At 43.5% G+C, this 286,352-nt stretch overlaps 10 protein-coding genes and 3 pseudogenes across 31 annotated transcripts; 6 read left to right on the top strand and 7 right to left on the bottom strand.

The window, feature by feature from the left end:
- Nucleotides 1-50,643: 50,643 nt before the first annotated feature.
- Nucleotides 50,644-51,531, bottom strand: Mif (macrophage migration inhibitory factor). The gene is made up of 3 exons (XM_076867334.1): nucleotides 51,336-51,531; nucleotides 51,006-51,178; nucleotides 50,644-50,840 (listed from the first exon to the last, which is right to left on the bottom strand). The coding sequence occupies exons 1-3, from the start codon at nucleotides 51,441-51,443 to the stop codon at nucleotides 50,774-50,776; spliced, it is 348 nt and encodes a 115-aa protein (XP_076723449.1). The 5' UTR covers nucleotides 51,444-51,531; the 3' UTR covers nucleotides 50,644-50,773.
- Nucleotides 51,532-59,275: 7,744 nt separating this feature from the next.
- On the bottom strand, nucleotides 59,276-88,493 carry Slc2a11 (solute carrier family 2 member 11). Of its 6 annotated transcripts, XM_076865399.1 has the most exons (13): nucleotides 88,360-88,493; nucleotides 87,983-88,098; nucleotides 84,867-84,959; nucleotides 79,321-79,481; nucleotides 76,289-76,413; nucleotides 73,488-73,617; nucleotides 72,813-72,961; nucleotides 66,893-67,080; nucleotides 66,652-66,762; nucleotides 66,179-66,280; nucleotides 66,031-66,106; nucleotides 65,673-65,800; nucleotides 64,451-65,457 (listed from the first exon to the last, which is right to left on the bottom strand). In XM_076865399.1, the coding sequence occupies exons 2-13, from the start codon at nucleotides 88,022-88,024 to the stop codon at nucleotides 65,257-65,259; spliced, it is 1,506 nt and encodes a 501-aa protein (XP_076721514.1). In that variant the 5' UTR covers nucleotides 88,025-88,098; nucleotides 88,360-88,493; the 3' UTR covers nucleotides 64,451-65,256. The 6 variants fall into 6 exon arrangements, with proteins under 6 accessions (XP_076721802.1, XP_076721514.1, XP_076721529.1 ...); XM_076865687.1 differs by lacking the exons at nucleotides 64,451-65,457; nucleotides 65,673-65,800 and adding an exon at nucleotides 59,276-59,406; XM_076865414.1 differs by having other exon boundaries at nucleotides 87,983-88,493.
- LOC143412019 (cysteine and histidine-rich domain-containing protein 1 pseudogene) lies at nucleotides 60,182-61,723 on the top strand (annotated as a pseudogene).
- Nucleotides 88,494-110,369: 21,876 nt separating the features above from the next.
- Nucleotides 110,370-114,828, top strand: Derl3 (derlin 3). 2 transcript variants are annotated; one of them, XM_076865315.1, is made up of 7 exons: nucleotides 110,370-110,471; nucleotides 110,600-110,662; nucleotides 110,751-110,824; nucleotides 110,935-111,028; nucleotides 111,403-111,598; nucleotides 112,016-112,106; nucleotides 112,226-114,828. In XM_076865315.1, exons 1-7 carry the CDS (start codon nucleotides 110,379-110,381, stop codon nucleotides 112,317-112,319), a joined length of 705 nt encoding a protein of 234 aa, XP_076721430.1. In that variant the 5' UTR covers nucleotides 110,370-110,378; the 3' UTR covers nucleotides 112,320-114,828. The 2 variants fall into 2 exon arrangements, with proteins under 2 accessions (XP_076721430.1, XP_076721354.1); XM_076865239.1 differs by having other exon boundaries at nucleotides 110,597-110,662.
- On the bottom strand, nucleotides 114,482-148,957 carry Smarcb1 (SWI/SNF related BAF chromatin remodeling complex subunit B1). Of its 2 annotated transcripts, none has more exons than XM_076865089.1 (9): nucleotides 148,680-148,957; nucleotides 142,696-142,834; nucleotides 140,873-141,002; nucleotides 137,640-137,777; nucleotides 135,134-135,261; nucleotides 127,638-127,804; nucleotides 122,245-122,435; nucleotides 115,151-115,282; nucleotides 114,482-114,832 (listed from the first exon to the last, which is right to left on the bottom strand). In XM_076865089.1, the coding sequence occupies exons 1-9, from the start codon at nucleotides 148,770-148,772 to the stop codon at nucleotides 114,793-114,795; spliced, it is 1,158 nt and encodes a 385-aa protein (XP_076721204.1). In that variant the 5' UTR covers nucleotides 148,773-148,957; the 3' UTR covers nucleotides 114,482-114,792. The 2 variants fall into 2 exon arrangements, with proteins under 2 accessions (XP_076721204.1, XP_076721246.1); XM_076865131.1 differs by having other exon boundaries at nucleotides 142,723-142,834.
- On the top strand, nucleotides 144,750-145,588 carry LOC143408049 (tropomyosin alpha-3 chain-like). Of its 2 annotated transcripts, XM_076867323.2 has the most exons (2): nucleotides 144,762-144,913; nucleotides 145,048-145,588. In XM_076867323.2, exons 1-2 carry the CDS (start codon nucleotides 144,846-144,848, stop codon nucleotides 145,526-145,528), a joined length of 549 nt encoding a protein of 182 aa, XP_076723438.1. In that variant the 5' UTR covers nucleotides 144,762-144,845; the 3' UTR covers nucleotides 145,529-145,588. The 2 variants fall into 2 exon arrangements, with proteins under 2 accessions (XP_076723427.1, XP_076723438.1); XM_076867312.2 differs by having other exon boundaries at nucleotides 144,750-145,588.
- A 1,804-nt stretch (nucleotides 148,958-150,761) lies between the features above and the next one.
- Nucleotides 150,762-160,148, bottom strand: Mmp11 (matrix metallopeptidase 11). 2 transcript variants are annotated; one of them, XM_076867299.1, is made up of 8 exons: nucleotides 160,008-160,148; nucleotides 155,034-155,290; nucleotides 154,008-154,151; nucleotides 153,791-153,924; nucleotides 153,406-153,647; nucleotides 153,094-153,310; nucleotides 151,994-152,251; nucleotides 150,762-151,005 (listed from the first exon to the last, which is right to left on the bottom strand). In XM_076867299.1, exons 1-8 carry the CDS (start codon nucleotides 160,116-160,118, stop codon nucleotides 150,872-150,874), a joined length of 1,497 nt encoding a protein of 498 aa, XP_076723414.1. In that variant the 5' UTR covers nucleotides 160,119-160,148; the 3' UTR covers nucleotides 150,762-150,871. The 2 variants fall into 2 exon arrangements, with proteins under 2 accessions (XP_076723414.1, XP_076723405.1); XM_076867290.1 differs by lacking the exon at nucleotides 160,008-160,148 and having other exon boundaries at nucleotides 154,008-154,254; nucleotides 155,034-155,192.
- A 3,517-nt stretch (nucleotides 160,149-163,665) lies between these two features.
- Chchd10 (coiled-coil-helix-coiled-coil-helix domain containing 10) lies at nucleotides 163,666-165,569 on the top strand. Its single transcript, XM_076864988.1, has 4 exons — nucleotides 163,666-163,802; nucleotides 164,063-164,282; nucleotides 165,115-165,256; nucleotides 165,357-165,569. Exons 1-4 carry the CDS (start codon nucleotides 163,762-163,764, stop codon nucleotides 165,374-165,376), a joined length of 423 nt encoding a protein of 140 aa, XP_076721103.1. The 5' UTR covers nucleotides 163,666-163,761; the 3' UTR covers nucleotides 165,377-165,569.
- On the bottom strand, nucleotides 165,552-168,233 carry C1H22orf15 (chromosome 1 C22orf15 homolog). 6 transcript variants are annotated; one of them, XM_076864791.1, is made up of 6 exons: nucleotides 168,043-168,233; nucleotides 167,243-167,329; nucleotides 167,013-167,171; nucleotides 166,698-166,772; nucleotides 166,461-166,616; nucleotides 165,552-166,132 (listed from the first exon to the last, which is right to left on the bottom strand). In XM_076864791.1, exons 1-5 carry the CDS (start codon nucleotides 168,065-168,067, stop codon nucleotides 166,477-166,479), a joined length of 486 nt encoding a protein of 161 aa, XP_076720906.1. In that variant the 5' UTR covers nucleotides 168,068-168,233; the 3' UTR covers nucleotides 165,552-166,132; nucleotides 166,461-166,476. The 6 variants fall into 6 exon arrangements, with proteins under 6 accessions (XP_076720906.1, XP_076720992.1, XP_076720673.1 ...); XM_076864877.1 differs by having other exon boundaries at nucleotides 167,013-167,150; XM_076864558.1 differs by lacking the exon at nucleotides 168,043-168,233 and adding an exon at nucleotides 167,457-167,589 and having other exon boundaries at nucleotides 166,450-166,616.
- Nucleotides 168,234-168,443: 210 nt separating this feature from the next.
- Vpreb3 (V-set pre-B cell surrogate light chain 3) lies at nucleotides 168,444-174,568 on the top strand. Of its 3 annotated transcripts, none has more exons than XM_076867276.1 (3): nucleotides 168,444-168,530; nucleotides 173,171-173,291; nucleotides 174,148-174,568. In XM_076867276.1, the coding sequence occupies exons 2-3, from the start codon at nucleotides 173,240-173,242 to the stop codon at nucleotides 174,420-174,422; spliced, it is 327 nt and encodes a 108-aa protein (XP_076723391.1). In that variant the 5' UTR covers nucleotides 168,444-168,530; nucleotides 173,171-173,239; the 3' UTR covers nucleotides 174,423-174,568. The 3 variants fall into 3 exon arrangements, with proteins under 3 accessions (XP_076723391.1, XP_076723381.1, XP_076723370.1); XM_076867266.1 differs by having other exon boundaries at nucleotides 174,127-174,568; XM_076867255.1 differs by having other exon boundaries at nucleotides 174,100-174,568.
- A 1,578-nt stretch (nucleotides 174,569-176,146) lies between these two features.
- Nucleotides 176,147-252,854, top strand: Znf70 (zinc finger protein 70). 6 transcript variants are annotated; one of them, XR_013092130.1, is made up of 7 exons: nucleotides 176,147-176,277; nucleotides 245,195-245,219; nucleotides 245,307-245,407; nucleotides 247,115-247,185; nucleotides 247,608-247,759; nucleotides 250,774-250,999; nucleotides 252,576-252,854. XR_013092130.1 is itself a non-coding variant. In XM_076864182.1 (2 exons), the coding sequence occupies exon 2, from the start codon at nucleotides 179,633-179,635 to the stop codon at nucleotides 180,962-180,964; it is 1,332 nt and encodes a 443-aa protein (XP_076720297.1). In that variant the 5' UTR covers nucleotides 176,147-176,248; nucleotides 179,554-179,632; the 3' UTR covers nucleotides 180,965-183,459. The 6 variants fall into 6 exon arrangements, 2 of the variants coding, with proteins under 2 accessions (XP_076720297.1, XP_076720205.1); XR_013092135.1 differs by having other exon boundaries at nucleotides 245,195-245,407; nucleotides 250,947-250,999; XR_013092128.1 differs by having other exon boundaries at nucleotides 245,195-245,407.
- Nucleotides 208,772-211,553, bottom strand: LOC143399013 (membrane-bound glycerophospholipid O-acyltransferase 1-like; annotated as a pseudogene).
- On the bottom strand, nucleotides 241,290-242,156 carry LOC143408023 (KATNB1-like protein 1 pseudogene; annotated as a pseudogene).
- Nucleotides 252,855-286,352: the final 33,498 nt, after the last annotated feature.

The following is a 286,352-nucleotide window of genomic DNA, read 5'->3' as shown; positions in this document are numbered from 1 at the left end:
GGGGTCAGAAAGAAACCCTTCCAGAACATGCCCCCAATAGGCTATTTCTTTCTACTAGGTCCTACCTCTCAATAGTCCATTTAGCCATCAATGGATTGATTATTCCGCTGAAGAGATTAGAGTCCTCATGACTCAATCATTCTGAACAAATTAGACTTTAGGGGACATTCCAGATTCAAACCATTAACATTCCTCTACCTTCAACCTCTTCCCCTCTATTGCCTTCTTTCCCCACTACAAATCTTGAGTCTTGACCTAAAAATCCTCTTGCCTTTTCCTTGTCTTCCTTCTTATACACATCTTTTCTCCTGTTTATCAGGTTTTCAGATGGCTTCATTGCAAGATTATCAACATCTAAGCATCACTCACCTGCCCCTTGCCCCCTGCAACTTGGTTCTGAGGCCCCAAACGCCAGAAATCTCTGAAGCCAGCAGTCTGAGGTGGTCTCTTGTGGCCAACTGCTGGCTGTCCCCTCACCTCTGGAGAGACTGGGGAGAAGGAAAAGCCTTAGCTAAGCCAGAAAGAGAAGAGAAGGGAGAAGGGGAGGGAATGCTAAAATCTAGACCTTAAATTCAAAGGCAGTGGTGTGTAGCAGGGGAAGGTGATGTGACAATTACACGTCTTTGCTATGAACAATTGTTGAAGAGTGAAGCAGGGAAAGACATGGATTCTAGAAGAAGCTGGCACAGCACCCTACTAATGTAAGCAAGATGTCTTAGTCTGTCTTGTGCAGCTATAGCAAAACGCTACCAACTGTGTAACTTATAATAATTTATTGGTTCACAGTTTCAGTGACTGAGAAGATCTAGGGATAGGCATCTGTCAGGGGCCTTCTTGCTGTATCATCCTATGACAAAAGTGGAAGGTCAAAGAAAGAGAGAGAGAGAGAGAGAGAGAGAGAGAGCACAAAAGAGTGTGTGCAAGCGCAAGAAGTTGAAGTCATAGCTTCAAGTTCTTCTAGTATTAGTATTAATTCAATTCTTAAGGATTGTGTCTTCACAAACCTCTCATCAGGCCCAACATATCAGTGTTCTTCCATCAGAGATTAAGTTTTTAAACACATTCTTTGTGGGGTACAAATTCAAAACACATCAGAGGGAGGGACATCTCCTTCCTGTAATAGATTAAATAGTGACTCACAAAGATATCCAGGTCCTAATCCCTTGTGTTAGTCAGCTTTGTGTTGATATTATCAAAATACCTGACAATAACAATTTTAGAGGAGGAAAACTTTATTTGGGCTCATGGTTTCAGATGTTTAGTCCATCTGGGCCAGTTCCATTGCTTCAGGCCAGGGGCAAGGCAGACCATGGCTGAAGGGCCTGGTGAACAGGGAGAAGCTGCTTAGCTCAGTGACCCACCTCCTCCAGTCACTCCCCACCTGCCTACAATTACTGCTCATACCATTCACACCCAGGTGGGCTGATTAGGTTGCAGTTCTCACAATCCAATCATTTCATCTCCAAACATTCCTACATTAACATAGGAGCTTTGGGGGGATACCTCATATCCAAAGCATAACACCCTGGGACCTGTGAACATTGCTTTTACACCTAAAGAAACTTTTCAGAAGTGATTTAGTTAAGGATATTGAGATAAAGATGAAATCCTAGATTATCTAATTGAGCCCTAAATTCAATCACAAGTGTTTTTTTTTTTTTTTTTCTTTCCAGTATTGAGGATTGAATCCTGGGGTGCTCTACCACTGAGCTACATCATCAGACTTTTTAATTTATTTATTTTTAATTTTGAGGGTCTCATTAAATTTGCTTAGCTGCTGAGGCTGGCCTCAAACTTGCTATTCTCCTGCCTCAGCCTCTGGAATCACTGGGATTATGTATGCTCCACCGTGCCAGGCTGTAAGTGTCCTTATAAAAAGGAATCAGAGGGAAATTTGACACATAAGACAGGAGAAGATGGAAGCAGAGAGAGTTTTGAAGATGCTACATTGCTGGTTTTGAAAATGGAGGAAGGTGCTATAACCAAGGAATGCAACTCAAAAAACTGGAAAAAGTCAGAAAACCAATGCTTCCCTATAGCCTCTGGAAAGCAAGTGACCCTGCTGGCACCAGTGGAGTAAATTAGACTTCTAGTCCCGAAAATTGTTAAGATTATAAACTTATGTTATTTTAGGCCACCAAGTGTGTGGTAATTTATATTGCCAGCTACAGAGAAGTAACACATATTTTATCAACAGAAAATGGGCTACTGCTGTAAAAACAAATCAACAAACCCTTATATATAAGTATGGAATTGGGTGATGGGGAAAGGCTGGAAAAGACTTGAAGCCCTTAATAGAAAAAGCCTAAATTACATTGTACAGACTATTAGTAGAAATATGAATGTTACAGACTCTGCCTGGGAGGGTTCAAGAGGAGTGAGAAGTAGTAGAGAAAGCCTGTATTGCCTAGGGCATAAATAAGTCACCATAAGCAGACTATTGGTAGAAACATCAACACTAAAAACACAGCTGAGGGCTGGGGGTTTATCTCAGAGGAAAAGTGTTTGCCTAGCATGCATGAGGTCCTGAGTCGATCCCTGGCCTTGTTTTCTTTTTCTTTTTTTTTTTTTAATATTTATTTTTTAATTGTAGTTGGACACAATACCTTTATTTAATTTATTTTTTTTTATGTGGACTGAGGACTGAACCCAGGGCTTTGCACATGCTAGGAAAGTGCTCTACCACTGAGCCACAACCCCAGCCCTCTGGCCTTGTTTTCAAAAACAAACAAACAAAAAATATAAGGGCTCAGAATGAGGAACATGTTTTTGGAAACTGGAGTAAAGGGAATCATTCCTTAGAAGGGGAACCTACACACAAGTAAAAATCTTAGCTGAATTGTGTCCTCTAGTTATATGGGAGGCAGAACTTGAAATGATGAGCTTGGATTTTTGGCTGAGGAGAGTTCCAAGTGAAATGTTGAAGATGCAGCCTCATTTCTTCTTGTTTATAGTGAAAATCAAGATTAAAAAAAAAAAGATTAAGTGAAGGAAAATCTATTAAGCAGAAGAAGAAGAAAAAGGAGAAGGAGGAGGATGAGGGGAGGAAGAATCAGAATCAGTATTTGATGGTTTGGGAAATTTTTTTAGTATTTATTTTTTAGTTATAGTTGGACACAATATCTTTCTTTATTTATTCTTATGTGGTGTTGGGGATCGAATCCAGGGCTTTGCCCATGCTAGGCAAATGCTCTACTGCTGAGCCACAACCCCAGCCCAGTTTGGGAAATTATCAGCCTGTCCAGATTGCAAAAATTAGGAAATTCACTATTTGGAAAGTAAACTCTATCCTGGGGTTCACTGAGGACTTTGATCCACAGGAACTCAGCCCCTCTGGGCTGTGTTTAAAATCTTGACTCTGTTGTTCATTATCTGTGTTACCTTCAATATATCATTAACTTCTCTAAATTCTGGTATCTCTTGCTGTCAAATGAAATGATAATTCCTACTCTCACAGATGTGTCATGAGGCATAATTTTCAAAATATCTGTAAAAATAACCAAACACATTGCCTGATTTGATGTCAGCTTCTTCATACCTTATTCTGATCAATATTTTGTGTGCCCATTTTCCATATTGCTGTATAGTCTATTTATTTGTAATTTAAGTAGCTGCCCAGTGTTTACCAAGGTGATGTATGACCTTGGTTTATTAATATTTAATTTATCATTATATTTGATTTCCTGAATAGGCACAGATTTATCCTCTGTCCTTTGTATGTGACACACATTATTTGCCTAACATGAGACCCCAGTGTCACTTTTCCTCATTGCTCTGGTAAGATTCACTCTATGTTCCTGGTATAACAGGGCAACGTGGTAATGAGCAAAGGACGCTTCTAAGCTGTAGATGGGATGTGTCTGGAAATAGGTCATTTTCTGCCTGAGGGTCTCCAAGACCACCTCTGGGTTCAATGATTTCACACTGCTGAGTTGTTCTCACAATGGTTTTACTCACATAGTCATACTTATGAGTATGTTTACTATAGTAAACAACTACAAGCAAAATCAGCAAAAAGCAAAATAGCACATGGAGCAAAGTACAGAGAGCACCAAGCACAAACTTTCAGAGTCCTCTCCCATTGGAGTTACACAGGACATGCATAATTTCCTCAGCCACAAGTAGTGATAACACATTCGAAATGATGCCAACTTGGGAATTTCTTTAGAGCCTTCTTGCCCAGAGTTTTGGCTAGAGGGGCCAGTCATGTAGACCCCTCTGCCTGACACATACTGAAACTCTAGGATCCCTAAAGGGTGAGGAAAGAAAGGGGGAGAAGAAGCTCTCCCCTTCTCAGGTGTTGTCCTTGAAGGGTTAACTTGCCCAAAACAGTGAGAGAAAAAGCTGCTTTTATGTAAACTTCTGCAGACTGTGAACTTCTTAGCCCCTCCCCTGACATGATGGGTATAAAATTTTGAAACTACCTGAACTCAAGTTTCATGGGATTGATTGATTACAGCCAAAGCTGTGCCCTCTAATGGCTGCAGCCAAATAAAAGAGTTTCCTGCTATATTTGGTGCCTTGCCTAGTCTGTCTCTACAACAAGACCAACCTATAATACTGATCTCACTTATGACCTTTAGCAGTCCTGTGAAAATAAATCCCATTAACCATAAGATTCATTTTACAAGGCTCAGTGGCTTCCTCCTTACTTTTCCACATAAGCCTTTTTACCTGGCCAAAGGCATTGATTTGGGCACAAAACTATGGTGAAGCTGACTTAATGCCTTCCAGAGCTGTTGTGATAGTCAGGACCCACCCACCATGGTACAATCCCCAAGGGTACATGAGGCCCCCTGGAAACACAGAGTGTACAAAGTTAATGCACTGGGCAAGCAGTGGGGCTCTTAGCCTTCCATGTTGGGGACTACTGACTGAGAGTTCTCTGTTCCCTCCAAATGATTCAGTTTAGTTCCTGATTTCTTAGGGACTAGTTGATATGATCAGTTCCAAATAGTTTTGATTGTTCATGGCATCAGTTCACCTTCTCATGTGTGTGGGTGACATCTGAAGCTGTTCTTCACAGGAAAATGCAAGAGTTGGGGTATATGTATCCATTTTTCATTGCACTAAAATTAAATACCCAAGGCTGGGTAACCTTATTAAGGAAAGAAGTTTATTTGGCTCATGGTGTTGTAGGGACAAATGATGTAAGGCACCAAAGATAGCAGGAAACAGTTTTATTTGGCTGCAGCCGGGTTCAGAAGGCACAGCTTTTGCTGTAATCAATCAATCCCCTGAACCCTGAGTTCAGGCAGTTTCAGAGTTTTATACCTAGCATGTAAGGGGAGGGGCTCAGAAGTTCACAGTCTGCTGAAGTTCACATAAAATCAGCTTTTTTTTCCCACTGTTTTGGGCAAGTTAACCCTTCAAGAACAACACTTGAGAAGGGGAGAGCATCTTCTCCCCTTTCTTTCCTCCCCCTGCCAGCTGTTACCATAGAGCCCATTTGTAACTTATCTTAAAATATAGACATCTCTAAGAAAAAGATGACCCATTTTGTAGAAGGTGGAGATGTTGGCAACAGGGAAGACCAGATCAACAGGCTTATTAGAAGGATGAACTAAGGTATCTACCATGGTATTTTTGTAATCTGGTCAGTTAATAAAACAGTACCTGCTCTCAATGAAAAAAAATATATATAGACATCTCTGTGAAGCCCTAGCTCAAGGCCAGAGGCCTTGTTTGCACATTTCTTCAAAGTACTATACTGAATATGTTTGTGAAAAACTAGTAAGGGGTGTCCAACACCTGGAGTGCTGGTATCTTCTTGGCCAGTGGCCAAGTAAATAGGGCGACAGGAAAAGAGGAAGTTTATCTATATTGAACTCTTTTTCAGGGACTCTTTTGCTGACAGTCCTAAAATCAATCTGGGTGAAGATTTCTGGAGAGGCCCAGTTAAGACTTTTCAGTGCAGAAAGGGGGTGCCACTTCAATGGTTCTGGTCCAAGGTCTAGGGTTTGCATCTAGTGATGGCCTTCTTACTATCAGAGTCCCAAGACAGCATGGGATATCACATTAGATAAGGAGTGCATATGAGTTCATGTATTGTTTGGTTTCTCTTATAAAGCCAACATTCAATTATGGCAACTTTACCTTCATGATCTTACATAAAAATCCTAATCCCCTCACAAAGATTTCACCTCTTAACACCATAGTTGAATTAACTTTTCACCCTCTTAATACTTCATACTGGGGATTTAACTCCAAAACATGACACCTTTCAGGACACACTTAAACTGTAACCTGGTGTCGTAATCAGCAGGTCAGGTATTAGCAGAGGCTCAGCAGTTTGAAATTAAAGCACTCACAGCAGCTTGGAAAGTCTTTCTTCAAGAAAAGAGGAAAGGATGGGTGTGTTGGTGCATACTTGTAATCCCAGCCATTTGAGAGGCTGTAGCGAGGAAGTTCAAGGCAGCCTCAGCAATTTAGCAAGGCCCTAAGCAACTTGGTTAAACAGTATCTCAAAATCAACTAACTAAATAAATTGGGCTGGGGATGTAGCTCAGTGGTAAAGTATCCCTGGGCATAGTTGTGAAAAGCAAAAACCATTAATGCTCTCCTTCCCTCCATTCTTTTAGTACCACCTCGATGCCCCCCCCCCCCCGACTCCAGGGTTATTTTGTAACCTCTCATGAAACTGGTATGCCCCATTTAGGCTTTACAGCCCATATTTTCTCAATCATATCTTTTTCTAGAAGGTTTATATACCTGGAGGGATAAAAGTATTTTCAGAGAAAAATATTTTTATACAACTTAACCAGAAAGACATGTCATGTTCAGGAACTGGTCAGGATGAAATTCTGACCTTTCTGACAGCTTTCAGATGGATTTGCTTTTGTCCTGATCATTTATCCAGTGAGCAGACTAGGAAAGGCCAATCTTTGTCTGAGAACAGCTGCATTTCATAATCGTACTACCATTCTCAGGTGTGTGCCCTAGGGGAAAGATGGGGTTTAAAACCCTTGCTACAAACTCAAGGAATCATGAAAGTCCTAAATCAATAGCATAATAGAGAGGGGACAGGAGTTAATCTGAGCAGAAGGAATATAGTTCCTGGAATATTCCCTCTCTGGTCACACAACACCATGGCCTGTTCATTGTATGGAGCAATTTCACACTAGCTTGTAATTTGGCATCCATTGATTAGCTTTTAATCAGCAGACAGTACTAAGTTTCATTTTAAAGTTCAGGTCAAAGTAAACAGGGCATACTGGCCTATAATCCCTGCAACCCTGGAGGCAGAGGTGGGAGGATAGCAAATTTAAAACAAGCCTAGGCAATTTAGTGGGACCCTGTCTCAAAATAGAAAAATTAGGTCTGGGGATGTGGTTCGGTGGTGGAGTGCTTGCCCAACATGATTGAGGCCTTGGGTTCATGCCCTCAGGAACATACAAAATAATAAATAAAAAAATAAATAGGATGGGGATGCAGCTCAGTGATAGAATGCTGGGGATGCAGCTCAGTGATAGAATGCCCCTGGGGTTCATCCCCAGTACCACACACAGAAAGTTCAGGTCAAGGGCTGGGAGTGTAGCTCAGTGGCAGAGCACTTATTTAACATTGCACCTGGGGTTCAATTCCCTGCACTTCAGAATAAAATAAAGTTCAGGTCCAGGTGATCAGCATTGGACTGTGAATTCAGAATTTTAAAAAAGTCAGTAGTTTTTCTTGAAGATATTACAGGGAACTGAGGGTATGTGGCTCAGCGCCTGAATGCTTGCTTAGCATGCACAAGGCCCTGGGTTCAATGTTCGAACTGCAACAAACAAACAAACCAAAAATAAACCCAGATAAGGTCACAGCCAGGATGCAGTGGCAAACACCCTGTAATCCTGGAGACTTGGGAGCTTGAGGTAAGAGGATCACAAGTTTGAGGCTAGTCTCAGCAACTTAACAAGACCCTGTCCCAAATAAAATGAAATCAGGTGGGGGATGTAACTCAGTGGTTAAAGTGTTCCTGGGTTCAATCCTCATGTATAGAAAGAAAAAAAGAAATGATGGGCAAGGCAACCAGCTTCCAAGTGGCATACAAGGTTTTTTATCTTGTCCACCTTGGAGGCTAAATTGACTCCCTCAAAAATATCCACATTGGGCTGGGGAATCTCCAGTTTCAAAGGACCTAACATCTGGTTGCACAAGAGCTCTTTAGCAAACCAAAGACTTTTCTCATACTCCCAAAGGGTGTCTCTTTAGAGATTGCCTTTGTTTTTCACATCATCTTTCTTTTTCCAGGCCTGTTTTGTTTTCAATACTCAAAGAATTTAAATTTTAACATGTCTTTCCACAAAAAGATAGCAAGCTTTGGTTCACCAACACTTTTTTTTTTTTTTTTTTTTTTTTTTTGCAGTTGTCATTGATTGAGGCAATTCGTCTATTAGCTGTGAAATTAAAGCATATAACATTTCACATCAGTTCTATCATGGATCCAGATAAAACAGCCACAAAATGCAAAGACTTAATTTAAAAATTCCTTCTTTTTATCCCCCTCATTGCAAATTTGCTCAAACCCCTAGCAGTAAATCCAGTATTTACTGGGTTAATTTCACAAGTCCTAGGGAAGGTCCAGGTTGGAATTTGAGAGAGTAAGAGGAACCTGGAAGTGGTATTGGAGAAGCTACTCAGAAATGGCTGCAGCTAGGTTGAAAAACAACTGTAGCATTCTCTGTGTCTCCCACCTTTGGCCCATTCAAAGCTGACTTTTGAAAATTTTAGGGGCCCCTTCTTCTCCCACCCTCAAGGACAAAACAAAAACCAAAGGCATCATCTGAGCTGTACATTTTTCCCATTTCTTTGGCCAGTGTGGCCAAAATCAGCCAGTGCATCCAACAAACCCACTCTCCCATACATGGATCAATCATTTCAAATTCCACAGGTAACCCACAACAGATCTCTCAGGTAATCTCAGGTAATCTCTCACAACTCAGCTGCTGCTTCACCCCATGAATGATTCTATAGCTATTTAGACAACAGAAGTTTATCATCCCCGACGCTTCCTTCCCCAAGAAATGCCATATTTCTCAGCATAATAATTGCAGATTTTATGCCAATTTTTTTTGCAAATAAGTGGGGTGCAACCATTATGTGAAGATTTTTAAAATTGTGCCAATATTACTGAAAAATCATTTATTACTAAACTGTCTTTTGGGCAAGATTAATATGCCCAGAATATTTGTGAATATGTGGTGGTGGTGATTATGCAGTGAAATATGGTGGTTTCACTACATTTATATGAGATAGGATTATGTTTAAGCAAATCTCATTTCTGACACCAAATGTGTTGTGTAAGTTCCTTGAGCAACCTCCAGGTTTAGTGATTCATGCGGATGATGCAGAGGACCCAGCAAGTAGTCACATTTGCAGCTATGTTATGAAATATGTTGGGGTTTTTAGTCTTCGTTCCCTCCCAATCTGCAGGAGAGATAGGGAAAACACGCCCCAGCCAGGATGAGCCAAGAAAGGAGAGGGTCAAGTGACAGCCCACACCCAGCCCTCCCTCGCTGGAGGACAATCAGACACGTCAGGGAGACCAGTCAAGGCTGGAGCTCCTTAATTGAGGAAGCACACACAGCTAATATAAGGCGCAGGAGCCAATCAGGATAAAGGTCAGCAGGGTGAGGAGAGTTCACGTGTACACCCATTCTACAGGCAGTAAGGGGAGACACGAGCTGTCCACGAGGGCTGAAGGGTTCTGAGCCTATCCTAGAGGTGGTCCGATTTTTCATCACATCCCATGGTATTGCCTTCTAGCTGATCACTAGGCACCATCTTAGCCATGTGTGGCCCCAAGACCAGGAAGTGAGCATCAGTCTGAAAGTTGGTTTCCCTTTCTCCATCATAGGTTTCTATTTCTCTGATGTGACGTGCCCTACATCTCCCCCTTTTTATTTTATTGACGGGTGTCTGCCTTACTGGAGAGTGTGCCTGTCTTAGGTTGTCTCCCTCTGGGGATCTTACCCATCATTGACTACCACTCTGGCTCTTCAGGCAGTTCACCGCAGGGTCAGCAGACCCAATGGGAAACCTCAAGGAAGGGAGGTAACTCAGGCCTATGAAGAAAAACCCTCTTGCCTCTGACTTAGACTTGCACATCCTGGTAGGGGCCACGTCCAACCTCATAGGGTTCCCAATCAGTATCTCATAAGACAGCCTATCGCTGCCAGAGCACCATCAATTGAATACCTTTGGCTCGATCCTTGAGAAACTGGAGGAGCCTGTTGATTACACAAGGTCCAAATGTAAATACAAGCATTATAGTAACCAAGGGACCTACAAAGGGGAGAAGGTGAGGGAGCCACCCATTTAGCCCAGTCCATAGAAACTTGATTGCAGCTCATTCTGAAGTTTTCAAGGTCCTCCTGTTACCTTTTAATCTTATCTTGAACAATACCAGAGTGATTGGCATAGAAGCAACACTCCTCCTGTTGGAACAGGCATAATCCTCCCTCTCTGACGGTAAGCAGGTCCAGGCCACGATGGTTTTGGAGGACTACCACAGCCAATGAATCGAGTTGAGATTGCAGGTCCAAGATAGTGCTGGCAACATGGTGCATATCATCTATCATCAGCTGAGAAAGCTTATTGTACATCTGTAAAGAAGTACCAAGGCCAGCAAGTCCAGTTCCCATCCCTGTGGCCACCCACAGACCCAACAGCAAAGGAACAGCATGAATGGCTCTTTGGGGCCTGGAAAGGGAATAATCAACAGCAGATATGGGCAGGGACTGGTTATTAGGAAGGATTCCAATGTCAGGAAGGAGGAGGACCACAATGCAGATCCCACTTCAATTACCCAGTAAGAAACTGTACACCATATCCCCACAGAAGAAGGCAGTACCATTTGGAGGACAGAGCATACCACCTACTGATCCTTCAAAAAACCTATTGCCTCCACACCAGAAGGGATTCAATGTCCCCACATCTTGAGTGCCATTTCTAGTGAGGCATGGTCACCAAAAGCAAAAAGACTTCTGAGTGTGGTGGGAGTATAGGACATCTACTAGGAAAAGGTGAAGTTATTTTCCACCAAATGGGAATGGCAGTAGCCTTTAATGATCCATTCTTTAAGCACAGCCAGCAGTCTTGAGCAAGCTTAGGGCTGGTGACATTTAAAAGATCAAATGCACTGTATAGAATATTTTGAGTCTCAGGGTCTAAATGGAGGGGCCCCATTGCTTGGGTAGGGGGGCCCAAATTAAGCTCAGTAAGTTTTTGTACAACCTTGTTAATAGCAGCCTGCCTGTCCAGATCTTGAGCTCCCCCGCCCATCAGAGACCCCAGGGGGGGCATACAAGGACCAACAAATTGGCTTATCACCACTTCCAGGACACTGATACCCAGAATGGGACCCCTCAGAGTGGCCCATCCAGTAAGTTACACCCTTGTGAGTACATTTAGATGCTGATTTATTACAAGCAGTGTGGACCATGCCTGACTCATGCACGGGCTGTGGGGTGGGGGGAGGCTTGGGCTTAGAAGGAAGAACCACTGGTTTAGCGAGGTGACCTGAGCCAGCTTCAAAGACTTCAAGATCGCGGATTACATATGCCCCCATAAGCCATTACCACAATCATATTTGGTCCCATAGCATCGACTATTGAGAAGGGCCTTAGTGACACACTGCCTGCAGGGGAAGCCAAGGATATGAAGTATGGCATCAAAGCATGCCTCCCCAAAGCGCATCTCCCCCAACAAATATGAATGCCACAAGGGAAAAAATCAGGAGTCCAGTCACAACCAGGCAAAGCCTCCAGAATTACAAATGAGAAAATAAAGAATCCTACCTCAAGAGGGGGTGCTCTTGGGTAATCATTTTTGTTCTGGTGAACAGTATTTTAGATCTCTAGCGGGTACCCAAATTGGACTTGGCTCCCCAATCGGGAATACACACACAAATCCCCTCCCTACACTAATGAGGGGATCAGGACCGCGTCATGATCCAGTAAGGGGGTCCCTCCATCAGACCTCTACCTTCAAATAAGGTGTCTGATTACACCAATGTCTCTGGAAAGCAGTTAGAGGTTGGTCTTTGGGAAAATTTAAAATATTTAATGTAAGCATGGCTGTCCTTAATTGGTCAGGGGGTTGCTTCCCCCTTTTTGTTTTATTAGTTGGTCCTTTAAGGTCTTATTATGCCTCTCAATTATAGCTTGACCTTTTGGATTCTATGGTATTCCAGTGGTGTGCTTAATATTCTAAGTTTGGAAGAATTCTTGTAATGATTTGTTCACAAAGCAGGGCCCAGTGTCTGTCTTAACCTGTAGGGGTAATCCCAAAATGGCAAAACATTGTAGGAAATGGCTTTCAGCATGTCGAGCTTTTTTTGCCCGAATGAGCAGTTGCCCAATAGGCATGTGAATAGGTATCTATAGATATAAATATATATTTTAATTTTCCAAAAGGTGAATAGTGGGTCACATAAGTTTGCCAGATGACATTAGATCTGAGGCCCCTAGGGTTGACCCCGGGGGATTGAAGAGGCGGGACCTGTAAAAAACGGCATACATGATTTACATGTCCTTATGATCTTTTTAAAATATTTTATGGGAATCAGGGGGAATCTCTGATGTGACCCTCTCCAGTTTAAGTAAGTTCATGAAGTCCTTGAGCCATCTGAAGTTTCTGTTGAGACTGAGCAGTAGCTATGATAGTCCCATTGGTAGCCAATCGACCAGCCATTTGGTTCCCTCATATCAAGATTCTGAGTAACTCCTAGTATCCCCTGAGATGCTGCAGAAAAATGGGCTCAGGCTGCTCTTTCAACAAGGATCAGACTTGAATCATTAGAGGAGTAATTGTGTTTTTGTCCAACTTAATATATGCTGACACTAGAGTTGGTAACAAGTTGACTATATATAAGCTGTCAGAAAACAAGTTCATTGGTCCATGGACATGCGTTAAGTCCAGGGCAACTGCATATAGTTCCTTAAATTGTGCAGATCCCATAACTGGCTCACAATAGTGGGAACTTTCCCCTTCATTGGCAGGGGAAGAGGTGGAGTACACCACTGTGTCAGATCCCGCTTTCCCCCCATCAGTAAAGACATTTACCGCTTTAGTGAGGGTGAAGTGGCACCCCCTTTCTCCACAGAAAAGCCCTCTTCACCATGGCTAATTTTAGGACTGTCAGCAAAAGAGTCCAATGTAGATAAACTTCCTATTTTTGTGTCACCCTGTTTACTTGGCCACTGACCAAGAAGATACCAGCACTCCAGGTGCTGGACACCCATTACTAGTTTTTCACAAATGTATCCAGTATAGTACTTTGAAGAAATGTGCAAACAAGGCCTCTGGCCTTGAGCTGGGGCTTCACAGAGATGTCTACATTTTTAAGATAAGTTACAAATGGGCTCCATGGTAACCGCTGGCAGGGGGAGGAAAGAAAGGGGAGAAGATGCTCTCCCCTTCTCAGGTGTTGTCCTTGAAGAATTAACTTGTCCAAAACAGTGAAAGAAAAAGCTGCTTTTATGTGAACTTCAGCAGACTGTGAACTTCTGAGCCCCTCCCCTTACATGCTGGGTATAAAACTCTGAAACTCCCTGAACTCAGGGTTCAGGGGATTGATTGATTACAGCAAAGGCTGTACCCTCTGAACCTGGCTGCAGCCAAATAAAACTGTTTCCTGCTGTCTTCGGTGCCTTGCCTCGTTTGTCCCTACAACAAGGGGTCTAGTGGAAAAAAGTATGGGGGGGGGTCCATTGTAACCTCAAAAATGATGTCACCCATCTGGAAGTACCATAATGACAATCCACCTTTCCCATGAAACCCTCCAAGGCATTGGATAACCGATTATGGTTTCTTCTGACCCACTCAAAGTCAGACAACCAGTAGGGGATTACTAGCACATCAGGATCCCGCCCATAATGTCTCAGGGAACTATCCCTACCCGTAACTATCAGGTCAGCCAACTGGTCAAGTTGGGAATAGACCCTGGGGCCCCTCCCACAGATGCATGTATCCATTGAAGAGTCTCACCTAACTGGGTAATGGCGGCTGAAGAAAGCTCCGAGCTGGGGAGGATCCAAAGACAGAGGGGGCATTGGGGTCTATAGCGAGCCAATTGTGCCGCATTTAAGGCTGACCGAATCTTTTGGAATAGCAATTGATGCGATGGAGTCATTGAGATGACATCTGTGGAGACTTTATCTCTTAAAGAGTCAAAAAGCGGAAGCAGTTCTTCTGTAGGCAGGTGAAGCCAAAGCCTTAACCAATTGAGTTCGCCCAACACTTTGTAATTCCACCAAGGTATAGGACGACTGGAAAAGTAATTGAGGCTTAAGGGGACAGATAGAGTCCAACCTAAATTCGGCCTCTAGAATTTTAAAAAGGGGTAAGGTCTTGACCTTGTCATTAGATATATGTAATCCTCCCTGCTGTAAGAGACTCTGGAGTTCCTTAGAGGCGGAGCCCAATGCTTTGGCGTCCGAAGCCCCAATAATGATGTCATCCATGTAAACATATAGAATTATGTCTGATCGCCTCCAAAGGGGTTGCAGGACTTCTGAAACATAATATTGACAAAAAGCTGGACTGTTAGCCATGCCCTGGGGTAACACCACCCACTCATATCTTTGGTCTGGCCCCTGGAAGTTAACTGAGGGAACAGAGAAGGCAAACTTCTCGCAGTCCTGGGGATCAAGGGGAATAAAAAAGAATCAATCCTTGATATCAATCACAATGAGAGTCAAATCCTGAAGGATGGAGGGGATCCAGGGTAGCCCTCACAAGGGGGTACTAACGGGAATCATCTGCTCATTAATCTTTCTTAGGTCCTGTAACATTCTCCATTTCCCTGTGGCCTTTTGTATGACAAATATAGGACTATTCCAAGGGCTCAGGGAGGGCCTAATATGCCCTGGGGTCAGTTGTTCTATATTATCTCTTTTAACTTTTGTAGTTTATATAGGGGAAGCAGCCATACTGTCTCACCCATACTGGAGGGCCTGGGAGCCATGGAATGGTGGGGACGGTAGGAACAGTGGCCTCTAGGATTGGGGGTGAGGTCTCACACGGGGTGCAGGAGTGTTCCGCCTCGATGTCTCAAAAAGTGGGTCCCCCCAGTAATTGCTAAGGGAACCTGATAGGCCAAACTGTTGCTGGTACTCCTCTTCCTCTAGGATATCATCATATATCCCTTTGTGATCTATGGTGATGAACACCTCAGCTTCCCCCAAAATATCCTGTCCCAGCAGATTAGCTGTCAGGCCAGATGCCACCAGAGGATGTACCTCTCCCTGACTACCATCTACATCCTTCCAAGTAAGCCAATCCTTGGTTTCTTCAGACCTTGTATCACCTCCCACCCCCAATATCTGAGATCTGGGAATCAACTTCCATTGTGGGGGAACCTCCTCTTTCCTTTTTTTTTTTCACATTTGTCAAGGTGTTTATTATTAATGTTTCATTGTCATATAAGGCATACATTTTTTCAGTGTTCACTACTAGTATAAGTTTTCAGATGTTCAATGAATTTAAAATTTGAATAATTTTTGGAAATATTATTTAACAATTTAGTGTTTCTGAGCACAATCATTTCCCCAAAAATCAGTAGTGTTTAAGAAACATGTGGCTATGAAACGTTTTTTTCCCATTTGTATTCTCTCTAACCAGTATGTATCCACAGGTGCTGTGTATTGGTGAATAAATTTTGGAGACATTGTCACATTATCAATTTTCACATTTCAAAACTTTCTCTCTGCTGTGGTTATTGTGGTGAGGATAAAATGTTGACCCCTTCTTAAAAGAATGGTACAATGGTCTCATTTGTAGAGCTTTTCTCCAGTCTGTTTTCTCTGATGTCTAGTAATGTATGATATATAATTTAAAATGTTTCTACATTCTCTACATTTATGTCTTCATTCCAGAATAAATAGCCTAGTGGTGAAAAAGAATTGATTTCTTATTAAAAGCTTTGCTGAATTGTTTTCATTTGTATGGGTTCTTTTCTGTATAAATTCTGTTGTTAATAAGGTTTAGTTTTTCTTTTAAAGTATTATCACTTTATTCACATTTCATGTTCATCAGGGTGTCTTCTGTTGTGGTGAATAAAGTTTTATTTTTTATTAAAAGTTTTGCCACATTATTTATATATGTAGGGCTATTCTCCAGTGTGAGTTCTGCTGTGGTGAATAAGGGCTGTTTTATTGCTAAAAGCTTTGCCACGTTCCTTACATTTGTAGAGCTTCTCTTGAGTGTGAATTCTTCTGTGGCAAATAAGAGTTGATGTTTGAGTAAAAACTTTGTCACATACTTTGCATTTTTGAGGCTTCTCTCAAGTGTGAGTTTTGCTGTGGCAAATAAGTTGTGATTTTCGAATGAAAGCTTTGCCACATTCTTTACATTTGTAGGGCTTCTCTCCAGTGTGAGTTTTTCTGTGGCAAAAAAGGTTTGATTTTTGACTGAAAGCTTTGTCACAATCTTTACATATGTAAAGCTTCTCTCCAGTGTGAGTTCTGCTGTGCCTAATAAGATCTGGTTTTTTACTGAAAGTTTTGTCACAATCTTTACATTTGTAGGACTTCTCTCCAGTGTGAGTTCTTCTGTGGCAAATAAGGCCTGTTTTTTTGACTAAAAGCTTTGCCACATTCTTTAAATTTGTAGGGCTTTTCTTCAGTGTGAATTCTTCTTTGGTAAATAAGGTTTAAGTTTTGACTAAAAACTTTACCATATTCTTCACATTTGTAGGGCTTCTCTTCAGTGTGGGTTCTGCTTTGCTTAATAAAGATTGATTTTTCTTTAAAAACTTTATCACATTCTGCCCACTGGAAGGGCATCTCTCCAGTGTGGGTTCTTTGGTGGTAAATAACACCTTTTTTTTAAATTAAAAGCTTTGCAACATTGTTTATTTTTGTAGGGCTTCTCTCCAGTTGAAATTCTTTTGTTGTTAACAAGACCTGAATTTTTATATGATTTCTGGTGTTCACTCTCACTTGTAGTTTTCCATATTTTCTTTTGTTGTAAATAGTTAAGATCACAACTTCTATATTTTCCACTTATCACTTTGTGAAATATATGTTTTATGCCCTTTTCGCATGAATATTCTTGGGTATCATGATTAGTCATGGCCAGGAAGGCAAAGTTTCTATAGTTCTCTAACATCACATCTTTATATAAGTTTTTCTGAGCAGGCTGAAGTCATTCCCACTCCTCTTCAGTAATATCAATGGCTATATCCCTGAATGTCAACAGTACCATCTCCTGGCTTTCAGGGTTCTCAGCGTTCTCCCTGTGGTTTGTTTTCAGCTTCTGTGTAGCACAGAAACCTGGGCTCCGGGTCCAGGACAGAAAGCCTATAAAAAGCCTCTTTCCTTAATACTGTCCAATCCGCTCCAGTGTCAATCAAGCAGCGGAACTTTTTCCCTGCTATGAAGATATCCATTTTTGGCCTAATTCCCGGGATTATTGAGACTGTCCAGTGGGCCCTAGGCAGGCCACTAGATGGAGTGCCTCCTTTGGGTGATGGGGCTGGAGGGCGCCCCGTTATTAGTTTAAAGGCTTCCCCTCAATATCAAATTTGGATTTATAATCCCTCCGCCAATGGAATCCCTTTCTACACCTGGGGCAAGGCATCTTAGGCAGAGTTTGCCCCTTAGCTGGGCCTGAGGGATGTCCCTGCAGGGCACTGGGTCTTATTCGGCCTGTAGGGCACTCTCTCTTAAAGTGGTCCTGTTGACCACACCCATAACAAACCCCTTTCCCGGTGCCACTGGAAGAGGCGAGGGCAGTAGTAAGGGCCTCAACAAGGGAAGCTGAAGCCTTTTGGGCCTGCAAGGCCGCGACCAACAACTGTGATTGATGGGCCTTAGTACTGACATCCTTAGTGGCCACTATCCACCTCTCCATAGATCTATCCTTCATCCCCACATAGACTAGTTTATGGTCTGTGGTCATCCCCTCCCAGACCAGCATCTTGACAAACTGGTCCTGAAGGGGCCCTGGGGGGAATTTCCCTTGGAGGCTCTTTTCCACCCTCTTGATGAAGGTGGCAAGATCCTTGGTAGCCCTCTCAGTAATTCCTGTTACCGGGGGCTCTGAGGAACTTTTCTCCAACTTTTTCCATGCCGCCAGCCCTAAAGCTAGTACCTGCTCCTGGTAGGGGGCAGGGATAGCAGCCTGCTGAAGGCCTGTGGAAAATTGATCACTGGACCCTGACAGCATCCCATAAATTACAGGAACCAGGGGATTAACAGCCTGATTCCTCTCAGCCTGAGCATGGCACTCCTCATTAAAAAAGGAACACCATTTCAGGTACAGGGGGCCAGGAAGCACAGCCTTGGTTAAGTTTTTCCATTCTTGGGTGGTACACTGTTTGTGGACCGGACACTGGAGGACAGTTTCGGCCCAGGGCGAATTAGGTCCATCCTCAGAGACAGACTTTTTGAATTCTTTCAAATCTTGGGCCTCCCAGGGATACCGTAAGGCTAGTCTATTGCCCCCAGGGTTAGTATTTACCGGGAAAGCCATACAGGATGGGGATAAGTCATCGCTGGTCTTACAAGATGGTGGCTTAACCAGCTTTTCCAGGTTTGCACAAGATGGTGGAGAATTTCTACGAGGGGGGTGGGGAATATGGCAGAGGCCGCTCCTCATCCCAGCTGTCTACCATGTGTTCCAGGACAGGAACACTTGGTGCAGAACTCAGAGGACCAGGCCAAGGATCACAAAAGGTCTTAGGAGGCCATTGTCAGAGTGAGGCTTTAAGCCTTTCTCCTCCTGAGCAGCCAGAGGACTGACTCGCTGGAATACAAGTCGCTCCTCATCAAGGGTTTCCCAAGCCGGGTCGCCCTTTGAAGGAGGAATAGGTGTCTTAAAAGGGTCTTTACCGCCCCTAGATGTTCCTTCTGAGGGGCCAGGGGAGAAACAGGCTTTGAGGGCAGATAGGGTTGGGTAGACCCCCAGAGGGGGGTCCTCTCCCAGGTTAATCTCCCTCTTCCTCACCAATTGTTCTGTGTGGTCCCAGGTGGCCCAATCAAAAGGATTGGCAGCCACCAACCAGGGCACAGGGCATGTCAAGGTTTCCCAGACCTTTTTGGCCTGGGCATCCAAGGTCTCTAAACCTCGGCTTTTGAGCATGAATCTCATAGCTTTAAGAGCCGGAGCATCATGCTTAGTGTGAGATTGCCCCATTTCCAGGGGGGAAAAAAGTATCGCTGATATTTTCACTTTTGATGAACCGAGACTTCTTCGTGTCCCTGTTGGGGCACCAGATGTTGGGGTTTTTAGTCCTCGTTCCTTCCCAACCTGCAGGAGAGAAGACGCCCCGGCCAGAACGAGCCAAGAAAGGAGAGAGCCAACTGACTGCCCACACCCAGCCCTCCCTTGCCAGAGGACAATCAGACACGTCAGGGAGACCAGTCAAGGCTGGAGCTCCTTTATTGAGGAAGCACACACAGCTAATATAAGGCGCAGGAGCCAATCAGGATAAAAGTCAACAGGGTGAGGAGAGTTCACGTGTACACACTTCTACAGGCAGTAAGGGGAGACACGAGCTGTCCACGAGGGCTGAAGGGTTCTGAGCCTATCCTAGAGGTGGTCCGATTTTTCGTCACAACCCATGGTAACGCCTTCTGACTGATCACCAGGCGCCATCTGAGCCACGTGTGGCCCCAAGACCAGGAAGTGAGCATCAGTCTGCAAGTTAGGTTTCTATTTCTCTGATGTGATGTGCCCTACAAAATATAACAGTGAAAGGACAGAAAGCAAAATCATCAAAGAGAAAAGGCACAGGAGCACACAAGGTGCAATGAGAATCAGGCACAATCTCCTAGAGACTTCTCTCAGTGGAGTCCTGCAGGATATGTTTAATACTACAAAAAGCAAGTAGTGAGAAAAATGAATGAATGTTGCCACTGGGGAAGTTCAATAGACCCTCAGTGCCCACAGTTTATAACGGGGCTGGGGGCGCAGACCATGTAGGTGCCCTCTGCCTGGCATGTGCCCAAATTCCACATTCCCAGAAGGAAAGCATGTGTTCATCATAAACTACTTTGTTTGTACAAACAGTTCAGGCATGCTGAGTCACTCCTATCAATTAATGAGAACCCTCCCCAAGTCTAAGTTCCCAATGTATTATCCTAAAATAAAAAAAAAAAAAGAGGACAGAAAGACACCATGTCATCTCTGGAATGCTCTTTTAGTATCCAGTAACCTGGCTAAGGGAACGAAGAGAGCAGGCCTGGCCAGAAATGCCTAGATAAACCAAGAGGATAATGTCTTTCCTTAATGTATGCTAGAAACTAGGGAAAGTTAGTATTATCTATAAAAAGCTGCTTTTTTGCACTTATATGAGGGCAGCTGCTTCTTGGGATACAGGTCATACAAGAAACAAAGCAAGCTAGTGTTGATAATGTCACTGCTTCTGTAGTCTAACTTATAATACCTCTCTCCTTGCAGAACTGAGGTTACTGTGGAAAGAATACCTGTCCCTCATCCAGATGTCTGCCACTGATCAAAACACTGTGAGGGAGAGGAGGTATTATATTCTGGGGTAGCATTGTGAAGGAGAAATATGAAAGAACAGAGGTGCTCATGGTTCAGCCATGACCACTGGACTCTCTGGCCAAGTCTCTTTTGCCGGGTTTCTGTTCTCGCGACTAAAAGGCTCAGGGGTCACTCTAGTTAAACTGAGCTAACTGGGCTGGATGAAATAACCACACAAGAGACACAAATACTTTTTCTTTGGGGTTGCTGTGATGGCTCCTCTGACCTTAAGGGTCTGCAGAAAGAGAGAGAGCAAGAGCATGCGCTGACCCCTTTTATTGAGGAGAAGCTATTCAAATGAGGCAAGGGGTCAGGTTTCAGGGGCTGAGTCTATCTTCATGATGTCCACTGTCAGCAGGCTGACTGACACCTGGGTAGGCCACACCCGGGGGCACAGTAAGAGGAGGGGACACACACAAGGCACTTCCATAGAAGATTCTATCCTAAACAAGGCAAGGGGTTATATTCTAAAAGAACAGGTGAGCATAGCTTCACCCATGGGGTTGTAGCAAGACACACCCATTTCTGTGACTGAGCGCCTCAGCACCCAGCCCGTAAGGTTGGCCTCCCACACTCTTTTCCAACCCATTGCCATTAGACCCACTCCAAAAGCATTTCCCAATAAATTTTATGTTTCACACCCCAATTCCAAGTGTCTTCCTTGGTCTCTTGGCAACTTATCACCATTGTCTTAAGCACAATTGGGCTGAAGATGTTATATCAATCCCCTATTAAGGGCCCACTTTATGTAAAGAGGACTTTCAAGGGGCAGTGGTCAGGTCTGCTATGTTAACTGTTTTCTGCACAGTCTCTTTTTACTCTTTAAGTTCATTTAAAAATTGCTGTAATAGTAGATGATCATTATACCACAACTAGGGAATATAGAGAAGCAGGAAAAAAAAGGGAGGTTGAATCCCCTGAAATTGTAGCTTCTGGAACACTAGGAGCAGAGGGTACAACAGCAGTAATGATACATCATTTTGCTTTACACTACCCTATTCAACATTCAATTTATTTTGCAAAATTGCTGGTCATAAAGTTATTCTTGCCTTTCCCTTTGCCTAGTACTGTACCTTCTAAAGAAAACCCCCTTTAACTGGCTAAAATATTAACTTCTAGAGTTAGCTGTCTCAGGAAAAAGATGACAGAAAAACAATCATCCTCAGATCTCCTAATCAGTAATATTCCTTTAGTTTTTCAGAACCTGGAACTGCTGGTAGTATTCAAATAATATCAAACCGTGGGCCAATGGTTTATTAATACTGTTTTCTAATTTTAAAAAGAATAATTTTAACTTGCCTGAAGAGAATGTGCTTATATAAAGGATATTGGGATGAGTTCAGGAGAGGAAAATAATTTGTAACTGCAGGAATGTTCCCACTGAAGCCAGGTGGTACACCCCTGTAATCCCAGCTACTCGGGAGGTTGAGAATTACAAATTTGATACCAGCCTTGGCAACTAGCAAAACCCTGTTTCAAAATTCAAAGGGATGTGGCTCCTTAGTAAAATGACCCTCATTTCCATCACCAGTGTGTGTCAGGGATGGGGGGCATTCCCAACAAAGAGAAAAGAAAACATTCTCTGAATGATAAGGATGGCTATCAAGCATCTGGATGTGTAGATCAGAATGCAGCCTTCCTGTTCATTAACCCACTACCCTCCTTTCTTAATCATAAAAACCCATCTGCATACTTGGAATCCTTTCAAAATGATCATGAAGATTAAATCTAGTCATTTTTCTTATCAGCTAGCTTATCATAATAAAACCTAATCTCCTTCCCACTAACTCCTATCTCCAAATATTAGCTGTTAGGTACCAAGCAGAGCAAACCCTGATTGATAATAAGATGAGGTGTGAATCAGGAGCCTGGGGTGTTCTGGAATAGAGAAAGTTTAGGCAGCACCCAGGCTGAAGAGAGTTCCTGACTTCTGAGGAAGAGATGCCATCCCTCAGTTCAGAGCAGATGCCTACCTGCAAACAATGTCAGGAAGTAAGGCTCAAGGTTGGAGGGTATGTGTATATGAGTGTATGTATGTGTGTATATGTATATGGAAATGTAGATAGATATGTATATTCATGTGTGCATGTGTGCATCTGAATATATGTGTGTATGAATTGTGACAGCATATATGTGTGTGCTCATAAAAGCATAGATGGGCTCACAAATAATAAAGGGACTCTCCAGGGATGAAGATTAATAGGAGGCTGGAAAGCAGTGTGATCTGAATGGGGGGTGGCAGAGTCTGCGGCTGCAGTTTCCTTGAGGGTACTTCTCCAAACTAGAATCTTAGGTGTGAGCTATGTGGGGCTGCGGGACTGGGATGCTACCTAGAATCCAGGACTCAGGAAACTTCCCGCTGGCAGAGGCAGATGACAAGGCAACTAACTGTTCATCTTGGTCATCAAAAGTTGAAAGCAAACAAATAAATCATCCCAAGCACTTGAAACCAAAGCCCACACTCATTGGGTCTGGGATTCAGTTATATACCCCTTGAACAATCCAAGATAACAAGTTAATTTTCTATGGTCCCAGGTTTGCAGACCTGTCAGGCACTTTTCAGAAGCTGGCATAAATCCTTTTTAGAGGGACTCCCACACCCCACCCCTTAACCAGGCCTCAATACATATATGCTCCAGATGCTTGCATAAACCTTTCAACCAAGTCACAAACTATAGGCCAACATGACTGAGAATTAAGGATAAGACAAAAGGCAGAAACAGAACCCCCAAAATGTCAGGTATTAAAATTATAAAATATGAAACATATAATAAATATGCTGAAGTGTTTAAAGAAATAAGAGTCAAAAACATGAGTTAGGAACAAGAGACTATTAAAAAGACAGGGAAGCTGGGTGTGCTGGCACATGCCTACATCCCAGTGGCTCAGGAGGCTGAGGCAGGAGGATCGAAAGTTCAAAGCCAGTCTTTTGGTCATGGAGAAAAACTTCAGTGGTTGTGGTGGTTTGAGTGGCAGCTGTGATGGTGGTTAAGACATGGAGGTAAATGTGGTGTCAATGGGGATAGTGATAATGGATTTGGTATTGATGAAAGCAGATTTGGAGTTGATGGAAGCTACCATGATTTTGGCAACTACAAAATCAGTTTTCAAATTTTGGACCCATGAAAGGATGAAACTTTGGAGGCAGAAGCTCTGGCCTATATGTTGGTGGAAGCCAATACTTTGCCAAACCACAGTGACTCTGATAGTTCCCATGGTAGCAGTAACCAGAAATTTTTAATTATTGCCAGGAAACATTAGCATTAGAGGAGAGCCAGAGAAGTAACAAGGGAGTTGCAGGTTACAACACATATGGGAACTCAGCCAAGCACAGTGGTGGCAGGATCTGATTACAACAGAGAAGACACATTTTAGACAATACTCGTGTATATGGGCAAAAAAGAACACTTGAGGACTGTATTTGTGACTAATTGTACAATAGGCTATTTTAGTTTCTGTTCTGTGGAAAATTGTAGAGGGTTTTATGTTAGTCAGCTTTTCATTAATGTGACCAAAATACCCAACACAAACAATTTAAAAGAGGAAAGATTTATTTGGGTCACATTTTCAGAGGTTTTAGTCAATGGTCAGCTGGCTCCATTGCTCTGGGCCTGAACATCATGGAGGAAGGACATGGTGGAGGAAAGCTGATCAGATCATGAAACCAGGATGGAGGGTAGGTGGCTTGTTGTAGGGGTTCTGTGTTTGGGATTTGGGTCCCTGATGACTTCATGGCTGTGGCATGCTTGGTGCCTGGGAAAGTTTCTGGGCAAAGGTATAGGATGCCGGGTTGCTATGGTAATGCCCTCCTTGCTAGATTTTTTTTTTTTTTTGAGAGAGAGAGAGATAGAATATTTTAATATTTAGTTTTTAGTTTTTGGTGGACACATCTTTATTTTTATTTTTATGTGATGCTAAGGATCGAACCCAGTGCCCCGCACACGCCAGGCAAGCCCACTACCACTTGAGCTATATCCCCAGCCCCTTTGCTAGAGTCTTATCAGCTTCTATCTTAATCTTAGGCACATAACTCCTGGGAATAAAACAACTTTCTTGCTTAATAACTACAATGTTTCACCAAGTTCAGGTGCTCCTGGAGCTGCCTGCCTAATAGTAACTTCAGACAATGGACCTTCTTGAGAACTGCACAAAGCTCCTAAGATTGCATATTGTTAACTATGAAATGTAACTGCAGAATAAGCAACCTTACTGATACTCTAAACAATAATGTGGTTTATGGTACTAATGGCCTAATGTAACCTATTGGTATAAAAAAACGTGGCCCCTTGGACAAAGAGCCACTCTGCTACTTTCCCTGCCTCTGCACCTTGTCTCTGTCTTCTCTTTATTATTATTCCTTACAGCTTGTTTCATATCTTTTGTATTTGAATCTAATGCATGTTTTAACACAATAGATGCAGGGCATTGTTAGCTACAGTTTTCTAGACAAACAGAACTTTTAGCACTTGTTTTTCAGATCTTCAAAAATTTTTAATTTAAATTTTGTAAGAAAGAGAAGAGAGAAAAGGAAGAGAGGGAGGAAGGGAATTAGATTTTTAGGATTGCTGTAACAATGTTCTACAAACTGGTGGCTTAACAGAAATCTATTCTCTTAAAGTTCTGGAACCTAGAAGTTCTAAATCAAAGCATCAATAGGTCCATATTCTCTCTCTCTCTCTCTCTCTCTCTCTCTCTCTCTCTCTCTCTCTCTCTCTCTCAAGACTCTAGAGAAGCCTCCATTCCATTCCTTTCTCCTAGTATCTGGTGTTGCTGGAAATCTGGCATTCCTTGGCTAGTACCTGTTTTTAAATGTACCTAGGATTTGGGTTTCATTCAGATATGGTAAGACCAACAGATCAGAGGTGTAGTCATTGGAAAAATAGTTTGTTACTCATAGTTCCCAAAAGGAGAGCTGGGTACATTATATTATGCAGGGCCACATTGGGAAGTACCAGAGCCAATTAGGAGGCAGAGGAGTGAGAGAAAACATAGGCAAAGGCTTTATGTATATTTTGAAGGAAGGCAGGGCAAAGCAGGTAAACATTTAGGATTGGTTGGTTTGAATAATTTTTGTGGGCTCTGAACTATATGGATGATCCTACTTACTGGTACTTGGTCCAGGGTGATTTAGGGTAAAGAGATGATGTGCCAAATGGCAGGAGCCTGATAAAAAGGTGATAATTTTGGATATATGAATTGATAGGTTTGCATGTCAAAAGCACATTCACAAGTAAACCAGTTATTACAGTTGCGATGGTTTGGGTAAATATTCTCCAAAGGCCCATATGTTAACAGCTTGGTCCTCAGCTGTAGGTACTATTGGGAGGTGGTAGAACCTTTGAGAGATGGGACCTAGTGGGAGGTCCTTAGGTCATTGGGGTGTGCCCCCCGAAAGAGGACTCTGGTCTGTCTCTCCTTTTCTCCCCCTCCTCCTTCCCTGCTAATGATGAGAACAGTGTACTTCAGCACATACTCCACCTCATTGCCATCCAGCATCCTCACCAGAGGACCATAGCATTGGGACTGCCCAGTTTTGGATTAGAACTTGAAGAACCATGAGCTAAATAACCCTTTCCTCTTTATAATTGTCTGAGGCATTTCATTTCAGTAACATGAAGCTAATACAGGGACCTTCAAAAGAAAATGAAGAACAGAAGAAGTAACCTGAGCAGAAAGGTTTTATACTTTTTTAGATAAAGAAATAATATATTTTTGAAGAAATTACAAGACAAAGGGTTTGGGCTGTGGGCAGTAAATTGTGGGGAAGTGACTAGGGGACACATAGGGTGGGAACTAAAATTAATGGAAGATAATGGTTATTTTATTAAGTTTGTTTGTACTGATCCATTTTAGCATCGATTCCCATTCTCTGGTGACAAAGATGTTATTCTCTTCTTGGTAGAGACAGGACACTTTTCTTATGAGATGTTTTATGGACTGTTATGTTTTAAAAAATATTTATTTTTTAGTTGTACTTGGACACAATGCCTTTATTTATTTATTTATTTTTAATTTTTTATGTGGTGCTGAGAATCAAACCCTGAGTGCTGAGCACTCAACCACTGAGCCACAACCCCAGCCCTGGACTGTTATTTTGTAGAAAAAGATAGGACAGAGAGCTTTTCTTCTGTCTGTTGTTCCTCATATGCCCTTAGGTCAAAATAATCAATATGCCAAAGCAGCATTTTGGGGGGTAGTATATCCTTGACTCCTTCATTATTCCTTCTGGAGACTTCCCTAGAAGTTTCCATATTAGGGCTGGGGATGTGGCTCAAGCGGTAGCAAGCTCGCCTGGCATGCGTGCGGCCCAGGTTCGATCCTCAACACCACATACAAACAAAGATGTTGTGTCTGCTGAAAACTAAAAAATAAATATTAAAAAATCTCTCTCTCTCTCTCTTAAAAAAAAAAGTTTCCATATTAAAAACTGAGCTGGTTGCTATGGAGAGAAAAATCGGGTTGGCAAAGGATCTGCAGAGGGAGAGAAGAACATAAATTAGAATGAACAATAATAATGAATAAACAGAAAAGAATAGAGCACATTTCCCCATATTCTATTAAGCTGTACTCCAGTCCCTGGGACTAGGTCAGTCTAATAGAAGAGTTAAGATTCATTTGTCTGATGGAGGGTGCTCTGGTTTTTACACAGTTTGAGCGTTTTCCCCCAGGGTTCATGTGTTGGGAAGTTGGTTCCTAGTGTAATGATGTTAAGAGGTGATGGGACCTTTAAGCTATGTGGCCTGGTGGAAGGGTTTAGGTCATGTGGAAGTAGAGTGGCACCTCCTCCTCCACAGAAAATCTCAATTAAACTCCTCCAGAGACCATCACCATAATTGTTTTTAGATTTTCAGCAAAATTTCTGCAAAAGAATTTTCAGGCAAAAAAATTATATAAATATATTTGCCTGCAGAAGCAAAGTGTAATAAGAAAGACTAACTTCAGGCCTTCACAGAGGCATTTTGCATTTCAGGGCTGCCCATAGCCAGCTGGTGGAAGAAGGGGAAATAAGTCTCCCTTTCCCAGGCACTGATTTTCAGAGAGTGTCCTTGGCCTGATTGGTTGCCCAGAACAATAGGAAAAACAAAACAAAAACAAATAAACAAACAACAACAACAACAACAACAAAAAACTACTGTTCTGTGAACTTCTACAGATTGTAAACCTCTGAGTCCTCTCCCCTGCACACTTGTTATAAGTTCCAAAACTTCCTGAACTCAGAATTCAGGGGGATTGATTGATTACAGTGAAAGTTTTTCCCTCTGAACCTGGCTGCAGCCAATAAACAAATCTGCTTCCAGCTAATTTCCTGGTGTCTGGCCTTGTATATCCCACAACAGAGGAAGAAATTAAGGTAGTTCTCATGGGACCCTGAGTTAGTTCTAGAAAGAGAGTTGTTATAAAAAGAGAGAGATTGGAGCCAGGTGTGGTGGTGCATGCTGTAATCCCAGCAACTTGGGAGGCTAAGGCAGGAGGATGGAGAGTTCAAACCCAGCCTCAGCAACTTAGCAAGGCCCTAAGCAATTCAGAGACCCTGTCTCTAATAAAAAGGGCTGGAGATGTGGCTTAGTGGTTTAGCGCCCCTGGGTTCAATCCCTGGTGAGAGAGAGAGAGAGAGAGAGAGAGAGAGAGACTGGACCCTCTCTTCTGAAGACATGGGTTCCTGTCTTGCCATGTGATATTCGCTCTTGCACATGTTCCCACCATTGTGATGCCATCCATCATGAGGCGTACATACATACACATTACACATTAGTCAGGAGGGATTTACATGGAAGCAGCATTATTCACCAATGATTTTGTAAATTCCTCCTTACTGGGCTGTCAAGAACATGGAGATTATGAAGTACAACAGAGACTAAACTATTAACTTGGGTTTGAAGTTAATAGTTCAACTTCTACAATACTTGCAGAGTAATATCAAAATTCTGTTCTATTACTAGGGAAAAATTTAGAACTGCATTTCTATCTTATAAGTTCCAAACTCTGGGAAAAAGGATCACAATACTGAAAATAATTTAGAAATGTGATATACAGTAGATTCTCTAAAATGTCTTGTCTCATATGTTTATGTAGTACTACTTTTTAAACAAATGAATCCAAGTTTGTAATGTGTCTGGCATTAAATGTGAAATACCTGATGGAGAAAGTTGTCAGGAAATACATTTGTATCAATCTGACTATATATCTATATTATGGGAAAAAAATCAGCAGAAAACACAACATTAAACTCGGACAGGGCTGAGTTCTTAATCAAAACACATAATGCCCAAATCATAAAGAAAAAATGATAATTGCCTATATAACAATTTAAAATCTATGCTTCAAGGATACCCTAGAAATTGAGGATGTAGTGCAAAGCAAGCTACGGTCTGGAAGAAAATATTTGCAAGTAATGTGCTGAACTGGTATAAAAAAAAAAAAAAGCTATCCATAAGTATTTGATATGGAAAATGAAAAAACCCCAAATAGTGAAGCCTGGGAAAAGGGAATGAAAAAGAAATCCATACATTGATAGCTTTCATCTCTTTCAAGTTAAATCTTTTTTAGTTGCTGGCCCCCAGTGGGGAGAAAATGTTTCATCAAAGCTAGAACAACAGTCTCTGGAAAACATTAACCTTTTCCAAGATAAATCCTCTCTAGGTGCTGACCACAGACCACAAACCCAAATTCCTGAGTGTCCAAACGGACACGCTCACTAGATCACCCACAACCTATATAGGTCCAGTTCCCTCCTTTGTTCAGTGGCTCATTTTCCATCAGGAGAGTGGGTCCATCAGAACCATGACTCCATCCCTGAATAAAGGCTTTTGGTTAATTTGTGAATTTTGCATCCGTCCCGGTTTCTTTGTGCTAACAATAAAATTATAAAAATTGCCAACTGAAAAAACACAATGCAGTTTTATTTTTAAATGGGCAAAAGATATAAACAGGCAATTCACAAAATACTGGTTGATTAAACAACCAATAATTACATAAAAGCAGCTCAAAGTCCAGGCTGATGATGGAGCTCATGATAATGGAGCTTGATAAAGTGTTTACCAAGTATGCACAAGGCCCTGGATTCTATCCCCAGAATGGGGGCTGGGAGGGTGGGGATGGACACTCAAACTCATTTAAAATAGAAAAATGAAGCCAGGCATGGTGGGGCACACCTGTAATCCCAGCTACTCTGGAGGCTGAGGCAGGAAGATCAAAAGTTTGAGGCCAAACTGGGCAATTTAGGGAGGCCCTGTTTCAAAATAAAAAATAAAATAGGCTGGGGATGTGACTCGGTGGTAGAGCACTTGCCTAATATTCTTCAGACGGTGAGTTCAATCCCCAGTACTGCAAAACAATACAACAACAAAAAGGAAATAAAAATTAAAATGCCAATAATCAATATATTCCACACTTATATGAGTTTGAAGACACTGTAAACGCCTACTGCAAGAGAATGGAACCCAGAGCAGAGTGAAAATAAGTGAATTAAGTCCATATATCTGCATGGAAGCACTCAGAGAATGGTAAAAGGTTAAAAAAAAAAAAAAAAAAAAAACATGAAGCCAGTTACAAAGATCATAAATACACACACACATACACCAGATTCCTAATTGTCAAGTTGGAGGATACACGAGTATTTGTATATTTTTCTTTGTAATTCCACACTGAGATCTCCATGCTAACAAAAAATCATTGCAAAAATTAAACAGATATCCCTTCTCTGAGATGGTCTCTTGGCATAGCACCTTATCAGCCCTCACTTTACCCACCAGACCCTGGCGGCCAGGAGACCAGCGGGCGGGCTTCCAGGTTGGCTCCGCTTCCCGGCCTTGCCCTCTCCGGCCCCCTGGCCCCGCCCCATCCCTCAGAGCACCGCCCCCTGCGCGGAGCAAGCTGAGGAGCTCCAGATTTCCCGCCCTCGCCTCCTTGGAGTCCTGCCCCCAGCGCGGAGCATGCTGGGGAAAGGAGGTAGTGAGCGGTTGCCTTGGCAACGGGCTGTGCTGGTGACCGGCGCAAGCTGGTCGGTTGGGAGGGCGCTGTGCCCGGGGCCTCCAAGGGCGCCGGGTGGCTCTGTTGTTTCCTGGCTGCCTCTGGGACAGGAGTGACTGGGTGGGAAAACTACCTGGGTCTGGGGAACGTAGGGCGGGAAGGGAAGGGGCTGGATGCCGCAGATTGTTTGGCTGTAGGGCGGAAGGCTACGCCTCTAGGGCTTCAGCCAGGAGTCTGTAGAGTCTCAGGCTGTGTCAGTTGGAAGGAATTGTGCAGGGTCCCAGAGAGGGATGGACTCAAGGAAATAGCAAAGCTGTCTATGGCTTCGCTCACCAGCCTTTTTCAACCATAATAAACCCCTGCTAGTTTTTGGATATATATATATATATTTTTTTTATGTACAAGATGGAGTGGAGAAAATAAGGGCAGGAAAGGGGAGGGGGGCAGAGAGTAGGAAAAGAAACAAAAGCTCTTTTGACCTGGTTTTAAGAGTCCAGCTCTGAAGCAGGAAAGGACCGAGGGAGATTGCTTTCTCACAGTCTGACCACAGCTCTTTTTCAACTCCTCTGAAAGTTCCCTTTATCTTTGGGAGAGATTTACCTTCGGGTTATTGAGTAGGAGAAAGAGGGATAAATACTAGTGGGAGGTGAGAGGATTCCCTGAGGACCCAGCCTACAACTAGACAGTAGTTTTAAGAGAGGATTCTGTCTTTAGCTATATCAGGAGCACCCCAACCCCATTTCAGGGTTTCTGGGTATGGTCGACCCAGGTGCAAGACTAGGGGGCCTGAGGAGGAGCCCACCCTTAGTAATCTTTGCCAGTGGGAGATTTCACATGGGACCTGCTTCTTGGATTTGACACTCCCCTTCTTCCAGCTTGATGTTCATCTGTTACCAGGGCACTTGGGGGTCTAAGACCACATCCTTCAAAGAATACCTTAGTGTTCTTCTCCCTACAAAACCTGCCGTGACATTGGGTAAATGGCTCTCATTCCCAATGGGAAAGTCACTAAGTTCCTAAAGTTTCTGAGGCTGCTTTCTTATCTAAAACAATCTTTGCTCTGGTGCTTCCTGTAGTTAACAGAGACCAGTGAGATACTGAAAGTGTTTTGGTTTCCAAAAGCAAGGAAATGTTACCGAAAGTCCAGTCCATGTGGCTTTGGGAGCCACTGGGGAGCAAAGGGGCTGGAGAAAAATCTGCTCCACATTCATCTGCCACATTCTCTTTGCTACCATATGTGCCAGAAGCACTGCATTGGCTTGGTTGGCTGCTAGTCTGCTTGCCCTCTTTCTGCCTGGCTCTGCCCTAAATCCAGAGACATGGACTTGAAACCTGGGTCTGTCACTTACTAGCTGAGTGATCTTGGGCAAGTCATTTCAGTTCTTTCCTGCTTAAGTAGAGCTATGAGGACCTGGGAATAAAACCATTTAAACCAAGGCTTGCTTGCCCCAGAAGGAAATAGCTGAAGTTGGGGAGGAACAACAGTTATCTTGTCACCAATTAGAATGATCTTGAGTCATATCAGCCACCTCTTGTGTCATATTGTGTCACCTTCAATACTGTCACCTCCTTCAGCCTAACATTGGCCTTGGTCTCAGTTTCCTCATGTGTGACTTGAGGATGATGATTCCCATAGGAATCAATAAGCTCGGGAAAAATAAAGCTAATATTAAGTCATTTTAGGGTTTAAATGAATTAAGTGGGATGTTCAGTTCTAGAAAGCAGCAGATGGCATGGTGTGAGAACAAAGCCATGAAGAGGTTGGAGAGCCCACTAATAGCTAATAAGTGGCTGACCAATAAGCCCTTGAGGGGAACTGAGTCTTGAGTGAAGAATTGGTTGGGAAACAAGGCTGCATAGCTAACCAGGGCATTGTCAACATTAATAAGCAATCCTTTTCTTTTTAAAATAAAGTGATTATACTTAGAAATTAAATCACAATTTAAAAAAACTAACAAACACTACAAACTCCTAAAAAAGTCTTGACATTTATGTTAACTTCCAGACACACCTTCACCTTTAAAATACTCCATATTTTTGGGGTATAGACTCTTTGACCTCTGTTTTTTGTGTTCATCATTTCATAATAATTACCTGCAGAGAGAATAGATGATTCTGTCTTTTCTTTGGCAGTAAGTATGTCCCTAAAACCATATATGTGCCAAGATAGCTTTATTAATTTAATTAGACACAGAAGTGACTTCAAGACACATCAATGTCCCACTAAACCCACGGAAAATCATCCCCCAATTTTACCTTCCCCCTTAGCTGCACCCAAAACACACATAAGCAGTCCAAGGAGACAGCAGATGAGTGATACAGGGAATTCACAATGGAGACAGTGGGCCTCAATCAACTTGTATTTTACTTTTGCAAATTTTCCAAAAACACATGGCAAAAGCATTGTTAGGACCCCTCCTAAGGCAGACAGGGGCCTTGAAGCTTCAGGGGCCATTTGCCTTCATTGTAAATTCACCTCTGCTGTGGATAATTTCAGCTTTGCAGGGCTCAGGAATAGCCACTACAGAGTTCAAGGGAAGATAAGGGATTGGCTAACTCTTAATTTTAGCCAATCTACTGGCAACACACAAATTCCTTCTCCTCCTGCCCCACCCCATCTTAACCTTACCACACATAGGGTGGGAAGATTCCAAAGATTTGTGCCCACCTCCCCCCCAAAAACAAACAAACAAACAAACAAACAAACAAAAAAAAACCCGAAAGAACCCTCTGCCAGACAGGACAGCATGCCTCTCTACAAGCCTACCCTGCCCCCACCCCCAATACTTGCAGAACTAATCAAACTGAATTTGGAACCCCAGATGTAATGTTTGGAAGGGTGAAGGATGGGAGACAGAAAATCCAGTTTGGATCCTAGATCTGCATTCGGAAACCCCTTGTAAACTCTTGGGGCCCATGTCTGTTACCCTTATGCTGTCTGCCCTATAGGACTTGTTTCAAGGAACTGCTGAAAATTCATGCATAAACATAAGACAGGGAAAGGGAAATGGGAGAGAAAAGATGTAGAAGAAGAAGAAGAATTGGAAGAAAAGAAAAATGTGAGGAAGATGCTCAGCTTGGTCCATCCTTGTCCTCTGCCAGCTACTGCACTGAAAGCTGGCCCTGACCTTCGTTTGCTATGTGACTTTGTGAGAGAGGTCTCTTACTTTACCTCTCTGGGCCTCAGTTTCCCCTTTAAAGCAGGACTGCTAATTCCTACCTCACAGGGTTGTTGTGAGGATAACACAAGGTAATGTCTGGGGACATTGCTTGGGAAATTGGGAAAGGCCACTCAGAAATCCCTCATAACTCTTTTTGGCCAAAGTGCATCCAGGATGTACCCTTTGAGAAAGTGCATCTAGGCTTGGGTTTTGCCTGTTTGGGAAAATGGCCCTGACCTTTACTCAATGCTGACCCTGCCTTAGGCAGAGGATCTCTCCTCATGATAGCCTCCAATGTCATCAGAGAACATTTGGCTCTGAGCTCAATTGCTGGGCACCCAGGGCCTGAGCCTCAACTGCCCAGGCCCATTGGAGAAGCATAGAAAACTGAGGATTTGTTTTTCTTCCCCAGCCTTCCCTTTCTCGAGGGCCACAGGGTAGAGGATGAGTAGCAGCAGGCACCAGAAGTGTTCCTTGAGGGAAGACAGTCAGCAGAGGTAATGACAGGGTGGCCCTGGGGACCAGGTAGGGATGATGAGCAAGAGTTCTGACTCTGCAGAGGACTGCAAAGCCGAAGGTTCACTTTAGTCTCTATGCCCACCAACCACGGAGGACCTCCCTCCTGAGACCGTGACTGCAGGGGCTACAGGCTCACAGACAGGAGGGAGCTCCATGGTGATGCTTGGTGCTAGCTCTTCTCACCCCCCTACTGCTCTCCATTGCTTCTACTATCAGAACATATTCTGCCTCTTCCAGTTTGGACAGAGTGGGCCCTTTAAAATGGTTTCTTGATGGTAGTTTAGGGTTCATTTCCAGAAGAGAAAATGGGTGTCAGGGATTCCAGGGACAGGCCTGCCGAAGTCAAGGGAGTAAAGCCCCAGCTAACTGCAGCACTGAGGATGACAAGAAAGATGGGGACACATAAGGCAGCACTGTCCCAAATGGGGGCTGGGCAAGTGACCTCAGCAGCAACCTTGTAGGAATTCACTAGGGGCCTGGGGCAGTGAAAAGAGAACTTCACAAGCTGGGCCCCTTGTTCTGCTTCACCGTGAATTGGAGAGAGGGCATTGCGAGGTAGCCACAGAGTCAGCCGAGATCTTGGATCCCCAAACAGGTCCCAAAGGAGTCAAGCCGAACCTTCTCACTTTCTTCTCCCAAATTCAGGGGTCAGACATATTGGTGTTTCTTGCTGAGCATAGTTGGGGGTCACTGGAGGGAAACAGGAGTGAAAAGGTCCCCAGGGCAGCCTCACCAGTTCTCCGGGGCTTTTGCAGAGGAGGCTTCCCCCATATCATTCTTTCCCATTTTGAGGGCCCAGGGGCAGTCTAGATCCTCCCCCTCACATCTAGGCCCTGGACTAGATCAGAATCCCACGTTATTTATGGGGATATGGCACATTTAACCCCAAACTAATAATTCTCTTCTTACTCAGCTTCCCATCCTAAATCAAATTCAGTCTCAAAATCCAAATTTGTATCAGAGATTTTTGCCAAAACATAAAATGAGGAGATACCCCAATGAAGATATAGAATGCCCACTCTCATTATTGATTTCTTAGGATGAAATTCAATTAAAGAATAACCATTCCATTGCCCTTTTAAGTTAAAATCCAAAGAAATGAGAGCTGAAAGTTTTAAGGGTAAATACTTAAATCCCAAAGCATTCAAAAAGAGCCCAGAGGTCTGTTAAAGGCCAGGGAGGTTACCTTCCTTTTTAAGGCTTTGTGCTTACCCTCTGGGTGAGTATGGGGAAGACTGGAGGCCTGGGTTGCCCTTGGAATGTGGTGTCCTTCTCTCCACATTTCAGCATTTTAATGAGTCTGTCATGTGTTCCACTTTTAAAATATCTAGAATTACTAGGACAAACCAAATGCTGACAACCTCAGCAAACCCCTCCCCTCAACTGCCACAGGGGAATCCCGCAAACAGCCCACAGGCTGCTGGATGTCCCCAGGATTCAGTTCTCAACCCAGTGTAGACCCCTTTCCTGCTTCCTCAAGACCTCAGTAGGAATATTCTGGCAGCTCCTAGACCCTACCACACCATAGCTGGCCTAATAAAATGTTGGCATTACCCTTTGATTTGGGTGAGGTGGGAAGAAACTTCTGCTGTATTTCTTGTCCTCTCTGAACGTTTCTATACCACTCCTCCCCTCTCACAAATGGCCATCTTCTGCCCTAGGGATAGCCAGGAATTTCTGACTTATTTATGAAAACTCTTCTCTCTAATATATTTAGAATCTCATACTTTCCATCTCCTTCTGCACGCCCAGTGCACTGAATGTCTTCAGTCCTGAGAAATTCTCCTCCAGCCCATGAGGTTCATTGCCTTCTGGAGTCCCAGTCCAGCAGTTTCCTGAGGGCCCAGGTAGAAGTAGTAGTGATTCTCAGGACCCTGGCTTTCCCTGACTTGGGATGTTCCCAAACTCAAGACTCAAGTAGCAGTTTCTGCATCGTCATTCTCAGTAGTTGAGGAAATGTCTCTACCTTTGTGCTTTCTTACACTGCTATTGACTCGAGCTGTCTCCAGGATGGCTCAGCTGACCCCTAGTGGTTGTGCTAGTTCCTGACATGGTCTGGTTTCTTTTCACACAGAGGACTAGCCATTTTTATTGATCCCAGTGTTCTCCCTCTTTTCACTTTCTCCTTGCTTGCTGGCCCAAACATTGGCATTTTCTGACAAATTAACCTAGATTTTGTCTCTTGGGGTCTACTATGGTGACAGAAAGCAAAACCAATCTATTATGGTTGGTCACAAGCCTCCCCTGTTGGGCTCACCCCAAAAGATGGCTGCCATTGGCCACTCCTGCTACCAGCTCCTCTCTCCTGATTGACTCTGCTGTCCTCAAGGAGGGTTTCATTGAGCCTTCCTTGATACCCAATCCACACACATTTTTTTTTTTTAATGTGTTCATAGGACCTAAGCAATCCAAGATCCCTGATCACAATAATTGTGTTGTCCCAAAAGACATCCCAAGTCTTCCCAGTGTTTGATGCTGTTTTTCCATTCTTGGGTTTGCCCAAATTCTCCACAGCCTCAAGACCCACCCAAATCATGGAATGGCTTCTGGTTCTTATTGAGTCCCCATATGCAGCATTAAATGGCCTTCAACTCAGAGTGTTCTAGGTCACCTGGCTCCCTGAGGGGTGGCCTTACCTCTCCCCAACCTTCTGCCTCCCCTCATCTCAGGAAGCTTTATGATCTGGCCTGGTCCATTCCAGTGTCCCATTAACTCCTTTATCTCAGCCCCTTCTGCTTCTTGACAGCTTATCTTTTCTTAAGGACAATTCCTCTTCATAGCTGGTCTCTTTTTCTCATTTCCCACCGCTCGCAAGAGTAAGGCTGGCATGTTTTTTCAAACCATTCCAGTTCTTTCTGGATCTTTAGAGCAAACTGATTCCCTGGACCAGACAGCTCCTGACACAAGTATTTATATGGCCTCTACTAGTTTTGGAGTGTGCATTGACTTCATTGGGTTGTTTATCTCAACTCAAGAAAATAGCATATTCTCTGAAGGGCCCCGATTCCTTTTAATGCCATTGTTCATTAACAAACTATTGCTCTTCTGAGGGCAAAGCCACAGCTTTATCTGTCTTCCAATTCAGGGTCAGAATTTATGAAAAAAAAATCTACAGCACAGCTGTGTCACACACAGGGTACCAAATCTGAAAGCCTGGGGATGTGCTTTGTGGGTTCAGGAGGGACTCCCTCCATAGCCCCTGTTCTAGCAGGAGGCAACAGCTCATTCTTCACTATCTCCCTATGGGTGACATAAAAGATTCAGACCCCAGTGTGCTCCAGTTTCTTGCTGCCTTTGCCATTGAAAGTACTAACATCAGCCTTGACTGATAACACAGGAAAGGCCACAGGTTTTCTCAATTTTCCGGGCCTTCTATAGTCTCTGCTACCTATTTGGGTCAAGGTGCACCCAGTTGCTCACACGGATCACCAGACCTCAGCATATGGGCTGAACTTCCAAAGTCACACTCCCACGTGGACCCTGCTTATACTAGCAGGGTGGAACCTCCTTCCAGGGCCATTAGTTAAAAGCCAGCCGTATGGCATCAAAGCACTGTAGGGAATCAAGGTCAGAAGCCAGTATGGTCCCCATGAAGGCCCTGTGCATATGCATACAGGGGGCAATCCCCAAAGCTTCAGACTTGTGTGGACTCAAAGCTCAAAGCCAGTGTTCAAGATATTGAGTTTGAAGAGACTTAAATAAAAATACTCCTCTCTTCCCATTTCAACTCTCACAAGAGTGCAGAAGTGGGGAGTAGGTTTTTCCAGGGATGGAAGCACTTCATGGGAAAAAGGAAGAGATGAGAAAGAAAAAAAAATTCCCCCCAAATCCAGCAGGAACACTATGGTGGGAAACTCAAGGAGGCTAGGGGTAGGTGTGGGAGAAGGTAGGGAAGAGAGGATAACCTTCTACATGGGCCAGAGTTGGGCAGGGTCCTAGAGGGATGGGGTGGTAGACAGTACCTTGTGTGGGGGATGGTACTCAAAGGACAGCCTGTGATGTTTTTCCCTTGGCTTTGTTGATGTATGTCTTTTATATCATGAAGTATAACATGCACACAGGAAAATACATAACAGTTTAACAAATACAAAACAGACATTTGTAAGAACAGCAAACCCCACCACCCAAACTTCCATGTGACAACCTCCATCACAGCCAGGGGTACTGTCCTGTCCAGACTGTGAGGGGAAATTGTTTCCTGACTTTGGACAGCTTTTACTACCTCTAAACAATGTAGTTTGGGGTTCTGTGTTTTCAAATGTGAAATAAATGGGATCATATAATCTGTATCTTGTGGCTTTTGCTTTATATTATGTCTGTGAGATTCATCCACCCTGTAGCTTGTTACTTTGACCGATATATAGTACCCATGAATGCCAGGATTTATTTATCCATCCCATTCTTGAATATCTGGGTTGTTTCTGGAAATAAGTTTCTCTAGAATTTATATACCTATAAGTGGAATTGTGGGCATTAATCATAGCCAACATGATAGGTGGTTGTGGTATTTTGTAGTGGGTTTCCATTGCATGTCCCTGATCTCTACTGAAGTTGAAAACATTTCCATTTGGATATTCTGTTTTGTGAAGTGCCTTCTAAAGTCCTTTGCTCATTTTTTATGGAGTTGCTATGTTGATAAGTTTCCAGTCTCTGTGAAAAAATACCTGAGATAATCAATTTATAAGGAGGAAAGATTTATTTTGGTTCATGGTTTCAGAGGTTTCAGTCCATGATCAATTGGCCCTATTGCTTTGGACCTGTGTCAAGGCATACTATTATGGCAGGGAGTGTGTAGTAGAATGAAGCTGCTCATCTCATGGTGGCCAGGAAGCAGAAAAAAAAAACCCAAAACATAAGAATGGGTGGGGGGGGTCCCAATTTTCTTTTCAAGGGCATGATCTCCAGTGACCTTCCTCTAGGTCCCACCTCCTAAATGTTCTATCACCTCCCAAAAATGCCATAGGCTGGTGACCAAGTCTTCAACACATGATCTTTGAGGAACATTTAAGATCCAAACCATAACATTCTGCCCTTGGCTCCCAAAGGCTCATTTCTATCACATAATGCAAAATGCATTTAGGACATCTCCAAGAGTCTCCAAGGTGTCAATTCCAGCATTGCTTATAAGTCCTAGCTTACTCTGAGATTCAAGAAAAACTCAGCTGTGAGACCATGTGAAAAAATAAGTACTATAGGGGCTGGGGCTGTAGCTTAGTGGCAGAACCCTGCCTAGCATGTGTGAGGCACTGGGTTCAATCCTTAGCACCACATAAAATTAAAAAAAAAAAAAATAGAGACTGAGGTTGTGACTCAGTGGTAAAGCACTTGCCTGGCATGTGTAAGGCACTGGGTTTGACCCTCAGCACTGCATATAAATATAAAAATAAATATCCATCAACAACTAATGAAATATTCCTAAAAAATAAATAAAATAACGGTATTCTGTTCATCAACAACTACAATTTTTTAAAAAAAATACTGTAAGCATATGGTGCACAAATGACAGATGTGGGAGATGGGAAACAAACCTCAGATCAGCAAGCTTTCCTTTATTTCTCAGCCAAGTCAATTGGACACTGGAGGGCTCATTTTCTGGATATGGAAATGGTCCCCGGGTTACAGAAGGAGTCTGAGTTTTATAGTTTACAATGAGCGTGAATTTATCAGACTGAGGGCATGCTGTTCAGACAGCCAGGTTCCTAGTTGTGCAGGTTAAAATTTTAACTCAGGAAGGAAGTTGTAAAAAGTTTGAAACTCATTGTCACTGGAAAAAGCCCACATCTCCGTGTTCACTGCTTATCCTCCTTCTTCTGGAACCTGTTGTTACCTAGAGATTTATGATTTGCTCTTTTCCTTCCAGGACTCATCTGCAATGGGAAAGGGTAAAAGTCTAGGGTCCAGCCTTTCAGTACCTGCCTCCTCCCTTCAGGACCCATCATGGTTGGGAAGGGGTGACTGTTTTCTTTTGGTGGAGATGCTGGGGATGAACCTGGGAAGGGATGAAAGTTTGCTTTTTCCCTTGGGTCCCATTGTTATTGGGAAAGGATATACTGGGAGAGGTTTAATGTTTGGCTAATTTCCCTCACTCCTGCCAAGCCACAGAGTCCCTCCATTTTTCCGGGGGGCTGTCTTGTAGGAATGTTGTTTTCCATAACCCTTCAAATTTTCCATGTACAGTGGTGGGACAGGTACACAGTAAGTGTTCCCATTCCAAAGGGGAGTAATGGAGGCATAGAAAGGGAGGATGAGATAAAAGCAAGACCAAAATTCAGCAAGGTTTAACAATAAATCCTTTAGCTCTGTGTCTAGCATATAGGGCACATCGTGTCGGGATGTGGGCTTCCAAGGACTTGGGCAACAGTGTCTTTATGACCTTCCAGGCTGGAGTCCAAATGGCCTCTTTTTGGGGCTGGCTCTGCTTGCTACCTGTGGCTTTTCTTGGCAGATATTCCATGTTCCTGACATCTCTAACTTCCTGGAGTCTCCAATGCAGATTTGTATCACTCTAGCACCTTCACCCATTACCTTCTCAGGGCCTGCTTGCAGGAACTCTGAACCCGCCATACACTGCCTGGCCTCTCAGGTTTTCCTCTGAAGTCTTGGTGGAAGCTTCTATGCCACAACTCTTGCATTCTGTGTGCCTGCAAAACCAGTATCATGTGGATGACACCAAGACCTGCTTACTGTGAAAAGTAGTCAGGCCCACTTGGATCATGGCTACAACAATTTCTGAGTATCTGAATGGGTAAACATAGGGAAATGAATCTCTCTGGAAATAATTCCATTTGTCCTGTGTACAGGGAAGGCATCTGTGGCTCTCAAAATTGTGTAAGCCTGGCCAAACTGCAAGTTTTCAAACCTTTCTGTTCTGTTTTTTGCTTCTGATTCTCACTGTAAATCTAGTTAAAAGCAGCCAGCAATATACATGCCACTTTCTGAATGCTGTGCCACCTTGAAATTTCCTCCACTAGATAATGTAGTCCATTGCTTTTAAATTAAACTTCACACAGTTTCAGAAGTGCACAAAATGTAAACAAGTTCTTTCCCAGAAGGTAAAACGAATGACCTTTAGTACAACTTTCAGTGGAGCTGCATTTCCACACACACACACACACACACACACACACAACACACACACACACACACACACACATACGGAAAAAAAAAAAAAAAAAAACATCAGCAGAGACTTCACTGTCTATATTCCTATCAGTATTCTCATTTTTTGAAATCCCACCAGAATTGGTCATTAAACTGTGCTTGTAGGTAGCATGTTAGGTCTTTCTCCAGCCAGAATTTTTCACATTCTTTCCACAAACCAATTCCAGTGACTTCTGAATCACATTATCAGGTATAGTTATAGCAACAGCCCCACTCTTGGTACCAATTTTCTGTGTTATTTAGCTTTCCATCCTTGTGACAAAATACCTGAGATAATTATTATTAACTCATAAGGAGGAAATATTTGCTTTGGCTTATAGTTTCAGAGGTTTCAATCCATGATCAATTGGCTCCATTGTTTCAGGTCTATGGCAAGGCCCAGATATCACGGTGGGGAGTGCTAGGTGAAGCAAAACTGCTCACCTCATGGCAGCCAAGAAGCAGAAGAGAGGAAGGAGCAGGGGTCCTAATATCCCTTTGAAGTGCACATCTCCAATGACCTTCCTCTGTGCTCTACCACCTAAATGTTCTGCCACCCCCCAGTAACATCACAGGCTGGTGACCAAACCCTAAACATATGGTCTTTGAGGGACATTTAAGATCCAAACCACAAAATTTGTCTAGTAACCCATTGGAGTTTTTATGTTTTTTAGGAGTTTTTTGGTCAGTAATATGAGTTGCAAAAACTATAACTCATTTTTTTCATTCTTATATAAGGCCAAATATGTTCTTCTTTTTCTTAATAATATGTGCTAATTATATCTTACCTAAGAAATCATTAAGCTGATATTTTCTTGTTTTATCTTTTAAGATTTTTATGGTCTTTTCTTTATGGCTTTAATCCACATAAAACTAATTTTTGTGAAGGGGAAACAGGAATACAGTTTGATCTCTCTTCCCTTTTAGCCAGCTGCCTTGTCCTGCAGTTGAATAATGCTTCCTTCCATATGGATTTTAATGTCACTCCAAACATTTATTATGTCCATATGTGTGAGGGTAGTTATATATCTGGAATGTTCTTTCCATTGGTCTATTTTCCACCTATGTGCCAATTCCACTTTGCCTCAATTCTGTAGTTTATAAATATATCTTTGACAATGAGAAAGCAAGTCCTCACACCTTGTCTTCCTTAAGAAAATGTTTTGGGGAGCTGGGGTTGTGGCTCAGTGGTAAGCACTTGTCTAGCACATGTGAGGCCCTGGGTTTGATCCTTAGCACTGCACTAAAAATAAGCAAATAAAGGCATGTTATCCATCTACAACTACAAAAAAAATTTTTTTAAGTAAATTTTTTGGTTCTTCCTCATATAAATGTTAGAATTGAGTTGTCAAATTCCACCAAAAATCTTTTGGAATTTCTATTAGGACAGTGTTGAATGTTAAATGAGAGTGAAGAGAGTTGTCACAATTGCAATATTGCCTCTAATCCACTGGCGTGTGATTGGTCTCTTATTTAGTTCTTTAGTCACCTTCAGGATGTCAGTTTTTTCTGCAGTTTTGTACATCTTAGATATATTCCTACAGCCTATTTTCTATTGTTTTGTTTTTTATTGCTTGTTTTCCTTTTCCTTCCTTCCTCATATTTTCTCTTCTTTGTATTAATGAAGTGATATTCTTTTATGGTATCTGTAAAGTCATATTTTATTCTGAGAAATGTTTGTTTCTGAATCAACACTCAATGCATATGTATTTTAAATATACTTTATCTTTCTTGTCTGGTATACAGGTTATTGTAGTTCTTCTACATACACATAAAATGCTAAATTTATGTAAGTTCCACACCCTTCATGTCCTCTAGCTTTTTTTAAAAAATTTTCCCACAATCACCAGAACCTTAATGTCAACACAAAGAGATGGTCCTTCTTAATACTTTGATATGACAATAGAAGGATTCTAAAGGTAGCATTTTCATCTCTCCTCCTTGGCTATTTTTGTTTGTTTTGTATTGACAGGCAGCAATTCACCCCATCAGATCATGAGGGATCCGTTCTTGGAAATAGCTTCTGTCCCAACCCTTTCTTAGCACACAGTTCTCATTCATACTTAACAGTTAGAAGAGAAGTTCTGTGGATGGGTGGTGGTCAAAGGCCGAGTCGCTCACCTCTTTTTATTCGGTATTAGTGCCTTGTTGGTTTCTTCTTATGAAAACAAATCCTGGAGGGCCAGGGTATCTGCATGAAGAGGGTAGAAGGAAAACTTCTACTCCTGTCTCCTCTTGCTTTTCCTCTTCGGTTCAGCTCCCACAGCCAGACACTCAAAATCAACATCACCTGGATACTATCAGTCCCATCCTGTGGGCTGGCAGATTTATTCCTATTCTCCAAAACTGTGTGCCCATTGGAAGGGGTCTGCTTCTGTCACTGGAATTAATGGGTCCACCTTTTGGTGGAAATCAAATCAGAACAGAACACAAATAAGGAGACCATGGAGAATCATTTCCAAAGCCGGTCTCCCTGAACTAGGACAAGCTGCAGATTATTGGGGCAGGAAATGCATTTTCAAAAAAGGAAAATCATCACACACATAGGCAGTGATGATCCTACACAGGCAACATGCTCCTTCTTAATTTTCATGTTATCAACCCTTCTGTAGGTGGAGATTTTGATATTATAATGAAATAAAGTTTGCCTCTCAGTCACTGGCACATGCTCCTTAGGGTAGCTTGTGGAATATTATTCTAAAAAACAACTTCTAGATTTGTTAGAAAAACAATTTTATTTTGAGACTCTGGGTACTAAATGGGACAGTCTACCTCCTGCTTTCTCTGGCTGCTCCTCCCCTTCCTGCCCTTTTCCCTCCAGATCCAACTTTAGAGTTCATCTGCATTTCCACCCGCATTGGAAGAATAGTCAAAAGGAATGAAATTTCAAGTTTCTTTTCACTTCTCTCTGAACAACAAGGTAATGTGCTGAATGTATAATCAAGCATGTGACCCTCTAAGCTATAGTGGGATGGGGAGGCAGGGGTGTGGAGAGGAGCCTCACTACCTTCAGAGAGAAGGATTCTCCTGGAGAAATACTGTGAGGCTCTGTCAGAATTCAACCTGAGTTTCTTCTGGGTGGAAGTCCTGATTTCAGTTTACTCTTTTGGCTGGCCAGGTTTAACATCCAGAAGGTTCAAGACACCTTAAACCAGCTTTGAGGATGGTGGCACAGCTGCTAAACTGAGAGAACAGACTCCTCCTCATAGAATAAGTCTCCATTCACAAGCCAAGCAGAAAATTTAGGAATGTGTCAGTTACTTTTATGTTGCTGATGGCCTTAGTGTGTTAAGGAACTGCTTCATCTTCACCATACAAGAGACATCTTGAGCCCCCCATGCCCTTGTGGGCTGACTGGCCAACACAGTTGGCAAAGTCCCTTTAGGAGAACAGGTTCAGAACATAGCAGGTGGGGAGGCAGCTAGTGGGAGGCACTAAGGGTATTAGGGGGCAGTAAAAGGAGAGGGCTCAGCATGAAATCAGAATGAGCCCTAGGAAGATGTCCAGGGTGGCATCAAGGGACTGGGGCATCCTGCAAGCAAGGATGTTACTAATGACACAATGGATGTTACTAATGTTAACACCTGTTACTAATGACACAAGGATGGTCTAATCAGGGAAGCAGAACGTAGAGCTCAGAAGTAGGCCAAGATACGAAAGGAGATTTAATTTGGGATAAAATTAGGGTTTTATCTCTGGGGTAAAATGACTGATTTAGCAGATGACAGTAGTTCCAACGCTTATTATAGCACCTACAATAAGCGTTGGAACTATATCTCCTACCTGACACAAGGGGCGGGTGTGTAGGGGGGTCATTTCCAACAGAATAAAAATGTAAATATACAAACAAAATCACATTAGGTCCTAGAAGAAACAATGGAAAAGAGTTTGTTCATCAGAGGAGGAAAAAACTAATGGTGACACCAATCTTGAAGAATAGTTTAAGCATTGTGTTCAGAGCCCAACCACAAAGTTCAAAGACAGATGAAAAACTGAGGAAAACGTGTAAATTCAGAGCCAAGGGCCAATTCCTCCAATATATAAAGAGCTTAGAGCCAAAAAAAAAAAAAAATCCAATGGTTACACAGGCTTGAGGATTTATTTGAGAAGTCAAAGGGAATGATAATAGGTCACCATACGAAAAGGTACTCTACCACATAAGAGAATGACATCTTAAAGCCTTTTGGCTTGAGAGAAAAGCATATCCCCATCAGATAGGCAAATGGCAAAACTTGGACTCCCATGCCTCTCTAAATCTAAACCTACCTCTAAGAGGAAAATCTATCCCTATTAAAACAGAAGCACCTTTGAGCAAGCAATGTACCTCTAGGAATTTACCCTACCTGAAATTCAATATGGCAGAACAAAGAGCAGAAGGCTGAAAACTGGCTTAATGTACATGAGCAGGGGTTGGTTAAATAAAATCATAACCCATCCTGCATGGAAATATTGGAAAGTCTTCAGTAATGAGGTAGATCCTTAAGTAAAAAGAGTAAGGTACAGAACACGTATAGAATATGCTACCATTGAGAAAAGCTGGGACTGGGGATGATGTTATACATATATGCTTGTATGTACATAAAATATCTCTGGAAGAATTTGAAGGCAGATCACCCCATGGAGAAAGGTGGGAGGACAGAACCTTCTCTCTGGAGCATGTTTTGAATTTGTGTTATATGAATATGTTGCCTATTAACATGAGAAGAGAAGATAATTAGGTATAAAAGAACCAAGTTAACAAGGGACAGGGAGGAATGAGACCTCATTGGTAGCTTTTTGATTTTGAGCCCTATCTGGCTGTTTTGGGGGTGAGACTATGAGTCCCAGACTCCATGGTCACCAGATAAGGGCAGAGGCTCCCAGGACTGAAGGGACAAAGCCAATTTCTATCTCTTTTACACAGGATTAAACACAGAGATAAAGTGGACCCTCCTCATTCACCAGAAGGAGAAATCTAAGCTACTGATGGGTGGGTTTGTGTGTGTCCCGACTCTGGTCCCGGAATTCACACAGGGAAATTTGGAGGGTTGGGACCTGACTTTGCCACTGTTTCCTGGGAAATGGGACTGAATGGCAAGAGAGGGCTTTTCTGAAACAGTCTTGTGGGGCCTATGCTTAGCTTCCCGGTAGGGTAAGGATAAGGAAACTATCAGGACCCTAGAAACTCTGGAAAATTCCTAAGCTCCTGGGATCAACAGACCTTTCCCAGACAACTGAAATTGCTTTGATCTAAAGGGTCAGCTCTATTTTTACCTACTGTTTAGAGGCGATGGAGTAGCCCCAACCACCAGATCTGCCCTCCAGTTCCTGAGAGTGGTGAATCCTCCAGTGTGGGGCTGGTAGGGGTGAGGATCTGCAGTGAACACATTCTCACAGAGGCCCTTATTCCCCTCTGGGCCTCCACCCTGCCCTGCACTAGCCTCCTTGAATTTTCCTGCTCCATAAGGAGTCAAAAATACCTATCACATCCCTCACTGTGTCTGTTCCCACCTGCCTGCTCACCGCTATCAAGGGTGGCACATCAGGAAAAAACAGGGCCTTCAGAGGAAAGGGTGAATGAGGGATTTCACAATTTATCAAGACCTGAGTACAGGCCCATATCACCTAATTTCTCCTCCTTCCCATGTTCCCAGATTAGTGATGCTTCTGGGGTGTGAGATGTCCCTGTCACGCCTTCATGGTTGAATGAAATGTAGAAAGGACATCTGGTGAATCCCTTCATTTCACAGATGGGGGAAACTGAGGCCTGGAGAGGGAACAGAGCAGAAACTTGATCCTGACCTCACAGAGATCAGACTCCTAGAGGGAGTTGGCTGGGGGTGGATGGAAATGGGGTGGTGGCAGGGCCTGAAAAAGGGGTCTGGGAGAGGGGTGGTGAGTTTTCTGCAATGAAGGCCTACCTGGTGGAGGTGTGCAGGATGGGATGCTTAAGGGAGAGTCTACATTGTTGGATTCTCCATAATGGACAAGCCCCAAGAGTCCCCTGGGGTCAGCAGCCCAGAGATCACAGAGCTGGGTGCTGCCCCTCTGGAAGTTCACGGGTTGCTGGAGATAGAGAGAAACTCCAGCTAACAGGGCCTAGGCTGAAGCAAAGGAATTTGTGAGTGTTCTCCAAAACCAGAAAGACATGCATGGGGTGGGCCTGGGTAACTTCAGGGGCTCACACAGGCAGATGGGTAACAGGCATTCCATGCAGAATGAACAGCACCCACAAAATCAGACTTTAGGCTTGCCAGAGTGGGCCACTGGTAGCAAATAGTAGCCATGAGGATAGTCTGGGGTCATCCTGTAGGTAAGGGGTCTTCATCAGATGACATGGCAGCACTGGAGAAACGATGGGGGAAAAGATGGCCCCATCCACATCTATGCAAACTCAAGGTTTGAAGTGTCATTGGAAATCAACGTTTTTTAAGACTGACCCACAGGCCTTGGGCAGTTATTGGGGTTTGAGGAAGGGATCCAGTCATCTAGTGGGCTGTGGAGTTCATGCTTTGGAGAAAGTGTGGCTGGCAGGGGGTGGGGAACTCAGGGGAGGCTTAAGTATGGCTTGAGGGTGGGATGTAGTAGCTGCCTTCCCCAGCACATAGGACCAGTTATTAGTAAGAGAAATTAGGAATATGGTGGGTAGGAATGAAAATGCAGGTCCCTGGCCCCTTTTCCTTGCATTCCAAGGAACTACCACCTTGTGTATCCCCCAGCCAGCTTTAGAACCTCAAAATTCACCCATTTATGGAGTGAAAAGAGCCCTAGCCCTACCACTCTCACTTAGTAGGTAAGTGTCCAGCTGGCCCTGCCTGCCTCCTGTGCCCTCAGAGACTTCCAACTTTAACTGAGGAAACCCACCCCTACCCTTAATTCACGTGAGGCCCTGAAGCAAAAAGAGGCAGCTAGCCTAGCAGCAGCACATCCAGGGGACCTGGGGTCAGTGTCCTCATCTGTGAAATGAGGGAGTTGGACTAGAGCTAGTGGAGTACTGAGTCCCTGCTCGCTATGGTGCAGACTGAGTATCAAAGGGCAGGAAGGGGAGCCCAAGCAAATGAATTCAGTGCAGGCCATGTGGGGCAGGGCCTGAAGCAGAGAAAAAAGGTTCTGAGTTGGGAACTAAGGGGCTTGAGCAAAGCTCCCAGGCTTGAAAGGCTGAGCTGAGCTGTGAAGAAGGCCAAGGAGAGAAGGAAGCCTGCTACACAGCAGGTGCTCAGATCCAAGAGGGAGGCCCCAGCCTGCCTGCTGAGTGGGACCTTAGGGTATAGCAGGAGTCATGCCAACTCTCCACCTACCCCAGTATGGAGGCAGAAATGGGTTTCACGTCCCTTTCACTGAGGACAGAATGAGACTGAGGGGTGCTGGAGCAAGGCCCTCACAGTTAGGGGTGCCATAGGCGGGGGAGCTTCCTTCCTGCTTTGGGAACCTTTATGGAAAAGGAATCTCTCCCCAAAAGTAACAGTAGCCTCACCCCAAGATGGATCACACACTTTCAGATTCCTCTGAGCTTTGATTCTCCTTCCTGTTCCTAAACATCACCCTTCTCAACCCACTGCTCTTCCAGTCCAGGACTTAGTGGGGATTGAGATTTCTGGGGACTGGGAGTGCATGCCCCAGGGTCAAGACTCATGAGACTAAGAGAAACACAGCAGGTTAGTCAACTGGCAAGGGCAGAAGGCACAGGCAGGCTCTGCCAAGAAGGCTGTGATGGAAGAAGAGGAGGGAGAAAAGTATGTGCATCCATAGGAATAATACCCACAGACTGGGTTGCCTCTGGGGTTGGGGTGGTTCTTAAGTTGCCTATGACTTGTTCTCTGCCCCACCTATTAGTGGGTGTTCACTAATGACACACAGGTCACTGCAAGGTTAGTGGGCACAGCATGGGTTGGGCCCCTGGCAACTATGCCCAGGAAGGAAGGAGCCTGTGCTCATTCAAGACCTCAGGCCTCTTGTACTGCCTCTCTGTACATGCACAGGGCAGTCCCTGTTAGTTTGTTCAAAGGCAGGCTTGCTCCTCACTCCCACAGTCAGAACTAAAGTAAGGGGCTCCTGGGCCAAGGCAGCACCCCTTCTCAATAGAGCCCCTCAGTTTTCAAAAGCAAATTCATTTAGATTTTGTAAAGTTCTAAAAAATCACATTCCATCTAGAATGTCCTTGTTTTGATAGAAGCTAAGGAGGTCTCAACAACCTAAGGCCAGCAGGATTCACACTTAAGCCAACACAAATTTTTCCGAGTGAGCCCCCAAGAATGGGGTTTGTGAGCTCTTCTGTGTAAGTTGCTGTCACAGACTTGACTTCTCCCAAAGGGCAGACAGTGCAGGTAAAGTGGACAGCCCTTCTCTTTAAGGAAGACATAAGCCTGGCCCTAACTAACCAGCTCCAGCTCCAGCCATGTGATGAATTCCCAGTGTTAGTGGCTGGACCTATCCGGCTTGCAGAAGAGAAATTTCTACCCCAAGACAACCAGCTAGGGAGCAGCAGCAGGACAATCCAGCCACCTTGGAAAGGCACTCACTGCCTGCAGTCCTACCACCACCCCCTCCCCAGAGGATTCCTCCAGGGCTAGGAGCTCCTAGTCATACTGGACCTTGACAGTGCTTTTGTTCTTAACCATGCCCTGCTGTCCTAGTAGGGTGAACAGACCACTTGAAGGCTTTCCAGAGCCATCACAACCATAAAACATGAATGGTACCAATGGGCTTCCCATGCCTAGTGTTTACTCTGGGAACTGGTGTGTGTGTGTGTTGAGGGGGTGGGTGGGATGTGCTTGCGCATCTGAGGGGGACAGGCAGAGTTGGGCATGGAAAGGGTAATATAATTAGAATTCTGCATTCTATGCACCCCCCGCCCAATACAAGTGAACCACTGTCTCAAAGTTCCAGAATAAGCAATTTTCCAGAAACTGGATAACAGACCAGGCAGCAAATTACTCTAGGTAGGGGAAACTTTCTCTCAGCAAATTATTGTATATCTCTAAGGTAGAGGAAGACGGGGCTAAGGAAGTCCCAGGCCCCACTGACCTCCTAGGCAATCAGATTTTTATCCCAACCTTTCTCCTTCCTCATCTAGGCCAACCCCAACTCACAGAACCTCATTGGGTCACCCTTGGAGAAGTTTTCTGGTGTGAACCAAAATAGTGAACCTGCCCCAGGGAGGGCAAAGCTGAAAACTGGTTAGTGTTTGATTTCTAGTCTGTGGCCCCAGGCAGAATGCCAACCTCTCCCCATCCCAACACTCCAAAAAAAAACTGAAAAGGGACAAAGAATTTGGAGGGAAAGGCTGGACAAAGGGATACCCGAACAGCATGACTGCCATCCCACCCCACCCAGCCTGGTCTCAGCTCCCTTTCAATGCCTGCACGTCCTTCGCAAGTCAGGGAAGCCGAGTCAGCTCTGTGTTCTCCAAACCATTTATTTCTCCCGGTGGTGGAGCTGGCAGGGGGAGAACAGGCACAGAACACAGCGGGAGTAGGGCCCAGAACGTGGGGAGGGTCGCTGCAAGGGAATCCAGGACGCCGCCACCCTCAGGCGAACGTGGAGCCGTTCCAGCCCACATTGGCCGCATTCATGTCGTAGTAGTTGATGTAGATCCTGCAGGGAGTGGGAACCAGGCTCAGCGCGTTGCAACACCTCCAAGAGCAGGCCGGGGTGGGGGCGGGGTGGGGGGGGCAGATGGGGGTTGGGGGGCCGAAGGGGGTGGGGGGCCGGAGGGACTACCCACGCCGCGCACCCCTCCCGCTCCGCGCCCCCACGCACTTGTCGGGGCTGATGCGCAGACGCTCGGCCAGCAGGCCGCACAGCAACTTGCTGTAGGAGCGGTTCTGCGCGCCACCAATCTTGCCTATGCTGTGCAGGCTGCAGAGCGCGCAGGGTTCGCTGGAGCCGCCAAAGGCCATGAGCTGGTCCGGAACCACGTGCACTGCGATGTACTGAGGGAGGAAGGGCGCGGTCAGTCCGCCAAAACGATCACGCCGGACCCCAGGTGTCCACTTCGGACTCCAGACCATCATTCTCCCCTACCCGCTCCCCATCCCTGGTCCACTCAGTCCAGCGAGTACACCCTTATCTTGTCCCCTCCCGGCAAACCTGAGCCGGCTTGCCGGTGGCCTGCGCCAGCTGCTGAGTGAGCTCTGAGAGGAGCCCGTCGGGCACGGAGGCACGGGGCACGTTGGTGTTCACGACGAACATCGGCATGATGGCGGAGAGACGGTGAGACTGGAGCAGAAGCACAAAACCACACGCACTATGGCCAAAGCCCAGGGACCTGAGCTACGTGACTGCCTCAGCTCCACCCCTGGTGCGACCGAGGCTCCGCCTCTCGTGACGCCACCACCGACTGCAGGCTCCACCCTCGCGAAGCTGAGGCTCTGTCTTTCCGGGCTACGTCACCGACGGTTGAGGCTCCGCCCCGTCCCCGGGAAGCCGAGGCGGGTCAAACCGCTTCTCCAGCAATCAATCGTGCTCTACCAGAAGCTGCGCTCCTTTGCAGTGACTACAGATCCCTGCGCACCCGCTCTCTGCAGTTCTTCATGTGGCGCCAGAAATTTGCTTGTTCCTTCCTCCCCTCGTTTCTTAGTCCTTTCACTTAGACACTTTTACTCAAAGGCACTGTGCCAGGAGTGGGTACGCGGCGGTTGACGGGACAGATGGTCCCTTGCCTTCCAGGGGCTCGGCCAAATAGATGAAGCCTAGCTTATTCCTCCCACCCCCACTGAGCTCTTGTGTGTCCTGAGTCTCCTGGACCACTGTCCCCAAAGGATGCAGTCCCGCACGTCGGTTTTGTGTGTGAGATGGGGAGGGAGCACACACCATTGCTTGTGTGGGAGGGGGTTGCCACCTCCAAATCACCATCCAGGTATCTTCCCTGCACCCCTGGTCTTCAAGGTGGGTGAGGATGCTGGGAGGCCGCCAGGTGAAAGAAAAGGAGCAGAGAATGAAATCCACACGAGCTCAGCTCCAGGCCTCAGGGTGCACCGCTAAACTGGGCAAACCCCAAATCCCAGGGCTCCCAGGCAACTTCACCTCCTCAGAGAAGCCCCACCCTAGTCAGATTCGGCTGGGATACCCTGTCAGAGAGCCCTTGGTGGGTTTTGTATAACTCTTCCACTAATGGTAAGCTCAAAAGAACACCTGACAGGTGCCTAGCCTACAGGAGACCTTGACTAAGTACGGTTGAATGAATGGATAGGTTTATAGCTATGACACTGCAGAAAGAGTACAGAATTAGGGCCACTACATTAGGGCTCTGGCTATAGCAGCTGAAGGTAGAATGAACCTGCAGACCTTGCTATCATTGAGCAGAAGAGTCCATTTCTAAGTGACTACTCCTACTACCACACTTAGGAGGCCTCCCAGTTAGGGTTCCATGTTCCATGACTGACCTCTCTCAGGCCCTTGATAGGGTGCTGTGCACTTCTAAGGACTTAGCTATCTTCCATCTCTTTAACAGGTACAATCCGGTTATGATGGCACTAGCACACACCAGCCTTGGTGATGGCCTTGTTTTACATCAAGGACACAGTGACTGTGAGACCTACTTGCCACCAGCCAGCCTCCAGTTAAGAAGCCCCATGACCCATTTGTGCAAATAGCCCATAAGTTTGATTCCTCCAGCTGGGCCCCAGGCCCTTCCCTTCTGGCTGTCACATCTCCAGTCTAACCTGAGCCCATGGCTCCATGATTACTGATGCATTGATGATGCTCCATGAGATGTTTCCAAATGGGTATGTTCATCTAGCCCCAGCAGCTGAAAGCCACCAAGGCGGCATCTCCTGCTGCCTATGTCCAAACCTAAGTGCGTGACTTTTCCTTCCATACCTGATTCCCTGAAAGTGAAATGTACTTTCTCCACTGTCTGCTTGTCCTCCCTTCTGCCCACCCCCACTGCCACCTAGTGTATGCTACCTGGCATTGCCATTCTCCTGCACTGCTGTGATACCTCTGAGGTAAACTTTTTCTCCTGGAGGGAGGAGTCTCTCCCAGTCCCCAGACAGAAGATTTAGCCTCTTGATTTGCTTTGCCACGTGAAATGTGAGCAGTGACCTGAGTGACTCCAAGCAGAAGATTGGAGAGCCAGCATCTGGTTGACCTATTCTCTGTGATAATGGATGTGAATGACAAGCTAGAGCCTCACCAGCAAGCACTGAGCTGCCCCTGTAGGTGAGCCACTGTGCATTTCAGGTTTTTAACATAGCATAGGGGTTTATTTCCTGACCAGGACAGCCTCTGAGCCATTTGTCATCTATTTTACCCTCCCCAGCTGTTCCTAGAAGGGCATCTGAGCAGGTACTGCAGTTCCCAGATAGACCTCTTACTAGCTTGGACATTTGGCTAACCTCTCTGAGTCTGTTTCCCCCACCTATAATTTAGGGATGACAATAGTGTCCACCTAGTGTTCTGAGGACCAAGTGATTTAAATAGTATCCTTGGATACTAGAGATAGTACTGTCCCTGCCCTGTGTGACCTAGTTCCTGCCAGCTTCCCCTGACCCTCCCTCATGGCACACTGTCCTTTCAAGGCATACTTCTGGCTCAAGCCTTGGTCCTGAGGTGAAATTTGACCCTCATTGGACTTTGGCTTATCCTGCAGACCTTGATGTGGCCTTAGTGCCTTTCGAAAGCCCCCAGAGCCCCTGGTTCAGTCAGAGAACAGCACCTGTCCTATCCCCTGAGACTGACTCCATAGTTCTATTTGAGTTAATGCTTCATGTTTAGGCAGCAAATCCCATGAAGGGGAGAACAGTCTCTTTTTGATCATTGCTATATGCCTACTTCCTGATCAATTTCCTTGACAATAGGCAAATTACCCCCCAAAGAGCCCAGGTCCTCATCCTGGAACCTGTGAATATGTTACGTTACATGGCAAAAGGCACCTCACAGATGTATTTAGGGTTGTGGACCTTTAAAAAGGAAGATTTTCATGGAGTATTTAGGTGGGCCCACTCTAATCACATGAGCCCTTAAAAGCAGAGAATTTTCTCTAGCTAGAGTCAGAGAGATGTGGTGGTAGGAGAAGTCCGAGAGATTTAAAATAGGAGAACTGCATGTGCTGTTAATGGCTTTGAAGATGAAGGGAGCCAGAGACCCCAGTCGTACAACTGTGAGGAACTAACATCTGCCAACAACTGAATGAACTTGGAAGTGAATTCTTTTTCTAGCTGACCTTCAGACACCTTGACTTCAGCCATGCAAGGCCTTAAAGAGAAGGCCCATCCATGTCACACTGGACTCCTGACCCACAGAAACTGTGAGATAATAAATGTGTGTTGTTTTAAGCTGCCAAATCTGTGGTGATTTGTTATAAGAGCAATAGAAAAGTAATATTCATGGCACCTTCAGAGGCTCAATAATTTTCTGCTGGCAGTGCACCAGGGAGTATTGACAGACATGGCTGCTGATTCTCCCTTCCTACTCACTGAAAGCATCATCCCAGTTCTGTTTCATTAGAACATTTATCACCCCAGAGCGCCAGACAGATGTGGCTACACAGCATGGCTGTGACCCATGCAGTATCTGCTGGAGGTGCCATCCTGTCCTTCTGCCTGCCTGGAACTTGGACATGATACCTTGAAGTGCAGCAAGTGTCAGACAGCCATGAGCTGGAAAAGCACAGACCAGGGAGTGAGGAGTAGAAACTCGAGGACCACAGGGGTTGGCTCAGTCCCTTTAGCTGCCTTTGGCAATACAAGAAAAACAAGCCCCTCTCTGCTTAAGTCACTGTTCATCAGGGTTTCTGTCCTGTGCAAAGCCGGTGGATCTTCTGGCTGGCACAGAGGACTTCTTGGGAGCCACAGCTCATGCATGCAAAGGGCTTCTGAACAGAGAAGGGGTGAAAAAATATCAGTTGGATAAAGAGGAAGACAGTTCACATGAATGCCTGGCAGATCCTGTGGATGGGCAGCCAGCCTTCCAGTGGACCACCTTTGTAGATAGGAGAGACCACCATCATGGAAGGTTGGAAAAGAGCAGGAGATACCTGTTCTTTCCCTCACTGCCTCTCTCTGACACAAGCTCCTAAGACTTGGCTGGCTGCTCTGGGGATTTTCACCCTCCCACTGGCACACACCTGCCCCTTCACCAGGCATTCCACAGCAAGAACTAGCTGGTCTCGAGCCCCAACTATCTGGACTCACTAGTTCCTATGCCCATGTTCAGGGCACAGAATGTTAGGAAAGTTGCAGCAAAGACAGCTCCATTTCCCTGCACTTTTTTATGGTGAAAAAAGACCAGGGTGGATGTGCTCATCATCTCTGCTGGTGACTACCCAGCTCAGCCCTACCTGAAGGCACAGGACTGCAAAGAGGGGTGTCTGCCAGGAGACCACCACAGAATACCTTCTCCCAGCAGTCACCCCAGGCTGGGTGAGGATTGTTATAGTTTGGATAAACGTTACTCAAAGGCTCATGTGTTAAAATTATGGTCACCAGACCGTGGGTAAGGGAAAATGGTGGAATATTTAGGAGGTAGAATCTAGTGGAGGGAAGTTAGGCTATTGAGGCTGTGACCTTGAAGGGATATCGGGATTCTGACCCCTCATCTTCTCTCTCTCTGCTTCTTGGTTGCCATGGGCATTTTACTGTGCCAGACTCCCACCATCTTGCTATAGGCCCGAAAGCAGTGGAGATAACTAACTCTGGGATAAAACCTCTGAAACTATAAGCCAAATAAATCTTCTTTCCCTATAAATTGTTTACCTCAGGTATTTTATCACAATGGTGGAGTTGACTAACATAGAGGACCAGCATTCAACACTATCTATCCCCACAGGAAACTGGGACACCAGTAAGAGGAGGGTGTTCTAGGCTGAGCTGCTTAAGCTCTCAGAGCCTCAGTTTATTCATCTCAGAAAGAAGTGGTCTTTTCCGGTAGATGTGTGTGACGATTAAGTGAGAAGACAGCAAGTACCAATGTCCTGGCATATAGTAAATGCTCAGTAAATGCTCCCTGATTACAGTACTGATAACCAAACAACCTGGAATTGGAAATGAATTTACAGGATGGAGACCCTAATGGGCACTGGAGCAGAATGAGAGACATTTTCCTTCCCTGTCCCCACCCACTTTTACCAGATCCTAGCAAACCTAAGACCAGCTATTTGGGAGCCCCAGAGCACAGGAAGCAACAGGCCACACACACTTCACTAATGAGGGCCATAAGAAACTCACAGTGACCTGTCCAAAGGTGGTGTGTCTTGGGTTACTTCTCAGAAATCCTTACCTCCTGGAATGTGAAGAGGTGTTGGCATAAACTTTGGGGTCAGGGAGAGCCCCTCGGAGTTGGGACAGTGGTCATTGGACTGGTGTGGAAGAGATGGGTGGAGGTTTGGCTCCCCATCCTTACAGAATAAATTCTTCAACCTGGCCTTCAGGCTTCTACTGAAATGCTCCTACCCACCACGTCTCCTGCCCCAGATCCCTCTGTGGAGGCCAATGAGTTATGGGCTTTCTTCCAGCACCTTCCCTCTGTGTACACAAGGCCTTTCCATCTCTACTCAACAGCACTTGTGGTATTCATGAGGCCTCCCCAGTACCTCCAACTGGAGACAACCAGCATCTCTCAGCTTCCTCACACCCAGGCCTCTCAAGAGGCCATTTCCATGGTCTCCTCCAAAGACAGCCTGTGTGTCTATGAATGTGCATATGAGACTATGATGCTGAGTAGGTGAGAAGTTGACATCTGTCCCTGCAATGTGGCCCCCTGCTGAGGCCACCAGGATGGGCACTTGGACTTCCCCCTCAGCATCCTTGTTTCTGGTGTCTGGTTATCTCTTACCTTTAATAATTCCATGCTGCCTATAGAACAAAGCCCAAGAATGGAGAAAGCATCATCCTTAGGGCTTGACAACTGCTTTCTGGCATTTGGTCTCCATGTCCTTCAGCTTATGTGGAAACCTACTACCCTAGCCTACCCTGGTCCAACCTTGGAAAGTACTGGCACATACCCCTCAGCTCCACCATTAATCCGAAGTGTTGCCTTGGACTCCTTTGGTGGCTTATGGGCCTCCCTAAAGGAAATGGGGACTAAACAGACTGCAGGCTACAATGTCTGTCAGTACTCTGAATCTCAGAACCATTTTGATGTTGAACTCAGGCATCTGCCTGTCCCTGGAGGCAGTGTGCAGGGTGATCAACATTCAATGGACAAGGTCAAGCTTGTCCAAGGTCACCTAGGTTTAATCCTGGCCCTCCTACTTAGCTGCATGATTTTGGATAAGCCACTGGCCTTAGTCTCTTGTTTGTACAACAGGAATGGTAAAAGTACTAATTTCATAGATTCCCTGTTAGAAGTAAAGAAGTCAACATGTGTAAAGTACTCAGCACAGCCCTGCTACATTGAAAACCATAGATATTCACTCTAAACATTTTGTTGTGAGACTGTTGGACTTTTTTTAAGGTGTAGGTCACCACCGCTCTCAAAATCCAGTGGACCTTTTGAGGGTAGGGACTGGGGAGGCCTCAGGATTCAGACAGTTTGAGAGGGGAGAGAATGAGAACAATTGCATGCCATTTGGAAACTATATAACCCTAGAACCTCATGAGTACCACCCAGAACCTGGCAGCCAGATGACCACAGAACCCTGCTCCCTTGTAGGGGAGAGACTGGGCCCTGGCCCTGGGCTCACATTCTTGAGACTCCCAAGCAGGGAAGGACAAGCAAGCAGGGGAAGGAACGATTTGGGTCAGGAGTCGGGCTGACCAAGTGCCCTGAGAAGTGGGGAGAGGCCACTCTAGATCTGGAATCTGGGCAGATAGACTAAAGCTGGGAGCATGGCCACTCTCCTGGGAGTGCCTTGGAGGCACCTTCCAGATACAAGGACTAGATGTTCCTGCTCATAGCTGGACACACAGGCACAGCAGAGACAGGTTGGCTGCCAGGCCAGACCCCCATTTCTTTTCCCCTACTATGTCTAACCAGCTTCTTTTCCTCCTCTTAGCACTGCCCCTCCTATCTGCAGGGTCCTGTCCTGAATCCCTGTGTCCTCTCCCCCACTGAGAGTTTCTCCAGGAAATAAGGACTTGGAATGTCCAAGAGGGAAGCCAGAGCTGATTCTGGCTGGGTAGATGGTGAGCATGACATGCTCAGAGGTCTGGGTCTAGACTTGGGACACCAAAGTGTGACTAATGTGGGCCTAGTCCTGGGTGCCACTCATCATCTGCTATGCTCACTGCCTGTGCCCCGTGGGATTTTAGGGAGTGCTGGTCAACAGATTCTTTCTCATGAATCCTCACTGGAGGCCTGCAGTCACAGCAGCCAGGGCAGCCTTTTTGATGCCTGAGGCTAAGCTGGGGAGGCAAGTTAACAGGGGCAGAAATAGGCAGACCAAGAGAGAGAAGCAGGGTGACCACACAGGAGCTCCTGGGAAGATTGTCACCTTTCAGAAGACTTCATAGTGACCAGACACATGGGATCTCTATTTCCATCCTTCATCACAGCTGCCTCTAAATGGCTCTAGCCTTAAAACAGCCCCCTGCTGAGCCTGTGAGTTGGCAGCCAGCTCAGGCTCACCTTCTGGAAATTGCTTGATTCATCCCCTTGATCCAGAGATGTCTCTTTCCCCCCCCAAAACCCACAGACCTGTCAATTCTGCTTAATGGCCACTGTTCCCTGCCAAATGCCAATAAAATTCCTCACTATGTAACAGTAGCCAAATGATTTTTTAACTTAGGTACCAAAGTAATTCAATGGAGCACAGATGATCTTTTTCAACAAGCAGTGCTGATACTACTGGTGATTCATTTAAAAAGAACTTCAACACTTACCTTAAACCATACACCAAAATTAACTTGAAATTGATCATCAATAAATGTAAAATTTAAGCCTAGCAGACATTTAAAAGGAAGTTTTTGCAATATTGGGATAGGCAAAGATGTCTTTGGACTCAAAAATCATGAATCATAAAAAATAAAATTGATACACTGAAGAAATCAAAATAAAAACTTCTGTTTTGAGATACTATTAAGAAAATTACAAGGCAAGCAATGACTACAAAAAATATTTGCAACACATATATCTGACAAAACACTGGCAGCCAAAATGTATAGAGCATGCTTGCAGTTTGGGTCAGGAGCTGCAGGATGATCAAACTTGGTCTAGGTATTGATGAGGATGATCCCACTGCCGATGACACCAGGCTGCTGTAACCAAAGAGATGCCACCCCTGGAAGGAGATGACGACACATCACGCATGGAAGAAGTAGACTAAGCTTCTGAGGAACCACTCATACGTGTGTCCCCCACTTTACCTTCATTACTGATATGTTTTCAAAGTTTTTTTTTTTTTGTTCTTTGTTTTTGTTAACATTTATTAAAATCTGTATGGCATAACGATATCTACTTAAAGGGGAGATAAGATTTCTCTGTACTTTTAAGTGATACTGTGATACTTTAGGCACTACAGCAGAGCTGGTGATGGTTTTTCTAGTTTCACATTGGTTTATTTTAACAGGTTGAGATGTTTGTTCTAAGACATGTAACCTATCGTTAACTCCTGGGTCCAAAGTGTTCGCTACCAAGTTGTATCTCTTAGTAGACCAGACCCAATCTTTTTTCCCTGAAGTGTTTCAAGATAGACTTTGATGTTTAAAAGAAAAATATTTGTTAAAATGGCTTGAGTATTTAGAGAAACAGAGCTTAATCCTCCCTTAGGTGTTGATAAACCCAGCCTAATTCCATTTTAAGATTGGGTGCCATCTCGTCACAAAGTCATGAAAAGTTCATTTCTGTTTTACTATAAATTACTGAGATTTCTAAACTTGTTTGGAATTCCTCCCTGTGTTCTGAACTCACCCATGCCTGGGTCTACTTGACCAGATAACAATCCTCTCTGAAACCTCAGCAGCATCTCATAAATTCTGATGTTGGGATCTGAATTTACTCCCTACCTTGAAATATCATGGCATGTGGATCATTAATCTGCTCTCTGCCCTTGTGTTATGATTGCCAAAACCCTGTTAGCTGTAAGTTCCCAAGACATCCCCCTTTGTAACTTTTTGTGCTATATAAACCTTTTCTGAGAGCTGGGCTGATCTCTATCCCGGTTTTGGGAGAGACCATCGATGGTGGCCAGCTTTCCTTGTGTACACGATACAAGCTTGCTTTCATTGATTTAAAAGACCAGTGGTCTTTTCTTTGCATCGTGGTTCAACAGGTGTATTACAAAGCTGTTCAAAAAGTAACTTGAATGGAAATATTAGTACCCAAGTCAACATTCTGCTTTAAAGAGTAATAAATGCAGACGAGTTAAAAAACCAAATAATAATAATAAAATAAAATAAATAAATGCATAAAACAACAACAACAAAAAAGACAACCCGGAAACCGGTGGTTTCAGGAAGCCTGCAGCCGCCCTAAGCATCAGGTCAGTGCTTGCTACAGCAGAGTTAGTCGCACAGTCTTGCGGTTCCTAGTGTTTGGTCCTTGTCTGTAATGGTGGGAGGAGAAGAGGGCCGTGCTTTGTTACAATAGGGACTGTGGCCAGTGCTTTGACCCTGAGAACAATTCGGGTGATGCTTGCACATATCACTCAGGTGTTCCAGTCTTTAATGATGCATTAAAGGGTTGGACTTGCTGTAAAAGAACCGATTTTTCTGATTTTTTTAAGCATGGTGGGCTGTACAAAAGGTAGACATAATATCGAGAAGCCACCTGAGCCAGTCAAGTCTGAAGTCAAGACTATTGAAACGAAAGAACTATCTGAATTGAAACCCAAATTTCAGGAGCCCATAATTCAAGCCCCTAAACCAGTGGAAGCAATAAAAAGGCCAAGCCCAGTGAACCAATGACATATTTGGTTTAAAATATGTCATTAAAAAAATCTGCCTCCCTAAAACAAGAACTTGATAAACTTAAATTATGGTCTGGGAATGAAGGAAAATAAGAAAGAAGATGACAGTGATGAAATTAAGATTGGGAACTCATGTAAAAGTGGAGGGTGTCCAAAGACATATCAGGTCTACAGAGTCTAGAAGAAGTCTGTGTATATCATTCTGGAGGAATGATATTTTCCATGAGGGGATGAAATATTGGAGCAGTTGTAGAAGGAACACCTCCGATTTTAAAACAGTCTTAGCCTAAGAAGGCTTTATGTAAAACAGGGAAACACATGTGGACTAGAAAGGGTGCTGGGAAAACAGTTGTTCCATGTAGACACAACGCATCAGACTGGGGGTGAAGTCACCATTTCAGTATATGCTAAAAATTCACTTCCAGAACTTAGTCGAGTAGAAGCTCATAGTACATCGTTAAATGTACACATTGTATTTGAAGGAGAGAAGGAATTTTATCAAAATGTCAAAGTATAGAGTGTGACTGATGTAAAACAGAGCTATGTAACTATGACTGGAACGAAGTTGAAATCAGAAAAGCTTGAGATTGAGATGAAAAAAGCTGAACCTAAGCATTTGGCAAGCCTTGAACTGTCTACAACCAAAAAGCAGAAAAAAAAAACAGAATAAAAAGAAGATATCACAGATTGAGGTTGAGGGAGGGCTGTTGCCTCTTTCAGAATTCTGTGTAGTGAAGTGGTGGCCTGCAGCTGTAACTTTTTGTTGCTGAATCAGGCATTTCAGGGTCACGTTAGGTTTTTGTTTTTAAAAGCCAAAGTCAATTTATCTTTTTGTGTTCCATAAGACTGATTATTCATATCTCCTCATTGGTAGAATCATAGTTGTGTCCCTTACTTGAAGAAGCCAGAAAATAGCTCGAGTGTAATTACTGTATTTCTTAGTGTATTATTATTATGTTAAACAAAGAAATAATAAGGGACATTTTTTTATATTTCTGTTATCCAATAATTAGTAAAGCAAGATGAAAATGTCAAATTTTTAACCAGTTTTTTTTTCTTTATGGACTTTTTTGTTCCTATAATACCTGAAAATCTTCAAGGAAGAAATAAAGCTCTGTGTTGTTTTTTTTTTTTTTTTTTTTTTTCATGTGGGACAGTCACTTTTTCCAGGAGGAATATACTAGGTAAAGTGGGGGCAAACTATATGCACTGACCAACAAATCAGAATTTATTCACAGTTTATTTTAAAATTACATCATTACCTGTATATTTGCCAAAAAATATGACTTAAGAGTAAAGGAAACAAGACTGGAGAGGTATCAATTTGGTTAAACGTCAACATGTTTATAAGACTTAAGCAATAATGCTAAAAATCTTTTTCCTGATTAAAGGTCTTTATATCATGTTATGACTAAATGGTACCTGATTTTTAGTCTAAACCCTCTTAAAACTTCAGTTAACTATAAAAAAAAATCATCTATATCTGGCCTTACTGATGGAAAAATACCTAAAGTTATATCTTAATGGTTTGTGGAAATACGATAGAATATGAGAAAACTAAATACATAAACTTTGCTTTATGCCAACTATCTATTACATGTTAAATAAAATAGCTTAATTCTTCCAGAGTAATTTTTAAGGCTTTCAAGTAGAGCTTGATAATTTTAGTTATACAATGTTGATTATATATTGTATTTTATTGGTATTAAATATACATAATGCATGATTTGATTATTTATGTTTAACAGACCATTAGTGGATAGCTTGCTTTTTGAGGTAATACAGAGATCAAGAAGGAAATTTTAAGAAATGTTAAGCAGTTCAAACTGTCATAACTTAATAAATTTGGTTATTAATAGGCCTATACAGATTAGAAATGAAAGTCAAAAGGGTTTTCCAAACCCTTTGAGTGTACTCTGGGTTAATAAAACTCTTGCAAAGAAAAGTGTGCAGAAGTACTATTTTAGTTCATAAGGGGTTTGTGTATATCATTCTATTACTCTTAGCAAATAACTATTAGATATATTAGTTATAATAATTACTTAAAGGTCTAGCCGTGTCATAGTTCACAAAGTCCGGCACCTAGGCTTTGTTGACAATAAAACAAATGGCAAGAAATATTGGGCGGTAAAAAGTTTGATCCAGATAGAGAATGTAATTGTTAGAGAAGTATTTAAAGTTTTGACAACTATCTTTCTGGAATTAGAAACCTATGTTCTTTAGAGACATGGAATCTTGTTTGGAGAAAGAAGTTGATTCATAAATTTGATTCAAAGTAATTATTATTATATCTTTTGTAATGTTTCCTTCTTGAGGCTGTTTTCTCCTGCAAAATGTCTTTCATCTTTTAGGATTTAAATATTATTTAAAGCAGGTGATATATTCTAAACTCAGTTACAAAACACTGATTTTTTTTTCTCTTTTTTGATACAACTATGTAGTCTAGTTACATTAATGACTATTTTGATTCTTATTCCTAAGAACCTCTAAATGTGTTGGCCAGGTAAAAATATAATATTAAACTCATAATCAATTTTTCAAAAAAGTTAATAAAAATGCCTGTTAATTAAAAAAATAAGGCAACTCAATAAAAATAGTAGACAAAAGATATGAAAGGATTCTTCACAAAAGCAGATAAATGGTCAATCTAAACACATGAAAAGGTGGTCAACATTATTAGTCATCAAGGAAATACCATAATTAAAGCACAAAGAGACACTACTTTTTACACACTCACCAGAATGGCCAAATTGAAAAGACTGACAATACCAACCAAGTATTGATGATTTGGAGTATCCAGAACTCTCAAATCACTGCTAGTGAGAGTATAAAATACTACTATAATCACCTTGCAAAACAGACCAATGAATACTTTTTATCCACGCAGCTCACCAAAAAATTTTCCTTTTTTCCCTATAAAAACTACTTGTCTGACCTTCTTGAATGCACCCATAGTTTAGTATTGGCCTACATATTCCCATTGCAATGCTCTGTCATTCCCAAATAAATATTACTCTCTAGAGATTTCTTGCTACCTAATATGATGGTATTCGGAAGTTGTGCCTTTAAGACGTGATTAGGTCGTGAGGGTAGAGCTTTCATGAATGGGATTCACTAGTGTCTTATAAAAGAGATGAAGCTCTTCACTTCTGCCATGGCAGGTTACAGTGAGAAAACAAATGTTTATAAACTGGGAAGAGGGCCCTTAACCCTGGACTTTCCAGCCTCCAGAATTATATTTCTATTGTTTATAAGCCACCCAGTCTATGATACTGTGTTATAGCAGCCCAAACAGATGCACAGAAAATGAAAATACACATCTATCCAACAATTTGCATAGGAACATTCACAGCAGCTTTATTCATGATGGCCAAGAATTAGAAGTAATTCAAATGTCTACCAAAGGGACTTTTTTTTTTTTTTTTTTTTTTTTTTTTTTGGCAGTGCTGGGAATTGAACCCAGGGCCTTATGCATGCAAGGAAAGCACTGTACCAACTGAGCTATATCCCCAGCCCCCAACAGGCAAAGGGATAAACAAATCATGGTATATCCATACAGGGGATAATTACTCAGCAACACAAAGGAATGTATACTAACACATGCAACTAAACTTTTTCCAAAGAAAGCCGGACACAAATGTGTACAAATAATATAGAATTATATAAAAGTATAAAAAAGGCAAATCTGACTGATAGTGGCAGAAAACAGATCAGTGGTTGCCTGGGGTAGGGGGTGGAGTGGGTTATTGATAGCCAACGGGTATAAGGGTGCTTTGGAGGTGATGAGAATGGTCTACCTTGATTATAGTGGTATTTCATGGGTATATACATCTGTCGCAACTCATCAGGTGTTTACTTAAAATGGATACATATGATTGTATGTAAATTATATTCTAATAAAGTTGATTTCAAAAATCGGTTTCTCAGAAAATCCTTTTCTGACCACCTCCTCCCAGACCAGGTCAGGGTCCCAGCACCACCTGTATTTCTCTTCCATTGCATTCCGACTAGTAATGTTTTAATTGGTTTCCTGTTGGTTATCTTTAGACATTGAGCATCAAGTGGTTGCATGTCCTGCCTCCCTGGCTCACCAATAATTGCTAAACACCTGGTACCGTGTCTGCACAGAGTAGGTCCTGAATAAACACTCGTTAAAATGCAAGTCATTCTGAAAAGCAAAGGACAGGGCAGCAGCCACCTTTAGCCCCTGCCACAACTGTGCAGCTATAGCTCTGTGGACTGGATGACCTCCCTGCTGCTCCTTGTGGGGCCCTGGGCCCGCATGGGCAAGCTAAGTCTGTGTAATTCCTCAGAGATCTCCAGGAATGTCTTGCCTTTGGTCTCAGGGAGGAACAGTCCAGCGTAGATGGCTCCACAGACGCAGACACCGAGGAAAGGAACAAAGAGGAAGTGGGATAGGCTCTCCTATGGGTTAACAAAGACCCCAAGACCTGTTGTGCCCCTTCTTAATGGAAGGTCCATGACAAGTTATGAGGAAAGACTTGCTCCCTTGGTTCACATAAGGTCCCTCCCACTTGGCCTCAGTTCTCATGTACAGAGGCGCCACTCCCTGGGGTGCTCCAGTAATAGGGACAAAACCTGAAGCAGGGCCTCCCACCCAGGGGGAAGGGCAGGCCTACCATGACAAAGGGGAGCCCAATTCCAACAAGGAAGAGCATGGTCCACATCAGGGCCCCACAGACCATGTAAGCAGCAGGTCGGGCTGTCTGGTCAAACAGCTCTGTGGCCAGGATTCCCGTTACTCCAGCTACAAGAAGAGGATAGAGGGCTATCATCCAGGGATTTTTGTCCTGCCTCTCTGTCATCTTAGTCCCATCTGCATGGGGGCCCCTGGATGTCCTCCTCTAGTCCTCCCAGAAGCCTCAGCACAAGTGGGTCTGGGATTTGAAAATGACATTACAGTCACATCCACCATCACTCACTCAGACACCCATTGTTCCTTCAGCCCAAAGACCAGAGGCCTTCAGGCCCACTCACCAGGGCCGATGCCAAAGCTGAGGATGAAAGCAAAGACGCAGGACATGGCCAGATAGGGCATCCAGGGGAAGGAGCTCTGCAGCAGATAAGGTGGAGTGAGGTGGAAATCAAACCTGGCCCAGCTACCACCCCTCACACCCCCAGCTACCTTCAGACACAGCGCAGCTGTGAAGATGCTGGCCCAGCAGGTCATCAGAGAGTATCCCCCTACCAGCAGCACCTTCCGACCCACCCTCTCAATCACCACGCACTGCAAAAGAAAGGAGCCACTCAGGAAGGTACCACACACTGGGCTCTTGGTTTGGGAACAGGCAATACGAGGGGCCTCATGGGAAAGCTGGTGTGTGTTAAGAGGGAGATGCAGTTTATTGCTTCAGAAGGTCACGGCTTTATTAATATCCCAGAGGACCTTGGTTAATTACTCAACTTCATTTAGGGTTCTCATCTCAAAGCAATGGTGTGAATGCCCAGCCAACAGTAGGAATGCTTGCCGACTTGCTGTACTTTACCACCACGAACAGGAGTGGAAAATAGCTTAATGCAAAGTCCTAAGAGCATCAGTATCCCAAGCATCCCTCCTGGCAGGACTGGGGGTAGGGGTGGGCCCAAATCTAGACTCACGCTAACAAAAGTTGCAAACAGCTCACAGCTCCCAGTTCCAATGATGGCATACTGGATCTTCTCTTCAGGCACTCCTGCCTCCCGGAACACTGAGGAGGCATAGGCATACACCTAGGATTGGGCCAGCAGGAGGGGCAGCTCTGAAGCATTGGTTCCCCTCAACCTTCCATGGCTCCCACCTGCCTACAGCACAAACCCTCAGCAGACCTAGGGTGCAGGACAGGACAGGGCAGAGCCTCACCGAGTCATTCCCACAGAGCTCCATGGCACTGCCCAGCACCACAAGGCTTGTCACTTGCCTCTTCAGGCCCCGGTCTTGGAACAACTCCCATGGGCGCCGTGCCTGGCGGCCCTGGCAGGCAGCACGCTCCTCCTCCATCTCTTCCATCTCCTCTGCCACATCCTGGGTGCCCCGCAGCAGCTGCAGAGCTGAGATGGAGAAGGGTGCTGCACTTCCCCTCCCTCAGGCCTTCTTTGATACTACCCAGCAGTAAACCCTTCACCCCACCCCAAAATATCTCCACACACACATCTCTCTCTCTCTCCCTCTCTCTCTCTCTCTCTCTCTCTCTCTCTCTCTCTCTCTCTCTCTCAGCATGTAAATCAAATATATAGAAAATGCACATCATTTTTTTGAGAAGACTGTATTAGCAAAAGCTCTGCCAGTTAGACAAAAAAGACTGCAACAGCTTGAAATATAAAGACCTCAATGCCCTAACTTCCTACAGGCAGCAGCTGAGAAATTTGCTCAACCACTAAAAGCAGCACACTTCCCAATACTCTCCAGAAAGTATAAAGGAAGGTGACAGAAAAGGAGGACTATCTCAGAGGGCAGAAGCAAAAACCATGGAGAACCCCTCCCAGGGGGCAGATCAAGCCCCAACTCTAAGCCAGGGAAACCTGGCAAGTGTTCCCAGTGGCATTACAGAATTGTTATGGATCAATGACTGCTTTGTGCCTTCTGGCCACCTTGTGTTTGAAATTAAACTCTTAAATTCTGGTTACCTTGTCTCACTTTGACCATTGTACACTGAGTGTGGGATGGGAAGAAGACCTGTTTTTTTTTTTTTTTTCTCCTGGATGAATTTATTATACACACTCTGATTTTAGCCTAGAAAGTAGAAGTGAAACAGAAATTACCTCCCTTCCAAGTTTTTACTTTTTCTGCTGGTGAACAAGATCTTGGACCATTTCCAAAATCTTGAGGTTTCTCTGAATTGGTCTAGTATCCAGTCACTGGCTTTATGGGTGTTGAGAAGCAGTTGTGGTGTGACAGTGGTAGTTTCCTGGTCCTGACTTTCTGATTCCAGGATCACAGCTATGCTTGCAGGTTCATAAACTCAGCAGTTCCAGTGTTAGTTGACCGATTGGTCATCATCCTGTACACTGCAGAGCCAGGAGCTTGCCTGGATGTTCAGTTCTGTGTTTCTCTGGGAATATTCCTGTAGCCACTACCTAGAGCCTAGTCCTCCAATCATTCTAGTTAATTTGTAAACACCCATCCAATTCTCCTTATTAAATTACTCAGTGCTGAATGCAATGGATTCTATATCCTTCCTTGGACTCTTAGTGTGTCTTAGTGAAGGGGACTGGTTTGGGAACAATGAAATTGGGGAAATTATACTCCAAACTATATTTGGAGACCGGGAGTGTAGGGACCCCACAGGTGAGAGCAAATGATGGCTTCTAAGAAAAGATCAGTTGGGACATGAGAAAATCCTCTGGGTTGAGTTGATGAGGGGAAAAAGCCTATGGGGTTCCCAGAAACCCTCCCTCTGACTCTGCTAATCTTGGAGCTGCAAAGAAAGATGGTTTAGGTGAATCTTTGGAATCAATTGACAAAGGTGCTCAGTATTTTATTTATGGTCTTGTATATTCATTGTTTTGCTTCTAAATTTCTGAAAGCTTATTCTCCTAAAGTTTCTTTTATATATATTCTTAGTGTAATTATAGAGTATTGAAAAAATCTCCTTTTCTTTTTTCTTCCACACATGAGAAGTAACTTGAGTGTGGTCTCCTTTCAAATTCATACACCTAACCCTGAATTCAGTAGAATAAAAATAAAATTTGCCTAGGGAAAATATAGTAATAATTTTTAAGACTTTAAAAGTTACATTGATGCTTTAATACTGCCTGATACAGGGCGAGTTAGGGAAGTAATTCCTTGATTCAATTTAGCAAATACTTCTGGTTGCATTAAGCTCCCTGACTTCCCTGGTTTCTGGCGACTCCTCCTCTACTCCACCTTAGTCACCCACGCTCAGGACACACCTTGCAGCTTGTCATTACCTGGAACTGTGCTACCTCTGCATTATTTGTATCTGACACATCATTTTCGGATTACAAACTCTTACTAGCATATGGTTATGCTAGGAAGTCTATCTCAGTGAGAACATAGACATTTTCAGGTGGAAATTCTGTCAACTATTTTTAATTCAACAACTGAACTTGTTTTAACTTACAACCTCTTCCACTTCTTTTACTCAGTTTTAGAAGTTCATTGTTTTTTAAAAAAAACACATCTATTTTGGGATATAATTTAAATACCACACAATTCACCCTTTTAGGTCCTTTTTTCCTGAGAACATGACTCAGTGGTTTTTAATGAGTTCAGAGTTGTGCAACCATCACCACAATGAATTTTAGAACCATGAAGAGAAACCCCTTAGCTGTCACATTTCAGTCAGCCCTTCATGCCCCCAGCCCCAGGAAACACAAATCTCTAGCTCTACAAACTTGCCTGTTCAGGGCGTTTCATGTAATGGAATCATACATGTGGCTTTTTGTGACTGGCTTCTCTTACATAGCATAAGTTTTTTATTGGTGCAGACAGAATAGTGAGTTTCATTGTGGCATACTTATACATGCACTGACACACTTGCTTAGTTTCCTTCCTCAGCCCCTAACCTGCCCTTTCCTCATCCTTTCCCCATCCCCTGTCTCTACTCTATGGGTCTTCCTACCATTTTCATGAGATTCCTTTTTTCCTTCCCTTTCTCCTCGCTCACTTCCACATATCAGAGAAAGCATATAGCCCTTTACTTTCTTTGTCTAGTTTACTTCACTTAAGATGATGTAAATTATATAATTTGATTCTTCTTTATGATTGAATGAAACTCCATTGTGTATCTCTCCCACATTTTCTTTGTCATCATCTGTTGATGAACATCTAGGCTGTTTCCATAACTTGGATATTGTGAATTGTAGCATGTTTTTAAGGTTCATACACATTGCAACATGTATCAATTACTCAATCCTTTTTATGGTTAAATAATATTCCAATGTATGAATATGCACATTTTATTGATCTATTCATTAGTTGATGGATGCTTTATTTGCATCTACCTTTTGGCTATTATGAATAATGCTACTACAAATATTCACATACAAAGTTTTTTTGGGGGGGCGGGGGGCATAGGTTTCATTTCCCTTGGGTTGTATGGCTGGGTTATATGGTAACTCTCTATTTAAATCATTTGAGAAACTCCCAGATTGTTTTCCTAAATTATCACACCATTTTACATTAAGGGTTCCAATTTCTTTATGTTCTTGCCAACACTGGTTTCTATGTGACTTTTTAAATTATTGCCATCATAATGGATGTGAAATTGCATCTCATTATGATTTTGATTTGCATTTCTCTGGTGAATAATGATGTTAAGCTTTTTTTTTTTTTTTTTTTTAGTGCTGGGGATTGAACCCAGGGCTTTGTGTATGCAAGGTACTCTACCAACTGTGCTAACTCCCCAGCCCCAATGTTGAGCATTTTTTCATGCACGTATCAGCCACTTGTATATCTTCTGAGTAAAAATGTCTTTTCAGATCCTTTGCCATTTGAAAATTGGTTGTCTTTTTGTTGCTGAGCTATGAGTTCTTTACATATTCTAGATACAACTCATTTTCCAGTTAAATGATTTGCAAAAATTTTTTCCCATTCCACAAGTTGCCTTTTACTTTCTTTTTCTTTTGGGAGGGATACCAGGGATTGAACTCAGGGACACTCAACCACTGAGCCACATCCCCAGCCCTATTTTGTATTTTATTTAGAGACAGGGTCTCACTGAGTTGCTTAGCGCCTCACTATTGCTGAGGCTGACTTTGAACTCATGATCCTCCTGTCTCAGCCTCCCTAGCCCCTGAGATTACAAGTGTGTGCCACCGCACCCGAAGCCTTTTTATTTTCTTATCTTCTTGAAGCATGACAATTTTTTTTATTTTAGTTCTTGATATCTACTTATCTATATTTTTAATTTGTCAATCATACTTTCGTTGTCATATTGAAAAAACAATTGCTGAATCCAAAGCCCATACATTTATATCTGTTTCTTCTAAGAAGTTTATAGTTTTAAATTTAGAAGACTTGTTTTTTAAAAACCATGGTATCTGGATGGAAAAAAAGCACATAGCCAGAAACAGTGATCACACCTGTAACTCCAGCTACAGGGAAGCTCAGGCAGGAGGACTGAAAGTTTGAGGCCCACCTAGGCAACTTAGGATGAACCGATCTCAAAAAATAATAAAAGCTGGGCATGGTGGAAACCTCTAATTACAATGACTCAGAAGACTGAAGCAGGAGGATTGCCAGTTTGAGATCGGCCTGGGCAATTTAACCAGGTTCTGTTTCAAATTAAATAAAATGGTTTAGAATGTAGCTTTCAAGGCTGAGAGTGCTTGCCCAGCATGTGCAAGGCCCTCAATTCAATACCCAGTACTAAGGAAAAAAAAAAAGGTACATATAATTCAATGCAATCCTAAGATCTGGTACTTCTTTTCTGGGCTCAGCGGCGCAAGCCTGTAATTCCAGTGGCTCAGGAGGCTAAGATAGGAGGATCACAAGTTCAAAGCCAGACTTAATAACTTAGTGAGGCTCTAAGTAACTTAGCAGGACCCTGTCTCAAACAAAAAAGTAAAATAAAAAAAGAACTGGGAGGCTGGGGTTGTAGCTCAGTGGTAGAGCGCTTGCCTCACATGTGTGAGGCACTGGGTTCAATCCTCAGTGCCACATATAAATAAATAAAAATAAATAAATAAATAAACAAAGATATTGGGTCCATCTACCTAAAAAAAAAAATTATTTAAAAAAAGGCAGCAGTGGGGGGTGGGCTGGGGATGTTACTTATTTGTCACACATCCACACATCTCTGGGTTCAATCCATGGTCCAAAAAAAAAAAGGATCTGTGACTTCAAAACTGATGTCATGACTGAGACTTTGGGGGATCCTGAGATGGGACTGAACATATTTTGCAGAGAGGAGGGATATACATAATAATTGTGGCCATGGACAGGCATGGCACTATGCCTATTACTTGATGAGTTCAGGAGTTTGAGACCAGCTTTGGAACATACAGAGACCCCATCTCAAAATAAAAAAGAAAAATGTGGTCATGACGGCCAATCAATAAGAATACATTCCTGGGCCCTGGTCTTCATCCCTCCTTAAACCCCACTCTTTGCCGTGGGAGAGCACGTCACTGATTTTCCCATTCTGTGGCTTTGGATTCACCAGCATGTGAATGGGACGTTAATGGGTTTGGGGTTGGAGGATGAAGGTTTCGAAAGTACTTGTGCAACTGTTTTGCTTTCTTGTGCCTCTGCCACCACCCCACTAAGAACATCCCTGAGTTCATTAGTACCAAGAGTTTGAGAAGAAGGACAAATATACAGAACTGAAGCAGCCCAGCTCAGACCAGACTTGACCAATTCCTGGCCTAGCTGAGATCAACAGAGTTGTGCTGCCAAAGGAATAAATGAGTAAAAGATGTGGTAAATGATTGTTGTTTTAAGCCAGAGATTTTGCAATTATTCCTTGACCATATTTATTATAGTTAACTGATACAACAATCATCACCCAGTTGGCATTGGGCAGGTGAGGTCTTGTATAAGTGTCTCTCCTGTGGTGTGTGTGTGTGTGTGTGTGTGTGTATTTTTATGTACACCTGGATTTCCTGGATGACAAAGGTGGTCTGACCCATCCTATTACCCTATAATTTAGGACATCCCTTTGACAAAGAATTTTGAAGGCATATGTGAATAGATCATGAAGTTGAGACACAAAGAAGAGCTTTTCCCTACTAAATAAAACCCAAAAGATGAGGACCTGTACTGGTGAGATGCATCCTTGGAACAAGTATAGTCCAGAGGCCCAAGGGCAAGGACTCACCGGCTAGGCAGGCCTCTGCATCTCCACAGTCAATGAGGAGGTAGCGTGGGCTCTCAGGAAGCAGGGGCAATGAGACGAGCTGGAGTACCCCAGGCACCAGGCAACTGGCCAGCAGAAGGGGCCATACCTGTGGGCCACCCATCAGCTCCCTGGGGAGGCAGAGGACAGGACAGAACAGTTGTCTCCTCACCTTCCCCCTTGACCCCCTGCCTGCCTTACTAACCTGCTTGCAGAGGGTCATGTTGGCCTGTGACTCTTTCTATCTAGCTCTGTGTTTGGACATCAAGATCCTTCCAAACCCCTGCCCCACCTTATCCCTAGCAATTTTTCTCCCTGGGGATCCAAGCTCTGCACTTTCCTTTTTTTTTTTTTTCCCTATGATGGCCAGAACAAGTTCCTCTTCAAAAGCCCAAATCTTCACCCTCCCTGCTGTCAAGAACTGTTCTTTGCTCCCTATCCTGGAGAAGATGGGAAAAGGTGATTCACACCAAAGTTTGGCTGATTGAAAAGCTCTTTTTTTTGTATTAGACACACGGCTGTGAACAGGGTTTTGATGCCCTCGTGCATAGAAGCAATGCTTTAATCAAATGGTGGGGAGGGGAGAAATCTGGGTGGAGACAGATTTTTACTGGCGTCCCTGAAAGCACTTAAATGCATAGGGGGAGGGGTACTCACCTCAATCCGACCACCTGTCCCATCACGATCCCCAGGGCTGTGAAGATGGCTGAGGTCATGGCCACTGCTCCTCGGAGTTCACTGGGAGCACTCTCCCCCAGGTACATAGGCTGAACGTTCATGCTCACGCCTGGACACGCGCACAGCAAGGGTGCTCAGCCACAAAGAGAGTCCTTGTGAGGCCTGCATGTCTTTTTTGCCTCTTGTCTGCTGGGTTGTGACTCAGTGGGCCATTCCCTCACCCCCACACTCTGAGAGGTTCCACCTCACCTTCTATAGGGATGATAGGATCCCAGCTCAACCCCTCAGGATTCCTGGGAGAGAAGTCATCTTTCCCAGATAGGCTCTCCCCATCCCTTGGTCCCTCATCACAACCCCACATATTCAAGGGATCTTTCTAGGTATTAAAGTCTCTGCAACAGTGTGAATGTTGAATGTCCCCCAGAGGCCCATGTGTTAAAGGTTTGGTCTCCAGGTGCGTGTTCTTGGGAGACGCTGTGGACCTTTATGAGGTGGGGCCTTATGAGAGGTCTTTAGGTCATTGGGGGCTTGATTCTTTTTTTTTTTTTTTTGTACTGGGGATTGAATTCAGAGACACTCGACCACTGAGCCATATCCCCAGCCCTATTTTGTATTTTATTTAGAGACAGGGTCTCCCTGGAGTTGCTTAGCTCCTCCCCACTGCTGAGGCTGGCTTTGAACTTGTGATCCTCCTGCCTCAGCCTCCCTAGCAGCTAGGATTATAGGCATGCACCACCACGCCTGGCTTGGAGGCATGATCTTAAAGGAGATTGTGGGACCTCAGTCTCCTACTCTTCTTCTTTGCTTCCTGGCTCATGAGATGAATGATTTGTTCCTACACATACTCCCACCATATTATGTTGTCATCACCAGAGGACTAAAGCAAAAGTGCCACTCCAATGTTGGCCTGGAGTCGGGCGTGGTGGTGCACCTCTATAATCCAAAGCAACTGAGAAGGCTGAGACAGAAGGACTGGAGACACTTGTATAAGTGTCAAGGCCAGTCTCAGCAACTTAGTGAGGCTCTCAACTTAGTGAAACCCTGCCTCAAAATAAAATATAAAAAAGGCTGAGGATGTAGTTCACTGGCGAAGCACTTCTGGGTTCAATCCCCAGTACCAAGACAAAACAGAACAAAACAAAACAAACAATGTTAGATTGAAACCTCCAGAACCAGAGCCAAAAATAAATTTTTTCTCTTCATAAGTTAATAGCCTCAGGTATTTCATTATAGTGATGGAAAGTTGGTAATACAGTCTCTCAAGTGCTGGGGGTGGAAGGAAAAGGGAAGGACCATGTCCTGGATGCCTTCCAGCTTTCCGGGTTCTCATTTCAATGCTTTACATTGACCACTACTGATGTAGGTCCTCACCTCATTCAAGCTCCCCCATGGACACACCTGGCACCCATACAGCCACTGGGAAAACAAAACTGGACAGTGCCCTTGCTGCCCACCCCACTATTCATTCATTACAAATGCCAAAAGCTAGGAGGCCACATTAGGATATCATATACCTGGGAACCCTCCACCCCACTCTCTGACCTGGGTTCAGGAAACATCTCCCATCAGTGTCAGCCCCTTTCTCATGGGTGATGAGAATTCAGAGGAAGGCAATGGCTCTGATTGTCAAGGAGTCTCAGGGCTACCTCTGCTCTTCCTTCCAACATTAGAGGAGGGATTCCTTCTTTTTTGGATATATTCGGGGGAAAATGACAAAGTCTGACCTAGTTCCTTTCCCCTGGAGTGTGGGTTGTTCTTAGAGTTTCACTTTCAATGAATAGAACGTGGGAAAACTGGTGGTGCATGACTTCTGAAAGGGGGACACAAAGAGCACTAAGAATTCCTCTTCATCCACCCCCACCCCCACCTCTCTCTCCACTCACTCTGGAAAATACCAGCTGCCATGTTTTATGGGGATATTCAAGGAACACTACAGAGAGACCCACAGGGTGAGCTGGAGCCTCCTGCCAGTGGCCTATGAGGGAACCATCTCGGAAAAGATCATCCAGCCCCTTCAGGTGGTAGCAGTTGTAACTGACAGCTGAGCATAACCTAATGAGAGACCTCAAGCTGGAGCTACCCTGCTAAGGCATTCCCAGGCTCCTGACCCACAGAAACTGGTATTATAAATACGGTTACGGGCTAAGGCTACAGTTCAGTGGTGGAAAACTTACTTAGCATGCTCGAGGCCCTGAGCTCCATCTCGGCAGTGCACACACACACACATAAACCATGTTGGTTGTTTTAAGCCACTAAGTTTAGGGGTAATTTGTTTCACAGGAATGGGTAACTAATAGGGATATCAACATCTGGCTGTATAAAAGCAGAGAGTCAAGTTGTAACTTAATTGTAATCCCTAAAAGCTGAAGTAGATGTACTAAAACTTTTTCTCCCTCACATATCAAGCCCCAGAAACTCAGGAGTTCCTAAGATCTATCCTTTCCCCACAGAAAAGGGGATATATAACACATCTGCCACAGATAAGGGGAAGAGAAGTAATCCTATGTCCCTTTATACCTTGGCTGCCAGGAAACTCAGGTTTAGAGTGTTGGTAGTGCAAGTTTGAGGATGTTTTCCCCATTCCTGCAACTTCTTCATTTTTATACATCTACTGTAAATATCTAGTTATTTGAGTCTTTTAAGATAAACCATATTTAATTATTTTGTAAAACAGATAGGCGTGAATGAAAATATGTCAGTGAATAAAAGGAACAAAAGAAGGAAATAAAGGAACTAATGAATGAATAGGAATAGACAGGCAGGATGAGATGCCCCCATACCTGCACTGACTCCCATGAACAGTCTTCCCAGCATGATCATCTCAAAGGAGCCTGCTTTGTGGCTGAAGCCAAATAGTAACGCTGCAGCCACCACAAAGATGTTATTCACCAGGAGCGACTTCTTCCTTGGGGAAAGTGGGGACACAGGAAAAAGACACTTTGGTTTGGTTCAGAGGGACCCTTCTTTTCCTTTCTGTATCACACCCAGTCCTGATCAGTCACAGACCTGTGTGTGTGTGTGTGTGTGTGTGTGTGTGTGTGTATGCATGTGTGACTGCTGTCAATGAGAATAAATTATATAAATTGAAATGAGAAGTAGCCATTGCATCTTGGCTCACTTGTGGAATGCCTTGAAATGCACATTCTCACACTCCTCCCCCTACACCCCCCCCCCAATTACTCTCCTTTCTGCTTGCACAGCAGCATGAAATGACATAATTTATATTTTATGGCTTTTGCTTTTTATAATAAGCATTGCTTTCCCCAAACTCCTTTGTAAAATGAAGGAACTTATATATCATTTCTTAGGCTTAATGAAAACCCTAGAAGAAACCAGGCATGGGGGCTCATGTCTATAAAGCCAGCAACTTGGTAGGCTGAGGCAAGAGGATAGCAAATTTGAGGTCAGCCTCAGCAACTTAGTGAGATCCTGTTTTAAAATATACAAAGGGCCAGGAATTTCAGCAGCTCTGGAGGCTGAGGTAGGAGGATTGTGAGTTCAAAGCCAGCCTCAGCAATTTAGTGAGGTCCTAAGCAAGTCAGTGAGACCCTGGCTCAAAATAAAATTTTAAAAAGAGTTGGGGATGTGGCTCAGTGGTTAAGCGCTCCTAGGTTCAATCCCTGGTACCAAAAGTGGGAGGGGGGAGCAGGGATGCAGCTTGATGGTAAAGCATCCCTGGGTTTAATCTCCAGTACCAAAACAAAAAACAGACTTTGCCCTGTGAATGCATTTTTTTCCATTTCAATACACAGATAATGCCAGAAACACTTTGCTTTCACTTGGCGTGGACAGCATTACACCTCAACCAAACTGCCTTAATGATACAACAGTTCTATGCTGTGGACCACAATTATTCCATGGAGCATCCTGCTGGCCCACTACTTTGATGAGTTCACACTGAAAGGACCTGGAGAAGAGGAAGCAGCAAGTAGCCTATATGTCTTGGTAAGTAAGGTATGACATAGAGTGAAAGAGTACAAATGAGGGTCAAGTAAGTAATTAATGTTTGTTTTTGGTTTTCTTTTCTTTTCTTTTTTTTTTTTTTTTTTGAGAGAGAGAGAGAGAATTTTTAATATATATATATATTTTTTTTAGTTTTCTGCGGATACAACATCTTTGTTTGTGGTGCTGAGGATCGAACCCGGGCCGCACGCATGCCAGGCGAGCACACTACCGCTTGAGCCACATCCTCAGCCCCCTAAAATAATATATTGTAATAAGAGTTCTTTAAAACATGAATTACTGGGCTGGGGATGTGGCTCAAGCAATAGCGCGCTCGCCTGGCATACGTGCGGCCCAGGTTCGATCCTCAGCACCACATACAAACAAAGATGTTGTGTCCGCCGAAAACTAAAAAATAAATATTAAAAATTCTCTCTCTCTCTCTCTCTTTAAATAAATATTATTTTAATATATTATTCTAATTGTTCAATGTTTTATTAGTTTTTATTGTTAATCTCTTATTATGCCTAACTTGTAAGTTAAAATTTATCATAGGTATGTGTATACAGGAAAAAATATAGTAAGTAGAAGGTTTGGCACTCTTGGTGGTTTCAGCCATCCACTGGGTCTTAGAACATATCCCCCACAGATAAGGGGAAAATATTGTCCTTAAATTTACCATAAAGTACAGAATATAAGGGCCTAACTAACTGCAGGGCTGGCAGAAGAATGGAGATCCCATAAAACTCCCACACTCGGGAAGAATACCTTTATTACATTGCTCCTGGTGGCTGTGACAAAACAACACTCTGAGTGTTCAAAACAATGCATCTGTAATCACACAAGGAAGAGTGGATACAGATGCTGGCGTATATGGCATGTTAGGTGGGGTCACTTTTAGACCACATATATGGGAGAAAGGGTCCATATAGTCTGGTAGCTAGCAAAGGGGTTAACTGTGGTAGCCATTTGTATTTTGTCTGGATTTGCCTCTTTCCCACTCCTTCATAAATGTAGTCATGTCACCCAAGAACAACTTGTCTTCCCAGATTCTGGATCTTGAATGAAGATACTGTAGACAGAATGACAGAGCTGAGCGTGCTGAAGGCATCCTCCCTAAAGGAAATTCCAAAGCTTTGGCTGCTGAGACCCTTGGCACCACCTGGGCTTATGCCCTTCTTGAGGCCTGGCTTTTTCTTTTCTCTTTTCTTTTTCTTTTTTCTTTTCTTTTTCTTTTCTTTTTTTTTTTTTTTTTTTTTAATCAGGGATTGAATGCGGGGCCTTAACCACCGAGCCACATCCTCAGCCCTTTTTAAAATCCTTTATTTAGAGACAGGGCCTCACTGAGTTGCTGAGGCTGGCTTTGAACACACAAAACCCCTGCCTCAGCCTCCCAAGCCTCTGGGATGAGAGGCATGTGCCACCACCTGTGGCTAAGGCCTGGCTTTTAAACACTTCTTTTCCTCCTTGTGAGCTGCCTCAATATCCATCCAGTTCTTACAAATTTTGATCATGTGAGCTAGAGTCAGTTTTTGTTGTTTGCAACCCAGGAACTGTATCAGATACATAGAGGGAGAGCAAAGCCTGGAAAATACTTGCTTAAGATCAAATTGCACATATTGGCAGACATGGAACTAGAAACCAGGAATCTTCCCTCCATCACTACACAGAACTCCTTTCTCTACCAAGTTTCCTTGAAAATGTGACTCTCAATTTAAAAACACAGCTGGAATGAGAGACTAGGTGAGGAGCTGATCTGGGCCTGGAGGGTGCTGGGCATTGTCCTTCTTTCACATTCCTCAACCTACAGATTGGGATAACCCTCATTAAAGGATACTGGGTGAGGGGGTGCTACACAGAAATCACTTACCTTCCCAGCTTAACGGCCATGGGTCCTGCAAGCAGGGCTCCAAAAAGTCCCCCCATGGGGAAAAGAGACACAATGAGGGACCATACAAGCAGAACCATGTGGTCAGGCAGTGGTTTTCCAGTGCGTGCTTGCCACGTTTCATTGGTGAATTTCTGAATATGCTGTGAAAAGAGATGGCAGTCAGCCTCCTGGGGATGACAGGGAAGCTGGTACTGGACAGGACAGGCCTTCTCCTCCACAAGGCTCTGTGATTCTATAATTCAGTCATCAAGTTTCTTGAGCTCTCCATGGTGTAGAAAAAAAAAAAAAAAAGAAAACTCCTAGCACTGGACAGTCTCTATCTGCCCCTTTTTTGGAATCACACTGTTTTTCTATACTCACACAATACTTCTGATAGCAAATATGTGGAACTTTTCTACAGTAAGCAATTCTCCAACTCTCTGGACACCAGCTGGATGTACTATAATTTAGTCCAACTCTGAAACTTTATACCTGAAATTTAGCATCAAATTCTATAAGTCAAAGGGATCAGTCCCACAAGACTGTCTCCATTTCAAACGAAAATTGTAAGCCCAATTACAATTGTATCCTGACTGACCACCTACAAATTGGGCGTTCTTATGACCTTGTCTTTGGGTTTAATAATTTGCTATAATAGCTCACAAAGCTCAGAAAGTCACTTTCCTTATGTGTATGGGTATATTATAAGACAATAACTCAGGAACACCCAGATGGAAGAGAAACAGAGGACAAGGTCCTAAAGGTGGTGGTGTTCAGATCTTTCATGCCCTCTCTGGGCACACCACCTTCCAAACACCTCAGTATATTCATAAACCTGTGTGAACATCAAATCTCATTGTTCAACAGTTTTTATAAGAGCTTAGTCTGAGGCCCTTCTCTCCTTCCCAGAAGTCAGCAGGTGGGTCTAGAAGCTGACTCTAATCATTTGGCCTTTCTGATGATCAGCTCTATTCTGAGGCCATCTAGGGCCTAGTCCTAAATCACCTCATTACTATAAACTTACGTTGGGAGCTCTTTCCAAATAATAGATACTCCTATCATTCAGAAAAATTCCAAAGGTTTTAGGAGCTCTGAGCCAGGAACCAGAGTCAAAGACCAAATATGGTTCTAATTAAACTACATCCGTCAAGCCCGCTATGCCCTACTTCTACCCTGATTTTGCCCCAGGAAGCCACCTGTACAGCCCACATCACTTGGCTGCCTCCCTGACTGGCTTTCTGTTGGACTTGGCCAATGATGAGCACCAGCAGGACCTTAGAAGTGGCCGGAGAGGGATGCAGGAGCTCCCTCTGTTCTATCCTTGTGAGGTCACTGCAGATTGGCTGCAACCCTATGAAGATTGAGGGATGACTGTACTCTATTAAATACACGTTACTTTGCTCATTGAGTCTTGGAATCGGGCCCAGAGAGGTGAAACGTTTTGCCCATGTCCTCAATCACAGGTCAAGATTACACCCAGGATGTTCAGACTCCACGAAGCCCCGCCCTCCAAAGCTGCCACTTCAGGTGAGTGAATGGAAGCCCCATGGTTAGGAAAGCCTGTGTATGGGGAAAACCTGGACACCCTTCGGTAGGCTAGGGATGAAATATTAGTCTTAAATGCCCCTTCCCCCACCATCAGGACATGAAGGAGAACAATCCGTTCAGTTATTGAGCCAGCTCTTTCCCCTACCCTGGCCAGCTAAGGTAACGACTGACAGCCTGGACTTGCCACATTCATCTGCTATCCAGGGGAGCTGGAACCAGAACCAGTCTCCCCAACCTTGGCTCTAACCTTTCAAGAGTGACCACTGACAAAGATTGGACTTCTGTGTTCATTGCTGCATTATCCAATACTAGCAAGAATCTTGTGTCAAAGGACAAACTGCAACAATTTAGTTGATCTAACTGGTCTTATTTTCTACCTTAGAATCAGGCAACACTTCATTCCATAAAATAGAATAAGTGTTTTCATGGTCCAAGCCAAGAAGGTTGGTTTTACAAAGTGCTTGAAGAAAGCAAAAAAAAAAAAAAAAAAAAGCAAACCAGTCATTTCAAAGTTATTTTTCTTGTAAGGTGGAGACTGGAAGACAGAACAATAGGAAACTGATTATTTAGCTTCATTTTTTTTTCAGATTACTTCTTTGTAAGGATAAAAGCAGTGAAATCTTCATTGTCATGTGTATTAAAACTGACTTGTTTGGGAAATTTGTTTTCTCTCTAATTCTCAGAAGGTCAAATAAACAGCTGTTATAGTATTGATAAATGTCCCCCAGCTGAGCATGGTGGCACATGCCTCTAATTCTAGCAGCTTGGGAGGTTGACGTAGGAAGAATGCAAGTTCAAAGCCAGCCTCAGAAATTTAGTGAGACCCAAAGCAACTTAGTGAGACCTTGTCTCAAAGAATAAAAAGAGATGGGGTTGTGGCTCAGTGGTTAAGTGTCTCTGGGTTCAATCTCTGGTATCAAAAAAATAAAAAAGTTCCCCAAGGAGTTCAGGTGTTAGGTAATATAGCAATGTCAGAAGTGAAAAGATTGGATTATGAAAGTTATAACCTTATCAGTGGGTGAATGCATTTGATGGATTAATAATTTGGGTTTTTTTATGGATTAGTAATTTGAAAGGACTACTATAGGGTAACTATAGGGGTAAATAGCTGAAAGAAGTAGGTTACCGGGAGTGATTATATCTTATCCCTGGCTCCTCTTTCTCTCTGCTTTTCAACTGCCATGAGTCAGCTGGGCGTGGTGGAGAATGCCCGTAATCCCAGTGGCTTGGGAGGCTAAGGCAGGAGGATTGCAAGCCCCACTCCATGAGCTGAGAAGCTTTTCTCCACCACACCCTTCTGCCATAATGTTCTGCTTTGCTTCATGCCCAGAGCAATGGAATCCACTGACCATAAACTGCACCTCTGAAACTGTGAACCCAAAATAAACTTTTCCTTTTTGTCACAGTGACAAAAAGCTGACTAACACAACAGTTTAGTTCATTGTGATGATATGGAACTTTTAGTTTGACTCCATTTTGATTTTTAGCTTAGTCTGTTGGAGCCCAATCCCAAACAAAGCATAATCCAAAACAAAGTCCTTCTGTACTTTTTATTTAACATCTTATAAGTTGGTTTAGGTAGAATCTCTTGTAGTCCAGTGGATCACCCTTGATGATTGATGAGATACACATCCTCCAACACACCCCACCTGCCTTCCACAAGAATCCAGTTAGATTGGTTTAGCCAGAATTGGCCCTTATCCCTGATGTTTCCTCTATAGTCATTTGTCATCCACTGACTCCAACCCTACTCCTTGGCTATAAATTCCCACTTGCCTTTGCTGTATTCAGAATTGAACCCAATCTCTCTCCTCCACTGCAGGACCCCATGAGTGGTCCCTATACTTATTGCCATGGCTTCCCATCAATAAATTCTTACTGTGGTTTAACAAGTGTCATTGATTCTTTTTTTTTTTCTTTAACAAAATAGTATATTTTCTTTAACATCATTCAGCAGACTAAGAGGAGCCTCCAAGCCCAAGAAAGTCTCATTTTTGAGGGATGGTGCTGTCCCACAGGAGAAAAGATCTGATCCTGTCCTGCCATGAAGATATTGCTCCCCAATATGTGAATCTGCACTTAAGTGGGCACTAAAATGCTTGTTGAATGAAATTTATAAACCAATGTAGCCAGTTCAGACCTCTTGAAACCTTTCATTTTATCCTTTCTTTAAGGGGCTGGGCTGTTATCATTGTGTCTGCCCAGAATACTTATGTTTTCTGCTAATAAATAGTCCTTCAGAGGAAGTTTTCTTCACTGATCAATTATAGCTCCTTCTGCCTCCATAAATGGGATCACCTGCTGGGCATGGTAGCATAAGCCTGTAATCCCAGCAACTCAGGAGGCTGACAGGCAGAAGGATCATTAGTTCAATGCCAGCCTCAGCAAAATTGAGGTGCTAAGCAACTCAGTGAGACCCTGTCTCTAATTAAAATATAAAATAGGGTTGGGGATGTGGCTCAGTGATCAAGTGCCCCTAAGTTTAATCCCTGGTACTCCCCCCTCCAAAAAAATGATCAAATGATTACCAGACTCAGACCTAGGCAATTTGAAAATGCCACCCTCCTGACCACATGATTAGTCTAGGGGGGTAAGCATGTGACCAAAATGATTCAACTGGACTCTTCCCAGACCTTTCAACTGCTGGGGAGGGGGAATAGTTGTCAGCTGGTAGGAAGTGAATCTGGTGATGGCTGCATTCTTGCCCACTGGGAAGAGAACAAGGCCAGGCAGGAGCAACAGAATCACAGTTTTGTCTTAGGTTCTGGTTCCTGTAGCTTTTCCCTCCTATCTGGGTGAAGCCCCACATGGTTCCCATCTCTGTGACCAGACACTTGTCCTTCACACTCAAGCAATTTAGAGGTGAACTTCTTTCACTGGGGCTGCAAAATTCATCTTTTCTCACTGAACATTAAAATGGGCCCAGATTGTGTAAAATGCTGGGGACTCAAACATGGAGCAATAGAGAAGAGAGTGCTTCCCAGTGGAAGGAAGCTTATAGAAGGGGCTGTGTCGTGGACATTTGGGAAACCACATTTAACATGCTTTGTTATCAAGGTTGAAAGTGGATGATAGAGGGAGAGGTTTTGATCCCATGAGGCCTTGAACTTCAGGTGGATTAATCTGTCCTGTCCTATGAGCACTGGGGAGAATCACTGAATGTTTCTGGGCAGGGGAATGAATTGACAAACTTAGGGGAGCTCAAAAAAGGAAAAAAGCTGAGTGGGTACAGTAGCACATGCCTGTATTTCTAGCTACCCAGGAAGCTGAGGCAGGAGGAGAATACAGAATGGAGTCAAGCCTTGGCAATAAAGCCAGACCTCAGAGAAAAGGAAGGAAGGAAAGAAAGAAGGAAAGAAGGAAGGAAGGAAGGAAGGAAGGAAGGAAGGAAGGAAGGAAAGAAGGAAGGAAGGAAGGAAAGAAGAAAGGGAGGGAGGGAAAGAAAGAACAGGAAAGGGGAGGAGAAGGAAGAAGAATGAGCAAAAGAATGAGAAAGGTGAGGAGGGAAGGAAAGAAGGGGAGGAGAAGAAAGCGGAATAGAAGGAGGAGGAGGAGGAGGAGAAAAATGAGGAGGAGAAGGAAGGGAGAGGGGTGGAAGGAGGGAGAGGGAAACAGAAAGGCTGCTGAACACAGGGAGGCCAATAAGGAGGCTGCACTAGAATTGGGGTTGTGGCAGAAACATGGAAAGAAATATCTGGATTCTAGAGGTAGTTAGGATGGGCTTGGTGTCCAAGAGTGGAAGGGAAGTGTCAAGGATAATCCCCACATCAATAGGTATTAGGTGATTCAGATCAGAGACTCAGGAGGACATTAGTTTTGGGGAGGATGCAAAGAGCTCTGTGTAAAGCTGCAGAAATCTGTGGGACATCCCAGTGGAAAAGAAGAGATGGGAAGAGGCACTACTAAGTGAGTGCTGAGCCAAAGTCCCACAGTGGACAGCTCTCTGCCCTGACCCAGTACCCACTCAGACCTTAACAATGGGCACAGAAGGTACCTACCAAGGTTGGAGCATTGATAATGGAAAGGTTGTAGCCAAACTGAAAAGTTCCACCAATGCCAGCTGCACAGATGACCAGGAACAGGACCCTACCCTGAATCAGAGGAGATAAGGGAAGACATAAAATGACCAAAGACGACCTCATTCTCCCTCCCTGGGCCAGACCTACCAATCACAGCTTGGCCATTGATTTGAGCCAGGCAACAATGTCTCCCTTTTGCAAATGAGAAACCTGAGAGAGGAGTTACCTAGGTCACATGAAGAGCAGGTAGCAGGGGAAATCAAACTTTTTGCTCGGAGTCCCGGAGGTAACTCCACCTCACCCCTCCTTCCCTCAGCCAGCATTTTCCTGAGATGGAAAGCAGTTCGCAGCCTCTTTGTTGGACTTCCCCTAGGCATGTCTGCTGTGGTTATGAGGACAATCCCCTGAGCTGGGGACCCAGTGGAGTGAAGCTCTGTCTCTAACAGGACAGCAGCCCCTGAGTCCCAGTGATTCCCCTCCCCGGAAACATTCTCCAATAGAGTGACTGGGCCCCAGGAACCTGAGCTAAGCTTCCTCTCACCAGCCTCGTTTGCAATGAAGCTAAAAGAAAGTGGCCATGTAGTCCTACATGTGAGGGAATTTGCAGGGTAAATGAAGCAATAGACAAGTAGCCATATATGGTGGAGGCATCTAGGTTCCAGAGCCAGCTCTTCCCTGACTCCCTTGTACTCTTGGAGTCATTTCCTTGCCTGTACCTAAAGATAATACCTAACTCCAGGCTGGATGCATGTGTGCCAGGACAGAAAGGACAGCTTTTCATATTAGCACAACTCCCTTAGAGAAGGTAGGATGATTTCCCAAGACACCCAGTCAAGAGGACTCAGGACCTTGATGTTCCATTCCATGCCATTGGTTTTTTTTTAGAAATTCACAATATCATTTCCATTTTTCCTTTTATGATTTCCTAATTACCAAATGACATGATCAGGGTTGGGGTATAGTTCAGTGGTAGAGAGCTTGCCTAGCATGCAGAAGACCTTGAGTTCTACTCTCACTACTGCAAAAGAGAAAACCAAAAAAGACATGCTCATTAAGATTTTTGAAAATGTAGTTATACCAAAGTTCTTCACTCCCCTAAAAGCACACGATGAACTGCTTCCCTCAAATATTTTCCTAGGCATTCACAAAGTAGTTGATTTTATAAAAATAAAATTATTAACCTTTTCCCCCCAAATATCACACTGCTTTTCTTGTTCTGGCAAATTGTCCTACAGATTTACAGTAATACAAGTCAAATTCATTAAGTCATGTTTTTTGTTGCTTTTGAATACTTAAATACAAATTTTATGACAGAAGAATATATGGCTAAAGGTTTTGTGTAGAATTTCCAGAATCTACAATCTATTTTTTATTATCAAGTGCTTGCTCCAAGACTGTGGAACCAACCTAGATGCCCTTCAATAGACGAATGGATAAAAAAAATGTGGCATTTATACACAATGGAGTATTACTCTGCATTAAAAAATGACAAAATCATAGAATTTGGAGGGAAATGGATGGCATTAGAGCAGATTATGCTAAGTGAAGCCAGCCAATCCCTAAAAAACAAATGCCAAATGTCTTCTTTGATATAAGGAGAGTAACTAAGAACAGAGTAGGGACGAAGAGCATGAGAAGAAGATTAACATTAAACAGGGACGAGAGGTGGGAGGGAAAGGGAGGGAGAAGGGAAATTGCATGGAAATGGAAGGAGACCCTCAGGGTTATACAAAATTACATACAAGAGGTAGCGAGGGGAAAGGGAAAAATAATACAAGGGGGAGATATGAACTGCAGTAGAGGGGGTAGAGAGAGAAGAGGGGAGGGGAGGGGAGGGGAGGGGGATAGTAAAGGATAGGAAAGGCAGCAGAATACAACAGACACTAGTATGGCAATATATAAATCAATGGAAGTGTAACTGATGTGATTCTGCAATTTGTATACGGGGTAAAAATGGGAGTTCATAATCCACTTGAATCAAAGTGTGAAATATGATATATCAAGAACTATGTAATGTTTTGAACAACCAACAATAAAAAATAAATAAATAAATAAATAAATACTACTACTTAAAATGGTGACATGTCCAACGTTTTCTTGGGCATTTTTGCCAACAAAAGAAATATTAAAGTATGGACTTATTAAAGATTTTAATGAACATAAAAAAAAAAGTGCTTGCTCCAATGAGGAAGGATGCTGGGGGACAGATAGAATCAGAGAAAAGACAGAAGTACATTCACCATTCTTTGACATACTGTGCTAAGGGGTGGAGGAATACTAGAAGAGGCTTTGGAGGACAGGATTCTGCAAAAGACCTTGCCACAGTTTGGAAGACAGGTCAATGAAGAGGGACAGTGACGCGGGAAACAGTCACAGGAGTGAGTTGCCAGGGCTGCCTTCTTTAGAAGACTACTGCCTCTTGGGGTCTGTCTGGCCCAACAAGGAGCAAGGACCCTGGGAGCAATACAATGATGAAAGGGTTACTAGACTGGGATGTCCCACAGGCCATCCCTGGGTATGAATACCTGCTTATGCTCCTTTGACCTAGCACCTAACTCCACTGTACATACATCCACAAAAGTTTTGTACAAATGAACACCTTCGTTAAGCCTTCAAGGAGGACTGCTCCTGTATAGTTACTTGCAGGTCCCTAGTCCCTCATCAGAAACGACTGGGCCGGGCAAGTTTTGGAATTCGGAGCTTTCCAAATAGCAGGAGGGCATGAAACTCAGCGGAATGAGGAGCCTGCGAGTTGCTGGGTGCCAGGGAAACCTCAGCCGCCAGCCGCCAGCCGCATACAGCAGGTATACCTGCGAGCCGAGAGAGGGCGATCCAGCAGTTCCAGAGAGTGAAGTGACAGTGCACGCGCAATTGGCTTCTGAGCCCGGCAAAGTAATAAAAGCAGAAGCGGACGCGCAAGCGCAGTGGATGTCGAGGGCGGTCCCTGGAATAAAGGTCTCGCGCAAGGCAAGCTAGGGTATGCCCTGGAGACTCAGATGCAAGCCCACGGGGCGCAGGGACGCTGAGGTGGCGGCCAGGGATTCTGGAGGCCCGGATGTTAAGGGATATTTGGGGCTTCTGGAAGAGTGGCTCACCTGAGTTCGAGGCCGTACAGGCCGCTCTGGTTCTTCCGTCATCGCTGCACTTCCGCACCGCTGAAGCTGGAAAGCCACTCAACTCACTCCTTACTCCGCCGAGTCCAGAGACGTCTCTGTAGACCAGAAGGGAACTCTGGGCTAGGGTCGTCCCAGCCAGCCCCTTACATCCGACCCCTCACAGGTCCCAACAGCGCTCCTGAGTTCTCCGAGTCTCGGCGGCTTCCTCGCTCGCCTTCTGATCCCCCGCTGCCGCCCTTGGTATATCTCTCCGCCAGGCCTCCGGATCCCCAAGCCTGGCGACCCTGCCTGCCACCAACACCTAGGAGGCTTCTGCTTCTTAGCGCTCTCAGACAGCCGGACCCTTGATTCTGCACCTTAGATCGGTTGCCCGCATCCTTTCTCCAGAGGAGGGACAGATCCACCAGTCTCGGGAGCGTTCTCATTTCTGGGTCCTAGGCAGAGCCAGTGACTTGGCAGATCGCGCAGACCGGTCTCTGGTTGCTCCTCCTTCCCCCCACCCCCGTTTGGGGCACTTTTATAAGTACGGAATCACGGAGTCCATTGGGCAGGCTTAAATCTTTTATTCCTCAAGGGTTTTTAAGACCCTGCGTGGAATTCAGGAGGTGAGCAAAGGCCCAACTGAAACCAGATTTGCCAAAGATGCTATTTGTGGTCACAGAAGCGAAGGGCTGAAAGTGGCCTTATGAAGCCATCTTGAGCAAAGACTGCTGTAGGGCAGACACCATAATAAGGCACTGCAATCTCTTTGTTTTGTTTCTAGTTTGATTTTTTTTTTCTGCTCTGAATTTTTTAATAATTTCTAGAAAGAGAGTGTATTTTAAGGAAAAACAAAATATTACCAGTTATATTTTATTACATTCTTTTTCTGCAGTTATTGAGATGATGATATGAATATTTTCCTTTAACCTGTTTATGAGATCAATCACATTATTAGACTTTCCAATGATGAACCATTCTTGATTCCCAGGTAAACAACTTGTTCATAATATTGTTATCATTTCCAAAAACACCTTGTTGGGTAGGGCACAGTGGGGCACGCCTATAATCCCAGCACCTTGGGAGGCTGAGGCAGGAGGTTTGCGAGTTCAAAGCCAGCCTCAGAAATTTAGCAAGGCCCTAAGCAACTCAGCAAGACCCTGTCTCTAAATAAAATATTTAAAAAGTTTGGGGAGGGCTGGGGCTATGGCTCTGTTGTAGAGCACTTGCCTAGCACTGGGTGAGGCACTGGGTTTGATTCTCAGCACCACACAAATAAATGAAGGTGCCATATACAACTAAAAATATTTTTAAAAGGAGGGGGGGCAGCTGGGCTTAGTGGTTAAGTAACACTGGGTTCAATTCCCAGTATGCCCCTCCCCAAAATTTAAAACCTCATTGGTTTCAACTGCTTATATTTTGTTTAGATAGTTATTATTCTCAAGACAACAATTGCTTCTCCCCACCATAAAAATGAATGAGAAATGATGGACTAATAAACTGTATTATGACAATTGATTATATGGAGGGGAAATTAAATTGGATCTTGTTGGGGTATACCCAGTCAGTACCTAGGAAATCTTGTTCTAGGTGGTGAAGTAAGGACTCTAAACAATAAAGAAGGAAATGGAGAGGGGAAACTGGCCACTTCCGTGTCTCCAGTATTTAGGTGAAGATCAAAGCAGAGTGACCTTGGTTGTAAGGTAAAAGAATACACTCATAAAACATCTCAAGAAATCCATCTGCACAGTGGGCATGCAGCCTATCCTGCAGGTGCCTGCTTGTAGGCACAGTTTGGCTCTCCACTGTATCCTGGCCTGCTACCTCAGAGGAGTGTATGAATAATCAAATGACCAAAATCTCTCTTTTGAATCCTCCAAGTTCTATCTTGGTAAACAGTATTGGTAAACAGTATTCTTGGGGAATACTGCAGCTCTGGGGTTGAACAACTGGCACAGTCAGAAGGATCCCCAAGAGGAATGTATTGTGTTGGCTCTGGAGTTGGAGAAGGACATGGGTTCTGGAGAGGAAATCCTGGGTTAGTCACAGCCTTGATGTGGTTTGAGGTGGCTTCCATATTAGAGGGGTGGGGACTACCATGTGCCTATGGGGACATGCCAAAATGTAAGGAGGAGTGCTACAAGTGTTGAAAGCAGCATCCAAAGTAGTTGTGGGAAAGCAAAAGGAAACAATGTTTCTGGAGTAGTGGTAAGGCCCCCTGCCCTGTGCATTAAAGTTAGCCATAGAACAGGAGTTAGCTACTCAGGCTCAACTCCACATAGTATAGAAAAGTTAAGACTAGAAAGAAATGCCTGTTTTACATAGGCTAACAGCAAGGATGTGTTGTCACACCGTTTTGAACTTGCAGACAAATGTCTACAGCTCCTGGCATGCTCTTATGCTAAATTAAGGGGACATTGCAGGCGCAGAGCCCATGTTAAGGTGTCAGTGACTAGTAAAAACTGGCATCCTCATATTTGAGACCCACTCAGGGTGTCCACTAGCTCTAATGATTCAGAAGTTGAGGTAGAGAACAAACCATAATGGAAGCTAGACTTGAAATAGTCCAAAAGTTAAAGATCCAGCAGGAGTAACCTGAAGGGACTGATCCAGATGTTCTCCCCCCACTCTGGAGAGATATACCATATCTCTCCATATCCCCTGGCAAAACTACAGGAACTGGGGTCCAATTACAGGCAGAAATGAAAGAAAAAAAAAAAAAGTATACCGGCGTGGCTGTTCCATTTGTGGGACTCTGGAGCAGATGGAATAATGTCAGATGGTATGGAATTGTCTAAAATGGTTTTGGTAACTCTTCACCCTGCTTTGCATCAGTAACTTTACACCAGTGCCACTGATGAAAATGTGGGGTCATTTTACTAGGTTGGCTGCTTTTTGCCACTCACACCGCATGGCCAAATTCAGATCTTCTTATGCCCAGAGGCATCTGGGTTTCTATGGAAGAACTATTTGTGGGAACTGGGGGAGAAACATGCTATTTATACGCAGCCTTTCCCAGGATCAGACAGTATGATTTTCAAAGTTGCAATGAGGCATGCAGCATTACACATAGCCTCTCTGTCCATTTATGGTATCCTATATCAATATTATCCCCATTAGTAGGAGATAATGAGAAGTGCAACTGATATCAGACCTAGGGGAGACAGAAAGATTGCCACAGAAAATGCAAATCCAAAAAACCCTGCTAAAACTTGGAGGATCTCTCCAAGACTCCTGTGAGCAGATGTGAGTGGGCTTAATAACAGCAGGAGTGGTTGAAAGTAAAATTAAAAACCTAGTGGCACTCTAGTACAATTATGTAAGCAATTGCCAAAGGACAGAAAGTTTCATCTATTACCTCTCAATAAGAAAAAGGGAAGGAGACAGAAAGGTAAATGTGTCTCCTATGCCCAGAGGAGACAAAGACAAGCCTTTCCTATTAAGAGAAATAATGAAAGCAGAGTCATAGCTCCACCTGAGGAGTTTATGAACACCTGGTTATGGGCTGACAAGGGGGAAAATCAAGGCACAGAGTTCTGAGCCATGTCTCTGGACCAGAGGCCATATATACAATTGGCAATACGTTACTCTTCAAAAAATATTCAGAGTAACAGTATTAGTGGATATGCGAACTCAATGTACATTGATATATGGTAATCCTGACAAATTCTCAAGCAAGTTAGCTGCCTCAAAAGACATGAGGGGAAAATATTAAGAGTCTGAACCATAACATTGACACTGCAGCTCTGACTCCTGCCACCCACCCCATCTGGTGTTCATAGCTCCCATTCCTCGATATATTATAGATATTGATAACTTATGGGGTAAATATCTACAAACTACAAAAATATCTTACTCTTTACAGTAAGAAAGTTCTATTTGCATTGCTGGGAGATTAAACATGTGTCAACTGTAAAACCAATATATTTTTTCTAATCTTTGCTGATTACTTATTCATGTTTTCTTTTAATATTTATTTATTTATTTATTGTAAAGCCAATCTTAAGGGCGAATATAGAACAGCTTCCTATTGGCCAGATAATTACCACCAAACAATACTGGCTTCTGGTGGTCATCAAGAGATAATGGAGATCATACATGAATGGGCCAAAATAAACATAATTTGCTCAAACCACAGTCCCTTTAACTACCCTATGTGGCTGCTAAGAAAACAGGATGAATGAAATTATGGGATTTGCTAGTAAATAAATAGAATGGAGACTCTCATACTAAGTGAAATAAGATGGACCCAGAAAGTCAAAGGCCGAATATTTTCTCTGATATGCAGAAGCTAATCCAAAATAAAGAGTGGAAAAAAAAGAAAAGGTGGGGGAGTCCATCAAAATAGAAGACAGATCAGCAGAGTAGTGGAAGGAGAGTGAGAGAGAGGGAGAAGGGACAGGAACAGTGAAACAAATCTGACATAACTTTCCTACATACATACATGAATATACCACAGTGAATTTCACCATTATGTATATCCATAAGGCACTAATTTAAAAATATTAGTAAATAGCAGAAAGATCAGTATAGTATACAACTATAATGTACCGATAAAAAAAGGTGGAGGAAAAAAAAAAGAAAGATCAGTAGAGTAGAGGGAAGGGAACTTGAGGAAGAAGAAAGAGAGGGGAAAGGCAAGTACCAGGAACTGAGTTAAAGCAAATTATATTCCATGGTTTTATAATTATGTCAGAATGAATCCTAAACCAGGTACAGTGGCACATGCTTACAATCCCAGTGGCTTGGGAGGCTGAGACAGAAGGATTGTGAGGTCAAAGCCAGCTTCAGCAACTGCGAGGAACTAAGCAACTCAGTGAGATCCTGTCTCTAAATAAAATACTAAATAGGGCTGGGGATGTTGCTCAGTGGTTGAGTTCAATCCCTGGTACCAAAAAGAAAAGAATCCTAGCTGGGCACGGTGGTGCATGCCTGTAATCCCAGTGGCTCTGGAGACTAAGGCAGAAGGATCACAAGTTCAAAGTCAGCCTCAGCAAATAGTGAGGCCTTAAGCAACTTAGCAAGTTGTCTCAAAATAAAAAAAAAAATAAATAAAAAGGGCTGTGGATGTGGTTCAGTGGTTAAACACCCCTGGGTTCAATCCCTGGTACCAAAAAAAAAAAAAAAAAAGTGATATTGTTGCTGCATGCTAAAACCGTCTTGCCTGCTCTCAGAGTTATACCTACAACAACATCATACAGAGACATTTAATCAGATGACACAAGGGCACATAAAACAAGATGACATCCCTTTTCAGTGATGGCAGATACACTACACTGGCCATCTCCCACTATTGGAAGGGGTCAAATATGCTTTGACTTTTGTGGACACAGTTACAGGCTTGATGCAAACTCACTGTACATTGATATATGGTCATCGAGATAATGGAGATCATACATGAATGGGTCAAAAAAAAAACATAAGAGCTAATCAAAAGGCAACTATTAAGGGACTGACCCCACTGAGTGCCATGTATGGCACACCAGGGGTAATTGAGAGTTACCAAAGAACCCGTTTCACAGGTCATGACATACCACAGTGAGCTCAGGACATATTATGGATTTCCTACTTGTCATACAATCCAACAGGAGCTGGATTAATTGAAGAAAAAAATGAATGGCCTGATGAAATAAGTCTTAAAGACTGAAAATAACTCTAACTCCTAAGATAAATGAGGACATTAAATGAGAAACACAGACAGCAGTTTGTAGCCATTTCTACCATGTTAACTTGCCCATGGGCACCAGCACTAAGGTTATAGATAAAGGACACTTGCACTGAACATTTTCTTAAGCAGGCTTGGGGCACAAGTAACAATTTACTGTTTCTGGAGTCTCAAGACCTCATATCAGAGACAAGGAGCTAGTGCTCCTTGGTCATGGACTGTATAAGTGAGCCTCCAGTGGTTTGCATTACTGACCCCTTGAGGGGAAAGAGAATGTCTGAATTTACACATAAAGCCTACTGTGTTAGGAACCTGATCCTAACAAGTATGGTGATGTTACTCTTGGGAGTCATCACTTAAGGAACACTACATATCAGTTTATGGCAGCTATATATTCCAGAGGTGTCTTATTCTTTTTATACCCCTGAAGTTCAAACAAATAGATTGGTCTGGTACACCTGTCCAGGCCTGTGTAGGCTACTTTACTAATACAAGATCATACAGTAGTCTATATACTGTTCCATGGAGCTAATTTGCCATTATTGATGCCTATTAAATATTTGTCATATTCTCCATAATTTAGCATAACTTATTCCTGGACTGGGCAATGGAAGTTGCACATCATGCCAACCAGACTGATTGTTGGATCTTTCTCGAAACTCTCTGGCTGCAACACAAAGACTTTCCTTGGAAGCCAACCTACAAATGAGACCTCATGTACTTGGATAAAACAGAAATGAAGCCAGGTGTGGCACTACACACCCAATCCCAGTGGCTCAGGAGGCTGAGACAGGAAGATCTCAAGTTCAAAGCCAGCCTCAGCATCTTAGCGAGGCCCTAAGCAACTTAGCAGACCCTGTCTCTAAATAAAATATATAAAAGGGCTGGAAATGTGGCTCAGTGTAGAGCACCCTTGGATTCAATCCCTGGTACCAACAAACAAACAAACATTGGGCTGGGGCTATCGTTCAGTGGTAAAGTGCTTGCTTTGCATGCACAAGGCCCTGGGTTCAATCCCCAGCACCACAAAACAAACAAACAACAACAACAACAAAAATAGAACTGGTCTACACACAGTTTCACTCATGCTTTAACCCAAGTGTCCAAACAAATCAATGTTATCTTAAAAACCTTAGCACACTTGCTGATAAGTTCTTGCTTTTTGTACTGCTATTGTAAGATATGGATGCAATGTGACGCCATAGTCCTGTTCAGAGGGCTTTGCAGAAGACCTGGGGATGTTTAAGATTGTGAGGGGCTTTTCAAGACACCGAAGGGATAGAGTGCTGGGTAAACACTAGTTAGTGCCTAGGAAAACTTGCTGTTCTGGACATTGAGATAAAAAGTATATATATTTTTTTCAGTACCAGAGATTGAATCCAGGGGGCATTCTACCATGGAGTCACATCCCCAGCCATTTTTATTTATTTATTATTTTGACACAGAATCTCACTAATTTGCTGAGGCTGACCTTGAACTTGAGATCCTCCAATCTCAACTTCCAGAGTTACTGGGATTACAGGTATGTACCACCCCACCTAAGACGAACTTTAAAGAACATGATAGGAAGGAAATAGGGGAAACTGGCCACGTTCCTTGCCTCCAAGCTTTAGATGAGGAACAAAGAAGAATGACCTTAGTTGTAAAACATAAAACATCTCAAGAAACCCATTTGCACAATGGGTATGCACTCTGTCCCATATATTCTCTCTGCTTGTACGTATGGTATGGCCATCTACTGCATCCTGGCCTGCCACCTCAGAGGAGTATATAAATAATAACATGACCTCTCTGTTAACTCCTTCAAGTTCTTTCTTTGGAGTTGGTAAACAGTATGCTTGGGGTATTTGCAGCCCTAAGGTTAAACAGAATCGTGTCTCACCCCATACACAAAAATAACTCCAGGTGCACACAAATTTTATTGTGAGAGGCAAACTTTAAACATTTTAGAAAAAAAATTAAAATATTTTTATAATCTAAGGGTAAATAAGCTATACACATTTCTTATGAGGATTTACCTTCATTAAAATAAAAAATCTGGGGGCTAGGGTTGTGGCTCAGTGGTAGAGCACTTGCCTAGCACTGGATTCAATTCTGAGCACCACATATAAATAAATGAATAAAGAAAAGGTCCATCAACACCTAAAATTTTTAAATTAAAAAATATTAAAAAATCTGCCAGTGTGGTGGCACACACCTGTAATCCTAGCATCTTGGGACACTGAGGCAGGAAGATTGCAAGGTCAACCTGGGCAACTTAGTGAGATCCTGTCTCATAAGGGCCAAGGATTGGGCTGGGGATATAACTCAGTTGGTAGAGTGCTTGCCTTGCATGCACAAGGAACTGGGTTTGATTCCCCAGCACCAAAAACAAAAAAACAAACAAACAAAAAAAAAAAACGCCAGGGATGTGGCTTAGTAGTTAAGCACATCTGGGTTCAATCCCTGGTACAAGAAAAAAAAAAGTGAGGAGGTGGGGAAGACAATTAAAAGGTGAAACTAAAAATTTAAAAGCTACCCGGAGCTGGAGTTATAGCTCAGTGATAGAGTGTGTGCTTGGAATGTGGGAGACTCTGTGTTCAAGTTTCAGTACCAAAGAATGTTTTAATTAATAAATTGATTAAAATAAGAGCTACCCAATATGAGAAGATACCTACAAGCTTAAGACCAAATAAGTATTACTATTTGATTTTATGGAATTTTCCTTACTACCTTCACAACATTTTATAAATACAAAAATGTTCTGAAATTACAAGTTTTTTTTTAAAGAATTTTAATATTTATTTTTTAGTTATCGGCGGACACAACATCTTTGTTTGTACGTGGTGCTGAGAATCGAACCCGGGCCGCACGCATACCAGGTGAGCGCGCTACCACTTGAGCCACATCCCCAGCCCCTGAAATTACAAGTTTTAAAGTGAAAAAAAGTAATGGTATTTGAAGTATATGAAGAATTCCTAAATAAGAGTAATTTAAACAAAATGGGCAAAAGGAATTTATAGATAAGAATACATGGGCTGGGGCTGTAGCTCAATGGCAAAGCGCTTGCCTAGCACATGTGAGGCACTGGGTTCGATCCTCAGCACCACATAAAAATTAACAAATAAAATAAAAGCATTCTGACCATCTACAAATACAAAAAAAAATTTTTAAAAACTAATGGAAAAATGCTTGGATATGATTTCCAAGAGATTCGTGTGCTGAAAGCTTGGTCCCCAGGAGTAGCAGTGTTGAGGTGGTGGAACATTGGTGGAAGGTAATTAGGTCATGGGGGCTCCACCTTCATGAAAGGATTAATGCTGGATTCCTGGAGTAAGTTGGTTCTCTAGAGAGCAAGTTATTATAAAGGCTGATCTTTTCTATTGCAGGGGTGTTCTTTTTCATTTCTCTCGCATGTTGTGACCAGGATGCTGATGCCATGCTGTTTGGAACCAAATAAACCTTTTTCCTTTTAAATTAGCCAACCTCAGATATTTTAGTATAGAAACAAAATAATGGACTAAGCACACCTATATTAGTAGTCATTAAATCCACAACAGCATATTATCTCACACTCATCAGACTAACAGCTTAATTCTGGCAATACCAAGTCTTGATGAGGATCAGTTGAAATGTTCATGTATTATTGCTGAAAATGTAAATTGGTGCTTTCATGCTAGAACAGCAGTTTGGGCATATCTAGGAAGTTGAAGTTAAAAATACCATTTGACCCAGTAATTCCAAGAGTTCCTGGGTATGCCTTGGGAGAAATTCTTAATTCAATGCTCAAAAATTCTACATTGGTTGAAACACAGGAAAACTAGAAACCACCCAAATATCAAGAATCAAGAAAATGGAGAGCCTCCAAGGTGGTGCATGTCTTTAATTCCAACTACTCCGGGAGCTGAGGCAGGAGGATCACAAGTTCAAGAGTAGCCTGGGCACATAAAAAGGACTGGGGATATAGCTCAGTGGTAGAGCACCCCTAGGTTCAATATCCAGTATCAAAAAAAGAGGAGGGGGGGGAGCGGGTGGACACCGCACTGGAGATGGAGCTCAGTGTAGAGTGTGTGCCTATGTGTGCCCAGCATGCACAAGGCCCTGGGTTTGGTCCCTTGAACTGCCAGGGGAAAGAAGACAGGAGTTGTGATATTTGATAGAATATCACTCACTGGACAAGAGGAAGAATATCAGTATGGGCCAATTCACAATGCCCCAAGAACAAAGTTGCAGAAATAAACATACATATATTGCCTTAGAGTTTGGAAATAGGCAAAATCATACTTAAGTTGTATAAGGATGCATGGATTGGGGCTGGGGTTGTAGCTCAGTGGTAGAACATTTGCCTAGCACGTGTGAGGCACTGGGTTCAATCCTCAGCACCACATAAAAATAAATAAATAAAATAAAGGTATTTTTGTCTATCTACAACTAAAAATTAAAAAAAAATATGTATAGTTATGTAATAAAAGCTTGAGTGTGGACATGGGGATAAGTACTGAGTTTAGAACTGGATTTAACTTTTTGTGTTCAGAACCCTATTCTTACCACTGTTAGAATAATAGCTCTTTGCCCTACAGTTCACCCCGAAATCCCTCCTGGACGCCCTACCCCCCACCAGCCAGAGTTAGACAGAGCTTCTGGTGTGCATTGTGGGGTACCCAACCAGTAAGTATTGACCTTTAACCAAGAAGGTGAAGTTTCTTCTTGCAAACATTAACTGGGAGTTAATTGAGTATGTCAAAGTCATAGTTCTATTTGTAGCAGCCTGATGCTTGCATCCGCCCTGCGCCCTGCGCGGCCCCAGGTGTTCATTTCTACAATCCACACTTGGGTGACTTCTTCTTTTACAGAGGAAGCCCCTGAAGCTACGGGAAATTAAACACGTGTCCACACTCATGCCCACCCTTACAGCTCCCCTAGAAATAGGAGCTGCTCTAATTCAGATTGCCAAGTCCAGCCTGGTTAATCTTACAGGGTCAGGGTCGTCGCTGGCCTTGCCCCAAGGTGAGACCAAGCCGAACTAGCTGAGTGGGAGGGATGCCAACCAACACCCTCTGCACTAGATCCTCACTTAGTTTGTTTCCTAGGTAAGAAGGTGAAGTGGAGAAGTGAACTGCGACAGTCACCTTCCTACACGCTAGGCTCATTACTTTACTGATGGAGAAACTGAGGCCCCAAAAGGGCAGAGATCTTCCCCTGTCACACAGCAGGAAACGGAGGGGGACAGTTCACTGTAAAAAAACAATCTAGCGAAATCGGCTGTTGAGACTGATCCCCACCCAAACTGCAATCTCCCTGGGAGCCCGCTAGCTCTTCTACAGTACCTCCACGGGACCAGCGGTGTGCCTTTCCAGTTACCGGCTATCTCAGAAAACGCCCCTGCGGCTGGGCATCCCAGCCCGGCTCAAGGATCCCGCCCCCAGCCGACCCCAACCACGCCTGCTTCTTGGGATTTCCCAGTCGCCGCAGAGACCGGCTCTAGCCTCGAGGGGGCGACAAAGCCCGGGCTCTTTGGGAGCGGGCCCAGCCGAGTTCTGCCTGCTCCTGAAGGCTTCTTGCAGCGATAAAACAAAGGAGGACTGTGCTGTGCACCCACGGGAGGAGTGGCATTTCATTCGGGGGAATCTCCCCCTTTTTCCCTCCCCCTGTCCCTCAGCACCCGTGCGCCCTGAGTCCTGGCTGTTGCTCCTAGCCTCCGCCCTACCCCATCTGACCTGGGGCAATTTTAATTTCTGTCCCCGTACCCAGTGCAGAAGTGCAAGGTGGGTGGGTCAAGGCCTGGATGGGAGTTGAAAAGCTTGGTGTCCCCCCCACACCACCCCCGCAGACGTCGCCTAGCTTGACCTGGCCTGGCCTGGCCATGTATCTCAACTCTGGTTCATACGAGGTCAGACAGGGGTCTGAACAGATACTTTCTACTTGGAGTCAGGGCTCAGGCTGGACCCCAAGACCCTTGGCCTTTTCCCCAGAGCTTATGCTGACCCGTCACTGGGTTTGAGTGGTAGTGATACCTAGCACATCATCACCAGCAGGCAGAGCACCTCTGTCTTCTTGGCCTCTCTGAGCCTCTATTTTCTCATCTGTCACTGGACTCTGTGCTCTGGAATGGAGAATGTATTGCATCCTGTATTCCAGGTGTTCAAAGGAGTGCAGATGTCCTCCTTCTTGCAGCCTTCCCTATGTCCCCCACTTGGACTAGCTGTCTGTTCCATGCCAGAAGCCTCCTAAGAGGGCACTGGACCTTCTAGGTTGAAGTTTGGAAGTCCTGCTGTCCTTGGGCACCAGGGGGCCAAGACAGGCAATGAACTACCTTGTAGCATAGTAGTCTGGCTACAGGCCTGGCTATGACCAACACCAGTGGGGCTCCTGCAGCTCTAACAAGCACATCCTCTCTCCCAGCCTCCATTTATTCACCTGTAAATGGGGACATTCTAATAGTTGGCCAGCCAACTGTAGTCTATCCGTAGCTCCTAAAAGTGCCTGGACCAATAATCCTGAGGGTGGATATCTGAAGCCATATCAGACACCTGACCTAGACAGACCCTAACCTAACCTTGGGTGATTTAAGGAGGGGACTGCAGTCTAGTTAAGCATCCCTAACTGAGATAGGGAATGGAATACACAAGGCAAGGCCTGAGGCAACTCCTGCAAACTCTTCCCGAAATAATGCTTCACCATCCTCCTCAGAGTTGGCATTGGTTCACTCAGGCTCTGGGTCTCATTTTCAATATAATGGTTATAAAAGCAAAAGAAAACAAACCCCACCCTATAACCAGCTGAGGCAGTGCCTCCTGGCCACCCTTTGATATTTGAGGACTGAACAATGAGGCTGATTGCCCAGAGATTTGAAAGCCATCTTAATTAGAAGGAAAGAATGTCCTGTGGTGGGTTATTCTAAAAATACAGCTGCATCCACATCTGGAGGGGAAGGGCGGGGGTGTGGGGAACAGGGATGATGGCTAGGCCAGCTTCAGAAGCTCTGACGCCTGCATTCCTGGGGCAGGGGTCATCTTCTATCTACAGAGAAGGGAGAGGAGGTGGACGCCAAGGTAGCCAGTCTCCTCATGGCTGGGCTACTTGTTGCAGGTTTAGGATATAGAAGCAAAACAGCCAATCTGTCTCTTCCTAGCCCTCACCACTTCATGTGAGCCCTCCCTATACCCAGGTCTCAGTTTCTCCATTACATGTAATCAACATGTAAGGGCCCAGTTAGTACATGCTGGTTCTTTTTTCAAGCCCCACCTGACCTGGGCAGAGTGGGCCATCAAGCCATCTTCTTATCAGAGAGGGGATTTTTTCCCCCCTGCATTTTGTTTGCAGGTGGTTTGTCAGTTTTTATGAATTTGTCATGTGTTTTGTTTGCATTCTCATTTTATTTTTTATTATTTTTTAAAGAGAGAGTGAGAGAGGGAGAGAGCGAGAGAGAGAGAGAATTTTTTTAATATTTATTTTTTAGTTCTCTGCGGACACAACATCTTTGTTTATATGTGGTGCTGAGGATCGAACCCGGGCCACAAGCATGCCAGGCGAGTGCGCTACCGCTTGAGCCACATCCCCAGCCCTGCATTCTCATTTTAAATAAATATTCATTTTGGTACCTAATCTTGCATCTATACTCTTCCATTCCTCCTTCTTTTCCTTTCTCTCCTTCTTTCTTTGAACTTTTTGAGGAGATGGGGGTCTTGCTATGTTGCCCAGACAGGCCCTGAACTCTCAAGCTCAATTGATCCTCCTATTTCATCCTTCCCAATGCTGAGACCACAGAACAGTTGTCACATGCCCTGCATTCATTTTTTTTTTTCCTCGAAGAGGCCTCCCAATACCTCCTGAAGAAGAAGAACTGAGAGAATGTTTTGAGAACAATGTGGAGGCAGGAATGCTCATTGATGGTGTCACTGTGAGAAGACAAGGACACCTGGGTTCTTGTCCCAGCACACTGGTAGGAGCTTATTTTCCTAGTGGTTGGACAATCCCTGGTGAGTGTGTGTGTGTGTGTGTGTGTGTGTAACACATGCAGGACCTGGCTGCTCAGTGGGAGTGTCAGTGAGTCTAAGCCAGGTGGGAGGTGGGGAGAACCTTGGGCTTTTCCTTTCCACCTGCCCATGGCTCTGAGTCATGGGCAAGGGCTCCCAGAGTGGCCCTTGTCTCTCCAGATTTCTTTCAAGCCAGCACTGCTTGATGATTTCAAGGACAACTACAGAACAATGTGCCCACAGGCTGCACACACATACACACCTGGGATCATGCAGCCAAACCCCCGCTGTGTAGAACCCAAGAGCACAGCTTCTGGGTGTGCAGACAAGCAGCACAGACGCTCACAGGGCCTGAAGTCTTTTCACTGCCTCTCCAGGTTTTGTTTCTGGGAACTTGTAACCCTTTGGCTGACTCTGCCAAGCAGATAATCTGCTTCTCCCAAAACACAGCCTGAAGCTCTGAGCCCAAAAATAGCAGCAGCGAGGGAGGGGAAGCCACCCCGCACACACATGCTCTGGGAGGTGGTTCCGGAGGTGGCTTTTACATTCCAGCAGCAGTCACTGGAGGATGTGGGAATTACTGGCAATTGCTGAAGGCTGTGAAGGCTGGGGAGTGGGGGACGTGGGGGACAGGCTCAGGTCAGCCCCACAGTGCACAGCTAGGGGTTGGACAGGAGCCATCTCATCCAGCCATAGGGGGTTAGAGACGATGAAACAGGCATGGACACAGGGAAGCAGCTCAGGAGCAGAGAGCCTGAGGAGCCCTGAGGTTACAAAGAGGTTTCACAGCACTGGTCTGAGGCTGCACACTGCTGGCTGGTAATGCACTCCACTGGCATGCGGGGATGATGGCCCTCACTCCTCTGTGCCCCAGTGATGGGGTGGGGGGTACTTAATTTCCTTCTGTGGGCCCCTCTATTGCCCCTCAGGGTGACAAAGACAGGACTGGCACCCTGCTATCTTGGTACTTCTTTATGTGTGTGTCCTCAGACAGGTTACTTAACTACTCTGATTCTGCTTTCTCATCTGTAATAGTAAACTGCTTCATCAGAGAGTGGCGAGATTTAAGTGAATTTGGCAAACATGCTGCAGAGTCTGGCTCAGAATCACTGAGCAACTACAGTCTCCTGAATTTCATGGTGTCTTTGCCTTGCCTTTGAGCAGCACAGGGTCCATTTCTGCCTCTTTGCCCAGGCCATCTTCCCTGCCTAGCTTGCCCTCTTCCTGTTCTACCACTGTCCTTGTCTGTGGCCCTGCCATGGCTGTTTGTCCATGGATAGCTCACTGGTGTGGTCTTCTCTCCCTGCTTGGAGTGGGATTCAATTTCTCTCCCTGGCCAGAAGAGCTCCTGAGGTACAAAAATGGCCACTGTACACATTCTTGATCACAGGCACCTGGCAACTCCAGCTGGGGAAATAGACCCCAAATAAAGGACTGATAGGGGCCCTATACAATCCGTCTTTGAGATATATATATATATATATAGGTGCGGGGTGGGGGGGTTGCCGGGGATTGAATTCAGGGACACTCGACCATTGAGTCATTTCCCCAGCCCTATTTTGCATTTTATTTAGAGACAGGGTCTCACTGAGTTGCTTAGTGCCTTGCTGCTGCTGAGGCTGACTTGGAACTCATGATCCTCCTGTCTCAGCCTCCCGAGCTGCCAGGATTACAAGCGTGCCTTGGTATATTCTTGCTCACGGACATTTACTCCTTCAGGGTTGAGACTGGCCTCAGAGTGGGAGGCCAGCAGCGTCTATCCCAGGAAGGAGCTCCCATATAGAAATATGGACCCTCCAACCTGGCAAGCTGAAAGACACTCTATACATATACGTGGACCCTTCCAATCTGCCTGTTTCATAGTCACTGGGCTTCAGTATCACTGTGACATGGGGGTGGGGGTGGGGCGGAGGCAGTTAGCAGTCATGTCCCACTGTTATCCCTGAAGCTGATGAAGCTGAAGACCTGGCTCTGGACTTCACATATATCCATGGTTACCAAGACCTCGCCTCCTGCACTACAGCAGACATCAGGTCTAGAGTTGCCATTTGTATGTACAACTACTGTGCCTCTGCAGTGGGACCAGGCTTTCTCAAGGTGTGTCATGTCCCCACAGCACCCCAAATAACCTATCCAGATGGTGTCCCTCCCAAACCAGGCCTTCATCTGTGTCTCCCCAGGGGAAGATTCACTGTCCCCAGGGATGTGCAAGCCAGTAGTGAGCCTCATCTTGCCCTCACTCGCACTGCCAAGCTCATGAAGGTCAGAATCGAAGGATGGATTCTGCAGGGCCCCTGCCGGTCCACTCTCTCAGGCCTTTTCTCTTTTGTCTCCTCCAAGCCGGGGGCTCCCATGTGACTATGATCAGGAATGTCCATAGTGGTATCTCTGTCCCTCAGGAGCTCTTCTGGCCATGGAGACACTGAATCCCACTTTGACCCATTGGCTTCCCATCATGGGTCTGACCTCCCTCTGTGGGCTCTTTCATGCCCAGCAGCCATCTGTCCTGGCATCATTCAACCCCAGCCCTGCTGCATGCTGCTGCTGCCAGTGGATCCGCTTCCTCCTTCTCTGCCACCCTCCTCCTCTCATACTCTCAGATGACTGCATATGATTTTTTTTTTTTTTTTGTCCTGGGGATTGAACCCAGGGGTGTTTTATCATTGACCTACATCCCCAGCCCTTTTAATTTTATTTTGAGACAGGTCTTGCTAAGTTGCTGAGGCTGGTCTAGAACTTGGGTTTCTCTTGCCACAGTCTTCAGAGTTGCTGGTATTACAGGTGTGCACCACTGTGTTCGGTGACAGCTTCTACTCTTGTCCCTTAGCTGCCAGCTGCTTATGACTCACCACCACACTCAAAACCCTCCCATGACTCTCCCTCCACTGTCCTTGTGACAGACCACAGCTGACACAACTCTGCTTGGCTCCCTCTCTTGTTTTACATTATATGCACCCCTGTCCCTTTCTCGTTCCTGCCTTTGCTTGTCTCCCTGTCCCCACCAGGTACTTCAGAGGCTTTTCACAGGCCATTCTCCTTCTCCTGGCCTGGCTACTGTGACTCATCCTCTGCCTGACTCTGCCTTCTCCCTTGCCATACAACCTGGAGGCCAGCTTATTCCTGGAAAATCTGGATTCTGCTACTAGGACTAGACCGGCCAGGCCTAGGTAGCACCCTCTGTGGTCTAGGTCTGAAACAGCTTACCTGGATGGTTTGTTCTTACACTCTGGCTGTAAACAGCTGCCCAGTACATGGTTTCCGATTTGGTGCTAAAAATACTCAATGGCCCAGACAGGAAGGGTTTACCAGGAAACAGCTGCTTCTGGGAGGGGCTAGCTGGAGCTGCAGGGGAGGCCCACCCACCACAGTGATCCATATATTAGAAGGGGTTGGGTCTCTGAGAGACAGATGAGTCTTCAGGGCCCACAAAGCCTACCATGTGTTGGTCAAGAACTTCAGCATGGACAGAGCATTTACCTTGTTACTAATTCTTTTGGTTTGTTACCACTTGCATGGACAGCCTTTGAACTAAAACACATTTAAAAATAAAGTGCTATTGTAAGAGAGGTGAGCTCTGGTCCCTTTGTGGGTGATTGGGTAGGGATTCCTGAAGTCGGGGGCATTTCCACCATCTGCTCTTCCTCTCCTCTTTTAACAGAACATCTAGGCTGCTAGGGAAGAAAATGAATGAAGGAATGCATGAATGAATGGTTCAGAGAACTTGGGAAGTCTCAGAGGAGAAAAGCCAAGACCTGAATAAGCAGTGGTAGTAGCGCTGAGGTTTACTGGAGAGGAGGGAAGGAACTGAAGAGTCTTGTGGGAGCATCAAGTACAACATGGGGAAAAGGGTGTGTGTGGGCAGGGGTGGCTCTGGATTCTGGATGGTTACCAGGGCTGAAGAGGGTCTGCCCTTATGTGTGAGGCTCTGAGGAGGAAGGCAGGTCTTGCCTGTGAGCACCAGGAGAGCCTGGACAGGAGATTTAGGGCTCCTTTGGGGTTCACCAGACCTGGGAATTTGGGGATTTCTTGTTTTGCCACAGGGAGGGTTGCCAAGTCAGTAAGGTGGCATGGAGAGCAGAGCTCATGGCCATTTTGCCAAGGGACCACAGGTCTTTTTCACATCTGCAGTCTTTGCACAGGAAATAGCAGATGGCCCAGCTGTCAGGTCTGCCACCCAGATATTAGAGCATCCAGGACTTGTTGTGTCTCCCGGCCCCTGGAACTTGGGGTGCCAAGAGCTTCTCTTCATAAATAACTAAGAGGTACCTGAAGGTCCAAGGACAAGTGGACCTTCTGTCTGCAGAATGGCCTTTGTCCTGAGATGGGACAGGACTGAAAATGGAGGTCTGCCCCAGGTCTTGCTTTGCCTTCCACTAAGCTTCAGTTTCCCTATCTGAGGATTCCCCACGTCTCTGAGAAGGTGCATCTGCAGCAGAACCCAGCTGCTACTCCCTTTAATGTTTCGCCTGTCTTCTCCTTTGTCAGGCGTGCTGCCCCCACCAACCCTGGACTCCCAGCCTCCCAGGAATGTGCTTCACAGCCCCCAATCCAGGCGCCTGCCTTATCAGCCCCCAATCACAGGGGAGACAGACGTGTCTGCTGACAATGAGAGCCCCTCCTGCTAGCCCCATCTTGACCCCAAGTGGAGGGTGGCCAGCTTGCTAAATGCCTTAAGGAAGAATACCTTCCCTCCTTCCCCAAGCTGGCTTGAAACCTGACCTCTCTCCCTCCTTGGGTTCATTACCAGTCTGGTGGCGCCTGTCCTGGCGTCAGAGGCCCTGGATCCCTGCCCTGTTGCACACTGCTGCCACCAAGGGATCTGCTCTCCCTGGTCCACTTCAAATATGACCTTGGTCTGCTTTACTGGAAAACCAAGGCCATCTGAGAGGTTTCTCTCAGCCTGCCCCAAACCCCAGTCTCTTAGCATTTTGGTCCAATCTCTGCTGTATTAGTGGTACTTAACAAATACCCTACACAAATGCACATCCCCTTCAGCCTGCCAGCTCTCCACTTCCCTCCAGTGGCACCTTGACCCACTCTCATCAGGCACTGGTCCCCAGGGAAGCCCCCTCGGTATCCTTGTGGGACCCTTGTGCTCTGAGTATCCTGCTCAATCAGTTCTCCCAGCTAGCTTTAGTCTCCAGGGACCTCAGGACCTGGACTAGAGGATCCCTGGTCTTATGTACAAACATGGACATCCAAGGCGGAATTCCCCATGCTGACTTTATGGGCACTTTCCTTTTCTTCCTGCTTACCATTATCCTGTTCACCAGAGACTTTGGCATGGCTACATCCCACAGTCCCAAGGCACACATCTCCCTGAGCTTCTCACAGCATGGTCCTTTCTGAAGCACTTTCTGGGCTCAGCTCCTAAACCTTTCCCTTCCCCCAACCTTTTGATCCTATTGGTTAGGTTTGCCTTCTCTCTCAGAGCACTGAAAGTCAGGTTGCCAGGCCTGGCTTCTCTTCTCCATCTACCCTTACCCCTTGGGCATCTTACACATGCTCAGGCTATAGATGCCATTGGTCTACTTGTGATTGACACCCACATGTGCACTGTTGACCCTACTTTCCCCCAATGCCATACTCAATAGTTTTGCCAGTGGATGTCACAAAGATTTCTCCAAATCAATGAGGCCAGAACAGAACTCTCCATCTCTCCTACCTTCTACTCAAGTGCTCTTCCTCTCTGCAATGGCCATCACCATCTACCTACTCTGGCTTAGGCCCCAAGTGTGGGCCTTGACTTCTCCTCTCACAGTCATGGATGTTATGGAGCTGGGGCCTTTCAAGATACTGAGGCAGTGTGAAGACTGTCTCTTCAAACCCCTGTTCTTGCAATCAAGTCAGAAAGATTTCAGACATGTAGCTCAGAGTAATAGGAATGAGTTTATTGAAGGGATAAGGAAAAGGGAAAGGGGACACTCTCAAGGGAGAGAGCGGGTCCTCTTCAGAGGAGAGGAACAATGTGCCTCTCCTGCACTCCAGTTTTATTGGGGATCCCAGAGAAGTTTCCAGAGAGTTCTGCCCAGGTCTACCTCTTGACTTTTGGTGGACAGCAGGATGACATCAGACTCTCAAGTCCCCACTGTCATAGCAGCTCTAGGTCAATTTGGCCCATGCTGATCAGTTCTAATTGGATTTTTAAAAAATATTTTTAAAATTGTAAGTGGACACAATACCTTTATTTATTTATATGAGGTGCTGAGGATCAAACCTAGGGTCTCACACATGCTAGGTGAGCGCTCTACCACTGACCCCAGCCCTGGATTTTTGGAAATTTTTTTTTTTTAGTTGTCAATGTACCTTTATGTCATTTTATATATATGTGGTGCTGAGAATCAAACCCAGTGCCTCACACATGCTAGACAAGCACTCTACCGCTGAGCCACAACCCCAGCCCTCTAATTGGATTCTTAACCATACATTATTACATATTTTATGGTTAGGAAGAACTACCCTTATCTCCCAGAGTTTCAGGACCTGGTCACAAAAAACCTCCTGAGTTCTTCCATTGACATTATCTTGGGCCTGCATTTCTCCAGTAGTTAACAGATAGTTAACATGATAGTAACATATCATGTTCATGTAGGCCCATGCAGGGGTGCAGGTGAATTGCTTCTTGGAAAAGATAGCATGTGGAGAGTCAGCAAAAATGGGCCCATTTTATAGAATTATTCTCTTAACCTCATGTTCCCACCATCTTTATCTTTCTGTTCTCTAACAATGTCCCTGGGAAACCCTCTTTCACAGCCATGTTTGGTCTGTGGGCAAAACCACCTCCACTGCTCCCCAGCCCTTTTCCCAGGTTCTATCCTGCCCAAGCCACCACTGTCACCTGAAGTGTCCCTCTGCTTACTGATTCCTCTGACAATCCACTGCCCTCAGAAGAGACATAGATAAAATTTTTATAAGTTTTAAAACACATAAAGCATAAAATTTGTTCTGACCATTTTAAGGTGTATAGTTAAATAGAATTATGTATGTATTTTCACATTCATGTGTAACAATCACCATCATTCATCTCTAGAACTTTTTAGTTTTCTCAAACTGAAATTCTTTACCCATTGAACAACAGCTTCCCACTTCCCCTCTCAATTTAAGTGAAATACTGTAGTATTTGTCCTTTTGTACCTGTATAATTTCACTTAGCATAATGTCTTCAAGATGCAGAATTTCATTCCTTTAGGGCTGAATAATACTCCATTTTCTTATATACCACACTTTATCCATTCCCATGTTAATGGACACTTGGGTTGTTTCCACCTTTGGGCTGTTATGAATATGCTATGAACATGTGTGTGAAAATAAATTACCGGTTCAAGTTACTGCTTTCAATTCTCCTGGGTATGTACCCAGCAGTAGAATTGCTGGGTCATATGGTAATTCTATTCTTAACTTTTGAGTAATAGCCATACTGTTTTTCTGTAGTAGCCACATCATTTTATATTCTCAGCAATAGCACACAAAATTTCCAATTTCTCTGTATCCTGGATAGCACTTGTCATTTTCTGTCTTCTTGTTTTGTTTTTTTTTTTTTTTTTGTATAACCATCCTAATGAGTTGTTGTTGTTATTATTATTATTATTATTATTATTGATATGGTTGATTTAATCCAAGGGCGCTTAACCACTGAGCCACATCCCCAGCCCTTTTTATTTTTTTGAGATAGGTCTGGCTAAGTTGATGAGGCTGACTTTGTATCTTTCTGTCTTAGCCTCCCAAATAGCTGGGCTTAAAGGCCTGCGCCACCATGCCCAGCCTAATGGGCGCTTTAAAAAGTGACGATCACCTCCTCACAGAGGCTTCCCTGATCACCCCCACATAGCTGGCAGGCCACCATCTGGTCACACTTCACATTAGTCTTATTTTCTATCAGCCACTATCTCTAGCTCATTAGCTGCTGCATCCCCAGCATTTAGAAGGGCACCCAATACATTGTACATGACAGTCGAATGACTGACTGTATGAAGTTTCTTTCTTCTATCAAAATATCAAGTCCCTCTCCATCTTATCCACTTGCTCTGGCCTGCCCCACTATCCTTGTTTCCCGCCTAAGGCCACAAGTCCCCCAAACTCAGCCCCTTCCCCAGAGAGCGGCCAGGAAGATTCCCAGCAGGGGCAAGCAGAGGTTAGGGAACCCTGAACGTCTGCGGGAATTTGGACACGCTACCAAGCGCCTCCTTTGCTGTGGAGTAGGTGGCCCTGCCCCAGATTCTCACAGGGTAGAACACGCCAAGATCACTATGGGGGAGGCGGGGTAGGAGGGGGGAGGCGGGGTACGAGGGGAGACCCGGACAACACCTCCGGACTTCTGGTCTCACCCACCCCCGTGGCTCCGCCCCTTTCCGGCCTCGCAGCACCTGGCTCGGGTCTTTTTCTCCCGAGGCGGTAATCCGAGCCCCGCCCCCATGGTGGCCTCGTGGTCCTTTGCTATTGGTTCTCCTTTAGAATATCTTGAAGAGGCCGGTTCCTCATTGGCCACACTTTCTCCCGCGCCGCCACTGCAGCCACAACAACCGACACGTGCTCAACCGTGTGGCTTATTCATTGGCTAGTCGTTCCGACCCGCCCACTTTTTCTTTTCCACTTCCAACTTCTCTCTTCCTCTTTCTATTGGCTTACCAAGCCCAGAGCCCCTCCCTCCAGCCCGGTTGCTCTGCGGCTACCACCAGGATTGGCCAAAAGCAGGAGTTAGGCGGGGCTTGGAGGCGGGCTTCAGGGGTGGGTTAAAGAGCGCGCTTCAGGACTGGCTAAGCGTGCCGGAGAAGGTTCAATGGCTTGGCAGGGGCTGGCGGCCGAGTTTCTGCAGGTGCCGGCGGTGACGAGGGCCTACACCGCAGCCTGCGTACTCACCACAGCCGCCGTGGTGAGCAGACTGGGCGTCGCTATAGTTACCGACCCTGGAGGGGAACGAGGGGGTTTTAGGGAAGGTAGCCAGGGTTAACGGCGTGGATCCCGGGGACATCCCCTGATGTGCCCCTGGTTCCACAGCAGCTGGAGCTTCTCAGCCCCTTCCAGCTCTACTTCAACCCGCATCTCGTGTTCCGGAAGTTCCAGGTGAGGCCGCCGCGTCCCTTGCACCTGCCGGCCTGGCCCCACCTGCCCCACGCCTGACTACCCTTACTCCCCCCGCCACACCTCGTAGGTCTGGAGGCTTGTCACCAACTTCTTCTTCTTCGGGCCCCTAGGATTCAGCTTCTTCTTCAACATGCTCTTCGTGTATCCTGTGTCACAAGGATCTGGGCAGGGTATGGGGGCGGGGACCCCGGGCTGGGAGAGGGGAAACTGAGGCCAGGTTGGGGGTGGCACTTCCTATACAAACGCTGCAGGTTCCGTTACTGCCGTATGCTGGAGGAGGGCTCCTTTCGCTGCCGTACAGCTGACTTCGTCTTCATGTTTCTCTTCGGTGGCGTCCTGATGACAATATCCTTCCCACGGGCTCAGGAACCTCAAGCCACAACTCCTTGAGGTCTGGCCTGTGTTGACTCTGGTGCTTGATGTGACCGCCTGGGGCCAAGGAGAGGGCACAGTCATTTTCTTCAGTTTAGGATGTTATTTCGCTGCCATCTTAATTGGAAGGCCGGGTGGGGTGTTGGTAGCTCTGAGTCCTGAATGCAGGTATCCAGGAGAAATGGGCAATGGTTGGAGCCTGGGATGAAGGGGATATTGTCTTGATGGGGAATGAACAAGAGCAACGAGGGAAGGGGATCCAGTGGAAGGACTCTGGGGGCTAAGGAAGTCAGAGAGACCCTGGATGTAGCTGAGACTTGTACCAAGTCACCTTGACTCTGGTCCAGCTGCTGGGACTTCTGGGTAGTCTGTTCTTCCTGGGCCAGGCCCTCATGGCCATGCTGGTGTATGTGTGGAGCCGTCGCAGCCCTGGGGTGAGAGTCAACTTCTTCGGCCTCCTCACCTTCCAGGCACCATTCCTGCCCTGGGCGCTCATGGGCTTTTCACTGCTGCTGGGCAACTCAATCCTTGTGGACCTGCTGGGTGAGCCTGCCTGTCCTTCCCACTGCCCCAGGTTGGCTGGTCCTTTCTGGACATGCTGCTCTGCCTCAGGGCATCCTCTCCTACTTCTACTGGTCCTCTCAGCCACAGCCCTCCCAGCTCCTCAGTTCTTACAAACCCCTCATGTGGCATCTTCAGGGTTGACCTGCTGATGCTTGAGTGGGTCCTGCTGGGGGAGGGATAGGTAGGTAAGGAAGAGTTCTTGTTCCATGGTTCATGTTCCCCTAGTGTTCACAGGCCCTCCTTTTCTTCCCGGAGTCCTGCTCACTTCTAGGCTCCTTAAGCCTGTCCCTGGGCTGGCAGTTTGTACAGGACATTGTGGGGTGCCCATGCTCTGAAGTCTGGGGTCACTCTGGGCTGTGTAGGGTGGCCTCTGACATTCTGTGGCTTTCTCAACAGGAATTGCTGTGGGCCACATCTATTACTTCCTGGAGGATGTCTTCCCCAACCAGCCTGGAGGCAAGAGACTGCTGCTGACACCCAGCTTCTTGTGAGTGCTGGAGATGACTGCATACCCCTCTTTTCCCATTCCCTCCCTTCCCTTCAGGCAACTTCCATGCCCTTGGGGACCTGTGCTGGCCTCAGCTCTCTGTGGATCCCTCCCCACAGGAAGCTGTTACTGGATGCCCCTGAAGAGGACCCCAATTATCTGCCCCTTCCTGAGGAGCAACCAAGACCCCATCAGCCACACCCACAGCAGTAAGCCCACCCTGGGCCAGTCTGACTCTTGTGGGAGGCCTCCAACCTACCCCTAACCACTGCTTGCAGTAGAACCCATCCTGGAGTCTGGGGCCAGGATGAAAGGGCTCACCTGAATAAATAGCCTCTGGAAGCACCTGCAGCCTCTGGAAGCACAGCACTGGTGCCCCCTGTCTCAGCCAGCCACATCCTCTCATCCCTTTCCATGCCTGCCCTCTTTGCCCAACTGAAGGTAGTAGGACAAGGGGCCCAGAGAAGGCAAACAATTTGCCCATGGATGCCCAGCAGAGCCTTGAGCTCCCAAATGACAGACTCAGGGTTACTGTCCCAGCCCTATCAGTGCCTTGATGAAGTCTTAGGGCAAGTCCTATCTCCCTGGGCCTTTGTTCCTGCTAATCAAGGGGGTTAGCTAGACCTTAGTGGCTGGGGCAGGACACAGCCTAGTCTGTGGTGTCTGTAGGCTCATGTCCACCTGGCCTTTCTCATCCTCACCAAAAACCTCAACAAGTGGACCTCATTTTCTAGCAAGTGAACTGAAGGCTCTATGAGGTCAGGTGCAGAGTGCCAGGACTGTGTCTTCTGTCTCTTCTGTGACCCCAGAGCCTAGAAAACTTTTCCATTTGCAGAATCCTATGACTGGCTCAGACACAGACCTCTGGGGAATTCTGTCCCTACCATTTAGGCCGAGAATCTAGGTGAGCCTTCTCTGACCCCATATCTCCCCATATCCTCTGAAAGTGTATATCAGATGCTGGCCAGGTTTCCTTGTTGCTGTACACTTGCCCATCTTATTCGTGGATGCTCAGTACCACAGGGGCTTCTCCAGCCACAGGCAGTTAGTCATTTACATTGTAATGAAACTATTCCTCATGAGTCTGACCTCAATTTTGTAGGAAAGTTGGTACTCAAAGGGTCCAGAAGCAGGTAGGACTTGGTGCACTAGTTCTTCCCAGGAAAGTGGGCCTTTCTGTCCAGCAGGGTAAGGCAGCTGGGGTTGTTTCTACCTCACCAGTTATAGTGACACAGGGCTGCCACCAGCCTCAGCAAACCCCTTAGCAATAGAGCTTGTTCATTTCCAGGCCAAATGGGCCTGGAATCTTGCACTTTGTTTACGGTCTCCCAGTAAAGCCTGTATGCCCTTGCTGTTTCTGGTGAATTCTACTCTTGGATAGGCTCTGCCAGAGGAGGTGAGAGGAGAGCTTTACTCAGGTCACAAGCTGCTCTCCTCCCCAGGAACAGTCATGCTCAAAGCCCTAATCCCTACTCAAGAGCTCTACCTCTGGCCTGCACAGGCTGAGGCTGAAAGCCAGGTTGCTTGGGGGCCCTATCATGTGCCCAGGGAAGACAACAGTCTCTGTCCTGCCCCCAGCCCTGCCCTGGCAAGGAGAGGACCTGCCAGTAGCCAAGGGTGGCAACTGCCCAGGTGGTTGGGGTCTGGGGTCATTGTTTTTAGTAAGCCTGAAGCTATATGCCCAGTTTGCCAGGCAGTACTTGGCTCAGCAAAGAGACCCACATATGCCAACCTCATGGTGCCTAAGTCATTCTTTAGAATGGGTATAATTCCATGGTTACAGACAAGGTATGATACAATAATCTCATCAGAAGCACAATGAGGGTGGGCCTATGAGTTGGGTCTCCTCTGTACACACCATATCAACCCTAAAAGCTAGCACTAGGCTAGGTATGTTACTCACATTCCTCACAATAGGCCTGGCTCAGGCTACAGGTGTAGACAGACCCCAGTTTAATGTGTGCCCTGGAGTTTTACACATAAAACAGGAGAGCCGCACTTCTTTTCTAAGGCCAAGTGAAGATAGCAGGGGCAGGTATCACTGGAAGATAGCTGAGCCCCTCCCCCGAGCCTCACAATCACACTTCTCCTTTCTCTTCCTCTATAAGGACATGCTGAGCATAAGTGTCCAATAAGCTGGAAGGCTCAAAGAAAAGCGGATTGGGCTCTGCCTCAATGGTCTTAGAGGGTGCTGGGGTATCTTGAAAGTGGAGTTCTGTTAACCTCCATCTGTCATCTATCTGGGAATTGGAGGCAGGGAAGGGTGAAGCTTGGCATGTCAGCCTAGGTCACATACCACCCTCTTCCTCTAAGTCTGCTTGGTCCTACTCCTGGCTCTCCCATTATTTTTATGCCAAGACACTGAAGAAACTGAACATGACCTATTGCCTTTTATTTAAAAAGTGTTGCTAGCCCTGCTTGGGGCTCCTATACAAAAACAAAACAACCCAAAATGAAGCTTCTTCCTGACCCCAGACACTGGGGGAGGGTGTTGGGAGGACAGGACTGGGGCTCAGCAAATGGAATGTGTGCTGGGGGAGGGCACCTGGAGGCCTCCCACCTCTGCAGCCCACCCCACCCCCTGTCCCTTGGGATGGCACCGGGTTGTCTCCTTGCCAGAAGAGGAAGGAGAGAGGCAGTCCAATCTTCTGAGATGCTCCGTGGGAGCCAAGCACCGATGGGCTGGTCACCAGGCTGGGGCAGTATTGGCAAGACGTCTCATCCGCCTAGAGGAGGGGAGGGGATGGTCAGCTGGGGCTAGTTCCAGCTCCCAGCCTTCTCTTGGCTTTGCCTGTCTGCTATGCCCGCCTCTCCAGGAACCCTGAAATCTGCTCTGGCTGTGGTCAGATCTGACTGGAAAATCTGCTTTTATTTTCTGCTGGGGAACCCATCCTGGGGGACAGAAGAAGTCTCAACACCCAGGAACCTTCCTCTAGCAACATAGGTTGCTTCCAGAGCCCACAGATCACAGGGGAAAAGAGGTGGCTTGCCCCTGCCTAGATAATGGTTCCTGTGAACAGAACTGGGGCACAGGGGCAGGATACCTTGTGTTCCTGTCCTGGTCTCGGATCTTTTTTTCCATTTCAGCATCAGTCAGGGTCTCCAGCAGCGGGCACCACTGATCAGCATCACCCGTGTTCCGGATAGCAATTTCCACTGTGGGTAAGGGATTCTCACTGGGGAGGGGAGGCAGTGAAAGGAACAATGGTCAATTCACAGAACAGGGAAGTCCCCAGAAACCATTGTTCTCCCATACCCCAGCCCTCCAAGAGGTGGCCAGTGCACAGCATAAAAGAGTAGGTTTTTTTCTTACCTCTCACTTGCCTCTGCTACTAGGCCCACACAGGGGCCAAGGCCCATTCCTGTGTCCTCACTCCTCACAGCAGCACTGCTGATAGGGGAAGCTGGGGGATACGCCTGTCACCTGAACCTCAAGGGAGCTGCTAGAGACACCAGGGCCTCCCCCAGCAATAATAGGCCCACAACCCAGCAGCCTCTCTTCAAAGTCAACAGTTCCTTTGCTTCCTCACCATCACTGTCTGAGAGACTAGGAAGGGGGCTGCTGGCTGTGGAAGTAATTTCCACTGACAGAAAAGTGTGGACTAGGCCAGGCTACTGTCACTGGACCATAGCTGGAAGTCCGAGGCCTGTTTGTCCTACTCTGTCCAGTGCAGTAACCCATCAGAACCCACTGATCAAGGAGACAGCATGGAGGGTGGAAGGAGGAGGCCTCTGCATCATTAACTGAGGGCTGCTGGGCTGGGCTGGTCTACTCTTGAGTGTTCTACCCACTTGCAGCTTAGCACACTTCATGGGGTCCACATTAAGCCCCAGAGAAACTAGCTTATTTGCTTACAGCCAGACAGTTGGCTGCCAGAACTGGAACCAGAAACCATATCCTCAGACCATGCCCAACCCTGTAATCCCTCAGAAAGCCCAGCTCCACCCTGAGGGGCTCCCTGTGCCCTCCTCTGGCCAAGTGGGCACAGAAGTAGGGGTGGGGTCAGCATGGGCAAAGGTTAAGAGGGCACAGGGTTAGGCACATGGGAGCACTTGGAGAGGGAAAGGTATGGCTGAGCTGCTGCCTCACTGGGCTTTGATTTTCAGATTTGCAACAGGAAGCTAAGAAGTTACTCACGTGTTACACTGAACCCCTGGCCTGGCAGAAAGACTCAGAAGAAAGCCCTAACCATAATCTTCTCCTTCCCTTCCTGGCCTTCCCCTTGCTACTCTGGCCTTCTATAGTCTTTTGCTCTCTCTAGCTGAGTGGTCTCCCTACCCTACTCTACCATAATCCTACCCACCCACAGCCTGCCACTGTGCAGTGCCCATCAGCTTTAGGAGGAGCAAAAGGCAGGCAGGGTCCCAGGAGGTGCCTGGCAGACACTAATGGCTAAAAGAGAACCCCTGGCAGGGCTGCTTGGGTTTTCATGCAGAATATAGGAACAATATCTAGTGCTGTAAAGGATTGTTGAAGGATTATCAACAACATTTTTTTTTTTTTTTTTGTGGTGCTAAAGATTGATCCCAGGGCTTCACACATGCTAGGCAAGTGCTATACTACTGAGCTGAATCTCTATTATTAAAGTAACCAATATCCCTCCATCAAGGGAACTTCGTAGGGGCCAGGCACCTTCTCAAATGGCCTTCCTGAAGGTGATATGATTGATCAGCTGCAGAGAAGCACTCCCCTAGGGCTGACTGCAGAGCCATGGCCCCTCACCAACACACCAGCCAACACACACCCTACACTGGCAACCAAGGACCCATTATGGCCTGGGAAGGCCAGGCTGGGAGCCATTCTCCCTAGCTTGGAGAGGGGAGGGGAAGGTGTCTCAACGACCCTGGGCCCTCCTGCCTGGGTCCAGGGTGTTCTTTGAGGCTAGTACCACAGACCAGAGCTGCCCTGGCCCCAGAAGAAATGGGCCTGACCTCTTGCTGAAGCTTAGCCCATGGGGCCCATGAGACCTAAAGGCCAGGAAGCCTGAGCACATGCTGGTGACTCAGAGGCCTAGGACCTGGCAGCCCTCACCCTTGTGGTCCCCTAGGGCTAACTCCTCCTCAACAGCTTGGTTTGGCAATCCAGGAATGGCCTAGCCACAGACCCCAAACATCATCCCTCACCTCCAGGGCTCCTGGCTGTCTTCCTTAGGAGGGCAGACATGAAAGGCACCAAGCCCACGCTGAGGGAAGCAAAACATGTTTTCCTCAGAATTTAAACAAGAGCTGATGAGCAGACCCACAGGCTTCTTTGTTTACCTCCCCTTTACTCTGGGAAGATTCCACTCCAGTGGGTTTATTCTAAAATAAGAATTGTTCCAGTCAACCATGTAAGGATGAGCCTGGAGGCGGCACTAGACTGTCTCAGGTTTGGGGGGACATGCAGGCAGAGAGATGCTTCCCTGAGTTCCAAGAAGTCTGGGCCCCTGGGAGACTCCCATTCCTCCTGAGAAAAATTCTGATTCATGGGCTTTGAGGCTGCCAGGGACTCTGGATGTTCCTTTCATTCTAAAGTGTCCAGGTGGGGACAAAGACACCCAGACAGGAGGGTCATGCCTGAGGTCATAGTGAGACTGATGCTCCTTGAGTAGCTTCAGGTTTATTTTCAATGTGATCTCACTTTTGTGACTTCATGTAACAAAACAGGTTCTGAAGCTGGGCATGGTGGCACACGCCTGTAATCCCAGCTACTTGGGAGTTTGAGGCAGGCAGATTGTGAGTTTAAAGCCACCAACCTGGGCAATTTAGTGAAACCCTTTCTCAAAAAAAACTAAACTACAATGGGTTGGGGATGTAGCTAGATGGTAGAGTACTTTCCTAGCATGTAAGAAACTCTGGGTTCAGACCACCAGCACCTAGGGGAAACCACAAAACAACAAACAAAAAACAACCAGATACGTTGAGAAGCATTATTATCCTCACTGTATAAATGAGATCTGAAGGGAAAATGAAGTGTCCATAGCTTTTCCATCAGGTGGGAAGGAGGAGACCAAATTCAATGTGATTCTTTTTTTTTTTTTTAAATTTTTTTATTTTTTTTTTTAATTGGTTATTCAAAACATTACAATGTGATTCTTATATTTGCGATCAATGCTTCCTGGATGGGTGGGGAAAGGGCAGTCTTTCATCATGGTGCTGGGACAACAGACTGGATTAGGAATGGTTTCTTAGATATGACATGGAAATTACCAAGAACACTGTCAGGAAAGTGAAAAGACATCCCTCAGGATAGGAAAAACCATACTAATCATGTCTGTTAAGGGACTTGTATCTAGACTATATAAAGAACTCTTATAATAATAAAAACCCAATCCAGTAGCTGGGCGTGGTGGTGCACACCTATAATCCCAGCAGCTTGGGAGCCTGAGGCAGTAGGATTGCAAGTTCAAAGCCAGCTTCAGCAAAAGCATGATGCTAAGCAACTTAGTGAGACCCTGTCTCTAAATAAAATACAAAATAAAATAAGGCTGTGAATATGGCTCAGTGGTTGAGTGCCCGAGTTCAGTCCCCAGTACCAAAAAACAAACAAAAACCCCGATCCAATTTAAAAACAGGTGAAGACTTGAATAAGCCATGATTTCAAAGAAGATATACAAGTGGCCACTAATACAGGACAAGATGCTCAATTTTATTAGTTATTAGGGAAATGCAACTCCAATTACTTCACATCCACTAGAATGGCTATGATACAAAAAACTAAAGAAAGAAAAGACAGATAAGTAAGTGCTAGCAAGGATTTCGAGGAACTGGAACCCTCACATTGCTGGTGGGAATGTAAAATGGTGCAGCTACTTTGGAAAACAATCTGGCAATTCTTCAAATGATAAAATAACAGTGAGGATAATATCATCTGATTCAGCATTTCTACTCATAGATATATATACCCCAAGAAAACTGAAAACAAGTGATCAAACAAAAACTTACACATGAATGTTCTTAGCATTTTTCACAGCAGCAAAAAGTAGAAACAAACACCATAAGCCAATCAACTGATGAGTGGATAAATGAAAGGTAGTACAGCCATAAAATGGAACACTATTCAGCCATAAAGAATGAAGTTCTGATACATGTTACAACACCGATGATCCTTGAAAGCAGTATGCTAAGAAGCTAGTCATAAAAGACCAAATAGTGAATGACTCCATTTATAGTATGTGTCTAGAATTGGCAAAACCACTCATAGAAAGTAGAGTAGTGGTTGCCCAGCTCTAGGAGACTTGGAAAATGCAGGGAGTAACTGCTAAAGGGTATGGAGCTTCCTTTTGGGGTGTCCTAAAATTAACTGTGGTGATGATTTTGCAGCTCTGTGAATATACTGAAAACCAGTGCCTTGTATACTTTAAATGAGTGAATCTGTAGCCTGTGAATTGTATCTTAATAAAGCTGTTATAAAAAAAAACAAAACCTCAGGGCTGGTGGGCAGAGCTTAGAGCTTCAGCATAACCTGAAGCAGGCCCTGTAGGGCACAGCAGGGTTGACAATAGTCTCCCTGGGAGAACAGTTAAATTCCCATGAGGTGGGATGGGACAGTGGGTAGAATGTGAGCTGGGGTCAGGAGACACAAGTTCTGGCTTCTAGCCTTGCCACAGTGAACTGCAGTTCTGCTCTTTAACAAAAGGTCCCCATCCAGTCCTTGCCAGGTCTCTTCCAATGTGGGGAGCATCCTCATTGCCCAGTTGAGACATGACACATAGAATGGCACAAATAGTCCTACCTGGTGCCAAAAGAGATGCTTGGAACACTTACTAGGCCCCCTGGCAGGCCACTATGGAGGGAATGTGTGTTTAGCCATGTATTTAGCAGTCTGTCTTTAGTCCCAAGGGTTTGAAACCTGCACTAGAGACTGCAGTTGGACAGGGGTCAATGCTCCTTAAAGGATCAGACAGAATCCTGAACTGCCTCAATAGGAGTTCCTCAACAGTGGTTCCTCTGGAACCACTCGGAACTGGACACAACTAGGAGTTTGGCAAGGAACTAAGGCTAATGGCTCAGGTCATGTGGTCTGGACAGAAGAAATGCAGCTGCACACTGGCCACCAAGGGAAAGGATGCCAGGAGGACCCATCAAGAGGCCCCAAAGCTTCATCTCCTGAACCTTGACTTGGGCATTAGTGGCTGCCATATGACTGAGTGAAGTTCAACATCTCAGTATCTGGCTGTTGGGAGCAGCAAACCTGTCTGTCACCTGTACCTGTCAGTTGGGAAGGAGAATTCCAGCTTGATTGGTGCTTGTAGGAGGGGGTGCTTGGTGTTGCTGTCACTCCCAGAACCTGTGCAATGTCACAGGATTTCAGAGTTAACTCCCTAGACTACTCTTGGGCCCACTGGATCCAATGGCCTTGGCTCCACAGGAGACACCATGACTGCACCCTCAGGCAACCCTCCTGCAGGAATAGAGAGGAGTGGGCTAGACACCAGGGTTGATCCCCAATGTAGGAAACAAAACCACTTGGCAGAGCTGAAGGAGGTCACCACAGATGACAATGATGTGCATCTCAGCACAGCAAGCACTCAGCCTGAAGGGCTCAGCTGTTTCCAAGGTTAAAGGTATGCCTCATACCTTCTTTCTTGCTCAGATTTACGGGAAGCCTTAAAAAAGACAGCTCTTGGGATATTCAAGAAAGCAAGCTAAGATGCAAACCTACTTAAAAGCTCCATGAACTGTCAAATCTTTGCAAAAAAAAGATCTTTGTCCTTGATCCTCCTGTAGCATTTGAGTCTGTCTTCCCTGAGTGATCAGTGCAAATGAATGATGACAGTGTGAAGGGTGTAATCAACCCTAACACCTGTTTTGATGAAGTAATACTTGTGGCAGCCCACTCCAGACACCATTCCAATCAAAAAAGGCACTTAGAGGACAGATCAGAAATGATGGGGGGTGGGGGGTGGGGTTGTGGCTCAGTGGTGAGCCACATGTGAAGCACTGGGTTCGATCCTCAGCACCACATAAAATAAATAAATAAAAGTATTGTGTTCATCTACTACTAAAATATATATAAACAAAGAAAGAAATGATGTGGCTTCTGTTCCTGCAGGCTTGAGGCAGGAGCCTTCAGACTTTCGGAGGCCACAAGCAGAGTCCACTGGCCTGGAAGTGGTTTTTATTTTTTGTGGGGGACGTACTGGGGATTGAACTCAGGGGCACTCAACTACTGAAGCCACATCTCCAGCCCTATTTGTATTTTATTTAGAGACAGGGTCTCACTGAGTTGCTTAGTGCCTTGCCTTTGCTGAGGCTGGCTTTGAACTTGCGATCCTCCTTCCTCAGCATCTTGAGCTACTGGGATTACAGGAATATGCCACTGCGCTCAGCCTGGAAGGGTTGGTTTGTTTATCTGGTGTTGGTGAGGGGCTGAAGGTTGTGTTCACACTTTCAGTTACTCAGCCAGCCTGATACTGCAGGCAGAGATCAGGTTGACCTGTTTTTTCCTCTTCAGTGGCACTCAGTATGGCACCTAGTCCTGCAGTATACTCACCAGGCAGAGATATACATAAAGAAGCTGCCAGAGGACTCTCTAATTAATGCTTGTGAGAGGGGAGGGGCCTTGTTTTACAAAGATGAAGAGCATGGGGGGGCTATAGTTGTGGCTCAGTGGTACAGCGCTTGCTTAGCATGTGTGAGGCACTGGGTTCGATCCTTGGCACACATAAAAATAAATAAAATAAAGGTATCATGTCCATCTACAACTAAAAAAATAAAAAACAGAACATGGGCAGGGGGAAACCCTGATAGAAGGAATAGGTTGGGACAGAATGCAGAGGGGACAGAATAGCACAACAGTTGGGGAGCAGCTGCTATGAGGATGGAGGATTGAGGGGCAAAAGATATCAGGTGTGGTCCTAGGAGGATGTGGGGAAAATGGAAGTAAGGATGTCAGGTTCCCGCTGATAGAACTCTAGTCTTTGCTAGGGACCCTATTAAGTGCCTACAAAATGCCATCTCTTTAGCTCTAACCCTGCCTATGACTGGTGAGCTCTACTGAGATATGAGGCAGGAAAAGGACAGAGCCGACAAACAGACCTGGCCAGGTCCCTGAGAAGCTCAAGAAAGCTGTGAAAGCATTACAGCTCCCACAGAGAAGTATTTCCCCAAAGGGGTTAGAGATGCGAGAGAGGGAGAGAGGCATACACCATCCTACCTGAAGGCATAGGTCTTCTGATGCCAGCTCAGTTGTCCCCGGATGCTGTATGCGATGGTGGTGACAAACTCCCCGCCCAAGCCCAGCTCTGAGCACAACTTCAGGGCAAACTTCTCTGGTGAGTTCTCCTTCTCTGACATGTCCCACTCAAACTGGTCCACCAAGGAGATGTTTCCCACATGGATATTCAGCTGTGGCAAGAACCAAAGTGCAAAGTGAGAGCAGGCAGGACCGTTCTCAGCCTAGGAGGTTGTGAGGAAATGGGATACAGCTTGCTCTGGAGCCATGAGGCTTAGAGTGGACCCTGCCAACAACTCACAAGCTAAGAACTGGGCTGGCCTTTGTCCTTCCATTTCACCATCTGCAAAATGGGCTGACCCCACAAATGTTCCAAGGGGCTCTGGCCATCTCACTTTTTTTTTAAAAAAAAGGTTTATTTTTCATCTTTCTTTATTTGTGCATGGTGGTAGGAATTGAACCTAGCGCCTCATGCACACTAGGCAAACACTCTGCCACTGAGCTATATCCCCAGCCCCTTCACTTCACTTTTATGCATTCCCCTGGATCTTCATCATTCCTTTATCTGCTCTTCACCCTATGGCAATTGATCTTTATGTGACTTTGTTGACCAGAAAGGACTCAACTCAAATGTTACTGATCAGAAACTGTCCCCGAGCCTGTCTTAACCCATCATCTATGCCCGAATTCTGTTGCTTTATAGAGCTTACTCCTCTTGGAAATAATTTTGCCAAACATGTCACAGATGCATTTACACCTGTGCCAATGTGGCAAGGCAAAAGATAAGCCTGGAAGTGCAACAGAGGCAACAGCCAGTTCCTCTCATGTTCCCCCTACAGACCCCTCACAGCATGTGACACATAGCCAAAGGTATCCAGGCCTAGGTGTGCAGTTAGGGAGTTTTCAAAAGTGGATGCCCAGGAAGCCAACACTCAGATCCAGAAAAAACAGCCCTGTGCTTCAGAAGCATTTACCAATGTCCGCCCCCTCCCTCGGATTAGTTCTGCCTATTCTAAAACTGGACATTACTGAACAACACAGGATGGACCCTCTGGGGTCTGGCTTTGTTCCCTCAGCATTTTGCCTGTAAGATTCCAGTAGGGGGCTAGAACCCTCCCTCATCACTGCCCAATCCTCCATTGGGTGAGCAGGCCACAGTGCACCTGCCCATTCTCCCTGCTGTCCTTTAGTTTTTAAGACCAGGACTTGAGTGGGCAGATGAACAAGAGGCATGGCCAGTAAATAGCCCTTATGATCCAGTCCACCCAGAGACTTCTACCTTTCTTCAGAGAAACAAGGGAACTCCAAATCCTGACCATGTTCATGAAGCCCTGAACCTTTGAGCCCTTTGCACCACTCTGTACTAACTAGAATGTTCTCTGTATCTGGTCAAGACCAGACACTTTTCAGCACTTTGACCTCAGCTAAAGACCCTACTCCTGAGACCTCTCCTCCCCACCAGTCCTTTTCCACACCTTCCTCTCCTGTTTCTTCACAGCACTTAGGACTCTGAGACCATCTCAGGCATCTGCCTGTTTTCTATTTCTCTGCCATCCCATGAACTCCTGGAATCCCCAGTACAAGCTTGAGGGCATTTTGAGAAACAACCAGTCCTTGTGACAGAACTGGCAAGGAGAGGGAGGAAGCTGTGGTGCAGAGCTGCAATAACCCACACAAGGCACATAGCTGGGCAGTGTAGGCTGCAGTCAAAGCCCCCGAGGCCTTTCCTGTCTCCATGCTGCACCATGCCTGGCAATCAACCCAGGTTTCTGGAAGAGAATTGGAGCTGCATGTTCCCAACTGGAATCCAATTCTGGGCAAACCATATAAGTGCTCGGACAGGAAAGAACATCCAGCAGCAGGCAGCTCACAGAAACACTGAAGTGGAACCTGCCTGGATCACAGGTACATTGTTCTCATCCAAGAAGCTGCACCACCCCAGGCTGACGGACTATGTTGCCTGTTCCTGCTATTTAGTCACTAATCCACTTGTTTATCCAAAATTACAGAAAAAGCTGTCCTGGGGTCAGGGAGAGACAGACGCTAAGTGGGTTGACCGAGTAAATACACGGTATGTCAGCACTAAATGCTAGACCAGGGAGGGAAACAAGAGAGAGGTTAGAAAATTGAGCCAGCTGTAGTAGTCAGGTTAGAAAGGGCTCTCAGGGATAAAACAAGTGAATGAACCCAGAGAACAGGCAACGTGGTTCCCTGGGAGCAGGGGTTCCAGGCAGGGGACAGGGTAATGCAAAGGTCTGAGGAAATAAGGCCCAGAAACTTGGAAACAAAAACAAAAACAATAAAAAACAAAAACAGGGATGAAATAGGAGAGAAGATGAGAATGGTAAGGGGCCAGGGCCCAGGCTAAGAAGGGATAAAGGGTTGTCAGAAGGGCTCAGCTTACACAGAGGGAGCTGTGGAGCTTCTGGAAAATTCTGAGTAGAGGAGACACTGATGATACTGATGGGTGGTGAGAAGCAGCTGGACTCCACGTGGGTTCAAAGAGACTAAGCTGATTTAGGATCCTCCAAGCAGGCATGTGACAGGACCAGGCTTCGACCTGTGTCTATCTTACTCACCCTGGAATTGAATAGATCCAAAGCAGGCCAGGTTCCCTGGTAAAGGTAGCCAGGCCTGGGCATTGGTCCTGGCATTGCCAAGATCATATGTAAAAGGCTGCTTAGAACTAAGTCACTACTTTCTCAGGAAAAAGACATTTTCAAGTGCTACTCTTCCTATCTTCCATCAAAGAAGTCTGTCCTCAAAGAAAAACCCAGATGTAATGAGAAATCCAAAGTGTGACCTTCAGTTCCTCACCTGCAAGATGGGTCACCACCTCAGGGGTCAAGTTGCCCACAAGGCTTCTGGCCTGAAAAACAAAGCACTATTCCAAGAAACACAAGCTTCTCTGAGCCAGCTGTATACTCCCTGTGGTACCCAGTCTGATCCCAATACTGGTGGGTCCTCTTGCCACTCATCCAGAAGGCAAGACAGGAAGAAACCTGACCTGGGGATGGTCTCCCAACAGCCTACCAGCAAATGCCGTCCCACACTTGAGAATTATAACTAAATCAGAGGGTTGCTAGGACAGCTTCTGCTTAGGGGATCAGGTATTGGCCCCTAAAGGACCTGTAGCTGCTGGACAATTTTCTGTATGGTTGCTTCAAGGTAACAGCAACAACAACAACTAAACCTAGTACTCAGAATGAGAAAAATATCAGGGAAACTGGCTAGATATGTAATGTCAGACTCACCAGCAACCTGCATGTGGCTGGTCCCATCGGGAATCAGATGATTGAGCAGGGCTAACCTTCATGGCCTCATCCTCACCATAGTTGTAAGACAAGGCACAGGTACATAACAGAACCCTGTCCTCTAGAGCCAGAAGGCTGTGCTTAAAGACACAAGTGAAGCAAAACATACTGTAGCCCAGTTTATGTCTGTTAAGACATGATACTTTATTTATGGAAAACCTTAAAGACTACACACACACACACACACACACACACAAATGAATGAATGCAGCAAAGTAGCAAGATACAACATACAAAAACAGTTGCCTTTGTATACACTTACAACACTCTGAAAAGGAAAGTAAGGAAACAATTCAATTAAAATTAGCATCAAGAATAAAAAGATACATAGAATTAGCTTAAAGAAAGGGATGAAAGACTTGTACACTTAAAAAGTATAAGACATGGCTGAAAGAAATGAAAGAAGGCATAAATCAATGGGAAGAAGTCCCATGTTCATGGAGAGAAGAATTGATATTGTTAAGATTTCAATAGTACTCTAAATGTTTATAGATTCAGTGCAAACCTTATCAAAATTCTAATTTTTTCCCCACAAAAATAGAAAAAAAATCTATCTTGAAATTGGAATCTAAGGGACATTGAAACAACCAAAACAATATTGAAAAAGAAGAATGATACTGGAAGAAGTCCCACACATCCTAATTTCAAAATTTACTACAAAGCTACAATAATCAAAACAATGTGGTACTGAAATCAAGACAGACATATAGACCAATGGAAGAGAATGGAGAGTCCAGAAATAAGCCCTCACATATATGATCAAATTTGACAAGTGTGCCAAGAACATTCAGTGGAGAAAGGACAGTCTCTTTAAATAAATGTTGCAGGAAAATTAGATATCTACATGCAGAAGAATGAAATCGGACTCTTACCTAGTATTATATATAAAAATGAACACAAAATGGATGAAAAGTGACAAAGAATCATAAAGCACATGCCTAGCATATGCAGATCGGTAGGTACAATCCCAAGTACTGAGAAAAACAAACCCAGATGAAAGATCTAAATGTTAAGAATTAATACTATTAGCTGAAAACAGAGAAGGAAACATTTGTGACATTGGATCTGGCTGTGATTCTGAGATATGATGAAACCAAAAGTACAAGCAACAAATGAAAATTAGTCAAATTGATGTCATCAAAATTCAACTTTGGGGCTGGGAATGTATCTCAGTATTAGAACACTTGCCTAGCATGTCTGGAGCTCTGGGTTCAATCTCAAGCAATGCAAATAAATAAATAAATAAATAAACTTTTATACATCAAAGGACACTATCAGAGAATAGAAAGGCAACCCACAAAATGGGATAAAATATTTACAAATTACGTATCTGATAAGGGATTGATATCCTTGATATTCAAAACAGAGAACTTATAAAGCTCAGCAAAAACCCAGTTTGAAACAGGTAAAGGATTTGATAGAACTCTTGTACACTGTTGGTTGGAATGTAATTGGTAAAACTGCAATGAAAAAGTTTGGTGGTCCTTCAAAATATCTTTAAAATATTAAAAATAGATTACCATAAGATCCAGCAATTCTACTTGTGGGTATGTAACCCAAAGAATTGAAAGCAGGAACATAGACACATATATGCACATTTGTTCATAGCAGCATTATTCAAGATAGCCAGAATATGGAAGCAACCCAAGTGCCCACTGATGGATGAATGAATAAGTAAAATGTGTTATATATGTGCAGTGGAGTACTACTGAGACTTAAATTATCGCTGGACTTGGCCCAATCCACCAGATGATTGCCCACTTTACCAAGGGCTTCCCACTCTGCCCACGGGCAGCCTTCACCTCCTTTGAACCAGACTTTGCTCAGTGCCTGGTAGTATTAGAGCAACATCACCTGAATCTGCCTAGAATGTGATACCTTAATCTGAGAGGTCAGCCTGCCCCTGCCTGGGGAAACAGAATCATGTGTTTTCTGAAAGACCGCTCCTAGAAACCCTGTCCCACAGCAAAGAACCCAAAGATAGGCTTTTGCCAAGACCTTAATGTACACTCAGCACCCTACAATACACTTCCCTTCAGCCCAGGGTGAGGAGTCACCTACCTTGATGATGACACGCTGGTCAGACTGATCCTCCAAGATGCTATCCGTGGGGTAGGACTCGATCTGCTGTCTGATGGCAGAGGCAATGGCTGGTACGAACGTGAGTGGGTTCAAATCCAAATCATCACATAGGATTTCTGAAAACATCTCAGGGGTCATGAGTTTCTCTGAAATCAATGGAGCAGGAAGGCATCACAACAGACTATAGGGCTTCATCTCACCGTTCAAACTTAGCCTCCTGGGGACCTTCCATCTCTGCTAAACCTCCCTGAATCCAGATGTGGATGACTGGAGAACTGAGAGGGAACCCCAGGACACAGGGAGTGGAAGACAAACCACATGATAAGTATCCTTCCTTTTTGGCCCTCATCCAGCAAATATTTCTTCCTCCATGTCCCTGGGGCTTTCTCCCAGGGATAACAACTTATAAAACCAGAGTATAATCTCACAACCAGGAACCTGGTATAATCAAGATCTAGAACACTTCCATCACCATCGGGATCCCTCATGTTGCCCTTTTGTAACCACCTCCCAACTCTCTCCTCAATCCCTAGAACCACTAATCTCCATTTCTATAATTTTTGTTATTTCAAGAATTAACATTTCAAGAATGTTATATAAATGGAATCATATTGTATATAACCTTTGGGGATCACCTTTTTTTGTGTGGTACTGTGAATTAAACCCAGGGACACTTTACCATTGAGCTATATCCCCAATGTTATTTTTTTTAAACAAGGTCTTGCTAAGTTATCTAGGCTGGGTTTCAATTTGTAATCCTCCTGCCTCAGCTTCCCTATTTGCTGGAATTACAGGTTTGAGTGCCACCATACCTGGCTGAGGATTACATTTTTTTCATTCAACAAAATTCTCTGGAGATATATCCAGGTTGTCATTTCCTTTTTATTGTCAAGTAGCATTACGTGGTATGGAGGGATCACATTTTATTTATTCAACCACTGAAGGACATCAGGTCTGTTTTCACTTTCTGGCTATTATGAATGAAACTATTATGAACATTCATGTGTAGGCTTTAGCATAAACTTTATTCTCCCCTTGCAAAACTAATTTAGCTTTTTAGTTCCTTTGACTTTCCATAGAAATTTTAGGATAATCTTGTCAAAACAAAAACCTTCTAGGATTTTCAGAGGAATTGCATTAAACTTCTATATCAACTTAGCAAGAATTGACATCTTAAGTCTTTTATCAATGAACACCGTATGTCTCTCTGCTTAGATTTTTAAAATTTACTTTCATCAGTGTTTTATAAAGATTTCTGGCATGCAAGACATACACATATATATATATATATATATATATATATATATATATATATATATACACATATATATATATATATATATATTTACTCCTAAAATATTCTTTTTGCTATTGAGTAATTATAAATGGTAATTATAGTAGACCATGTTTTGTTGCTATAAAGAAACAACAGAGGGGGCTGGGGTTGTGGCTCAGTGGTAGAGTGCTTGCCTAGCATGTGTGAGGCACTGGGTTCAATTCTCAGCACCACATAAAAAAAAAAAAATAAAGTTCATTGACAACTAAACAAAATATTTAAAAAAAAAAAACAGGCTGTGAAGATATTATATAAAAAAAGAGGTTTATTTACCTCTGGGTCAGAGGTACAAGAGCATGGCACCTGCTTCTGCTCAACTCTGCTGAGAGCCTTATAATGGAAGGCCAATGGTGGGAGTGTTTGTAGAAGGGATCACATGGCCAGAAACCAGGAAGGAGCTAATCTTGCTCTTTTATAATAATCCAGTCTCAAGGGAATTAATTCATTCTATGAGACCAGCATTATTCCCTTCCAAAAGCAGCACCCCCATGACCTAATCACCTTCCATTAACCCCACTTATTAAAGCTCCAGCACCCCAATACTGCAACATTGAGGGTCACACTTCCCACACATGAACTTTGGGGCAACAAATCACACCCAAACCATGGCAGTAATATATTTTTAAATTTCAGTGTCAACATGTTTGTTAAATACAATTAATTTTTATATTTATCTTATATCCTCTGATCTTGATGACCTTAGCTATTAGTTCTAAGTGTTTTCTTACAGACCATTTGGGATTTTCAACATATACAATCATATCATCTTGTAAATAGGGTCAGTTTTATGTTTTCCTTTCTGATCTATATGGCTTTTCTTTCCTTTTCTTGCCTTCTTGTACTAGCAAGAACTTCCAGCATTATGCTAAGTAAGAGTAGTGACAGCAGATATCCTGGCCTTGTCCTTGATTTTAGATAAAGAATTCAGTGGGTTTTTTTTTTTTTTTTGATACTGGGGATTGAATTCAGGGGCATGTGACCACTGAGCCACACCTCTAGCCCTATTTCGAATTTTATTTAGAGACAGGGTCTTGCTGAGTTGCTTAGTGCCTTGCTGTTTGCTGAGGCTGGCTTTGAACTCACAATCCTCCTGCCTCAGCTTCCAGAGCCACTGGGATTACAGGCGTGCGCCACGGCAGCCAGCCAGCTTTTGTTTTTTGTACGTTTGTTTTTGTTTCAGTAGATGCTCTTCATCAAATAGAGGAAGGTTCCTACTATTCTTATTTTTCTGACAGCTTTTATCATGATCAGACGTTGAATCTATCAAATGTTTTTCTGCATCAATTGATATGATCATATGATTTTTCTTTAGTCTGTTAATACACTGAATACATCTTTGCATCCCTGGAATAAACCTCTTTACTGGGATTTTTTTTTTGTTTTTGGCAGTGCTGGGGATCAAACTCAAAGAGACTTGAACATGCTAGATAAGCACACTAATGAGCTATAAACCCAGGCCTTTTAGGAGGTTTTTGTGTGTGGGAGGGGGGGAATACCAGGGATTGAACTCAGGGGCACTCACCACCGAGTCACATCCCCAGCCCTATTTTTGTATTTTATTTAGAGACAGGGTCTCACTGAGTTGCTTAGTACCTTGCTTTATAGCTGAGACTGGCTTTGAACTTGCAATCCTCCTCAGCCTCCAGAGCTGCTGGGATTACAGGTGTGTGTCACTGTGCCTGGCCTTTTAAGATTTTTTAAATTACAAATTATTTTTCCTTAATGGTAAGGGCAGTTCAAATTATCTATGATATTGGGTGAACTGGGGTAGTTTGTGTTTTGCAAGGATTTGATCATTTTTGTGCAAGCTTTGAATTTATGTGTGTACAACTGTAGTATTCCCTTTCTTTTGATATCTGCAAGGTCTGTACTAATGTATTTCATTCCCAATATTGGTAATTCATATTTCTCTTAAGTCTTGCTAGAAGTTACCAACTTTAATGATCTTTTAAAATATCAGCTATTTCATGAATTTTCTCTAGTTTTTTCTAAATTTCAATGATTTCTGCCCTATTACATCCTTTTTTTCTATTTGCTTTTCTCAGTTCTTCTTTTTTTTTTTTTTGGTGATGCTAGGGATTGAACCCAGGGCTTTGGGCATGTGAGGCAAGCACTCTATTAGCTATATCCCCAGCTGCTTTTCTCAGTTCTTAAGATGGGAACTTAGAATTCTGATTTGAAGTTTTTCCTGTCTTCTATTATGCACTAGTGCTTAAGATTATCCTCAGAGCCCTATTTTAGTTGAATTCCACAAATTCGGTATGTTGTATTTTTATTTCTAATCCATGAATTAATGAAGCATGAATTATTTAGAAGTATGTTGTTTAATTTGTAAATTTGGAGAACACATTCTATATGGCTTCAAATCTCTTAAATTTGTTAGGGCTTATTACATGTGATATGGTTTATATGACATATATTTTCATTGGCACTTAAAAAATGCATATTCAGCTGTATTGGAGTGTACTATCCATGCTCATCAAATTCTGTCATAATGGTGTTTTCAGGTTTTTATATAATCTTGCTGATTTTCTTTCCATTTGTTCTATCAGTTGCTGAGAGAGGGCTACTGAAGTCTCCAACATAATTGTGGATTTTTTCCTTTCAGTTTTGTTTTTGCTTTATATTTATATTTTATTTTAAAAGTAAATAAATATAACTAAAAACACAGCAATTCAACAGCAATTTTAGCATCTTAACCACCAGTGATTTTATTTTTTTGGTACTGGGGATTGAACCCAGGGGCACTTAGCCACTGAGTCACACCCCCAGCCCTTTTTTGTATTTTATTTAGAGACAGGATCTCACTAAGTTGCTTACTGCCTCACTAAATTGCTGAGAATGGCTTTGAACTTGCAATGCTCACACCTCAGGTTCCCAAGCTAATTACAGGCATGTGTCACTGCACCCAGCTATGGCTCTTTTTTTTTTTCCTTCTTAAGTTGTCACTGGACTTTTGTTTATTTATATGCAGTGCTCAGACTCAAACCCAGTACCTCAAACATGCTAGGCAAGTGCTCTACCACCAAGCCATAACCCTAGCCCTGGCTATGGCTCTAATATACACTACATAGCACCCAACGCAGAGGAAGAGTCTGCAGGACACTATTTTGGTTCTCCACATAGTTATACTAAATTACCTTCAGTGTTTATTGTATTTTACATGAGGACTCCTATGAAGAACAGCCCAGTGAAACTTGTGGGGACACAGATTGATGCTGCTTTTCATTATGTAATACTGTATCCTTTCCAAGGGTCATGGGGAAAGTTTCTCCTGGACTCAAGTATATTTGTGATATTGTTTCTTCTGAAACAAAGGCTGCTTCTACTTTTGATCATACTGAGAATTGTGAAACTGATAGTTCATGTATGTTTCCATCTATTTCTAAAGACCTGAGAGCAATACCAACCTCTCAGCAATGTATGCTAACTACAATCTGAATATGAACCAGAGCCCTGGCTTCCTCTTATATTGCTTACTTTCATTTTCTCCTTTTTCTTAAAAACTTTTTCATTTAAACTAATCTTTTGTATCTAGTGTCCTTATGCAACCTATCTTACATCCCTTCTGGAACAGAGTGAGGGTATAAGCAAACAAAGGATCTTTCTATGTGTTTTGAAAGAAAAGAAGCAGGACAATATATATTCAATTTGGACAACTAAGTTCCTACATTGGGCTAGGTTTTACAGTAAGTGCCATAAGAAAAGCATCAATAAAAACAAGGTCCTACTTGCTTATCATGTGTGAGGCACTGGGTTCAATTCTCAGCACCACAAAATAAATAAATAAACAGATAAATAAATAGACAGATAGAAAAATAAACAGAAATTTGTGTCTACCTACGACAAAAAAAATTTTAAAAAACTAAAAATAAGGTCCCTGCCCTCAAGAGGCTGAAATACAGAGGGAAAGGAATTAATTAACAAATAACTATGTTTTGATCTGGAATGTCTTTTAAAGACCCAATAAAGGCATAGTTCCTAAATGGCATTATCAGGAGATGGTGGAAACTTAAAAGAGGTGGCCATGTGCATGTATGAATATGGCATAGCAAATCCCCCCATTGCTTAATTATAACTTATCAATTTAAAAAATGCAAAAAACGGGGTAGGGGGCAATGGGAGGTTTTTAGATTGCTAGGGGTATGACCTCAAAGTGGATTGTCCTTTATCTTTTGCTTCCCTGTCACAAGGTGAATGGCTTTTGATCTATCATGTAATGTTGTGCCAACCATGGGCCCAAAGCAACAGGGTCAACCAATTATGGACTGAAACCTCTAAAACTGTGAGCCAAAATAAATCTTATCTCTTTATAAGTTGATTACCTCAGTTTTATTATAGTAATGGGAAGCTAATATAAACTATGACAAAGGCCAGCTGAGATAAGCAGTGAACAGATGTTGTGTAGCACCAGCATCGTCTGCCTTAGCCCTATGCAGGGGACTCATCAGTGATATGTACCTACACCATCTAACTCAATACAATCTCCTGGAACCCCTTGCCAATGTCCTCTCTCGCTAGATAATCTATGGGCTTTAGAAGATTGAAACTTGGCCTGCAAGACTTATTCCCAGAACTGAGTAAAGGCCCTTGAACTCAGATCTGGAATGCCAAATGTCTGGGAATAACAGAAGGAAGCAGCCTGATCCTTCCAGAAAGCTCATGACAGCCACATAGCAACAACCTCTCACATTCTCCTTAGGAAATCCCCTCTGGGAGAGAAATGTCATAAATGAATATGCTATCTGCCATGGAAACATCTACAACAGGGGAGTTCCAGGAAAATAAGACACTTCAACTCAACAGAAAATTCTGCACCAATTAAGAAGATGAAAGAAACAAGGAAGGTCTTTATAAACGGGGGTAAAAAAAACCCTGAATATTCCAATACTTATGCTGTAATTACAACTATATTAATATATGTGTGTGTAGAAATGACCAAAAAAGAAAAGGCAAAACTAAAAATATTAATAATGAGATCCTGGTAATTTTAAACTTTTATCCACTTAAAAATGATACTGCTTCTTGTCTGAATATATGTAATATGATTATTTTAAAACATTTGACAGAAGGGTTGGGATTTAGCTCAGTCGTAGAACATTTTCCTAGCATGCATGAGGTCCCAGGTTTGGTCCCCAGCATCACAAGGAAACAACAAAAAAGTCTGACAAATTTAGAAAAAATATAAAGAAGAAAGTAAACACATACAGAATCCTCCTTCTCAAATGGGAGAAGCACCCTAAACACTCTAGGGCATATTTCCTCTTAACCTGTTTATATTTATACCAACAGTTTTGTTGAAGAGCTGGCATCTGCCCACAACTTAAAGATGTCTGAAGAGATGAGGGGAGAGGCATGAGAACACACATGTGCTTTGTGAAAGAGGGTGGTGAACAGGGATGAAGGGAAGGTATGGGAAGGGCCAGGTGTCTAAACCCTGTTTGAGCAGCATCTTTGTTATTTTGGGGGACTGGCAGTCTGCCCTGCCAGGGCCCTTTAACCACTCAAGCTCACCTGGTGAAGGAGCTTGAAGCTCATACACTGCTACAATTTGAATATGGTTTATGCTCACCAACACTCATGTTGAGGCTTGGTCCTCAATGCAGTAGGGTTGGTAGGTGGGGCCTAGTGGGAGGTGCTTGGGTCACAGAGTTAGAGATCTTACCAAGGGATGAATGGCTTTTTCCAGTGAGTTCTCACCATTGTGGGATTGGTTTAATTACTACAAGAGTGGATTGTTTTAAAGCAAGTCCACCCCTTGCTTTGTCTCTTTCACACACCTCCCCCTGTACTGCCATGAGTTGAAACAGCATGAGGCACTCACTAGAAGCTGACAGGTTATAATTGCCTGATTTCAGACACACCAGCCTCCAGAACCATGAGCCAAAGTAAATCTCTTTTTCTTTATAAATTACCCACTCTCAGGTAGTTTGTTATAGCAACAGAAAACAGCCTAAGACACATGCCTAGCCCACAGGAATAGAGTACTGTGGCAGAACCAGGATGAACCCAGAGTCCACACCCTTAAGAACTATGCCCCAATGCTCTGAATGTCAGGTCCAAAATCCACCAGACAGCAGCTGGTGGGAAAAGGAGTTATTTGCACATAAGGTCCTGCCCAAATCAACCACCCACATACCATTCATGTTCCAAGTAAAAGCATCCCGCAGCTTCTGCCCATCGATCTCCATGTCCAGCCGGATAGGCACCAGTACCTCAGGCTGGGATGCATTCTCATGGATTACAGCTGGGTCGTGATCATCAAAGCTGAAAGTGAAATGGCAGCAGCAGTCAGACAGGAAACTATGCATCCCTGTGCCTGTGGCCCCAAGCATGTGAGTTTTTGCTTTCCTCTGTACTGCTGGATCATTGTAAATGGTTTGAAGGGGAAAGACCACTTCTTATAAGGACCTTCACTTAACACTGAGGCAGCACAGATGAGTGAGTCCAGCAGAGGTCCTAAGGCCAGAATCGAATAGGGACTGGAGGGGCCATAAATGACAAGTATCCGCCTGTCTGCAGATAATGCTGCAACAGGGTAGAGATGCACACTTCATGGATGCACAGGGAAGGGACAGGAAGCTACTGACTCTGAAAGTGGAACAAGGTCTAGATGTACTCTAATGAAATATTTAAGCCCCAAATAGAACATTCAAAGAAAACTATGGGAAAGAAGAAGAGCATTTCCAGAAGAGAAAATACTCAAGGAAAGGCCAAGAGACAGGAAAATGGATGAACTGCAAAGGGAGCAGCAAACAGACTGCTGAAGGTAGAGAGAGATCACATGGGAGAGTAGTCCTGGCGAACACCACAAAGCTGATGGGTGTCAAAGTGATGACAGTTCTCCATCTCAGGATGTGAAATCTGGCTCTTGCCCTGAGGGAGTTCCAGGAAGATTCTGAGCAAGAAACTGATGTATTTTAGGAAAATAAAGAGGGAAAAGACAGTGCAGGCATGTTGGTGACAGGATAGAGTGGAAGCCTCAGTTGTTTTCTTCCTCTCAGACTGTGAATTGCCTTCAGAGAGCTAGGGAAACAGATGACAGACCAATGAGGAAAACACTCCCAATTGCCAGGGATGAGTGCTCTGGGGAACAGAGACAGGGAAACGGGTAGGAATGCTGGAGAGAGCAGTGCCCACTTGCAAGGGGGAGATGACACTCAAGTATGAAATGGGAAGGAAGGGAGAGGAAGGGAGGGAGAAGTGAAGGAAGGTAGGAAAGAAAGAAAAAAGAAGGGAATGGGGGAAAAGGGAGGATGAGTGGGGTAAGGATGAGCCTTGCAGATGCTGCTAAAAGTGAGCTCCAGCAGAATAAAGTGCAAGGCACAGTCCTGGGCCATTTGAGAGCAACAAGGAGGTCGATGGTTCTGAGGCAGGGTGAGTGATGCAGAGCACAGCACAGTAGCACCACCACTACCAGGCCAGGCCTCTGCTGGCCTGGCTGGTGGTGGTGAACTCATGCCTCTGCTCTGAGTGTGATTGGGAGTCTGGAGGATTCTTTGAGCGGCAATAAAATATGTCCAAGCAGAGGCCCATGATGACTGCAGAGTTCAAAATGCAAAACGAGGAGACAAGGAGAGGCTGCTGCAAATTCCCATGAGACCTGAGAGGAAGCTGGCCAAGGGTGGCCCAATTCCAGAAACTCAGGGGTTTGTGCAAATAATCTGCAAAGACTAGACTTGTGGTGTGAGAAAAAGGAAGGAGAAGAGAAAGAATGCAAGGCTTTTGGCCTGAGCAAGGGGAAAGATGGACACTAAATCTCACAATAGAGAAGTTTGCAGTTACCAAGTGCCTGGCTAAGGACATAAGGAAGGGTGGTGGTCAGGGAGGTCTGGGCCTCAGAGACAAAAATGGGGATAGAAGCCTGCAAAATGTTCCCCAAGATATCTATGTTCTAATCTCTAAAACCTGTGACCATTACCTCATGTGGGCCCAAAAAAGGAGACTGCAAATGTGACTAAGTGAAGGACCCTGAGAGATTATCCAGCCGGGTCCTATATTATATCAGTGCCCTTCTAAGAAGAAACAGAGGGACCTTTCACACACACAAAGGGAGAGGCCATGTGACCAAGGAGGCAAGGACTGAAGTGACGTGGCCATAAGCCAAGAATTGATCACCACCAGAGCCAGAAGAGACGAGGAACAGATTTGCCGCTACAATCTCCAAAGGGAACACAGCTCTGCCCAAACCTTGATTTTGGCCTAGTGAAATGATTTTAGATTCTTGGCTTACAGAACTGCAAAAGAATAGAACCTGTGCTGCTTTAAACCACCCAGTTAATGGTGGTTAGTTCTAGCAGTCACAGGGAACTGATATAGTGAGAGTCATGTGGACAACAGACTGGCAGTGGCCAGCTCGTAAAAAACGGAGGGCAGAGGAAAGGACTGAACCCCTGGGAAGATGCCTGAGATACTGGAGAAATGAGGAGGAAAAAAGTGAAAAAATCAAAACAGGCAGAGCCAGGGAGACTGAGGAAAGCCAGGGACAAGTCCTGGGAGTCAGGGAAAAATAGTCTCTCAAGGAGGAGGAGGCAGCAATGTAGCATGATGGGAAAAACACAATGTCACAGCATAGTATTCTCTGGAAAGGGGACTGAAAGTCGTTGAGGAACAGACATGGAATCTACATGGCAGCATTTCCTCACCAAAGGGGGAAAGTTCTCTTCTTGTCCCGGCCCATGCGGTTCCTGTTGATTGTGGTGGAACATGGCACAGCATCCAGATGATGGGAGCTGTTGGGCAGGGTGGGCACCCACTGGCTGTTCCTCTTGGCCTTCTGTTCCCTGGGAGAGACACAGGAAAAAGCACCCCAGCCCTGTAAGACTAGGAGACTAATTCTGTTCACCAGTCCTCTAGTCGTGGATACCTGCTACACTGCTGCTAGGCTCCCGCCTATGAAGGATGTCTGTACACCCTGAGTCTACAGGGCTCTGTTCCTCAGGCTCTCACTAGCATTGTACAGTGGGCAAGGGTGCAAAGGAGCATTAGACATGGTCCAGAGCATGAGTTGGTGCTAACCCATAGCTATGGCTACATGCTAGGCTTGGCTCCCACAGAAGCATGTCCTTAATTATGGGAATGAATGCTTTCCAGAGGAGTGGATGCTGCAGAGGAGCTTTAAACACTGAGTCATGGAGGGGTTCATTGTGGGGAGGAAAGGGTGTTTAAGGAAAAGTTCAGTAGCAGTAGGGATAACAGCTCTATGAGCTTTCAAAGGAGTGGTAGAGGCTGGACAGAGATACCCATCACAGGGTCTCAAGAGTTTTGTGAGAAACTGACTTACCAGCACATGACTAAAAGTCCTCAGGGTTAAAAGGGAGAGATAGCATTAGACTATGATTTTTTTTTTTAAAAGACAGTCTCACTCATGTAGCACTAGCTGGCCCTCCCAGGCTCAAAAGATTCTCCTACCTCGGCCTCCTGCCTCTTTCTTCCAAGTAAGTGGCACCATAGACTTGTGCCACCGTGCCCAACAGACCATGACTTAAGACGTGCCAGGCATCCTGAGATGAACTTGGCAAGTCTTCTGGCTTCTGAGCTTCCAGAGCAGTGGAGGTGAAAAGACAGATTGGTGAATACCTTTTACAAAGTGACACCCAAGGTAATTTAAATAACCCATGTCCCATGAAGGACTCATTCTTTTCTCTGAATTCCAGATACTTTTATGACTGAGAAAATTCCCAAAACTGTTTTACACTGAAGTTCTGGACAGATAAGAGCACTCAGGTTCTTTGTGTATTCATCTTCCCTGGCAAAAAGGCGAGCAACAAGAGAGCAATGAGTTTGTCATTCACCTTTATATCCCTACTAACACCTTTATATCTGCACATATGACTCCTGCAATAACTTTCTGTTCAGAAAAAGTGGTGACAACCACTTGACAGCATTCTCAAGGAGCAATCTGGGGAAAGTAACACATAAGCCTTTTTCCTTCCCGTGGGTGATGAAGGGCAGAGACAGTAGCCAGGCCTGCCTCGGCCCTGGGTCCTTTAACTGTTGTTGTTTTTTTTTTTTTTCCTAAAGCTGTGGCCACTTATACTCCCAATGCTGAGGTTTGGGATCACCCCTTGAGTGTGGGTGGCAGCAGGGAGAAATTTACAGTACCCAGTCAGCTTAACTAGACAATGCAAATGATGTTACACATCACAGACATAACAAATATAAAAAACAGACTTAGTCATACACAGAATGTGAGAATCTAAGTCATGAACTCCAACCTTGCTCCTCATGCAAGATCTTCCCAGAGGCCCCATGAGGGGGCATTCCGCCTCTGCCAAACTGTCCAGTGATGGGGTGGGGAGGCTGACAAGCCCCTTGTCAGGCTGACTGAATAGTGTGGAGCCAGTCAAAGCTGCTTCCCTTGAACCTCTGACATCTCTTACCCCTGTTTATCTTGACCTCCAGGCTAAGAGGATTCTACTCACTCAGCTGGTCCTCAGATGACATGATCATCAAGACTCTGTTTACACTCCATAAAAGGTTTCCAGCTGACTTGTGCAAACTTAAAAGTGCTTTCCATATGTACATAATTTCCTTCTGTGACTTCCTGGTAAAGTCTACTAGCCATCTTTATGTTCCTACCACATCCCTTGAGAGAATAAGAATCTGCCGAGCACACGTCTACAAAACTAGCCAGACTGGATGCATGCCACTTTTCTTGGGGAGAATCAAAAACAATTCAATAGCAGAGTTGAGAGAAAATCTACAAAGAAATTATTTTCCACAACCATACAATTCTGAACAATAATCCTTTCCCCCTAGTGTTTTTTGCTTTTGTGTATATAAGCACATTTTTTCTTGAGAGAAGAAAGCATAAAATAAGTAGGTACAATCTTGTATTCTGTATGTCTCACTCAAGTGAGCCACTTCTAAGATGGCTGAAAAGTCTATTTAATCATGACTCAGAAAGGTCACATTCTAGTCCATTCAAGTGGCTGCAGTTTCTAATACCTGGCCTTCCTAAGGCTGGACACTGAAAGGCTCCATAGTCTCCATTATTATTCATTACTCTTCAAAAAACATCTCTGTACATATAATGGGTCTATGTATTCATTTTATTCTTTTAAATTATTTCCCTAGGACAACTCCCAGGGAGAAACTAATGAACCAGCAAAAAAAAAAAAAAAGTTTGATGTTTTAATGCTTTACAAAAAAATTTATACTTATCTTTAGCGCTATCTCCAGAATGAAAGTGTGGCCAGCTCTATCAGACCTGCCCCAATTCTTTGTTTTTTTTTTTATTTGAATTTTTAAAATTACAGTGAATGTATGAAGGTATAACTGAGAGCATGTGCTTAGCCTGAACAAAGGCCTGGATTCAATTCTCAGCACTCAAAAAAATAATATTAAACATGAGGACAAACAGTCTTCCAGTGTTTGTGTACCTCCTGTATTTCCAGGTCTGAACCATCCTGTATTTATCTATTGGAGGTTGGGAGTTCAATGGTAGAACATGTGCTCAAAGGCCTTGGTTTCAATCCCAGCATCACCGCCAAAAAAATTTTTTTTAAATAAATCTGGATGTATAGACTAAATACAACATACAAAATTTCTAATTACACAGCCTTTTTAATTGTCTCTGAAAAGATTCTAAGTTTTTAAACATTCAAATATATTGTTTCTTTGTGAGTTTATCTGAGCCACTGTTTTTCTGACAAATGAATCCCATGTTCAAGGCACTCCTGACCACTCCCCAGAATTCAAGATTTAGCCTATGCTTCTTAGGAAATCCAGAGACAAAGAAGAAACTTAAGACAATTGTATGCTCAGTGGATAAAGTGGTGAAAGACATTTCAGTTCAACTCTACCCCAACCTGTTCTTGAGTATAAGAATCCCTGCAGGTATCCCTGGAGTACACCTGGGTCAGGAGTATATTACCTGAGGTACGTGGGGGGCTCTGTGCTGATTGACACAGCCTTGTACTTTTCATCATTGCCATCCAAGATCTCTTCCACCTCTGAGGCTTTTAACAGAGTCACGCTGGTGGCCAGAGTGGTATATCCATGATCTGTAAGTGGAAAGACACCGCTGTGGTCACCCTGCTGGCAGTGGCAGTAAACAGCAGCCAGCCAATTGGAGACAGCACATCAAGGTCCTCACATGCAGGAGGTGGGAAAAGCAAAGTGTCAAACTTACTACTGCTGAACACTGGCCTCTTCCAAACGGGTAATCTGGATGGAGGGCTTTTTTAGAAGCCATACTGAGTAAAGCCTCCATTGGGATTGATGTAGACTAATTTTCTCCAGAGCACTAGCTCAGGGGCAAAGGAAGCACTTGGGGCAGCTGCAGCACTAAGGGCTACAATACAGCTCAGGGACTCAAGAAGGCTCCAGAATAACACCCCAGTGGGAAGAGGTCTGACACCACCACAATTCACAACACAAAGCAAGGTGGGGAGATGGAGTGAAAGATGAAGAACACTTTTCTTTTAAAACAAGAGCCCAGAGAGTTGGGAAGAGCTGCTTCACACCAGAAATTTCTGTCCCCAAGCAAGTGTTGTCATGCTATCTGGAAAACAGGAGAGATTCCAGACAACTTGACCTCTAGCTCTTCCAGGGAACCTTGGTCAAGAGCTGCTACCTGTATGCGGGCCCAAGCTGGTTTCTCCTGGAATCAATTGGTTATAGAGAAGGTATGTCCAAAGCACAAGGCAGAAGCATCACCAAGATTTCACCAGGGAGTTGCCGAGGGAAAAGCAAAGCTAGGAAGTCACTGCATTAGTGACTGATGCTCCACTTGGGGCAGAAGGAACACAGAGGAAAAACCATTTTAAGCAAATGAGTGGAAATGTTATAACAGCAAATATAAAGCAGCTCCGGCTCCTGCGTTAAAAGAACCCTGAGTTTGCCCACAGCGGGCAAAACCACAGCAGTACTTACAGATGCAACCAAACAAGACAGACTGCAAAGCAACACAAACACACACACACACACACACACACACACACACGTCTCTCACATGTGGACACACACACACACATGCACATTCTCAGGCTCAGGGCAGCTCTCTACAAGGCATCATTGCCAAACAGGAAGCAGTTTTGTCACATGGCACACTGCATCCAGTGTCCCTGTGGATATGTCTTCCAATGGAGCCCTCAGAATGGCTAAAGAGCATATTTGCCCTACACAGAGCTGCCATGGCCTGAAGCATGCTACTTTCACTAGTGTCAGGCAGCTCACCTAGTAAGCAATAGGCACATGGCAGGCCACGTTGAGCAGGGACATGCACATGAGCTTAGCATACTGGCTGTTGGGGGAATGAAGTGCTATGGGATGGATGTGCTCTGGGAGGCAAGCAGTGAAAGCCTCAGAGGGGAGTGGGGGCTGGGGCCACCACCCGCCACTAGGGCTGCATGGAGGATGACTATGGCAACACGCCCACGGCAGATGACAGAGCATCGCAGCATTCCTAAAACGTTTTGAAACCAACATGTCTTCACAGCACCTGCTACTGTCCCAGCCCTGGTCCTCAACCCCCACTGGCCCAGCTGAAAATACCTGACAATGGATAACCAATAGCTCTCTGAGCTGCACTCTCACCTGAGCTGCATGTGTGCTTACAGGGCAGCCCTGCCCCTGGGATGCTCCTGCTTGGCTAAGGTCAAGGCTGCAGTGAAGACACTGGAGTGAAAACGTTTTATCTTCATGACATAAGCGAGTGGTTTTGAAACAGGTTTACAAACCCTCGTGAAGACGCACCCTTAGTGTTAGGTTTTGTTTTTTTACCATGTGACGATGCAACTATTTTCTTCCTCTCTTCCACAGTGGCTAGTCGCCTCCAGAGTGAGGGGTATCTCTTGTACAGAGAACCTCGGAACATACGGAGGTAGTTTCCCACCTATGAGGTAAAGCAAGAAGGCTTATTATGAGGGTCACATTTCCATGTAGAAGGGGAGGGTCCTGGTATGCAGAGGATCTGTTGGATTGAGTGTCCAACAAACAGGCCTTCAGGTGGACCCCAGGCGCCAGGCTTTCAGCAGCAATAAAACACATTCTGCTGACATCAAGGGTTCAACAGCAGTGCACATCTGGCCTGCATCTGTGCATTCTGACAACAGAATCAAGTTCCGAAGGGTCTGACCAGATGTCTACAAGGGAGGCCCCCAGAGCTTAGTAAGAAGACCCCAGAGTTTGGCAAGAAGCTCATGGTGATTTGATTTTAGAATAAGGATCTCTGGCACTTTCCATAAACGCAAAGCTTCTTTGACCTTCTTTTATCTTAAGAAGCAGACTTTGATATTTTTATGATGTAATAAACACTGAAAAGTCTTTTAATTTTAGACAGATGCATGGTAATTTCCCCATGGCCTGTGTTGCTTTGTTTAGTAACAAAGCCCAAACTGAGGATACCAAAAGAATTTTCCAAAGAGTTAAAAATCACTTATTGACAATCACCAGGCTGCCACATAAATCATTACTTCCCCAAACAATAGCTTCAGTTTGTACTATATAGAAAGTAAATTTTTTCGTGAAAAGAAAGCTAGTCCTAAAGTTTGTATAGATACCCCATAGTCTCAACTTTTCAGAAACAGTTGCTTCAGAGTCACATTGTAGAAGACAGCCACAGATGGGTACCAGGTGCTAGTTTCAACTGCACCCTAGAATTATATGCTTAGCAACTCTGAACTTGCCCTACAAAGGTGCACTTCTATATTTCTCCCATTCTATCTACCCAGAATAGTATATATTTATTTAGTAAAAGTGCACATCTCCATGTTTCATAAAGGGAAGATCAACAACCAAGGCTCCTAAACATCATAAGAAGAGAAAGACAAAGACACAGTGAGCCCTCTGTGCCAGACAGAGAACACAGACATCTTGTTGCTATCTGGCATGCGTAATGTTACCATCCAAGGATAAAAGGATAGTTTCCATTAGATTTTTGAAAATATGTTGACAATACTGGCTACCATGATTGCCTTGAAAGTTCTGCAGGACTCTCAGACCCTACACACCTTCCAAGGTCCCTTCAAAACTTAGGATACTGAGGTTTGCCTTCCTGGCTTTGCCCCTGAACCAGGCTTTGCCCTCTCTGGATTCAGATCCTTAAATGTAAAATGAAGATGCTGGACTTGAGATTTCTTAGAGTTCTCTAGCTCTATGCTTCTGGCTTGGTATATCTAGCTGCCTATAGAAGGTGGGAAAACAGTGACATATACTCCTAGTGACTGCAGATACTCTTTGATGACAGCTCCACAATGTCACACAGAGGCACCATCTGTATTGCTCTGGCCAGCCTACCACTCTGAATATAGTGCCTGTTTTCCAAGGTGAAGGACTAATATTGCAGGATCTACTGGAAAATAGTGCTATTACCTAAACCCTTCCCTCAACTCCAAAGACCTGGTGACTGTTAAGCTGAGCCCAAGAGAGTAAACCGCCTCTCCATTTGGGTCTCAGGATGGTTATTCTCACTTAACAGAAAAGACCAGGTGGGAAGGGGCTAAATAAGAAGACTGAAGTCAGCCTTCTAGAACCTAAAATGCATTTGGGGTTGATTCTTAGAGACCATCTAGTCTAAACATTTCATTATACATGTGAGAACGAAGATATCACCTGAGGACAGAGCTTGGTGGTAGAGCATGTGCTTAGCATGCATAAAGCCCTAGGTTGGATCCCCAAAGACAGAAGGAAGGGCTGAACCTAAGCCTCCAGTGGTTTTCTTCCCACCTTGCCACGTGCTGCTTCTCAATTGCTCCATCAAAAAAAAAAAAAAAAAAAAAAAAGGGCTGCAGCGCCGAGAGGAGGCAGAAGGCAGATAACGAGAAGCCGCTGGGTGGGCACCATGGCCGGGATCACCACCGTCGAGGCGGTGAAGCACAAGATCCAGGTTCTGCAGCAGCAAGCGGATGATGCCGAGGAGAGGGCTGAGCGCCTCCAGCGGGAAGTTGAGGGAGAAAGGCGGGCCCGGGAACAGGCTGAGGCTGAGGTAGCCTCCTTGAACCGAAGGATCCAACTGGTTGAAGAGGAGCTGGACCGTGCACAGGAGCGCCTTGCTACTGCCCTGCAAAAGCTGGAGGAAGCAGAAAAAGCTGCTGATGAGAGTGAGAGAGGTATGAAGGTTATTGAAAACCGGGCCCTAAAAGATGAAGAAAAGATGGAACTCCAGGAAATCCAACTCAAAGAAGCTAAGCACATTGCAGAAGAAGCAGATAGGAATAATGAAGAGGTGGCTCGTAAGTTAGTGATTATTGAAGGAGACTTGGAACGCACAGAGGAACGAGCTGAGCTGGCAGAGTCCGGTTGCCGAGAGATGGATGAGCAGATCAGACTGATGGACCAGAACCTGAAGTGTCTGAATGCTGCTGAAGAAAAGTACTCTCAAAAAGAAGACAAATATGAGGAAGAAATAAAGATTCTCACTGATAAACTCAAGGAGGCAGAGACCCGCGCTGAGTTTGCCGAGAGATCGGTAGCCAAATTGGAAAAGACAATTGATGATTTGGAAGATAAGCTGAAATGCACCAAAGAGGAGCACCTCTGTACACAAAGGATGCTGGACCAGACTCTGCTTGACCTGAATGAGATGTAGAGCTCCCCAGTCCCGCCCTGCTGCTGCTCCTCCCTCTGACCCTGACTCCGCCTGAGGCCAGCCAGCCAGCCCGCCCGAAGCTGACCTTGAAACTGAGGGCTGATCTTTAACTGGAAGGCTGCTTTCTCCTTTCAAAACCCCCTCGACCCCCTACCCCCTTGTCGTTTTCACCAAACTGTCTCTGCTTCTTCCCAGAGATTCCAGCTGGGCTAGAGGCTGAGCACCTTTGGGAACAGCATTTAAGGGAATGTGAGCACAACGCAAAGTGTCTTTAAAAGCATGTTGTGATGTACACATTTTGTAATTACTTTTTTTTGTTGTTACAGTAACCATTTGTAAAACATTCCAAATAATTTCATAGCTCTGAAGCAGCAATCTAATTCCCTTCTCACTTTTGGAAGGTAACTTTCCAGCCTAATCCCTATTGCCCTCTCCATAGAGGAGGAAAAGAGGAATGGGCCTGCCTTACTGAGAGCCAAACAGAGCCCAGGGAAAGACTCTACTATGGCAAACCTCATTGCTCTGTGCAAAGTACCAGCCAAACCAGAAAGGTGATTCCAAGAGGAGTTAGCCAAAAAACAAAAACCTTGCTATTCAGGTTTTGTTTTATTTTTAGCTTTAAGGTATCTTTAGACAACTGTATTCTTATTTTTTACTTTTTTTCATCAGAAATGACCAAATTAACATGGTGAGACCTCTGAGACTTTTTGTTTTTCTGGTGCTGGGGATTGAACCTAGGGCCTCGTGCTTGTTTGGCAAATGCTCTACCACTGAGCCATATTCTTAGCCCTGAGTCCAAATTTTTCTCCCATCTCTACCCACTTCCCAAGTGTTCACAGAATGGATCATGGACCCCTTAATCTTGCGTGACCACTTAATTGCTCTCCTGCTTGCTTGAAAAAAAAAGAAAGAAAATTATGTTTGGCCACTGATTTAGCCATATGAACTCATCTCATCACCCTTTTCTGGGTCTGAAGCTGCTGTATCTAAAAGTGCCATCTCATTGTGCTTTGTATCAGTCAGTGCTGGAGAATCTTGAATAGCTTATGTACACAACTTTTTATATTTTATATTATTTTGAAACTGCATCTTTGGGGTGGGGTACCTGGCCACCTCGTCTGGCTGTGAGAATCCTGCAGTCTGGGCTGGCAGTGTGCTGATCTTTCAAAGTTTCTTTCCCAGCCCAATCCCCACTTTTTTAGATGAGGTTTCGTGAGGTCTGTTAGGTGTACATCCTGCAGCTTATTGGCTTAAAATGTATTCTCCTTTGTTGTGGTCTCTTTGGGGCCAGTTGGGAGAAAGACAAACAATAGTGCAACTGTTTTGATACTGAATATTGACAAGTGTCTTTTTGAAATAAAGAACCAGTCCCTCCAAAAAAAAAAAAAAAAAATGAGAACTTTCCTTTCAAAAGTACTACTCTCTGCCAAGTGAGGTGGCGCACAGCTGTAATCCCAGTGGCTCAGGCCCTAAGCAATTTAGCAAGACCCTGTCTCAACATAAAAATATAAAAAGGGCTGAAGATATAGCTCAGTGGTTAAGCGTCCCTGGGTTCAATCCCTGATACCAAAAAAGGTACTATCCTCTCAGAGTCCAGGCCAAACAGATTCCTTTTTCATTCATTAGATCAGGTATAGGTTTCTTTAAAACCTGCCCAATATCACACACTGAAACTCCTCAACTGCCTTTTACACCCTGCATTTATACAGATACCTACTCCCTGTTGAGGATCATTCTAAGCCATGGGAGATGGATAGACATGACTCCATGTCCTCAGAACATTCTTCCTGGAACAACAGCATTTAAAGTGACAACATGGAAAGTTCATTGCATCCTGCTCTTTTTGGTTTATTAAAAAATTGGTGAAAAGTGGAAACACTAAAGTTCTGATGAGACAACAATAACTTGATACAGCAACAATAGGAATCATGGGGGTGTCCTAAAAACCTTGGCATGACCAGTATGAGGCTTCATTCATCACACTATTCAATTGTCAAAAAAATAAAAAATTAACAACATGAATGAAATGTTGGTGTATGATACTGAAAACCACTGCAAGGAGAGGTAATCCTTGGCATTCTGTAATGACTTTAGCTCTCCAGAGTTGGCACTTACCTCCTTACAAAACAGACTCTACTGCTTGATATTTGCTCATATGAATTTTTTATCTACAATTTAAAAACAAAAAAGAATATAAAGAGGTGGGCATGGTACTGCATATCTAATCCTAGCTACTGTGATGGCTGAGGCAGAAGGATATTGAGCTCTAGGCCAGCCAGAGCAACATGGGGAGGCCCCCATTTTAATTTTTTTTTTTCTTAAGGAAAATCAAATAGCTGAGGACTGCTGTGAGAACTAAAAGAACAGGGCTAGCTGCAAAAAAATATATATACTCAGTACAAACCCCCACTGATGGGCCATTTGTAGGGTTTTCCTAAAGTCAGTCGTCCAGCTGATTCAACAAAGCCCTGCCACTTCTAGTTAAGGATTAAAGAATCCTTAAGATTTTTCCCTTGTAATAATTCAGGATCAGTTCACAGATAACCAACGTATCAATTGCTTCAATTGCTGAAGATCCAATTTCAAGCACTGGGACCTTATCCACCCCAAAGCAAACATCCTTCTCCCAACCAGTTTCTTCAGATAAACAATGGCCAAAACACCTCCACCACCCACCTCAGAGGAAATGAAGACAAAGGGGATGGGCCTTTTCTAAGTCTCAGGTTCACCACTCGAGATTTCAGGACCTCGCCTGGAGCAACGGGAGCGAGTGCCCCTGAGGTTTCCAACATCTCAGAAGGTTCAAAGGCAGTAGTGCAGCCACTCCGCCCCCAGGAGCCACAAGGGCTAACATAAGATCCCATTCCTTTGCGTCGGGCTGGAGCTGTACCAACTTAGGGCAAGTCCGGTGGTATCTTAAGCCCTGGTAGCAGACAGCGTCCGAGACAACTGAAATGGGTAAGTACACCCAGATCAAGTAGGGGCCGGCCCGGCCACGCCTACCAGACCACGCCCCGCAGCCCCAAGCACGCGCCCGCCCGCCCGCCGCCGCCGCCGCGATGAATGGAGACGCGCGCTCCCGGCGCACAGACCCGCCCCGGGGCTCCCGCGGGACCGGGGCCGGGGAGGGCAAGAACGCGCCGCGGGCTACCTCAGAGCCGATCATGTAGAATTCGCCGTCGTCCTCCAGCTGGAACTTGACGGGCTTCTGCCCGAAGGTCTTGCTCAGTGCCATCATCATCATTGCGGCGGCGGAGGCGAGCGGCCGGAGCCGAGATGTGAAGGATCAGATAGGCTGGGGTGGGGCCGGGGCGCGCCGAACCGAGGGGAACCGGGGCCAGGAGAGGAAGGGAGGGCCGGGCAGGCGCTCGCGCCACCACCGGGCTCCTAAGCTGCCGCCACAGAAGACGACCAGGCCTCCTTTAGTGCGCAAGCGCGGGCGTTGACGCTGACGCGCGCGCCGCCGCCCAAACAAAAGATCAGGCGCGTTCCCGCAAAACCCTTAAAGGAACCACGACCAGTTTCTTTTCCATTCTAGGATGTTTCCAAGTCTTGTGCGGATGAAGGCTTCTCACAGACGGAAATAGACACTGAGGGCCTGAGTCAGGCGGTGGCTTTCCCAGGCTCACAGCCAGGACTGGCATTCAACCCAGGGATGAAGACAGGAAGTGAGGCCTGAAGACCCGGAGGAAGACAGAGCTACATCTGGAAACCTGAGAGGCCCTCATGTTTTGTGACCCCAGGCCGGAACCTTGGTTTCCGCATCCAGAAACACAGTGCAGCTAAGCAGATAAGAAGGATTATAGGAATAGATATCCCAGTTCATACCCACAGCTGTTCCTTTGGCTTCGGGGATGGGCAGAATGGCAACAATGGGCTGGGTTGGGCAAAGGCTTTGGAGTTTGGCAATATTCAAAGACCCAGGTGTTATTTGGTTTGGCTTTTGCATTAGATGAACATTGGAGGGGGGTGGGTACACCTCCATTTTTTCCTTTGCTCTGTGCTTTGTTCTTACAACAAGTCCAGCCCTGCCCTGGGGCTCTGTCCTGTAGCATTTATAGCCTAAAGGGAGTGGGGGCAACATTAAGAAAGTGTCACAGCAACCATACAGCAGTAATGGCATGAAGTCAAAAACAGCCCACTAGTGACGATTTTATACAGTTCAGTCTAATAAAATTGCAGCTGTAATAGGTACTACTATGAGGAAGACAAGTGGGACTGGAAAACAGTGAAAGGAGATGCAGGAAAACTGGGAAGGGCCATGATAACTACGTTTTGTTCTGTGTTTTCACAGCAGTGGGAACTAAAGTATTTTAGAATAGGAGTGGGTTGTGGCATGATTAGATAAAAGGACTGCCACTTTGGAGCATGAACTGCAGGGGTCAGTGGGGAAGCAGGGAACTAGTTAAGAAGCCACTGCAGGTGTTCTTCCAAAAGTGATGGAGGAATGGAGCAGAAAGAGCCCTGAGCATTGTGCCCAGCCCCAAGGATAGGAGGCTTGGGGAAGGGGTTTCAATCCTGACTCCTAAGGAACACTGTCACAAAGAGAGCAGGCAGGTAATTAGAAAACAATCCTGTTTAATGACAGTCCTTAGTAAAAAACAAAAGAAACAAAAAACCTTTGTACACTGTACACACATTTACATGGCTTTGGAGGATACCAGTATTTGGATGAGGGCTTCAGAACGACCAGGCCAGGGATAGAATTGAGGTATGTTGGGGCCTTTAAGGCTCCTGGTCTCCAGGAGGAAGCAGCCCCCTTCCCAGCTGACTGGACCTTTTAGCCGGTATCCTGGAGAACAGATCTCTTGACTCATCAACGAGAATGCATCCAGATCCAAGCATCTACCCAGAGCTGACTTCTCAGGAAAGGGTCTTGCCCCAAGGCCCAGTTGGTTGACCAGGGTAGAAAGCCACAGAGCTCCTAGCACCCCCCAGTTCCAGTACCAGAACCCTGCAGGCATCTCCCATACTTGAGCATAGCCTGACAGGAAGGCATAGAGTGAGGATGCTGTAGTTCCCCCCATCTCTGCCAAGGTCCTACCCTGAGGGGCAGAGATGAAAACACTGGGGAGCCAGGTTTGATCAAGGCCATCCCCAAGATCTCTCTCACTTTTAAGTAATGCCTCCTTGCCCAGTCTGAGACAGTTGCTGGCAGGTGACCATGACCTGCATGGTGCTTCTCTGCAGTTGTCATGGTGATTGCACCCCCATCCCACCCCACCCCCCCTGAGTAAACATAGCTCTGTCCCATTCTGGTGCCCTGAGACACAAAGATGGCTGTGGGTCTATATCCTGATATAAGTGGTGTTGGTCTGGCAGGGATCAGAGCCCCTGAGGGCTTCAGCGGAAAGTGTTGACAGTCTCAGTACAGCTGAAGAAGTCAGGGCCCACTAGACGGGGGAAGCCATCCAAAGCCTTCACCTTCACAGGATCAAACTTCCAGTAGAGTCGACCACGCAGGAAGTAGGCATAGCCTAAAGAGAAAAGAAGATCAGGCCTGGGAAAGTGGATAGAGGGCCCTGTGCCTGCCTGTCAGGCTGTGCCCAAGTACGGGTTTGGGGAAGACAGGCCTTGGATACTGTTAAGTTCCTCGAAACCTGAAGGTTCCAGAGCCAGTCTTTCAGTTTCAGAACTTTCATTTCTCTCCAGGGAATGCTTCCAGCTACACAAGAATCTAGTCCAGTCTGACAGGTGCAAGGAGTCTTAGAACCCAATTCCTACCTGTCCTCCTCTCACTTACCTGGTCATCTTACTTCCACACCTGCCAACCAGACTACACAGAGACATGCTGGAGTCCCAGAGCCTGAGGCCAACCTAACAGCTCTCCCACTGGGTCCCAAAGTGGGGGAGCAAAGAGAGGGCAGTCAAGTGAGATAGTACTAGATTTTGAGTTCCAAACTGGCTCTAGTCCTCTACTGAAAGTTTCCCAGTGGTAGGATTGGAGTGCTGGCTCTACACTGTCTATCTGAGTGGCCCTGGTTAGGGACCTCATTGCATGAGCCTCTCTGAAAAATGGGTTCATAAGAGGTGTTAGTTACATGAGAGGGCTCATCTGAGCATTGCAAGAGACACGGAGGGAGCTTGGTGTTATGCTTAGAGCATTCTTAGTCCTCAGTGTACAGTGATCATTCATTCATTCATTTTGCAGTGTTGGGGATCAAACCCAGGACTTGCTTACCACAGGTAAGTGCTCTACCACTGGCCTAAATCCTCTACCCTTGTTTACCAACTGTGACCAAAGGATCTGGGCAAGTCCTTGCACCGCTCTGGTACTCAGTCTCTTCATTTGCAACACAGGGTCTAGCAATGGCTAGCCACCAGGAGGGGGTAAGATGTGGGGAGACGGGACCTGTTATAAAGAACTGGGCCTCTTGAAGTGGGTGTGACGAGGTTTAACTGCCACCAGATGGGGGATGCAACTACTGCACCCACCTCCCACCAGCTATCCTACCCACAACACACCATCAGCATCCTGGAAGGCAGCGTCAATCTCAGAAGGCACCCCTCGCCAATCAGTGACCCGACGTGGCACAGGACTGTCCACACGCCGAATGTTGGGATGGAAACGCCAGTAGTCCCCACCTCGGAAGAAGTAGATCTTGTTCTTCTCAGGACCCCAGACCAAGGCAGCATGGATTGGGGACCCCACCAGGCCCAGCTCTGAGAGGGGTGCAGGACCCAGGACAGGCTTCTCACCGTCATATACCCAGTACTGAGCACCTGCAGAGAGGGAAGGCTGCAAGGAGCTATCAAGCTACTGTGACCACACCCAACCACTGTGTACTTTCTAGGTCACCACCACAGACTCTCCCAGACTCAGTTTCCTTTTCCATAAAATATATGAGCCAATTATGTCTGCTCAGCATTCCCAGCCTCAGAGGGATGTTGGAACCCAGCTGAGATAAGTAGGGCAGTGAAGAGTCTTTAAAAGAGCACATGGGGAAGGTTATTCTACTCAGCAGAGGGCTACCTGAGTTCCTGCTGTATCCCCCAGCATTTAGTTGCCTGTCACAAATATCTGTTGGCCACTCCCTGGGACTCAGCCCTGTCATAGCATGTCCTGGCTATCTAGGAACCCACATGGAGTTAGGAACCCACATGGAGTTTCCCATTCTGTGCTTTTGTTTATGAAATCCTGCCACCTGGAATGCTCCAGGCTCTCATCTCTGCTAGTTAAAAGCTGAAAGCATGGGCTTCAGAGTCACCAGACCTGGATCAAATTCTTCCTCTGCCTTTTTCAAGCTGTGCTCTCAAGTGAGTCACTTCATCATGTAAGCGTTCCAGAGGCCCCATCCCTAGAACTCCACCTCATAGGGTCACTTTGAGGGTCGAGTGCATCAACATGCATGTGCAATAATTTTCAGTGCTATTCTGATCTCAACAGCTACCTTCTTTGGGAGCCTCCCAGCTATGCTTGATGAGTGATCCATGCTATCTCTTGGCCCTGAGTCTTCTGGGCATCATCTCCCTACCAATTATGTCTCTGGGGAACTGTCTGTTGCTACCCTTGGCCATGACATTCCTGATGATAGGAGGTCACTTGAACTGCAATCCATACTCACCTTGGAAGAACCAAATTTGGCCCTGAGCATCCTCAAAGGCAGCATCCACAGGGCTTGGTAGTCCCTGCCAGTGGCGAGAAGCCAATGCAGGGTACCCAGGCTGCAGTCGGCCACTGCGTAGCCTCCACACAAAGCCTGCCTTAAAGAAAAAAAGCTCTCCCCGGATGGTGGAGACTGCATCAAAGGAGGCCTCACAGGCATCAGGTGGAACTTCCGGCTGGGGCGAAATAGAGGGATCAGAAAAGAGGTCATACTGGAGCTTCAGAGGTTAGCAGGGTCTCACTCCTGACTTTCCACCCTCCTGAGTCTCACCTCCACTGGTGCAATCTCATTGGTGTCTATCCCAGGCCGGGGACCTAGAGCTGAGGCCCGGGAGGTGGGGGCCCGCCGGGGCTGGCCATATAGGTGCTGGATGCCCCTACGGTCATCTGGGCTGAGGCTCAGTGGGTAGCGGAAGGTGTAGAAAGGGGACATAAGAGCTTTAGCTGCTGTTGTGTGTTGCAGCCCCAGCGCATGGCCAAATTCATGAGCTGCCACTTGTAGCAGGTCAGTGCCTGGAAAAGGGAGGTAGATTAGTAATCCCCCACCTTCAATCACCAGTTACCAAAGCTCTGGACCTGAGCTTGGGTCCATGGTAGGTGCCCATTCTCTCTGGCCTCCACTTGCTCCATCTGGAAAACAGGTCTCCAGCCCATACCCTGGTTGTCCCCAATAGTCCAGGTCTCATCATAGTCGAAGTGGACATCCCCTTCTCGGTGAGTTTTGGGGAAGAAGGCATGGGCCAGGATACCTCCAGGCCCATCGAATGGCAAGTTGTCCCCATGCCAGTACCTGTGGGTGGGTGGGTGGGGATAGTGTCAGTGGCTGCTGGAAGTAGGGTTTTTCCCCTCAGGGGTCCTATGCTGCACACTCACCTGGTGAAGTCAATCATGATGTCAGCATGGCCCTCATGAACCTCAGTGAAGGTAAGTGGCGTCACCTCACTCCATACCTTTAGGGCCTCCGCCACAGTCTGCCGTACCTGCTCCCGTACCAGCTGCCATGGGAACCGGAGGATCCTGGGGGGAGGTGGAGGGGCCTGGGCCTGGGCCTGGGGCAGAGAAGCTCCTGATGCCTGAGGAGCCGAGAGTTGCCCCTGGATGCTCAGGGGGTGGGTGTAGTCTAGGTTGAAAGCCAGGTATGCTCTGAGCCTTAGGTGCAACCAACTGGTCTCCCTGGCCATGTGGGTACATCTTTGTATGTGTTTGTGAGTACTTAGATATATACAGGTTTCTACATTTGGTAGAAATAATACAAAAAATGAGAATCCCAAGACCTACCAATGCTATTCACTATGGGGGAGACCCTGGGCTTTTGAGCCCTGTCTTGGTTCCCAGTTCCCCACCCAGGGAGTACCCAAGGCCTCCACAATCTCAGCTCCAATGCTGTATGTCACTAGATCATTCTCTCTCAGGCTAAATCTCAGCCCACTATCACCTGCCCAGAGGCCTTCCATATCACCCATTGAGGAGCCTTCTATTACTGTCCCTGCTCACCAAATTTTCCACCTGTATGAGGCCTAAATTATGAGGGTAGATTTGAATAACCACCTCCCAGGGAGGACAAGGCTGTTATTCTGTTTCATTCACCATGGAGTCTCAGGCCTGGCCTTTAGAGTCCCCAGTAAAGCCTGCCTGGGAGACTGAACACCCATCCCAGGCATGTGCTGAGATTCTTTGGGGGGGATGACAAATGACTCACCCCTGTTCAATGGGAGGGTATCAGACTGTGTGTGTGTCTGAACTGGGGTGTCAAAGAGTTTTGGTCCAAGGATGGCTGGGATCAGTGGGTAAACAAATCTGTTAACTATGTAGATCTAGTTCTGGTGTGTGTCTTGTGAAGCAGGATGATAGGTTCTCACATGGACACAAAGTCCTGCTCTGGTGGCCTCTGGCCTCTACCTGTAGGTGAGGTCTGTCTTCTCCCAGCGTCCTCCAGACAACACAAAGCGCTTCTGTCGATTACGGGCATTCAGCCCATCTGGTGGGTCAGGCACACCACAGCGAGGAGGTCTGGGGCTATTGGCAGGTGGGAAGGCCTCCTGGGTGGCCAGGGCAGGTGCCAGGCTACTAGGCAGAGCTGCATGCTGAATCTGCGGCCCTCTTCTCACAGGATGGTGGTGGTGGTGGTGGTGGTGGTGGTGGTGGTGGTAGGTATCCTGGGCAAGAAAGAGGATACAAGAGCCAGGTCAGACCATAGGTCCTCATGGCCCATAGCTAAAGGTGAGGCTCATCAGCACAGTAGTGTACAGCATCTGTGCACAGTGTGAAGAGTGAGGGCTGGGAGGGGTATTGGCATAGAGCAGGGTCCTTTGACCCTGGCTGATTGTATGGTTTCCTGACATCTTGTTCCAAGGCATCAAGCTTTCTCATCCTCCCTTCCTGGAGAGCCCTGGGCTGCCTGTCACCAATCCCTGCTCAGGTCAGAGAAGTCTGGATAGGGGCACACTAAATTTGGGGGACCATAAGCCTGTGAGCCCCTAACTGCAATCTCCATTTATACCTGGAATAGAACCAAAAAGCTTCTAGGAAATATTAGGCAAACTCCTTCTGATTTCCCCAATGCTCTTCCCTCACCCAGCAAACTGATTGCTATCTCCGTTTCTTCTGGTGTTAATTGAGCAAAGACACTCACCTTGTCCTATTATGCAATAACAAGGATGCCCAGGATGTCCCCCCCTCTCTCTCCCAGCATCCTTGCACTGTGGCCTTTATTTGTTTACCTGACAAATGGGGTGATAATTCCCTCTCGAGGGTTGATCTAAAGGTGAAATAAGATGATGGATATAGAGTACTTACCAGAGGCCTGGATACCTGGTAAGGGCACCTGGTAACTGAGGACTGATTTCCTTTTTTTTTTTGCTGGGTGTGTTGGAGATTGAATTCAGGGTCTCACATTCATATGCTTTATCACTGAGCTATACTCCCAGCCCCCCTGACATCTGATTCCTAGCAGAGTTGGTTTTGCTCACACTCTGCCAGGTTTAGACACACAGTGGGAGCTAGATATGTGATCTGCCTACCCGTTTCATGCAGGGAGGGTGGAAGCAGCCGGATACCAGATATCCAGCTCCATCTGTGCCAAACCCCCAGGACCACAGATGGCAATTTTGACCTGAGCTGCATCCTCTCACCCTCTGGGAGTCCCCATTGCAGAAGTCACAGTTCTCATGCATGAGAAAATCAGAAACTCAGAGAGGCTGGGAGACCCTGCAAGGTCACCCAGCAAGGGCATGGTGGCTAAATGAAGACCTTGGTGTCCCAGGCCAAAGGCCAGGGCCTGGCTCCAAACACTGCACAAAAAACAGGTCTACTTCCTGGGCTGGAGGAGAGGATGAAGCTGTGTTGTTTACTGAGACGTTCAGCACCTGTCTGGTCTGGGCCTGTCTGACTGAAGCAGCTGCAGCCTCCCCACAGCCATATTTGGGGTGGGAGCCTGACCACTCAGTCTCCGCCTTCAGCCTCAGCCTCTGGCAGCTCTCCCACACTCCAGGCACCCAGAGCTCTGATCAGGGTACCAGCCTTTCAAGCTCCCCATTCCAGAGCTGAGGATTCAACTCCCAAGGACACTCCATCAAAAAAAGGCCCTTCTGAACCATCCGGGGTACTTGGAACTACTTTAGATGTGAGCAATTAATAATAAGTAACTTATTTACCTTGAACTTATTTACCTTGTACAACACAGCCAAAGTGGTAGGTCTCGCCTGATTCTGGACTTACTTTTAATAAGTACTTATTACTGTGGTGGACCAGTACCCTGCCTATAGCTACACTGACCTGCTCTTAGTCCCTGATGGAACTCTTATCAACTCCACTGTCATCATCCCCATTTCTCAAACAAGGAGATGGAGCAGCTTGCTCAGATAATAGCTGGCAGGGAGTGGACCCTCTGTGCTCTCAATTGGCTTCCCTCCCTTGCTGTCTGCTTTGTTCTTGAGGGTTGAATCATCTGTCCCCTGGAGGAGGAACCCTGGCTGACCTCACCTAGTAACAGAAAAATGGAAAATTATTAAGTACTTGCTATTTCCCAGGCACTCTGCATATGGGCTCATTGAATCTTCTACTCACTGAATCTTCCACTCTAAGATGGGCATGGTACCAATCCAAGGTCTCACCCTGAAAATGTGGACCCCAGGACTGTGTGACTAGCTGCAAGGACCTGCTCCTATTTGGCCTATCTAGGGGAGAAACATTCTTTCTGTCAACCCTAGCAGGGTGTGGGGGCCCTCCCTGAGAACCTCTAACAACCCGAGAGTCAGCTCAGTTTATGCTGGAAATCTCTCTCCTCTGCTGCCCAGTGAAGCCTGGTATAGCTATCCATGAAGAGAGGGACAATAATTGATGTATATACCCCATATACCCTGTCCCTTCCACTCCTTCTCTCATGAGGAACCAAGACCATGGTCAGACAACCCTAAACAAGTCACTGTCTTCTTTTAGCCTTCCCCATCCCTCAAATGGGGGATGGCACCAAAGAGCTAAGTGACATCCTTCTGTAATATCCACTGCAGCATCTGGCCCCCTTCTCTGCCTTGGAGGCCCTTCCCTCCCATACTTGGGAATTTGTTCTCCCCAAATTCTCTATCCTCCCAGGACTATTGTGATCCAGCATAAGGTGTATTATTAGTGGGCACAGACCACCTGCAGCCTTATCTACAGCCTTGGGGACTTTGGGGACCAGCCCTTACCTCTTTTCTTGGAAGATGAAACAGAGCTCAGAGAGGTCAAGGTCTTTTTTTTTCAGAGTCATAAAGCAAGTCAGGCAAGAGCTGGTCTCAGACCTGGATTCATGTCTTCTCCCTTCCAGTACTTCCAACTCCTACCCCCAGCTCTTGGCTTATCTCCCAAACCCACATACCTGAGAAATTTCTGCTTCTAGTGCATTCCCTCATTCTTAGCTCCTTTGGGCTTCCCTGTGCTAGGTGCTTGGCTCACTCTGCCCTACCCTTCTCTGTTCTGACAGCCACCAACCCACAGCCTCAGACACACTCAAGGAATTTCTTGGCTGACCCAGTCTTCTGGTGGAGCTTAGAGACTCAAGGACAGTGCCTGGTCAACTTCTAATCCACAAAATGGTGGAGGGGAGATAAGGGAGGACCCCAGACTAGGAAAGCACTGGTTAAGGCCAGTTTAGTTGTGTTCTTCTCTTGACCCCAGTTTGCTTTCTAATTGGTTCAATTAAGCACAGCTATGTTTTCTGCTGTTAGTAAGAGGTGATTTCGAGAAGAGAGTACTGTGTTACACTGTGAGGAAGACAGGAAAGCATATCAGGCCATTCTCTGAAACATCAGACCCATCTGAGGGTCCCAGAGGCCAAGCAACCTGCCTATTGCACACAGCCACTTGACAGGCAGGATTGTCTTCTTTTTGCTTCTGCCTAATGGGCCATCTTCCCACCTCTCTGCTGGTTTTAGGAAGGTAGGCAGCTTTGTCCCACTAAGTTGCAGGCAGGGCTTTAATCAGCCCTGAAAGCTGGGAACAGGGATAGATAAATATTTACAGAAATCTCCTGGCCCTGCTGAAGGCAGCCTAGGGATAAACACATTGGAGGTGACCCCAAATGCTCCAAGTATGTCAGTAGCAATAGACAACGACCCAGCTCAGACTCCACCTGGCCCCCAACCCCAATGCTACCCCCTGCACAAACATCACAGTGACAGTTACAGGTGACAGAGTGGCTTCAGTGTGCCTGACATCACCTCATTTAATCCTCAATAGTAGGCACTATTACCCCTCCTACCCCTTTCCCCATTACAGATGGAGCGGGTGAGGTTCTGAAGTGGAAGAGGACTCACTCAGGATCACATGGTTCAAATCTCACCAATTCTTGAACCCATAGGTTCAGTTGCTACCCAGGGAACGGAGGAGGGCTGGGGAAGATGCAAGATCTCCAGACAGATCTGCCCTCTACCCATTGTACCCCATTTTTCCATGCCTTTCCACTCTCATAGCTGGCACCAGGCAAGACTGGCCCAGGCAAAGCCAGTGTGGCTGGACAAAGCCTTAAATCCCAGGATGCCTGCCTGTCACATCCTCCTGCTCTTATCTCTGGCCAAGCTATCTGGATGCCTCAGCTGCCCAGCCAGTAGACCAGATACCCAGGGCCCTGTGGGTCTGAAGTGGTCCAGACTCTGGCTCTAAGCCCTGCCTGTCCCCCCCGCCCCCCCCCACCACTTTCTTTACACAGCTTTGCTCTCTTACATGGATTTTCTTCTCCTCTCCCAAACACATATTTCATACTTTTCCTTTTTCTCCCCATCCATTACTCTCTGAGGATCTCAATCACTCATGGTACCCCTTTCTTTCTGACCCCCATTGAAAGATCACACACGCTGTCACTTCTAATTCTCCCAAACCTGCCTCATGCAGGTGACCAGAGGGAGGCATCTTCTCCAGGCTCACACTCCATTTTCCCCAGAGAAGTCTCTCCCCTCCCCAATTCTTTCAGTATCTTCCTTCCACTGCACACCTGCAGGCCCGCTTTCAGTGGCCACACACCTGGAAGCTGACAACTGCCTGAGACCTGCTGGCTTTGTCCCTGGAATGAATAGGGGGCCCTGTAACCACTCCCTTTGCTGCTCTCCCAACACACACCCCAGCATTCGCGGCTGGGAGCAGGTCGCCAAGCTGGGAGGGGGCGTGAGTCCAGCGGCGACTCCCGCCCCACCAGCCTGAGCGATCCCGGCGCAGGTTCCACTTGCATACCTCTAGGGATGGGAAGCTCATTATTATACCCACGGAGACCCAGAAGGCGTTTCAGGTACCCGCTGTGCCAGCCCACCCGGGGCGCCCCCATGAGTCCAGCTCGGCCGGTGAGCCCATCGCGTGCCTGGTCTTCCTTTGGGGATGAGCAGCAGGCCGGTGACGGGCACTCACCAGCGGCTTGGCCCGGGCCAGCAGCGGCGGCGGCAAAAGCAGCAGCAGCAGCAGTAGCGAGAACAGGAGCGCGCGTGGGTCCGCGCCTCGGTACCCGGCGGCCCGTGCCATCCGCCCCGGGGCTGCTGGGCCTGCTGGGCCGCGCCGGCCACCGCCCCTTATAGTCTCTGTCCCGCCCTCGAGTCCGCCCCAGCCCGGGCCCCGCCCCCCGCTGCCTTTTGTTCTAAACTTTCCCTGTCGCAGCAGCCTGGGTGGGGGAGGTAGATCCGGAGGGGCTAGACCAGCAGGGATCGGAGCCTGGAGACTAGAGTCCAGTTCTGGAGCGACCCCAGCTCCAGCCCTCGGAAGTCTGGTGCTGGGTAACCTTGGCCAGCCAGTGCTGCTCTGGGCTGTGTGGGACCTTGCTGTGTGGGACAGGGCGTCCAGAGCCTCAGACCTAATAAAGAGTCTGAGAGGGTTGAGATTCACTCCTCCCAAGCCTTACCCCCACCTTTAAAGACTCATCATTAGGCGGAGTCTCAATGGTGGCCTAACCTCTAACCTGTCTGTTACAGGTGTTCTTGCCCTTGGGCAAATTCTCCTATCCCTTAGAGACATCTCCACCCCCTTCCTTCTGGAAGATGGCACAATAGCTACTGTGAAGAAAGGGCTATTAAAAAGTATCCCAGGGGAAACAGGCATATGGCAGAGACTGGCCAGTCCCTCACCTTAGAACAGATCAGAGATAATTTATAGATGAGGAAACTGAGGCTCTGTGAGGGAAGGGCCAGACTTTTCTATGCCAGAAGGCGAGTGGAGGGTCAGGAGACCCTCTAGCTGGTCAGCTGGGGCGAGTAAGCTGAAAGAAGGCTATAGGAGGGCATCTGAGTAGGTGACTGGGGTCCTGGGCTGTCTGCTGGTTAGGGCTCAACAGGTCCCTGTGAACCTCAGAGCCAGTCATTTCAGACATGAAGGAGAAAAGGTAAGAATCAAAGGATGGAGTAGCATCCACATGCTGGAAGGGATCCTCAGGTCTCATCCTCAATTGCAAGAGGGTGCCCACTCCTGCCCTGTAATGAAGAAGGGCCTCCCCACTGCAACAGGTAGTCTTCCCCATCATGGGCAACTCCTGCAGAGTCCAGATGCAGGCAGTGGCTTCCTCCCATCCTGTCAGGCAGGGCCCTGAACTGCTTCAAGGTGATGTAATATAAGCTTGGACCAAGAAATGGGGGTGGGGTGCACTTCACAGCTTCTCTAGAAAGACTCCACAGAGACCCCTAGAGGGGGAGTAGGGGCAAGACAGAAGTGAGAGTTAACTACCTAGACTGCCAATCTTTTCCTTTAAAGTTATTCACTTTTTAATTTAATTTTTTATTAGTGCATATAGTTATACATAATAGTTGGGTTAATTTTGACAAAAATCACATAAGCATGAAATTTGGTTTACTCATTTCAGTTCCTGGTGCCTCCTTGCCCCTCCTCCCTTCCCCTCACTGGTCTTCCTTTCACTCATTCATTTTTAAAAAAAATTTTTTTTGAGGTACCGAGGATTGAAATCAGGGGCACTGGACCACTGAGCCATGTCCCCAGCCCTATTTCGTACTCTATTTAGAGACAGGGTCTCACTGAGTTGCTTAGTGCCTTGCTTTTGCTGAGGCTGACTTCAAATTCATGACCCTTCAGCCTCAACCTCCAGAGACACCGGGATTACAGGTATGCACCTCCACACCCAGCTCATTTGTTTATTTTTGATTGGTGCTTTATAGATAAATATAAAGGTGGAATTCACTGTGGTATATTTATACATGTACATAATTTTGTAAAATTCATTCTGCATTTCCTGCCTTTTCCCATCCCTCCTCCTTCTCTATTTTCTTCTTCTATTCCATTGATCTTCCTTATATCTTTATGATGTTCAACATTCTCTCCCCACCCCATGTACTCCACCTTTTGCATATGAGAAAAAACATTAGACCCTTGATTTTTGGAGTCTGGCTCATTTTACTTAGAAAGTGACTTACTTTTTAGAGGTAGACATTTCAATGCTTGTTTCAGTGTCAGCAATTCAAGAATTTATGAATTGAATCAATCCATTTTCTGATACACATGAAAATACATAATTTTCAAAATTAAACATTCATTTGTGTAACTATCTTAAAATGGCCTTGAGTGCCTTGCTCATCTTACTGGGAAGCCCACCCTGGAGGTAGATGGTAACTTTTACTTCAGAGAGAAGAAAACTGAAGACCTGGCAGGGGAGGGCTCTGCTGCAGAGGATGGTTGAAAGAAGTTAATGTAAGAACATAGGAACCTGAATGACTTTCACATACAGTATGTGTGGCTGGGAACAGCTCTGCCTGCATTTAGCTGAGTGGGACCAGGTAGGGCTAGATCCAACTCAGCTAGCTGTTTGTCTTTGCCCCTGGTCCCTCTTATTCATAGAGGGATCTCAGCTCTTCACCCATCTCCTGGATGCTTTTGTTCTTGGTGATTTCCTGATTTCAGGTGGCCTCTACTGGCACACCAGACAATGAAAAGGGAGGGGAAAGAATTCAGGGTTCTCCCTGCCTCCAACTAAGGGTCATAATATGACCACAGCAAAGTCACTGAGGAAAGACCATAAAAACCTCGAGTTCCTGATGGGTTGGAAAGCCTTCTAAATCTACGCCTCTGGTTTCACCTTGGCCTGAAACCAAGGTGCTAAAATCTTTAGATCTCAGGATTCAAACATCTGTATTTGAATTGAATTCATGAATTGAATCAATACATTTTCTGATACATATGAAAATATATAATTTTCAAAATTAAACATTCATAATTCGTGTACTTGGTTTGACCCTTAGCCAGGTAAACATGTCTTTGCACTCTGGTCACAGCCTTTAGGACGGACACATTACTTGAATGTCGCGTGAATGCTATCAATGACTGGCGCTGAATCGGTGGGGTCAAGATCCCAGGGGACCAGCCGGGATTAACAGTCGCGTTGCAGAGCCTCCTAGCACCCGGACGGGCGGGGTGGGTGAGTGCGAGGACAACACTGCTCGAGGTTGCAGGAGCTGGAAGAGTCAAAAAGTGTCGGTACGCCCCCTAGTGGGAGTTCTGGGGACAGATTTCTGCAATCCTCGGCTCAACTTCACTCTTAACCCCGAGGCCATGTGACGTTGGTCAGCCAACCTTGTGCGGTGAGCAGGGACAGGGAATTCAGCCAGAACTAGAGTTCGCGTCCCCTTTCACAACCCCAACTTCATTCCCTGCTCTCCGCAGTATTTTTTTTGGTTTTGGTACCGAGGATTGAACTCAGGGGCGCTTTACCACTGAGCTACATACAGCTCCAGACATTTTTTATTTTTTTTAATTTTGAAATAAGGTCTCGCTAAGTTGTTTACTGCCCGGCCCGATAAATTGCTGAGATTGGCCAGGAACTTGCGATTCTCAGCCTCGCGAGTCGTTGGGATTACAGGCGTGAGCCATCCCTCCCTGGCCCTGTCGCCCTGCTTAAGCCCTTGGTGGTTTGCGACTTTGGCTTGTGTTCCTACAGCTTTCATAACTGGGATCAGGCGCAGGGAGGGAGCAGCCTCTCCTTTCCAGGTGAGACAGATCTTTGGTGCCGCGAAAGAGGGCCGGGCTTGAGAAAAGCGCCTCTTTCAGCTGGGGGCGTGTCCCTAAGACTCCGCCCTAGACTCCTCCTTTAGCCCCTTGTGACTGGCGCTGCTGCATTCGTCCGGGGTACGCAGCGGTCTCTGACTCTGCTCATCCAAGTCCCACCACAGCCACTATGCCACGCGGGAGCCGAAGCGCGGCCGCCCGGCCAGCCAGGTGTGAAAAGGACAGGGATCCCATGGGGGGGAGGCTGGGAAAGTGCGGGCACTCTATCAAGGGCGTCTGTAGTGACCTTTGTTGTCACTGCGCCATCTTGGTGGGGGGAGGGTCTGGGGAGCAGCAATCAAGTATCTAATTCGGGGGTCGCCCTCCTGGTTTTCCGGGAGTAAAGGCGGTCGTTTCCAGAGCTGCAGGGTCCTGAGAACCCTGGCCTAGGGTCCAGCAAGGATTAACCCTGCTTCCTCCTATCCCTGCAGTCGCCCAGCGGCACCTTCTGCCCATCCACCTGCACACCCACCGCCCTCAGCAGCTGCCCCGATTCCTGCCCCCTCGGGCCAGCCAGGTCTCATGGCACAGATGGCATCCACGGCCGCTGGGGTAGCCGTGGGCTCCGCCGTGGGACATGTCATGGGCAGTGCCCTGACTGGAGCCTTCAGTGGAGGAAGCTCAGAGCCTGCCCAGCCTGCTGCCCAGCAGGTAAACAGCAGGACCCAAGAGAAACTGAGGCAGGATTCTCTCAAGGCCACATAGGGAAGAGTGTCCAGTGGAGTGTCTTGATGTATACAGAGTTGCCTCAGGCCTAGGACTTTGACTAAGGAGGGTCCTATTCCTCACTCTGCTGTTGAGCTCACTGTCACTTCATTGGCAGGCTCTGTCCTTTTTGAGGGCAAGGTCCCTGGACTCTTAGGGAGTGATACCAACCAGCCCTTTAAAAATGGGAAACCCAGGTTCAGTGGGACTCAGAGATTTACCCAAATTCACCTAACCCTAGTAGAGTGACAAGGGATGTTGAATTTACCAAGCCCTTGTTCTCCTTACCCAAATTCAGTATTGTAGCTGCTAGGCCCAATGTGAAGGTCAGCCTGTGGTCATGGCTCCTGGTCTCTGATGACCTGTCCCCCACTGAGGCCTTACCAGTCCTGAGCCAAATCCAAATGCCGCTTAGCAGTTAGGTCAAGGGTCATAAGGATCAGTATGGCTGAGCCAGGAGGTAGGGCTATTTTCAGAGTACATACAAGATTCTAGAATCTTTTCCTCCTCCCTCCCTTGCTCCTCCCCAGCATGCCCAATGTGAGGCAGCAAGGAAACCCTGTGTGCATCAGTTTAATGACATTGAAGAGGGTGGCTGGCTTGCTCTGTTTCATGGATGTAGCAGTTCAGCTGAGGTTAGACAGGGGCAGGTCAGACCTGGGATCTTTGAGGCAGCAAGACAGGATATGGGGAGAGGCAGGCAGCCCCCAGATTTGGAACTTATCTCTAGGTATCAACCTTGAGCTGACCGGTCTGCCTGTCACACTCCCCCCTGCAGGCCCCTACCCGTGCTGCCCCACTACAGATGGGACCCTGCTCCTATGAGATCAAACAATTTCTGGACTGCTCAACCACTCAGAGTGACCTGTCCCTGTGTGAGGGCTTCAGTGAGGCCCTGAAGCAGTGCAAATACAACCATGGTGAGAAATTGGACCCTATCCCAGGTGGGGATTAAAAGGGGCAGACCCTCTTCTTGCACTTGCAAGCGACAACAGCCTATGCTGCTCCTTCCCTCCACAGGTCTGAGCTCTCTCCCCTGAACATGTTGGTGCAGACTCATTGGCCAACTCTGAGATGGCTCCTGGGTCCTAACCCTGCATCCACCCCATCCCTGTACGAACAGCTGGACCATGATGACAGATTGTAACTGGGATTGGGAGTAAGAGGAGGTTTCCTACCCCATAGATAACTCAAGACACAAATGTGCAATTAAAGAGTTTATTTTAAATCACAGCCTGTTGTGTGTCCTCTTGCTGGCCTGTCTGCTGGAAGCACCCTAGCTAATGAACTGGGATTAGGGGAGGTGGATGGATATCTCACTGTAGGTACTGTGTATCACCTGAAACAGTTATCCTGGGTAAGGTGGGAAGAGTCCTATAATAATCTGTACTTAGGGCAGTCAAGGGTAGACTACTTTGGGCAGCCCAAAGGGGGGTGATGAGGCATTAGCAGGTGATCTCAAGAGCATCTGACTCTGGGGGCTGGAATCCCAGAAGAAGCCTTTTGTTTCTACCTGTCACGGGCCTCTTCTGCCACCACCTTTTGTGCTTTTGTCTCTGGGCGCCTTTCTCTGCACCCACATCATAGGGGCTTTCCCCCTCGGAGGCCTCACAACCTTTTTGTGACCTTGCTCCTCTTAATGATACAAGGTCTCAGTAATTCGGATTGGGCAGAGGAATCTTGCTGGGCTGTTGTCTATTTGCATCTTATCACATGAGTCAGAGGTCACGGCCAGCCCCCTTGACTCCGAGTCCAGCTTGTCCACTTGGCTGTGGTATGCCAGGTCATAGGACCTGCTGGAACAAAGGAGCAGGCCCTTCAAACTCAGTGCAGATTGCTCTAACACACCCTGCTTCTGCCTTCCTTGGGTTCATTAAGCAACTTTGCATTGAGCACCTTCCGTATTCTACATGCCCTGTTCTATATCCCCTAAGCACTGAGAACATTCCTGCCCTTAGGGTGCTTGCACTCCAGTGGGGTGATCCATCTCCAGTACAATGTGTAACGACCATCTTGAGAGCATAGGTATGCATGGTTGGCACTGAGGGTCTGCTTCTCTTAGCACATATATGTCTGCCTTCTGGTAAGGGGTTCCACTTCTGGGTGCCCATACCTCTTCCATACCTGGCTCCTGGCCCAGCTAGCGAGTCCTGGATGGCAGGGAGCTCACCCTTCCAGCTCTTGAAGGGGGCTCTAGTTCTCGATGGCTACGCCGAGTGCTCATGCGTCTCCTCCGGCCATTGCCCATGGTGGGGATGCCTGATAGCCAGCGCAGCTCCTCTGAAAGACCCAGGAAACCCTGATGGTGGGACTGGGGGAGAAGAAATGCCTTTCCCCCCAGGGTTCTACCTTGACACTTACCTGCCAGCTCCGGACACTGATCATCCAGGTTCTCTAGTAGGGACTCATAGCGGGTAGGTGCCCCATTCTCCCCCCCTGTGGAGTATGGAGAGAGAACAAAAGACCCCTGACTGGCCTGATGGTCCCTATCCCACCTCTTACTCTAGATCTGTTTGTTGGCCCAAGCTGGGGGTCAGGACAGGGTAATGGATAGGGACAAGCTGGGGCTAGGTCCTGGTCAAAGTGAGGGCTAAGCAGGGCCTAGTGTGGTCTGTGGCCTGCTGTCCTGCCTTATATTCCAATACAACTGCAGGGGAGAGTCTTGGGTCCACTTACTGATGATTTTCACAAGGACGTATGTCCCTCGTTCCTGTAGAAGAGGACTGCCCTTGGAGGAGGCTGGCGAAGTCTTCTCCTCTAGGTCCTCACCTAGGCTCACAAGTTGTCCATCCTCAGCTAAGAGGGCAATGGTTTCTGGGAAGGCATGGAGAGAGGCTGGGCAGGGCTGGCACCCTTGCATGGGGTCCCTCAGCCTCTCCTCCCCTGATCCCTCCCCATCTCCTTACCATCTGGGGGGACCTGCCCCCTCTGCTTCAAGTGGGCAGTGAGGGTCATTAGGCTGCACCAGGGGTTCACCAGCTCCCCGCAGCCGGCTGTGGGGTAGGGGTAAAGGTGAGCAGGTATGATCCCCTACTTTCTCCTCAATCAGGGCCCTCTGCCACTTTCTCCTATTTCTCCCCTCCCTAGAGCTGCGACTAGGGCTATGGAACTAGGACTTACCCCAGGCACAGTAGTCCAGGCAATTTTGCATAAACTTCTTTGCAGACATCCATCCATCTTGACAGATGTGGATAACTGGGGCGCACAACTCAAGGTTCCCGCAAGGGCCAGACCCCAGCCCTGATCTAGGAACTAGCTTGGTGTCCGGCACTGGCCCCGCCCCCGAAGGCCTATTTCGCACTGGAACCGCCCCCTCGCTCTAACCCCACCTCCTACATCCAGCCGACCAGCTTCTCACCAGAGGAGCAGTGAAATCAGCTTCAGATGTGTGTTGCGAGCTGAAGCTTGAGGACCACTAACTGAATGGCAAAGCGATAAGTTCAAAAACGTGCTGCCCGGTGGCTTGGCAGCCCTTCCCGGGAGGAACCTGCATGAATTATCAAGGCAGGACCCACCGGGATTTTCCCCAAGGGCCTCACTCCAGGTGCTCACTTTGCATCCTCCTTATTTCGGTTTCTCTGAGCCCTATATCCCTTCCCCAACTGCACATTTTCTTCCCGCCGCTGTTTTCCCACGGCAGAGGGAGGCACGCCTCTGCGTGTGACTCACCCCCACCGGCCTTCCAGGGCTGGGGAACCCCACTTACCTCCAAACATCACCGTGACAAACATGGCTGCAGCGGGGAAGAGACTGATCTGGTGGTGCTTTGAGCCACCAGCTCTGGACTTCCTCACTCGGGAAATGCCTGGGACAGATCTACTCCGGGGTGGGGTTGGGGAGGTGTGTACAAGTGCGGGTGGATGGGAGAGTGGTCCCAAGTCCAGATCCCTGCTCAGCCAGCCACCTGTTCAACTAGTCCAAGACCTCTGTCCTCTTTCTTCTGGCGCTCGCTGGGCCAGAGTAGCGTCCCCCAGCTCCCAAGCAGGTCTCCAAGGCAGCGGGAGTCGCCAAGACATCTAGGCAGGAAATGCCTTAGCCCCAGTATCCGGGTAACGGACCGGAAGGGGCGGGCATTCCTTGAGGCTGGGTTCTGGTCCCGCCCACAGTGGGGGCTCGAGACCAGGGGTCCAGGGGAGCTCAGATGAGCGAGTCAGAGACCACCTTCGGTTATCAGGGAGAGGCCCAAGCTGGAAGGTGTGTGTAGGTGTGTGTGTGTGTGTGTGTGTGTGTGTGTGTGTGTGTGTGTCCGTCGTCACCAATCTCTGCAGGCTACCAATCATTTCAAGGCCATCTTCCTGTTCTCGTTTTCTTTCTCCTCCCTTTCTCAACTTTCACGTTTTTCTGCCCTTCTTTCTTGTTAATCATGTTTATTAAGATAAAATTTGCAAACAGCAAAATTTGCTGTTTTTAATGTTTTCGAGTTTTAAGAAATCTCATGTAACCATCCATCACAGTCAGGATATAGAACATTTCCATTGGCACCGCAAATTCCTTTGTGCCTCTTTGTAGTTGTGAAAGTTGTCAGAATCAAAATGGAGTCACTTTTGTCGAGCCCTGAACACCCCTCTCCTAAATTAATAAAATTGGGAAGTTTACAGAGGAGAGAATCTTACCTATGCATGTTTGATAATAAGAACTATTCACAAAGGTCTCTGCTGGAATCACAATCTTGTACAAAGGCCACCACAACCTTACACAGAAATAATTCTGCACAGACATCTGCCCAACAACTGTGTATTTAACCTTGGACTGATGACACCCTTGTTATTTATACTTCTAGCCAAGGATTATTATTTAAAAATATTTTATGTAATCCATTCCACCTTCAAAAACTTCTTGCCTCAATCTCCTTGAATATGCTGGTAGTTAACTATGGATCATTTATTTCTATTGCAATGTTACATTCCCAGACAAACTTAATCTTTTCTTTTGAAAGACCCACTGATTCCCTGTCCAGGAAAGACGCACGAGGCACTGGCTGCAAACGCATGAGGTTTATTCAGACACAGGCGCCTGTGGGTGCTCAGCGAAACCTCACCCGGAGCTTCGGTGAGCTGGCACACCGGGCTTTGGGGTACAGGTCTTTTATAGGGTCAAGGGGCAGGTTTCGCGCGCGCGGTAAGCAACAGGTTTCTTATTGGTTATTTTGAACCCAGCATACAGGTTACCTAAAGGGTAAAGTTATTTTTCATTTTATGTTCCTGGAACAATACCACATGACAGTTACATATGAGCATTCTGATTTTTCTGTTCCTGCTTATTAGCCCCTGTTTATTCAGGCATGCCCTGGAATCTGTTTTTCTGCTCTTTCCCAACCATCCTGTTTTTCCCTTTTCAATCGGTCACACTTAACTGATTATCTGAAAAACACATTGTCTGCAGGTTTGTGACGTGCCCTAATAATTTTGTAACTAAGCCTAAGGTTGCTGGGCTGGGGTCTTTCACTTTTTTGTACTGGGGATTGAACCCAGGGGTGCTTAACAGTTGAGTCACATCCCCAGCTCATTTATTTTTCGAGACAGGGTCTTTCTAAGTTGCTGAGGCTGGCTTTGAGCTTATGATCCTCCTGCCTCAGCCTCCTGAGTCCCTGGATTACCATTGTTCACCACTGCTCAGCAATGAACTTAATCTTTAGGGAATCTCTAGTTGTTATTTCGGTCAAAATAGTTCCTGCTCTGTTTTCCGTCCTTGCCTTTTCTAGTATGTCCTATAAATGGAACCATACAGCATGCAGCCTGTTGTGTCTGGCTTCTTTCATTCAGCATGATGCACTTGAGATCCATCAAGGTTGTTGTGTGTATCCTTATTGCTGAGGAGTGCTCCATTGTCCGGATTCACGTCCTGTCATTTTGAGTTTTTTTCCAGTTTGGTGAGATTTGCATAAAGTCAGTATAGACATTTGCTTATAGGTTCTTGTATGCACAAAATTTTTCATTTCTCTAGTAAATACCGTAAGAGGGATTGCTGGGTCATCTAGTGAATGCATGTTTAAATTTACAAAAAACTTCCAACGGTTTTCAGCCTGTCCTCACTGTTTTGCATTTTCCTGCCTTCTGTCTTGTTGTTTCTGGGTCTCCTGGATCAATAACAAGTCATAATTGCCTCTTTAGTTCTCACCACTAGTTAGTCCCTCTTATCAGCTCTATTTATTTGCAGTGCTGGGGCTCAAACCCAGTGCCTTACACATGCTAAGCAAGTGCTTTAGTACTGAGTTACATTCACCCTAATCTTCTCACTAGCTTTTGCCATATTCCCTGTCCCTTATATCTATTTGTCTGTCTATCTCCTTTCCTTTCTGTTTCCTCTTTTTTTTTTTTTATGGTCTCACACTTAACCTATTGCTCTGCATCTACATCTGTGTTCATCCTTCCTTTGACTTTTTTCTCTATTTCTCTTTGTCATTCTTTCTCTTTCCTTCTTGCCTACTGCATCCCCTCTTTCTGCTTCTTTTCTCACCCCTCCCCATTAACCTCCACCAGACCCCTGTAAGTCAGAGTGATAGTTTCAATCCATGATCAGTTGGCCCCATTATTTTGGGCCTGTGGTGAGGCATCAAATCATGGTGGGAGAGTGTGATGGAGGAAACTGCTCATCTTATGTTGACTGGGAAGCAAAGTGAGAGTTAGTAAGGGAATGAATTCCTACTATCCTCCCAGGGTATGTCCCCAGTGACTTGACTTGCCTCCCACTAGGCCTCCTCTTAAAAGTTCTACTATCTTCTGATAGTACGTATCTGAGGACCAAGCCTTTATTATCTGGGCCTTTTGGTGACATTGCAGATCCAAAATATAGCACTTAATAAATGCAGTGTGCTCAGCACTGAAACAATATATCCTATCTTTCATATTCATTGCTTTCCAGCTTCCAGTGTGCTTATGTGCATTTCAGATGGTGAAACTGAGGTACAGGAAAGGGAAATAACTTGGCTAGAATCATGCAGTTGAGATCAGAAGCTGGGATTCTAACCCGTAGTGAAAACCATTTCAGCTTTCCTCCATCTGGCCAAGGAAAGGGACTGACAGTGTCAAGGCTAGTGAGGATGTGAAGTCACTAGAACTCTTATCCTGCTGGTGGGAGTGCAGATGGCTACAACCATGTTGGGAACCTTGGCAGTGTCTAATAAAGCTAAATGTGCACATTTTCTACCACTTGGCAATTTTACTCCGGATAGCTCTACAGTAAAAATGACAACACAGGTGAAAAGACATTGACAAACATGTTCACAGCAGTTTTACTGGTCCTGACCAAAGACTGGAAAGCTTCCAGATATCTAATAATAAGAGAACGGATAAAATGGATAAACTAGTGTGGTATCTTCACACAATAGATTATACACAGCTATGAGAACTTTGAATTACATATTGCTGCACACACAGGACTCTCATAATGTTGGACAATAGAAGTAGGTTCACACACACATATCCTGCTATAATTCCATTTATAGTAGAAGTTCTAAAGAAGGCAAAATTAATCTAAAGTGATTGAAGTCAGAATGATGGTTCCCTTGGGGGATTATGTTAGTCAGCTTTCTGTCACTATTACAAATACCGGAGATAACCAACCTAAATAGGAAAGGTTTATTTTGGCTCATAGTTTTGGAGGTTTCAGTTCATGATCGGTTGACTCTGTTGCTTTTCGGCTTGTGGTGAGGCAGCACATCATGGTGGGGAGTATGAAGTAGAGCAAAGCTACTCACCTCAAGGCAGTCCAGGGAATGAAAGTGAGGAAGAGGAAGGAGCTTGGGTCCCATTTATCCTCTTTAAGGTCACACCCTCATTGATCTGACGGTCTTCCACTGGGGTCTACCAATAGAGTCAAGCCAGGGACCAAGGCTTTAACACATGGGCCTTTAACAGACATTTTAGACCTAAACTATAGCAGGGGTGGAGGCTGTTACTGATTGAAAAGGTGCTGAAGGGCCTTCTGGGGACATGAAAATGTTCTAAATCTTGATCCAGATGTAGGGTTGCAGGGATGTTTGTATTGTGTGTGTGTGTTATATATTACACGTATATACACCATATATAAATGTGTGTGTATTTATATATAAAATCATCGAACTATATGGTTGATATTTGTGCACTTTCTTTTAGTCTGCAGCCAGCACAGATGGTGTAAGTGGTTCGGTCATGCGGGAAAATCCTCAGGGAGTTTAAATTAAAGACACAGACTCCATTTTACCTTTAAACCAGCTCCTGGATGGCTCCTCCTTGAACCCTCAGTCTCAAGCTCCCCAGGGGGGCAGCGAGGTTTTACTGAAAAGGCTAGGGAGAGAGAGGAGCACGCTAGGGAGAGGGGTTTTATTGGGGAAAAAAGAATTCTGGGGAAAATCCCATGCAATGAAGGTCAAGGGGGGTAGTGTTGCAAGGTTAGGTGCGGTGATTGGATCTTTGGGGCAATGGTGAAACACGCCTCCACACTGACAAGCTCTCAAACCCAAGAAGGGTGGGAAAAGCTCTTTACCACATTAAAAAGTGACTGAGACCTCACACCTAGCCGGGGAGGAAACTCAATCCCATGCAAGGATGATCTCCCACACTTTCCTGTATATCAGTTGTATCTCAATGAAGAAACAGATTCTAAGGCTGGGAATGTGGCTCAGTGGTAGAGCACTTGCCTAGCATGCTTGAGGTTCTGGTTTGTATCACCAGTGCTACAAAAAAGCAGATTCCAATCTCCTGCTATCACTCACTTGAGGATTTCCAAGCTTCTGAGCTCCCAATGTCCTAGTGTCAGGATCCTGACATTGGGAAGATAGGGCCTGGCCATTGGCCCCAGCTATACCCCTCCCTTCTCAGTCAATGGACTGATTTGCATGTCTTGTTGTGGTCCAGCAACCTGCCTAGCCCTGTGCCCCTAAGCACCTAAGCTTAGAAAGACGGCCTGCCTTCCAGTCTCTGGCCATGGTCTGCCCCAGGTGCCTGGTCCTCCTTCTGATGGGAGTCTTCCTAGCAGGTGAGTCCTCCCTTGGCCTGGCTTATTTGAGAATGGGGTGGGGGAGGCACTAGCCCCAGAAGGCCCCTGCAAGGAAGCAAATCTATAGGGACTATAGAGAGGGTCCTGGGAGAGGCATTCAGGTGAAGAGGAGAGCTGGCTCCAGGCAGCTTTGCCACTGACCTGGGGTAAATCTTTTCCCTGTGTGGGCCTTGGTTTCTCCATTTGTGAATGATCAGATTTCCAGGGTTCCTTAGGACTCTTATCCTTTGGGGTCTTAGGAGAATGGAGATAATCACCTTAGTTTTATAGAGGAAAGGGATAGTAGAAAGTTACTATCCCACAAGGCCTCAGAGGCAACCTAACACTGAAAATGTCCTGAGAAGCCAGTGGACTGAGGCTGAGCTGACAAGTGGTGCAGCCTAGAGTTTCCTGGGGTGTAAGCCTATAACCAGAGTTTGTGAAACAGACAGGGAAGAATCTTGAGAGAAAGGGAGCTGGACATCAGAAATACCCAGGAGGCACTAGTCCAATACTTTGAATGCTAGGCTTTCAAATGAACATGGATTTTTTTGGGACATGGTAGTAACAATGACATGAGGGTCACTGGTTCCAAAGCCCTTACTCACAGAGAGAAATGGAGGCCTAAAAACAACACCATAAGTCACATAGAACAAGGTTTCCTGCACCTGATTCAGTGCTAGTCCTACCACACTAGGTTATGAACCCTTTGGGAATGGGCATCTCTTTGAGGTCTGACCAAGCCTTCATAGGCAGGGGCAGGAGGGAAGGGGCCCAGGCTGGGCCTGAATGAATCTGTATTTCTTAGTGTCCCAACCAGTTCTGGCCCAACCAGATGCACTGCTGGTCTTCCCAGGCCAAGTGGCTCAGCTCTCCTGCACGCTCATCCCCCCACATACCACCATTGGGGACTACGGTGTATCCTGGTACCAGCAACGGGCAGGCAGTGCCCCCCGTTACCTTCTCTACTACCGCTCAGAGGAGGACCACCACCGGCCTGCTGGCATTCCTGATCGATTCTCAGCTGCCAAGGACATAGCTCACAATGCCTGTATTCTAACCATCAGCCCTGTGCAGCCTGAGGATGATGCGGATTACTACTGCTCTGTTGGCTATGGCTTTGGTCCTTAGGGGTGGGGTATGGAATGAATTTCTCCTGCCTGCCTACCACTTCTGCCCCTGACCTTTGGAACCTCTCTTTCTCTGAGCCTTCCTCTGTAAAATGGGCTAATAACATTCAACATGTCAATAAGAGCCATGAAATCCTGGCTGAAAAAGTGATTGTGATTGGTCTAGGACTATGTGTGTGTGTGTGTGTGTGTGTGTGAAGGGGGGGTGGTTTCTGGGGATGGCTGCTGAAAAGGAAGCACCTGAGACCCTTGGGGAGCGGCCGGCCCTGCCCCTGGCCCCCAGAGGCTCAAACTGGTGGCCTGGCTTTCCGGTGACCTGGGGTGCTAGAGAGAGTGAAAAAGGAACCAGCCCTTGCCACCCCCGGCTCTGCATGGCTGGCTGATTGTGGTCCAACGCTCACAAATCTGGTGGCTGGTCCCCATGGACCACCTGGTTTGGGGAAGGGCAGACTCTGTCTCCCTACCTGGTTTTTGGCGAAGGACCCACTTATCCTTGAGATAGCAAGGTGTGTGTAGGTGGTGTGGGACATAGAAAAGACTCTGAGGCATATGAGGGCTAGAGCTGAAGTATTGGAGGAAGGCAGGCAGAAGGCAACAGCAATATACCCTCTCTTGGGAACAGTGTGTTCTCTTGAGGGAGGCTTCCCCACAGTCTGAGCAGATACATCAAGGGATGCAGCAACTGGACAGAGAGGGTGAGCTGATAGGTGATGCAGCCATCAGAAGCCGAGTTGAGTGTCTGGGACAGGGGCATGTGCACATTCAAAAACACAGTCTTGCTGGGCATGGTGGCTCATACCTGTAATCCCAGGTATCTGGGAGGCTTGGGAGTTTGAGCATAGCCTGAACAACTTACTGAAATCTGGTCTCAAAATAAAATAAAAAGGGCTCAGGGGTTGTGGCTGGCTCAGTGGCACAGCGCCTGCCTCGCACATGTGAGGCACTGGGTTTGATCCTCAGCACCCCATAAAAATAAGTAAACAAAATAAAGATATTGTGTCCATATATAATTTAAAAAATATTTAAAAAATAAAATAAAAAGGGCTGGGGTTGTAGCTCAGTGCTTGCTTATCATATGTGAAGCTCTGGGTTCAGTCCCCAATATGGGAAAACAGACATCCCTCGGTCTGGAGATGTAATTAAGTGGTAAGTGCTTGCCTACCTTACACAAGGCCGTGAGTGTAATCTCCAGCACAAAATAAAAACAAAATAAAAAAGCCCAAACACATTATTCTTCCTTCCTGGTGCCCCAAGATTAACCTCGTGTCTGGAAGTCAGCACAAAGATGCACAAAGTTCCTGTCTCTGTGGGGAAGGGGCAGGCCCAGATCTAACCTGGGTGGTGAATGCAAACCGGACCCCTGGATCTGTCAACAATTCTGAGACCTTCCTCTCCTTATCCTGAAGGCCTCTGTTGCATACAGCCCCAGGGTAAGTCGAATAGGCGCCTGTGGCTCTAGATCTGCCCACCTTTCCCGGGCTGTTTCCTCCCAGTACTCCGACCAAAGCTGGCGCAGCTGTTTTTCCCACGGCCAGACTCCCAATTGGGACGGCCGGAATCACCGCACCGCCCAGAAGAGACTCTCCTGGCTGTCCCAGTGCCTCTGGATCGAGGTGGCTGAAGCGTACAGCAGGACCACCGAGACGTTGGGACCTCCACGCTGACTAGAGCGGTCCCGGAAGTGCTCGGGGCAGGGGGCGGGGCTCCGGGCACTCCGGAGATCGCAGGCTCCGAGTCAGCAGCTGTGGCTGAGTGAGGCCGCGTCTGCTGGGGGTTGGAGCAGCTCAGGTGTAGCCCCGCCCCTCCCGCGGCCCCGCCCCGGCCCAGGTGAGCCGCCTCGCCCCGCCCCGGCCCAGGTGAGTTGCATCGCGTCCGCTAGTGTGACCCAAGTCTTCCTGACCACCTGTCCCTCGGGTGTCCCCGCGTATGGGTGTCCCTAATCGGTGGGAAACCTGTAGGGGCGCTGGGGAGCGCGTGTGGGTCTGCGGCCGCTCCCGGGCCTCCAGCCAGGAGACCCTGACCACACTAAGGGTTTGCCAGGTACCCAGGACCTAGGGGCTACCTGGAGGCTGGGGTGACGAATGCAAGAGGAGCTGGGAAAGGCACCGAGAGAGTTGGGAAACATGGAGTTTCCAGACCTTTGGATTTTCGGTCCAAAAACATGTACCACATTCTTGGGGATAGATAAAGGGTTACTAATTTTTTTTACTCCGAGTGGAGACTTGGCGGGTAGGGACTTCATAGTAACGAACAACCTCTAAGGAGGCAACCTTGGCAATGCCAGGAGTTAACAGGTGGATGGAGGAAGCGTTGCAATCCACAGATAATCAGGCAGAAGGGATCATAGGGTATGAAAATTGTGGAGCAAAAACTTGGAGAAGCCAAGGGAATAAAGGAGGGATGGGGACGATGGGGACAACTTAAAAAGTTTTCAGGTACTTAGGTAGGCAACGTGGGTTAGTGAAAGGGTGGGCCCAGATTGCCACATCTTCCAGGTTTTCAAGAGGAAGTAGGGACTTACTGAGTTTTAAATATTGACCATAAAAGAAAAGTCCAACTCTTTATGTGCCAAACAAAATGTGTCCGTGTGTCGGTATCCCCAGGCTTGACAGTTTATACCTTCTGAAATGTTCGGTTTGAGGAGGTATTGATTAGCAATGCCAGATGGGGTGGGAAGATGAGGATGAAGAACAGAGATATTTGGCAAATAAGGTCATTGGATGCTAGTGTTGAGTGCTGAGGTTCCAGCTGAAACTGAAAACTTGGTATCTGTTGTGGTTTCTTGCATAGTGGTATGATTTTCCTGGGCAACACTTAACATCTTAATTGTTAGGGAAGGTTGGGAGTTAGCAAGCTTATTGCTGCAATACAAAGAGGTGAGGAAAAGAGGAAAATGATCCTGGCTAGAGAGTGGAAGGGAAGCTCATAGTTAGATCTACTGTAGAGAGAGAGGGTCTGAGCCAGATAGCAAAGGGCTGGAACTCAAAAAAGAGAACCCAGTGTAAATGAGGGGTTATTGAATTTGAGGTGATCAGTAAGCCTAGGCTGAGTGAGAAGGGTTGGACACTGTGGGCTGTTGAAGAGGAGAGGAAGGGTAAGAGGAGTCAAAGGGATCAAAGGATTTTTGAGAATACTTTAGTTCTGTGCTTTGCTATGTTTTACCCCTACTCCTGGCTGAAACTTTTTTTTTTTTTTTTTAAATTCTGGGGATTGAATCCAGGTGCACTTAACCACTGAGGCACATCCCCAGCCCTTTATATGTTTCATTCATTGCTAGGTTGCTGAGGCTGGTTTTGAACTCACGATCCTCCTGCCTCAGCCTCTTGAGCTCCTGGGAGGGATTACAGGTGTGTAACACCATGCCCAGTGGCTGAAACAAACAAGCATACAAAATTTCTAGCTGGGCACAGCAGCTCGAGAGCCTGAGGCAGGAGGATCATGAGTTCAAAGCCAACTGCAGCAACCTAGTGAGAACTCTGTCTCTAAATAAAACATAAAAGGGACTGGAGATGTGGCCCAGTGGTTAAGTTCAACTGGGTTCAATCTCCCATACCCCAAAAAAAAAAAAAAAAAAAAAAAAAAAAATCCAAATAGCATGAATTCCATGGTAACCATCTGATTAATTTAGTATTTTTTGAGTCAATTACTTTCTAAGCTTCAGAGGAAGGATAATACATTTGTATAGAGTTGTGAGGAATAAATGAGATATGCTTGTGAAAGTCTTAGTGTTTCCCAGCACATAGTGGGAAACTGTGAGTTGTGTTGCTGTCATAAATCCCATCACTTGAGGACTTCCCATTCATCTAGCAGATAAGTTTCTGAATGGGGTGCTGAGGAGCACTCTTAGGGGACATTGCAGTGGGTTGGAGAGCTGAATAGTCTAACTCCCTTCTTTGTCCCTGCTACAATACCCTTCTTCCACTGGAGCAATTCTGCTTCTGTCTCTTTTATTGGTTTTTATCTTCTAGACAATTATTTTTTTTCCTGTTTTGATTTTCTCTTTTTTCCCCTAGACAATTATTTGAATAAAATATTTTTTGGCAAAAAAAGAAAAATGTGTGGCAGTTGTAGCACAAAATCAGATAACTTTTCCTCCTTTTGATCATTTATTCAACTATTGTGTACATGGGATTGTATTGTTATACTGGGGATTGGGGATTGCATGGTGAGGGAACACAGTATTTGCCCTTAGGGAGCTGGAAGCCTAATGAGGAGGAGAGTATTATAAACATGCATTATGGTGGGTATACCCATCACCTCAGGTCACCAGGGGGCATGTCTCAGATAGTCAAGAACCTAAGGGTGCAGAAAAGAGTGGTTATTTGGACAGAGTATGGAAGGACAAGCAAGTGGCAATCTAAGAACAGGGGAAGGACCTTTTGGGAAAATACAAAACCAGTACAAATGAATGTTGAACTGGAAAGTTGGTATGTGGGAAAGAGAGACAGGAGAGAAGACTGAGGGACCAGGTGTGAAGGCCCTAATGAAGGAGCTGGAATGTTAGAAGATCCAAGAATGAAAAGGACTCTGTCAGGCTTGTGCTTTGGGTACTTCATTCTGGTGCTAGTATAGACCATGGACCAGGGGGAAGGATAGAAGCTGTAGGTAGGTAACTGGTTAAGAGGTGAGTATTGAAAAAATCCTGGGGAGTTGCAGTCAGGCTTGAGCTGCACAGTGGCAAGTGAGGGCAGAGGGCAGAGACCCTTTGCATGCTACCTGAGGAAGACGACAGGATGGGCCAGGTGGGGCAATAATGGAGAGGGTCTAGACTAACTCCTAGGGTTCTGATTGGCACCTGATTGGTGGCTGTGTCATTAACCTAGGGTAGGAGAGAAGTTTTGTTTCTTCCAAAAAAATCCACCCACAGCATTGTCATGTAGCTGGAGACTTGCCTTCTTTTCCACAATGGCTCCATTTCCTCTTTTAACCTACCTTTGTTTCAGCCCTTAGAGTCTAGACACATGATGTGGCATTTGATTGTGTCTATTTGTCTTCCTTACAATTGTTTCTGGTAAGTGAAACTTTTCATCTTAAGGGCAAGATTTTTCCAACCATAGAGTTTAGCACAGGAAGGAGGTACCTGACAGTTGTTTGATTTGCTGACTTGACAACGTCCCTTGTGTTATTTTCAGATTGTGAGAACAGTAAAGGTGACCCAAAGAAGAGCATTTTTAAAGATACACAGTCATTGGGGGTGATACCAGATTCACAATGGAGGTTCCCCCATCAACGAAGTTTGGTGAGACCTTTGTGTTTGAGGACAGGCAAGAACTTTTCCCAGGGGAGGACCTGGGGCACCCTTTTCTTCAGGAAAGAGGTTTGGAACAAATGTCTGTTATCTACAAGGAGGTCCCTCTTGGGGAGCAAGATGTGGAACAGGATGATTACGAGGGGAATTTCAGTCTGTGCTCAAGCCCTGTTCAACATCAGACTATCCCCTCTGAAACCAGACCCCAGGATGAGGAGATATTTGGTGAAACCTTTCTCCAGAAATCTGACCTCAGTGTATGTCAGATAATCCATGGTAGAGAAGAGTCCAGTCCACCTGATTGTAAGGAAGCAGGCAGGGGGTACTTGGGGTCTAAGGTATCTCACAGTATCCCACAGCCAGCCAAACCCTATGCATGTCATGAGTGTGGGAAGGCGTTCAGCCAAAGCTCCCACCTTCTCCGACACCTGGTCATCCACACTGGGGAGAAGCCCTATGAGTGCTGTGAGTGTGGGAAGGCCTTCAGCCAGAGCTCCCACCTTCTCCGACATCAGTTCATCCATACTGGGGAGAAGCCCTATGAGTGCCAGGAGTGCGGGAAGGCCTTCCGCCAGAGCTCAGCCCTCACACAACACCAGAAAATCCACACAGGAAAGAGGCCCTATGAGTGCAGGGAATGTGGGAAGGATTTCAGCAGAAGCTCCAGTCTCCGAAAACATGAGAGAATTCATACAGGAGAGAGACCTTATCAGTGTAAGGAATGTGGGAAATCCTTCAATCAGAGTTCAGGCCTGAGCCAGCATCGGAAAATCCACACTCTGAAGAAACCCCACGAATGTGATCTTTGTGGGAAAGCCTTTTGTCATAGGTCCCACCTTATCCGGCATCAGCGGATTCACACAGGGAAGAAACCTTACAAATGCGAAGAGTGTGGGAAGGCCTTCAGCCAGAGCTCCAACCTCATTGAACATCGGAAGACCCACACTGGTGAGAAACCTTACAAGTGTCAAAAGTGTGGGAAGGCCTTCAGCCAGAGCTCGTCGCTCATTGAGCATCAGCGGATCCACACGGGGGAGAAACCCTATGAGTGCTGTCAGTGTGGCAAGGCCTTCTGCCACAGCTCTGCACTGATTCAGCACCAGAGAATACACACTGGCAAGAAACCCTACTCCTGTGAATGTGGAAAGGCCTTCCGGCACAGGTCAGCTCTCATTGAGCATTATAAAACCCACACCAGAGAGAAGCCCTATGTGTGTAACATGTGTGGCAAGTCCTTTAGGGGGAGCTCACACCTGATCCGGCATCAGAAAATTCATGCTGGAGAGAAGCTCTAGGTGGGGGAGCTTGGAAGCCGTTTTCCAGATGTTGGAAGCCTTTGCCAGATGGAGCCCATACATACATTTCTTTGTCTCTTAGATTCCACCTACCTCCCTGATAACAATGCTGGATGGAAACTCTCCCACAAGGCCCTCCTGACCATTCCCCCCAGCAGGAAGGTTCCACATGACACCTGGCCAAGCACACCATGCTCTCAACAGGTTTCCTGGGTGAAGGGAGGATAGAATAATAGGGAAGTGAGCCCCCAAAGAGAACAGGTTTTCAGTTTTCTCATTCTCATTTTGACTCACAAGCCTATGAAATTTTGTTTTGCCCTCTCTTCATTTTTTTCCAAGTCTAGAAGAAGAAGAAATTTCAAGAGGCAGAAAATTTAGTTAAGCCCAGGAAAATGTCAAATGAACTTTAAATCAGTCTGCCTCAGCCTGACACTTTCAGAAGTTAGAAACCATGCTTACAGTCCAAGTTAGCTGAAGAAAATGAATTCAGTAGATAGAGCAGAGGCAAAATAGAATTGTCTGCCGGGGTTGGGCATTAGGGAGAACCAAAATAGGTTAATAGGACAAAGGAGGGTGAGAGGGATTGGGAGTGACAGCAGTGAGCCCCTAGTGTGGTCTTATAACTTAGCATTAGGGTAGATTCTGTCAGGTGGCTCTGTCATAATAGGGTGGAAATTTGGTCCTCTTGTGGGCAGAGTATATTCAACATCTGGCTGTGACTTAGCTTGGGATGTTGGAAGCAGGTAATGAGAGGAAGAGACTGGATTCAAGTCCCAGGACCACTCCATCCTATTAGTATGACATTGAGCAAGTCCCATAACTTGCCCCAGGGTCTGTTTCCCCTTCCAAGGGATTGGGTGATGGAACCTGGACACTTATCTCTAAGAGTAGGAACCAGGCTACACTTGAAAGTGTTTTGGCAGTTGAGAATGGAGAACCTTAGTGACCCATGCCTACCCAGAAGCACATTCCCTGCAGACCAGAGAAGTGTCCCACATACTGATGCTTTCTCCTAGTCACCATCTTGAGCCTTCTGCTGCAGCAGTGTCATCTATGCTCCTTTATTCTCAGTCCTAACTGGAATTCACTTGGGGGCTATTTAAAAACTGCCCTTACCCATGTCCCACCTAGACCAATTTAATCGGCATCCTCAGAGTTGGGTCCCTGACAATGGTTTTTTTCAAAACTCCCCTGGAAATTAGAAGTTATAGTGTGTGGCCAGGATGGGAGCCCTGTGCTAAGCTTTCATGCAGCCCCAACAGCATCTAATGTCAGCCTGCTTGCTCTTGCCAAGCAAGCCTGTTTGCCATTCTGTCTCAGTTTCCTACCCCCCAGTCCCCTGGGTATGAGCTCAGGCAGTGATGATTGGCCAATAAATAAGCCCTTGTCCCTGGCCAGGGAATACCCCCTTGATTTTCATGGTGCTGGGGATTGAACCTTGGCCTTGAACATGCTAGGTGAGTGATCTACAACTGAGCTACATCCCCAGCATCATGGGGGATATTAGTGCTGGCTATCCCTCTTTCCAGGCTCCCAGCTTCTCAGAGGTAGTGGAGAAAGAGGCAATCTGAGCTGTTTTGAAGTTTCCCAAAAGTTTACTTACCACTGGAATAAGATGAATTTATCATGGTGATACTGGTTATCTCAGTTTTTCAGAAGCTCAGTGTGGCATTTATATATAGTTTTGATGAATAAATACGGAAAGTCGTATTTGTTTTTTTAATAAGTGGGGCTTGGTAGGCAAGAGGTTTGGAACCATGGGTGTGATTGACTGGAGAAATCCCGCTAAGAGTTCTGACTGCCCAGTGTCCCCAAGAATCCTGTGCATAACCAGCTGGACTCTGGAAGTCCAGGGCCTGACAGGTGGTCCCAGGTGATGTTTACAGGCAGCTTTCACTCAAGGTCTTGTCATTTATCAGAAGTGAAGAGAGAATGCTAAGAAACAGTTGGGGCAGCAGGTGGCATTAGGCAGAGTCCCCTGAAAGATCTACCTCTTTTTTACTACCCATCCCCATTCCACCTCAGCCTTGGTCATCCTGTCCTTATCCAGGAAGCGTACATCAGGGTCTCTCTCTGCGTTTCCTGCGTGTTCCAGCCAAATTGATTTCTAAGCACCACTTTGCACATGTCACCATTCTCCTTAAAGCTATCTTTCAGGAGCTTTTCTGCACATAGATCCTTATTTCAGCCAAACTGATTTACCTCCTCTGAAAAAGCCACACAGAATTCAGGCTGTTTGTTGCCCTCTCTTTTCATGCCTGGATTCTCATAATTCAATTTATGCAGTTCTCACCTTTTGGAGTATGCACTTTCTATCTCCTCTTCCTCCCTCCCTCCCCCTTTCCTTTCCTTCTTTTTATATAACATACGAATTAACCCATCCCCCAAGGGTTAACAGATTCTTCTGTAAACATGGTTAGACCAGGCACTTTTCTATTTTTTGGATGTATGTATAAGCAAAGCCTTGTTTTGTTTTTTGAATTTTTTCACTGTTCTATTATGTATTTTTTAGAACTCTCTTTTTATTTAGATTCCCAAACAATGTAAAGTTATAATAAGATATGGTCCCTGGTAATATTTTAACTGTTTTTTAATTGAGTTATCTGTTTTTGCTTTACATTTTTTCTCTTCTTCCTACAGTGATTTATATAGATGTTGTTGAGTGTTATAAAACACCAGTTTTTGATTCTGTTTGCTAATTTGTTTTGTTAAAACATGTTTTCTCTCTTTCTCTCTCAGCTTAATACTTTCCAATTCTAAGATTAATAATTTAGATATGATTAATCATATATATATTTTATATTTGGTACCAGGGATTGAACTCAGGGGTGGTTAACCACTGAGCCACATCCCCAGCCCTAGTTTGTATTTTATTTAGAGACAGGGTCTCACTGAGTTGCTTAGCACCTCATAGTTGCTGAGGCTGGCTTTGAACTCTCGATTCTCCTGTCTCAGCCTCCCAAGCTGCTGGGATTACAGCCACTGTGACTGGCTGATAATCATATTTTTATTATCACTAATAAATGTAGGCACTTTGGTCTATAGTTTTCTCATTATAGTCATAGCTTTGTTTGCTCTCTATGTACGTTTTGATGTTTTGTTTTTTTTTGGGGGGGTGTTGTTATTACAGCATTGGAAATTTCCTTTTGGCCCAGATGTTTTCTAAAAAATATTCCCAATTGTTTAATGCTTAGGTCTTTGCTGCTTATTTCTTGTACTGTATTATCAACATTTCTAAATGTCCATAGAACTGCTTTGGGTCAGGGTATATTATCAACTTTTATAAAGCATTTGTGTTCTCTCAAAAACTGTTTTTATTTCATCAGTTCTATTTGTCAACTCAATTTTTGGATTATTTAATTCAAATTCATACTCTGTATAAATTTCATTTATTTTAGAGATTTTAATCTGGGGTCTAAGGGACTACCTGGGACTAAGCATGCAGAGGATTTAGGAACCCCTAAGAATTGAACAAGTTGTGTGGGTTTGTGGATTAATGGATTGTTTTGGAAGGGGGCATGTAGCATCCATCATCTTTTGAAAGGACTCTATGACCCCCAAACAGTTATGAATACTCATTTACCTGGTCTAGTCCTAGTCGGATTTTTTTTCTTAGTTGTAGATGGACATATTACTTTTATTTTATTTATTTATTTTTTTTGGGGTGCTGAGGATCAAATCCAGTGCCTCACATATGCACTTCATAGTCTGATTTTGTATGCTTTTTCTTTTTGTTTTTTTGTGTGATTTATATTTCACTTTTATGTTTTAGTTTTAAATTGTGTTGTTGTTTTTGTTGTTGTTATTATTATGATGATGAGACAGGGTCTCACTGTATTGCCCGGGTTGACTTTAAACTCCTGGGCTCAAGTGGTCTTCCTGCCTCAGTGTCCTGAGTAGCTGGGACTATAGGTGCACATTATCATGTCTGGCTTCTATTTCACTTTTTATATTTGTTTCTCTTTTTATGTATGTTGGTGTAGTTTTCTCAAATCTTCTTTTGAGAAATAGGTATTTTTAATAATTACATATTAAAAACTGTGCCTTTTAGTACCCTGTTTACCTCTTTTAATGCTTCTAGCTTCAACTTTTCCAAAATTGTGATTGAAGACTCTTGCTTTTCTTGAATTTGCATTTGCATGATTGAGTTTAGTGTTTTACTTTTTTAACTTGTGCATATATTTTGCTATGTGTCTGTAACTTATAAACAGCAAATTGTTGAACTTTGTTTTCTGGTTTTTATAAAATTATTTTCTTGTTACTTAAGAAATTCTGTTACTAACATTTTAAGCAAGTCATAATTAATTTTCATCTTTATATTTTAAAATATATTAGCTCAGTTTATCCAAATAAATAGGCCATGCTCATTTCCTGCCCATCTCTATGAGTAATTAACCACATGTAGAGTGTTATTTCTGGGTAGACTAGAGGTCTGCCTGCTGCTGCCTCTCTCTGACTTCTTGCATTTGGGTTCAGTGTCACACTCTGCCTGGAGCTAACTTTTCAAGTCATAACCTACAGCTTTAGTGTCCTTAGTTGTAAATATAGAAGAATGATACCACTCTACAACCTTTTGGGGTTCAGAGGTATACAGAAAGCAAACCTGTGTATTAAATTATGAGGTACAGCTGATTATTAAGCTACTGGTATTTTGAAAACTTTTTTGATGTGTAGTGCTGGGACTTGAATTGAGGTCCTTACATATAACAAACATGTACTCTACCATTAAGCAACACTGCAGCCTTACAATATATTTTTTTAAGTTTTTATTCTCACTTCCAAAGTTGTTTTAACATTACATTGTGCCTTCCTTTTTGGAAAATCTTGCAGATGTAGCAAAGAAGTACACATCCAAATGCATCCCACCTCCCTAAGTGAACCTGTAATGGTCATTTGAAGAGAGAAGGGGACCTTAGTCTCATCTCCCTTTCCTATCACCTTTTTGTTTCTGCCCAGGCCTTCTCATGCCACTCCACCCACCCACAAGACACTGCCAGCACCTTCTTCAGTGGGAGGAGGGAAGTGCTGTCACAGCTACAAAGGCTTATGAGAATGGTCACTTCTGTTCACTCCAGTTGCAGGTTGGGAAATTAACGCTGATGACTTGCCCAAAGTATGTGGTGATTTAGTGTCTGATCTGCCCAGCAACCATGGGGAAGAACATTTCTTAATATAATATTGGAGCCCTGATCTGTTGTAATCCAGAACATGTCAGAGGTGGCAAATGTGTTTAGCCGTCACAGGCCATGGTTGCTCAGTTCTTGGGGATGAGTGGACATTCACCATCATCACATAAGGTGGATGTATTGATTTTCTGGGAGTGAGGAAAGATAAACCTTTTTTCTTGTAGGAAAACTACCTTCTGATAGTATCAGTATCTGATATCTCAGAAAAACATGTTATAAAGTTGCTTGGTGCGTGTGGAATTGGAGTATAAAATGATAGAGGATTTTGCCCCACGATGCTATGTGTGGACCACCACTACCACATCACAGAGACCAAACACTTGGTCTAGTTGTCAAAATGTTGATTGGGGCATGTGCTGGAGAACGTCTGTTTGCCTCACTCACTTTCTGCTTTTGTGGCTATCTGTGTTTCCTGAAGTCAGATGGCTTTCCACTATGCCACCCTCCTGGTGGTTCAAATGAGGGTGGGAGGGAAGGAGGTGTTTCGAGTGCCCTCTGGTGGTTCTCTGCAAGCATTTGAAAGGGTTTTAGTAGATCACCAGAAGTCCAGAAGGTCTTCTTGTTGGCCTTCATTTTCTTTTCCTTCTTATTCCCCCCCCTTGTCTTTAAATCCATCCTAGCTGCCTGGCACTGTGGTGCATGTATGTAACACCAGTGGCTCAAGAGGCTGAGGAAGGAGGATTGTAAGTTCAAAGCCAGCCTCAGCAAAAGTGAGGTGCTAAGCAACTCAGTGAGACCCTGTCTCTAAATAGAATACAAAACAGGGCTGGGGTTGTGGCTCAGTGGTTGAGTGTCCCTGAGTTCAATCCCCAGTACCAAAAACAAAAGCAAACCAAAATTAAATCCCTCCTTTCCCTTGTCACTGATCCTAGCTTGGCTAGTTTGTCTTCCCGCCCCTAGAGATGGCTGGAAGCACCTCTTACTTCTCTCCTCTTTACTTCTCTTAAATCTTCTAGTTCTTGGAACTCCAGAAATGAGAGAGGGTGTCACACCTAGCCAAGCTAGGGTCAGTGTGTTCTCTACTTAATCCTCACATTCTGTTATCTCCCAGAAAAGGGAGAGATACCTCCTGTGGTTTGGGACTCACCTCTCAGGACCATGGGATCACTTTTGACCACCCTCAAAAGTGAGGAGCTGTCCTGGGCTCACAGTAGGGGATGACCAGGGGACACAGGTCTTCCCTTGGAGGCAGGTGATATGTATCCAACGCTTATAAATGTGAGTTTTACCCCAAGACTTGAAGCCCTCTCCCATCAGTGCCCACTCCAGAAGCACTCAGCATGGTCTCCCTCTCTGTCCATCTTTCTTTCTACTAGGTTGGGAAGGGCCTACAGGTCTCAGAGTGTACCATACCCCACTGGGCTGTGGTGTAGGCTCTCCACTAGCATTTGCTCTGTGAACCAAGAATGTTTCTTCACCCTCTGTTTCCTGTTTCCAGTTTGCTGATCTCAAGTCAGGAATCAGATACCACCTCCTCATCTGCCTTCTTGTTCACAAATTCCCCCCAACTTCTGCTTCTCTTTCTCAGCTTCTCTTTCTCATCTGATTGTTCCCACTTTAGTGTAGGCTGCTGCCATTCCTCTGCTGGCCCAGTACACAGGTCCTCCTTGACCTCCCTTCCCTTCTGTCCTTTCTTTCTTTCTTCTTTTGGCAGCCTGTCTTTACCCTGCAATTCTGATGAGGTCACTCTCTTCCTCAGATATCATATTGAATTTTGTGGAAACCTAACTATCCAGGCTGGTCTGAAGGCCCTTACTGATCTAACTCCACATGGTCCAGCCACTTCCTCTCCTAGCCACCAAAGGAACATGGGCTGAAGATGGTGGTGGGGTTCCTATTCTAAGATAGCTACTCTGAGAAAGCCTGTTCCCCCTCAACACCCACCATTATCATCAGCTCTGCTGTATTCGGAGTCTGAGGTGCACATATTTAACCAGGAAAGCAGACCAAGTTTAGGGTTAGGGCCAGCACTTTGGCTAGTGGAGAATAAGAAAATAGGTTGCAACCATCTTGTGTTTCACTGTTATACTTTCATGTGTAATCTTAATGCATGCCATATTCATGTTTTCTTAAAAACAACTTTTTCACAAGCACCCCAGCCATGATTCTCTGTGAGCCCTTGTCTTCGGCAAACTATATCTCAGCTAAGAACTCCCAGGCCTCTCGCAGACCTTCATGATGGTCAAGGTTCATTTTGCTCTTGGTTGCTTCCTTGTTTCATGGATGCAGGGAGAGGGGAGGAGATTTCTCTTCCCACTTCAAGGTGACAGTGGAAGACCTTGTCATTTCATGTTCTCAAAGAGTAAGAAGGCTGGCAGGAGCTAATTTCACCATAGTATGTGGAGAAAGGGGAGTAAAAGGGAGGGAGAGAAAAAGTTACATCAATCCATCATGACAAATTTGGAGAACAGAGCTTGGGATACAGTGCCCTCTGTGTTTCAGACCTGGGAGTACTACCTGAAGGTGTGTGTGGCATGGAGCAGAAAGCTACCAGAAGCCAGGAAATGGAGAGAGCTCTACTCACCAGGGACAAAATGTAAACCCCAAAGGGACAAAATATAAACCCCAAAGGCAGGCCCCCAGTGAACTACTTCCTCTAGTTATACCCCAGCTACTTATAGTTACCACCTGGTTAATCTGTATCAGTGGATTAATCCACTGATTCGGATATAGCTCTCATAATCTAATCTTTTTACCTTTGAACATCCTTGCATTGTCTCACACATGAGCTTGTTATCGAAACCATAACCATGTTGCTGTTCAAAAAAATGTCAGATTTTGCAGTGTATCAGATTTCAGGCTTTCAGATTAGAGACACAAAACCTATTGTAACACTTTCTTCCTACCCCCAAATTCCCTATGATCCAACACAAAATGTGTTTATAGTGGGTAACCTTTGATTTTTGTAGCTAAACTACAGAATATCAAGGTGTTCTGTGTGTGCATGTGTGCAGTGCATGCACGTAAAGTGTACAATAGCTAGAGGAATAGATGTCACCTAACAATAAGTGAAGGATGTATAGACTTGAGTCCTCTATAAGGAATAGGATTAATATGTTTTTGATTATACAAGGCAGCTATCATATTAGTGGACCACCTCTAGTCATATGGTCATCCCCACCACTGAGAACAGGTACCAGGGATTAACAGCCTTTTCCCAACATGATTTTGTTATCTTTATTTGGAAGTTGATATAGTTAAAGGAGGTGTGTGGAAATGCCACATTGACAAAGGGGTGTTGTGGTTTTGTACTGTTACAACCTGCCTAACTGAGCTAAGTTTCCCAGAATCACCTTCAATATGTGATTTTGAGTAGGCATTGCCCTAAATAGACATTTGTAAGACACCAGGGTGGCAGAAAGGAAGTGACAGCTATCACAATTGGCAATAGTGAGAGGCAGAGATACTAGGATTAGAGTGAGGCCAAGGGTCCCTGGGGCTAACCTATACATAGGAAGCACCCATTCTCAGGGCTGCACAAGAATAGGGTTAGAGCCTGAGAGTGAGGACTCCTTAAATGTTGGATCTGCTTGAAACACAGTAGGGCTCCATTTGTGGTAGTTCTCCCTGTTCTTAGGAAGTAAGTAGGCCCAAGAGTGACCTGTAAGAACAAAGCACTGCTGAACTGACTTTTCTGCTATGGGCTGAAACCATCTCCTCTGCACATTCCCCACTTGTTACAGAGCTTGACATTAGTAAAAGCTGATTTTATTCAGGAACTATTGTAATAAGAAAAAAAGAGGCCTTAGTATAAAATTGGGCTCAATTTCAGATACATGATGGCCCAATGGGAATTTGTAGTTAAGGAGCAGGGTCAGAGCTGGTAGATGAAAAACAACTAAGAGAAAACACCAAGGTAAAGAGGGATTCTTGCTAAACCAGTTTAATAGGATTCTTACTGAAGGTAAGTCAGGTGTTCAGACATGGGCCGGGGAGGTAGGGGAAGATGAGATAGTTTATATAGCAGAGGTGATCAGCTATTCAGAGTGTGAGACTCTGGCTAACCTAATTTAGCAGGATTCTTGCTAAAACTGGGCAGTTCAGGCTCTGCAAGGACAAAAACTGAAGCTCAAAGTCAAGCCTAATTGAGAAGGTGGCTAGTCAGAGGATCATGACTAAAGTTTGGTCAATGAGAACGTCTTCATCACATTCTACCTCTGGGTTTACTTATACTGAGAAGCCTTGGGCACTATTCCAGCTGTATATTTCCAGAGTTCTGTCAACTCTTGTTAGAAGTTTTGGTTGGTTATTGGGCTGTGCTTGCTCAGGAATCTCCACTATCCCTGGCCTGGGGGGATGGCCAGTTGCCTCTATGAGGTTGTCCCTCTCCTGTTGTGCCCAGGGGAAAGGTTGTTAATCCTTGGTACCTGATCGCAGTGGTGGGGATGGGCATGTGACCAGAGGTGGTCCACTGAGAAGCCCTCTCTGTGCCCTGGAATCTAGTCTCATGACCACCTCTTTCTTTCTTTCTTTTCTTAAATATTTTTTAGTTGTCAATGGACCTTTATTTCTTAATTTATACACGGTGCTAAGAATTGAACCCAGTGCGTCACACATGCTAGGCAAGCTCTGTACCATTGAGCCATAACCCCAGTCCAGATGACCACCTCTTTCTTTGGGTGGTGCCATGTGCAGGGGCTAGGCCCTGTTCTGCTGGAGCCATTTTGCCTCCATGAAAGAAACCAGCCAAGGTGGGGTAAGGGCAGGGCAGGGCAGGGCAGGGAGAATTCTAGAGACACAGGGCCAGGGGCTCTGAATGCAGGCAGCCCTGAGTCTGGATTTTCAGTTATTCAAAAGCCTCCTGTTTGAGGACATTTGAATGGGGTTTTCTCCGCCCTATAGTATTGCTTACTGACATGGACCATAGCAGACATCAGTATACAAGCTAGGAAAGCACAACAAGGAAGGGCACCTGATAATTCTTTCCTACCCATAAATGAAGTAGAAAAAGGCCAAGAAATCCTACAATACAGATGTAATTAAATTGGAAACATAAGGAGAACAGACATAACTTGTGTAATATAAGTGCTTGGTATACGTTTTACAAGGGAATGCTCCATGAAGAAAGTCATTTGGGAAAAAACTTCCATTTTCAGGAATTGTGGGCTAGGCCAGAGAAGAACCAAAAGTAACAGATGGAAAAAGATACCATGAAATTCCTATCCAAAAGAAAACTGGTGTAGTTAACATTGATATCAGACAAAAGAAACTTTAAGGTAAAAAAACCATATGAAATAAACAGTTACTTTATTTTAATAAAACTTTTATTTCATCAGGAAGGAAACTTTTAAATTTGTATATACTTAATAATGTAATCTAAACAATAAAAAGTAAGCTGGACATGGTGGACATGCCAGTAATCCCAGCTGTTCTGGAGACTGAGACAGGAGGATCTCAAGTTCAAAGCCAGCCTTAGCAACTTAGCAAGGCCCTGAGCAACTTAGTGAAACCCTGTCTCAAAATATAAGAAGGGCTTGGAGTGTGGCTCAGTGGTTAAGTGCTCCTAGGTTTAATCCCTGGCACTAAATATAAATATAAATATAAATTTATGTATTATATATAATATATTTATATATAAATAACTAATTAATTTGCAAGGAAATATAGAGATATTCACAATTCTAAGAGGAAGAGAAATAAAAATCAAAAGGAAAATAGAAGATTGAAGATTGGAAGACCATTGTTGGCTCAACTCAGTGGACTGAGATATAACATTATATTCAACAGTTACAATGTGTATATTATCTTCAGAGATAAGAATAGACATGGAACTTTGACAAATATGTATTGGGTTATAAAGTAAGTCTCTATGTCAAATTTCAAAGTATCTTCCCTAAACACATAAAATTAAACTAGTATATAACTAGAATGCCTTTACATGTTTGCAGATTAATACATTGCTAAATTGTCCAACAGTCAGAAAACTAAAAAATGAAAATGAGGTAATATTTGAACTGAAGATGATATATAAATGAACTGAGTAATAATGAGACTACTATGTAAAAACAGGCAGGATGCAGCTAAGTTAGTACATAAAGGGAAACTGATAGCCTTAAAGTGTGTATCTATTCAGGACCAAATGATGAAATTAATGAGCTAAGAATACACCTTAGAAGTCAGATAGAGAATAGCAAAATAAACAGAAGAAAGAGGGATGAGGGATGTAAGAAAGACGAGAGCAAAAATTAGTGGAATAGAAAATAAATAATTAGATGACAACAAAAAAGCAAAGTTGCAAGAAAAAGGAAAAAAGACATAAGTCACCTATATCAGGAATGAAATGGGACATTTGACACATGCAGAGCCTGAAATGTAGAAGCTATTATAAACAATATTATGCCAGTAATTGAAGATGAAATAAGCAAATTTTGAAACAATCTATTTGAGCACACATTTGACTCGATAAAAATAGAAAATCTCAAAAAAATTTTTTTAAAGCCACTAAAGGCATTGACTCATTAGTTAAAATTTGTTCAACAAAAGAAATTTCCACCTCACATAGTTTCACTAGCAAGTTTGATTAGCCATAAAAGGAAAACACTGTTCAATTTTAACAAACTCTTCCAGGGAACAAAAAAAGAGAGGACCCTCAAAATTCATTTTATGAAGCAAATATAACCTTGGTCACAAAACCAATGAGAACAGTCAGAAAAATAATATTATAGCTGAATCTCACTCAGATATATAAATGCATGTATTCTGAACAATACACTATCATACTGAATTCAGCAATATTACGTGACAGCACATGATGGACAAATCTAATTCATTTATTTGAAGAATGCAAGGTCAGCTTTATATCAGAAACAGTACATTATGTGCACCATTAGAGAGAAAAGAGAAAAATCATAAGCATACAAAAATATGCAGAATAAGCATTCAATAAAATTTAATTAATTATTTATAAAAACAGTAAACAAGGAACAGAAAAAACTTTATTAACCTGATGAGGATACCTTTAAGGAAATTTACATCAGCCATCTTGTCTAATTGTAAATTGTTTAAACACATCCCTTTATGACTCATAACAGGATGAGTAAGCCCCTTAATTGTCGCATATGGTTGTGGGGTGCTAGCCTGGACGAAGGGTATAAGGCAAGGAAAAGAAAGATACAAGAGTTGGGAGGACATGTCATATTCACAGATGATACGTTTTATATATATAGCAATTCCCAAAGAATTCACAGTTAGACTAATAGAATCAATAAGAAAACTTGGCACATTTTGTGTGTGTGTATGTTTAAAAATGATACAATTTACAGTAAAACATAAATCACTTTTGGGAGTAATCTAGAAAGATGTTCAAGATTTAAGTGGAGAAACTTATACATCTTTGTTGAAAGTAAAAACAACCTAATAATTGTACATAGGGGTTTAAAGATTGATGGGCTCAGCAGTCAAGATGTAAGTTCTTCCTTATCTAGTCTGTAAATTCAACAGGAAACCAATTCAAAAGTTCAGACTCTGATTCATTTTTGTTAGAATTTGATAAATAGATCATGAAATCTTAACAAAATTATAAAGAGTAAAGAAAATTCTGGATCCTCTTGAAGGAAAAGAGGAGAACATATCCCATTGTGATCATCTGGACTTCATGGTTATGATTAAGAGGAATTTCTAGAATTCTCCCTCTGTGTTCCATGTCCTCTCTGGAATTCTGTACTCTTCCCCAACACCCCAGGCACATCTGGGGTCATACCTAGAGATAGTTATCCAGTGTGTCTGGGCAGGTGTCTTCTTTTCTAGGTGTGATTGATTTATATTTGTGGTTTTGAATTTGTGTCAATGATGCCTAAATGCAGCACAAAAGCCTCAGAGATTCAAGCCCTGGGCCCAGTCACCAGAATAACGGAGCATTTGGTTAAGGGATGCACTGTTCCAAGTAGATGCCTGGCTGCACACTTCTGTCTGATTGCACACCTCTGTCAGGCCATCTGGGTTCCCCTATTCTGAGTCCAGCACTTCTTTTCTTAGCACAAGCTTATTTAGCTGGATTAGTCTGTTTTTTTTTTCTTTTTTGTTGTTATAACAAAATACCCAAGACTGGGTTATTTAGAGGTTTATTTATCCCCCAGTTTTGGAGGCTGAAAGTTCAAGCCCAGGTGGTTCAGCCTCTGATGAAAGCCTCCTTTGACTGCATCTCATTATAGTGGATGGTGTCATGGCAGGAATGCATGCAAGATGAGGAGATCACATGAGACAAGAAGCCAGAGTGGAGAGGGGTCAAGGCTTGCTGTTTCATAACCATTCACATGGAAACTAACTGGCATTCTATAAGAATTACCTTAATCCCTCAACATAAGGACTCTTGGGGGATAAACCACATCCAAATCATAGCAGTAGTTTCTCTATGGCTTGTAGAAGGCTTGCTGGGCTGCATTTCTGATATCACCAACTCTCTTATGTCAGAATTACCTCTCCTTATAGAGGATATCACAATACCTTCCCTGTTTGAAATTTCTTACTCCAAAATTTTGTATTTTCTGGTCATTTTCCTTGGTCCAAGTGAGGAACCTGGGGTGTTCAGCTTTCCATTGCTATAACAAAACAATTTTTCTAATTGAATTATAAAGAGAAAAATATTTTGTTTCATGATTTTAGAGGTTCTTTTCCCTGATTGAGCAGACCCATAACTTATGTTTCTGGTGCAGATGCCAAATGGCAATGGGGTGGACTACATGGCAGAGGAAACTGCTCACCTTATGGTTGGAAAACAGGTGAAGCAAGAAGGGGCAAGGGTCCCACAATCCCCTTGGGGGGAAAGCCTCCATGACCTAAAGACCTCTCTCTGAAACTCCTTTTTCTAAAGGTTCATGGTACCTCCCAATAGGATCACCCTGTGGAATATCAGGGGACATTCAATATCTAAATTACAGCAAATAGTGAACCAAGAGAACTGCCCTGGCTTTCAGAGAGGTGCACATCCTCATTTCTTTTCTTTTTTAAAAGAAAACACACACACACACACACACATTTTTTAGTTGTCAAATTGTCAAAGGACCTTTATTTTTTTAATATGTGGTGTGGAAAGTCAGACCCAGTGCCTCACACATGCTAGACAAGTGCTCTACCACTGAACTATAGCCCTAGCCCCCATTGTCCCTTATTTCTTGCCCCTCAAGTAAGGACATGTCCTGGGAGCTGAGACAGCCAGGAGCACCGGGAACAGGCTCACCCTCCCATTAACAGATCATGGGGGTCATGGAAATGGAGACATGCTTGTTCCTGCATCTACGATGGGAATGACCCTTTTTGAAGTGAGAATTCTAGGTTTTGAGTTTCTGTAGTGCAGTTAGAAGCAGCCAGCCCACCTCTAGTCTCTTCAGTCTGCAGATCCATCACATTATTCTAGGGAAGTGGCCTCCTTGTCTCTTCAAGCCTTGCTTTCCATAGGTACTTTGTTTGCAGTTAAGTGAACATAGCTTCTGCAGCCAGCATCTCACTGATAGTAGTCACATGCTCTTGATCTTTGGAAACAATTGGCCCTGTTTAGCCAATTTCAGGTTTGTTCTTCCTGTGCCAATGTCTATAATGGTCTTGTTTTAAAATCACAAACAACAGTGCATACTTGTTTTATTAGTGAGCTTTATATCACCATAATGAAATATCTGATGCAGGCTAACTTTATAAAGGAAAGAAGTTAATTTAGCTCATAGTCCAAATGTCATGGTGCAGGTACTAGAAAGCATCTCCCTGGACTTCATCACCTCATGGCCAATGACAATGGTGAGAGTGTGTGCAGGAGCAAGTGATTGCATCATGAGGCCAGATTCAGGCTTTTGTTACAACCCTCAGCAAAAAACTACCAATGGGTTGCATGAGAACTACCTCAATGTGCCTTTTCAGGGCAGCTCCCCCATAAACCCAAAGACCTTCTGCTAAGTCCCACATCTTAAGGGTTCCTCAGCTCCCACATTAACATATTAGGGATCAAGCTCCCAATACACAAACCTTTGGGAGACATATTCAAACCATAGCACTACTCATGTTCATATTAGCAAAAATAGAATTGCTTCTTCAAGAATGGGGCTGCTAGCAGGGCATGGTGGTAATCCCAGATACTTGGAAGGCTGAGGTAGGAGGATCACAAGTTCCAGGCTGGCTTGGGGCAACTTAGCAAGACCCTGTCTCAAAAAAAGAAAAAGGGTATGTCCCATGTGATATCCTAAAGTGATCATTACAGATGTCTGCAAAGACCTTAAGGACACTTGGGGCTTCCTCTCCTGCATCCCTTCCCCTTTTTGTTCCTTGGATCCTGACTCCTAGCCTACCTGCTGTCCCTGCAACTTGCTAGGTATATTTTCCACCTCAGGGCCTTTGCACTTGCAGTTCCTTCTGCCAGGAGCACTCTTCCCCATGCACCTGAAGTGTTGGTCCCCTTATTCATTTAGGGTGGTGACCATCCAGCTAACCAGCAGTTGTCATTCTCTCCTCTTAAAGAACACATGACACCATATTAGACATCATGTGGTATTTGTTCTGGGTCTGTGTCATCAATTGGCACTTTCCTCTAGGATTGAGACCCTAGGTCATTTAGGCTGTGTCCTCAGGTCCCAAAGCTTTGTTTGGTATTGAGATGATCAGTGGATATATGTGGAATGAGTAGTTATAGGTTATACTGGGGAAGGAGGAAGGGGTTGAATCTGGGGCTGGGGAGGGCAACAAAGGGGACCTAACCTGATCCTTTGTGTTTTCCTTTCTTAGTAAAAGCATATGCAATAGTTGACATTAGTATCTGTTACTTCTGCTTGGGGGTGTATTGGTGTTTGTGACAAAGTTCTTAGCGTTTTTGCCATAAACCTCAGCTCTCTCCCCTACCTATCATCCCACCTGGCAGAAATGAGAAAACATCTCTGGTATTCTTGGTCTGAAAATTACTCTCTTCAAGGTGATGTCTCCCCTTTTGGAGAGCTGTACATCCTGTGTTAGGAGAAGAGGGTTATGTGGCACCTGAATATCCTTTGCCCCAGCCCCTCCCTTGGGAGAAGGTGCAGCCCTGGGCTCTGGTAGGGCCCTGGGATTAGCTGGAATTAGCTGGAATCCACATACCCAGGCCAGGTGGGAAAGGATTAGAACACTGACCCAGGAGTAGGGGACCAGGCCTGCTGTGTGGCCTTGGAGAGATCATTTCCTTCCCCTGTGGAAAGAGACAATTTTGTTCCAAGACCCATGCACCCAAGGATTTTTCACCACACTCCTGGAGGTTATTAGTGATGGGGTGGAGACATTTTAGGGAGGGGACAATAGAGGCCTCTAGAAGACACTGTTGGCTAGAACGTTGGGAGCACTGGGTTTGTGGATGTGTGGAGGTGTGTGGTTGAGTGTGTGTGAATATGTGTGTGAGGAAGACACATGTACAGGAAGTCTTGGATATTTTGGCCAGAAATATAACTGGGTCACTTCCAAGGGCCCATGGAAGACAATGATGAGGTGATGCAGGTGAATTGTGCATCTTCACTGTGTGACTGGATTCTGACCACTTGGCTGTCCACTGCCCCGGGTGAGTTCCCTACCACTCCACATTCCTCTCCCAAGTATGGTCTTGGGGCCCTTGGGCTGGGTGGGGGGATCTTGGAGAGTAGGGTCTGGGTCTGTAATGTGGAGTCACTTGGCTCCCCAAGCTAGAAGGAGGAATGGCTCCTCTCACCCTCTGCATGTCAATCATGATCAATAATCGGGGATGGGATGTTTAGCAATGAACGTGTTTCAGCCTCATAGGCCCAGAGGGACAAAGGCAGGCAGTGAGGAGGTTGTGTGACCAGAGGGGAACCTGAGGCTGGAAGGCCTGGCAGAAGGCAGGGAGCACTGGCTTTTTGGCCCCATTCACAGACCTGGGGTCCCTGGCTGAGTCTCAATGTATAAATCATGGGCTGAAGGCTGACTGAGAAGAGATTCCCCTCAGGGTCAGAGGCATATGACAGCAGCCTGTGTGGGGAGCACTGGGCCTTGAGACTGGTGGTTAGGGCTCTGGGTGTGACCCTTCCAGGCCTCAGTTTCTTCTGTGTAGCTGAGTGACAGGGTCCATTCTCTAAGACTCCTTTCCAGGCTCCCCCAGTGATTCTATGGTGCTCCTAGGCCTCTGGCTCCTGGGGCGCTAGACTGGATAGTTGGGACTTCTGAGGGTCTGACAGTGCAGGCTTTGAGGTCCAGGCAGAGTAAGAGGGCAGTAATCCCTGCTGCTGCTGGAGGTGCTAGGGCTGGAGATCCCACCAACCTTCTATATCAAAGGCAGCCACTCCAAGAAGACCAGACTGTGACCTGCAGCATAAACTAAGGGACCAGGTTTTAGCTGGGGCAGAAGGGATCAAATCCTCTTCCTGTGTCCTGAATGTGAACAGTGATCACCAATATAGTCTTTCAATCTTTCCCTCAGCCCCAAATATATAGGCTATAGCACATAGTAAGACTGGGATTCAGATGAGGGAAGTTATTTGCTCAGAGTCACACAGCATGTCTGAGGTAGGTTTGGATAAGAGGCCAGGAGATGATAGCTATGGTTGAGAGTTGGTGCCATGGGCCAGACAAACTGTAGTCATTGTCTCAATTAATATCCAAACCCATTCTGCAGGAGAGAGATTGTTGTTGTCATTCCTTTTACAGGAGAAATCTGAGGCCCACAGAGGGGGAGTGAATTACCCAAAGTCAAGAGCTGATGAGGGCTGAGCTGAATGCAGCTCTTTCCCCTCTTTCCCCTGTACAGTCTCTTCTGGGAACAACAACATCCTGGGTTCCTACAGGCCCTTTGTTGCCATCCTTTCCTCCCCCTGGTCACTCAGTAGAGGGATGGCCACTGGTCTGTAGCCCTGACTCTGCCTGATGTCTGCTCTTGGGGCTCCTTCTGCACCTCTGACTGGGGTTAGGCTTTGGAATGTTGCAGGGAGAGTCCTTCATGTAAGCATGTCTAGTCCTAACAGAGGGCAGTGCTCCCTTGTGTGAGCATCGGCAGATCCCTTCCTCTTCTGGCTTCATTTCTTTTTCTTTCTTTCTTTTTCTTTTTCTTTCTTTCTTTTCTTTCTCTTTCTTTCTTTTTTTTTCTTTCTTTCTCTCTTTCTTTTTCTTTCTTTCGTGCTGGGGATCCAATCCAGGGCCTTGTGCATGTGAGGCAAGCATTCTACCAACTGAGCTATATCCCAGCCCTTGGCCTCATTTCTTCAGATGGGAGACCCTGGGCTGGAATGTCAGGACACCAGTAGTTCATTCTGCCTCACTCTTTGGGATTTAACTTCTTTCAGCCTCAGTTTTCCTACCTGTGGAATGGGATGATGATCCTTGATATCAACCTCACAAAATCTGTGAGTACTAAGCCCAATAATTAGTGTCCTTGTGTTTAAAAATATAATAGGAAGGGGGAAATCAGCTCAATAATATCTCAGTATTGGATCTGCTTTTTGAAATGGCAGATCTGATAAGAGATAGGGTCTGCAGGGCTTCTACTTGTCCCCCTGGGCCCTGCCCCTGTACTTCTTCTTATTCAAAGCTTCTCCCCTTGCTTGTGGCCTATTCTACTCATCTGCTCCCAGAATTCTTATGCACCCTGTGAGGCCCCACCCTGGGCCTGCATCCCAGCATCCTCTCCTAGTTCCCTCTCTCTGCCAGTGATTACTTCCTGTGTTTGATTCTCCCTCCTTCCCAGGGTGAGGCCCTAGACCTCCTCCCTCCCTTTGTCCCCTGACCTGGCAGAGTCCTGGGAACATACCAGGGCTTAGCCATGTGGCACAGAACCCAAGGATTTTCTGGTTGATGAACAGGATGGTAATCCAGGAAACAGAAGTCTGGGGTCTTCAAGGTGGAGGGACTGGGGTGCTTCAGTGGGTCCTGTGTGTGCTGGCCTTAGCCATGAAGGAAGCAAGAAGTGTACTTTCTTGTGCTTTTGCTCATGCTGACCTCCCCACCTTCACCCATAGGATGCCCTGTATCACAGAGCTAGAGTCATCAGAAGCCCTGTGTCTATACTGGGGACAGAGTAGCTGATGATCAGGATGACTCCCAAGGTATATACCAGGCATGTTTCCACACAGACCACCCCTTATGGTGAATGATCCCTATTCCTATGGCCATATAAGTACTTGTACTTAGTGATAGGGCTTTCCTGATTCTCTTCTCAAGTCAATGGTCACTGAATGTCCACTGTGCCAGCTGATTTCTTTAAAAAATTTTTTTTTGTAGTTGTAGATGGACGGTATTTATTTATTTATTTAATGTGGTGCTATGGCTCAAACCCAGTCCCTTAAATGTGCTAGGCAAATACTCTGCCACTGAGCTATGACCCAGCTCATGCCAGCTGATTTCTGGGCCCTAACAACTTTAGATTTTTAATCTAGAAGAAGGGGAAAAAGTACAAGGAACCTTGTCTGAAGTCTCTGTCCCTAGGCCATGGTTCCTGGGACAAGAGTGGAAGTATACTACAGGGATCAGGAGGTGAAAATGGGGACAGGCCTGGTATTCTGCAGGACATGTGTGTGCTGTCCTGGCCTTTTCCCAGGGAGTTTCACAGTCACCTTCAACAGTCATTCCTGGAGTCTCTGCTGATCCTTAGTTCTGGGTCCTGAGAAGACCATGGGTTCCCCTTTTCCTGGACTCCTGACCCCAAGCTCCATGGTTCTTCCCTTGGGAAAGCTCTCCCTGTCCTTCATTAAGATATTGCTGAGAATTCCTGGAACTAGAGGGAGCAACTGGGTATAGAGAGCAGATATTGGGCTGAAAGAGGCACTTGCCAAAAACTGACCCTCCCAGAGGTAGGGGAGAGCAAGAGCCCTGGACCAGGTCATGTGTGGCATTTCCTGGAAGAGGGACCCCCCTCTTCCTGGAAACTCAACACAAGGTCTGGACCCTTTCATGGTCCCTTCCCCACGTGTCTCAACCTTCATTTTTTTTTTTTTTTTTATCTAGAAGTAGGGTAAAAAGTACAAGGAACCTTGTCTGAAGTCCCTGTCCCTAGGTTATGGTTCCTGGGACAGGTGTCCTAGGTCCTGTGGGCCCTGAGCTCTCCATGGAGAAAGCTGGATAGAGCAGGGATCCACTGGTATGGACTGAGGGTAGCCAGCACCTGAGCTAGCAATGAGATTGGGACTTGAGTCTCTTCTGTAGCTTTGATCAGGTCAGTCAGGGTCTCTGGGCCATCATTTCTCTACCATGTGACAAGGATTCTCATAGGTTCTTCCTTCAAGGATGGTTTGGCAATGAAGTAGGGTCTGGAGAGAACTTGTTGGGGGCCATGGGAAGGAAATGCCTCAGAGCTGTGCCTGAAAGCAGCCCCTTCTGCATGACTCCCAAAGTAGAAAAGGCCATGGGAGACCTGGGAGGATGGCAGGGATGAGCCTGGGCTGGAAGGCCCCAATGGTAGCCCAAACCAGAGACTGTTCAGGACACATGGAGGGAGAGAAATAGGGAAGAAGGCTCTCCAAATACCTAGAGAACTGAGAATGGAGCTAAGGTAAGCTGAATGAGGGACTCCAAAGACTGTTCTTCCTAACCCCACAAACTGGGAGTGTGCTATGTTGTGTGAGCACAAGAATCTTGCAGAGAGGATGATGTTAAGGAGCCTGAGGTGAGAGATAGCTCCAAATTATCTGGGTGGTCTCAAGGCAGGGTCTTTACAAGACAAAGAGGGAGATGGGAGGTCAGAGTGAGAGAAGATGTGGGGATGAAAGCAAAGGAGAGAAACAGGGAGAGGGAGAGGGAGAAGAGAGAGAGAGAAAGAGAAGAGAAGAGGAAGAGAAAAAGGGAGAGACAGACTGAAAGGGCAGAAAGAAAGATTTGTAGGTGTTGCATTACTAGGTTTGAAGTTGGAGGAAAGAGCCAGGAGATAGAAATCTGGGGTCTCTAAGGTGGCCCAGGAATGCAGTGTCCTCTAAGAATTGGAAAAGGCCAGGAAATGGATTCTTTTCCAGAGCCTCTGGAAGGAGCCCAGCCCTGCTGCCACCTTGGTTTTAATCCCCACCCCACCCCAAATACATTCTGACCTCCAGACCTATGAGAGAATAGTTTAAGTCACTGTATTTGAGGTGATATGTTTCAGTAGCCAGAGGAGACTCTGATAGGAGCTGATGGGGAGACACCTTGTACCCTCACAGCCCTCACCCACGGTGACACAGACCTGACCCTTGGCCTTGAGACCCACTGCCTCCAACTCCCATGGTACAGTGAAGGGGCTGAAGCCCAGGGACTGCAGGAAGGGCTGGGATGGGGCTGGGTATAGTTGTCTCCTTCATTGTCAGAGAGTGTTTGGAGCTCTAGATCCTGATAGTCAGCCTCACAGAGAAAATATCAGTAAAGGACCTAGTTTTCCTGCTGACATTCACCATTGAATAAAGTGTTTCCAATGAATATTGCTTTCTCCACCAAAGGAAGCTCACAGGTGACCTTCTGTGCCACAGAGTTTAGAGAATCACCATGTCCTGAGGCCACTGGTTGGTCACCTGTGTGTGTGTGAGAGAGAGCCCAGGTCCCCTGAGTGCTGAAGCCTCAGGTAAAATGTCCTCACTTCTAATTGTACAAGACACCCTCTCTCAGTGTCAAAACATAAATTCCCTCCAGCACAGACTTTGTTTAGCCTCATAGAAATTATGAAGCACCTATTTCCTTCCTCACATTGGTTCCCTAGGAGTTAGGAGCTTATCTTTGGCAAGTGTCCTAAAGCTCTTGTGGGCTTTTTGTGTGGCAGTTTCTTCCCAGCTTCTTTTGATTTCTCTTTTAGCTCTGAACCTACCACTGGATAAGAAATTGAAGAATTTAAGAGCTTGTGAAGTCAACAGCACTAAATGTTCTTAATTCCATGGACTATCAGGAGTGATGGGGAGGGATTGGGGGTGGGCAGGTGCTGAGTAGGACAGAGAGGAAGAGGGGATTCCTGTGGGATGGCCCACAGCAGGGTTTCCAGGCTGAGGAAGAAAGGACATGGAGTAGGTTAGACTGGCCCAAAAAGGGTGGGGAGAAAAAGTATCTCAGGAAGTCCCAGCCATGGATGACTGTCCAGGAAGGACCAGGGATTAGGGGGGTCCTGTACTGGGAGGAGGAAGGGGAGTGAATCAGTCAGGATTCTCTAGAGAAACAGAATACACATACACACACACACAAATATAAAAAGGAGATTTATTAGATTGGTTTATACCATCAGAGGCTAGTCCCAATGGTCGTCTACATACTGGAGAGCCAGAGAAACCAGTAGCTGCTCAGTTTAAGAAGCTAGAAGTCTCAGAACAAGAGGGACTAATGATGCAGCCCAAGGCTGAAGGCCTGGAAGCTCCGTGGAGAGCCACTGGTGCAAGTGCACATTGAAGGGCTGAAGAAGCTGTTGTCTGATGTCCGTGGGTGATGGCAGCAGCAAAAGATGCTCCGGTGCAAGAATTCAACTTGTACCTGCTCCTTCTTCCACTTTTCCTCTGGGTCTCCAACCTATTGGGTAGAGCCACCGCCTCAGTTTGCTGTCCCATGTACAAACTATCTCTGGAAACACCCTCAAAGACACACCCAGCAGTGCAGTTTGTTAATTTCTTGGACGTCTCTCAATCCAATCAATTTGATGATCAAGATTAACCATCACAAGCACATATGTATTCAGAACTTCATTGGAAGCATTCTATTTATTAGTATCTTTCTTTTGAAAATATGAATTTTCTTATATTAGAAATGCTTCAGAAACATTTTTATGGTACTCATGTCTTTATTTTTCATCATCATAATAATAATAATAATAATAATAATAATAAAACTTCATTGAGTGTTAACTTTCACGCCAGAATTCTGTTTTTCTCAAACATTTTAAAGGTTTGTGTAAGATGCTTTATGAAGGATGTGTCACACTGCTTTGTCCCACTCTTTCTCATGAATATTTGGACTATTTCTAGTTTTTTTTCTATCATTATTAATGTTGAACTAAATATTTTGTTTGTAAGTCTTTGGTTATGGCTTTGATTATTTCCTGCTCCACCAGGAAAAATTCCTAGCAGTGGAATTATGGAATTATATACTTTAGATAAACATTCTCTTTTAATGACTTGCTGCTTCTTCTAAGTTGGTTGTACGTTTAAACGCCTACAGACAGTCCACAAGTGTCCATTCCTCTCTGGTATTGTAACTCATCAACTTCATAGGAATTTTGACTCCTGGTCACCATGTGGAACTAAGCCTCCTGCCATCCCTAGTGCTGGGGTCCCCATCTTCAAATCTGGCCTCACACCTTTTGAAAAACGTTTTTTCAAAACGAAGCCTGACTCTTGATAGGCCCCTATTTAGATTTCTCTAAAGTATGCCTCTGGACTGCAGGACCAATGCTTGGAAACTTGGTGGTCTTCTGGCCCCACCCCGTGTGCTTCTTGTTATCCTTGGGACACACCCTTCCCTCTCCACTGCCTGCTGCTGCCTCTGCTAAGTGCCCCCAGCACCAGCCAGTGCCCATTCATCTGTGAGATCCACATGGATATATGCCCATAAAGGGAGCATTCTTCCTTTCCCTTCATTGCTCCTAAAATAGCCATGGGTTTCTCTCCAATCCTGGACAGACCCCCTTGGATCAGATCTACCCTCTTTGTGTCCCCAGGTTTGCCCCCAGTAAATGTTTATAAACAAGTCAGTGAGTGTATGTACTTGAGGGAGACCAAGACAAGCCCTTGATCCCCTCTCAGTTTGCTTTGCAGAACATCCCTTCTCTTGGATCATCACAGAACAGGGCTGGGGGTATAGCTTGGTGGTAGAACAGTGCTCAGCATGAGCCAAGTCCTGAGTTAAATCCCCACTGCCCTTACCCCCACAAAATACAGAACATGCTCATGGAGCCCTGCTGTCCCTAAATACTAGCCACTGGTCCTTATTGTCTATATCTTCCCCCTGGAAGACCCTGGATGATCTGAAGCAAAGAATGACAAAGAATTTGCCTGGGAACTTAACCAAGGTTCTAAGTCTTTCAGAATCCTTATAATCAGGGACTGTCTTTGTAGATCCTAAGCCCCCTCTGAGGGGTTTCCAAGAAGCCCAAAGACCCTGGCTCCTTTGGTGATACTGGTGGGGGCAAAATGGTGGGGGCAACCCCTACCTTAGCTTTCTACCAGGAAATCAGGTTAGAGTCCTTTCTCCCTCTGTAGATGTATCAGAATTACCTACCCAGCAAAGATTTTCTAGCTCCTTCTGATGAGTTAATGGAGACAGAGAGCGAGGATTTCTTGCCTAAGACACCTAGCAACTTGGTGTAAAGACTGTGTCCTGGGACTTGACCAGGATCAGTAAGGGACCTAGGAAGACCAGTCCTTTTGGACATGGTGTGGAGCAAGCCTGGAACTGGAGGTTAGGATTTTGGGAAATTTCAGTTCTTTAACTTCAAACTCTCTACCTGGCTGCTTGGAGTACAAGCTGAAGGAGAGGATCCATTAGGGGGCAGAAGAGACCAACAGTACGAAAGCCTGAACTGGAAAGTGCTGGAGCTCTTCAGCAGGGAGAGTGGGGATTAGGATGCAGGAGCAGAACTCTGATTCCACATTCCTGCTGTGTTAAATTTCTGTCAGTTTAGCAAATACCAGAGAAAATCAACTTATTCAGAGAGGTTTATTTTGGCTCACAACTTTGGAGACTTTAGTCCATGATTGGTTGGCTTTGTTGCTTTGGGCCTGTGGTGGCGGATTTGATGAAACTGAAACCTCCTGCTTATTCAGACTTGGAGGTGACCGTTCCCAGCAAATAGAACTCTTTACTGAGTCCCCTTCGGGGACTGTCATGAAAGAAGTATGGGAAATTCCAAGACCTGGGTCAGTGGCTGACCCCTCTGAATCTGATTTTAAGTAATTAGACCCTTTCAAGGGTTTTCTATCATTTGATTTTAAAAAATGAGTTTCTTAGGGCTGGCGTTGTGGCTCAAGAGGTAGCACACTTGCCTGGCATTCGTGTGGTCTGGGTTTGATCCTCAGCACCACATACAAACAAAGAGTTGTGTCCGCTGAGAACTAAAAAATAAATATTTAAAAAAATTCTCTCTCTCTTTTTCTCTCTCTCTCACCTCTCTCTTAAAAAAAAAAAATGAGTTTCTTAAGGTCAGAAGAGGCCTCCCCATTTCATAGCAGGTGACCCCAAAGGGTCAGTTGCTCAGGAGAACAAAGACTAATGGTGTCGAATCCAGCTGTCCTGAAATCAGATTCTGCTTTCTCTGGGAGCACTGTGTATGTGTGTGTGTGTGTGTGTGTGTGTGTGTGTGTGTGTGTGTGTGTGTGTGTTGGGGAGGGGGAGCATGAGGATTAGGCTGGGCTGCAAAGGTTGTCCACAAGCAGCTTTCTGCCACCCCCATCACCAGGAACCCAGTTTAGCCCGCAGGTAGTGGTGAAGGTCAGCAAGTCAAATTAATCTAGGATTTGTGATTGTTATAGGCAAAGAAGAATATTGATCTGAAATATGTCAGTTCTGATTTTTATTAGCACCTCACTGTTACTGTTCTTATATTGTTTTCATGGGATTTCACTGAAGTTACCAAGGTTTGTTTTTTTAATAACAAAACAAAATCTCTCAAAATGTCAATGCAAAGAAAAAGGAGTCAGAACATAAAAAAATTTTCAATAAGTTGACAATGTGTATTTCTTGTTCACTTCTAAGAGAAGTTTAATCTTATTTACACCCACAAGTATAAGACAATGACTATCATACAACAAATCACCCTACCGGGATGAAAAATAAAAAGACAACTTGGTTCTAGGAAATGCTCTATATTATACCTAGTATCTCAATGCATTTGGCAAATAAAAACATTTCAAAATATTCTTAAATTATGTTTATTCAGTGAGAAACTACCATCTGATTTGGACAGGTTTTCTCTTCCTAAGTCATTTGATTGAAGGCACACCCTCACAGCATGCATTTTATCATTAGCATTAGCATTTTTCACATGACTTAATACCATGTTTCCTTCTCCCACATGGAATATTACCCAACCGAAGTCCCCAAAAGGAACCACCGTATATTTATTACAAAGAGAGAAAAGAAAACTGTATTTCAATTTCTGCTTTCCAATATGATGGTTTAACTAAAACAAAACAGAATTTAATCAAATATGAAATAAAAAATGAAAATCAGTTTATGCATACATCATGACCATGATCATTAACACCGTCATAAAATGAGGGGAGAAAAGAGAGAAGCATCTGATTCTTCTTTTAAACTTCTATATGACTTCAAATTTTATTTCAAAAAGATTATTTCTTTAAGAGGGGAAACTGTATGGAAATGGAAGGAGACCCTCAATGTTACACAGAATTTCATATAAGAGTTTGTGAGGGGAAAGGGAAAAAAAAAAAAAAAACAAGGGAGAGAATTAAACAACAGCAGATGGGGTAGAGAGGGAAGATGAGAGGGAATGGGAGGGGGGATAGTGGGGGATAGGAAGGGTAGCAGAATACAACAGTCATATGGTATTATGTAAAAATGTGTAAAAATGTGGATGTGTAACCAATGTGATTCTGCAACTTGTATTTGGGGTAAAAATGGGAGTTCATGACCCATTTGAATCAAATGTATGGAAGATGATATGTCATGAGCTTTGTAATGTTTTGAACAACCAATAATAAAAAAAAAAAAGATTATTTCTTTAGAAGGCATTCTCCTGCCCGTGATGGTATGAATATTGGGTGTCTTCTCAGGCCATCCCTGGGCAAGCAGATGAAAGCAAGTGTATGTGAAATGGAAATGGTACCCCCTCCCAGGCTCCTGGTGTACACACACAGGAGACGTTTTGATTTCTAATCTTGGCTCAGTTAAGAAAGAACAAAAGGGAAGAGTTACATTCCTTGGAGGTGGGGGGAATGCAGCCTATTTGAGGACATATCAGTCCATTCAAGTACTCAGGCTTAGTCCTCCTAGCTTGCAGAGTTTTCAGTACCCTGAAAATCTCCCTCCAAGATTCCTCTCCTCCACGGTCTTCTGAGTGTAGTTATTGTATCCACAAACAAATAATGTCACACATCAGAGAATTTGGAGCTTCCCAAGGAACAACCAGGTCTGGTTATGTTTAGATTTAAGACATCTATGACAGATCTTCTCAGCAACCACTTTCTGACTTTGGGAGCCAATTATGCCTGAATTCCCAGCATCCAGATTTCAGTGGATGGAAATCATATCAAAAAAGCAAAGTCCCAGAAACTAGAGAGGAAAAAAGAAAACAAAGATGGGGGTGGATTTCCTAAAAATCAAAGGAAGATCAGTAGAGGAAAGGGACCAAGGGGTGGGAGGAAGGAAGAGAAGGGGTAAATGCTGGGGAATGATATTGGCCAAAATTATATGGTTATATTGTGTGTATGTATGAATATGTAAAAATCTCATCAATATGTACAACTATCATGAACCAATAAAAAAAAACTGAGGGGAAAAATAAAACAAAGACCTAGCAGCCTGATTGGACCATCTCTAAAGTTCTGGCACATTCTCCATATCTCTATACCACTAAAAGATCCTGTAAGGTATTAAAAGAAATCAATTTGACATGGCCAGTTTATCTGTACAAAAAAATCTTGCTTTATAAAAATACTCTCTGAAGTAAAAAAAAAAAAATCATGTAAACACTGCCTCCAACTCACTGGGAAAAACTTCAAGCCTTTTTTGTCTCATATTTCCAATAGTTCGCAATTTTAATTGTTCAGCTTTCTTGAAGGTATCAATCTGTTTTCTTCTTATTAACAGAATTCACAGTCTACAGCTGCCTTTAAATATGACCTTGTGGTTTGATTGGCAGAAAAATATTATCAGAAGACTTATGATGTGCAAGAAAAAGTACATTGACTTGTATAAAGTGATGGTTGATTTCAACTGCCAACATAACTAAGGGTGCCACTGTGTAAGAGACAGCCAGCTGAGTGGCAGCCCCAGTAATTAAGTCATGGTTTTAATCAGCTTTCTTGCTGCTGTAACTAAAAGACCTGACAAGAACAATTTAAGAGAAGAAAAAGTTTATTTTGGGCTCACTGTTCCAAGGTCTCAATCTATAGTCTCAGTCAGCTACATTCCTTGAGCCTTGGGGAGAGGCAAAACATCATGGCGGAAGAGTGTGGTAGAGGGAAGCTAACAAGATGATCAGGAAGGAGGTGGGGAGAGGGAGGGAGGGAGAGAGAGAGAGAGAGAGAGAGAGAGAGGGAGGGAGGGAGGGAGGGGGAGAGGGAGAGAGAGAGAGAGAGAGAGAGAGAGAGAGAGAGAGACTGACTCTGATTCCACTTGCCAGATACAAAATATATATCCCCCAAGCATGCCCCCAGTGATCCCTCTTCCAGTCATCCCAGCATGCCATCAGTTACCACTCAGTTAATCTCCATCAGGGGATTAAGTCACTGATTGGTTATGGCTCTCATAACCCAAATCACTTCACCTATGAATGTTGTTGCATTGTCTCACACATGAGCTTTTGGGGGACACCTAATATCTAAATCATAACAGTTATAAATAACCTTGAGAATGCTTGAAGAAAAGATGCAATATCTGTAGTTGTTTCTTACCCACTAGCTGCTAATATGATAAAGATGCCAGTTAAGAGGGTAAAGTAGTATCCACAGTGATACATGCAATACCCATCTTTATAGCAGCACAATTCACAATACACAAACTATGAACCAGCCCAGCTGTCCATGAACACATGGATAAAGTGTGAGACACACACACACACACACACACACACACACACACACACAAATAGAGTTTTATTCAGCCATAAAGAAAAGTGAAATTATAAGACTTACAGGCAGTGTTTACATGATTTTTTTTTTTTTACTTCAGGGAGTATTTTTATAAAGCAAGACTTATAATTTGTAGGAAAATGAATAGAACTAGAGACCATGAGGTTAAGTGAAATAAGTCAAACTCAGAAGGTCAAGGAATGAAAGTTTTCTCTCACATGTGGAAGCTAGAGAGGAAAAAGGAAAAGAAAGGTGGGGGTGGATCTCATGAAAATCAAAGGGAGTTCAGTAGAGGAAAGGGACCAAGGGGTAGGAAGTGGGGAGTGAAGTGGGAAATGCTGGGGAGCAATACTGGACAAATTATATTGTTATATTGTGTGCATGAATGAATATGCAACAACAAATTCCACCACTATGTACAAGTATAGTGCACAGATAAAAATAAGGTAGAAAAAAATGTAAAGTAGAATAAAGGATAGACACCATGCCACAGGTAGAATAAAGGTGAGCATCGTAGGATACCATGGAACCCACTCATAACATATGTACTTTAGCCAAGACACTGTTTGAATATTTCAATTCTTTAAGTACATTTTGAAACTCATGGCTATCTCAGTTCTCCAGATGTTCAGGTATAGAAAGTAGATCCCATTAGAACTTTTGATTCTTATCTACTCCACTGAAGCCAGAGCCAGAGTTGTTCACTGCATCAGCCAGTGTTCATGCAAAAAAAAAAAAAAAATACTTGGGCTTTGAGGTGTGTACAATGACATATAAGTAGCAGAGTTGAGTCAGAAAGTGTGCTTTATGGACAAATCAGTCATCAGCAAGGCAATTAACAACTAGGAAGGACTTCATGAGTGTCAAAAACAAAATGAGAGATGCCAACATAATGCATAGCTCCAGTGGGAAAAGGCTCTGGTAAGCTGTGGAAACATTTGTGCTTCCAGTTCACTTCCAGAAACTTAATGTGCAAATGTCTCCTTTCAGTGAAGACTATGTAATCCTGGAAATTGTTACAAGGATCAGCTATGACACTCATGAGATTGAGAAGGAAGTTTAAATATTCCGGAAAAGAGAGTTTCGCTTTTATAGGAACTTGATATTGCTTAGCAGAGAGGTCTTCATCTCTTTGACACAATCGAAAGCCAAGATTGTGGTCTTCTGAGTGACAATCATCAGAGGCCCAGAAAAATACATAGTGGGAACTCCATAGTGAAAGATGTATATTTTGTCTGGGTGTGGTGTCACATGCCTGCAATCCCAGCAGCTGGGGAGGCTGAGGCAGGAGGATTGCAAGTTCAAAGTCAGCCTCAGCAATTTAGTGAAGCCCTAGCTCAAAAATTAAAAAGGGCTGGGGATGTGGCTCAATGTTTAAATGCCCCTGGGTTTAATCCCCAGTACCAAAAAAGAAAAAAAAAAAGCCAAAGACAAAGGGTCACATATCATATGATTCCATTTCACTGATCTGACATGTTGTAATATCCCTTTGCCACAAAAAATGTATATCTGGTCCAATGGGATGCTCACTGAGTGGGAGCAGACAGGTGGAGGGGCCCTTCTGTCATCCTGCATCTTCTGGAGGTGGCTTCCAAGACCCCAGTCCATGCCACCTTTCTTGGTGTCCTCCCACCTGGGTGCTTGTGAATACCTATACAGAGAGGCATGCAGTTGCCGCCTGCCTTGTGGGGGACTGAGTGAGAGACAGGGGATGGCAACTGCCACAAACCATCTGAGCACAAACTTGGTGTTGGCATGGTGGCCACTGGCCATGGGAAGCTGGGCTATTCTTTAAATTTTTGTATTTTATAAGGATTTGTTCAATTATCTCACAATGCAAATTCATTTTTAAAAGAAATAAATTATTTTAACATTTAGTACTCAAGTTTTCCTATCTGTATTCTCTTTTTTTTTCATTACCCAATAACGATGTTTTAGGATTACCTTTCTTCACCTGGCCTCTACATGCTCCCACACACACCGAACAGCTTTCTGGGACAGATGACCATGAATTTATTTGAGTTTATTTATCTGTAAAATACAGTTTTTACATCTCAATATTTTAAAAGTGGTTCTTTGAAGTAACCCTAGTTTGAATCCAAGTTCCACTGAACTCATGAAATTCATTTTCAGTATGTCTAGGTATGTGGATTAAAATGGTGAGGGCATCAAGCAGGGGGAGCCAGTGAAAAGCAGTCAGGAAGAGAATTTATTATAATCAAGGGTTAAAAATGGAGGAACTTGGGCTGGGGTTGTGGCTCAAGTGGTAGAGTGCTCGAGTAGCATGCGTGAGGCACTGGGTTTGATCCTCTGCACTGCATAAAAATAAAATGAAGATATTATGTCCACCTAAAACTAAAAAATAAATATTCTTTAAAAAATGGAGGGACTTTGATGGGGCAAAGGTGAGGGAGGGGATGGAGGGTTCACGGTGGCAGGAAAGATGGTGGAATGAGATGGACATCTTTACCCTAGGTACATGTATGACTGCACATATGGTACGATGCTACATTGTGTACAGTCGGAGAAATGAAAAGTTGTGCTTCAATTGCATACAATGAACCAAAACACATTCTGCTGTGATATATACGCAATTAAAATAAATAAATTTAAAGAGTTAGTTACAATAGGTCAGTAAAACAGAACAGAGGTTCTTTAGAATCACATATAAAGGGACAATTGATTTTCAAGAAAGGTACAAAGGTAACCTAAAACCTCCACCAGAAGACTTCTAGAACTCAGATATAAATTCAGCAAAGTAGCAGGACATAAGATTAACAGTCATAAATCAATCATATTCCTATATTCCTATATTCTGATATTCCTATCTGCTGAAAAAGAAATTAGGAAAACTATCCCATTCATAGTAGCCTTAAAAATACTTGGGAATCAACCTAACAAAAGAGGTGAAGGATCTCTAAAATGGAAATTATGGAACACTATAGAGGAAAATTGAAGAAGACCTTGGAAGATGGAAAGATCTCCCATGTTTTTGAATAGGCAGAATTAACATAATCAAAATGGCCATACTACCAAAAGCACTATGGGATTTAATGCAATTCCTTTAAAAATTCCAATTATGTTCTTCACAGAACTAGAAAAAGCAGTTTTGAAATTAATTTGGAAAACTAACAAGAGACTTAGAATAGCCAAAGCAATCCTTAGTCAGAAAAGTGAAGCAGCAGGCATCAAAATACCAGAGCTAGAATAACAAAACCAGAATAGTATTGGCACCAAAACAGGCATGATGACCAATGGAATAGAAAAGAGGACACAGAGACAAACCCACATAAATAGTTATCTCATACAAAGGTGCCAAAAACATATACTGGAGAAAATACAGCCTCTTTAATAAAATGGTGCTGGGAAGAACTAGAAATCCATATGTAACAGAATGAAATTGAACCCCTATCTCTCGTCCTGTACAAAACTCAAAGTGGATCAAAGATCTAGGAAGTAGACCAGAAACCCTGCAACTTCAAGAAGAAAATGTAGGCCCAACTCTCCAACATGTTGGCATAGGAACTGACTTACTTAATAAGACTCCTAAAGCACAAGAAATAAAAAATCATTAAGTGGGATGGCATCAAATTAAAAAGCTCTGCACAGCAAAGAAAATGAGAGGATGAAGGGAGAGACTACAGAATGGGAGATTTTTGGCCACCTCCTTCTCAGTTAGGGTATTAATGCCCAGAATACACAAAGAACTCAAAAAACCTTAACACCAAAACCCAAATAATCCAATCAATAAACGAGAAAAGGAATTAGACCCTTCTCAAAAGAAGAAATACAAGTGGTCGCAAATACCACTTGAAAAAATTTAACATCTCTAGCAATTAGGGAAATGCAAATCAAAACTACTCTGAGATTTCATCTCACTCCAGTCAGAATGACAATCATCAAGAATACAAATAATAATTGGGCTGGGGTTGTGGCTCAGTGATAGAGCATTTGCCTACCATGTGTGAGGCACTGAATTCGATCTTCAGCACCACATAAAAATAAATAAAATAAAGGTATTGTGTCCATCTACAACTAACAAAATATTTTAAAAAAGAATACAAATAATAATAAATGTTAGTGAGGATTTTGGGGAAAAAGGTTGATGTTAGGAGGCCATCTTGAAGAAGAAAGGTTCTGGGTTAGGAGTTGTGGGAGATGAGAAACGGGAGGTACTGAAGCTCTGACTAAATGATTAGGAGCTTTGTTCTCATTAGGTGGAATCCCCAAATTTGGGTCTGAATCTAAAGAGAGGAAGAGAATCAGCAAGAAGAGATAAAGAGAGTTAGGGAGTATGTGTATTATTCCCCTATCATCATTTGGTGTGGTGGGAGGTAGAGGGTCAGACATGACTGGGAGCCCAGCAGCCTAGTCTTTCAAGTCAGTTGTGGTGGAAATTGCTGGGAATTGTGAAGTGTAAGTGGGTAGGGGCAGGGAGTCTGTGGTGCCTGCAGCAGGTGGGGAAAATGAGAGGCAGGATTAGTTGTCGTGTAGTCTGCTGTGGTCTGTTTTACCCTCCAAGGCCTCCATTTTAACTTCCAAGATTTTGCTCTTCTTTTGACACTGAATGTTATTAGCAGAGTTCCTAATTCTTCCTCAGGAAGGTTAGAAGTTTGGGACAGCTCACCTGGACCCCACAGATGTGGCATTAGCAGAAGTAATGGAAACCATACCATCATTGGCATGGACAATTTCTTCTGCAGGGCTTATGACTAGCAGCTGTGGGTAGAGAACAGATCCCTGATGTACTAGATGAAGACTTTTCACCCTGCTTATCCTTCCTTGACCCCTTGGAGCTTGGAGAGCTAGGCAGATGATCTGTATTCAGGACTTCTTTGACCAACTTCTCTGGTATCACAGGTCAGTCTGGGGTTAGGTCAGAGAGCACTGTTTTATATGCTTCAGGTTGTCTCAGAGTCAGGACATATCCAGCAGGGCTGTGTGAGTTGGGGACAGGGAAGCTGCTTATGGAAGACACCAAGTCTATGGGATCACCTCACTGGGATGAGGTAGATCGGGATTTTGCTAATTCCCCATTGCTTGGAGTCCCCTTTCCTTATTGTCCTACAGGTTTCTCTCTTCCTGATCTTCCTCTTATTCCTTTGCCATCCACTCTTTCTTTCTTTCTTTCTTTCTTTCTTTCTTTCTTTCTTTCTTTCTTTCTTTCCTTCCTTCCTTCCTTCCTTCCTTCCTTCCTTCCTTCCTTCCTTCCTTCCTTCTTTCTTCTTCTTCTTCTTCTTCTTCTTCTTCTTCTTCTTCTTCTTCTTCTTCTTCTTCTTTTCTCTCTCTCTCTCTGTCTCTCTCTCTCTCTCTCTGTTACCCGTCGCGACCCCTTGCCCGCAAGGAAGACGCAACTCAGGAATCTTCTTTCAGCAGTTTATTCAGGCCCTTGATATTTCTTCTAATTCCTCCTCGGATGCCCCTCCCAGCCTTAATAAAGCATCCCAAGCCCCAATGCGAAGCTGCCACGTGGAACTTTCTCACAGGGTGCTGAGAAACCATGCACCAACTCTCCCAAACAAGGAGTTGTTTGCTACAGACCACAGTGGAGCCAGCGCCATCTTGCAATGGCGACCATAATCTGCAGAAACGGCTCACCACAGTTCCCCCCTTCTGTTTTCTGAAAACAATACAGGCGAGAGTAGAGGTCCTATCCCACTGTGTAGAAGTGGCTGCATAGTATGGCTCAGTCCTAAGGAGGGCCCTTCCCCAAATCTAAAGCCATATCAGCCGACGCCTTTTTTTGTGGGGCGGGGCGTGGACATCAAACCCGCATGTAATAGGACATGCTCTCCTTGAGGTCCACTTCAAGGATCACTCAAGTGCAGTGTCTTGTCTCGCATCCTGTATCGTGACGAAGGTGGACGAAGGGGGACAGCTGAGGCTGAACTGTGGCTATACACAACGACAAACGAGTTGACAGCACCCTGAAAGAAAGGCACGGACTTTAAGGCGATAGAGAAGCATTAGTGTGGAAACCCACCTGCGTGCAATGGCAGCAAGACCGGCAGAGTGCAAGGGCTTTCCAACACTAAGAGAATAACGAGGAAAGACATGCCGATCCCAGTGCAATGTTATAATAACTTGGGGTGCAACGACCATGTCAAAGATTTACTGTTTAAGATGCGCAAGCCAGACTTGAGGTGAATTGTCATTTTCTAAAGCTGCAAGAGCTTGGATGATCATAGTCTTATCGTGAGCATTGTGGGCCTTGAGGCGACAGAGAAACCACAAACAGAGAAACATACCGAAGCAACACATTGCATCAAAAATGCCTACCCCCACCCACTCTTTAAAAAAGGAAAAAGCAGAAGATATCCAATCGGTGAATTGACCCAAAGTCACGGGATCAACACGGGTGTTATTTAAGACAGCTATCTGGGTTAGTTGAGACTGGATCATGTCTTTTGTTTTCATGGACCAATTTTTAGCCAAATATTTGTCAATGATGCGGGAAGCATTTCTGGAATCATTAAATCTGACAGAGGTTATGTATAAATGTGTACGTTGGTCAACACAACCCAAAAGCACTAAGTCAGCCAATTTTTTTACCTGAGTTTGGAGTAAGTCTATTTTTTGGTTGGCAGCTAAAATCCCTGACAAAATATGTTGATTAATTGTATTTTGGGATTCAAGTATGGTGGAAGTTTGTTGGACAACTTGATTAATGGTGGCAGCAGTTTGTACTTGATTGGCCATAGCCATTTCGGCCGTAACCGCTGCAGCAGCAGATATCGCCACGGCTGTCACTATAGCCGCTGTGATTCCAAAATCTCTGTGGACTCTAAGTAGCTCAACAATAGGGAATTTATCAGGATCTGCAGTGACCGGGATTGGGACAAAAGTTGGAATTTTTATAATTACTGTTACAGTCCAGGAACCATTCCAACACTCAGATAAGAGACAGGTAGTATGAGAACAATCCAGCATCCCCGATGAGGTGGCCTTAGCCAAAAGGAATAAGAAGGGGGATTGGACACAGACCATTGCAGGAGGCAATGTGGCATTATACAACAGAGAGTTGAATGAAACAGATGTAAGTCTATTACCTTGTTCACTTTCCCTAACAGTACCAGAAATATTAGCCAGTCAACTTTTGGCTCCTACCAACTGAGCCAGTGCAGAAATATCGGCTGAAGCCCCCTTTTCATTGGAAATCAGCCATTGAAACCAGGACCAACCTACTCCTGTAGAGGAGCTGGCACTATTGTTAAAGCTATAAACATACCTCTTAAGAGAGGGGGAAAGGGAGAAACCTTTAGTAACTTGATGTTTCTCCCAAGAATGATCCTGACAAGGCGTAAATGTTGGGGGGAAACCAAGATTAGGGGAACAGTAAGGAGAGGCCTTGAAATGAGTGGCATTATAAATACTACTAGAAGAAGGAGGCACTGGGATTAGTGCCTCGGAGATAATAGCCAAGGTAGTTATGTTAAGAGCAGAGCTGCTGTTTGTGGGGGTCTCTGAGCCTGATTGTTTCTCCGAAGCTACCTTGTTTAATACAGCACTGATAATGTTTTTTGAGACCTGATTGGACCGCAATGGGTCCTCCCAGTTAGTCAAATTTTTGGTCTTAAGGCTAATGTAATTAGCGTTTTTAAGGCTGAAACAAAAAACTCCTGTGAGATTAACTTGAGATTGATTAAAAATTTTCTCCATGTCCCCTCTAGGAGAGGCACAGGGAGCAGACATCTCACATGAGGTAGAAAAAAGAGTGGGGAGGACACTAGAATTACCATGAACCGGCATCGGCATTGGCCAGGCCCGTGCCACTGCCCACCACCGCATTGGTGTCGCCTGTGCCATCGGCACCAGCACCAGAGCCAGAGCACTTAGCAGAATGAAGATCCTCATCACAGGATTGTTGTGGTATCTCTTGTTGTTGGTCAGTTGATGTCGAGACTCTTTTTGTCAAGCGTTCAGGGACCCACAACGGTTCCGTACGATCCTGGGGAAAAACACATACAGATCCTCGTGCCCATGTCAGCACGGGGTCAGGGCCGTTCCATTGGCCCGTAAGAGCATCCTTCCACTTAACATAGCCAATCACAGAGGGCTGAGGAGACACATGTCTATCGGCTGCAGAGCGACCATGAATATCCAAATTTAAAAAATTAATGGTAAAGAGAGCTAAGGACAGGCGTTCTTTAGGAGTGTGTTCAGCTCCTATTCCCCCTTTTTGTTTTTGTAAAGTTTTTTTTTAAGGTGCGATGAGTACGCTCAACAATGTCTTGTCCTTGAGGATTATAAGGCAAACCATGAGTAAGTTGTACTCCCATAGTAGAACAAAAAGCTGTAAATTGTCTGTCAGTATAAGCAGGTCCATTATTAGTCTTAAGGGATGCAGGTGCACCCCATGTTGCCCATGTCTCTAAACAGTGAGTAATGACATTACGTGTCTTTTTTCCCGATAAAGCAGAAGCATGGATAATTCCAGAGCACGTATCAACGGAAACATGCACATACTTAAGGTTACCAAAGTCAGGTATATGTGTCACATCCATTTGTCAAACAACCAATGGCTTTAATCCCCGTGGGTTTACTCCATAATTAGGGGGATGAAGAAATGTGACACAATGGGGACATTGTAATACTATCTGCCGAGCATCCGCTCTTGAAATGGAAAAACGCCTGCACAGCGTTAATGTATTAACATGGAAGTTTTGGTGAAACAACTTAGCCCCCTCTAAGGAGGAAGCCAAGCATATCAATTGACCTCTAGTGGCTAAGTCCGCACAGGCATTACCCTGGGATAACGGACCAGGAAGAGAGGTGTGAGCCCTGATATGTATTGGATAAAAGGAAGCAGTGCGGTTAGAGATAAGTTGTTGAAGCTGAGTAAAGTAAACAGACACATTGTGGGCATCACTAATAGCTCCCACGGCCTCCAGGACTTTTAGTGTTTGTACCACATAGCTGGAGTCCGAAATAAGATTAAAAGGAAAAGAACACTGTTTAAAAACTTTAATAACAATTTGTAGTTCTACCCATTGTGGATTTTTAGGAGCAAATTGATGTTGGATAGGGGGAGAGTCATTAATTACATAAGTTTTCATTCTAGACTTGGAACCATCAGTAAAAATGTTAACAGCCCCCTCTATGTTTGGGCATGGAAAGCTCTCCTCGAAACACCCCCACCGTACGGCGGCGGGTCCGGAGGATCATTTTTTTTTTTTTTTGAGCTCCTGTTTATTTTTGTTCCCTTCTCCCATAGTTAGACTCCCTAGCTGCCGAGACAGTCTCCCGAGCTCCTCCTTCTCATCGTCCTCCTCTTCTGACCCACTTTTGCATGGGAGTGTGCACAGTGTACTGAGATCTGGATACAAGCGTTTTCTCCCCCGTTTCTCGCTCTGTACATTCCCTTCCTCCTGAAATATCTCACTCCGTGCCAGAGACAATCGCCTCCTCCCCTGTTTCTCGCTCCGCACACTGCCATCCTCCTGAAATACGTCACTGCCTGCCATTTTTGATCTTTTTTTATGTAATTGCTCTAAAACTTCTTGTCCTTTAGTAAGTGCTTCCTGACATCTGCCATCTGCAAGGCAACTACGGATCATCTTCCAAAGGGGTATCACCCCACCCTCTAATATGCCCTGCTCAGAAGCAAAGTCAAGATCTGTGCCTAACTTATCCCAGCTAGGTATAGTAAGGCTGCCCGAGAACGCGAACCACGGTGCAGCAATATCTGTCTTCTGTAAAAATCTCTGTAAAGTACTACGTTTCACTTTTAGGCCCTTGGAACGTAACAGGTTATCTAGGGCCAGGAGAAGCGGACTTGAAGATACGGCACCCATGACACAACAAAAGACGCACAAAAAACAAAAGTGAAAGTAAGAGCGAAAGTACACAGTGCAGCTGTAATAAGATGTAATGCTCTCTCTGGCTTTACAGAGGAGCTGCCGCTTTGATAGCGGGTCCCAATTACCTGGGACTAATCTCCGCTTTGATAGCGGGTCCCAATTACCTGGGACTGATCTCCGCTTTGATAGCGGGTCCCAATTACCTGGGACTGATCTCCGCTTTGATAGCGGGTCCCACTTACCTGGGACTAACCGGTGCACCACCCCTGACTGCTGAAAGTTCTGGTTCCCGGGTTTCGGCACCACTTGTCGCGACCCCTTGCCCGCAAGGAAGACGCAACTCAGGAATCTTCTTTCAGCAGTTTATTCAGGCCCTTGATATTTCTTCTAATTCCTCCTCGGATGCCCCTCCCAGCCTTAATAAAGCATCCCAAGCCCCAATGCGAAGCTGCCACGTGGAACTTTCTCACAGGGTGCTGAGAAACCATGCACCAACTCTCCCAAACAAGGAGTTGTTTGCTACAGACCACAGTGGAGCCAGCGCCATCTTGCAATGGTGATCATAATCTGCAGAAACAGCTCACCACAGTTACCCCTTCCTTAGTCTCCTCTAGAGCTCTCAACTGTGTTTCCTCTGGGAACTGAATGTCATGGGATCCACTTCCTGGTCTACTTGTCAGGTAGTGCAGGCAGAGAGTAGTAGTATCAGTCTGTTTATTACTCTGTATTCAAAACCTATGATAAAACAATGGAGTGAGATCCAGGAGATGAGGGTCTTGTCCCTCATCTACCACAAAAAGATTGTGTCTCCTTGGGAATGTCCTAATTTTCCCAGAGTCCATTTCCTTTTCTTTGTTTTGACAGAGTCATAGTAGACGACTCAAAATAATATCTATGGATTCATCTTGATGTGACTGTAGCCATCTAAAGTTATAGCCACCTCTGACGGTCCCAGAGTAAACTCTAGTCTAGTTTTCCTACATGATTTTCCAACATAGTACAAATAGACAAAACCATTAGAATGACATATGGAACTTTACAACAGGACTCTTGAGCCAGGAACATGCCTGACTTAGGTATTAGCTTATTCTAAAACAGGTACATTTTGGTGAGGATGAAGCCATTTTTATCCTAACCAATATATACACTCTTCCTTCTCAACCAAATGCAGGGATCCATTTAGTCTTGCTGTTGCATAGAATCACATTTCTTTCAGTAAACTCCCAATATATTGCATTCTTTTTTTTTTCTTTTTATTATTTTTTATTTTATTTTTTTATTGGTTATTCAAAACATTACAAAGACTGCAGAATCACATCGGTTACACATCCACATTTTTACATAATACCATAATAGTAACTGTTGTATTCTGCTACCTTTCCTATCAATATATTGCATTCTGTGCAAATATAAAACTGGCTGCTTCTCTTTCTTTTGGTGTCATGGCAACTTCAGCTTGGTTCTTGTACACTGGGGATGGGTTGTTCCAGAACAACATCCAGATCTGTTGCAGTGATATTATTGGTATTCTAAAACAAATTAAGACAATTACTTTTGAAGTTGTACAACCTCTGTACCTATTTTTTTAGGGTCCTCATTTTATAGGTGACAAGATGAACACACACAGCATGAGATGACTTGATCAGAGGCTCAAAAGTAGATGGAAATAAAACAAAAATCCCCTTTTCTTCTTCAGTTCACTTAGCTAACACAGGCTGGAGAATATTGAGCTGGGACATAGATTATAACTTTGTGTAGTTCCCCCGCCCCTACACACCCTTTCTTGGAAATGGGGTCTAGTTATGTTTCCCAGGTTGACTTTGAACTCCTGGGCTCAAGTGATCCTCTTGCCTCAGCCTCCTGAGCAGCTGGGACTAAAGGTGTATATCACCATGCTCAGCTCTATAATGTATCATAAAGGAAGCAATTCTAATAGGACCTTCAAATAGTATCAAGAAGTATCTTGTGAAATTTACAGCTCCATTTTCATGTTGTTCCAGTTGTATGACTGCCAGATAATCATCTGAACTTATGGATGCCTCTCTGAATTAAAATTCTGAAATGAGGATTATCAATGGTACTACTCATGCAGGGGACCTATAGAAGATAGGTTTGAGAAGGAAAAGGAGAGCATTAAAAATGAAGCATCTTTATCTGAAGTCCATAATTGTCTGAAAATTCATTCTAGTTTATCTGTTATATTAGTTTTTGGTCCAGGAATTTTTTGTTTGTTTGTTTGTTTGTTTTTTGCTTTGCTTTCTCTGGTCTTTTCCATCGCATACCATTCATCCACAGTCTATGATACAATTGATGGTTTAAACCCTGGAACATAAGAGATACAGAATTAGAGAGAAAAAAAAAATATATATATATTGCTCTGAAGCTTCTCATGAAAACATAAAATTATTTTCAGCCTCAATTTTTCAGTTTCTTTGATTTATACCGATTCAATTTTCATATTGAGAATAGTGCATTTGTGATTTGGTTTCAAGTAAGATGTAAACACCCATTATTCTCTTGCCATATCAATTCAGATAAAAAAGAAAATCTTCCCAGAATGCATGAAACAGCTGTTTGTAATTTGAAATGTAAATCATAGAAGGGAAGGTAGGAGGGCTGGGGAGCACTTGCCTAGGATGCATGAAGTCCAGGGTTCAATCCCCAGAACTTCAGGAAGAAGAAGAAGAAGGAGAAGGAGAAGGAGAAGGAGGGGGAGGGGGAGGGGGAGGGAGAGCGGGGAGGTGAGCACAGGTAGGAAGACAGGGGTTTTAAGTGTCTCTGATTCAGAGGTGAATTTTCTGTTTCTTCTTTGGTCTCCCCTGTCAGGGACTCCACACAGCCCTGGGACTGAAAAGGGTTCCATGGGAGACAGGAAAATCTCCTTGCTCAGGGTTGCATCATGAGAAAGGTGACTCCTGATGCTCAAAGTAGGATTGAGAAAATGTGTTTCCCTTTCCTTTTGTTGTTTTCTACAATCCATTTTAAACACACCAGACTCTAGAACACTCTCTAGAACTGACAACAGTCACAGTGGAGGTAGGAAGGACCTTATTTTCTGGATGTAGGAGCATATTGTCAAGAGGATGGCACAAAAATTCCCTTTCCCCTCTGTGTCTTTCTGGTACTCCCCTGGTACTTACATGTGCATAGGAATAGGTGTGCATAGCAAGAAATGTACCCATTTTTTTTTTGACCAGAGGGGAAAAAAGTAGAACACCAGAGGAAGAAAGAACCAAGGAGATTGTATAGAGGGATGTGGTTGGGAAAGCAATGTCCCCCAGATTACCTTTAACTTTCTGCATTTACCTCCGTACTGTACACATATTATTCTGATACTAAAAAAGATAGGAAAACTGAAAATAGGGTTAAGGGATAGATCACTGACCAGTTCTCAGATGGGAAACTGCATGGTACATAGGACAGATGCCGCTAGAACTGAGAAGCTTTTGTTAATTAAATAGGCATAGAAACCGTCAGCCACTCATGGCAGGCTTGAATTTGCATGCTGAATTTGATTTGGTAGATTGTCTGTTAAGACAGAACTATGCAAACAGAATTTTATATAATAAGATGCAGAATTTTATAAAATAATATTGCATAAGTCCAGGACAGAATCCAAAAATATGGACATACAGAGGATCCAGAAAACCTCAGTGGTCATGTGAAAGACAGTCAGAAGATGACAGAGGTGTTGGATCTCTCTGACAAAGCTTTCAGGGCAGCAATTATAAAAATCATCCCAGAAATAAGGACAAACCCTGTTGAAGTGTATTGAAAGCTAGAAATTATAGTAAGGAAATGAAAGCTTAAAGGAGAACTGAGTAGAATGATAAATGAAAACTCTCCAAGGAGGCATGGACTGAAGATTAGATATGAGTGGCAGATGAGTGGTCTTGCAATATAAACGAATCAAGGTTAAATAAGGAAGGGAAAGGACAAATGAGAAAAAAAGAATCCTCTTCAAGAAGAAAATTACTATTATCACTACCCTGTGGGATAATCATATGACCTATTATATATACAGTGAGTGCCCTCAAGGAGAAGACACGTCGGTAGAAATAACAGCAAGATCTTTAGTTTGTTAAGGACAAATAGATCTGTAGATTCAAAAAGCTCAAGGAAGGTCAGCATAGGAATATGGAGAGAACCACATGAAGGCTCATCAAATGCAAAGCTTGATGAAAACCTCTAGCATCCTATTGTGCTTCAGCAATTATTCAATGGCTAATAAAATGTTAGCTACAGAAATTTGTTCCCTGAAGATTCTATCAGAAAATTTCTTTTTCTTTCTCATTCTGCCCCACTGTTCACAACACAAACCCCAGTCTCAAGACCCCATCTCATTCTTCCACAGGGGAGCTGAATTTTGATGATGGTATCAGAAGTGACTTATTTATTCATGGCCCAAAAAACTTCAGGAAAGATGCACCTAGGGGCATTCATTTATTATGCTGACTGAATGGGTGTGAATACATACCTACATATTGCTCATTCCTGAATCCCCACTCAAACTGGACAATTCAGTTTAAGTAAATTTTAAGCATTTAAAAAAACATTCACAAACAAGGATTCCAGGAACAGAAGAATGGAGAGCCACACATATTTGAAGCAGGGATCAGATTGACAGGTGGTAATGTACTAAGATCTGAGAAAGCCAAATTTTCAGTGTGCAATCAGAGCTATCCTGAGATGTCTGCAATTCTCAGTGTCTGTGGGTTGGAGGAGATGGGTGTGTGGAAAATGGAAAATAGAACAAGTGGAGATGATTGAGAAGCAAATTGGTCTCCATACTTCCCTGTCCATGGCTCTACCCTTCTTTATTCTCTGCAGAAGGTAAAGCACAGATCTGTGTAAAGGGGAGTCCAGGCAGAGCTGGCACTGAAGTATCAGAAGGAGAACGCTATGTGCCTCACAAATGCTGAGTGCTGTGATCACCTCCCTCTAAGGATCACCCCCTTCAGAGCCTTCCATCAGGGGAAGCTGACTTGCCAAGGCATTGTCAGCAGGAACATCTTATAATCCTGAGAATATAATGCCTAGGTGAGATCCAGATTCTTGACTGTACTTCCTCATTTCTGCTACTCTTGTCTGGAAGTTTCCTATTTTCCATTTATGCCCAAAGCCCCATCATCCAGAATTATCATCTACCCTCTTCCCATCAAGGGAACTGTTCTCAGACCTACTGTAGAGACCTTGCTGGGTTAAGGAGCAGAGAATATGGGGAACATGATCCCCTCTGACAAGATTCCTGCAGAATTCCTATTATGTGGCATACAACTCAGAAAACTTTGGTGACCGGCCAAGAAAAGACCTTATCTTTTTCCATGATTCTTGCCTGCTTGGGATTAAGAGATATAGGAATATATGGCCATGTTTGCCATTATACCTGTTCATTGGATTGTAAATATTTACTTCATGATGCATCAAATCACAATAACAAAATTAAAAAATTAAAGTGAAATGTACCTAAATTATTTTCCTTTTCTTAATGATAAAGAACAGGGACTCAGAATAAAAGTAAAAGGAGAGCTGGGGTTGTGGCTTAGTGGGAGAGAGCTTGCCTGACATGTGTGAGGCACTGGGTTCGATTCTCAGCACCACATATAAATAAATGAATAAAATAAAGTTCTAATCCCTGGCTGTAACAGCAACTCTGATGTCCTGGGAAACCTGATTTTATCCCCACCACAATCATCACTAGAGAGGTTGCTCTACTCAAAGTGTAGTCTTCCACCCAGCTACTTAAGCATCATTAGGGAGCATGTAAATTCTCATGTCCCATTCCACCTACTGAATCAAACTCTCTGGGAGTAGAACTCAACAATCTGTTTTAAAATAAGATTCCAAGGTGATTCTTATGGGCATTAAAGATCAAAAATATTAAATTGCATAAAGCATTCTATTGTCATATATATTTTTAATTAAAACAAATAAAAACTTAAAATAAAGGTCTATCAACAACTAAAAAACTTTTAAAAAGAAAAATAAATAAAAGTGAAAGTAGATATATTTTTTTAAAAAAAAAATAGAGTGAAAGTAGCACCTTTGTGGGTTTTCTTGTAGATGATGGAAAAAAGTTTTGCAGAATATAAGAATAAAGAAATGGAAAACACAAAGATGGAGCCAGTGAAAAGACACTGTCATTCTCACACTGCTCTGATTAGGCTGAGGTCAAAGCCTGTTTGAACCCTCATTTTTGCCCCTCTACCAGCCCAGAAAGCAGGTGGCAATGAAAGAAAGATACCCTTGAAAGTGGAATCCTGGGTGGTTCAAATAATGAAACAAGAATGTGGCCTTGGCTTTTTGCTGAGGAATTCTCTAAAGAGAATGGAAATTGCCCTCAGTGCTGATCCCTGATGATATTGAAACATAAAACAGTGGCAATGTAACCATTTTCTCATGTTTTTAAAAAATTAATAAAAATATGTATAATTATTTGAGAAAGCACAGGGAAATGTTTATGAATTTTGAGTCTCAACTTACACAAAATGCAATGTGTAATGGTAATGCCAGAAATGTTATATAGAAGTGAACATGAAAATTTAAATCATGGCTATTTTATTGCTAACACTGGAAAGTTCTGGCAAGCTGGTAAATGTTGATCATTGTTCTGAGTCCTCTGGGGCCCATACCAGCTAATAAAAGAATTCCTGAAGATAAAATTGGATGTACACACACACACACACACACACACACACACACTTATGTATCTATTGATGGTGTTCAACTTACAATGGTTTCTTTTTTTTTTTTTTAAAGAAAGAGTGAGAGAGAGGGAGAGAGAGAGAGAATTTTTTTTTTAATATTTATTTTTTAGTATTTGGCGGACACAACATCTTTGTTTGTATGTGGTGCTGAGGATCGAACCCAGGCCGCACGCATGCCAGGCGAGCGCGCTACCACATGAGCCACATCCCCAGCCCTTACAATGGTTTCTTTAGGAGTTTTTGACTTTATTACGGTGCAAAAGCAGTACATATTCAGCAGAAACCATACTTAAGTTTGGAATTTTGCTAGCAAGATGTGACTTGAAACTCTCTTGTGATACTGGGAAGTGGAGCTCTCTGTCAGCACAGCAATCATAAGAGTAAACACCCAATACTCTATACTGTACGGTGTTGATAAGCTATAATGCTCAGTAAGCTATGTATTTGGATGCATTAGCACTTACATGTTCAAATTCTGATGGGTTTATCAGAATACAACCCCACTGTAGGATTCAAAATGGCAAATTAGAGAAAGTCACTTTCCTGGTTGCTCCATGGTATGAAACCAAGAAATCAGACATGCAGCTTCTCTGCAAGGTGAGAAAGAGAGACTTTACTGGGGATTAATTCTGGACATTCAAAGCAGATTGGGGACACAGGAGAATGGATATAACATAATAAAGAAGAAATCCCCAGTGCCACCAAAATCCTCCCTGTGCAAAAATAGTGGAGGGATACATTAATTAAAGGAATCTGCATTTTAAGGAGGTCTGAGGCATTCCTGGGTATGGAGAGATCAGAGATCAAAGACTAACCTGAAAGGTGTATGCACAATAGACTGCCCAACTAACCTAAAGGGTGTCCTGCACAATATCTCTCTTTTAAATTTTTTTTTGTTGTTGTATATAGACAGAATGTCTTTATTTTATTTGTTTATTTTTATGTGATACTGAGGATTGAACCCAGTGCCTCACATATCTAGGCAAGCGCTCTGCCACTGAGCCACAACCCTGGCCCCACAATATCTCTTTATCCTGGCTGCTGGGGAGAACAGAGGAAGAAACCAATTTGCAGTTGCAGTGCAGGGGGCTAACAGATGGGGGAACCAAATCCTGGCAACTGTGCCTATCTTGAAATAGAGTGTGCCTACGTGACCAGGAGAAGATCAAACATGGTGAGGGGTTTTTACAGGGGAATACTCATGGGGGAAACCTATTTGGTTTCCCATACCCTCTACTCTGGCTGCTTGAAAGATGGTTTGGGAGAGATGCCCCTGACCAGGAATTCAAAAGGGCTGGTGTCTCGAGGGGCAAAAATTTTTTGACGCATGGAGTAGAGGGCAAGAAGTAAAGAATGTCCACACACTTCTGCCCCTTTCAATGGTTTATTCACTCAAATTGCTCAATACAATTTCACTCTATAGGTTCCTAATCAAGAAAACGACAATCCTTAATGCTAGGCACTGCAATAGACATAATCAATTCACAGCAAACAATTCTAGATTAATTCTAAGCACTGCAAACATACTTAATCATGAAAGGCTAATGACAGACATTCCCTCTGCATGCTAAGTTCAAAAGTCTTACGTCCAGCAAATTCACACTCACTCAGACAGCGGTGATCAGGTCCCGAACCAAGGCAGGCTTCTCCTGGCATGGAGTGGACAAAAGGTTGGAGAGAGGGTTGTATGGAGAAGTTGTGGCTCTCACCGGGGTCCGATAAGGTGGTAGAGTTTGAGGGGACTGAGAATCACTTAGAGGATCAGGGAAATGATGACAAGTGATGGGATGTCAGTTCAGGCCCTCCGGCTCCAGTGCATCCTTGTTTCAGCTGGCTGAATCCCTATTCATTAGCTCTATTGTTTATACTAAATTTTGGGGCTTTTGACCCTCCTTTCAATCCTTATCAGCTACCACTGGATTTCTCCATGACATCATTTACCCTGGGGTCAGAAACATCTGGTCTGGTGGTTTCCACACTGATCTTCTCCCCTTTCCCTCTTATCAGGCGAGAACAGCCTGCCAGAGGCTTCACTCTGTTTATCAGGGTGAGGGAAAGTGACTTGTTTATGGCTGAGGGCCATACTGGAGGGCTCCATTAGGTGTGCCTACTGAGACTGCAGGTTTTAAACTGGAGTTTTAAAAATGGAGTTGCTTAGGCTCAGGCCTAAGGCCATTCTCCCAGCTGGGGAGAAATTGATTGAGTTCAGAGACAATCTGAGATTCCAGAAAACAAATGACTGAGGGAAAACAAGGATTGGCTTCTCCACTGCATAAGGGAAAACCAGGGGTTTTCCTAGGAGACAGTCTCCCAGCATTGTCCAGCAACTGTTTGGCCTGGGAGGTGTACTGATTTAAAAGTTTCAGACCAATCACCATTCAAGGAAGAACCTGGATCCTACCTAAGCCTAAACCCTTCCCCCGGGAGCCCCACCTATAGGATTTCCCTCCACACTCCAGCAACCCCACCTAACATAGCTGAGAAGGGAAGCCGAGAATATTTTGAACTCCAGAAACAATTTCTTAATGTTTCCTTGATCCCATTTTCCCCCCTTTTCTTTTTCTCTATGTTTAATTGTGACCTGAATGGTTCACGGACACCTACACATATTCATATCTGTTTCTTTTTTTCTCATTCCTAGCATTTTTTGAAGGCAGTTATTTTTCATAGATCAGTATTTTGAGGACTTAGATATTTGAGTAGTATATATCAGTTTTGTTCTTGTACTCTTTTATTTTTATGAAATTTTTATTTTATGCATTTTTCTCTCTCACTCATCTGTTTCTCTTTTCTTCTGCTTAACAGCCAAGCTCTATGATCTTTTATGCTACCTTTACTTTTTTAATATTTATTTTTTAGTTGTAGTTGGACACAATACCTTTACTTTATTTATTTTTATGTGGTGCTGAGGATCAAACCCAGGGTCTTGGCACGTGCTAGGTGAGTGCTGTACCGCTGAGCCACAACTCCAGTCCCTCTACCTTTGCTTTTTACTTCTATTTTCTCTCCTCCTTCCTCACAATTATCAGATCCTACATTAATTCTTTTCTATCCCTATTCATCATTTAAAATTGTAAACCTTATGTAAATTTGCTGTTTTTACCACGGCCAATAACTGATCATTTAATTTATGTTTATTGTGATAATTAATGTTACAGAGACCAAAGCCGGAACCATTTGGTTTAATGCTGCAAGTTGTTTTCATTGGTTCTTTTTATTATTTGTCTCCCTCTAAATGGTGAGGTACTGTAAAACTTCAGGGATACTATAGGTCCACAGGGTAGAAACTCTATTCCCTCGAAACTATGCTGTTAGATGGGTAGACACATAAACAACATGAAAAAGCAAGGGAAAAAATCACCCCAAATAAACCAAAATAATTCAATAGCAGAATCCATCTATACCAGAGTGGAAGAAATATCAGAGAAGGAATTTAGAATTATCATAGTTAAAATGATCTGTGAGGCAAAAAGATGATCTAAGGAGTGAAATCACAGAGAAAATACAGGAAGTGAAAGATTACTTCAGTAAAGATATAGAGACTCTGAAAAAAAAAAAAAAGCAGAAATCCTTGAAGTGAAGGAATCAATCAACCAAATTAAAAATTCAATAGAAAACACGGAAGAACAAATCAACACCACAAGTAGTAGAAGACATGAAATAATTAAAATCAGAGCTGAAACCAAGGAAACTGAAACAAACAAACAAACGAACAAAAAACAAAAAACACAAAGAAACAAAAAGCCAAGCTTCCAAAAAAAAAAAAATCAGATTTCTAACATTTGTGATGAAAAAGTAAACAACACCATGGATACCACAAATGACAGAAACTATTTTGAAAATCCATACTCCAACAAAATAGAAAATCATGAATATGACCAAACCATATTGAATCAGGAAGACAGAAAATTTAAACATCAATACACTAATTTAAACAATTTTGATGCTGCTCTACATTCAGTCTCCAGAAATTCATTAAAGTCACCATGGAAATGTTTGCAGGAGGTACTTGCTCCAGTGACTTCTGCTTCAGTTAAGCTGACTTAAACTGTGAGAAACATCTACTCAAGTCCTTTTGCATATTCCATTTAGTTGCTTTAATTTTCTTGAGTTGTAGTGGTTCTTTATATATTAATTCCCCATAATGCATGATTTGAAAATATTTGCTATCATTTTATAGATTTTTTCCCTTTCTTGAATATGTTATTTATGCTGAAAATGTCTTTTAATTTTAATGAAAGCCAATTTACCTGTTATTCTTTTTTTTTTTTGCTCTTACTTTTATGCCTTATCAAATAATCCAAGGTCACAAAGTCTTAGCCCTATTCTTTTTTTTTAATCAGCATCTTCTATTTTTAGCTCCTATACTTAAGCTTTTGATCTATTTGGAGTTAATTTTTATATATAGTATGTAGTAGAGGTCTAACTTCACTCTTTTGCATGTGATAATTAAGTTGTTTTAGTAGCATTTGTAGAAAGGACTATTGTACAGACAGTAGAACTTTTTGTAGACTTATTAAAAATCTTGTTGTCCAGAGATGAGTTAATTTAGCTCTCAAATCACATATCTATCCCATTGCTCTCTGTATCTATTTTATGCAAGTACCACACTGGATTAACACAGCTCTGATAGTAAATGATGAAATTGGAAAATTTGAGTCCTCCAAATATGCTATTTTTCAAGATAAATTTGTCCATTTATGTTCCTTTCAATTTCATGCTAATTTCTAGAATTCTTTCTCTACAAAAAGAATGTCAGAATTTTTATATGCATTGCATGACACTGTAGAACAGTTTTTGTGATATTGCCATCGTATTGATATTCTTTTGATTCATGAACATACAGATATTAAAATTTATTGGTGTGGTCTTTTTTTATTCAATGATAATTTCTAGAAGTGTATCCATCTTTCCTTCCCTAATTAAATTTATCCCACCATATGCTATTATTTTAGATGTTATTTTGTGAATAACAAATTTGTCTTAAATTCATTTTTCTGTATTGGTGTTGAAACACCCAGGAAAAAGCAACTTTTGCATTGATCTTATGCCTTACATCTTTGCAGGATTTGATTATTAGTTCTGAGACTTTTTATGGAATTTTTGATATATGGGATCATGTCCTTTATGAATAGAGATAATCTGATTTTGTTTATTTAGGCTTGAATGCTTTTACTATGGTTCTTTTCTGATTGATCCAGCTAGAATTTCAAGTCCAGTGATAAATAGCAATAATAAAAGTGTATATCTTTGTCTTACTGCTGATCATGTGGAAGGTTTTTAGCTTTTTTAAAAATACCTTTGTTTTATTTATTTATTTTTTTTATATGGTGCTGAGGATTGCACCCAGTGCCTCACTCATATGAGGTGAATGCTCAACCTCTGAGCTACAACCCCAGCCCAGTTTTTAGCTTTTAATGCTGTTAAAATATAGACTTATATAATATTATATATGCTTCACCAGAAAAAAATTGTAAAAGCCAAAAAGAATACATAATAAATGAAGTAGGAAATATAGATCCATAGAAACCAAAACTTTGTAAAATTTAAAGAGAAAGTGGGGAGTTACCTCAGCCCCAAAATGGATAGGAAGAGTTATAAGACACTGACATTCAACTAGAACCTATTTGTAAATGGACTATTTTAGATTAAGTTGCAGTTAGTTGGGTAAACTGAGGCTCTGTTCATTCCTGTTCCACTGCTTTTTGAACCTTCCTTCATTAAGGTACACAATTCAGCAGAAACTCAGTCTATTGTTAACCAACTATCTCTCTGTACCAGGAAAGTTTCCTGAGTCATTCTTTAGAAATGTGAATGTACTCAAACTGTTCTTCTATGTACCTCTATATCCCATGGAAGTCTGATGGAAGATCTAACAAGGGACAAAGTTGAGGAGGAGTCACAATTTAGTGGAAGGTAAGGCTGCCTTTTCTTTTTTTTAAGGTTGCCTTTTCTGACATAGACTTTTTTTTGTTTCTTTTTAAATTAACTTCAGCCATGAATATCTGATCATTATAGATGACATACAATTTTATACGCTGAAGAATGCCAACTGAAAGCATATTATCAAATGATACCCAACTCAAGATGGCATTCATGTGTGATAGCATCAGTTATAGACTGTATGGTAGTTAAGAATTTCCCTAAATAATACCTTTTCTGAATGAAAAGGAAATTTTGTACATGGAGTTGAGAAATCTTCCATGCCATTTTGTACTTTTTGTGCAAGTGCCCTCTGGGCTTTATTTTGTGACCATTTCCTGGATCACTGTTTCACATTCAGCTTTCTCATGTCACCACAGTGACAAAAGTCCTGTGTAAACAGGAAATGGCATGATATGATCCTCATAGTGTCCTCTCTCTAATACTAGGAGCAAATAAAAACCATATATATTCCCAACTTACTCCCTTACTAAGGAAATATCTAAGTGCTGAGAAAGGGTTGGAGTTTCTTGCTTGTTTTCTCAGGGAAGGCACCCTGATTTCAGATTTCTGCGGAAAAGAGGACTGGGAGTTTTTATATCATTTTGTATGTATGGATTTGTGTGCAGGAGGTTTTGGATGTATCTATATGTGAGTACATGTGGAGTGACTGTGAATATGTTTGTGTGTGTGTGTGTGTGTTTGTGTGTGTTTCCCCAGAAAATATGTTCCTACACGTATAGCACAATACAAGTGGCAATTTAAAAAATCCACACCTCTGTACATATCATAGAAATCAATTCACTTAATGCTCACCACAGCATAATCTGACGGTTTCTTTAATATCATCATTTCTTAGATGGAGATGATGCAGTGACCCCTGCAGGGTCAAGAGATCCTGTAAGAGGAAAAGGCAAATGAGAAGCCAGGCACTGGAGCCCGTGCTGAGACTCTGGGCTACAGAACTGTATTTATCACTCAGCTGTGGGATAACTAGTCACCATGCCAGGGAGTTCTAGCACATGTGTGTACCCTTGGGGGGATTATAGTATTCAGATACCCCCAACACTCTCCATCATCATAACGTGGCCTCAGTGTTCACATAACACTGGTGGAGATGGGTACATTTAACAGCAGACAAGGGACAATGACAAATAGTAATTTAAAATACAATGTGGCTGTTAGCTTGGTGCCCACCCACCTTGTCGAAAAAAAATCTTTTTTTCTAGCTGGATTAAAGCACCAACATTCACCAAATGCTGAACTCTACCATGAATTGTCCCACAGGGGGCTAGTGTGAGCACTGGCAGCCACTGACACAACAGATATGCACATGTTGTGTAGAAAAAGAAGACAGGAAAGAAAAAATATCACATTGTTAGTAGTGGTTATTATTATTATTTTTTTAGAGAGAAAGAGAGAGAATTTTTTTTAATATTTATTTTTTAGTTTTTGGTGGACACAACATCTTTTTTTTATTGGTTGCTCAAAACATTACAATGATCTTGACATATCATATATCATACATTTGATTCAAATGGGGTATGAATTCTTATTTTTCCTACGTGTACAGATTGCAGGATCACATTGATTATACAGCCACGTTTATACATACTGCTATACTAGTGTCTGTTATATTCTGCTGCCTTTCCTATCCCCTTCCTATCCCTCCTCCCCTCCCCTCCCCTCCCCTCCTATCATCTCTCCCTACCCCATTTACTGTAACTCATTTTTCTCTCTTTTTCCCCTTCCCCCTCATATCCTCTTATATGTAATTTTGTGTAACAATGAGGGTCTCCTTCCATCTTCTGTGCAATTCCCCTTCTCTCTCCCATTCCCTCCCACCTCTCGTCCCTGCTTAATGGTAATCTTTTTCTCATGCTCTTCCTCCCTGCTCTGTTTTGAGTCACCCTCCTTATATCAAAGAAGACATTCGGCATTTGTTTTTTAGGGATTGGCTAACTTCACTTAGCATAATCTGCTCTAATGCCATCCATTTCCCTGCAAATGCCATGATTTCATTATTTTTTAGTGCTGAGTAATATTCCATGACACAACATCTTTATTTTATTTTTATGTGGTGCTGAGGATCGAACCCAGCGCTCCGTGCATGCCAGGCGAGCGCACTACCACTTGAGCCACATTCCCAGCCCCAATAGAGGTTATTTTTAAATGGTAGGATTTCAGTAATGTCAAATCTTCTTTTAAGTTAGCTTTATAAAAATGATCAATTTACAAATAAATTCCATGTCAAGCAAATGCTTCCAAATAGTTCATGAGTGGCACTATCAATATAAAGACAATCACTCTGTGTCCTCTTGTTTCCACTAAGGACTTAGTGGAGTCACTTGCAAGTGACAGCAAAGATGAGGAGGACACAGTGAATGTCCAGTGGGAGAACCCACTGAAAGAAACTGAGAAACAAAGAAAGAAACTGAGAAAGCAACACTTCTATTTCAGATGAAGACAAGTGTTCTTCTGAAATAGAAGTGTTGCTTTCTCAATTTCTTTCTATTGCAATTAAATTAAAATATGAAAATCTGAACATGTATAGTTTACATGATATATTCAATTTCCTTGCTAGGAGAAATTCCATTGGAAAATCTGTTACCAACTGACACCTCAATCAAGATACCGCTGAAAAATGACAACATCTGTACAAGCTGAATAGCAGCAAGCCCTTTCATCAACAGCATTTTTCCTCCTTGGAGAAGATTTTTTTTTTTTAATTGCCAACCACAGTTGATTTGACACATACATTCCATGTAAAGATGCAGGAGATTTACTCTTTTGTTTCCTCAACTTGACCACTCTTTTCTAATATCAACAAGGGAACAGAAGGTCTGTGCACACAGGGAACAGCATGGCATGATGCTCATTGTGATTTTTTCACTGTAATTGCAGGTAGACACAAGATAGACGAAGAAAGGCACGTACTGTGAAGTCACTTACTTGGCGATAAATCATTTAGATGATGAGATAGATGAAACTGTCTTTGTGGCTTTAGTGTGCAGAGCTACCCAGATTCCAGCTTCCTTCTGTGGATGGGGATTGGGGAAGTTGTGGTAGAAATTAATTGTTCAGGTAAAGAACCATAGTCATTCTCTGTAGTCCTGGGAGTGAGGGTATGTGCATGGGAGTGGGGTGTGTCTATGTGTGGATCCATGTGGTCTGATTCTAATGATGCCTGTGACTGAGGTTTTGTGTCTTTCTTTCTGAAAGATATTTGTTCCCTTAGCTGCCAGTGTCAATGTTCTCAATCAAAAATGCTGTCACTGTTGGAACGTGAATATATACAGAAGAAAATGAATCAAATTATAAACTTTATATGTATATTGATTACTACATATACTTGAATGGACATAGGCAAATATCCCATCAACACCCAAGACTGTTCACAAGGCCCTAAATGGACAAAGCTGGATCCTAGTCTCTGTTGTTGAATTAGTAACATTATCATAAATCTTTCCTATCAGCCTCATCCACATGGCATTTGATTGGTCATTCAGTCTTGACACTTTTCTCACTCACTTTCCTGTGAAAGGCCTTACAATTCATTCCCAGAATCCATCTTAGTATGGTGTTCTGGGTAGTGTTCCTTTGCAGTGAGTCCCTAGTATAGCTGTTCATGTGCCACATCCAGTAATGGCAGGAAAATGAGGTTGGAAGAGAATGAGGAAGAACGTTTACTGCAATTTTCTCCATGTAGATCTCATATTTCCCTTCAGATAATGCTGCCAGGACTAGGCAATGCCATGTGCATGTGAAATCTGTCTCCTGTCACTTATCCTGGTCATGGTTTCTATATACTGGCCAGAAACACTGTAAACTGTACAGAGAAACAAGAGTTTTGCTGGAGGGACTGAGCATCAGGGTGAGCATGTGGCTTCCTTTTTAAGAGGCTCAGAGAGAAGACATCCATTTAAGTAAGAAAGAAAACAATGCAGCCTTGGGACAGGAGAATCTCCATAATATGCCTGTTGAACATACAAGTTAAAATAGTTCTTGGTTGCTTCTGTAGGCCTTTGTGTGGAAACAAGACAAGGTAGTTATTTTAAAACAACAACAACAATAACAACAACAACCACCACCACAAAACATAAAATGACCCAATTTTTTATGGGAGTCCACCTCTACAACATGTTTTCTGTGTCAATATATTTTATTTTAATAAACTTTGATCACACTGTGGGTGAGAATATTTCCCCCACAGAACAGCATGCCACTTGTTTAACCCAGAAACTATGTGCTGGAGACAAGATTGTCCTAACAAGCTTAAATCTCCAGGCCACATTTTCCCAAGAGTTCTGAAGGAGACTCAGCTATGTGAATTTGGAGCTAAAACTCAAAAGGAGCTCCAGGAATTCATGGAGAGCTGTCAAGGACAGTAGGGCAAAGCCCTGGGATGGCCCTTGGGATGGAACAAGAGTTAGGGAGCAGGAGAAAGACAGGAGGGCAAAGCCATGGGATGGGAGGTAGAGTTCAAGGTTGCAGATCAACATCATCTACTGAAGAATGTTTAGGCTCCTTATGAGTGGGAACGAACAAGTGACACGATCACTGTCTAGCTCTCTCCTAATAGCCTGGAATTTTTTTCTTACTCTAGTCAGAAAGGCAATCATCAAGAATACAACAATAATAAGTGGTGAGGATGTGGAGGAAAAGGTACATTGTTGGTGGCACTGCAAATTAGTAGAACCACTGTTGAAAGCAGGATTGAGGCTCCTCTAAAAATTGAGGAATGGAATCACCATAAGACCTTGCTATCTCTCTCTTTTTAAATTTTTTTGATGTTTATTTTTAGTTGTAGTTGGACACAATACCTTTTATTTATGTGGTGCTAAGGATTGAACCCAGGGCCTTGCATGTGCTAGGCGAACACTCTACTGCTGAGCCACAACCCACACCACAGCCCTAGGACCCTACTGTCTCATTCCTCAGTATTTATCTAAAAAACTAAAATCAGCACACTGTAGTGTTTCAGCCACATCAATGTACAAACATTGCTCATTCACAATGCCAAGTTATGGAACCAGCCCACAATGAAGAATAAAATTATGGCATGGAGAACATCATGTGAAGTAAATAAGCCAGATACATAGTCAAAAGTCAAATGTTTTCTCTCATAATGGGTGGCTAGATCAAATAAGGCATACAAGGGTGGGCAAATAGAAGAGAGTTGTGGAGCAAAGGAAGTGGATTGATGGGGGAAGGAGGAAAGGAGAGGAACAGTGAAATAAAATTGGCCAAATTATGCTAGGTACATAAGTACATATATGACTACATAATAGTGAATTTCATCTTTTATCTATCTATTTAGCATTAATTTAAAAAATTATAAGTAAATAGAAGAGAGACTATTAGAGTAGAGAAAAGGGAACAGAAGGAGGGAGGAGGGGAGACAAAGAGGACATACTGGTGACTATATTGGAGCAAATTATATTCCATACTTGTATGATTGTATCAAGATGAACTCCATCATTATGTATAACTATAATGTACCAATAAGAAAAAGGAAAGAAACTGAGATCTCTGAGTGAGATGTCCTAGGCTTGATGAGTGCAGAATTTTTGCTATTTTGGGGATGCTGGGAGAATGTATTGACCAGGGACAGTGCCATCTGACCAAAGGTGTGGACATATGGTGATGGGAGGAATCAGAGCCTAGTGGCTCTCTCATGGAGGGTCTTGGGGTGAGGTTCTAAAAGGTAAATAAGACTGTCCCTTGCCCCTGAAGGAGCTGGGGAGAGATGAGAGGTTGTGAGCCTGGGTTTGGGTGAGAAACATTACTATCAGGAAGACTCATGATCAGAGTGGACGCAGCTACTACCTGTTCTCAGCCAGGCCTTGGTGCAGCTCTTCTGTCAGTGGGCAGTGAAAGGTTAATAATGGGCAGCTGCAAGCAAGGGATCCCCAACGGGCTCCTCTCGGGGTAAATAAGGCGCCTTATCTTCTTCCTCCTCTTTTTTCCCTCCTCCTTTTTCTCCTGCTTGTTTTTCCTTTGCGATCGCTCAGGGTTTAGTTTCTGGTCTCCGGAAGAGAGCGTGATCTCTCAATGCTTTTCCGGTTTTTCGGTTTGGGTTGGCAAGATAGCTGCTGAAAGAGAACATGAGCTCCCCCTGGCGGTGGTGAATAGACGTGTCCGAAAGCCACAGGCCACGTCCATGTCCTTCAAGGGACGCCTTGGAGGACTCTAAGAGGCAGATCATAAAAGTGATCATTGGGGGGTGTCACATTCTGTGTCTGATAGTGGGGTATATTGTTGTCTGATTACCATAAGTTTGACTTGTTTAATTTGGGCTTGGAGAAAGGAAACTAGACGGTTAAGTAAACAGGGTCCTAGAGTTAGTAACAATATAAGAATTATTAAAGGACCGGCCAGGGCTGATAAAAGCGTAGTTAACCAGGGGGATTGTGTGAACCAAGACTCATATCACCCTTTTTGGGTTTCTCTCTCCCGTTGACGCTCTTCAAGGCGTCTTTTTAGTTTACTCATAGATTCTTTTACCATTCCAGTATGGTCAGCATAAAAACAACATTCTTCCTTCAATGCAGCACAAAGGCTTTCTTCCCTCATGAAGAGGAGGTTCAACCCTCGCCTGTTCTGTAAAACAACTTCGGAGAGAGAGGTTAAAGATTCCTGCAAAGCTGTGATGGAGGTTTCTAATATCTTTAAGTTTTGGTTCACTGCTGTTTCTAATTGGGTCATTTGTTGTGTCCCATGGACCAGGGCAGTGGTCCCTGTGCCCACCCCTGCAGTAATTCCCATTCCTAATAAGATAGCTAGAGTGAGAGATAACAGGTTCTCAGCGAAACCTCTTAGAGTCTACAGGCAGATCAGCAAGTAGCAGATGTAGGGATATGCCAACTTCCTCCATTGAACCATCAAAGCACCAGCCCAGCAGGAAACATTTAATTGGCATTAATCACTCACCCACTGTTGGACAGTTGAAGGAACATTGATTTTTGGCACAGCCATAAAGTGGCAGTTGATTTGGAATGTCCTAAGTTCTGAGCCAGTTTGAGAGCCAGGGAGACCACTGGTCACTTGGAGTGGTTAACTGCTTATCAGGAGGGCTCGAGGAGAGGCAGCTGACAGTAAGAAGATGCTAAGGAGGATGGTCAGAAGGTTGGGCTTTTTGTTGTCCTTCAGATGGGTTTTATTTCATTTAGGCCAGAAATTAAACAGTAGGTACAAAATAAATTAAGTTTAGGTCAGGAATGAAAAGGTATGGGTTGTAACTTGAACTATTTTTTTTTGGTGGGGTGGGGCTCAGGTACTTCTTTCAGGGTATTAGTATTCTTGAGGAAATCTTGGCATAGGAGAATTTTAGAAAGAGTGGAAAGAGCTCTTGGTTTAGGGCTCCAGGGCATCATCTAGAGGACTCAGGTGTCCAGGAATCTGTCTCCAGGGAACTAACTACATTTTTTTGTCTCAGATCCATCAGGCATCTGTATTGGCTTTAAATTTCAATTCCTTGAATTGTAAGATGTGGATGTCAGCCCCTGTTCTGCCCATTCTGTGGTGCTGATGTGGGGATCTTGGGAAGTAACAGATATTTTCTGTGAGCTGCAAAGCATCAGACCCATGCAAAGGAAGGAGAGTTTATGTCTCTTCTTAAATAATTGTTATCTTTACAACATAACAGGCCATATTAACATCTACATCCCCAAACAGAAGATTGAGGTACAGTGGGGTGTAGATGCCTTTCACAGGTATAGCTTCTAAGTAGAATTGTATTCTAGTCTATGAGGCCCAGCCCCTGTGCACTGAGTAAATCTTCTACACCTTTCTTTATGATGTCATCACAGTAAAGTCATTGTCTTTATAATCATTCAGTGAGGTTTTTAGTGTGCACCATCCTGAAGGATATTCCTGAACTCCAGCTCTCACTCAGATGGCTTTGATGTATGCACAGTGAAAAGGGAGATCAAAAATTTGAACTGTGAGAACATTCAAAATTCTCTCTTTTATTTTGAAATATAACATTGCATTATTGTGAAGTATAGTCATTATACAATAAAACATCAGAAATTATTTCTAATGTCTAATTGTGACATGAAACACATTCACCATCATATCCCCAATCTCTGGTAGCTACTCTTTTCAACTTCTGAGATCAACATTTTTAGATTCTACATATGAGTGAGATTATTTTACTTAACATAATGTCCTTTAGGTCCACCCTTGTTTTTGTAAAGGACAAGACTGGTCTCACCACAAAGTAACTTAATGACTATCATTGTACATTGCATACATGTATAAAAATGTCACAGTGGACTCAGAGAAATGTACATGTTTTATGTGTACATTCAAAAAAGTTGGAACTATGAAAAAATTACTAATTATCAATGGTTTTCTGCCAGTGAAATGTCTACATCAGTCTCTTACAAAACATTTCCCAGGTTCTTGCCTCCCCACTAGAAGAATTGCTCCTCAGAGGTCAAGATAATCTATTGCCAACCCCACACAGTGGGTCACAAGTATCTGCCTTTGTCTGGACAATAGGGTGCACCCTGCAGAAGAGTCAAATGAAGGTACTGTGCAAATTCAATTATTTCCTATATTCAAGAATAATGAATATAGGTTTATTCAGTGTCCCATATTTAAGAGAAAGATCTCCCTTGTTTTTGGATAGGCAGAATTAATATTGTCAAAATGACCAAACTATCAAGAGCACTATACAGATTTAATGCAATTCCAATCGAAATTCCAATAATATTGCTCATAGAAATAGAAAAATCAGTCATTAAATTCATCTGGAAAAATAAGAGACCTAGAATAGCTAAAGCAACACTTAGCAAGAAGAGTAAAGCAGGTGGCTCACTATACCAGAACTTAAACTATAGTACAGAGCAATAGTAACAAAAACTGCATGATATTGGCACCAAAACAGACTTGTAGACCAATGGTACAGAATAGAGGATTCAGAGACTAACTCACATAATTATGGTTGTTGAGTGAATTTTTAAAAGAAAAAATGCTTCAGTTCTTCCTCAGTTCTCAGAAGAGGCCTATTTTTGGAAATCATAATCCAGGATGGTTTGAATAATCAAATGCTCTTTAGTAAATAAAATCTCTCAATGCAACTATAATAAATAAGCATCTACATCCTTAGCTATATTACCAGTATATCCTGGAACTAAAGTAAGATGGTTTTCTTGTTCCCACAAACCACTTACTTGTTATTTAAAAATTTTAAAATCTGAATATTTTTATCACTTTTAATTTGTTTTGGATGACACCACCTTTTTATTATAGCTTAAGACCAGTGTAAACCACTATCACATATTCTTCAAATTTGCTGTTAAGTAATGACTTTACAAGAGGCAACAACTCTACTCAGCAGCCAAGTGAGATATTATTTTTATTCCTGGGAATTATTAGTGAGTACAGGCAGGCAGTCTACCACAACTCTAAGCTTTTCTGTTCTTACTAAATAAGCTACAAGTTCACTTATACTTCTCTTTGTCCAGAAAGTTAAAGCTACACTCAGTCTCAAACTCCTGCTAAACAAAGCTTGGGCCATTGTTTCATGATCCAGAGAAACCTCAGGAAAAAATAACCACTGTATTTAGATGATGAGTTTTCCTGTCTGTGAAGAACCAGAATCACTGGAGTTAACCAAATATATATGATCATCATGGCATAATTTTGCAGGCAGGTAGCCTGCACAAGCCAGTTCATTTTCTTTTTTTGCCATGTAGCAGTTCCCATTTATCTAGAGAGCTGTTTTTTTTACTATAACAAGGATTTGGGAAAGGATGTTGCATTCAGCTGTTGTATTTATAAAAGCAGCCAACTGTTTTAGAGATTTCTTAACATGCTTCATGTTTTTATTAGTGAAATTAGAGATCTTTTTTCTAGGAAGATCTTTCTTCAATGGAATGATCCTCAATATTATTACAAAAGTTTCATTTTTTAACATTGTGCGCTTCAGATGTCATAATCTCTTAAATTCTGGCACCTCACACCAGCACTGGTGCTGGCAAACCACCCACTGGACAGCCTAGAGCATCCGTTGGCTGCAAGGCCAGGCCCCACTCAGAGCCATTCAAACCTCCCATTCTTTTTGTTTTCTTATGTCAAGGTATGTTTGATGGCCCTGTTGTCTATCTTGAGAAATGTTTCCTGTGACCTTGAGAAGAAGTTATATTGTCTAATTGTTGAAGTAGGAATTGTACAAGTACCAATTAGGTCTGGTTGAATGATAGTACTTTTCTAAGTTTTTAAAAAATACTTTTCAGTTGTAGATGGACATAATGCTTTTATTTGTTTATTTTTATATGGTTCTGAGAATCGAACCCAGTGTTTCATACGTGCTAGGCAAGTGCTCTGCCACTGAGCTACAGCCCCAGCCCCTTTTCTTAGTTTTATTGGGGGTACTGCTATGACAAAGTACTAAACTCTTTGGCTTGAAATAACTGATAATATATATATACACACACACATACACACTGTTTCACAGTTCTGAATGCTGAAAGTCCATAATCAGAGTGTAGACATATATCAAATCTATAGGGCATATTTTTCCTTGTTTTTTTTTTTTTCTCCCCTCTACCTTTGGCCACTTTGCTGGCTTTCCAGGTTTGCAACTTCAACACTTTAATCTGCCTCCACCAGTGCCTGGCATTCCCTTTTCATGGATTTGTTTCCTTTCCTTATAAAAGCATCAGCCAAATGGATAAGAGGTCCACCCCAATTCAGGGTGACCTCACCTTAACTGATTTCACCTGTAATGACTGTAATTCCAAAAAAGGTCATGTTGTGAGACTTTTTTTTATTCTCAGGGACATATTTTGACCCATAACAGAGTTGTTCAGTTCAATGATGACCTTATTTATGCTATTCCTGCTGGATCCTTTAGGTACTGATAAAGGGGTGTTTAACTCTTCCACTATAATAGTGTATTAATTTACTTCTCATTGTGATTCCATCCATTTTGGTCTCAAGAATTTTGATGCTTTGTTGTTAGGTGCATACACAAAAAGACTCTCTTGACTTCTTTGAGAATCAATCCCTCTATCATTATGTAATGCCTCTATTTTCCCTAATCATTTCCTTGTCCTGAGGAATGTTTTAAGTCCAATATTAAGTCTTTTAAATTCACGAGCACACATGCTTTAACATTTATTTAGTTAGTCTTTAGTTTCTTTCAGTAAAATTTCTGGTTGTAAGTGTACTAAACTTTCCTTCCCTGTTTAAATTTATTGCTACATGTATTTTTTATTTCAGATGTTTTATAAATGGAATTACTTTTTTAAATGTCTTTTTTGTGTTGGTAATTGCTGGTGCATGCAGACAAAAATGTTTCTCTTGATCTTCTGACTTACAACTTTGCAGGATTTGTTCATCAATTTTTGGGAGCTTTCTTGTGCAGTCTTTGAGATTTTTAATGTGTGGGATCATGTCCTCTGGGAGAAGAGATAATCTAATTTCCTCCTTTCAAACCTGACACCTTTAATATTTTTCTCATCTAATTGCTGTAACTAGAATTTCAAGTCCAGTGATACATAGCCATAGTAAAAGTAGACATCTTTGACCTGTTGCTGATTTTGTGGGAGGTTGTCAGCCTTTTAAAAAATATATGTTTTTTTTTTTAGTTGCAGATGGATACATTCTAAGTTTTTTAGATGTTGATGGACCTTTATTTTATTCATTTATTTATATGTGGTGCTGAGAATCGAACCCAGTGCCTTGCACATGTTAGGCCAGTACTCTACCAATGAGCCCCAGCCCCAGCCCTATAATATTTTTATTTATTTATTTTTATGTGGTGCTGAGGATTGAACCCATATGCCTTATATATGTAAGGCAAGCGTTCTACCAATGAGCTTCAACCCGAGTCCAGTTTTCAGCTTTTAATATTACCAAAATAAACACTTGCCAATGATTAAAATCATTAATATTACATATATTTCACCACAAAGACTAGAAGTGAAACAGAATACATGATAAATGCAATAGCAGCAGGTGATGGATCTGTTAAGGTCAAATAATTTGGTAAAATTTAAAGTGAAAATCAGGGGAGATGTCTGGGCTTCAAGATGGGGATGAAAGAGTGAAAAGCCACTGATATTCAATCATACAGTGCATTTTATTACAAATCCACTTGTAAATGGACTGTTTCAGGTGTATTTGGTTAGACTTAGCTAGAAAGCCAAGGTTTTGTTATTTCCCCTTTCTACCCCTTTTAAAAATTTTGGTTTGATTCTTTTTAGTTATACATTAGGATTGGAATATAATTTGCTCTAATGCAGTCCCCAGTATTTCCCCTCTCCCTTCCTCTCTACTGATCTTTCTCCTATTTACTTTTTGTTCCTATATCTGATGAGGAGTACATTACAGCAAAAACTCAGTCTGTATTTTCAATCACTTATCTGTCTATGCCAAAAAAGATCCCCAAATCATTCTTTAGCAACTCCTATGTACTGAAAATTATCCTGATTTCTCCTAGATTCCCCAGTGGTGCTGATGTAAGAGCTCACAAGTTTCAAGGCAGAGGGTATCAGCAAGGAAATGATGACTTTCTTTGTTTGACATCTACATGCTCCCCCACCCCTTTGCTTTCTTTTTAAATCAGCTTCAGACATGAACATCTGACCAAGTACTTTATAGATAACTACATAATTCCCTTTGCCAAGGAATGTCAACTGCAAGTCTCTTGCCAACGGATACCTGACTCCAGATTGTTTTCATGTATGACAGCATCAGTTACAAATTGGAGGATAGTGAGAATTTCTCTTTATAATAATTTTCTGATTATTAAGGAATTTTATATGTATCAACCAAAATGGACTTGAGAAATCTTCCATGTAAAGATGATGGCCTTGGTGCATATGCCCTCGAGGCTTTACTTTTTGACCATTTCCTGGGTCTCTGTTTCCCATCTAGTTTTCCCATGTCATCTTGGTAAACAAAGTCCTGTGCAAGCAGGATGTGGCATGATGTGATGCTCAAAGTGTCCTTCTTTCTTTATTTGTAGGTGGACTCAGAAGCAAATGAAAACTGTATGTATTCTCAATTCACTTACTTGCTGAGGGAAAATTGAAGTGCTGAAAAAGTTTCAACTTTCTTGCCTGTTTCTGTCTACAAAGCCATCCTGATTCCAGATTCCTGCTGGAAAAGAGGACTGGGGGTTTGGTGAAAGAAACTGATAGTCCAGTGAAGACTTATGACCATCTATTACAGTCCTCAGGTGGAGCTCTATCATTTTTGTGGTTTTTGGCATGACCAATAGGAGGTATTAACCAGTGAGTCTGTGTATAGTGGGTGGGAATGTGTTCACTCGTGTGCATTTCCCCAGAAGATATGTTCCCACATTCACAGCACAACACAGATGGCAATTTTCTAAAAATAAAAATCCCACATCCCTGCACACTTAATATAAATCAATTTATTCAGCCATCTCCACAGCAGAATCTGAAAGTTAGTTTAATGTCACCAATTCTTAGATGGACATGATTTAGGGATGAGTGATCAGACTCTTGACCCTGTAAGTAGAATAGGCACATGTGAACCCAGGCACTGGTCCCAGTGGTGATACTCTGGGCTACAAAATTGTATTCATAATTCAGCTATGGAATAACTTAAGTCACCAGGCTAGGGAGTTCAGCACATCTGTATGGCTCTGGAAGGATTATATTTACAGAAGTCCCAAACATTGTCAGTCATTATGTGATCCCTCTAGTCGAGTAACCTAGAGTGCATTAGGTACATTTAACATCAGACTTTGGTACTGACAATAATGAAAAGGACACATAGCCCACCATTTACCAGGGTTCTGGTAAATTCACATATTTTGACAGGTGTGAGGCACCTAGTAGGATAGTCAAGGTTCACACCTGCTAGTGCTGGGGTTCTTGCTGTCTGTGAACAAGAATCAAGAAGTTATTCTGTAGTATTTAATAATATGACTACCACTAGCTTTAGAAATGCTCAACCTCATTAGCACACAAAATCAAGGGATAGTGACAAATAAGAACTCAAACTACAACTTAGATGTTAGCCTTGGTTTATCACCCTTGTTGCAAATCTCCCTTCCAGCTGGGTTAGGGTGTCAGCACTCACCACTGCTGAACTCCATTATGAACTGACCCACTATTCCAGGACTAGTGTGAGTGTGAGCAGCTAGTGACACAGTGGATATGCATCTTGTGTAGAAAAGGCAGAAAGGGCCACGTATGGTGTATACACCTCTAATCCCATCTGCTCTGGAGGTTGAGGCAGGACTGACCACAATTTTGAGGCCAGTCTGGGCAACCTAGTGATAACCACTCTCAAGAGCGCTAGGGGTGTAGCTTAGTGCTAGAGTGCTTACCTAGCATGCAAAAGGCCTTGGGTTTGATCCCAAATATTGGTAAGAAAGGAAGGAAAAAGATTTAGGGAGGGATCAGTAGTGGTTATTTTTAAATGGTAAGATTTTAATGTTTTAAAATCTTTAGTGACAAATTATTTTTTATAAAAATTAGAAAGTAAATGTAGTAGAATATTTTGTCTATAATTGAATCCAGTTTGCCAAACAAGGTTGCTATTAATAAAGTAAAAAACCTTTTAAAGAGACAATATGCATAGTAGCAGCATTTGTGCATCCAGGGGTAAAATGTGATCTTGGAAGATATCAAGAAGATTATGACCATTTAGCTCTGCATCTGAATGGGCAAGAAGAGGCCTGGGACTCAATTATTGAAACACAGCATGGACTTTAGTGTTTATTTCCTTTTTAGACTATTTCACATCAATTAGTTTGATTTTTGGCTTGAAAGCCAAAGGCTCTGTTTCTCATCTCTTTCCTGCTCCATTCCTTTGCCTTTCACGCTTGCCGTGCATCCATATCAAGTAATGCCCCTCAATAATTCATGAGCAGAAACAACCAGATACTGACAATTACTCTTTGTCCTCTTAGTTTCCTCTGAGGACTTGTTGGAATCACTTGCAAGTGACAGCAACGACAAGGAGGACCCACTGAATGTCCTGGTAAGGTTTCATTATCTTCCTTTGAAATGAAAGTGTTGTCTTCTTGGTTTCTTTCTACTGAAAATCTGAAGATGCATAGTTTAGATGATATATACAGTGTCCTTGGTGAAGAGTCTATTAGCAACTGATACCAGATTCAAGACAATTTTTAAAAATCACATGATCATTTTAAAGTGTATAGTTGAAAGCATTTTCCTCAGCAACTCCCTGGAAAATAATTTTGTAATTTCCAACCACAAGAGACTTTAGATATACGTCACCCGGGAAGATGGGATGCCTTGGCGAAAGTAGGTTTGATCTGTCCTTGCCTTTAAGGTCCCTCTGACTTGACCTGCTTTCCATCTGTTTTCCTAATGTCACAAAATGAAGAAGAGAATCAGGATGGACTGTCCACATTAGTGATCCTTTCTCTGTAATTACAGGTGGATGCAAGAGGAACTGAAAATGGTATGCACTGTGGAATCACTCACTTGCTGATGAATTGTCTAGATGATGAGGAAGGTGGAACTGTCTTGCTGACTTTCTTGTGGAGAGCTGCCCTGATTCCAACTGTCTGCCATGGATAAGGACTGGGGTATGGTGGTAGGAACTGATTTTCCAGTTGAACTGATGGCCATTCTTCATTTCCTCTGAAAGCAACTTGTTCCCGTTAGGTGGTATGAGGATATGTGTTCAGGGAAGCAGTGTGTCTGTGTGTGCATTTGTGTGATATTATTCTGATTGTGCCTGTGTGTGGGTTTTTGTGTGTTTTACTAAATATTTATTCCCTTAGTCACCAGTATGAATGTTCTCAATAAAAATGCTATCTTTATTGCAGCATGATTATAAATAGATATAAATTAATCAAATTATACACTCTATATGTGTGCAATTTACTGCATGTCAAGTATACCTCAATTAACATGGAAAATATCACATCAAAACCCAGGAAAATGTTCCCAGGATATAAAGGGGACAAAGATGTGTTTCATAATCCCTGTTAATGAACTAGTAGCAACTTCATTTTATAATGAATCACCTGTCGGCAGGCCTCTATACTTGTTCTTGGCATTTGATTAGTCATAATTCTTTATTCTTGACAATTTTTTTATACATAACCCTTTTCTCAAAAAGACCTTAGAATTAATTTATCCAACCCAGTTTGAACATGGAGTGCTGGGCAGGGTATTTCCTTTGTAATGAAACCCTGGCACAACCACAGTTCTAGTAGAAATCTAACAGAAAGAGCCTGAAGGTAGAGTTGGGGGAAATTCACTCCAGATTTCTCCATGGAGGTCTAATAATTGATAATGTTACTCAGAGTAGCACATGCCTTTTGTATGTGAAAAATCTGTCTCCCCTCATTTACTCTGGTCATGGTTTTGTTGCACTGGACAGAAATACTGTAAAATGTATGGTGAAAAAGAGGTTTGCTTGAGGTACTGAGCATCAGGCTGAGCTTCCTTTCTAGAAGGACTAAGGGGAAGTCATTCACTGCAAGGTGGAGAGAGATAAATGCAGCCAAGGAAAAGAATCTCCATCATATCTCCTTGGTTGTTTCTGAGATCTTTACAATGAAGCAAGGTCAACATAGTTCTAAGTCTAAATGAATATAAAATAAGCCAAACAATGATTTGAGTTTACTTTGGCTACATTTTTTTGTGGAAAATATTGAATTTTAATAAAATTTGATCACCCTATAGGTGTGAATATTTTCCCCATAAAAACGAGATGAGGGTAATTTTGTCTCAAAATTGTTTCCCCATAAAAACAAGATGAGAGGGTAATTTTGTCTCAAGTCCATGGTTTCTGAGGGTAACTAAGTGAAATTTGTAAATATTAGAGTCTTATATATTTACAAATTTCTAATATTTACAAATTTCACTTAGTTACCCTCAGACTCTAATATTTACAAATTTCACTTAGTTACCCTCAGAAACCATGGACTTGAGACAAAATTATACTAGAAATCTTGAATTTCTAGGTGATAGCTCACTAATAATTCTGCTGTGTGTGATTAGAGATAAAAACCAGTATTACCACCCCTTGGGCTCCATGAATTTATGGAGAGCTGTCCAGTGGATTCCATGAGAGAGAAGAAGGGCAGAGCATAGTATAGACCTTATGAAGGACAATAGTTACCTGGCTAGAGGAAGACATAAAGGAATCCATCTCCTGGGATGAAGGTGGATGCCAAGGTTGCAGGTCTACAGAATCAGGTTAACATCATTATCTGAGCAAGTCATACAATTAGGCCCTTCCTGAGTGGGAATGAGCAAGATGTGACTCTTACAGGTGACATAAGCATTGCACAATTGTCTCTTAAAAGCCAGGAGAGAGAAGCCTTCTTCATGTGCATGTCTTTTCTATCTCCCTGTGTGATAGTAATGACTATAATGATGACAGTTATACCCACAGAAAATAGTGAGAGTTAGAGAAAAGGAGTCAGGTGCTCACATCTCTGGTCCAAACTGGCAGGAATTAAGTTTATAGTGATGGACTTCAGGGTTGGTCCTAAGACTGAAATTCCATATGCTGGGACAGAAGTCCACCTTTTATTGCTTCTCAAAGTTTTCAGACAATCAGTTCTCATGGAGAGAGTTCTGGCTAAGGATTGTCTGGCCCAGAAAACATATTTAAACTGTGTTTGGTCAGTGCAGTTGTAGCACATTCTAATGGCAGTGTGGGGGTGGGATGCATGGGATCTACTATAAGGTGAGCTGCTCCCTTGCATGGTTCAGAGGACATCAATTTGAAAGTGTCTCTGACATATCCTAAAATTGCCAGCCTTAGATTCTGTCTATGTCCTCCTTTCATGGGGAGGGGGGTCTTGGCCCTGGGCAGTCACTACATGGGCAGGACCCATATACTCTTCATTCCTCCTCATTCCTGAGCTTAGTCCTGGTCAGCTTGTCTTAGTTCCATGAGTATCTGATTAAAATACCCTGGGCTAGGATCTTCCTCAGGTGGGAAAAGTCCCCTCTTTAATTCTTCTGTCCTGTTGTGCCCCACCCCAAGGCAGGTGGATGTTCAGGTTCTGACCCAGGCTCAGGAGGATAAAGGTAGGCTCTTGAAGACAACATTGTTTCCCCTGCCTCTTCGCTCTCACTGGGCTCATCACTTCCGGATAGGTTTTCCTGGGCACTATTGGGAATCCACATGGGCCTGGACTTTAGCCTCATTGTTTTAGCATCTCCAGGAACTCATAAAATGCTGGCCCTTGTGCATGTTCTCAGAGTGCACTTGTTAATGAACAATTGGATCAGGCTAGCAAACTACTCTGAAAGGGAATGCCAAGGGAAGGGAGGTTTTGTCTTCCCCATCTTTGGACTTTAGGTCATTGCCATTCAATGTGTAAGTCCTCCATATTTAATTTAATTTAACTAAATGAAATCAAACATTTGGAACCTCAAGAGAATATTCCAACCTCTTGTGGGCAGTTGGTTTCTGAGCCTGGCCTGGGGTCTGTCCATTGAACTCATAAATCTCAATGCATATGCAGCAAAGTTGAAAATTCAGGTTTGTATGTTTGGAAGTTAGAATCATAATGGGTTAGTGGAAGTGAGAAGTTGAAAGATAATTTATTCAGCTCCTCTATTTCCATTGAAGGTTTGCAACTGATTGTAATGTCTTGATGAAGGCCTCCAAGTCTGTAGAGCCCAGAGCGCAACTTACCACCCAGAGGAAAGAGCTGTGAGATGTTATGTGAGCCTGCATATCCTCAACTGGTATAGGGAGCACCAAATTCAAATAACTCATTGTTTATATTTGTGTTTCTAAAGATTTGCTTGTAGAGAATATCAGTGACTCCATAATGAAAAGGAAGACTCTCCAGGTATGTAACAATACTCCAGGTTGGACCCAATCAGAGCCAGTATTTGGGAACAATTGGTTTACACCTGTTGCTTTGAGCCAGGGGAAGGGGGCATGAAATCACAAACAATGAAAAAACAAAAAGGAAAAAGAAAGAAAAAAAATGATATATTTATTTTACCATTTAATGACATAGTAGTAAGAAACTTTGTGTTCATGGGTTTTGTTACACAGCATTGTGTTTGTGACTACATTTATTGACCTAGTGTCCCAGGAAATGGATACCCATTCCATAGCTTCTCCTACTCCTATCAGGCCAAACCTTCCATAGCTTCTTTAACTAGGAGAGGCTGTAAGAACTGGTAGATCCAACATGTGCATGAATTCTGAGGGTGCTACTCATTGTGTCATTTGTGAAATGCCACCAAAGTTGTACAACCTCTCATTCTCTGGGAACCAGCTGTGCCTGCCCAACTCACTAAAGCCAACAGGGAGCATGGCCAGTGAGTCATTAGGTATGGGGAGACATTGGAAAGCTGTCCTGACCTTGTGTGGTTCAAGCCTCCTGGAAGAATGTGGGGTGGAGAGTGGCTCCTGCTCATGCAGGAAGGACAGCCCTCTTGGTTCAGCTTTGAGTGCTATAGGTACTTAGCAAGTCGTGGTATCTGGGAACACTACAGGACCCAAGAACAGGTGGGATTTCATCATGCCTCTGAGGACCTCATCTTCTGTGGAGCCTTGTGGGGACCTGGGTTCACCTCATGGCACTATTTCTCTGAGATTTGAAGGGTTTTGTATATAGAGATGAATGGTATAAATTTTTGTACGTTGTCAAATTTGAACAAAGCAAGCACCTGAAGCAATGCAATGCATTGCTCATATGAGTGAGTTAAAAGAGCCAAATCATAAGTTGTTTACCTTGATTTTATGTATTTTCTGATTTTATAGTTTAATAACAAATATAATAATTTTATCACTCTTTAAAAGTATTGTCCTCAGTAACCATTTTCCCACTGGAACATTTTGAAATAATGAGATATATATTAAACCACAGGAAAGGATATTAAAAAAAAACATGTTTGATGAGGGTGTAAATAAGAAGTTTTACAGTGTTAGGGGAAAATAATAAAGAATTCCAGGAATTAATAAAGAATTCCATGTGGGTCACGATATGTATCCTGGGATTTCATGGATGTAGGGACACAGTTTCGCCTTCTCCCTGAGTTATCATTATCAGATCTCCTGCTCCTCAGGTGGCCCAGGTGTGTGGGACTAGGTCTTTCCATTCCAGGGTCATAAAAACTACTCTTTCCTCTGCCTCAAGTTCACTGTCCATGGGAGCAGCCCCTGAAGGCTGTATACACAGGTGTATGCACAGGAGAATTTGCTCCTGGAGGACAGTTGTAGACAATGGGCCCACAGACAATACCCTCAGCAGAGGACAGCAAACAGGTCTCAGTGCTCCCTGTCCTGAACCCCTGGGAAGGTCAGATCCCAGGGCCTGAGGAGCGTTCTATTCCTGTATTCCTCCCCCACAGTGAGACCCTACTTTTTTTCTGTGTCTCCCCAGTGACCTTGTATCTGTTTCTGTTTTGCAGATTCCTGTATGGACACCTGGAGGCTGGGAGAATCTGGAGCTTCCTGAGTAATGGGAAGCACGAATGAAGCATTAAGGTCCAAGTACAGGAGCACCTTCCTGCTTATTCTCTCCATAGTTTAAATTAGATGCAGTTTATTTTATCTTGTATAGTCTAAATGTTAATTTTGAAAATGAGTGCAATATTTAATATTGATGTTTTTATGTTAAATAACAGACACTTGCTAACAATTGATTTTAAAGATTTTTCTATAAAATAAAAATGTATCATAGAAAAACACCTCTGTATAAGCAGTGTTTTACTTTTTGCAAATCATCAATCATACTTGGCCACAGTGCTACCAAACTGCTTGAACACGGGCACTAGTGGAATAGGTTCCATGTTCCCTAAAATATCAAATTAGGAGACAAACATAATTCTCACAGACATGTCATTTATAAAAGCAAAGTGAATATACTGGAGAATATTAAAAAACAATTTCCTACACATGCAAGGTTTACCAAGGTGAGAGGGCAATAGCACTAAGGAGGCCAAGTGCAGCACAAATGAAAAGGGTATAATACATAGACAGGATGTCCAAAATGTCTGGTATCAGGTATATTAAATTTCTACTGTTGCTGTAACAAATTACCACAAATTAAGGGGCTTAGAATAACAGCAATTTATTTTATTATAGTTCTGGGAGCCTGAAATCCAAAATGAGGTTTAAGGGTTGAAATTTTGGTATCTACGGTGTTGGTTCCTTTTGGAGGTTCCAGGACAGAATCAGTTCCATGTCTTCAACAGCTATATTGGATGTTGCTGGCATTCTTTGGGTTGTAGCTACATTATCCAAACTCTGTCCTCAAGGCTTCTTTTAGCTTTCCTTTTGTTGGTTTGGCTTTTTTTATGGTGCTGGAGAGTGAACCCAGGGCCTTGGGCATGCAAGGTAAACACTTCAACAACTGAGCTACATCCCCAGCCCTTTGCTTCCTTTTTATTGAGGCAACCATGATTCCATTTAGGACTCACTGAATAACCCAGGACAATGTCTCCATTTCAAGGTCCTTAATCACATCTGCAAAGTATTTTTAGCCATATAAGGTAACAATCACAGATCCTAGGAAGATCCTGATGATGACCTGTTAAATTCTGTGCAGTCTTATCTCTGCAAAGATACCAGACTCAGTCCTGAGTGGAGTTAAAAGGAGACACTATGAATCAGTATCTGATTCCACATGGGCGAGGAGAGGTCTCTCCAGGTTGTTTCCTATGAAACAGCTGCTGTTCCAAGAGGAGGAAATGAGAAGTAATAAGTGCCATTTGATGAGTATAGATTCAGATTGTGGGATAAAGTTGAAGACCCAAGAGCCGAGTATACAAGACTTCAGAAGGATAATCCTGGTTTTTTTCAGAAGATCTACAACAGACTAAACATAAGAGTCGTGACATACACACCGACATCTCCATTTTCTCATCTAGTACAAATAAGGTCGGAATGTTTGAGTTCCCTCTCCACCCATTCCAGTGCTACAGGATCCCTCCGGCCTTCACTGCAGCCCTATTCCCCCTGCCCCCCACCACCACTCATTTTCTTCCTCTTCTCAAACTGGGCAGGTACTGTGTGCAGTCTGTGTCCATGCCTTGAATTAGGTCCCTTCCAACTCCTACAGCTACTTGCTGCTTAGGCCTCAGAAAGAAATAGCTAGGCAACCCTGCCAGTTCATCGGCCTTTGTAACTTTCCATCCAGCCTGTTTGTTTTCTCAGAGATTTAGTGACACCTTGCCACTTTACAGGACTTTTTTTTTTTTTTTTTTTTTTTTTTTTGTGTGTGTGTGTGTGTGTGTGTGTATGTGATTGAACTCAGGGCCTCCTGTATGCTAGGGAAGTGCTCTGACATTGAGATACATCCCAGGCCCACAATTTGTCACTTTAAAATAATGGTCATCGTGTGTGTGTGTTTCTTTTTCTCCTTGTTTTGTATCCCCTCAAGGACAATGTCAAAGGGAGAAGAGTGTGAGAGGCTCCATTTGCATGTGAAAATGGAAGATTTTTATTAGCCCCATTCTGTGCAGCAAACCCAAGTCCAATGGGAACAATACCAAGACTTCATTTGAATGTACCTATTACACTATTCCTCCACTCATTCCTTCCTTCAACTGTGTAGCTGGTAACCTCAGGTTCCCCTAGTTCACAGGCTTTGAGATGTTGGTCAATAGCAGGGCAGATACAGGAAATACAGCAACCCTAGTATACTGCCTATTTCTCTTGCACACTAGGGTCACCATGGCCTGGGCACAGAGATTTAGGATCACTTAGAAAACAGGGACACAGTCCCAGACTCCCATTCCCCTACCTCCTTTAAAAAAAAATACAGTTTGTGTAGGCGAGTATTCCCCAGGCATGAGTGAAGAAGTTGAATTCAAAAGACCCAAAGAGATCACTGTCTCCCATTCGAAGGAGCTTTAATGTGGCTTCCACTTTGGTGACAACCTCTCCCCCTCTTCTTCATCTAACAAAGATCCTCCACATCTCTCCAGAAGTCTAACTCTGCCTCCCGTACCCACAAAAGCGACTGGGAGGAAGTAAGTGTCAAAAGCTGACAGGCTTTGCAAGCCATCCCAGAGATTCCAGGCCTCCATCTGCTCCACACAATTCCCCATAGTGGTCAAGGGGCACAGGTGCAGTCTGGAAATCCACAACCCTTCACGACTGGCTCCCCATCCTGATTTAACAACAGGTATTTCCTGTTGGGGTCAAAAGCCCTGAATTTGGGAAATGTCAGAAGCCCTTAAATCCTCTGAAGAGCTCTGTAGGGGAGCAGCACTAAGGGAGGTGGTAGAGCTAAAGGAAGACCATGGGAACCTCTGAAAAAGCCCTGGAAATCCAAATACTGGGAATACTGGGAATACTGAGGAAAGCATGCTCTAGCGAGGGTAAGTGAACTGAATCCAGGTGGGGGTTACTCAGGTCAGGGTTACACAGGTCAGGGTTACATAAATGGGTGCAAAGAGAAGGTTGCATGGAACTTACAAAGGGTAGTGGTATCTTTCTAGAGAAACAAGTGGGTGGAGCTGGGAGATGAGAGGCACCCCTGCACCCTGAATACCATGGAGGGAAGGGGTTGCCCCCATAAGCATCCACCCTGGGATGGGTTCAGGTCAGGACCTCACTCTTCCCATCCCAGGTTCCCCTGTCTCACCCAACACCCTTCCTCCCTCTCTTTTGACCCTCCTCCCCCCACAATATACCCTCACCTTCACCCTCCTATCCCTACACCCTGCCTTCACCTCCTTGCTTCTCTCTTTGCTTCACCCTCACTCTTCTATCTGCACCCACCCCATCTTCCACTTACCTCCACTATCTCCCTTTCACCATTCCATCCCCATCCCTGCCCCTCCTACCTTCACCCCACTTCATTGCCATTTCCTGCCTTCACTCTCCTACTTGAACCTGATCCTCTTCGCCTCTCTTCCATTCTCCTGCCTGGGGCTCCACTCCCACCTACACGCCTGTACTCTGTTTAATGTTTTGAGGATGATATTGAATAGGAGTGGTGAGAGTGGACAGCCTTGTCTTGTTCCTGATTTTAGAGGAAATTCTTTTAGTTTTTCTCCATTTAGTATGATGTTGGCTTTAGATATGTCATAAATGGCCTTTATGATGTTGAGGTAAGTTCCTTTGATCCCTAGCTTCTGCAGCATTTTTAACATGAATGGGTGTTGGATTTTGTCAAAGGCCTTTTCTGCATCTGTTGAGATGATTATGTAATTTTTTTTCTTAATTCTGTTTAAGTGTTGAATTATATGTATTGATTTGCATATGTTGAACCAACCTTGTATCCCAGGAATGAAACCCATTTAGTCATGGAACATTATCTTTTTGAGGTGTTTTTAAATGTGGTTCGCTAATATTTTATTAAGGATTTTTGTACCTACATTCATCAGGGATATTGGTCTGCAGTTTTTTTTTCCTGGAACATCTTTATCTGGTTTTAGTATCAGGGCTATAAAAATATTTGGGGGCTGGGGTTGTAGCTCAGTGGTAGAGAGCTTGCCTAGCATGTGTAAAGTACTGGGTTGGATTTTCAGTGCCATATGTAAATTAAGGTCCATCTACAATTAAAAAAATTAAAAAATATTTGGGAGTTCCTTCCCTTTCAATTTCATGGAACAATTTCAGAAACACTGGTGTTAGTTCTTCTTAAAGGTCTGGTAGAACTCTGCTAAGACTCCATCAGATCCTGGAGTCTTTCTTCTGGAAGAATTTTAATTGCTCTTTCAATTGTATTACTTGATATTGTTTTTCTATCTTCCTTATTCAATTTAGGTAGGTTATATGTATTTATAAATTTGTCAATGTCTTCCAGATTTTCCAGTTTATTGGGGTATAAATTTTCAAAATGAATTCTGGGAATCCTCTGGATTTCAGATGGTTCTATGGTGATATCTCCTTTTTCATCTCTTAGCTAACAAGATTTGGGTCTTCTCTTTCTTTTGTTTAGTTTGGCTAAGTGTTTGTTAATCTTATTTATCTTTTCAAAGAATCAACTCTTCATTACATTGATCTTGTGTATTGTTTCCATATTCTCAATTTCACTGAATTTGGCTCTGATTTTAATTATTTCTTGTTTTCTACTGGTTTGGGGGTTAGTTTGTTCTTTTCCTAAAGGCCTTGAGGTGAAACATAAGCTCATTTATTTGGGATCTCTCTAATTTTTTAATGTAGGCCCTCAGTGCTATAAATTTTATTTAGAACGGCTTTCATACTGTCCCAGAGATTTTGATGTGCTGTGTTCTTGTTTGTTTCTAAGAATTCCTTGATTTATTTTCTCATTTCTTTTTTGATCCATTCTTCATTTAAGAGAGTATTGTTCAAACTCCATGTGTTTTTGTGGTTTCTATTATTTTTCTTGCTATTGATTTCTAGCTTCATTCTATTATGATCTGAATAGTATGCATGGGATTATATGAACTTTTTTAGTATTTGCTAAGATTTGCTTTGTGGCCTAGAATATGATCTATTTTGGAAAAAGTTCCATGCATAGCTGAGAAGACGGTAAATTCAGCTGTTTTGGGGTAAATATTCCATAGATGTCTGTTAAGTCTCTTTGGTTTATAGTGTTGTTTAGGTTGGAGATATCTTTATTAAGACTTTGTTTCGATGATCTATCTATTGGTGATAAGGGTGTATTGATATTCCCCAGTATTGCTGTGTTTGGGTCTTTGTGGGATGTAATGTCATAGAGGTTTTTTCCCTATGTAATCAAGTCCTGCCTCAGCTTCTATGGAGTGCTCTCTCCTTGCCCAGCATTTTGCAGAGGCTGTCTGTAGCACTTCTTCCCTGCCTGGACTCTTGCAGTTGGTTTAAAGGGCAACTAGTTACTTGTGTCCTTTACAAACTGGCTGCAGAATACTGCACTGCTTTGTATTCTCGAGTTTTAACCTGCTTGGTCTGGTTCTAGAACACTGTTGCCCCTATTATGTTTTAATATGGTCTATTTTCTTCTTGGGGAAATAACCCCAAGTCCTTGTTCTCTATCAGGTGGGGCATGGACAGTTAAGGGTATTCAGCATCAGGGCAGTCCAGAGGTTCACAGTGGAAGATGGCAGGTGACTGGACAAGGCACACATAGGGCAGGGATCCTATTAAGAAAGCAATAAGATGAAGCATTATTTTTTGTGTGTGTGAACAATTAGCACAAAAGCAATTAGTATTCCAGTCAGTCTCTGAAATCCATGAAGACAGTAGTTCATAATCATATCAGTGAAAAACAGACTGAGTTTATCAGTGTAGGAGGTTGTGAACATTTGTAGGTGTAGGAGATCAGGCTCAAATTAACTCAGGACAAACCTGCAACTCTAGACTTCTTTATGATCATTATTATTAGGCATGCTCACCCAAGAACCCTTCCTTTAGAATCTCCAGCTTTACTTACTTTTGGTAGGGCTGACACATGTGTTCATTTTAAATTACATTAACAACAACAACAATAACAGCAAAATCGTTGTTTTTCCTTTTAAGTGTCCATGTAGGACTGTGCTTAGCTTATATTCTCCTTTCAGGTGTATAAGACAAGGTGTGATTTCATGCCTGACGTGTTTCCCAGTCCAGGGGAAGTAATTGTGGATTTGCTTACCCTAAGCTACTTTCCCTACTGACTCTGTTGCCATTAAAATCAGTCTACCTGTCTAACACACAGCTTTCCCCAAGTCAATTTTTAAAAAATTTTAAATCCACCAGCCATGCCATCTCCTTTGTCTGCATTACCCATCTCCTTCATTGGGGCCCAAGAGGATGCTTCTCTAAATTCTGATTTCTTTCAAGTTTCTGGATTTGTGCATCTTTATAATTTTAATTTGTTAACAGTTCAGTATTAAGTTTCAGTGAGTTCCCTTAGTTACCCACCTTGCTGAGAAGCTGTCTTCTCACTTTGTGAGTCTAATGCTGAGAGTGCTGGGAGATGCTTCTTTCCTCTAATCCACCATCTTCCTTCAACAAATTATTTTAAATTTCTGTACAATGATATAAACATAAGCAGAAATCAGTGTCTTAGGTTAAGGCAAAGCTACATTTTAGAGGCAAGAGCAATGCCTAATCCTGCTCTTTCATATGGAAAGGAAAACTCTCCATGTAGAGTGAGCCTGTCTGACCTTATAGAGACCTTGGCTGAGGTTCCTGACTCATCAGGCCCAGAGCTGTTCAGGAATCTGTCTGAACCAACTCAGGGAGATGCAGAGCATTTACTCCAATGCAAGCCTCTGAGTCCCTTCCATGACCCTCAGAAGGTCTTATAAGACTTTCTGTGCTCACCTTCCCCTGCAGCTTCAAGTTTAAAATTACAGTGGAAGAGTGAAATCTGATTATATTACTGGGATTCAATACTTGGATATTCTGAGTCAAGACAGTCTGAACCTATTATAGTGCCCAAAACATTGGGCTGGTCCAGAGATATCCCTGTTTTTGGCTATTGTGGCAATTCATGGATGAGGAACCAGGACTTTTGCATGCTGTGGGATAAGATTGAGTAGCAGGACCCAATCTTGCTGGGAGATATCTGAATCTCTCCTCTTTTCATGGTACAAAAACAGCGTTGATCGTCTCCCATTCCTCATCCAACTATCTGAAGTTTTTTTTTTTTTTTTTTAGTAGACACAAGTCCTCAGCCAATATCTATCCTGTAACAGCATTGATTTGAGAAAGGGGTCTGTGGGTGATTTTGGAGCCATCTGTTGAACCTTACAGGAAAATATGTATTGGGACATATCATACTTGGATCCTGTTCTGAGAAACTGATGTGACTCCATTTTTGAAATACCAGCTTCTACCTCAAGGCCTGTCCAAAGGGAGGGGGCATGACCCTTATCCTTGGAAAAACCCACAGGGGCTCCTAGGCACATAACCACCCTGCTGAGTTGTTTGTCTGCAAATAGCAGGAGAGGTCTGCAGCACCAGGTGTCCCTGACTCAGTTATGCTAGTTCCTGGAAAGACCAAAGAAAGGGACCTAATGCCTGATGGTGACCCATAGCAACCCCCTAGCAACCACCAATCAGCGTGAGACAGGGAAAATACCTGAAATGCTAGGTGACCCTCCCAGTAGTTTCAGTGATTGATAACTTGATTAGGAAACTCTGCAGTTTAGCATATACATTCTTGCAACCCCTCATGGCCTAAACCAATCAGTTCAAACTATCCACCACTTGCACTAACCAATCACCCCTACCTGACTTATTCCCACCAATGAATGTGCTAATCAATGTTAAGAGTTGTTGTTTGATTTTCCTGTGGTGTAAAATGATTTGCTGTGATGCTTAGAGTATCCCCCAAAACCTATAAATCCTCACTGTACTAAGGGCCAGGACTCACTCCTCAGACCGCTGCATCAGAAATGGTTGTGAGTCCAGGCTCGAGCTTGCAATAAAGCCTCTTGTGTGATTGCACTGGATTTGGATTCTGGAGGTCTATTGGAGTCCCACGAATCTGGCATTACTTTTCCTTGTATCTTCAGAGATATCCAAGGGCAAGCAGTGCCAGGGCTTCAGAAAGGCCAGCCTAAGCCACAGCAACTTTAAGGAAAGGCCAAACAGGGCAGGATATGACAAGGAGAAAAAGACTGGCAAAGCTCCTGAGGGCATTCACAGTACTCAAGGCATGGAATTGAAAAAGGCAAGGCCAGGCAAATTCTCTGTTATCGAGTTAGACCATTACAAAGGCCACTGACAATAGCTAGCCAAGGAATGGAAAGGTAAGGCCAGGCCAGGCTAGTCCAGGCTAAGGAAATTCAATTAGCCAGATAAGGCCAAGACAAAGCAATTCAAAATAACCAGCCAAGCCAGTTGTCAAGGCCAAGCCAGTTCAAGGGTAATTCAAAATAACCATTCTAGGCAAGGCAGTAATGCCAGGCCAGGCCAAAGGCAATTCACAATAGCCAGCCCAGGACAGGCAGCAAGGCCAGACCACAAGAAGAGGTGATGAGGCCATTCTAGACTCAAAGCAGTTCACAGTAGTCAGCCAAAGGAGGGTAAGGCAAGATAAGCCCAGGCTAGGTAAAGGTGATTCACAGTAGACAGCCAAGGGATGGCAAAGAAAGGCCAGGCCAGGCCAAAGTCAATTAAAAATAGCCAGCCAGGGGATGGCAGGGCAAGACAAGGCCAGACCAGGTCAGGCAAAGGCAGTTCACAGTAGCCAGCTGAGAATTGGCCAGGCCAGGACAAAAGCAATTCACAACACCAAATTAAGGGATGGCAAAGATAGGCCAAGCTAGGTCAGAGGCAGTTCAAAGTAGCCAGTCAAGGGATGGCCTAAAAAGGCCAGGCCAGGCCAGGTCAGCTCAGGTCAGGTCATAGGTCAGGTCAAAGGCAATGCACAATAGCCAGACAAGAGATGGCATAACAGGGCAAGACCAGACCACAAGCAATTCACAATAGCTAGGCCAGGCCAGAACAAAGACAATTCACAATGAAAAACCCAGACCATGCCAGGCCAGGCTGTGCCAGGCCAGGCAAAGGCAATTCACAGTACCCATTCAATGACTGGCAATGCAAGGCCAGATCAAGCAAGGCAAAAGGCAATTCACAATAGTCAGCCAAGGTAGCACAAGGCCAGGCCAGGCCATGATAGGCCAAGCCAGAGGAAGTTAAATCAGCCAGACAAGGGATGTCAAGGACAGGCCAGGACAGGCTAGCACAAAGGCTATTCATAGTAGGCAGCCAAGGGAGGTCGAGGCGAGGTGAGGCCAGGTCAGACCAGGATAGACCAGTCAGTTCATAAGAGCCAGTGAAGGATGGACACACAACCACTGTAACTCCACATCATGTAGTTGAAAATGGGAAGTTATAATTCTTGTATGTGTGGTATGTATATCCTACTGTTATGCATAACGAAAAAGAAAAAAAAACACCCTACATATGAAAACCAAATCACATTTTTTTCCCACCAAGAATAATACTACAAACACTGTAAAATAAAATGGTTACATGGGAAAAAAAAAGTGAAGGGATGACAAAACAAGGTCAGGCCAGGCCAGGCCAAGCCAGGCCAAAGGCAATGCACAACAACCAGGTAAGTGATGTCAAGGCCAGTCCAGTGCAGCCAGGCCATCATGGAAGGCAGTTCACAGTAGGGAAGGCAGGGCAAGGCAAGGCGATTCACCATAGCCAAAAACATGGAATTATCCTAATGTCCATCAGTGGACAAGCTGATTAAAAAAATGTACATACACTTAGTGACATAGTATTCAGCCTTTAAAACATTGAAATTCTGTCATCTGCAAAAACCTAGTTGAATCTAGAGAACATTAAGTAAAATAAATCAGGAACAGAAAAGCAAATGCCATATGATTTCAATCACATGTGGAAACTGAAAAATTGATCTCAGAAGTAGAGGAGATTGATGATCTTCCCTAGAGGCTGGTCAGGGAAGAGGGTAGGAGACAGAATGATGAGAGGTTGGCCAACAGGTACTATGTTAAAGTTAAATAGGAAGAGTAAATCCTGGTGTCCTGTCACCCAGTATGATGCATGTAATTAACAGAGAAATTTTGTAGACTTCAAAACAGCTCCAAGAGAGAAAATCTTTACCACATGCACCTCCAATAAAGCATTAATCTCTAGGATATATAAAGAACTCAAAAAACTTAATACCCCCAAAAAAGACACCCCACAAATAACCCAGTCAATAAATGGGCTAAGGAACTGAACATACAAACACTTCACAGAAGAAGAAATCCAATTGATTAACAAATACATGAAAAAGTGTTCAACATCTCTAGCAATTAGAGAAATGCAAACCAAAGCTACTCTAAGATTTCACTTCACTCCTGTCAGAATGGCAATCATCAAGAATACAAGCAACAATAAATATTGGCGAGGATGTGGTGAAAAAGGTACACTCATACATTGCTGGTAGAACTGCAAATTGGTATAACCACTATGGAAAGCAGTATGGAGATTCCTCAGAAAATTGGTAATGGAACTGCCATTTGACCCAGCTATCCCACTCCTTGGACTTAAAATCAGCATACTATAGTGATGCAGTCACATCAATGTTTACAGTAGCTTAATTTACAATATCTAGACTATGGAACCATTCTAGGTGTCCCTCAATAGATGAATGGATAAAGAAAATGTAGTATATATACTCAGTGGAATATTACTCAGCTTTAAATTATGAAATTATGGCTTTTTCCAGTAAATGTTGGAGTTGGAGAATATCCTGCTAAGCAAAATAAGCCAATCTCACAAAACCAAAGTCCAAATGTTTTCTCTAATATGCAGATGCTAATTCACAATAAGGTGGGTGGCCTTTGATTAGGCAGAGGGAAGTAATGGGAGGGGAGGGAAGGGGATGTGGGGATAGGAAAGATAGTAAATGAAACGGACATTATTACTTTATGTATATATGTGACTACATGACCAATATGATTCTGCAACGTTGACACTCAGAAAAATGAGAAATTATTACCCCCCCCCCAAAAAAAAACAGCTCTAAGAGAGGATTTGATGATTTCCTACAAAGTGCCGATACATGTTTCAGGTGATAAATATGCTGTGTAACCTGATTTGATAACTGTATAATGTATACATGAATTAAAAACATCTCATTGTACCCCTTAAATTTGTAAAAATGTTATGTGTCAGCTATCCTTTTCCTAGGGGAGGCATGACCTCCGTTCTCACAGGGCTTCAAATCTAGCAAACAAAGTGTTCACTCTGTACCTTACACACAAATACATTAGCACTCAGAAGTGTATTCATTGTGTTGAAAGGAAGGGACAGGGAGCCATAAGGAAGCCACACATCCTGATGTGGTTGTTACCCAATAGAGTAAGACTTAATGTCAATATTACTTTCTGTTATCCTATGACCTTTTTTGTAAACTTCCCTGTGTGTTCACTTGTCAGTCAACTCATTGTGGCTGAGGAGACTGTACCTTATTTTGGGGCCTGTGCCACAAGGCAATATGTTGTGTACCACACACTGAGTGAGGCAATTCAGTTCTGCTACCGAGTACAGACAATTCCTGATTTACAATGATCTGACTGATTTTTGAATTTATGATGGTATGATAGCATACCAATCATCACAGTCATTCTGTTTTCCACTTTTTGGTTCATTATTCCATAAATTACATGAAATATCCAATACTTCACAGAAAATAGAATTAATATTAGATGATTCTGCCCAACAGTAGGCTTAATGTAAGTGGTCTGAGTACTTTTTTTTTTTTTTTTTGGTACTGGGGATTGAACTCAGCTCTCATGCATGTTAAGCAAGCACCCTACTACTGAGCTACCTCCTCAGACCTTATTTAAATTTTTATTTTGAGGAAAAGCTTTGCTTTTTCAGAGGGCCAGAATTAAGCATAGTCTACTGCCCATCTCATGCAGTGGGTCAGAAAAATCCACATCTGTGTATAACAGGGTGAACCCTGCAGAAGAGTAAGATGAAGGTACTGTGGAAAGTCCATTAATAACTCATTCATAAATAATAATTCCAGGTTATTCAGTGCCCCATGTTTAAGAAAAAAATACTAAAAGTACTATATCATAATCTTATTTCATGTGTGCAAATTTAAATTTATTAAGTCAATCATTGGTGGTAAAACTACAGAAGGGAAGATCTATTTACAGCTTAAAGTTTGGTTTACTTGTAATGGTAAACAATATCTAAAGCTAATTCTTGGTCATTCAGCTGATTATTGAATGTTAGTTGAAATAGATCTCTTCCTGAAACAGTAGCATCAGATTTTAAAAAAATAATAATGCAATTTTTTTGGAAGGGTTTTTAGGTTAACATACAAATTAAATAGATAGTACAGAAAGTTCTCACATTCCCCCCTCATGACCCAATTTATTTTTTAGTTTATATCAGTACACTAATATTTGTCTTTAGGAAAAACCCTTAAATAACTTCAACTGATTGTGCTAATTGTATCCAAATTAATGACTCACCAACTTTTTGAGATTTACCCTCCATAAACCTTGTGCAACTTAAGACACTCTGTAACCTGTTTACCATACAGAATACTTTCTCATCAAGAAACATTTCTCTTTCCTTCTAATTTTTTATATTAAAATATATTTTCTTACTTAAACCTTTTATCTCTTTTAATTGCTGACCCTCTTAAATTTACATTTGAAATGATCCTTATGAAATTTCTGAATTCAGACATATTACTCTATTTTTATAAGATGAGCTATTTTATGCTTTTTGCAGTACTTTTATTGAAGCAAAGCTGAAACTTTTGGACTCTGTATATATAGAATTATGTGTTAGAATTTTTCACTTTTAGTAACCTTGCTTTAGTGAAGACCAGAAACAAAGCAGTCTCAAACTCCCTTTTTAAATTTACCAATTTTTAAAAACACATTTAGTCTCAAATATATATTACCTAATGGACTTCAAGAAGTGAAGAGTGCTTGAATTTATATTTAGCAATCAATGTTTTAGTATGTTAACTTTGCATATTAATCAAATGTCTTCTTTAATAAACACATTTATGAAAATTAATCCTATTATGTTAAAATTTACCCAGTTCTGACTTATATTTCCCAAGAAAACCAAAATATAAGACAAGTGTAGTTAACATTATAGGCATATTTTTCCTGCTAAAGAAAAGTCATAGAAACCATAGAATTACACTTTAAACATTTTATAGAAACCAACACTATTGATTGCCTGATCACCTAGAAAAATGTGTGGGTTAGTAGTTTTAAAGACATCTTTTGTAACCAATTTAAATTGATTTTTGGGGGGGTATTAGAGATTGAATTCAGGGGCACTTGACCACTGAGCCACCCCAGCCCTGTTTTGTATTTTATTTACAGACAAGGTCTCACTTAGTTGCTAAGCACTTTGCCTTTGATGAGGCTGGCTTTGAACTCGTGATCCTCCTATCTCAGCCTCCCAAGCTGCTGCAATGACAGGCATGTGCCACTGCACCTGGCTTAAATTGAACTTTTTTTATTGGTTGCTTAAAACATTACAATGATCTTGACATAACATATTTCAAACATTTGATTCAAGTGGGGTAAGAATTCTTATTTTTACCACGTGTACAGATTGCAGGATCACGTTGGTTATACATCCACGTTTATACATACTGCCATACTGGTCTCTGTTGTATACTGCTGCCTTTCCTATCCCCTTCTAAATTGAACTTTTTTATTAAGTGTTTAAGTCACATGAACTAAAAGTTATTTGGATCCACTCTCTTTTTCATTATTTAACTTAATTAATGAGTAGTCTTTTTATCTATATGTTGATTTGGGTATGTACATGATATAGACACAAGCACATATATAGGCACATGGCATAAAATACACAGGTGGACATACATACATAAAACAGACAGGAAACATAGATCTTGTAGCCTATTAGTAGACACTGGATCTTCATAAGTAGGAGATAAGAGCTACAGGTGTTTATTAACGTCTCTATTAGATTTAACCCTTAAGAAATTAAAATAGACCCTATCACAGATTGTTACAGTATGACCCAGACTTGAAAGGGGCCTTTGGAGTTGAGAACTTTAGGAATAGAGCCTTGTCAGTCATGGTGGATGCTGAAATCAAAGGTTAAGCTGGCCACTCCTCCTTCACTTCTTGTGCAATCAAGACTACTGGGAAATGATCAGGCTTCCTTTCTGCCTCTTAGGGGCAGTTTTATCCCAATTCCTATCTATCCGGTGGGCAGTGCTCCCTACACTGGTCCCTGTACCCCACCAGGTTCCTTTGTGCTCCCTGGTGTCTTACCCCAACATGCGGGAAGGGCTAGTCCCCTACAAATCAATTGGTTCATTGGCCCCAGACAAGGTCATCTCTTCCTGGTGTCCCAAGAGCCCATTCCTCAGTGATAAGGGAGGTGAAATCACTGTCTCTGCATCCTGGGTGAGCCCTGAAGGAATGTTGCAGGATACTTGCATAGAGACAGAGCACTAGGGCCTTCCACAGGAAGCAGTGTTTGTTAGTGCCATTATTGGTGAGCAGGTTCTTATCTAAAGGCTGAGCACCCAGCACTGGAGGCATAGTCTTGCATACCTTGTTAGTCCCTCTTTTTCATGCTAGCTCTTTGTCTCCCATATAAAGTAATACACATTCTGTCTGGACCTTCTATTTCTGTAGTTAGAGTTGCAATAGTGTAACAACAGAGTTGTTGAATGTGCACATTGATATTAATGGTGCCAACAGTATCTTTCCTGTGTTCTGAGAGAGTCCCTACCACAAAGGTACTGAGAGTCTACATTGGCCCAGTATCCTGCCAAGGTAAGGTTGCCTTTCTTTGCCTGAGATAGAGAGGTCATTTTTAAGTTTTGTTCTTTTTTAGTCTGCTTAAGATATGAAAATCTGGCCATGAATGTCATAGATTACCTAAAACTTTCCTTTATGGAAGATTGTCAGCTCATTGTCAACAATAAGTCTTTATTCAACTGACCTCATTCAAGATGGCACTCTTAAAAGGCACAATCAGCTACAGACTATGTAGCCCTGGGAATTTTCTCTGTAGAAATTTCCTGGTTTCTAAAGAATTGGGTATGTGGCAACCAAACTGGGCTTGGGAAATTTTTCATACAAAGCCTGTGAATTTTCTGCAAGTGCCTTCTATGCTTTATTTTGGGGCTATTGCCTGGAGCACTGTTTACCATCTGTTTTTCTCATGTGACCATTTTGAACAAAATATTGTATGTATTATATGAAATATCACACTTATTCTAATTTTCTCTCCCTCCAATTCATTGAGGGGAAGTTGACAAAAAATTGTTGTACATTAACATGCTTATTGTTACATGACCTTTCTTGTAGTTGTATTGTAGTGGCACCCCTTCCTCCACAGATAATCTTAACTAAGCTGCTCCAGAAATCTTCACCATAATTGATTTTAGGACTATCAGCAAAAGAGTCTCTACAAAAGAGTTCAATGTAGGTAAACTTTCTATTTTCCTGTTGCTCTATTTTACCTGGCCGGTGGCCTGGGAGAAATCAGCACTCCAGGTGCTAAACCCTGCTTTACTAGTTTTTCAGAAACATTTATCCAGTATAGTAGTTTGTAAAAGTGTGTTTAAAAATGTAAAATGTGATAATAAAAAGACAAATTCTTTAACAAGTCCTCTGGCCTTAAGCTGTAGCTTCACAAAGATGTCTCCATTTCAAAGATAAGAGAAGTTACCAATTGGGCTTCATGGTAATAGCTGGCAGGGGGAGGAAAGAAAGGGGAAGAGAAGCTCTCCCCTTCTCAGGGATGGTCCTTGAAGGGTTAACTTGCCCAAAGCAGTCAAAGAAAAAGCTGCTTTTATTTGAACTTATGCTGACTGTGAACTTCAAAGTTCTGAAACTACCTGAACTTGGGGTTCAGGGGATTAATTGATTACAGTGAAAGCTGTGCCCTCAGAACCTGGCTGCAGCCAAATAAAACTGTTTTCTTTATTTTTGGTGCCTTGCCTCATCTGTCCCCTACAACAGTATAAGCATGCTTGTATGCATAGCAGCTATTGGACCCCATAGTCTGGATTGTGCATTCACTGAAAGCTCTATGACTCTCAGTCTCCATGGTTATGTGATTATGTGTTTGTTTTCCTCAGTTCTAAATTCTATCTGTGCTGAGGTTTTTCAGACTTTTAACAGGTGGAAAACTACTTTCTTTCATTTCCATAGTGTTTAGCTATGGGGAACTTGAATTGTTGCGGAAAAGGTATGTTAGTATTAGCCATTGAATGATCTCCCTTCAAATGGACTATTTAATTATTCTCAAAATATTTAATATAAATGTGTTTCATTTCTGTTATGCTATATTTATTAGTTCTTCATTGTTATATTTTATTCCTGAAGTCATAGTTTAGATTCTTATGTAAAGCACTTTGCTTTTAAACATTTCCTCAATTATATGCACCCATTAAGTTCCCCCTAATTAGGTATACAGGCATTCTCTGAGGTCAATATGACAATCTTTTATAATGCAGGTCTCAGTGTAATTGGAGTTTATATATATATACAGTTATAAAGTTTGGAAATTTAGAATGAATTTGAATGGTGGGTTGTTTTGAGGGATCCCACATGGTTAGGTAGGTCTTTGTTTTTAAGATGCAGTCCCTGTCTTCTTTTTCCCAAAAGATTTATTTTATTTAGTATATAGGTGATATGTCCTTTCCATTTAGGTAATACATCCTGAGAATGAGCACCGATTTGTGTCAGTTAACTGAACACATATTCAATTTTATGTTTTGTGGGTTATCCAGTATACCAGAGATATTAATTATAGGTAATTTCTCAGCCCTTTTACTTTATAAAGCTCAGCATACAGCAACTTTCCCACAGGTGAGCAGTCAGCATTTCAGTACACAAAAGTAAAACAATAATGTAAATGGGTAAAACATAGAAATTTGCTCTCAAAAGTACATAAGGTAGGTACATGTGAAGACCAATATGAATTATATAGACTTAATTGTTTATATCTACATATAGAGCTATAGCTTTCAAAAGATATGTTGAATGTTAATGCTCCTGTTATACATTATGATAAGTCTCCTGTGACTTGACCTCTATCTAAATTTAGTGGCATTTGTATTTATAGGAATAAATAACATACAATGAGATTTTTATTTTTCACAGGGTTAGGGTGTTAGGGTTTTTTTTTTTTTTGGTACTGGGAATTTAACACAGAGGTACTCTATGACTGAGATACACCTTCATCCCTTTTTATTTTATTTTTAAAATTTTTAGACAGACTCTCATTAATTTGATGAGGCCAGCCTCATTTCTGTTGCTCCTGCCTCAGCCTCTTGAGTTTCTGGGATTTATAGGCTTGTGCCATTGGACCGAGTAAGATAATAAACATTTTAATGAATGCTGCTGCTCCACCTAGTCTAGTGTCCAATAAGAATAGAATGGTCAGGAATATTCTAGAATATAATGGAGAACAATGCTGCCTTTCTGTGGAACAGACACAGAGGGTTCACTTAGGGAGAAAAGGGCAGCATGTTAAAAAAATTCTTTGATTATTGAAAACCTAAGTCTGGGTGAAATCTTAATGTCTGCTTTCAGGCTAAGCAGGCACCTATTATAGAAAGAACAATGGCCTACAAATTTGGAATCCAGCGTTTTAATGAGTGTCTGAGTCATGTTAAGCTGTGAACATTTCCACAAGAATTAACCTTCTGAGAATTTAGACTGAATACACTACATCCATTAAATTATCCAACCTTATCCCAGATGTATGTCCTGCTTTATTAACTATCTCCATTCTCTGGGGGGAGAAGAGGAGACACAGAAGTGAATTTACCCAAGTCCATGTTCTCCTAAGCAAAAGAACCAAACTGAGAACCCAGTTGTCTGGCTCCCAGTTCTTTTTTTTTTTCCTATTTAATGGGAACATTTTTTATTAATTTTTAATCTTTCAAGCAACAGGTTATGCAGAAAAGAAATTGAAGAAACAGGAGACAATATTTATTGCATTCTAAGACACCATCCTTAATGCTTTAAATATCTAATTTAATTTTAATCATTCTAACAATACAAGATATGAATTATGGGGGAACTGAGTTTCTGACAAAAACATTGATGCAGGGAGATTTTGTACCAAACTCATACGTTGAATAAGCGGAACTTGGATTTGAACACACGTATGTTTGATTTTGAGTCCATTCTTGTTAGTATAATGCTAATAATGTGTCTACACCATTCCACTATTAAGCATCTGTTAAACACTTACTACGTTCCAGGCGAAGTGCTTAATGCTGAAGATGCCAAAGGGAACCAAGGTGATGTTCCTGAGGCTGATAGAGTGGATGGTAAGACCAATGGTATCTCTGTATTACGTTATATAAAGGCCTGACTGCCCTGCCAGGCTTTCCACCAGCTTAATGCTTCGACCCACAAAAGTCCAGCCCATTTTAATTATGGCTACTAATATTGTCAAAATGGATGAAACAGATCTTTATGAAGTGTAAGAGAGCAGTTGTTTTACACCCAACACTTAATAGCAAGGCAATATGTTAGAGTGGCTTAGATCTCCTGTTTTGGAATTAATAGGATTTGGTGTGGCTCCCAATTTGGATGCTTTAAAATACTCACCTGTGCTCACTACTCAGCTGTGAGATCGTTAGTTACTATTCAAGGGACTTACATCATGTATAAATGTCTAGAAATACCCAGATCTATAGAAATCCCACACATTATCCCACATTATACAGTAGTGTCAAGGTCACATACAACATGGCAGGTATTAATGCAGTAATATTACACGTTTCATCATGGTCATTATATGGAAAGCACATAGAAAGCCCCAGTACTTTTAGTCAACAGAGTGAGTTAGGACACACTATTTGACATAACCTATTATTTGACATAACTCCATTAGTTCTGGGTCAATCCTCAGCACCACTTGCAAAGCTAATAAAAAGTAGGGAGATCTTTTAGGGATATTTGGTGTCATTATTAAGGGTGAACCTTAGAAGTGCTGAAGCTCTGGCTCCAAACCTGGGGACAGTAGCAGGTTGTCCTGGAGTATTACCCTTTTTGCTGCTCTCTTGTAGAGCTGGGTTTGAGAGCCTTAGTGTTCCATGGGGCTACATCCCCATTAAGCCTTATTGCGCTATTGGATGGCTGGTGTGGAAATAAAATATCCTCCTCACACAATGTACTCAAGCACATGGCATAGAAAGGGAAGTCTGGAAGGTAAAAAGCATGATTTCTGGTGGTTATTTTTAAAATGTAATAATGTCACTCGGTAATATTTTCCACTGTTTAAGAATGTATTCTTTTAAAGGATAAATAAACGAATATGGCTATATCTTGGACATGATGTAAAATCCATTTCTCTAATAAGATACGTCCAATTATCAAGGGGAGAATGCTGTAATGAAGGATAAATGCAGATCAGCCTATGTGAACCTCTGGGGTTAGTGTAGTCTTGCTAGATGTCAAGAAAGTAGTGACAATTGTACTGGGCTTCCATATGGTCAGAAGCAGTGGTAGGAATCATCAGATTAATTTTAATGTTTATCCATTTGAGGATAATTTGTTTCATATTGTTTTAGGTTGCCATTATCTGGAAAGTCAAAGACTCTATTTCTCATTCGCTTCCTGCTACTCTCTCTTTGTCTTCATTTTTCCACTGAGGAAATCAATTATATCCATTAAGTCTAGTCCTTTGTACATATTAATTAAAATTCCCTAAGTAGTTAATGATCAGCACCACAAATGACCTAACAGTTACTCTCTGTTCTTTTAGACCTCCCAGTGGATGAGCATCCAAAGAGGAAAACGACCTCATGCATTCATGTAAGATAGTCTTTCTTTACCAGAGACAGAAATATTACTTTTGTGGTTTCTTTAATTATTTAAAATCAAAATCAGATTGTCCTTTAAAACACTCGTTAAAGTGGTTTACTTAGGAGGGGGTGGGGGAGGAGGAGAAGCAGTCTTAAGAACTAATGCATGATTCAGGAAGGCATACAAAATTGGCAGTGTCAGATTGCACACTATATGCTAGGGGAAATTTCTTTCTGAAACAAGTCTTTCTTTTTGTTTAAGAGTTTTGTAATTCTCACTCAGAAGTTGACTTGATAGATATATCATCCATGAAAAGTTTGTTGTTTTTCATGTGTCCTCTGCTCTTGAATGTGAGGACTTCTGAGGCTTAGATGTGGTTTGAGTGGGTTCCCTGAAGATTCAGGTGATGCAAACTTCATATACAGGGTGTAACAGTGTTGAGGTGGAAGAACAATTCAGACTAGCTTTCCGAAGGGATGAATGATAATCCTGAAAGATGAATTAGTTATCACAATAAAGTTTTTTTTTCTTTCTTTTTTTTTAAAGCAAAGCCACCTTACACTCTCAGACCCCTTTTTAAGTGGCTGATTCCCTTTTGGTTCATCTGCCATGTTGCAATGGAGCCAACTAAATTGGGCTGCCCGATACTGGACTTGACATCAATAAGACTGAGAAATAAATAAAACTTCTTTTTAAACTACAAAAGTGATATAACAGACTAACAGTACATAACAGACTAATTCAGGACCTTTGACTTTATCACTCTTTTTCTGTACACTCGTTTTAGTGTACTTTCTTTATCTAGATTCACTAGTAGAACCAAAGATTTATGCAAACTGAATTCATCATGATGTGGGCCTCAGAGCATTTTCTTTTCTCTCATGCAGGCAGCCTCAAAAAAGTGGAATAATGGTATGTATTCTGCAATCACTCTCTGTCTGAAGACATAAGTCAGATCAGAAATGTACAAATACTGACTGCCTTTTGTCAGGAGCACTTCCGTGATCTGAACCACCTGGTAGGAATGAGAATTTGAAGTTTCATAAAAGGAAGCAACTTTCCATGAACAAACACCCTAGCCATGTGTCTGGAGTCCCTGGAATCAGTTTTGTTCCCTTTAGATGCATGGGTTTGTGTGGATCAAGATTTGTCTCTGTATTTCCCCTTGACAAACACCCCAGTTGCCCAACACAATCACCAGTTGCAAATTTCTCAACTAAAAGATCAAGAGTACATACTTTACCCAGTGAACTAGTTCAAACCTCATTACAGTTCTGTGTGGAAGATTTGATTTGTTCACTGTACCCTATCTACAGATGAATACACCAAGGAACAGAGATAAATGATTAAGCTCACTAGCTACTAAGCAAGATGTATACTCATACTGTCACTATGGCTGGGTGTCAGTATTTCAAAGATGGTGCTTTAGACTAGAATCTCAAATTATCCCTCTGTCAAGGATCACTACTCATTATGCTAGAGGATTGTAAATAATCCATCATGTGATTGCCTCAATGGTCACAATCCCAAGATAGCATCTATGTATCTGTCTGCAGACATTAGCATAAGCACCAGTGTGAAAAGAGAGAAAAAGCTCACATTTTTCTGGTCAGATCATAGAATCTGAAGATGGTAGTCATTATGTAGGGCAATGTGTTGGATATATGCCATAGTTGGGTCTCTCCTAAAAGCATTACTCAAGTTCTAGTAAGAACTGGTGAAATGTTTTAGTGTGCTGGACAGCGTTACCATCATGAGCCCAAAGAGCTATCTAGGAATAGCGTCTAATAAGAACTCAGATTATCACTTGTTTATTAGCCAGGTTTCATCATTCTTGTTATACCAGCTTTTGAAAAATGCATTAGGGGTTCTGTGCTCAGAGAGGGCTTCCCTCTCATCAATAGAGTATCTCCATATTGGTTGGTAAGTGCAAGCATAGGGAGCCAGTATACTAGATGAATTTATACATATATTAAAGAAAAGTATAGCCAGGTGTCAGTATTTCTAAAATGTCCATAATGCTCGGTTTTTTAGCTATGGAGGGGTTTTCTTAAAAGGTGATAGATCTGTGTTCTGCAGTGTCTGTGGCTGGAAGAGAGATGTTCATGGAATAGAAACTGTACTCTCAAGGAAGGGATGAGCAGAGAAGGTACACTTTCAGTACTAATGTGGACACTGCTTTTCCTTAGCAAGACTTAGTCCAGGCTGCACAAATAACTTGATATGAGATCAGTGATCACTAAGAAAGTGGTGGTTACAGACACAGTTTTAAACATTCAAAACTCCAGTGAAAATGGCTGTATTTCCAGATAGTTCACATGACATCTCCCCCAGGATTTGTTAGTCGAAGGGAGATTTATGCTTTGCAGAACCATCACATGACAGTGGATTTGGAATAGTGTGGATTGAATCGTGTCAAAAGATCAGCAGAGATTGGTCTCAGTGAAGACACCAGGTCATTAGAAGGACTTAGGGAGAGGGGCAGCTGACAGCGTGAAGACAGTGGTGAAGGTCACACAGTTGAAATTCCTACAGTACCTTGGAGGACTTTCTTAGGAGGAAACTCTCAATACATTGAATCAGAGACTGAAAGAGGAAAAGGAGTTGCTTGTGATTGGGAATCTGCTCTTACCTCAAGCATCTCAGAATCAATTTTGTCCTCTCACAAAACCTTGAAGTGTGAATATTCCAGAAAGAGAGTGAGCAGAGTTCTTAGAACACAGGGCATGATTTAGAGGTCTCAGTTGTTTGGGAATTTCTGTTTCCAGGGAACCAGATGTATTTGTTGTCCCAGATCCATCCCTCAACAGTGTTATGATTCTGCAAATAACTTAACATCTATAAATATTAATACCTTCAAATTAAAAATTGGATGTTCAGCACCTGATCTTCCCACCCCTCTGGAGATATCATTTAACCTTCATGTGTACATAAAGAATGAAGAGTAAATATCCACCCATACACCTTCTCTGGACTCAGCCTCTGCCATCTGCCTCATTCCTTCTGGCATTCAATGAACATTATAAAGGACTTCTGAAGTATGGGTCCTTTTTCTTGAGGTTTTACCTTCACTCAGTTATTTTTAGTCTTATAATGCATATATGCAGGCCATATGGAAAATTTCATCCATAGAGCAAAGAACTGAGAACAGGGATTTCATGATCTTCTGCAAGGTCCATGTGGGCATAGGTTATCAGGCACCAGCCCTCAAACTCTCAGTCACTTTAGTTTTCTGAGGTTTTACATTGTTGTATGTACATAAAGACATTGCCCTCACAAACTATATGGTATGTGTGTTAAATGCACATTGAACTCCATGGTCTTCTGGAAGCTCCTGTCTGACTCAGGTGGCTCTGCTTGAAAGCCAGTAAATTAAGGAACCAAAAGTTTAAATGCAGAATGGGTTGTTAGTAATTTTGTGCTATGATGCTCATGTAACTCTTTCCGTATTATGAATTCATTTCTCAGTACGTTCTGCGATGAAGCGCTTGAGGAAGAATTGCATCAAGCCTGAGGCAGACATGGTTCGTTCTCCCCAGGATATACAACAAGAATATGACTCAGTTGATGAAGGTATGGTGGAAGTTCAACAATTAGGTTGAATCAGGAGTAATAGCTGTAGATTATTCGTTGTCCCTTATGTAAGAGAAAACTCTAAAGAGGTTCAACAGTATTTTCTTAATACGTGAAAATTTTAATTTACTGAGTCAATCGGCAGTGTCCCAATTACAAAATTTAAAAATGCATTTAGATATCAAGCAGGGTTATCATAGAAATACAGACAGTATGTTTAGCTAGTATCTAGACGGCACCAAATTCTTGAAATTTAGCAAATGAGACTTTCTCCATGAAAATATTATACCAGATTATTTATTTGAAATTATTAGACTTCTTTAATATAGAAGAGATTTGAGTTTTATAAAAATATTGACTAAATTAATACATAAAGTTCCCAAGCATACCTCTTCTCATACAAGTGCCACATCATTGTCCCCATTAATAGCATCTTTCATTAATTTTTGATACATTTGCTCATCAACAAAAGTTACTAGATTATTTGTATGCTAATTGTTTTCACTCATTTATCTTCTTTTTTAAATTGGTTTTTTTTATTATACATGATAGTAGAATCCATTTTGACATAAAAAGCATGGACTATATCTTGTTCTTATTCAGTCTACAGTACCTCTTCTATCCCTTCCCTCCCCTCATCCCTGACTCTCTTCACCCAATCGATCTTTCTACAATTTACACGTAGTTTATTTGATCTTTCTACCATTTACCCATAGTTTTTTTTAAGTTAATTTCTTGTTGATGTTCACAATGGTGACATTCACTGTGGTATGTTCATTTATGTACATAGGAAAATTATGTACAGATTCATTCCACTGTCTTTCCTCTCCCCATCGCACTCCCCTTCCTTCATCCTCCTTTGTCTGATCCACTAAATTTCAGGTTTCCCCTGCTTCCTTTATTGTGAGTTAGCTCCCACATATCAGAGAAAACATTCGACCTTTGTTTTGTTTTGGAACTGGCTTATTTTACTAAGCATGATACTCTCCAGATCCATCCATGCACTGGCACATGCCATAAAGTCATTCTTTAATTTGATGCCATCCCATTTATTATGACTAATATTCTATTGTGTATATATATATGCCATTTTTTTGTCCATTCATTTGTTGAAGAGCCCCTTGGTTGTTGACTCCATAGCTTAGGTATTGTGCATTGTGTTGCTATAAATATTGACGTGGCTGCATCACTGTAGTATGATGATTTTAAAAAATCCTTTGGATATATGCAAAGGAGTGGGACAACTAGGTCAAGTGGTGGTTCCATCCTTAGTTTTTTGATGAATCTCTATACTGCTTTCAGAGTGGTTGCACCAATTTGCAGTCCCACCAACAATGTTTGAGTATACCTTTTCCCCACATACTAGCCAACATTTGTTGTTACTTGTATTCTTGATGATTGCCATTCTGACTAGAGTGAGATGGAATCTCAGTTTAGTTTTAATTTGCATTTCTCTAATTGATAGTGATATTGAACATTTTTATCATACAATTGTTGACTATATTTCCTCTTCTGTGAAGTGTCTGTTCAGTTCCTTTGCCCATTTACTGATTGAATTATTTGTATTTTTGTTAAGATTTTGAGTTCATTGTATATCCTGGATATTAATGCTCTGTCTGAAGAGCAGGTGTCAAGATTTCTCCCATTCTATAGGTTCTCTCTTTACACTCTTGATTATTTCCTTTAATGTAAGAAGTTTTTAAATTTGATGCCATCCCATTTATTAATTTTTGATTTTATTTCTTGTGCTTTAAGAGTCTTATTGAGGAAGTTGGTTCCCAAGCAGACATGTTGGAGTGTTGGGCCTACATTTTCTTCTAGTATGTGCAGAGTTTCTGGTCTAATATCTAATTTTTCTTCTAGGTCTTCGATCCATTTTGAGGTCATATTTCCTTAGGATGAGAGATAGGGGTTAAATTTAATTCTATTGTATATGGATTTCCAGTTTTGCCAGGACCATTTTTTGAAGAGGCTATCTTTTTTTAAATGTATATTTTTCCACCTTTGTCAAGTATGAGATAACTATCTTTATGTGGTTTGTCTCTGTGTCTTCTATTCTATTCCAATGGTCTTCAAGTTTATTTTTGTGGACTAAGATAGGGTCTATTTTGGAGAAGGATCCATGTGCTGTTGAGAAGAAAGTATATTCAGTAATTGTTAGATGAAATAGTCTATATTTATAGTCTGTTAAGTCTAAATTATTAATTGTAATTTTTAGTTCTTTAGCTTCTTTATTTAGTTATTGTTTGGAGTATCTGTCCAGTGGTGAGAGAGTCTTGTTAAAAATCACCAAGTATTATGTGTTGTGGGCTCTTTGATTCTTGAAATTGAGAAGGATTTGTTTGATGTACGTAGATGTGCCCTTGTTTGGGGCATAAATGTTTATGATCATTGTTTCTTCTTGTTGTATGATTCTCTTAAGCAGTATGAAATGACATTCTTTGTCTCTTCTGATTAATTCTTGGCTTGAAGTCCACTTCATCTGATATGAGAATAGAAACTACTGCTTGTTCACAAGATCCATGTAAAAGGTGTATTTTTTCCTGTCCTTTCACCTTTGGTCTATGCATATATATATCCCTATGAGATGTGTCTTTTGGACACAGCATACTGTTGGATCTTGTTTTTTAATGCAGTCTACCAACCTGTCTTTTGATTGAAGTGTTTAGACCATTTACTTCAATGTTATTATTGAGAGATGACTTTTATTTCATGTAATTTTGATTTATTTCTAGTGTTTGAATTGAATTTGATTCTCCTTTGATTGACAGTTTTTCTATTGTAATTCCCTCTGCTGGTTTTTAATTTTATTTTTCATTTCTTCTTCATGAAAGGTTTTACTGAGTATGTTTTGTAGTGCAGGCTTTCTAGTTGTGAATTGCTTTAACTTTAATTTGTCACAAAAGGTTTTTATTTCTCCTTCACTTCTGAATCTTAATTTTGCTGAGTACAGTATTCTTGGATGGCATCCACTTTCTTTCAGAGCTTTGTATGTATTATTCTGAGACCTCCTAGCTTTGAAATCTGGGTTGAGAAATCAGTTGAGAGCCAGATTGGTTTACCTCTAAATGAGACCAGTCATTTTTCACTAGTAGGTTTTAAAATTTTATCCTTGTTCTGTATGTTAGGCATTTTCACAATAATATGTCTTATAGTGGATCTGTTGTAATTTTGTGTATTTGGTGACCGGTTCATCTTCCGTATTTGAGTTTCCATTTTATTCTTAATATTTAGAAATTTTTTTGAATTATTTCACTGAAAGGTTTATGCATTCCTTTAATTTGTATTTCAGAGCCTTCATCTATACCAATGAATCTTCAATTTGGCCTTTTAATGTTATCCCAGATTTCTTGAATATTCTGTTCACGATCTCTTATCTTTTTTCTATGCTGAGCTTTATTTTCAAGATTATATACTTTGTCTTTGAGGCCTGAAGACCTGTCTTCCAAGTGGTATAGTCTACTGGTAATGCTTTCCAATGAATTCTTAATTTGGATTATTGATTCCTTCATTTTGAGTACTTCAAATTTGTTCTTTTCAGAATCTTTATCTCCTTATTGAAGTGATCTTTTGCTTTTTGTATTTTCTCTCTGCTTTCACTCCTTACATCATCTTTTACCTCATAAATTAGTTTAACTATGAATTTTCTAAATGCCTTCTCTGATGTTTCCTCTAATGTGGTGTCAATTGAGTTTGTTGTTTAGGCATTTTATGGGTTCTTTGAGAAAGTTTGTTCCCTTGCTTTTTCATATTGTTTGTCTCGCTTCTATCTGAATGGATCTGAAGCAGCAGAGTTTATACCCTATTGATTTGTAGTATTCTTGTGGGTTTCCAGTACTTCACAAATTTGGGTTAGCCAAATAATAACAACAACCTATACAAACAATATATAGCATTAAACTAAGTACTTGGTTTCTATTATGGTATATACAATATTAATTGGCATAATAAGCAGAAATGGTAGAATCTGCAGTTGCTGTAAGTAAAACCAGTAAGTATTCATGTGTTAGGTCTGGCATAAAATCAAGCAAGAGGTGTTAACTATGACTCTCACTGTATTAATTATTACTATAGCATTAGTGGTGGGGTCTGGTGTTATACAAACCAATTAGTCTATATATTATAGAGAAGTTAAGAACAGAATTAATTAAGAGGAAAGAAGAAATAGGTGGGTAGAAAAGGGTTTTCAATTTCAAAAGGTGAACTGGAGAAGTGCAAAAGCAACATAGGATGTGATGTTTATGAGGGGGGAGCAGAAAACATAGAAATATAAAAGAGTGAAAGAATGACAGAATTGGGCTATTAGTAGGCTGCCTCTCCAATCATAGGATTTTCTACTCTAAAACTTGACCATAGTACTTCTCAACTTTTTCCAACCTAGTGATGTAATTCTGATGTTCCTGAAAGCAGATTAACTCTAATTTTGTCCCTTTTTCTTGTTTAATGTACCCCAAATTTCAGAGTCTAAGACCCTCTGGCTGCCCAATATTGAGTTTTAGTGAAGTCCTTCTCTCTCTTGTCTCGCAGAGAAGCAGCATTCCTGCTGCTTGAATCCCGGATCACTGAGCTACAAGAAACACTGATTTCCTGTAGTCCACCTTCTTCTTTTTTCTTCATACTCTTTTGAACACCATTGGATTGTAATCCATGAGAATTTATCCTCAAGAGTTTTATTACATGGCCTTCAGCAGTAATCATAGCTTCAATTGTTTCATGTATTTTAAAAACAGTATTTATCTGAGATTCAAAACAAGCACTATGAATGATGGTATCCTACTACCATTGAAGATTAACTCTTTTTTCTTGACTTCCCCTCAGCAGAAACTCATGAGTTCAATTTCTCATGCCTTTCCTTCTCCTCATTGTCTACTTCCTCTGAGCAGGATGCTCCTGCAATAATTCAGTCTGTGCTTTTTACAGCCCAACGTTGCAATTCTCCTTTTCCCTCTAAGTCTTAGCAGAGGTGACTTGAGTAAATCATCAGCAACACCACCAATGACTGATAGTGACACTCTGTCCTTCTAGATATTCAGGAAGAGCAAGAGCAAGAGTTGTCTAGTAGGGAAGAAGACAAGGAATCATACCTTACTGAGGTAAGATGAACTTAATGGCTTTTAGTATAAATATTGTTTTCTGAATTTCCTGTTTTTCAGTTAAATACAGCTGTTAAAACAGGAAAATGAACATTATCCTTATTAGATTCTGTTTTCTGAAGTGGTGGAAAAATAGACCCTTCTTGACAGATATTGGCTGCAAAAGCACATTTGCAAATCACAGCATCAGTTTATAAATTTTATGCTAGGTGTGCTTTTCCTTGCAAGAAATGTCTCTTTTTTGGATTAAGCATTTTATAATTGATGCCAAACAGATTTGAGGTACAACCTGTGGGGAAAAACTCGTGTGCCTTCCAAAGGTGTACCCTTATTGCTGTTTTGGGGAACCCTTGACTTTTTCCAGTGTTTCTCAAGTGCTTTCAATATTAAGAGAATTAAAAACTATATGCTCACAGCATGACATAGTGCTCACAATGCTTTCATTTCTGTAATTGCAGGAGTTCTCAAAACAACTTGATGATAGTAAGTATTCTGAAATTTCTTGGCGAGGAAAACAATCTTGCTTTGAAGACACTTGTGATATCCTTACCAGCTTCTCTTTGAAGAGTCACTCTAATTCTGGGTTTCTGGAGGAAAAGAGGATAGTCAAAGAAAAACCTAATTGAGAAAAAACCTAAAGCCAGGTTTCTCTACCTCTTGGAGAATGGTGCTCACCTTAGATTTATGTGGGGTTGTGTCTGTGATGATTGGGGTGCCTACTGTGGTTCTGTGACGTATGATTGTGAATATCTTTGACTCCATGTATTATTTCCCACTAAGAGAGTGCAGTTAGTTGCTCCTTTCAACTTCCTAAAAATTAAAACTCCTCATGAACACAAACATTGCACACCCTTTATGTATATGAATTCAAGCCTCATGGAAGTTACTCATATACTATGGGATTAATTTCCAGAACATATAAACAACTAAAAAAACCCTTAATGTCAAAAACCAAACTAATCAACAAATATGCAGAAGTTTTAAATAAACATTTCTCAATACAAGAAATACAAATAGACAACAAATATATGAAAAAAGGTTTAATACCATTAATAATCAGGGAAATGCAAATCAAAATTACAATGAGATTTCATCTCATTTCAGTTAAAATGAATGGCAATTGTCAAGAACAAATAACAATAATTTCTGTTGAGAATGTAGGAGAAAAGGTATATTTATGCATTGTTGGTGGGACTGCAAATTAGTACAACCCACTCGGAAAGCAGTATGGAGATTTCTACAAAGATGAGGGATGGAGACACCTTATGACTTTGTTATCCCAATCCTGGGTATTTACACAGAAAACCTAAAGTCAGCATAATAGAGTGAGACATGCATACCAATGTTATAAGCACACTATCCAAGTAACGGAATAGCCAATAGCCAAGTAACGGAAGCAGCACAGGGACTCATTAAAGGTGAATGGATAAAGATAATGTGGTACATATATGCCATAAAATTTTACTCAGCCACAAAGAAGAATGAAATTATGTCATTTTCTGGTAATCATGGGAACTTGACAAAATCATACTAAATGATTTAAGCCAGACTCAGTCAAGCTTCAAAATTTTTTTCTCATATATAGAAACAGCAGAGAAATAGGAATTTAAAAGGGGGTTCTTGTGAAAATAAAAAAGGAGAACTGTGAAGTTGAGGAAGGGAATTGAGGGGGGGAAGGAAAGTAGGGTGGGAAAAAGAAACAGAACAAAATAGATTAAATCATGCTAGGTGCATGTATGCATCCATGAAAATGAATTCCTCTTTTATGTATAATTATAATACACAAATTTAGGAAATAATAAATGAAAAGCAGACCTGGAAATGAGAGGATGGAGGATCAGGAGGAGGGAGGAGGGGGAGGGAAAGGGAAAGGATTGGAGGAAATTTTACGTGAGCACAATATGTTATATGCATTTATGATTGTGCCAAAATGAACTGCACAGTTCTATATAACATTAATGTACCAAAATCAAGCAAATAAAAAATCCCTACAAAATGTGGGTGGAATGAAGCGATCCTTACAGTGATTCACGCTGTGCATTTTAGTACTGTTTTAGATTATTTGGGCTATTTATGATGCCTTTTGCTACAAGGCCAATGCCTCTGTGTCTCATTTGTTTCCTGTTCCTGTTTTTTTCCCAACCTCCTTCCACCCAGATGCTTGTTATCCATGAACATCCCTACACTCCACCCCTGTGTCTATACCAAGAAAGCTCCCCAAGTGATCCATAATTACCAATAACCAAACATACTAGCAATTACTCTGTTTCATCCTAGATTTCCCTGAAGACCTGGTTGAGATGCCCTCACTGCAAAGTGTAAGACCACATTTTGTGTCTCATATAGAAATGTAGTTCTATTTTCAATCAAATTTGGATACCAAAATCTTACCATGTACCTTATCTTTGAAAAAACATAATGTCATTGGTTGGGTAGAGTTGAATGGGAATCTACAACCAACTGACACTTGACCCCAGAGTTACAAACTGCATCTTTTTATAAAATGTATAGTAGAAGCTTTTCCCTATGCACCAGTTTTACTCCTTGGATTGAGGATTGTGAATACAAAATCTAAATGGACTTGAGAGGTATGCTCTGCAAGAAGGGCTCTTTCTTGGTATCCTCTACCATAGTTTTTGGGGTCTATGAACTTTCGCTACACTATATTCCTTATCTGTGTTTTTTTTTAAGTCATCAAGAGTAAAACTGATCTGTATAAAGAGTGCCACATGGCGCCAGGTGTGGTGGTGCATGTTTGTAATCCCAAGGGCTGGGAGGCTGAGGCAGGAGGATTGAGAGTTCAAAACCAGCCTTAGCAACTTAGTGAGGCCCTAAACAACTAAGTAAGACCGTCTCTAAATAAAATATAAAAAAGGGCTAGGGATGTGGCTCAGTGGTGAAGTGCCCCTGGGTTCAATTCCCAGTTTCCCCCCTGCTCTGTCTCCCAAAAAGTACAGCATTTTCTGATCCTTATAGTGTTTTCTTTTCTCTTATTGCAGATTTCTCCTATTATCAACAAAGGTATGTATTCTGAAATCACTCTGTTGCTGAGAAAAATACCTGACTGATTTTAGTCTAGAGAATCTTGATTCTGGGTTTCTGCTGGGAGAGAGGAAGGATTGAGGGGGTTCAGCGAGACAAAATGATTTTCATGAATATGGAGCTGTGACCATGGAGGCTCCTGGGGAACCCTGTGAACCACAGGGAAGACTAGGTAAATCTTGTGTGAGCCAAAGTGGCTTCACCTGATACAGGGAGGAATGGCCAAGTCACTCTTTATGTCGACTTTCCTCCAGTTGCCTCTGCCGAGGAATGGGAGATTGAAAGCATTAGCAGTGACTGGGAGGACTATGGTGCAGGTAGGTAAACCACATTCCAGGTATGTTGAAATGGAAGAAGTGTCTTAGGAATAGTCAGGTTATACCTTCTGCTGAGGAGGCTGAGGCAAGAAGGGAGAAAAAAGAAAATATGTTTGAAAGTGAGTCTTGTTCTTTTGGTTAATGGCTTAATGGTAACAAGTGCTGTGTCTGTGAGTTTTAAATGTACTTCATTTCTTGCTGATATTTAAAGAGCTTTCCAGAACACATGCTCTTTCTTGCCTCTGGCACTTCTAAATTACAAAGCTTTGGGTTGTGATTATCAGCACTCCTTGGGGATTGTGGAGAGGTTGTAAGTTTTGAGAGGACTGTTTGAGTTTTGAGTATTGATGGAGGGAATTTTGTGGGACCCAGTTCTCTCACAGGCACAACCTTTAAACTACTGTGGGACATAGATGTAGAAGGAATAGGGTTTTTCCTTCTGAACTTTGAGGACTCAGTAGTGCTTTCGTTCTCTCCTTTCTGTGTATTTCTTGTGTGAAGGGCACTCCCAGGGGTGAATAACATAAGGAATATTTGGTCTGGGATCATTGCAAAACCTTCCTTGTCCTGGGAAGAAGGGCATGACCTGGAGCACGTTTCCAGCCTCAGCTTCTCACCTAAGCACAAACTCTGGGATGGTGTTTTTCCTCCTCAGTTCCCTGATTTTTCAGAAGACCAAGAATTTCTCCTTAAAGAAATAGTTCTGTACTCTTTACTCTCTTCCAAAATCAGTCTTTAGAGTATGATTTCTGTCTTTGTATTGAGGAATTCCATTTTAGACTGGATTATTCTCAGATCACCATTAAATGTTCAGGAAACTCCATGTGATAATGTGTAGATAGGCACAGAAATTGACCAGTGTGACAGACGACACTTTTTTTCTTTGGAGGACCATCATCACTGGCCCGTTGACCAGTATCACCAGTCTCCCAGTCATCTTGCTCCAGAGCTCCACGCCTCAGCCCGAGCACCCTCAGTCATGTCCAGAAAAGGACACTAGAGAGACCTCTATTAGTCGGAGGGTAAGTGAATCTTGGTTTCTTTCTGAATTGAACCCACAAAGAAGCAGATATAGGCATGAACTGGACCCTTGGTGACACGGGTCTAGGGAAACAGCCTGGTTTGGTGATGCACACGTCTAATCTCAATGATTCAGGCAGCTGAGGCAGGAAGATCACAAGTTCAATGCCACACTCAGCAACTTAGTAAGATCCTGTCTTACCCCCTACCCACCCCAACACACACCCAAGAAATAATACTGTTCTATTTTAGATAGGGGAGTGTAGGGAGGGGAGGGGGGTATATAGGGATGGAAGGGATAGTAGAGTGAATAGGTATTAATACCCTGTATTCATATATGATTACATGATTTGTGCAATTCTACATCATGTACAACCAGCAGGTTGAGAAGTTATGTTCCATTTACGTATGATGTGTCAAAATGCATTCTACTGTCATGTGTAACTAATTTGAACAAATAAAAAATAGTGTTCTAGATTTGAGGGAAGGACAATGGGGGATATTTAATTCAACTTTATATATTTCAAATATAAACTTGGGGTCATTCATATCTGTTTTTTTAAAGGTTGTTTTTTTTTTCATTATTACAAATGGCAGTGAATATCTCTTATTTCTTGTTCTCTTTACACTTTCCAACCAGGATGACATTTTTGTAACAGTCTTAGTGTTTTGATAGGGTCAAAATTTTCCACCCTATTTTTTAACTATAGTGCATTATCTCTAGAAGTCTCCATGTATCTTGAATGAAAAGTGGTATTGGATTAAGTCATCTACTCATAACTATAAATTTTGCCACTAAAATTTTTGTTAGGAATGTAGATATGATTCAGGCCAAGAGGCTGTGTAGACAGTTATGTCAAACCAGGGAGCCCTGAGGGCAGTGGGATGGAAAGGAACAAGCAAAAATGATGGGTGGCATTTTCTCATTTTTCCACTTCATAATTTTCAAATAGATAACTCTGTTAGAATTGTGCTAAAACTTTTCA

This window comes from Callospermophilus lateralis, chromosome 1, assembly GCF_048772815.1.
Source record: "Callospermophilus lateralis isolate mCalLat2 chromosome 1, mCalLat2.hap1, whole genome shotgun sequence".
NCBI lineage: Eukaryota > Metazoa > Chordata > Mammalia > Rodentia > Sciuridae > Callospermophilus > Callospermophilus lateralis.
Note: the sequence above shows the minus strand (reverse complement) of the source record. Positions and strands in the feature narration are given on the sequence as shown.

Coding starts and splice junctions, on each gene's coding strand:
- Mif (XM_076867334.1), bottom strand. CDS start 51,443: ATGCCGATGTTCGTCGTGAACACCAACGTGCCCCGTGCCTCCGTGCCC. Junction 51,179..51,335: donor CCACCGGCAAGCCGGCTCAG/GTTTGCCGGGAG, acceptor TTCCTCCCTCAG/TACATCGCAGTGCACGTGGT. Junction 50,841..51,005: donor CTGCGCATCAGCCCCGACAA/GTGCGTGGGGGC, acceptor CACTCCCTGCAG/GATCTACATCAACTACTACG.
- Slc2a11 (XM_076865414.1), bottom strand. CDS start 88,024: ATGACGGAAGAACCAGAGCGGCCTGTACGGCCTCGAACTCAG. Junction 73,618..76,288: donor GTTCATGGGAGTCAGTGCAG/GTATGGGGGCAT, acceptor GCGCGTGTCCAG/GCGTGAGCATGAACGTTCAG. Junction 72,962..73,487: donor GGACAGGTGGTCGGATTGAG/GTGAGTACCCCT, acceptor CTGCCTCCCCAG/GGAGCTGATGGGTGGCCCAC.
- Derl3 (XM_076865239.1), top strand. CDS start 110,379: ATGGCTTGGCAGGGGCTGGCGGCCGAGTTTCTGCAGGTGCCGGCGGTG. Junction 110,472..110,596: donor TACTCACCACAGCCGCCGTG/GTGAGCAGACTG, acceptor CTGGTTCCACAG/CAGCTGGAGCTTCTCAGCCC. Junction 112,107..112,225: donor CTGCTGACACCCAGCTTCTT/GTGAGTGCTGGA, acceptor CCCTCCCCACAG/GAAGCTGTTACTGGATGCCC.
- LOC143408049 (XM_076867312.2), top strand. CDS start 144,782: ATGGCCGGGATCACCACCGTCGAGGCGGTGAAGCACAAGATCCAGGTT.
- Smarcb1 (XM_076865089.1), bottom strand. CDS start 148,772: ATGATGATGATGGCACTGAGCAAGACCTTCGGGCAGAAGCCCGTCAAG. Junction 141,003..142,695: donor AACAAAACCTAACACTAAGG/GTGCGTCTTCAC, acceptor TTCCACTTACAG/ATCATGGATATACCACTCTG. Junction 135,262..137,639: donor AAGAGAACTTTCCCCCTTTG/GTGAGGAAATGC, acceptor TTTCACTTTCAG/CTTTGATGATCACGACCCAG.
- Mmp11 (XM_076867299.1), bottom strand. CDS start 160,118: ATGGCACGGGCCGCCGGGTACCGAGGCGCGGACCCACGCGCGCTCCTG. Junction 154,152..155,033: donor AAGACAGACCTCACCTACAG/GTAGAGGCCAGA, acceptor ACCTCCCCCCAG/GATCCTCCGGTTCCCATGGC. Junction 151,006..151,993: donor TGCCTTCCAGGATGCTGATG/GTGTGTTGTGGG, acceptor TTTTCTCTTTAG/GCTATGCCTACTTCCTGCGT.
- Chchd10 (XM_076864988.1), top strand. CDS start 163,762: ATGCCACGCGGGAGCCGAAGCGCGGCCGCCCGGCCAGCCAG. Junction 163,803..164,062: donor GCGGCCGCCCGGCCAGCCAG/GTGTGAAAAGGA, acceptor CTATCCCTGCAG/TCGCCCAGCGGCACCTTCTG. Junction 165,257..165,356: donor GCAGTGCAAATACAACCATG/GTGAGAAATTGG, acceptor TTCCCTCCACAG/GTCTGAGCTCTCTCCCCTGA.
- C1H22orf15 (XM_076864558.1), bottom strand. CDS start 167,505: ATGTCTGCAAAGAAGTTTATGCAAAATTGCCTGGACTACTGTGCCTGG. Junction 166,773..167,012: donor CGTCCTTGTGAAAATCATCA/GTAAGTGGACCC, acceptor CATACTCCACAG/GGGGGGAGAATGGGGCACCT. Junction 166,617..166,697: donor TCAGTGTCCGGAGCTGGCAG/GTAAGTGTCAAG, acceptor TGGGTCTTTCAG/AGGAGCTGCGCTGGCTATCA.
- Vpreb3 (XM_076867255.1), top strand. CDS start 173,240: ATGGTCTGCCCCAGGTGCCTGGTCCTCCTTCTGATGGGAGTCTTCCTA. Junction 173,292..174,099: donor GATGGGAGTCTTCCTAGCAG/GTGAGTCCTCCC, acceptor TGTATTTCTTAG/TGTCCCAACCAGTTCTGGCC.
- Znf70 (XM_076864182.1), top strand. CDS start 179,633: ATGGAGGTTCCCCCATCAACGAAGTTTGGTGAGACCTTTGTGTTTGAG.